At 38.9% G+C, this 288,358-nt stretch overlaps 6 protein-coding genes and 1 long non-coding RNA gene across 18 annotated transcripts in view; 5 read left to right on the top strand and 2 right to left on the bottom strand.

Moving 5' to 3' along the window:
* LOC104587631 (Tetratricopeptide repeat (TPR)-like superfamily protein) overlaps positions 1-3,359 on the top strand; it is an 8,421-nt gene extending 5,062 nt beyond the window's left edge. For 2 of the 10 annotated variants that reach the window (XM_088894786.1, XM_088894784.1), the window contains exons 4-5: positions 1,959-2,085; positions 2,252-3,359. The gene's annotated coding sequence lies outside the window, so the exon portion shown is untranslated. Of the gene's footprint in view, positions 1-1,958 lie in introns of all 10 variants that reach the window. The other 8 variants (XM_088894788.1, XM_088894787.1, XM_088894785.1 and 5 more) reach the window with 6 other exon arrangements.
* Positions 3,360-24,711: 21,352 nt separating this feature from the next.
* LOC148804019 (uncharacterized) lies at positions 24,712-25,528 on the top strand. The gene is made up of 2 exons (XR_016076558.1): positions 24,712-24,831; positions 25,181-25,528. It is a non-coding gene; the product is annotated as an uncharacterized LOC148804019 (long non-coding RNA).
* Positions 25,529-43,882: 18,354 nt separating this feature from the next.
* Positions 43,883-91,077, top strand: LOC104587632 (myosin-6-like). Its single transcript, XM_010245323.3, has 39 exons — positions 43,883-44,406; positions 45,875-45,994; positions 46,391-46,534; positions 46,653-46,798; positions 46,891-47,047; positions 47,179-47,237; positions 47,376-47,535; positions 48,853-49,002; positions 49,101-49,237; positions 49,361-49,507; positions 49,642-49,743; positions 51,950-52,007; positions 52,185-52,286; positions 58,349-58,386; positions 58,545-58,671; positions 58,791-58,961; positions 59,047-59,178; positions 59,281-59,390; positions 59,524-59,584; positions 60,106-60,283; positions 60,458-60,663; positions 61,041-61,160; positions 61,719-61,817; positions 73,019-73,231; positions 73,432-73,571; positions 75,374-75,488; positions 75,576-75,620; positions 75,746-75,829; positions 75,960-76,130; positions 77,195-77,350; positions 77,501-77,686; positions 78,325-78,456; positions 78,551-78,621; positions 78,761-78,860; positions 85,400-85,456; positions 89,878-89,934; positions 90,059-90,139; positions 90,293-90,375; positions 90,451-91,077. The coding sequence occupies exons 1-39, from the start codon at positions 44,404-44,406 to the stop codon at positions 90,563-90,565; spliced, it is 4,533 nt and encodes a 1,510-aa protein (XP_010243625.2). The 5' UTR covers positions 43,883-44,403; the 3' UTR covers positions 90,566-91,077.
* A 27,437-nt stretch (positions 91,078-118,514) lies between these two features.
* LOC104587633 (putative indole-3-pyruvate monooxygenase YUCCA5) lies at positions 118,515-120,710 on the top strand. 2 transcript variants are annotated; one of them, XM_010245324.3, is made up of 4 exons: positions 118,515-119,394; positions 119,492-119,863; positions 120,146-120,353; positions 120,465-120,710. In XM_010245324.3, the coding sequence occupies exons 1-4, from the start codon at positions 118,732-118,734 to the stop codon at positions 120,524-120,526; spliced, it is 1,305 nt and encodes a 434-aa protein (XP_010243626.1). In that variant the 5' UTR covers positions 118,515-118,731; the 3' UTR covers positions 120,527-120,710. The 2 variants fall into 2 exon arrangements, with proteins under 2 accessions (XP_010243626.1, XP_088751317.1); XM_088895191.1 differs by having other exon boundaries at positions 120,146-120,514.
* A 26,406-nt stretch (positions 120,711-147,116) lies between these two features.
* HCAR (coenzyme F420 hydrogenase family / dehydrogenase, beta subunit family) lies at positions 147,117-166,210 on the bottom strand. 2 transcript variants are annotated; one of them, XM_088894781.1, is made up of 20 exons: positions 165,981-166,119; positions 165,773-165,875; positions 165,583-165,667; positions 164,700-164,727; positions 164,103-164,214; positions 161,938-162,022; positions 161,778-161,819; positions 161,600-161,678; positions 157,275-157,326; positions 157,117-157,179; positions 156,835-156,932; positions 155,393-155,428; positions 155,246-155,307; positions 152,067-152,094; positions 148,544-148,620; positions 148,316-148,385; positions 148,153-148,210; positions 147,639-147,703; positions 147,465-147,559; positions 147,117-147,384 (listed from the first exon to the last, which is right to left on the bottom strand). In XM_088894781.1, the coding sequence occupies exons 3-20, from the start codon at positions 165,600-165,602 to the stop codon at positions 147,294-147,296; spliced, it is 1,161 nt and encodes a 386-aa protein (XP_088750907.1). In that variant the 5' UTR covers positions 165,603-165,667; positions 165,773-165,875; positions 165,981-166,119; the 3' UTR covers positions 147,117-147,293. The 2 variants fall into 2 exon arrangements, with proteins under 2 accessions (XP_088750907.1, XP_010243628.1); XM_010245326.3 differs by lacking the exon at positions 164,700-164,727 and having other exon boundaries at positions 165,981-166,210.
* A 13,502-nt stretch (positions 166,211-179,712) lies between these two features.
* BLI (protein BLISTER) lies at positions 179,713-255,753 on the bottom strand. Its single transcript, XM_010245327.3, has 13 exons — positions 255,294-255,753; positions 249,495-250,176; positions 248,730-249,346; positions 245,281-245,400; positions 225,355-225,420; positions 212,301-212,411; positions 199,940-200,016; positions 196,533-196,600; positions 196,096-196,209; positions 185,815-186,014; positions 185,564-185,632; positions 182,801-182,959; positions 179,713-180,134 (listed from the first exon to the last, which is right to left on the bottom strand). Exons 1-13 carry the CDS (start codon positions 255,369-255,371, stop codon positions 180,054-180,056), a joined length of 2,442 nt encoding a protein of 813 aa, XP_010243629.1. The 5' UTR covers positions 255,372-255,753; the 3' UTR covers positions 179,713-180,053.
* A 13,938-nt stretch (positions 255,754-269,691) lies between these two features.
* LOC104587653 (dehydration-responsive element-binding protein 2C-like) lies at positions 269,692-271,063 on the top strand. The gene has a single exon (XM_010245352.3). The coding sequence runs from the start codon at positions 270,265-270,267 to the stop codon at positions 270,877-270,879; it is 615 nt and encodes a 204-aa protein (XP_010243654.1). The 5' UTR covers positions 269,692-270,264; the 3' UTR covers positions 270,880-271,063.
* The last annotated feature ends 17,295 nt before the right edge of the window (positions 271,064-288,358 follow it).

Below are 288,358 nucleotides of genomic sequence, written 5' to 3'. Positions count from 1 at the left end.
GGGTCAGAGGATCAATATCTACCAATCAGAAGAAGATGAATCAAGGACAAAACACTCCAAATAATTGAGCAAAGAAAAAAAGCCCATTAAGTTCACCTTTTCCCGTCTTCTCAAAACCAAAATCCCAAGATAAGCCACCAATAGAGAAGAATACAAAATCAGACACAACTTTGTTTTCAGGTAAGGACAATGAGAAGAGGAAAGGGAATTGATCTTTTAAAGTAGCATTCCCTACCGAAAAATCTTCAAAGTGATTATTCGAGCAAGAACAAACATCAAGGTGGATGAATTGCAGGAACTTGGTGTTTAAGATAAAGATTAGATGCTCATGTTGATCCTGCTGCCACTGCTGATTCTGATGTTGATGAAGAAGAACTTGAGGTCCACTAAGATTTAATAATAAGAACTTCTTTGTGGGGTGCTATCTTAGCACCTGTTAAGTGGTTGTACTCAGTTTTCTCTTTTCTTTAATAAAATTTTCCTTTTACCTTGCAAAAAAAAAAGGATATTTAATTAGTTTTAGAGGGATTAGTAGTTCTCTCCATCCCCTCTGTTCCTAGTTGCACAACAAAGATTCTATTCTCTGAAGCCTATCCAGCCAGTATATTTTCAGTTTTCTATATCCTCTTAATCAATTTCTGCTAACCTCTCCTAATTAATGGGCCACTACTATAATTTTGTGGTTGATATTTGCTTTGAACACACGCTACCACAGATACATTGTTGTGGAAGCAATCTGACAAATCATGGGTATATGAAAAATTATTGATTTGATCCTTAGGCTGCTTTTGGTTGCAGTACAAATTTCAATTTGCATTGGTGTAAATGCATGGGAGTGCAAAAGGGCTGAGTGTAAATTCTGGTTTACTTTTGCTTCAGATTTGACTTTGTCTTATTTGCTTGTGAGAAGTAAAATCGGAAATAAAATGAAATGACCTTGATGAAGCCCAGGCCCAAACTATGGGCCAGAGCCAGACCCAGACACGAGCTCGGTTCCCAAATCCTCCAATCAAGCTTGTATATTCTAGAAGGCCACGCCTTCAGGCTTAATATCCTCTCAAATTGTACAAATAGGAGGGCTTTCAAATGAATAAGACATGCAAATTATCACTATTCATTCTCTTCTCTTTCACTCAGTTCCTTCTCTCTCCCTTTAAGTCTGTTTCAGGAGGAAGGGTTGCCTCAAGCAACGCCTGTGATGGGCACAGCCTATCAGACCTCCACTTTAAATGGAAGAGAACAGAGCTTGGAGGAGGGTTATCTGTCTATAGGTATGGTAGGATGCAAGATGATGTGGTTCCAACTTTATATGGGTGAAAATTAAGGTCAGAGGAACGTGGTGCAGATTTTGCATCAATTTTTGGGATGTGAAATTTGTACTGCACTGCCAATGAGTGCCAAAGAGACAAAAAGTACAAATTTTATATCAGGTAGAAATGCAAATCATAATTACAAATAAATGAATGCAAAACTTAACCTGGTACTAATTTTGCACCAGTTAAAAATTTGAACTGCAACAAAATGCATCCTTTGGAACCACTGCAAATGTCCAAGGAATGTGGACTCCAGAATCAATAATGAGTATGAGTACTCATTGTACACTCCCTTTAGAGAACAAAATCAGAATTATGTGCAATGATGGGGCATATCTTGCTCATATACAAGAGAATGATCCACTGTAGAAAATAACCACATTATTGTCTAATTGTTTTATCATTGAAGAGGGAGAAACAAGGATAGCAACAAAATAATTTTTTACTATATATTAGAAGCCCAGTGGTGATAATACTTTTCAACTATATATTATTCATTCAAAAGGATAACGACAAAATAATTTTTCTCATATGTTCTTTGCTACAAAATTTATGATGTCATTACTTTAGTCATTCCATGAGACTGCAAATCATATGATTTGTTAATTTATTTAATTATTATTTTTAAATATTTTGTTATGGCAGCAATGGACAGAGGCCCCATCAATTCCAAGTGCACTTGTTTCCATGCTTCTGAGATTGCCAAATATCAAATTTGTTATTGTGACCCTTGGAGAGGGTGGCTGTATAATGCTTGAGAGGAGCATAAATGGTGAGTATGCCAATATCTAGTCTCCAACTGTAGAGTGTGGAGGATGAGGTTAATCCACCAATTTTGATGTTGGAAGGATGTGGATGTGTCATTGATCGATATAGTTCAGTTGCTTAATGATTTATGATTGTGAGTTCTAATCACTGGAGAACATTACTTTCAGTAGAGGGTTCTGACCTAGAAGAAATCGATGTGGACAACTTACTAGAGTTACTGAAGTAGGAGATTGATGGTAACAATGCTATCCCGACATGTATTTCATCCAAGGTAAATGGAGTTATGTGGTAGACAATTAAAGCTCTATTCACTTTGTTCCTTTTGTATAGCCCGGGTGTCAATATGATCATAAGGTTGCTACAAAGTGCATCCTATGTTCAACAGGTGGTAAATAGTTATTATGATTTATGAAACCATTGACTTCTAGAAAAGAAAAAAAAAAAAAAGAAAAGGAAAACAAACAGGAAGAAAATAGTTTTAGAGCCCCTCTTGTTTCTAATGACAAAACCAGTGAGAGGTTTCTGAGTATCATAGGTTGGCTGTTGTATTTTACGCTGATACTGGTGTAGAGAAGATGGGGGTTAATATTGTAATTTTACCTTTCTTTTATTTCTTTTTGTACACTACTTTGTACATTGTTGTACTTTATCATTCTGGGTGTGTGAGACATAGAACATACCCCATCAATTCGTGTCTCTCTCTGGTTTCCTCTCTTCTTCGACTGGAACTGACAACTGGGATTGGCATTCATGCACTGGACACTGTTCTTGATGGATTAAGTCAATGTTCTGTATGTTTATTGTGATAACTTTTTATCTTTTCTTGAATTTTACAGACGGTGTTGAGATTGAGTGCAGATAGAATAGGGACATTAAGTGGGATGCTGCTAGTGGGAACTGCAGAAAAGATACCATCTTCAGAGCTTATTGACACAACCGGTGCTGGTGATGCATTTGTTGGTGCAATTCTTTATGGTATGTGAAATCATATTATCTATTCTGGCTTGCTTTGTGCATTTTGTTCATCCATAAATCCATGGTTCACTAAGCTGGCTTGGTAAGGTTTGTCTTAGATGCTTGTAATTTGACAACGGTATCAAAGGAGCTGTGATATTTTTTGCTGAATCCTTGTGAACAATGAGTTACCCCTGTCTTTGTTTAGTTAGAAGTTTTGTTCTATTTGATTCTGTAAAACTAATTGTACATGAGTACATCACCTGGAAATTTGATATATCCAAATGTATAAATATTTATACATATTGCACGTGTTCATGTGTATATTTCCTCTCTCTGCTTGTATGTCTGTCCCAAGGTTTTCTGGACATGGAATTCTTTCCCCATGACAATTAATGCATAACCTTTTGGATTGGTGCAGAAGGTTAGGATGTCAAAATGGCTTAGTGGCAATACTAGGAAGAATGAAATTTAAAATGAATGCACTTGAGTTTACCTGTCTTAACAAAAACTAATCATGGTACCTTGAGAGTAAGTGATCCAATTGAAGCTGATGCCTCTAAAAATTACTAGGAGAAGTCTATAGAGGGCCATGCTGGTAGAAGCGTTAACAAAAACTAATCATGGCACTAGAGTTTAGGGATTAAGTGATCCATGGAAGATGATGCGTCTAAAAATTACAAGGGGAAGTCCATAGAGGGCCATGCTGGTAGAAGCATTAAGAAATAAATTTTGACTTACATTTTACTAAAGATATGTATGACCTTGAATGGGATGGTGGAATAGGATTCATATATCCTACACCAAATAGTTGGAACAAGGCTTTGATGTTATATGTATGTATGTAGAGACATGCATGTATGCTTTGCATTTATGGTTTACAAACTTGTTAGCCCAGTTAGATTGAAGCTTTTTAACTTGAGATAATAAAAGCAATTGGAGGGGCTTATTACAGGCCATGACGGTGTGACCATTTTGGACTTCAGCCTATTGGAGGAGGGGATTAGCAGTGAGATGGCATTTCTCCAGGACCTTAGATGGACCTTGAGAGAATTGAAATAGAGGAGGATTCTCAAGCGGTTAGTCTGGAATCTGTATATGTGATTTTTCAAATGGCTCTTGGTCTCTGCACCATTAAATTAGAGAAGCTAGAGTAATGGCATTTAGAACAATCAGCTTATTTAAGTAGGTTTCAAGATTGGATAACCCTTAAGCAGAGACCTTGGCTAGGATGGAGTGGTTTGGTATGAGTTGGACTGGGGGACTATCTCCTGGAATAGACTGCATGTATTTCTTTTTGTTTACTATGGGTTGTATTATAGTAACCCTTGTAGAGATGCACTTCTCTATGGTCTCCTATAGCTTAGACATTTGGCCTCGTCATCTCAGATTAATAAACTATCCAAAATCTTCATTCTGTTTTGAAATTTGAGTAAGGAAAAAACCCACTCTTGATTTGGAAGAGAGTAACTCAAACCACCTTAAGTACTACAGTCTTACTGAATAGCTTTCGGGCCCTGCTTCTGTATTTGGACAAATCCAGCTTAATTAGCAGCCATCTGTTCATGTTCCTTTTGTTTCCTAAACTGTTCTATTTAGTACAAGCATAGTGCAATTGCTTTGGACTGGGCATGTGTGTCAAGTTTTTGAAAGACAGAAGGCAGTGGCAAGGGCATTGATCATTGGTTATTGATAAAAAATGAGGGCAAATGAGGGCAAATAGGATAATTGGTTATTGATATTAAATGAGTTGAAAAGAGATAATTTTAAGATATTCAATGCATTCAATTCTCCCACATTAAATCCAACATTTAAGGTATAAATTTGCATTCACCTTCATTGAATCATATATTTAAGGCTTTTTTGTTTCTTCTCATTATTAAATTCTATAATTAAATCCATACATAATAAATTAATAATTTCAATAACATAAAAATTTATACTTTTAAGATCTACCTGGAAAAATAGTGTTTTCATCTAGGTGGTGGTAAGAAATTAAACCATTTGGTTGAAATGAGCCAACCCATGCTGCCACAACTAAATAATAAAATTCAAAAATTTATAAAATGCAAAAAATTGGAAACGTTTTTAACATCATATATTTGACATATTAAACAATAATAAGTATATTAAATAATATTTTAAAAGTCAACCCGGAGGCCAAATGTAATGATCAAATCGATAAGATATTGTTTCGTAATGGCATCCGTTCTTGGTTTTTTTTTAACCTTACCAATTTACATTTCTTCCTATAATAACGTCCTCGATCATCCGGGTGCATTACCCATAGTATTTAAAGACATGAAGAGTACATTTTTTCATGCATGATTACGAGAGAGTTTAATTGATGAAAAATGAAAGCACAAGAGCTTGATTTTGAATAAAGCCCTAAACATGGATTTGAGCATTCGATACTCATCGCAGTCTATATTTCTTGAGCTTTTTATCATTTGTTTCAAAATCCTCATCCTATGCCACATTTTGTCATAGTCAGAAGTCCTCCTTGATCCTTGAGAAATTGGTAACTAGCACTAAACATACCTAAGTGGTCTATAAAAAAAAAGAAGAAGACAAAAGAGTCGATTTTAGCAATCCTCTAAAAACTAGTGGTAAAATGGTCCAAAGAAAAATCTCCTCATCAAAAGTTGAATACCAAAGAAGGTGAAGTGATCAATCATTTTAAGTGCAGCAAGAGTATCAATCAACACAGTTTGAGCAATTTTAGTTTCATCAATCTTTTGAAACTTGCGACCAGCACCCATTCTGAAGAACCATAATCTTCCTTGTGCAAGATTGAGCAATTATCTCATTTGTGAATTATCCTACATAATTGGTCCAAACTGGGGCATTCCCCCTTCCAATGTGTGTTTTTTGATGTGAATCTTTGATCAACAATTATTGCATATCCAATGTTTATATCTTTCAAATTTGAAATGTGTTGATCATTTTGTTCTGAGGTGGAGGTGGCTACTTTTGTCTCTTTTTCAAGTGTGAGAAATTCTCTAATCCAACTATCTTTGAGTATTCATTGCTTTAAATCATCTAAATATGGCATTTTGCATATCATCTCTATTGTATTGGGTTTTTAATCATACCTCATTTTGGGTACAAGGAAAAATGCATTGTCTTTTCTCAATTGATTGATCAGTTAAAAACTCCAGTTGAAAGTCAATTGTTACGTGATGACTTGCATTTTCCAATTAGTTATACCATGCTTTTTAAAATCATCGAGTTTCTAGATCATCATATCATTTCCTGCCCTATGGCTAGAAATCACTGTTTGATCATGAGTCAAATTTGTTTCAAAGCCCCTCGTGGCATCAAAGTCCCTTGGGGCATTAAAGTTCGTTACGCCAGTAAGCCCTTCATGGCACCAAAGTCCCTTATGACAGAATATCAATGTTTTTTCTTTTTATTTGCATCGCGACAATAGCGTATTCTAGATACAAAAATCATTACTGCTCCAGCTAATGATCATTACATCGTCAAGTTTCAATAAAAAAAATCCATCATTTAAGTCAAATCTGTCTCAAGTCCCTCATGGCATCAAAGTCCCTTGTTGCATTAAAGTCCGTTACGACACTAAAACCATTCATGTTACCAAAGCCCTTCGCGATAGAGTATCAATGTTTAGTGACTTAACACACATTAGACATGAAAATCATTTGTTTTAATTGTGAACTCCTCATTTTAATTATATCAGTATCAAAATCCCTCATGGCAACAAAGCCCAATACGGCACTAAAATCCCTCGCGACATCAAAGAAATTTAAGGAATTAAAGCCCCTTGTGGTAGAAAACCAATATAAGTTCTTCGTCTTTCAGCATAGAAATATTTTACTTCTCAAAGTCCCTTGTGGCAACAAAGCCCGTTACGGCACTAAAGTCCATTGCAGCATCAATGACCTTTAAGGCATTAAAGCCCCTTGTGGCGGAAAAATCAATAGTTCGTTCCAGCATTAAAGCCCCTTGCGGTATTAAAATCCCTCGCGACACTAAAGCTCCTTGCGACATAAAAGACCTTTAAGGCTTTAAAGCCCCTTGTGGCAGAAAAATCAATATCAATTCCTTAGATACTCATCTGCTTCAATTAGAAATCATTAACTTCTCATTAAAGCCCTTTATGGTATCAAAATCCCTTGTAGCATTAAAGTCTGTTACGACATCAAATCCCTCCATGGCACCAAAGCCCCTTGTAGCAAAATATCAATGTTTTGCGGCTTAATACACATTAGACATGAAACCATTTGTTTAAATCCTGAACTTCTCATTTGAATTATGATAGTATCAAAGTCCTTCTTGGCAGCAAAGCTCGTTACAGCACTAAAGTCCCTTGCGGCACCAAAGACATTTAAGGCACTAAAATCCCTCGTAGCGAAAAAATTAATATCAATTCCTCGCCTTTCAGCATAGAAAACATCTACTTCAATTACAAATCATTAATTATTCAAAATGTTTGTTCTAGCAGTGAAATCACTCGCGGCACTAAAGTCCCTTGCGACATCAAAGTCCCTTGTGGCGAAGAAATTGATATTGTTTTACGTCAATGCATAGAATAAATCTTGTTGTTTCCCGATTTTCAACAAATTACTATTTGAGTCATGGCATAAGATACATTTTTGTCAACACAGCATATCAAGAGAGAGAGAGAACTTTAGCACCGAAAATCTTGATGGCAGGTCCTCCTTTTCGAGGCATATGGCATCATGACCAAAAATCTCATAACCTTTGAAGATCTCACACTGTGTTGAAATTCCCCATCATCCCTTAAGGAGCATGAATGAGAATAGTAACTTAAGGAATCATATTAATCATGCATTAGCATCTGTTACACACTTGAAAGCACAACACTCTGCATTATCATTGGATTTATGGAGTGTCTCATTAAAGTTTTCGAGTGTAGGCTGCTCTTACGTGGAAAGATGTCTCTTGCCTTTCAAAATAGAAGTTATGCTATATCAATCATTGGACCTCTATCAAGTTTCCGAAATGTTTTATCAATGATTTTAAAATGCTTTCTAAAGAATATATGTGTTTGTGTTGTGATTGCACTTTGTGATAAACTTAAGTATTTTGTTTGGTTTGGCTTTTTATGCCTTCCTCTACATAAATATACCCTGATTCCGCAAGGTTTTTGATATCTAGGAGGGGTCATTTTTCTAAAATGAATAGTTTTCATTTTATGAGTTGTTTTTATTGTTTTCTTTTACGACAAATGTACCCTGATTCCGAAGGTTCTTGATACCAAGGAGAGGTCACTTTGCCAAGAATAAAATGGCTTGAACATGTTGAAACGATGTTGCACGGAAACTCCTTTTCGTCTCAATCTTCATTCCTCGTCTCCCCCCTCTTCTAATCTTACCGAAGTAGTTAAAGCTCGACTTCCACTGGTATTTTTTTTTTGTTTCCTCATTGTCCATTTGGTCGATATCTTCCCCTCTTCGAAGACGACATTCAATCATCGATCAGGAGAGACAGCAAGGAAACTTGGTTGAGCTATCTCCCTGAGTTCTAAGGTTGATGGCGAATGTTAGGTGGGAGGTGTATTCTTTTTTTTTTTTTATTTACATTCACGTTGAATGTCTCTTTAGCATTTTGATACATTTCTAGTTACCCCTTTTTTGTTTATTTCATTTTATTTTTTCTTTCTTTTGCTCTTTTTCTTTTCTTTCCTTAAATTCTCAATCGTTTGGTTTCTTGTTATTTCACCAAACTTTTTCTTTTTAAGATTTATATTAGATTTGTTGTGTGCAATACTCCTTTTTTTGACCTTGAAGAAATGAAACCTGGATGGATTTAATGAGAGCTGCCGGCGGAAACTATACCAAGCCAGCTCCTGTGAGATTTCCGAATCAATCCAATCTCACCATTGTCCATCTCCTAGTGCTTTGGTCTTTATAATGTACTTTGAATCTTGCTATTCTCGTTCTTGTTTTTGTTTACACTCTTATATTTGCATTTTAATTTTGCCTTGGTTGTTGTTTTTATGTATTAATATGTAACGTATGGAAACTTTAATCAGTGCGTTTGAATTAATGGTCTCTCTTCTTAAAAGTATAGGTGTCTGAATAGAGGAAAGCCACATATCTGACTGGAAGAGCCATTAGCCTGATTTCATTACTTTAATATATATGTATTAGATTTGCATTTTGATATTATTTTAGTTGTTGTCTTCATATTTTAATATGTAGCACTGCAGTAATGATATTATATATCAACAATTTTCACTATAATGCTACAAATTGATACATAAAAGCAACAGCCAAGACAAGATTAAAATGCAAATATAAGTGTAAACAAAAACAAGAACGAGAATAACAAAATTCGAAATACATTATATAAAAATTCTTATATATAAGAATTGTAGTGAGAATGGTGAGATTGGATTGATTCGGAAATCTCACAGGAGCTGGTTCGGTATAGGTTCCACCGGCAGCTCTCATTAAATCCATCCAGGTCTCATTTCTTCAAGGTCGAAAAAAGGAGTAGTGCGCACAACAAATGTAATATAAATCTTAAAATAAAAAAATAAAAAAAAAGTATAGTGAAATAACAAGAAACCAGACGATTGAGAATTGAAGGAAAGAAGAAAAAGAGCGAAAGAAAGAAAAAAAATAAAATGAAATAAAATAAAAAGGGGGTAACTAGAAATGCATCAGAATGCTAAAGAGACATTCAGCGTGGATGTAAATCAAAAAAAAAAAAAAAGAACACACCTCCCACCTAACATTCACCATCAACCTTAGAACTCAGGGAGATAGCTCAACCAAGTTTCCCTACTGTCTCTCCTCTCTCCTGGTTGATGATCGAATGTCGTCCTCGAAGAGGGGAAGATATCGACTGAATGCACAGTGAGGAAACAAAAAAAAAAAAAAAACCAGTGGAAGTCGAGCCTTAACTGGTTCGGTATCTTGGCCTGAACTTGGCTGATGCTGCAAACGGTGAACAATGACTGATACTGGTGATAATCTCTAGAACGTGGTACACGGAAGTGATAATGAGTTTCTGGAATCCGATTGGTGACTACAACCACTCACTGTGTTGGTTACTCTTCGTTCACCACCACTGTGGAGTAGGGGACGAATGGCATTCTCTCCCTCCCAAAGTTCTCCTCTTGACTCCACTTCTTGCTTCCGAAAATGAAGCTCCTGGTCCCCTTTTAAAGAAAAACCGGGGGCAACTTCGTAATTTAAAGAATTTCTGGGGGAAGGTTTGCAGTTTTGCACACGTCGGTCAAAAATGGTTCAGTGGGTCAAACCAGGGTTTTGGTTCGATGATGGGTGGTTTCAGGTTAAAGAAAATGGAGAATTGAGATTGGTCCGACCACAAGGAGGGATTTTGTGTCAGTGGATTAACGAAATTGACAGAAATGGAATCTTCCCAAATGGATGGGCAAATGGGGGTATTTTTTATTGAAATTTGATAGGTTAAGGTTTTGGAGATTCTGAGTTGATTGGTGGGGTCGGATTGGGCTAAATGGGGGCCAGATTAGGTAGATCTAGAAAATGTTTGATTCAGTTAATCTGGAGACTCGAAACGAAATCTTTGTGTGATCGAGGAGCAAACAAGGTCTATTTTGAATGAAATTTCACAGGTTAGGATTTTTGGTAGTCTGAGGTGATTGGTAAAGCTAGATTGAGCTAACTGGGCCCCAATCGGGCATATTTGTAATCCGGCCAATCTACGACATTGAAATAAAATATTGGTACGATTAAAGGGTAAACTGAGGTATTTTGGGCTGAGATTTCACAGGTGGGTATTTGGGGGTGTTTGAGGGTTCTCAGGGTGACATTCGGGTTTTTTTTTGGGTTTTGGGTGTACCAGATGGATCGAAAGGATCTAGTCGGGGATTTGGATGAATTTGAGGTTCAGGTAGTGAACCGCGCAAAAATCAGGTGCTTATAGTTGTCACTCTTTGTTGTGAAGTAGGAAACTACACAACAACATAGACCAAAAGAAGCTCACGAAGATTTTTGAGAAGGGTAAGATTGGAAAAGGGGGGAGACGAGGAAAGAAAATTGAAACGAAAAGGCGTTCCTATGCAGCATCGTTTCAACATGTTTAAGCCATTTTATTCTTGGCAAAGTGACATCTTTTTGGTATCAAGAACCTTCGGAATTAGGGTACATTTTCCATAAAAGAAAACAATAAAAACAACTCATAATATGAAAACTATTCATTTGGAAAAAAATGACTCCTCCTACGTATCAAAAACCTTGCGGAATCAGGGTATATTTATGTAGAGGAAGGCATAAAAAGCCAAACAAAACAAAATACTTAAGTTTTTCGCAAAGTGCAATCACAACACAAACACATATATTCTTTACAAAGCATTTTAAAATCCTTGATAAAACATTTCAGAAACTTGACAGAGGTCCTATGATTGATATAGCATAATTTCTCTTTTGAAAGGCAAGAGACATCCTTCCATGTAAGAGCAGTCTACACTCGAAAACTTTGATGAAACACTCCATAAATCCAACGATAATGCAGAGTGTTGTGCTTTCAAATATTTGACAATTGCTAATGTATGATTAATATGATTCCTTAAGTTACTATTCTCATCCATGCTCCTTAAGGGATGATGGGGAATTTCAACACAGTGTAAGATCTTCAAAGGTTATGAGATTTTTGGACATGATGCCATATGCCTGGAAAAGAAGGAGGACCTACCATCAAGATTTTCGGTGCTAAAGTTCTCTCTCTCTCTCTCTCTCTCTCTTGATATGTTGTGTTGACAAAGATGTGTGTTATGCCCCGACTGAAAAAGTAATTTAATGAAAATCGGGAAAAACAACAAGATTTATTCTGTGCAATGATTGAGACAATATCAATTTCTTCGCCACAAGGGACTTTGATGCTGTAAGGGACTTTAGTGCCACGAGGGATTTTACTACTAGAACGGACATTTTGAATAGTTAATGATTTTGAATAGTGGTTGGATTTAATGTGGGAGAATTGAATGCATTGAATATCTTAAAATTACCTCTTTTCAACTCATTTAATATCTATAATCAATTATCCTATTTGCCCTCATTTTTTATCAATAAATTTAAATATAGAAGGATAATTTTTGTCCTAAAAAAATTACAGAAATATTCTTGAAGTTATTTGTACTTTTTAAAGTAGTATAGATAGATATAGATATATATTATAAATCAATAATTGTAATATAATATGTATTATATATTCGAGGGGATTTCATTGTACAACGTAAGCATGGAGGAGGAGCATGAGACTGTTGTTTTGCTTATGGAATTGTTTCCTTTTACAAAATGTTTATTTGCTGATGGTGAGAGCTTTAGAGCTTGATTGGATGTTATTACTTTTGATCAACTGATGATGAAGATTGGGACTAGCTGGAAAGACAATTTAATGAAGATCAAGTGTTGGCAACTTTGAAAGAATTAAAAGGTGATAAAGCCTCGAGGGTCAAATTGCTTCTCGATGGCTTTTGTTCTATTATTAAGGATGAGATAATGGTGATGGGATTCCCTGCAAATAAAAACTAGGCATAGGAATCCAGCCGCACATTGAGAGCATCTCCTCTTAAATTTAATAAGCATGTACAGGAGATATCCCCAATATACAATTAGATGTTATGTGCACCGGATTTTTATTTACGGGCTAAAATTGATGACAGCCTTGATTTCCAAGGAGCTGCAAGTTATCAAATGCAATGAAGTCAGCCTTTATATCCCATAAATTGAAACTTCAGTATGTTTTTGATTTAAGGGATTATTGCCCTATTAGCTTTATTGGGAGCTTTTATAAGGTGTTGGCTAATTAACTTGAAAGATTGGTGGGAAAACTAATGCTACCCTACCTAGGGGATCGGATGCCAAAATCTTGATGAGCCTCTCATTGACAATGAATGTGTAGACTCGAGAATTAAATAGGGTGATTCTAGTGTTAAATGTAAGATTGATTAGAGAAAATTTAAGATCATGTTTATTGGAATTGTGGATTGATTATGTTTTGGGTAGATGGGTTTTGGCAGATTGTAGATGAAGTGCATTTGCTACTGCAAATTGCTCCAATGTACTCTAGTAGTTTGGTGGTTATTTGTTGAAGGGAGATTCAAATTTTCAGGAATCCCCTCTTTCTCTCTCCCTTTTGTTTTGGTTTTTTCTTACTCTTTCCCTCTTATTGCATGTGAGAGACTCTTGTTCCACATTGCTTGGGAAAAGAGTTGGCATTGAGTATATAACTAGGATTGCACTACCTATGGGTAGGGACCCAAAGGAGGAGAACAATATATATCTCTACATGCATGTGAGGGGGGTTGGGGGTGCTTTTCACATGCACACACCGAGCCAAGTCGATGTGTGTGCTTGTGCTCACGCTACACCAAATTGTTTTATTCTTTGACCGGTTTAACCCATTTTTAACTTTTGAATTTCAAAGTTAGTTTGAAGCGTTTTTTGTCATCTTCTTCCTGTTCGTTTGGTGTCTCTATTTCTCTGCAAACAGGTGCCTTGTTGCACTATTTTGGAGAGACTTCTCTTTGAAAGGACATATGTGTCCATTTGGGTGACTGAGAACATTCTATAAATAGAGTGGTGGTCGACCCGGTGTTACAAAACAACTAGTTCACAATTCTTTGTTTACTTCTTTCCCGAGCATCATCTCTGAGTGGTTCACCCGGGGTTCAATTTTGTTAAAGTTCAAAAACAATTCCAAAGTAATCAATATATAATTTCGTCAACTAGACACTATTACACTTCCATATCAATGCATATTGGACCATATCCCTTTATATGACACGATATGACCTAATAGGTAGGTGTATTGTGTTAATACACACAACTCGTGAGATAATACCTAGTTATGGCATATCCTATATTCATGACCATGAATATAGAAAAATTGAAGATTCAGATCCTCGATGGGGAATCCACATCTTTTCAGATCTTTTTTTGTCAATAGAATCAGAAAAAGGGCAGTATTGGATCGGGATGGAGGATAAATTGTGGTTTCACCAATAATCCGCCAATGAATAGATGGTTGCTTTTGTCATTTTCTATAGGAGGGCTAGCTTGAACTAGGGCAACGTTGAGCTTCTCATGTATTTGAAAGAAGAGGCCCCTCTTGTAATCAATTCAGCCTTAATGCAAGATAAAATATAGGGTAAATTACTAAAACCTCCCCTAAATCTTTTGACTATTGCTAAAACCTCCCCTGAAATTTGTTAATTGCAATTACCATCCCTAAACTTTCTGACACAATTGCAAGTAAACTCCCTTTGTTAGAATCAGCTAGTGAGAGGCACAAAAATATCCAAAATACCCATGCAATTATTATTGAGTCTAGTTTCTACAAAAAAATAACAACACTAAAAAGAAAAAGGGAATTTAAAGGTGCAGTTTTACCTTTGAGCGATTCATATGAAGAGAAAATTTGAAAATTAAACATTTTGGTGAAATGTAAATGCATAGGTATTTTAAACATTTTCATGCCTCTTTTTCAATTTTTTAAGAAAAGGGATCTACTTGCAATTATATTATAAAGATCAGGGGAGGTGATTGTAATTATCAAACTTCAAGGAAGGTTTCGGCAACAACCAAAATCTTCAAGAGAGGTTTCGGAAATTTTTCCTAAGGCTATATTTGATTTGAAGGAAAATGTAGGGAAAGGTAAGGAAAGCTATACAAGATTTGTAAAGGTTTCCCTGCCTTATCCTTCCTTTCCCTATTTTTTTCTTCAAACCAAACATATCCTAAAATATAAAATAATTAAATCCCATAATTTTTCATGGTGTATAATGTTTGATTCTCAAATTTAAAGCCTTAAAGAATTAGTAATATTGGGTACCCTAATTATTTTTCAAGATTTCAAAATTGGTTTCGGGATAAATTTCCAAATATGCACGCATTATAGAATCTGTGCATGCCATATCATATAACCTTTGGTAATATTGTCAAGAATTTATATAGATTTATTAGTACAGAGCAAAAGCCAAACATTTATTGCTCATCCGTCTCTCTCTCTTACAGGTGTCCCACATGCACATCTCAGTGTACATTAAGAATATCTCCTGTATTTGTCATTGGGAGATACATCTAATATGCAATTAGGATGTGTTGTGGGGCATTATGAGGCATGCTCCTAATATAATATACAATTATAGAATGTGCTATGGGGCATTGTGAGGTATGCTCTATGGGGCGCTGATGTGAACTCATTAAGGCATATCCCAATTTTGATCAACAGGGTCCATCCACCATTCTTTTTATTTATACAAGTGTGAGACCCACTAGCCATACCAACATGAACTTATATATCCACTGGTTTGATCGCGCACTTCCTCAATGGAGACCAGCTAGCCATACTACTGGATCAACGTCAGGTGCATCCTTTGTGGAAATAGAAAATTAAGACACCCCAACTAATATACAAGCATATATAGTTATGCTGCTTTTGGTTTGATAGAAAATAAGAGAGAAACCCAAATCAACAGAAAATTCTTGATGCTATGGTCTATTCAGAAGTGGGCCGGGGTATATATACCCTCTTTGTAAAAAAAAAAAAAAAGATGTATTCTAATTACAACTCATCATGTGTTCGGGTCATGGTTGATCTGGCTAATGATGCTACATGGCACATACAATTAAAGAACTATATATATACACACACACACACACACACACACCAGTTTATTCAACTATGACATCATGACTATCTTTGGAAAGTTGAATCGTTGACCCACCATCTAAATAAGAAAATATCTTTGCTTTCGAATCAATTGCAAATATCTATTTCATCTACATTATATAAATATTTTTTACTTATCACACTTAGTTTCTATTTGATAGAATTAAGATATAATATTTTTATCTATCCTTTTGATTACTTGCTCTTTTTTATTTTTAAAAATTTATTATTTAACTATCATATCATCCATTAATCCATTTGACCCAAACCATTAACTAACACCTGAAAACAAAAATAGTTTGATTTACTGGTCAACACTAAATTTTGCATTACATTTCCATCATTGATAAAATTACTTCTTATATATAATACTTATTTTTTCAATATAATAAATATATAATATTAGAAATTTACCCAATATTTTTATTTTTTATAAATATATAACAACAAAAAAGTGCCCCAATTTTTTTCTAATTTTTCTTTATTTTTGTGATTCTTTGTGTTTTTTTATTTCTAAATATTTTCTTATTTGATTATGACATCATTTCATTTCTGAGTTGATTTTAGATCTGACATTCCATTTTCATCATTAATAAAATTACTTCTTACATATAATAATTATTTTTGTTTAGTATAATGAATATATAATATTAGAGATATCCCTAATTCTTTTTTTTTTGTATTTTAATATTTATTTATTTTTAATCTATTATTTAATTATGGCATTATTAGTTAACCCATTGGCTCAAATAGTTAAATTTCTTATCCACCAAGAGGGAAGAAAATAGTTTTGTTTTCAAATTACTTTTCAAAATATTTATTTTTATGCTATTAAAATTAATATTATGGATTTAATTAGTAATTTAATGATGAGATCTTAAATATATGATTTAATGAAGGAATATATATATATATATATGAGATTTAATGAGAGAGAAAATGAAAAATAGTTTTATTTCCAATTGGTTTTAAATTTTATATTCCATTTCCATCTATAATTAAAACATTTCTTATTTATCATACTTATTATTGTTTAATATGCTGAATATATTATGATAAAAGTGCCCCCAATTTTTTATTTTCTATATATATATTTTTTCATTTTTCTATTTTTGAATTTTACTATTTAATTGGGGAAACATGGATTGGCCCATTTGACTCAAAATGGATTAATTTCTTACCGCCACCTAGATGAAAACATTATTTTTATGTATATTTTAAAAGTATAAGTTTTTATATTGTTGAAAATATTAATTTATTATGTATAGATTTAATTAATAGAATTTAATGGCGAGAAGAAACAAAAACGCCTTAAATATATGATTCAATGAAGGTAAATGCAAGTTAATAACTTAAATGTTGGATTTAATGAGAGAGAATTCAATGCATTGAATATCTTAATATTACTTTTTTCAACTCATTTAATATCAATAATCGATTACCCTATTTGCCCTCTTGTTTTATCAATAAATTTAAATATGGAGGGGTAAATTTTGTCTTGAAAAAATTCCAAAAATATTTTTATGGCTATTCATGCTTTTTAAAGTAGTACTAGTAATTAAGCACATGCATTGCACGTGAGGAATTTTTCTTCATATTAATTACTTGAATTTTAGATATATCATAGTTAAGATAGAAATTGAAAATTAACAAAAGTAACAATATGATTAAAAATAAATTTAAATATTTATTATTCAATTATGACATCATGGATTTAATTTCTTTGAAAAGTTGGATCACTGACCCACCATCTAGATAATAAAATGGCTCTGCTTTTGGATTAGTTTTAAATTAGGGAAAATTATAGTCGGAGCCGGTTGTACATTTAAAATTAAGCTACAAGTTGGTCAATAAACCAACAAAACTCTGACAATCGGCTCTACATTTCAAATTATAAAAACCCTTGCCATGTCATCGGAGGCTTATGTGGTTGTTGCCAACATAGGGCTCTTAATTAGACCTATTCATGGGTTGAGTAGCCCGATAGGCCAGTTCGGCCTGACCCGATCTAAGTCGGGCTTGGACAAGATTTCAGGCCCATGGGCCCGGGCCTAAAATATTGGGCCGAATTTTTTTTTTTCGGGCCAGGCTTGGGCTTTCTCAAAAAAAGACTAGCCTAAGCCGAGCCTGGCTTGATAGTGTATTATATAATAAAAATATATTTTATAATGAGATCTTTACACCAATTGGAGAACGACAAAGATTGAGGGAGAAGGAGATATCGACCAAGAGGGAGAGTGAGGGATAACTAGAGAGAGAGAGAGAGAGAGGTTTTTTATTTGGTTACAGATTGAAGTTTAGAGAGTGGGAAAGACAGAGGGAGCGGGAAATCTAGAGATGACTGTGAGAGTGAGAGAAGGGAGGGAGATCAGGAGACAGAGGGAGTGCGAGAGAAACTGAAAACCTATTTTCGGTATAGGTTGTTTGTTGTGTTCAACATGGACTAAGAGTCCCATATTGGAAACAACCACATAAGCCTCCAATGACATGGTGAGGGTTTTTATAATTTGAAATGTAGAGTTGGTTGTCAAAGTTTTGTTGGTTTCTAGACCAACCTGCATCATAATTTTAAATGTACAACTGACTTGGTATCTTTTGACTCAAACCACTAACCCACCATCTAAAAATAAAAATTGTTTGATTTCTAGGTTGACATTAAATTTTGTATTACATTTTCATCATTGATAAAATTATTTCTTATGTATAAAACTTATTTTTGTTCAATATAATGAATGCACAATATTAGAGATATACCCAATATTTTATTTTTTATAAATATATAACATTAGATATGTGCCCAAAATTTTCTCTATCTTTTTTTTTTTATTTTTGTGATTCTTTGTATTTTCTATTATTAAAATTTTTTTATTTGACTATTACATCATTTCATTTCTAGGTAGATTTTGAATTTGGCATTCCATTTTCATCATTAATAAAAATACTTCTTACATTTTATAGTTATTTATTTTAATCTTTTATTATTTAATTATGGCATTATTTATTAATCCATTTGACCCCAAATGGTCAAATTGCTTACCCACCACAGGAAGGGAAGAAAATGGTTTTTTTTTCAAATTGCTTTTCAAAATATTTATTTTTATACTATTAAAATTAATATTGTGGATTTAATTACAAGAATTTAATGATGAGAAAAATATATCTTAAATGTAGGATTTAATGAGAGAGAATAGGAAAGTATTTTTATTTCCAATTGATTTTAAATTTTACATTCCATTTCCATCATCAATAAAAATATTTCTTATTTATCATACTTATTATTGTTTAATATGTATGTTAAAAATGTTCCCAATTTTTTTAATTTCTATTTTTTTTCATTTTATCTATTTTTTAATTTTCTTATTTAATCGTGGCAACATGGATTAACCCATTTGACCCAAAATGATTTAATTTCTTACCACCACCTAGATGAAAACACCATTTTTGTTAGGTTGATTTTAAAAGTATAAGCTTTTTTGTTATTGGAATTATTAATTTATTAAGTATGGTTTAATTAATAGAACTTAATGATGAGAAGAAACAAAAATGACTTAAATATATGATTCAATGAACATGAATGCAAGTTAATATTAAATGTTGGATTTAATGAGAGAGAATTGAATGCATTGAATATCTTTAAATTACCTCTTTTCAACTCATTTAATATCAAGAACCGATTACCCTATTTGCCCTCATTTTTTATCAATAAATTTAAATATAGAGGGGTAAATTTTGTCCCTAGAAAATTTCAAAAATATTCTTGAGGCCATTCATATTTTTTAAAGTAATATAGATTTTTTACATTGTTTCATTTAGTGGTTTGGTTGGTAGAAGAAATTTGATTAGTACCACTTAGATTTTATTGATAGTTATTAATTTGATATCACCAATAGTCATTATTTCTTTTAATCAGTGTTATTTAACTTTACCAATAGATTATGAGCCCACCGTTAGACTTTCACTTTCTTGTTATTTTAGCCTCTAGAGTGAGTTTTGTTATCTATAGCATATTCTTGGTGTCATCTTGAGGTCAGCGTGCATCAATAAGATAGTTTAGTTATTTGATTTGCTTGCACCCTCCTAATTAGTCATTATAAGTTTAATATAGTGTTCTCTTCTCTTTTAGTTTAAGACAATCTAGATTCCTAATTGATTAGATCATTTGCTTACATATCCAAGCTAATCAATCCAACCCTCTTTTTTTTCACATATAAAATAAGAAATCTCCTTAGAAAAGTTGCTTAGGATTTTACGGTCGATATTCTCAAGGTTGCATTTAGAAATTTAGCATAATCATCTTATTATGGGTAGGATATATATTCAATAGCTAAAATTGTGCTTCTAGTTTGATAGCCATCCAATTTTCTAACCAATAATGCCTTTCTATTATGAGTTTTCTTTTTGCAAATATCCGATTCTTGATTTCTTGACTACTTCTTTCACATAGTTTCTTTTCCTTATTTGTTTATGAGTAATTCTCTTTCATGTTAGTTTAGATCTTTTTCTCTTACTTGTGTTATGTTTGTTAATTTGAATTATTTCTTCTAAGAATTATTTTAATGTCCAAAATTTATAAATTCTCTTCGGAATATTGGAAAAATAAAGGCTGGTAACTGGACGTGTGTGGGGTGCTTAACACCTTCCTACACCATAACTTGGTCCCCGGACCTTAAGAATCTCACCTCTATTTGGTTACGAGTCACTAAGAAAACAAAATTGTCTTCCTTGCAAAATCTCAGGTTTTCCTTAGGGGTGATCATTTCAGCCTAGCCTGGCCCAAAAATTTTGGGCTTGGGCCTGGGTTTTGTGTTCCGGCCCGGCCCAGGCTTGGGCCGGCATGCATATATTTAAACTTATACATTTTGTGTATAATGTATACATGTTATTTTATATTGTATTATATATTTTATATATAAATATTATAACATGATATATATAATTTATATTATATGTAATATTTTATTATAATATATAAAATAAAAGTTTATATGCATATTATGTCATTTAATATAAAATATTATAGATATGTAATGTTTTATATATGAAAGACATTGACCCAGAATCAGGCCCGGCCCGGCCCTGGCCCGTGTAGACTTGGGCTAGGGCTTATGTTATAGGCCCGAAACCCCGGGCCGAGCTAGGCTTGGGCCTAAGCTATAGCCCTTATCATAAGTGCAAAGCCCGACCCATGATCACCCCTAATTTTCCTAAATTCCTGAATTCGCAAAAATTTAGGTGGCGACTCCATTCCCTTTCCATCTCCTCTTCGTATCAAATAGCCACAACACGCACACACATGCACACCCACATCCATTTGATCAAGGCAAAATGTAATTTTGTTTTCAGATAAAATCAATATATTGATGAAAATAGGGGTGTTAATGAACTAGTTTTGGTTTGATTACTGTCCAAATCAAAATCAATTTGAATGAATTGAACGAACCAATAAAACATATTGAATTAGACTAATTCAAACTTAAAAGGTCCAAAATATTGATTGGGTTGGATTGGAGCTGATTCATCCATAATAGATTTATATTAGATTGGGTCAGATTAAACCAATATCCGGTCCACTCATAAAAAATAAGAATACACGTGTAAATAAAACAGGTTTGAATTGGAATAAATTTAAATTAAATCCAATTCGATGGTTAAATTAATAAATTCAGCCCTTTAGAGTAGAAGCCTCAAATGTCTGCTAAACTCTCGTGGTCCATGCACCCTCTGTGCAAGTTTCTATATAATTAATACAATTGATATTGTGTAGATATTAATGATTCAGTTACATACATGTATATATATTTGCATGTTTGGAGTGATGAAGGAGTATAAATAGCAATAGGTATCACACCTCCACCCAACATCAACAACCATGTACGGCTTTCACCTGAAGTCTTTTCCATATCTTTCTCTTTTATCATTTTCTATACATATTCCAGAGAAACAAATGGCAGGGTCTCGTTTTCTTTCTCTTCTTTTCATCCTCTCTCTCTATTCTATGTTTTTGCTGAATCAAGAGGTCAGTTTTATGGCTCCTGATTGATGAAGGGATTGTTTGCAAAATTTTTTGAGAAGAACTTTTGGTAGTTTTGATCGTCAAAAGATATATTGAGCTTTTATATGAAGGTTTGAGCAGTCCGAAGCTAGTTTGGCTATCACATGTTTTTTTATTCATTTTTTCGTTTTTTTTTTTTGTGCAATAATAAAGTGAGAAAAACACGAAAAACTCCATTTGGAATTTCTCAATATCAGTCCAAAATGGGTTTTACACATCTTTTCAGCACACCAACTTTTGGCGGCTATATCTGTTATGAACCAAATGGTAAAAACCACAGTATGGTTTGTCCAACTTGTAAACAACTGAAAGACCGCATAAAAAGACATGCCAAAATGGGCCAAAGTCTTTTCAGTATATATATACCAGAAAGACTTTATCAAAACCTCCATGAATTTTGATAAAAAACAACATGATTGATTATCACTGGTTGATTGGTTACATCATTTCTCAGCTTTACTTTAGTTTTACAAACTGAAAAAGAGAGAGAGAGATAGATGCTAACTATAATCAGTATTATTCATCTAGATGAATATCTGGTTAAAATTAAAAAAAAAATTATAACCAGATTTATTCATCTATCTTGGTTACAGTCCCCAGTCCCCCCACCCAAAAAAAAAGAGGCAAAGAAAGGCATATATACCAAATACTAAAACAATACTTGATAGAAATGCTAATTATCTAAGGGTCTGTTTAGTTCGTAGTCAGAATCAAAATAGTCTATTCCCATAATCTATTTGGTTCAGATAGAAATAGAAATGAGAATTGAAATCAATAGGAATGAAATTTCATTCCTTCTAATGGAAAATGCCATTCCATCAAGAATAAAAATAAAATTCAATTCTATCCAACCAAACAATTGAAATCAGAATAAACCATGCTTATTACGATTCCAGATCCCTATTCAACTATTCCTACGAACCAAAGGGGGCTAAAAGCTTTAGCGCCAACTGAACCTGCACTTGGAAAGAGCAAATTAGCACGCAAAATCACATATGTAGTAGACTTGTACCAGATCATCCTTTTCCTAGGAATATTTTACCAAGAGTCGTTGTCATCATTCAATTCCCATTAACAGCCTGTAGCAATTGTGACAATCAAGCAAACCAAACCGAATGGACTGGATAGATGCTTTATTACTTAATTAATCCATTCTTATGTCCTGTACTTCTGTTTGATTTTGACGACAAATTACTTACATGGCTGAAAACCTTAAGAATTTGAAACTGGTGAATCAATCAAATCAAACACACAATGAGATAATTAATGCTGCAAAATTTATATTGCACCCGGCTGTTAATTGGAATTTGATTCCACAGCAAGTAAAATATCAATAAAGGCTCAGTTTGGAAGGAGTACAAATACAAATATATAGAATATAAATACATTCAAAATAATACAAAATATAAGGTTTTACACTCTACAAATTTACATTTGTACTCCTTCTAAACTGAACCAAAAACCCGAGACAAAACTCAGAACAGGGGTATCAAAAGCCCAAGCCTTCAACCCAGGATGTGTAATCATGTAAATATTGGATGTAAGCTCAAACATCACCGAAGAATCTTGTGCCTGTTTAACTCATAACCCAAACTCTCAACCCAATGTTATCAATTAATACAGTTATAAAAGTCATCTCAACCAATGTTTTTAAACTGCCATTTACCCGGATGATGGGACCGTTTGGGAACCGTTCAGGCATGAGGCAACTGATTTTGTTTTACCCTAAACTCATTTCCTAGCTAAAAATTATTGATTTGGTCAGCGATGGGTAGTCAAATCGTCAATCTGTTTGTCTCATTCAATGGTTTTGACTATTTTATTTTTTTCATTAAAACGGTCCATCCATTAGAATCGGACGGTCAAAGCATCAACTCAAAATATGTGACTAGGAATGGCAGCGGGGCGGGTTTGGGGTGGGGCACCCCTCCCCATCCCTGCCCCAAAGTCACGATACCTTGCCCCATACCCGTCCTGTCCCTAGTGGTGGGGCGGGGCATCCATTCCCCATCGAGGACGGAGAATCCCTGAATTTTTCCCGCTCCAAGGCAATTACTTAAAAATTTTCTATTTTATGGATAATTTATACATAAGATATAGGAACTTGGGGGTATTTTAGAATTGAATTATAATACTTTAGGGATAATTCAAAAATAAAATTATGGGATCCTAGGATTTTAAAAATTTAGGGAAAACTTAGAGATATTTTACTAATTCACCTTCGGGTTCGGGGCGAGTTCGGGAAATTATATACAAACCCGTCCCCGCCCGATACCCGGTTCAGGAAAAAATTATTTTCCCCATCTCTGCCCCATCCTTGTTTAGGGTTGGGGAAAACCCTCTCTAAACGGGACGGGGCCCCGATTTTACAAGAGAAATTGCCATCCCTAAATGTGACATCCATTGCGGAAACAAAAATGTTAAAAGAGAGATTTAATAAAAACGTTATGGGCTAATTAAGAGGGTATCTGATAGCATTAATGTTTCAAAAAAAAATGGTGGTTGTGGTTGTTGTTGTATTAATCACACAGAATCAGAGACATTAATGTTGTATTTGTGGTCCATTTTTTGAACTTCACACATTGTCTGTTTGCCGTATGATTCACGTTAATAACGGGCTGAAGTGGCTGAAATGAATGGCTTATTTCTGTTTCAGTGGATAAAATAACTAAAAGAAAATAAAATAGTTGAATGAATATTAATTTCTAAAAGACAAACAGAACAAGTCATCCAATTCAGACATTTCAGCAGTCCTCAAAACAGCCCCTTAAAGAAGAAGCCTCTAGGCTCTAATGGCTGTTTTTCAGAAATAATAAAAAAATACAAGCAAAATCTTCCACCCACCCTGATATTGTCTTTGATACACCTACAATATGTATGTATACGTCATCTCTATTCTCTATTTCCATTTTTAGACTGATCAACCAATATAAATAACAGACCACCTTCACCCAAGATTTTACAACACAGCTTAATTTCTATCCTATCTTGTGATCATTCTCTATACAGAGAAAGAAATGGCAGGGCCTCGTTTCGTTGCTCTTCTTTTCATCCTCTCCCTCTTCCTCCTTGCTTGTGCTGGATCAAGAGGTTTGTTACTACTTAATTAAAACGTAGTTGCGCTTCATTTCATTTCAGAATGTATCTGTTTGTTTTAAATAATTTTTAGTTATTTTATTTCAGAATGTCTCTTCTGTCCATGAAAATTCTACCTATGTCTACCTATAACACATTATTCTCATGAATTAGAAACATCTCTCCCTAAGTAGGATCGGGGATGAGATGTTCTCTATGTATAATTACAATATTATGTGGGTAAATGTTCTCAATTCACGGGTGATAGTGTATTGTGAGTAAACATGGGCAAAGTTCTTGTGGATAGGAGATCCGGAACCGATATGATAAAATGGTTAATTTTGAAATAGTGAGATAAATGTAGGAATAAGCAAGGAGAATGGTGATCCTAGCAGCGACTGCGACTTTGTGGGGACGTGCAGGACAAAAGGTGACTGTATCAAGCAATGCTCCCAGCTTAGGCACTACTACACTACGGCCGCTATTTGCGTTCCCTATGGTTCCTCGTTAACCTGTTGCTGCCTTAATGCTTGATCATCGATTCCTTCAATAAAACTTTTTATTGATTTGGATTTTGGTAAGATTTATTGCTGGTCGTAGTGGAGACTTGGGATCGAATTCCGCCTGTACCTAGGTTGGGAGATGGGCTACCTCCCGTTGTGTAGCCTTTCAAAAAAAATTAAATAAAAAAACAATTAAGGCCTCGATCGCATATGAAATTTATCCATACCTAAAAAAGATAAAACATTTTGAGAGAGAGAGAACTAAAAAACGTCAAAAGATACATTTTCTGAGACGGGCAAATTTTTGAGAAACAATAAAACGTTTCGTTTTTTTTTTATTGTTTTAATTTTTGAGAAAACGGTTAACCAAACAACATATACCGATGTGTTTTTATCGTTTCTGATGTGGTATTGTTTTCTTGGGAAACAATAATGGAACCAAATACCACCTTAATTTCTTTTGACAATATGCTATGGAAGTTTAAATGGAATCTGACATGAGAATCCTCATCTCCTAATTCTGAAACTCATAGACATGTTCCACTGATCATGTTTTTATGTTGTTGTAATTCTCTTATGAGATTCAGTGGAAATGTCCATAGATTCTATTCCTACCATTTGGATGTGGCGATGCAAATTACGTTTGATTGTCCAGTTTTGTATTCGTGATCCAACACAATTGAATAATTGTTGGATAGTTGAAATGTGATATTGGTTGAATTTTCCATTTTTAGGTTGAAAATATATCAAAATTTGAATAATAGCTTTTACTTGATCAACGTGGTGTGGGGTCTTGGTTTCTAGTGATTCATAGTGGATTTCTTTTTATAGGCAATGATTCATGATGGATAATGAGTAACTAGCAGAAAGGGAAGGCAAGGAAATAATTTCGAATAATTCTTTATTGAATAATTGGGAGATTAAAAATGAAGGAAAAAGTTAAGTATAAACCCTAAAGGATCAAAACAAATTCAATAGGTCGGTTATGAGTTCCTTAATGGCTTAGATTAAAGTTTGATAGATTACTATATCCTTGAAATTTTCATGATTTAATTATTATATCAAATAAAAGATAAATCAATAAGTCTTTCAATTCTACAATTTGAGCCATTGTCAAACGGCCCCTAAGCCTCACATAAGACTGGCCGTCTCAAGATTTTATTTCATTGATTAAGTAGTCTGTTTCGTTTATTTTAGTTTTCAAATGATACAGGCTACTAATAAGCTGGCCTGCTACGCTCCAAATTACAAGAGGAAAGGAGCCATACTCCTATATACCGTATAGCAAGACTAAAAAAAATCATTACATATTGACACGTATTGGTCGATACGTATTATATCGGATTCTTCTCGATATCGGGTCAAGACCTGGTTCATAGAGTAGCTGGGACTTAAACCAGCTAGTATCGGTCCCTTGAACCTTGCTGTATAGATATGATGGATATCGTTATTTAAGCCCAGCCTGGCCTTATCCCAAACCCAACCCAAATCTGGTATATACATATTTGTACGCATACATACATATATGTAGATTTGGCAATCAGGTTCACAAATGTTAACCTTAAACCTATATATTTGTGATAAAAATAACTGGAAAAAAAAAAAAACTAATCATAAAATTAAAAAAATTAACCTAAAAATATCAAACATAAAAGCAAAAAAACTTGAAAATTGAAAAACTCAAAGAGTAAACAATGGAGACTATGGAGTGATAACTTCTAATATAAATGGTCCTAATAGAAACAAATAAATATACAATAATAGATGGTTAGATGTTCCAAATACATGCAAATGTTCCAATACAAATTAAAGAAATATCAAAATAACTCATAGGCCTTGTTCACTCTTTGTTAAGTTACATGCCCCGGTAAATGCACTTACCCAGGTAAGTGTTTCCCAGGAAAGACTTACCCAAGTAAGTGCATTTACCCATGTTCTTTTGTTTTCCATGCAAACAAGACAATGACCATTTTAGCCATAAAAATTCATTATTACAAGGGACATTTTTGTCCCATTCAAGTGTTGGCAACTTCTTCCCAAGGTGGGAAAGTTATTTACCCACGTAGGAGATGGGCTAGGTAAGTGATACACAGGAAAATAAAACTTTCCATGGTCACTACATAAATCTGAAAAAAGAACATGAGATTCTTGATCAATGAAAATCAAAATCCCATCAACCAACTTTCCCCCCTCTCAAAATCCAGAAAAAGAACACCCTTAAATCCAAACACATTCCATCATTTCTAAATCCAACATCCATCATCATTTGGATTTTATTCAATAAAACTTTATTTTTATTCTCAAATTCATCTCTCTCTTTCTCTCTCCTAATGGGCCAATTCTATAGGCCTTGGGACCAAGTTTTACGGTATGCACAGACGAGGATTAAAAAAAGGTTTATTTTAATCCACGCGAGGATTTATTTTCCACGTAGAATCCCCACAAGAGAGACCTTGTGGGAGACCAAGTGGGCCCTTGATCCATGTGTAATACAAGACCAGATTGAGACCTTGTGATAGGCCAATTCAACCTAAGCTTGGTCCTTTTGGCAGTGTTGGTCTAACCATGCATTCAGTCATTTGGCTGAGCCCAAAGTACTGGTTCACATCCGACCTTGTTTTTTACAGATATTGTTGCCTTATTCAGAATATTTAATGATCCGGCTTGACTGATTTATGAGTGCTGGGTTTTCCTTATGTGATTTAGGCCATGTTTGGGAGTGCTTAAAAACAAGTGTTTATTCAAATAAATACTTATTTGTATTTGGCATCCAAGTTTTTTAAGTGCTTATTTTTAAAAGTAAGCACTTGTTTTATATTGGGCGTTTGGTAGTCTTTTTCTCTAATAAGCACTTAAATAAGCATTTGCCATTATTTTGCCCTTCACTTTCTTTCAAAATTTCAAAATATACCCTTTAAAAGTAGTTTTAAAAAGTACTTTTATGAAAGCATTTTTATAAAAGTACTTTTATGAAACATTTTTATAAAAGCACTTTTATAAAAGTACTTTTACCATTTTACGTTTATAAAGTACTTTCATAAATTGCTTTCATAAAAGTACTTTTGTAAAAGTGCTTTCATAGAAGTATTTTCAAAAAAGTGCTTTTGTAAAAATGCTTTCATAAAAATACTTCTATAAAGTACTTTTGTAAAAGTGCTTTTATAAAAGTACTTTTATAGAATTCAACTAGGGATAGTTTTATAAGTGGTATTTTAAAATTCAACTAGGGATAATTTTGGAAGAAAAAATGAATAAGTGCTTATTGTATAAATACTTAAAAAAAAAACTAGAAATTTGGGTTTAAAAAATAAGCCCTTATTTTTAAAATAAGCACTTATTTCAGGCTTTTTTCCCAAATACCAACAAGTGCTTAATGGCCCAAATACGCACTTATTTTGAAACACTCCCAAACATGTCCTTATAAGGGTTCTTGCATTGTTTGAGCCACCTTCTTCTTGTTTTGCCTCTAACTTTCAGTTCTCTTTGATACTACTTGAAGTAACTGTTTTTGGTCACGTACCATTTTTTGTGATGTATAAATTTTTTTCGCTAAGTACCTCGTTATTTGACCCGGTGGTGACGTGCCTTGGTGATGAGCTACTTGGTGGCAAACTCCCTAGTGGAGAACTGCCTGGTGGCGAGCTCCCTACTGGAGAGCTACTTGGTGACGAATTGCTTGGTGGCGAACTCCCTGGTGGAGAACTGCCCGGTGGCAAGCTCCCTGGTGGCGAACTTCTTGGTGGCGAACTGCCTGGTGACGAACTGCCTGGTGGCGAACTGCCTAGTGGCGAGCTCCCTGGTGGCGAACTGCCTGGTGGTGAGCTCCCTGGTGGAGAACTGCTTGGTGGCGAACTGCCTGGTGGCGAGCTCCCTGGTGGCGAACTCCCTGGTGGACTCGTCATTTGGCCTGCTCCTAGGCGGCCTGCAACTCAGAGGATGGTGGAGCTCCCTGGTGCAGCGCAACCCGACTACCCTCTGCATGAGGTGATTTCCTCTCCTTTGTAGGCGGCAGGAGCTGAGGGACCTGCAAGAACTGAATCAGAGGACCCGGGGGTATTTTCCCGGCGGGGACTCTCCGATGCCTAAGTTAGCATTCCGACTACAGAGAGCTTGGAGAGAAATGAGAGAGCTAGAGAGCAGGGGTTACCATCCTTTTTTCCCTCTCCCTTGGCTTTGGGGGTCGGAGTCCTTATATAGTGGTGTCCTCGCGGGTTAGGTGGGTGAAAAGCCTTCAAACGGTAAGACTCGTCACATCCCGTCAGAACCGGGGTACGGTGGTGAACTCCTCGAGGTTGTCAGGCTGGCGCTTGGGCCAGGTTGTCAGGTCAGCGCCTATGTCAGTCGGCGGGTCGGTGTTTGGGCCAGGTTGTCAGGTCGACGCCTGTGTCAGTCGGCGGGTCGGTGTCTGGGCCAGGTTGTCAGGCAGGAGATCTTCCTGCGATACGCCAAACTACTCTTTTGTACCGAGCTACCCTATAAGTGGCGAGCTGCCCGGGGGAGCTATGCCGAGCTCTTTGGGCTATGCCGAGCTGCTTGTGGCGAGCTTTGCCGAGCTGCCTAGCTCCTTGGTGGCGAGCTCCTTGGAGAGCTGCCTAGCTCCTTGGCGAGCTCTTTGGTGAGCTACCAATCTCCTTGGCGAGCTACTTGGTGAGCTACCGAGCTCGCGGGGTATGCCGTTATGGTTCATCGATGGGCGTCTTATGGGTTGCCAGGTCGGCTAGGTCAGATCATGTGTCGGGCTGATCCAGGTCGGCTAGGTCGCGCAAGCCGCGCAGGCCGCGCGCAGGTCGCGCGCCAGGCCAGCCAGGTCGGTGCCCCAGCGGGACACCGATTTGGTAAGTTGTTGCCTGGGTGTCGCCTAGTTGTCACGAGGTGCCACGTGTCACAATTTCACTGGAGGGCCAAATCTGCCCTCATCATTTGCCCCCCACTCCCGAGCTAAGAGTAACTCAGCGAAGGGAGTAGATTTCTTTTGGCTCGTAAGTCGGCGAGCTAGTAAGTGCTGATCCAATTCCTTAGGCTTTGGGAGCTGCCTGTATGTGGTGAGCTGCTAGTAAGGCGAGGGGGTCTCCACAAGTTCAATAGTGTAGCCCTTAGGCTCTGGGGCAACTTATAGTTCACTTTTGCTGATTTTGCTCCTACTGAGGAAGCGACTGGATATTTAGCAATAGTGTGGCCCGTAGGTTTTGAGAGTGACTCGTATTCTACTCTTCTTTGACTTTTGCCCGTGCCGGAGAGGCGACCGGGTCTTAAGCAGTAATGTGGCCCGTAGGCTTTGCCTGTGAGGTGTCGAGCTATGATTGTGTTGCATCATCTTCGTAATGCTGGTCACCCACTCCTACAAGAAGCTACTAGGAGCTCGACCTTCGGGGGCAGCACTACTAACTTTTGGTCGCCAGCTCACACGGGAACCTTGGAAGGCTCGACCAGTAAGGGCGCCAATGTAGTCTGTTTGCCGCCAACTCCCGTGGAAGCTACGAAGAGCTCATCTTTGTAGGGGGGACCTTGCGGAGATGACTGATGGGGCTTTATCTGAATTGAAAGTAAGGTTGGTAGAGCTACTTAGTCTGTTAGCCCCCTGCATAGTCTTTAAGTTCATAAAAAATGTAAATTATAAAGCGATAGCTTCAATTTCTAAAAAGTGAGGACTTAGCTTTGGTAAGATGAGAACTTAGCTTTTGTAGGATGAGAACTTAGCTTTTTGTAGCGTGTTCCCACAGACGGCGCCAAATGATGTAGCACAATCCGGTCACTCCTACCTGGCGCTCGCGTGGCTCCTGAGAGGTACCTGAAACGAGAGGAAAGAGGAAGAACTCCCGGGGGGTTTTCTGGCCGGAACGCTCCGATGCTTAAGTTAGTATTGTGTGCAAGAAGTTGAAGGAGAACGAAAACTAAGAGTCCAGATTGCGCTAGTGATTCAAGATACCTTGTTCCTTGAGAATAAGCTCCTTATAACTGAATTCCGTTGCTTCGGGCCCTCTAACTTCTGACAGGGCAGGTATAACCGCCACTATAATTCTGCCACAGCCGTTACAGGCAGGGCTGAGGTGGCACGCGCGGGGCCGTCGTGTAGGGTACGTGTCTGTCAGGTGTGGGACGCCTTTCTAAAGGTGGCAGGCGCGGCGAGGGGACATGCCTACTGTTCGCAGGTTTGTCGGGTACGGTGGTCGGGCAGGAAGCCCTCCTGTGGTATACCGAACTGTTCTCCTGCAAATTACCCTGAGCTGGGCTGTCCTTTGAGTGACGAGCTGCCTGTAGCCGGTTATGCCGAGCTAACTGACCCAAGGTCTTTGTGCCTCGGGGCGTTCGAAGAAGAATCGGTGCATTCTTGCTTGAGAGTGGCCCGAGGTCCATTGGGAGGAGCTCGGGTCTCAAAAGGGGTCAGGGTGCCCCGAACTCAAGACCCCCCGAAGTGCCTTAACCCCGGGGAGGAGGTGCGGGCAAGGCGGCTTTCGACGAGTAGTTTACCTGCCGAGTTGTCGTGCTAAACTCGGTGGGACTTCCCTCTGAGTTGTGCTCACGTCCGTTGCGTTGTCATGCTGAGTCACTGTTTGAGCAAGGTCACGCCCACGTGTACCTGAGTACTCATATAGTCTTCCCACCAGCAACTTTCCATGGGAGCACGGTCCCAACAAAATCGTGATCTTCAGGGAGCAACTGATAGTCGGGCTCAGACTTTCACTTCACCCTTTGATCGTTGAGGTGTTGGTACACTTTAACATCACACTAGACCAACTCCACCCGAACTCCATACGGAATGTAGTGGGGTCTATTTCACTTTGTTTTGACCGTTCCCTCTCCATAGATTTAGATGTTCTCAGTACGATTTTGGCTATAAAGAAGAGCGCTTCGGGCGCTCTCCCCGGGCATAGGCGGTCCTACTACCTGTCCCCCCGCTCAGGTTTTAAACTCATGCACAAGCTCCCGAGCAAAATTCCAGCTTGGAAGCGGGACTATTTCATAGTTCGGAGCAGTACAGGGTGGCCCTTCCCCACCGATTGGAGGATAGCCGTTAAAGACTCTGGTGTCATCTTGGACGGGAAGACCAAGAAGGAGCTCCAGTCACTGGCTCTGCTCGGGTTGCATTATAAAGACTTCACTTCTGAGGAGAAGCTCGTCCGAGTAGGTTTTCCCCACTTCGGCTTTCCGCTCTTATATTTGCTTTGGGTTACTAATGTCGTGTTTCACCGTAGGTCCCATGGAGGCGGAAAAAATAGACAACCAGAAGCTCTTCCACCAGATGAAGAGGAAGAAACACGTGGCAAAGAAGGCGCGCGTTGGGTCCACGCAAGCTTCAGCCGAGCCTCGACTTCCGTAGACTTCTGCCTCGGGGCCCGAGATGGCAGCCGCGCCCGTCATCGACTTGGAAGAGGGGGCTGTGCCTAAGGGGCCCAAGGTGATGGCGGAACCTGCCGCTAAGCCTGCCGAGCTTGCTTCCGAGCCCACCGGACTTGCCAGAGAAAGCATTGTCGAGGCCAACGCTGCTACTACCGGGGCTCCTAGAGGCTGAGAAATCGTCTCGCGCAGTCCATACTGAGTTGAGGGCAGCTCATTATCAGGTTCACCGCTTGGAGAGCGACGCCTCAAGGTGTTAATGTCAGAGAAGGGAGAGCTGGCTCAAGATAAAGACAAGTTGAGGGCCGAAGTGAACGGTCTCAAGGTCGGTCAGGAGGCCCTAGGGCTTGAGGTGAGGAGACTCAAGGCTGAGCGGGATGCCCTGAGGCTTGAGGTACAAGGCCTCAAGGAGGCGAAGGGGAGACTGGAGCATGAAGTGGGGTACCTCCAGGAGGACATAAGGGAGAAGACTGCAATCTTTGAAGGTGCTCTGGAGGAGGCCAAGACCCAGGCCGTCATTGACTACGTCAACTCTTTGAGATTCGACGATGTGATGACGGAGGCCTACCGTAAGGGCTTCAAGCTCAGTCGGCGGCTGATCAGGCACCTCTACCCCGAGCTGGACACGAGCGCCATTACTACTTTGCGGATTACTGACGACATCGTGCGTCAGTCAAAAGACGACCCCGATTCCGAGGATGAAGGTCCCGAAGATGGAGCAGAGGATGCCGGTCCAGACACTGTCCCCGAGGGGGTCCCTGATAGAGGCAGCGGGCCCCCGAAGTAGTTTGCTCTTGTAACTTAGTCTTTTTCCTTTCTGAACTGTGAATGTACTTATCCTGAGCCTTTGAGCTCGGGTAAAAATTCTTGTACCTTAACTCTCTTTTTAATGAAACATAGTTACTTCCGAGTATCTCTTAGTGCAAAAATACTTCTAAGTGTGAGTGGACACCGAGCTGGTCAATTTAATGTATAGGTTACCAGAGCTGTGTAAGAGCAGCAGGGGTGTAGACGCCGTAGGGTTCATACCCGAGCTGTCTTTCCCTTAAGGGTTAGAGATAACCAGGTTTTGTCAGTTTGGCGTTTTGTGGCCATTAGGCTTTGGGAGGGATTCGTAGTCCGTTCCTGAATTTCCCCATGCTGGAGTGGCACTTGGCTTTTTCTGGCGCACTCTTTATTTTTACTAAGGCGATCTTAACACCCAAGCTATTAGAGCTGTGTACCCGAAATGAGTGACAAAGTAGGGTACATGCCCGACCTGTCTGTACTTAAGCTAAGTTGACATCGGCTGTCCTTAACGGGTTCGACTCGTTGCATGCTAGGGCGGGCTATTCGTTACAAGGTTCGTGCCCGAACTACCTGCACCTTGGGCGTTGTAAGTACTTAGTTCATGCTGTTGAGGCCACTAAGTCCTGTACGCTGCCGAGGTCTTTTCATTAGCTCGGCGTTTTAGCCCTTAGGCTGGAGGAGTTGGCTCGTGGCCCACTCTCAGGGTCTACTCATGCCATAGAGGTGGCTGGGTCCTATTGTGCCGAGGTCATGTTAGCTTGGTATTCTGGCCCTTAGGCTTAGGGAGTGGCTCGTGGCCTACTCGATTCTTACAAATAATATTGCCTCAGGTTGACAATATTCCATGCTCGAGGTACTTGTTTCCCTTCGTGGGTCTCGAGCTCATATGTTCCTTCCCCGAGCACTCGTTTCACTCAGTAAGGACCTTCCCAGTTGGACCCGAGCTTGCCAGTGTCGGGCTCATGTACCATAACTTTACGAAGGGCCAGGTCACCAACGCGGAGGTTCCGCTTCTTGACCCTGGCGTTATAGTACCGAGCTACTCTCTGTTGGTAGGTTGCGGTCCTAATGTACGCGAGGTCCCTTACTTCGTCGAGTAGATCGAGGTTGGTACGTAGCTCATCTTCGTTTGTCTGATCACTGTATGTTTCTAGCCACAACGTAGGTACTTCGATCTCTGCAGGGATCACTACTTCGGTGCCGTAGGTGAGATTGAAGGGTGTTTCTCCCGTGGCGGTCTTCTCCGTGGTCCGGTAGGCCCATAGGACACTGGGTAGATCATCTACCTACAATCCTTTAGCTCGGTCCAGCCGTGCCTTTAGTCCGCGGAGGATGGCTCTGTTCGTGACTTCTGCCTGGCCGTTTGCTTGAGGGTGTGCGACTGAAGTGAAATTCTGTTGGATCCCCATGCCTCGGCACCAGTCTTGAAACTTGATGTCCTCAAACTACTTGCCGTTGTTGGAGATCAATACCCGAGGTAATCCGAAGCGGCACACGATGTTCTTCCAAAAGAAGTTTTGGACATTTCGGGCTGTGATCGTCACAAGGGGTTCGGCCTCTACCCACTTGGTAAAATAGTCCACTGCCACCGCTAAGAACTTCCTTCCACCCGTTGCTGGCGGGAATGGCCCGAGTAGATCGATACCCCACTGTGCAAAGGGCCACGGACTGGTGAGATACTTGAGGTCGGCAGCGGGTTGGTGGTGAATATTGGCATGTCTCTGGAATTTGTCACATTTTCTGACGAGTTCAATAGCGTCTGCCTTCATTGTTGGCCAATAATACCCTTGTCGGAGTGCCTTTTGCGCGAGGGCCCTACCCCCCAAGTGCCCACCGCACAGACCCTCATGGGTGTCGCAGAGTATGAGCTTGGCTTCGGTAGGTCGCAAGCAATGCAAGTAGGGGAGCGTCTAAGATCTCCGGTATAGTTGTTCGTCTATAATGACATATTTGGTTGCATGGCGTTGTACCCTTCTAGCTGCATTGCGGTCTGCAGGGAGGGTCCCGTGTAGCAAGAAGCTCGTGAACGGGTCAATCTAGCTCGGCTTTACTTGAACGACGGGAGCGACCTCCTCTGCCCCCCTGAGAATGCTAGGCCAAGACAGGTCCTCTATGTATACGGTTCTCATGGTGATGTCGCTGGTGCTGGCTAACCTGGACAGGGCGTCGGCCTCTGCGTTCTCTGACCTAGGGATTTGTCTGCTAAAGTGTGACTGGAAGTTGAGCAGGGCCTTTCTGACTTTGGCTAAGTAGGCGATCATGGTTGGCTCGTGAGCTTCGTACTCGTCGGTGATCTAGTTGACCACAAGCTGGGAGTCACTGTAGATAACGATGTGTTTAGCTTTTACTTCTCTGGCTAGAGCTAGTCCAGCTATCAACGCCTCGTACTCCGCTTCATTGTTAGATGCCGCAAACTCGAAGCGTAGCGCATACTCCAGTTCCGTGCTACTTGGGCTGTGCAGAACTATTCTGGCTGCGCTGCCCTGTTGGTTTGAGGAGCCATCTACGTGAAGGATCCAGGGCTCCTCATCCCAGCTTGGGCTTGGCCGAACTAGGAGAGATGCCACACTGGTTACTACCTCATGGGGCTCGGACTCGACCGGCCTAGGAGCTTCGGGCTCACCCGAGTTGGGAGTCTCGTGCTTAACCGGCCTAGGGGCTTTAGAACTGAATGTGCACTCGGTGATGAAATCTACCAAGGCTTGGGCCTTAATGGCAGTTCGCGGCTTGTATTGGAGGTCGTACTCGCTGAGCTCAACGGCCCACTTCGTCAACCGACCAGAGACCTCGAGCTTAAGTAAGACTTGCCTTAGAGGTTTGTCAGTGAGAACGATAACCGTGTGAGCCTAGAAGTACGGGTGGAGCTTTCGAGCTGCAATTAGCAGTGCGTATGCTAGCTTTTCTATCTCTGGGTATCTCGTCTCTGCTCCCTACAATACTTTACTAACATAATAGATGGGTCGTTGGACCCGATCTACTTCCTTTATTAGTACTGAACTGACCACTTCGTCCCTCGCCGAGAGGTACAGTTCTAAAACATTGCCCTCCTCGGACCGGGTTAAGATCGGAACACTAGCGAGGTATTTCTTGAGCTCGTCATACGCGAGCTGACAGTCTTGGGTCCACTCGAACCCTTTGCTCTTGATTGCCTTAAAGAATGGCAGACATTGGTCCGCCGATTTGGACATGAAGCGGCTCAGGGCGGCTTTGTGGCCATTCAACCTCTGAACCTCCTTCAACTTACGGGGTGGTCTCATGTCTAAGATGGCCTTAACCTTATCCGGGTTGACTTCAATGCCGCGCTGGTTAACGATGTATCCTAGGAACTTACCCGAGGTCACACCGAACACACACTTGTTTGGGTTCAATCTCATATTAAACTTACGCAAAATTTAAAAAACAGAATGCAAGTCTTGTATTAATTCCTGTGAGAATTGAGTTTTAACAACCATGTCGTCTACATAGCATTCTACTTTTCTACCGATTAATAGCGCAAACAATTTATTTACGAGCCTTTGAAAGGTTGCCCCTGCGTTTTTCAAACCGAAGGGCATTACCTTGTAACAGTAAAGGCCGAATTCCGTGATGAAGGCAGTCTTTTCTTCGTTCGTCGGGTCCATCTTGATTTGGTTATAGCCCGAATAGGCGTCCAAGAAACTTAGCAACTCATGCCCTGAGGTCGCGTCCACCAAACAGTCGATTCTGGGGAGCGGGAAGCAGTTTTTCGGGCAAGCCCGGTTTAGGTCGGTGTAGTCGACGCACATGCGCCACTTGCCGTTGGCCTTCTTTACTAGGACGGGGTTGGCTACCCAGCTCGGGTAGTGGACTTCTCTTATGAAGTCCGCTGCGAGGAGCTTCTCGACTTCCTTGTCGACCGCTTTCCACCGTTCCGGGGCTAGGTTGCGTTTCTTTTGTTTAACGGGCCTAACTACAGGATTAGTGCTCAACTTGTGAGTTATGAGTTCGGGGTCTATACCGGGCATCTCTGCCGCGGACCATGCAAAAATATCTAAATTTTGAAGTAAAAAGCTTACCAGTTCGGATCGTAGGGCTCCTGGACGGAAGCGTTGATCTGAAGCGTCCGAGCTGGGTCTGCTGTTGAGGTCGGGACCGCAACAGTTTCTTCCGTGGGCGCAACTCGCTCTTCGCCTTGCTCTGTGGGTCATTCTAGTTAGAGGTCATCGGCCACCTTGGTTTTCCCCTTCAGGGCGGCAACGTAGCATTTGCGGGACTCGAGCTGGTCGCCCCGCGCTACTCCCACACCGAAGTCTGTTAGGAACTTCATAGCCAAGTGGTAAGTGGAGACCACCGCCCGTAGGACATGGGTGATCGGTCGACCTATTATGGCATTGTAGGGGGAGGGGGTCGCTATCACCAGGAAGTTGTGTTCGAATCTGACCACACAAGGTCATGTGCCGATTTCTACAGGTATTGTTACTTTCCCAAGGGGGCGGACTTCCTCTCCATTGAAGCCCACTAAAGGGGTGTCCGTAGGCCTTAGGTCACTCCTCTGCAACTGAAGCTGGTCGAATGCAACTTTGAAAAGGATGTCAGCTGAGCTGCCTGAGTCCACGAGTACGCGCCTGACCTCGAAGTCGTTGATTCTTAGTTTTATTACGAGTGCATCATCATGGGGATAGTGGACCCCTCGCGCATCGTCTTCTGTGAAGAAAATTGCGTCTCCCGTCTTCGGCCACTTTGGGGGGTTCTGCTCTTCCCAGGTAGTCTCACGAACTGACGTCCAAGCTGCTGTTGAAGTGCAACCCGCAATGATCGAACCTCCCACTATCATGTGAATGGTCCCCCGAACTGGCCTCTCCTCTGGAGGCTGCCTCTGCGGTTGTTCGGCCGGCCTGCTGCTGGACTCGGGAGCATCTTTAGCGTGCTTCCCTTGCCGACCTGTTCTATTACTATTGTTATTATTATTATTTTGTACAAAGTTTTTCAAATATCCGCGACGGATGAGCTCCTCTATCTCGTCGCGGAGGTTTTTACAACTCTCGGTACTGTAACCGTGGTCTTTGTGAAAACTGCAATACAGAATCTTATTTCTTTCATTGGGATTCCCCCTCAGACGGGGTGGCCACTTCACGTACAGGGCGTCCTTGATCGCCATGAAGATTTCGGCCCGCTTCGCGTTCAGTGGGGTGTAATCAGCTCGGTCCGGTACAGGAGCTCAGAACAATTGACCCGGCTTTACCCCCCGAATTGTTTCCTTTTTTCTTCGGCTGTCCCCTTGACTGAATGGCTCTCCTTCTCTCTTTCTTTTTTCGGGTGCGCCCTCGCCTTTCTGGTTGATCTCCTCTTCAGTGGCTATGAACTTATCCGCAAGCTTCAGAAACTCGGTTATGGTCGTGGGTTGGTTGACGACCATGTGCCACTTGAACTCTTTGTGCGTCACGCCCTTCTTGGCTGCTGGAAGGCGTACGGCGAGGTCCAGGCGCGGTATCTGCATACAAGCGTCGTTGAACCGCTTGATATAGCTCCGGATGGACTCTCCCTCTCTTTGTGCTATGTTGAGGAGGCTTTCTTCTGTTCGCGGGCACCGTTTGCTAGTGACGAAGTGGGACGTGAAGGCTTGTGCGAACTGCGCTCAACTTCTTATCGACCCGGGTGCCAAGTTCCGGTACCACGTGCGGGCTGCTCCCCTGAAAGTAGTGGAGAAGGCCACGCACATGCACGACTCGCTGGCTCGCGTCAGGTGCATCTGTGACTGAAAGTTATCTACATGATCATTCGGGTCGAACGACCCGTCATACTTGTCAAGAGGGGGGAGCTTGAAGTCCTTAGGCATTGGGACTGCCAGGAGTTCGGAAGACAGGGGGACGGAACCGAGAGGAGGGGAGCTTTGGCTTCGGCCGAGCTTACCTCTTCTTTGCCCATGAGCTCGGGCAAATCGCGGGTGACAGATCGGCAAGCTCGGCGGCGACGCCTTTGCTTCTTGGTGGGCTCGGCGTTCGTGCTGCTCACCTCTACGCTGTCCGAAATGGTTTGCGCAGGGAGTAGCCCGGTCTGCTGGTGATGGCTGTGGACAGAGGGGTACTGCTTGGAGTCTGTTGCTAGGATCTCGGACCGGTTTTCAAGGATCGGGGTTCCAAACTTTGACTGTCGAGGCGACGTAGACCTGTCGAGCCGAGGTCCTCCCGACTTGTCCGCCCGCGGCGAGATCGGGGTAGCCGGTCTCTCCCGTTTGTCGTGGGGGGAGGCCTGATTTTTTGGGAGATTTTGGGGGGCCTCTCCTCGGTCGGAGGGGTGCTCGCTCTGGCAGCGAGACTTGGCTTGCTGCGAGGCTGGGCGCTGAGGCAGGAGTTGAGGCTGCTGAAGCTGAGGTTGGGGCAATTGGGGGAACTGCTGCTGATACTGATACTGGGAGACTTGGTGCAGTACGTGTTGTTGATAGAGCTGAAGTTGTTGGAACTGTTGCATTTGAGCCTGCATGGCCCTCATACACTGCATCAGGTCCTCCAATTGGTTTGGGTTGGCCGCTGGGGGCACGACCGAAGGTTCGGTGAACGTCATTCCGACTGTAGCAGGGAGTGGGGCGATGACAGGTGCCATTGTGAGGAGCACATTCAAGCTGGGGATTCCGTTCGCTGAGAGGGGGACGGTGAACTGTCCGATACAAATAGTAGGAAGCTGGGGTTGTTCCCTAGAGTTATCCATTTCCGTGGTTCGTCCGACGTGTTAGAGGAAGCCATGAGCGTTGGATTGTTTCAATGAGGAAAAAAAACTGAAAGAGTTTAGAGAGAAAGGCCTTTTGAAGCGTTTCCCACAGACGATGCCAAATGATGTAACCGTTTCTGGTCTCGTACCATTTTTGTGATGTATAAATTTTTTTGGCTAAGTACCTCGTTATTTGACCTGGTGGTGACGTGCCTTGGTGATGAGCTACTTGGTGGCGAACTCACTGGTGGAGAACTGCCTGGTGGAGAGCTACTTGGTGACGAACTGCTTGGTGGCGAACTCCCTGGTGGAGAACTGCCCGGTGGCGAGTTCCCTGGTGGCGAGCTCCCTGGTGGCAAACTCCCTGGTGGACTTGTCATTTGGCCTGCTCCTAGGCAGCTTGCAACTCAGAGGATGGTGGAACTCCTTGGTGCAGCGCAACCCGACTACCCTCTGCATGAGGTGATTTCCTCTCCTTTGTAGGCGGTGGGAGCTGAGGGACCTGCGAGAACTGAATCAGAGGACCCAGGGGTATTTTCCCGGCAGGGACTCTCCGATGCCTAAGTTAGCATTCTGACTACAGAGAGCTTGGAGAGAAATGGGAGAGCTAGAGAGTAGGGGTTACCATCCTTTTTTCCCTCTCCCTTGGCTTTGGGGGTCGGAGTCCTTATATAGTGGTGTCCTCGCGGGTTAGGTTGGTGAAAAGCCTTCAAACGGTAAGACTCGTCACTTCCCGTCAGAACCGGGGTACAGTGGTGAACTCCTCGAGGTTGTTAGGCTGGCGCTTGTGTCAGGCGGCCAGGTCGGCGGGTCGGTGTCTGGGCCAGGTTGTCAGGTTGGTGCCTATGTCAGTCGGCGGGTCGGTGTCTGGGCCAGGTTGTCAGGCAGGAGATCTTCTTGCGATACGCCAAACTACTCTTCTGTACCGAGCTACCCTACAAGTGGCGAGTTGCCCGGGGTAGCTATGCCGAGCTGCTTGTGGCGAGCTTTGCCGAGTTGCCTGGCTCCTTGGAGAGCTACCTAGCTCCTTGGCGAGCTCTTTGGTGAGCTACTGAGCTCCTTGGCGAGCTCCTTGGTGAGCTACCAAGCTCGCAGGATATGCCGTTATGGTTCATCGGTGGGCGTCTTATGGGTTGCCAGGTCGGCCAGGTCGGATCATGTGTCAGGCTGATCCAGGTCGGCCAGGTCGGTGCCCCGGCGTGAAATGAAAACACTGTTCATTTCAAGTGGTGTATAAATAAATAAATAATCATGGTCACACAATCCCACCTTGTATGGGTATGTGTCCCATTTTTTGACCTCCATGAAATGAGTGCCTGAGGTTTCTCCATCATTGCAACTATTATGACCCAAAACTTACCCTTTCACGGAAAATCCATGATGCGGGAAAGATATGGTATGGAAAGAGTTTTGATCAATTAAAACTCATTCATGAATTTTGATAAATAACATCGGATTGGTTATCATGTTTATGATATAAATTGATTGATAAAAAAATTTTCAGATATTATATCTTTCTGATATCATAATCGAACCCTAAACTTCATAATGGCATTTTCCAGTAATTGTATTACTTTGGTCTGTATATTAATTTTGTTCTTCAGTATATCTTGGGGCAAAGCTAAGCTATTGGGGTCATGGGTGGTTCTATATATTAGAGGAAACAAATAGGTTGGGCTAATACTCCTCCCCTTGGATCAATCCGATTTATTTTGATTGATTGGATTTTTAGGTTGGGCTCCAATTGGAATGACTTACTATTGACTTTATTTATTTTGTTGGGTCAGATAAGACAATACCACAATCTTAACTCAACCTTAATTTGAAGGGAAACTTCAAATCTAACTATTTGGGTTGGATTTGAGATGAAATGGACAATAATTCCTATGAACGCGATATAGAAAATTTTGCCTTAGTCCCATTCTCCATTATCGCTTGAGAAAATTCCTGGCTCCACGTACGAATGCATGTACATCCAATTGGAATGTAAACTATATCCATATTCGATTCCTGCTCCGAATTCGGAAAAGCACACATTTGCACCCTACCAGGATTTAGTTCACTTTGCTTAGATACCAACAAATTCATTGGAAAAGGGCATGAATCATAATCGTAGCTATCTGGGTCTACAGGGAGGCCAGGAATTACAGTCAGATACCATGGGCTTACCTCATGGGCCGGCGGGAGTCTTGTTTTGAACTTGTTTATCAAACGTGAGGAGCGGCCGAATTATCCCCCCAGGGCCCAGGCCCCAGCGTTGTCCCACTTTGTTCGACACAAAGCGACGTAGTTTTTCGACTGCTATCATTAGGCCTCCAAGTCGGGTTGTTTCAAACTCTCAATGTCATTGGGCCCAGTTTAGAGTTCAGACATTCAAAATTTAACTATTTCCCAGCCCGACCCACCCAAATTGCTTCTTCATTTGCAGTTCCGGAATACCTGGACCAATCAATCCCGGCCGTTCAGAAAATGAGGCGTGGCCTTTAATGACTGTTGGATAATAATTGCCTGCGTGGATTTTATGTGTATACGGTATACCATGCCGTACTGGATTCTTCCGAAGACGTTAAATTAAATTACGTTCGTTAATCATACAAGTTCACTCGATGTTATGTTTCATTTTCTATCCGTAGAAGTTAGAACAAAAGGCCAAAAGGGAACCCGACGGTCTGGATCAATGTTCTCGCCTGTGCCTGGACCTGGAGGGAGAGCTTTTTGTCCATCATCTTGTTAGAACAGTTGGATCAGGATCTATATGAAAGGTGCGAATCAGACGGTTTTAACATGCCTAAACATTTACAACCATACCTTTCCTTCTATCTAAAATTTCTCCAAATTCCAATTCTGTCCTTTGTCAACGCGGGAATCAGCTCCGCGTCTAACGGAACCCCGGAACCCTAAATCCTAACTCTAGTTGACTCGGTTGAGTTAGGTGGTGAACCTCGAGCCGTCCCTGTCTGTCCCACAGCTGCCCTTTTCTCGATCCAACGGATAGAAATGCACCGCAAATAAAGTATAAAACACTAGCCGTTGATTATATGCTATCGTTCGCGACACGTCCTCATATGCGCCGAGACAAAGTTGTCAAAAACGCGCAAGAACATGCTCACAAGTATTTTCCCGACAACGGAAGAAAGTGTCCGGACGGTGCGGATTGGACAATTACGTGGGGCCCGTTTTTTTCGATGATATACGGAGGGAAGATCTTAACCGTCAAGCTGTTGACACGATTGATGAATCCCACTCACTGTACAGTTCGCTCCAGGCTGGGTCGCGTACGATACGATGGGACCCGAGGAACGGGAGTTAATTACAGTTTCTTAATTTTCCGAAAATACCCGTGCTTACGGCGGAGAATTTTGATAATGCCCTAGGTTTTCACGTGCTGCTAACCTACTGCGCTGTACACAGATTCGATTCACTCTACAATGATAAGGTGTTGTGCATTCGTTCTACAGCACGGAATTTTCAAATCTGGTCCCACGTGCTCGACAGGATGGCGTCATGATTATGATTTATTGGACATACCGGAGGAAATCTGAATCACAAAGGGTTGGTGTTGGTGCATTGTAACGAGAGGATGGATGTACAGAGATTCCAAGAATCCCGGTTATATGATATCGGTTCCCCTTAATTAAACAAGTAGGGTACTTAAGACGACGAGTTTAAGAGTAACAGCTAGACAGTTTGTATGAAAGAGTAGGGGTAGTTTCGGAAGTTCGTAATTAATGTTGATTTTAACGTTAAGACAAGAGGGAGAAAGAAGGGGAACTGGTGTGAAAAGGAAGAGTAGAGGAGTGACGTTGCAGGGTTTCTTTTTCTTCACACAGGCTCTGCCGGTATTCGGCGATCGAGCTTGGTGAAGGGTTACGCGGCTGCGATCGATTCTAGCTGTGAGGCCTCTGCAACGAAGACGTTAGCCGGCGACGATAACAACAGTTCCCACGTGACCGCATCACCCTCTGCCGCCGCTTGCCTTTTTCTGGCTGTTGGTTTTATTGTTATTTATGGTTACTGTTAGATTCTTCGGAGAAGAGAAGTTTTATTGACAGGTTTGGTGGTGTTAAGAGAGCAAAGGTATAATCTTCGGCATTGGGTTTGGATAGGAGTAGACGGAGGAGGGAAGAATCAGGGAAGAGAAGAGGGCGAAGAGGGTAAAGATTGAATCTTCTAGGCTCTTTTTTTGGTGGGCTGGTGAAGAAATTGATGAATTTGGGGTATTGCATGATCGGCGGTAGAAGGTGTGGTTGTGGATCCAGAAGCAGCTGAGGTTCCGATCTGGTCGAGCTCTGTTGAAATGGTATGGGCCTGCAATTTTGTTCTGGAATTTTGTGGATTTCGTTTGGTTTGTTCTTTCCAAGCCTTCAGTTTCGATTGGTTGTTTTGTATTTGCCTTGTTTTTGAGTAATTTGATGATAATTTAGTGGATTTGTATTTTTGTGCTACTCTAATCCGTCGATCTGAGTTAACTATGAAGAGAGTAGGTGGGAGGATATTCGGAGGAGCTTCAAGACTTAACTTTTAATGAACAGAAGTGGAGATTTTCAGTTCAATTTTCTAATCAAACTCAAATACTAGTGGACTGCTATTTATAGATATTTTTAACTGGTCCTACTGGGAGGCAGAAAGATTCAACCCGTCATTTATCGTGTTTATGGAAGCTGTTAAGAACTAGCTTGATAACAGGCATGATCTTTGTGGTCTGAAATTTGGCAACAATGGCTTTACTCAGATAAAAAGTTTCAATGGCCGTGGGATAAAATGTGGAAACTGGAATGTCTGGTCAACCACATTGGATATCAAATTGTCTGGTAGAGCTCTAATCACAATATTAAAACTACAAAGAAACTGCATGTATCATATCCTCCTGGTAGGTCCAGTGAGTTTGCACCATCTCACAAAAATTTGCTATGTATGTGTCTAGTTCATCTCTACAGGGTTTTTGATCAGTCTCTTTCTGCTCTATGTAATAAAGTGAACGAGTTACTTTGATATTGTGACCTGGATTCAAAATCCATTTTTTACTTCTTTGCTTGCTTGCAAGGGGAACAAGGACCAAACTAACCACTCTGGAACTTCATACATGCTAAATGACATCAAGTGGTGCGATTAGGGACAGAGTTGACAGACGGACTTGAACTAGCTAGCTTTCTGGCATTTGATAATAACAATCCTAGTTAGCACTCTGATTATATTGTTGAGTTATTCATTCTTTACGTAAGAAATTCATTTTTCAAGATATTTGTTGAACTCACTACTTTTTGTTGTACATAACTGGTGTATGGTAACTAATATTTTGCACTGGATGTACTAACTACCAGGCTAACCTAATGCAATAACAAACTTTAGTAGGTCTTTGTCAATGGTCAGAAGCTCAGAATGTCCTGAACTTGGGGGCCTTTTGATAACAGTTAAATGTAGCCAAACTTAATGACTTATTGCTTTGTCTTTTAGTAGATGGTCATGTAATAAGATACTTTAATGGCTTATCCTCTAAGAGACAAGGCAAGAAGCCATTCAGTTGAGCTACTTCATCTATTATCAAAGGACTCATGAACAATAAAAAGTGAACTTAGGTGGTGATACTAGGAAGCAATAGATTGTTACATCATATGATTTCTAATGTTGCATTTGTTTCCACAGTATTGGTTGCATTGCTATTTGGACAGCTACTGTTTTAATATAGTTGTATACATCTCTCTCTCTCTCTCAACTTATATAAAAATCGTATCTTAATTGCTGATTAGCTAACACTGTTGGCTCTGCAGGCTGCTTTTGTGGTTGGGTCCCCTGTTTGGGTGGTGGATCCAGAGGTAGCTTGGATAGATGGGGAGGTTGTGCAGGTAAATGGTGAAGAAATTACAGTCATCTGTACATCAGGGAAAACGGTAAGTGCTCTTGCTAGGGTTATGGTGCTTTTGTTTGGAAATTGAGGATTTAAACTTTTCTGAGTTAAGTGTTTACTCCAATCAAATTGTTTCTTTTGCTGTTGATATAAGGTGTGAAGTTGTTTAGGTATCTGATTCTAGTTCTTTCCCTTGTAACTGTCCTATTCATTGGTATTAATTTCTTATCTGCTTTGAATTCGGTTGTTTTCTAAGGGCAGATATTTTTTCTAGCAACCTTGTTTCTTTGCCTTCACTTTTTCAAGTCATAAGAATTTAGCTTTGAGATTCCACCTTCTATGCTAATTGTCTTTAAGTGGATTTTTTACTCCCTTGCTTGTTCTTTGCTACTTTCTTATTCCCATGGGTTTGTGGAAAATTGGCATCTCTATGTTGCAGGTTGTTGTTAAAGCATCCAATGTTTATGCCAAAGATGCTGAAGCACCGCCATGTGGTGTGGATGATATGACAAAACTAGCTTATTTGCATGAACCAGGAGTCCTGCATAATTTGAGAACTAGATATGACATCAATGAAATTTATGTAAGCACCAGAGAATAAGATCCTTGCATTTTCCTAGAGAATATTGCTACTCCAATTGACCCTTTTGCTTATTTTTAATACACTGAAACTAACCCAACCCACAAAATGTTTCTTCCAGACTTACACAGGAAATATATTGATTGCTGTGAATCCTTTTAGAAGACTACCTCATTTGTATGATAATCATATGATGGAGCAATATAAAGGGGCAGCCTTTGGTGAGCTGAGTCCACATCCTTTTGCTATTGCTGATGCTTCTTACAGGTAATTAATTGAACTTTGGGTTTAGTCTCATTTATGTTAATCACTTGAGATTTCTCATTTGTATAAAAAAATTGTAATTTCTGTTGAAAAAGACTGATGATGAATGAGGGGATAAGTCAATCGATTCTTGTAAGTGGAGAAAGTGGAGCAGGTAAAACCGAAAGCACAAAAATGCTTATGCGTTATCTTGCATATATTGGAGGAAGAGCTGCAGCCGAGGGGCGGACAGTGGAACAGCAAGTATTAGAGGTAAAGGAATTTTATAATTTAGTCAAACAAAGTTGTTCAATAGTTGATTTTGACATCATGCCAATATTGAGTATTGAGCTCAAACCAATTCTAGATATTTCTGTTTATTCTATCTTCTGTTTGTTTGGCAGTCAAATCCTGTTCTAGAAGCATTTGGTAATGCAAAGACTGTCAGAAATAATAATTCAAGGTGTGGGGAATTCTTGCTATAAGTGATTGATACAATTCAAGAAATTTAAACTGTATACACTTTTTGTTTGCTTGTTTTTTTTTTTTTTTTTAAACTGGTTTGAAGCCTATGCTAAATTGTGCAATTTGGACCTTGAAGTCGTTTTGGTAAGTTTGTGGAGATCCAGTTTGATCAGCGGGGAAGAATTTCAGGAGCTGCCATCAGAACCTACTTGCTAGAGCGATCTCGTGTTTGTCAAGTGTCTGATCCTGAGAGAAATTACCACTGCTTCTACATGCTTTGTGCTGCACCACCAGAGGTAATGGACCATGATCTTTTCTTTAGAATATATAAACACATGTATATGCATGCTACACAAAAACTAGGGCCATATCTTCAAACTTCCATAAAAGATTATTGCTTATTTGGTTACTTGGTCATTTCTGTTATTAGGTGCTTGAATATGCGTTATATCATAAGCGTCTTATTAGTAAAGTTTAATCCACTTTTAGAATTAAATTATGTGAATTGTTGTTATTTATTTATGGATTGGGAGGGGACATGGTTAAATCTGAGTAATAATGTTCAGGTGATTTTTGTTATGTGCCTTAGGATAACTCACCCCTGTTAGAGGGAGGGAATCCAGACACATATACACCCCACAACAGCATCCCATACTACCGATGTGGGACCAATGGGTCGTAACAGTTGTGCTGCCTCATTATTACCTTTTACACCATAAGGGCCTTGGAGAGGAAAAAATGGGGCCTATAGAAAAAGTATTGCTTATTCAGTTACTTGCTTGTTTCTGTTCAAGGTGTTTGAATATGCATTATATTTTGAGCACCTTATTAGTAAATCTTAATCCACTTTAGAATGACTTAATCTGATTTCTTTTTTCATTGTGCATTGTATCATGTATGGCTTGGGAGGGGACAGGTTAAATCTGACTAATAGTGCCTTGAAGAAAGGCAGAAATGGGGCCAGCAGGACTCAGAATACATATTAGTTTCTTGGCTCTAGTTAGTCAAATTGACTGAACAGGACCCAATTTTTAGGCTGCATTTTTCTGTTCTAGGATTTAAAACCTTGTCTGAAATTTGAACTTAAGGTTTTTTCAAAATCAAATCGGAAACCAACGATTAATTTGGGTTCATTTGGCTCAATTTTCTGAGCCACACTTTTAGAGAACAAAGTTCTCCCATAGGGAGCTGAATTAGGTGCTGTCTGGAACAGCCAAAGTGGCTGAACTAAATGACTTACACTTTGTCCTTTAGTGAAAAAGTTATATAGGAGGTTGTGAACTCCTTAATGGCCGAGAAACTATTTTTCAGGGTGGAAAAATCACTTCATGTGCAGGCAACTTTTATCAATGCCATTGGCATGCTTCTTACTGGCATATGAGGTTAGCTGCTATAAGAAACTAAATTCCATATACCTGAGAAAAAGGTTCAGTGCCATCCATGCTTGCTGAACTGCTTAGGTGGGTGGCTGGGTGTGTGTGTGGGGGGGGTGGGGGGTGGGTGGGTGTTCATATTTAATTTATAAGGTAATTTATTGCTCTCTCAATGGTTCAGTTGTTTCTATAAACTCCTATATATCTTTTTGTATGCTCATCTTTTTCATCCATTGTTAGGATGTTGGGAGGCTTAAATTGGGAAACCCTAGGACATTCCATTATCTGAATCAATCAAATTGTTATGAGCTGGATGGAGTAGATGATTCAAAGGAATATATTGCAACTAGAAGGGCAATGGATATTGTTGGAATCGGTAATGATGAGCAGGTAATTTTACTAGGGAGTTGTCTTTTCGAGAGAATTTGAGCTTTCAAAAGTACCATTTTATAATGAATTTGTCTTCCCTTTCCCTTATTATTTTTCAGGATGCAATCTTCCGAGTTGTGGCTGCAATTCTTCATTTAGGGAACATTGAGTTTGTGAAAGGGAAGGAAATGGATTCATCTGAGCCAAAAGATGAAAAATCTCGCTTCCATCTTAGAACCGCTGCTGAACTTTTTATGTAAATGACAACTATTCTGAATTCCTTAAATGGATATACTTTGTTGGTTATTTTATGTGCTTTGTTTGGAAATATTCAGAGAAGAAAGCAAATGCAGTTTTTAATTCCCCAAGTTTTGTTTAGGTGTGATGAGAAGGCTCTTGAAGACTCTTTATGCAAAAGAGTGATTGTAACCCGTGATGAGACTATAACAAAATGTCTTGATCCAGATTCTGCTGCTCTCAGTAGAGATGCTTTAGCCAAGATTGTGTATTCAAGACTGTTTGATTGGTAAGTTCCAATATCATTCTATAATACTTAAGGGAGAATTTAGTTGTTAATTTTTCTTCAGTTTGTACATGAACCTTAGTCAATGGCCTTTGGATTTTCAGGGTGATTTATCTGTTTGCTGCTTGTTTTCACAGGATTGTGAATAAGATAAATAGTTCAATTGGTCAGGATCCTGATTCAAAATTCTTAATTGGGGTGCTGGATATTTATGGATTCGAAAGTTTCAAGACAAACAGGTGCTTAACCGGTATGCTTTTAATTTTCATCATTTCTGTAGGCGAATTCTTGCAGTGAACTGCATGACAACCCTGTCTGCATGTCTGGTGGAAGGGCATTTATCCCATGGTTAGGGGGATTAGGACTTATATGGTGCCTATGTGAGTTGCCAGTTGATTTGATGGGTTCGTTGTGTTTTCTAATTTGTAAAAAGTATATCCAAGAATACCTATCTTAATATCAGCATTCATTTTTCTAGGTTGTTCTGCTTCTACACATGCTAGTTTGGTGGCTTGATCAAAAAATTTGTAAACCACTGTAAACCTTGCATGCTACTATAAAGTAGAATTCGTATTTCTCCCTTATCATTTGAGAACATTATTGAAGCTTTGTTAGTATTTAAAAAAAGTTTGTTAAGCTTTTTTTTATATCATTTTCTGTTCATATGGTTCAACTTCCTACATGGAACAAGCAGTCGATATTTTAGCCTTGACACTTCTGTGTTAAGGATTGAGTCAATTTTGCTCGTCCTAATCTCCACAACAAGTTTACAGTTTCTGAGTTTGTGGATCTTTATATGATCATGCAATTTTTCCCCTGTTTTTTTCGGCTATCGGTATTAGATTACTTAACTATGAAGCAAGGTATGCATTTTCACTACCTATTCCTGAGTTTGTGAACCCTTATTTGATCCCTTAAGAAATTTCTGGTGTTTGCTTCTAAACTACTTGCATGCAAAAGCAATATTAAATTCTTTTTGGGCGCTACCCAAAATTTCATCTAGTATGTTCTAAAACAGCATGGAAGGAAATGAATCTGGTGAAGTTGATATGGATACTATTATGATGATCCTTGTGGAGAATGCTGATAATAAAATACATTCCTTGTGGAAAATTATTATTATATTCAAATTTTGAACCTTTAACCCCAACTTCTATCTTGCTAACAAGCCCAAAATAATTGATTTCTTCCTACCCCTTGTTTTGCTAGAAAATCAACAAAAGAATTAACATCTCTTTTCACTCATTGTAAAGTGACCTCCATCTCTTTTGCAGCCATCTAATCACCAACATTGAATAACCCTCGATTGAAAGCTTGCGAATATTCAAGTCCTTTGCTTTCTGTATTCCTTCCGTGACAGAGTATTTCAGCTCATAGAGCATCAGCCACCCCTATTGGATCGGAGAATAAAGCAACAAATTTTCCTTCCTCCGTTCTGAACACACCTCCAATACCAGATGGACCTGGGTTACCTTCACTGCTACCATCCAAGTTCAACTTAATGAAACCTCTTAAAGGTGGGGACTATTGTAGTTATAAGTCACCTTAAGAAGAGCAGAATCGGCAATTTCCTTCCACTTCCTCATCATCAACTCACCTGCTGGAATGTCCTCAAACAGCTTCAAGGTCTTCACCCAATGAACCATTCTGATGGATATGTCTTCTATCTTCGCTTCCCTACTCCTTTCTTTTCCACGAGTATTCTTTGATTCCATTCTTCCCAGGGTGTCCAATAAACTGCCGCCCTTGTGCATTGCCATAGAATTCTACCCCTCTTCTTTGGCCATCTAACAAAGGTAGAGGAGAATAGGCTTTGAACAGTAGGTAGGGAGTTCCATCTGCACCCAAACAATGAGAGAACCATTCCCAAATTGAAGAAGAAAAAAGGCAAGAGATTAATAAATGATAGCAGGACTCACCACTGGCCTTGTAGAGAGGGCAACAGGAGGGTGGAGGACACCAGCCAGGTCTTTTTCTTTGTAGCACCAACTTCTAGCTCCATAGTGAAACATGAAATTTATGGCCACTTTCAGGACAAACAATTCCTCATTGCCCAATTTATTGCCACCAGTTCATTTGGCACATCTGCACATGCAATTCTTAAATCACTTGATATTCAAAGTGATTAATTATTCATAGAACCCATTGGTTACTCAATGCAACTAAGCCTTGTCCCAACTGCATGGGGCCAAGAGTTATTTGTTGTTGTCTGAGTTATCATTCTTGTTAAGATGTCGATGGGCCCTCATGTAGGCTGGGCTGGTGCCTATGTAATACCTGTCACAGCGCTACCAAGTAGGACATTGGACCAGAAGGAAAATGCAGATGGGTTCTTGTTGCTTAATATAGCTGAGAATATATTAATGATTGATATCTATGGTAGACTAGTTTGTTAGATGAAATGCCTTTTTTGAATTCCATGTATTAAATGCTTTCTTTTGGCAGTTTTGAGCAATTCTGTATCAATTTGACCAATGAGAAACTGCAGCAACATTTCAATCAGGTTTGCATATGAAAATCTTCTTCCAGTTCTTTGTCTTTCCTTGAAAATTATGAAAAACATCTACCTAAAAGTCCATTGCCCATTGTTGGTCCTGGCTATTTGGGGTCTTGGTAGGGGTGGACTGAAAAATGTTCACTTATTTCCACATATTTGATTCATTCTTGTATTGATGAGCAGCATGTTTTTAAAATGGAGCAAGAAGAATATACTAAAGAAGAGATTAACTGGAGCTACATAGAGTTCATTGATAACCAAGATGTTCTTGATCTTATTGAAAAGGTTTGTATTTTCCATCTTTGGTTAAGTTCTTTAGTTTATTTTATTTGTCTTAGTTGCATCAATTGTTTTAATAATGTGCATCTTGTATCAGCATGGCCATTACTAGCAGTTTATTAGTTCTATATATATATTTTTTGCATATTCCTGTCCGCTGATATCAGTTATTGGCCACTCAGCTTCCCTTCAAAATAGGAGGTGTGGGATCAAACTAGTGGAACTGCACCTCATGTGCTCCCTTCTCTGTCCCTCTAATGGAAAACAATTGAGAGGAAAGAAAACCCAGTAAGTTCGGTGAGTTCTGGGTGCTATATTTATACTTGTACATGAAAAGTTTTACAAATATAGGGAACCAGAAAGATAAGGGAATAGGGGGAACACAGGATAAGAAAGTGTGAGGGGATTGAGTTTAAAGTAAAACTGTTTAACAACTGTATATAGTTATCTTCGGATATCTAAGTTTTCTTAGAAGATGACGTGGCATGTATATCCTCTATACGCCCCTGCAAGCTGAGCTGGGCATGCCGCACAGGCAGCTTGAACCAAAGATCCAAAAACCACCGAGGTGACGATGGTTTTATGAAGAGATCAGCAATTTGCTTGTCTCTGGTAACATAGTGAACAGCCAATTGCTTGGAAATAATTAGATCACGAAGGAAATGGAAATCAACCTCCGCATGACGCGTTTGAGCTTGGAAGACAGGGTGACATGTGAGGTAGATGGCGCCCATGTTATCACACCAGACTGTGGGAACTTAGGAAAGAGAGCCAGCCAAGATCAGTTAATAAGGTACGCAGCCACAGTAACTCGGTAGTAACAGAAGCTAGTGCTCAGAATTCAGACTCTGCTGGAACGCGCCACGGTAGGTTGTTTCTTGGAGCTCTAACCAAGAAGATGATCGCAAAGAAAAATGCTATAGCCTCCAGTGGACTGCCTATCATCTGGGCAACCGGCTCAATCAGAGCCAGAGTAGGCAGTAAGATGACATCCTTTAGAGGCAGAGAAGAAGAGTCCTAAAGTGATTGTACCCTTCAAATATCGAAGGATGCACTTCACAGCTGCCCAATGCTCAGTAGATGGCAATGAAGAAATTGACAAATTTTATTCACAGCATACGCAACATCTGGGCGCGTAAGAGTAACATATTGCAAGGCACCCACCACACTTCTATATTCTGTAGCGTCAGGAAGGGGATCACTGCTAAGCTTGGACAATTTGCAAGAAGCAGCCATGGGAGAGGAAGCTGGTTTAACACCATCAAGGCCTGTACGAAGCAACAGATCAGCGATGTAACGCTGTTGAGTGAGAAGCAAGCCAGAAGAGGAACGCTGGACTTCAACTCCAAGGAAGAAGTGCAAAGGACCCAAGTCTTTCAAGGCAAATTCAGAGCCCAAACGTTGAATAATATGATCAATAAACGTGGTAGAGTTGCTGGTCACCAATATATCATCCACGTAGACTAGAATATAGGCAGTAACTGAACCATGAAGTAGAACAAAGAGAGAAGGATCCGCATGAGATGCCTTAAACACGAGATCAGCTTGAAGAGGATGCAAATAAGAGGCTGGTTCCTCGTCAATGCTAGCTTGAAGAGCCATGGGAAGAGGATGTTTAGTTGCCAATAGAATGCGAGGACGTCTTGTACCATAGTGCAAATAATCATGGGGTCAAGGTTCAAAGTATCGATACAGGGCGATACTTTGCTAGGGTGTATCAGCTTGTATCGGTCATTTTTTTAGTTTTATTTATTTATTTTTCAAAACTGGTTCAGAGGGGTCGGTTTGTCCCGGCTACCCTCTGAACCAGGCCCTGACTTGATACAACCCCTGTAGGGGTGTATCGGAAGGCCCCGATACGATACATATAACGATTTGTATTGGCCGATACGTAACGATTTTTTGAACCTTGCATGGGGTGAGTGTGGGTGGGTGGTGCTGAAGATGCAGGGACAGGCACAGGTGCAGGTTCAATGGTAGTTATAGTGCAAGTTTAGGGTGGGGGGGCTGAGATGGAATAGGGGAGGGGGGAACAGGTGCAACAAGTTGAGATGGAATAGAATCAACAAGATCATTGGTAAGGGAGGGAGCTGTAGCGGGCAAGGTTCAAAGTATCGGGAACGCCAAGTGTATCGGAAAAACAATTTTAAGAGAGATCAGGATATGCCTTGGATACGCATGCATAGCGGAGAAAAACTAAGATACACGTAGATACACTTGGAAACACTATAAATACTTTAATAAATCATAAAAATACATCAACAACACTAAATATAAGACCTCAATGAGGTGTATATACATTAAATTAATATATTTTAATGGTTTTATGAAGAAATATATTGTAGTTAATTATAATTTCATTAAAAATCCTATGCTTAACTTTAGTTTATAAATTATGATTCTTAAGTTTTAATGTTTTATGGGATGGGAAAAACCCAATTCTCCTATCCAACCATAAAACATGCATTGGCACAACTTCTATGTGAAAATATAATTAATAATTATTTATTATTCATTTCCAAAAATTATAAAAAATAAATAAACATTATATAATATATTCAAAAAATAGTTAGTAAAGAAGAAATTTCAATTGCTTTGTGGATATTGATAGATCATCCACAGAATTATGATATATTCAAGTATTGTGATCAAATGATAAAATGTAATTAATTAATTATTTTTTAATTCTAAAAACATAAAAAAATAGTTATTAAAAAAGAAATTTCAATTGGTTTGTGGATATGATAGATCATCCATAGAATTACAATATATTCAATCATTGTGATCAAATGATAAAATATAATTAATTATATTTTAATTCTAAAAATATATAAATAAAAAAATAATTATTAAAGAAGAAATTTCCATTGGTCTGTGGATATTATAGATCATCCATAGAATTATAATATATTCAATTGTTGTGATCAAATGATAAAATATAATTATATATTATTTATTTTTTAATTCTAAAAATATAAAAAATAAAAAAAGTAGAAATTTCAATTCCTCTATGGATATGATAGATAAATCCATAGTTCTAAAACATATTTAGTCTTTATAGGTAGAGAAAAAATTACATTTTCAATTTTTTTGTTAATTAATATTTTCCCCAAATATCTTCACGAGATTTCCATAAATCTACTGATAACACAAAAAAATTGTGATTTTGAATGTAAGAAATGTGGGTCAACATAAATTTAAACATTCAAGAAAAAAAAAGAAATCATAAGATATTATAAAAAATTAAAAAATTTACCTAATTTGCCATATGTTTTCAAAATTTGAAAAATCTTTAAAAAAATTAATGATTCATGCTTCTTCTTGCAAACTTTTGCAAATCTAGCACTTTAGGAATGAAGTTTGGAGTTTTAGAGTCATTTGGGGGGGGGGGGTGAAAGAAGGCTTATTTCGTGAAAATAAGCTTGCTTTCCCCTTTCAATTTTATTTTTTTAGTTTTTGGTCATATCTTTTTTGTCAATAGGCTACCGATACGCCCCAATACACCCCCGATACGCCCCTGGTACGCATGAAAAAAGACAAAAATTCGATTTCCATGCGTATCCCGTATCTATTTTTCTAAGATATGATACAATATGCCCCGTAAAGGGCGTATCATATTGAAATTTTAAACCTTGGTAGCAGGTTGAGCAGGTACAACAAGGATATCAATAAGAGGTCGAACTCGAGGGGGAGAAGACTCAGCAATGGCAGTTGTATCACTTGAATCAGAAGGGGGAGGAGGGGAATTAACAGGGGATCTAGGTACAAGTAAAGGCAGGGAAAGTAGCGTACTAGTAGAGGAGTTTGATGGGGATGTAGAGGAAGTATTCTTGTAAGGAAATCTGCTCTCATCTAAAACCACACGGCGGCTAATAAATTCTCTTCCAGAGGGAACATGATAGCACCGGTAGCTTTTGTGTGAGGAACTATATCCAAGGAATATGCATTGTAGAGATCAAAAGTCTAACTTGTGATGTACATAAGGTCGAAGATAGGGATAACAAGCACATCCGAATGTGCGAAGTAAGGAGTAATCAGGATAAATTAACCCAAACATCTGAATAAATTAACCCAAGAGGTTCATCAACCGAAACATGAGTAGAATTAAATCAACAGTCCCATCATCAAGTTGTATAAACTGCTTACAATCTGAATTTTAATAAAATACATATTTACTGATAAAAAAATTAAATGGCTGCTTATGGCTCTTGGCCATTTGACATGACTTACAAATACGACTACTACTACTACTAGAGTGCTGAATAGGTAAATTATATTGACTAACAATACTTTGAACTAACTTAAGAGAAGCATGACCCATGCATTCATGCCAACCTTGTAGACTAGTCTTCTCATGAATAAGGGCTGAAACTTGGTTCGGCTTATTGACTCCTACTCCTACTGCAACAGCACTTGGCATCTGATAGAGGCCTCCACAATTACTGCCGTGGAGCAGCACCTTCCTCTATTTGTCCTTGATCAAGAAGTAATCCTTGTGAAATTCAAACACAACTCGTGAGTAAATTTACTCACGAGAAGATCTGATATGCTGTATAGGAAGAGAATTACCATTGCCAACCTTGACTTGCTCATTACCCATATAATCGGCCTTTCTTTGTAGGTTGTTCAAATCAGGGGTGAAGTGATGGGTGGCTCTGGAGTCTGGATACCAATTCAGATCAAAGGGATTGGAGTTGGAAGTTCCAACATTATAAGAAGTTGGCTCTGAGGACTGGTTATGTTGTGATTCACCATGATAAGCAAGACCGAAACATCTCCTACACTGAAGAGCTCCATGGCCAGGCTTGCTGCATACCTGACAAACAATCTTGGGTTGTCTGGACCAACGATCATCATGTGAATGTCCACGGCCACGGCCTCTGAAGTTGTATTGATTAGGCTGATTACTATATGAATGATTGTTTTTAGAGCCTGATGAGAAACATCAGCAACTGGTGCATCAACAGGTTGAGCATTCTGTTCAATCCATGCCTCATGATTTAGTAACAGACCCACAAGATCATTAAAAGTCATGGTTTCAACATCTGGTCTATTGGCAATTGCTGTTACCAGTGATTCATACTCATTGCTTAACCCAGATAGTATGTAAAGTATATGATCAGAATTAGATGCGAGCTCTGCAGTTGCTGAGAGCTTATCAGATATGGCCTTTGCCTTTTGTATATAATCAGAAATGGAGCGTGAGCCCTTTTTCAGTGTTTGCAACTGCCTTCTGAGTTGCAACATACGAGTTTTTGACTGAGTTGAAAAAGAACGATTTGAAGCATTCCATACCTCTGCCACTGTTGAATAACATACCACTTGTGCAAGGATATTCTCAGTCAATGATGATTCAAGCCAACTTAGGACTAGTTGATCTGCCTGGAACCAATTTTGGTAATCTGGGTTCAGCTTTTGTTCTCCAGGATGCTCAGGATCTGCAATCATCTTTGGTGGAGCTTCCTCTGTTCCATCAACGTATCTCATTAAATGATGAGTGCGGAGAACTGGAAGTATTTGTGCCTTCCAAAGCAGAAAATTATCTCCCATGAGCTTAATGGTGATATGATGGGAAATTTTAGGAAAATGAAAGGTTGGTGAAACTCCTGTTATGCCTGTAGCAGTCATGACTGGTTGATTTGAACCTGAAGCAGCGTTGGAGATGCTCATGGTTGTCTCTGGCTCTGATACCATCTAATGGAAAACAATTGAGAGGAAAGAAAACCCAGTAAGTTCGGTGAGTTCTGGGTGCTATATTTATACTTGTACATAAAGAGTTTTACAAATACAGGGAACCAGAAAGATAAGGGAACAGAGGGAACACAGGATAAGAAAGTGTGAGGGGATTGAGTTTAAATTACAACTGTTTAACAACTGTGTATAGTTATCTCCGGATATCTAAGTCTTCTTAGAAGATGACGTGGCATGTATATCCTCTATAGTCCCCACCCCTGAGTCCCTTGTAAATACCAAAAGAATTTATCATTTGTTGATGGGTAACTGTTTTTGGTGTAATTAGTGAATCATTTTCATCTTATATTTCTCATACCTGATTTTATTGTTTCCAGAAACCTGGTGGGATCATTGCTCTTCTGGATGAAGCTTGGTATGAATAAGGATATTATCAGTGGTGCAATTACTATTCTCATATTTTGTTTAGGATGTAACATGTTTTTCTTTTCATTTAATGGGGGTGATTTTTCCTTTTCTTTTTAGAATTTGCTTGTTTGGGATTATGAAATAACTAAGGTTTGTATTTTTCAGCATGTTTCCAAGATCAACGCATGAAACTTTTGCACAAAAGCTGTATCAGACATTTAAAAATCATAAACGCTTCAGCAAGCCAAAGTTGTCACGCACTGACTTTACTATATCTCATTATGCAGGTGATGTAAGTAGCCTCTATTCATGCTAGGATATACGAGTTATAGTAAACCCCAAAATCCTAGAATCTGTACCTCACTTGGAAATAGGAAACTGGTTAACCATAAAATTTGACTTGCTTTTCAGGTCACTTATCAGACTGATTTGTTCCTTGACAAGAACAAAGATTATGTTGTTGCTGAGCATCAAGCACTCTTGAGTGCTTCAAAGTGTTCCTTTGTCTCTGATTTGTTTCCACCACTTCCTGAGGAGTCGTCCAAAACTTCAAAATTCTCATCAATAGGCTCACGATTTAAGGTGTGATGGTATCTTATTTGATTGATATTTTTTGCTTCTATCAATCAATTCTTGATTTATAGAGAGCTTTCATGTCACAATGCAGCAACAACTGCAAGCTTTGCTTGATACTCTGAGTTCCACTGAGCCACATTACATTCGTTGTGTAAAGCCCAATAATCTTCTTAAGCCAGCTATTTTTGAGAACCATAATGCTCTGCAACAGCTTCGGTGTGGGGTAAGAAAGTTTTTTATAGTTATATTCATGCTACATTTTGTGGCCACTAGTAAAATTTCTGTATATATTTGTCCTGTGGACTTACCTTTTGTCCCATTTCAGGGAGTCATGGAAGCAATTAGGATAAGTTGTGCAGGTTATCCTACAAGAAAAACATTTTGTGAATTTTTAGACCGTTTTGGCATTCTTGCACCCTATGTTCTTGATGGGAGGTAATCTTTCCCTATTTTCTTTCAACCCCCTCGAAAGAAACCCTGGCACTTTTAGGATTAGTATACTATTATATTATTTGAATGCTTTGACAAGTTTACCTTTTCATTTTTCTGGTTATTGATATTATGGCAGCTCTGATGAGGCTACAGCTTCCAAGATGTTGCTGGAGAAGTTGGATCTCAAAGGCTATCAGGTAAGAAGTATTAATTGATGGGAGATGACAATTAGTTCTCAATATATCCTTTTTGAAATAGAGTTACTTCCATTGCATTTATATTGCATAAGCATGCCAAAGCAATTTTTGTGATGCCCAGCTTTGTTTCTGAGGAACCAACAGCTTGCTATACATAGGTACACTATGTGATCCAGAAAATTTAATGAAGTTGTAGTAGTAAATATCAGTTATGAGTTGAGAAACCAGATTCGGCAAGGAAGTCTTATTAGGACCTTATATCACTATATTAATGTCAGCATTCACAGGTGTCTGTGCCCTTGTTACATAGATCTTGAATGGTCATATATCTGTAGTTTGAAAATATCTTCTTCTTCTGTTGAAACTAGTGAGCCTTCAATTATGCTTGACATGAACATTTCTAGTATATATTGCAGGGAACTGATCTACCTAGTCCAATTTCTGGGTTTTCAGTTGTGCTCCAAGAGAACATTTCCAGTTATGTTGCAGGTATCTGATCTCCCTAATCCAATTTTTTGCAGATCGGCAAAACAAAGGTGTTTCTTAGGGCTGGCCAGATGGCAGAACTTGATGCCCGTAGAAGTGAGGTTTTAGGAAGATCAGCAAGCATTATCCAGAGGAAAGTCCGCTCATTCTTGGCTCATAAAAGCTTTATTTTGTTGCGGCGATCTGTGTTATGGATTCAAGCTGCATGCAGAGGTACTGTTCTGTATATATCTTTTTTGATCAAGAAAGTTCTATATATACTTGGAAATTTATTTTCTTTCTTTCCTTTTTTGTAGAATATTTTTTAATACCTGAGAGCTAAGCTTTGTAATTTTTACAGAATGAGACAACTAAGTTTTTTTTAAAAACCTTTTATGCTGGTTACAGGACAAATTGCTCGTCAACTTTATGGGAACATGCGGAGAGAAGCTGCTTGTCTGCGTATCCAGAAACATTTGCGCATGTATCTTGCTAGGAAAGCTTACAAAAAATTGTGTTCTTCGGCTATTTCTCTTCAAGCAGGTATTCGTGGGATGGCTGCTCGTAAGGAGCTTCACTTCAGGAGGCAAACAAGAGCAGCAATTATTATCCAGGTAACATATGGCTTTATTTCATACACAAAAGGATTTGATATCTATTTATTGTTTACATTTTGCATTTGTGATAAGTAATCATTTAACCGTCTATATACCTTAATGATGCTTTTTGGACAATGGGAACCAAAAAGAAAAGAAATAAAAAAGAAACTTTGTTTCACAGAGACCATTATTTTGTTTATACATTAACTGCATTAGTTTATTCTAAGTAGGTAAGTTGTATTCTTACATGAGATTTGCTTATGCATTCTTATGTTATTATTATTCTCTCTTTTTTTTTTTAATTTTTTGATTATATTTCATAATTTTCATCTTGTAATTTGAGTAATACCGGTTCCTTGATGTTTAAAAAATATTGGTTATTTTTTTTCCAGAGTCAATGCCGGCAATACTTATCTCGCTTACACTACACGAGGATAAAGAAGGCAGCAATTTCCACACAATGTGCCTGGAGAGGAAGAGTTGCTAGAAGAGAACTACGGAAACTTAAAATGGTGAGCTTGTCTTCCCTTTTCCATTTTTTTTTTAAATTCTCTTTATTTATGAATTGTGAAAGAGAACTTTTCTTCCCTTTTCACAATTCATAAACAAAAACCATCAATGAGGTTTTTATTTATGAATTGTGAAAGATATAACTCCCATAATCCAAAGAGTGGACATAAGGAGACAAAGACAATTACAGAGTAGGAAGCTTACCTAATAATACAAAAAAGAAAAAAGAAACAAATTAGAGAGCTACAAAATGAAACTATAACTGAACCCTTCCATGGTCTTATTAATGGGCATAGTGGCTATTTTGTTGTTGTCTATGTGATTGTGGTATTAAATGACCATGTTCACTAACCTTTTCTTTGTGTAAAAAAGCTACATTGTCATTTGCTATTATTCTATTACATTCAAAGACTTGATATCATTTGATACATACCTTATAACTTTCTTTGAATAATAAATTAGCATGCTGAACTCTGGGTGTTTGAAGCAATATGTTTCATTTTTGTGTTTTCTTTAAACTTAATGACTCTATATCTAAATTGTTGTGATTATATCTGCAGGCTGCAAAAGAAACTGGTGCCCTGCAGGCTGCCAAAAATAAATTGGAAAAGCAAGTTGAAGAATTGACATGGCGACTACAGCTAGAGAAACGCATGAGGGTAAACATTAAGAACCTTCAATTTTGGTATATGCCAAACACTTTTGACTGTCCTTATTCTGTTAACAAGAAAGGGTCTATAAATGTAATAAGATGCAAACATGGGAAACATTGATGACCGACTAAAGAAAATAATGTCTTAGAAGGAGCAATAATATATAACCACCCTTTCTGTATGAAAATCAAGGTTTAAAATGTTGATGTCGATGGAAATGTCGCTTACCAAAATATAGGACATATGTCGGAAATGTCGAGGGGAAATATTGTAAAAATTAGAGACATTGTGGAAATATTACGAAATATGTGGAAATATGCAATGATATTTTGTAAAATGACAAAAAAAGCATTAGTACATATTTCTAGACTATTATCTTATTCCCAACCATTATATAAAGCTAAGAAACTAAGATCAATAAGAAATTAGTAAATGACGATTTACTGATTTATTATGCATTTTGATGTTTTTACAAGGTTATCCAATATATTCTTTTCTTATTTTTAATTCTGATTTATTGTAAATTCTAATATATTTATTTCACACTAGTAAATAGAAATACATTTATTCTGATTTTTTAAATATTAAAGTTATAATACATTATGTTTTATTATAAATTTAATAAACTGATTCTCCTTTTTGTAGCATTAAGATTATGATAAATTCTGATTTCTTATAAAACTTAATGAATTTATTATGATTTTTAATACTAAATTTATAATAAATTATGATTTAGTATAAAATTTAATAAATATATTCTGATCTTTTATATTAAATATCGAATATGATTTATTATAAAATTTAATGAACATTTTATGATTTTAATAAATATTTTAGAAATACTAACTAGTTAATATTTTATTACTTGAAAAATATTTTATGTTTTATATTATAAAGTAATTAATTTATTCTTTTGTTTTTATTTTTTGTTAATTATTTTTTATAAATATTTTATAAAAATAGTAACTAGTTAACATTTTCTGATTTTTATTCTTTTGTTTTTATTTTTTGTTAATTCTTTTTTATAAATATTTTATAAAAATAGTAACTAGTTAACATTTTCTGATTTTTATTTTTGTTTTCTAATGAATATTGTAATTTTATCTCGAATATTAATTTTCTTATTATTTATTCATTTTAGTGGCTTTTGTAGTGAGGGTCTACATTATTGTTGTAGACCTTCATGTACTGTAATAAGAGTGAAATAAAGATTCTATTTATAAGTTTTCATTTATGAGGTCTATAATATTACAATGGACTCTCTTGCATTGTAACATGTTTATATAAAGGTGTTTTAAAGATTCCATTTTAGGGCTTGCTATTGTGATGGTCTATAGGCTTCCATAGACCATCATGGACTATAGCAAGTCTTTAAAGTTTAAATAAACTTAAGGCTGAGGTTTCAATTTCATTCGAATGAACTTCAGCTTCCTCAAATCTCGAAGAGACGCGCAGTGTGTCTGCAACCAGTGAGCAGCAAACCAACACTCAATGAAGCCCTTCAAGAAAAAAATAGAAGATGACGAAGAGCATTCTCCTCCTTCTTGACCTTGAGTTCACACCTTCTGCGACCCTCTCTCTCTCTTTCCTTTTTTCCTAGGTTTTTCATGGTTATTCACTGTGAGAGAGAAATAGAGTTATTGCATATCTGAATCAAGATGAGAGAAATTTCTTCAAAGTTTCATAAGCTGAACGTTCTGCTTCCAAGAAAAAGATATTTCAGCGCATGACCACTCTTGTGCTAGATCCTGAAGTTGTACTCCAGCTCTAGGTACACAAGCTAAAACGTAAAACCCTCTTCATTTTTTTTTTATCAAAAAACCCTCTTCTTTTTCCCCTTTAACGTCTCTTTTTGTTTGATATGAGATGTTTGTAGTTCAAATATATGTTGAGTTGTCGACATATACTTGGAAATATTTCGATATATTATATATTTTTTTTGTTTTTTGGAATGATATGGTTGACATTTGCCAAAATGGTTGAAATATCGACCAACATATTGTATTTTTTTTAATTCATGTAAAATTTATGTCGCTAGGTCTCGACACCGACATATGTCGGGCGACATTCTCGACATTTCGTGACATTTTAAACCATGGTGAAAATAAAACAAACTTAACATCTAACCAAAACAAAAGTGCCCACAGTATAAGCATATTTACTTTAGTTGCAGATTGCCACAGAAGAAAAAATAGCCTTTTGAAAAGAAAGGATTGTTTAAAAATTTGCAGGAAATCAAAAGAAAGTAGCAGAAATTAGGTTTAAAGAAGAGAGAAGAGGAAGAAGAAGGTGGCGGCAACTAGGGTTCAGAGAGAGATTTTCGAACATAATCTCCTCTTACACCCCTAATTCCATTTCATTAAGTTAAACTTTAGTAATTTACAGAGAGGCCCCTAGTTGGGCAGAAAATTAAAAACATAACATAAGAAAGAATAAGAGCCCAAATTAAGGCCCATTACAGCAAAGAACATAAAGGATAAAAAAGATAAACAGCCTATGGGCCATTCGGCCCATCTTCTCTACACTCCCCCTCAAGCTGAGCATGGATGTCAATCATGCCAATCTTGCCAGTATCATGCAGAAGTTTAGCCTTGGGAATGCCCTTGGTGAGAAATCAGCTATTTGTCCTTCAGAAGCCACTCTTTCTTGAATGAAGTGTCTGTCAACTTCAATATGTTTGGTTCTGTCATGTTGCATTGGATTGTGAGCAATGTTGATGGCAACCTGATTATCACAGTATAACATCAATGGCTTATCACGCTCAATACCTAGTTCCTCCATCAAGGATCTAAGCCACAGTAGTTCAGAAACTCAATGAGCCATGGCTCTGTATTCAGCTTCGGCTGAAGATCGGGCAACAACTGATTGTTTCTTGCTTCTCCAAGAGACAATATTACCTGCCACCAAGCTACAATTTCCAGAGGTAGATCTTCTGTCGTCAATATTTCTGGCCCAATCAGCATCTGTGTAGGCTTCAAGTTTCATATGACCATGCTTAGCAAATAGAATTCCCTTTCCAGGGGAACCCTTCAAATAACACAGAATCCGCTCTACTGCTACCATGTGAGTGTCCCTGGGAGCATGCATGAATTGATTAATGCAATTGACAGCATATGCAATGTTTGGCCGAGTCATGCATAGATAGAGAAGTTTTCCAAATAGCCTCTGGAAGACTCCCTTATCTTTCAACAATATTCCATCTGAAGTAGAGAGTTTATGACTCATATCAATAGGAGTAACAACTGGTCTAGCACCTATCTTCCCTGTTTCAGAGAGCAAGTTAAGTACATACTTTCTTTGAGAGATAAGGATCCCATCTTTGGATTTAGCAATTTCTATGCCAAGAAAGTATCTCAATTCCCCCAAATCTTTGATCTCAAACTCTGTATGAAGGAAATATTTGATATCATTAATCCTTGATAGATCATTACCAGTCACAACAATATCATCAACATACACAATCAGGTAATTGCCAAGGATCCTCTCTTTTTTTTTTTATATCAATAACAAGAAACTTTATTAAAGATATGAAACTATGTGAAGCTTAGGTACAAAGGGGAGGTAAAAAGACAAGGATCCTCTCCTCTTTACAAAGAGGGTATGATCAGACCGAGTCTATACATAACCAAAGCTAACAAGGGCAGCCCTAAACCTTTCAAACCATGCCTTAGGGGACTGTTTAAGTCATAAAGAGATTTCTTCTACCTGTAGACCTTCCCTTTCATATCTGTTTCATACATCCTTAGAGGAAGAGACATATAGACCTCCTCATGTAACTCTCCATTCAGAAATGCATTCTTTACATCCAGCTGATAAAGTGGCCAGTCTGAGTGTGCAACCAGAGATAACAGAACTCTCATAAAAGTCATCTTGGCAACAGGAGCAAAGGTCTCCAGATAATCAATCCCATATATCTGTGTTTGTAACTAGCCTAGCCTTGTGCCTTTTAATGGTGTTGTCAACATGATATTTGATGGTAAAAATCCACTTACAGCCTACTGGATCATTCCCTTAAGCTAAATCAACCACTTCCCAAGTGTCATTCTTGTGTAGGGCATCGATTTCTGTTCTCATTGCATCCCTCCATTCTGGAATAGTAAGAGCTTCAGACACAGACCTGGGAATTTGGTTAGAAGCAACAGAAGAAATGTAGCCAAAATATGAAGGAGAGAGCAAACTATAAGAAAGGTGTTTGGAAATGCAATGTGCAGTACACTTCCTTTTTCCTTTCCTAATAGCAATAGGGATATCAAGGTTTGGATGATGACTCCCAAGGGGCTATATCAGTACCTGTTGTCTCTTCTGTGATTGGAAGTGCAGGAGGCTCATGTGGTGTAGGGGAAATAGTCTGCTCACTTTTGGTTCTTTACCATTGGTACAACTTGGGATTAAAAAGAGGACGATGAGTGTTATGGGCCCGAGAATAGGATCTCGTCACGGGTCGGTCCACGGGGAAAACCTCCTGTTTTCCCTTGTTCCTCCTTTTTCTTGAGGAACCTATTTTGGTGTTTTAATGGTGATTTGTTCAAGAGATCACCAACTCTCCTCACTCTTTTCTTGACCGAAATTTTTGATGGTTTTATTCAATATTCTCAGCTCCTTAAATAGGAGATTACAAGAGATAAGAGTCCTACTTTTAGGAAGACTCCCTACTAATCTATCCTATTGAACTGATAAGATAAGATAAGATAAGACTCTCTTAATCTATCCTAGTGAACTGATAAGATAAGATAAGACTCCCTACTAATCCATACTACTGAACTGATAAGATAAGAACACTGAATAGATAAGACTCCTACTAATCCCTGCTACTGAAAGCAGATAAGGTAAGAATACTGAATAGATAAGATAGGATGAGAACACTAAATTGCTGCTGCTGAGAACACTAAATTACTGTTGCTGCTGCACTAAATTACTGTTGCTGCTGCCGGCGCCCACATCATTACTCCCCTCCTGGACTACGAGTTTGTCCTCAAGCTCAAATTCAGGATGGGTGTCTTGAAACACAGTCAAAGGAATCCCGGATAGGTGGAATGATTTTGCCCTCCTGGATCGGGTTCCAATGAAGAGGGTTCATCCTCAGACAACTGTAGTGAGATACCAAGATTTGACCATGCATAGCTGCAATCTTTGCCGCGACCAACTGCAGCCTTAAGGTACTTTTGAGATGTCTTGAACTGTAGAGTACAAAGATTGTGAAGGCCAAGCTGGTGCCACTGAACCATATCATCTGGATCCTCTTCTATTGCCTGCTTTAGTGTGTACAGAGCCCGCTCTTCCACTTCCGTCAAATCATTATGTCTAGTTCCAAACGTTGCTACAATTTCATGCTGAGCCTTGTGAATCATGGCGAGTCCTGCCCATGCTATCCGAAGCTCAATTGTTGCAGAGTTCCCTTCTCTGAGTATTGAAGGCATTTCATTCGCAGACCTTTCTGCATCCTTGATACGATGAAGCGCAACAACATATCGAGTTGACATGCAATTAGGCTCCAGTTTTGCTGCCTTCTCCAGGCACTTTCCAGCACTTCTATGATCACCAGCCAAATAGTATGCATTAGCAAGATTCACCCAGATATGTGTAGCCCTAAGATTTGATCTGATTGCAGCTAACAAACACTCTTTTGCAACATTTGCAGCCGCAACATGAGGCATACAAGCTCCTTCACTAGCACTTGCCCCAACACCTGCAACAACTTGAAGATATGCAATCCCAAGATTCTGCAACACCTCGACGACACCGGATTCCTACTTAATCGGGACATTCTGGGTGTTGCTAACCTGTGCTAGGGCAACGACCTGCTGCTCGCCCGACGATTCTGCCACGTCTGGTCGGCGGCCGGTTGTGGTTGCAGCCCCTTCCAGGTTCCTTTCCTTGCTGGAAAAGTACAATTCCATCAAGTGCCTTAATTCTCGGACGTCGTCCTTGATCTCGCGCACCTCCGTGCTGTTTTACACGATCTTGAGCTCCAGTTCCTGAACCCTAGTCGTCAACTGCTCAAGGTCACCCATGACGCCTTGCTCTGATACCAAGTTGTTATGGGCCCGTGAATAGGATCTCATCACGGGTCGGTCCACGGGGAAAACCTCCTGTTTTCCCTTGTTCCTCCCTTTCCTTGAAGAACCTATCTTGCCGCCCTAAAAGGTGATTTGTTCAAGTGGTCACCAACTCTCTTTTGCTCTCTTTCTTGACTAAAATTTTCGATACCTTTATTGAATAATATTAGCTCCTTAAATAGGAGATTACAAGAGGTAGAATCCTACTTTTAGGACTCCTTGCTAATCTACTACTCTATCCTATTAACTGATAAGATAAGACTGAATTGGTAAGATAAGATAAGACTTCCTTAATCCATCCTACTGATAAGATAAGACTCCCTTAATCTATCCTACTGAACTGATAAGATAAGATAAGACTCCCTACTAATCCATACTACTGAACTGATAAGATAAGAACACTGAATAGATAAGACTCCTACTAATCCCTGCTACTGAAAGCAGATAAGGTAAGAATACTAAATAGATAAGATAGGATGAGAACACTAAATTGTTGCTACTGCTGCTGCTGCCGGCGCCCACATCAATGAGGTAAAGGAGGAGGGATAAGAACACTGGAATCAGAATGAAATGACTGATCCTCCCTTGACTCATTTGAAGGAGGAAGAGTCTCAACAAAAGACTCAATTGGGACAGGAAGGGGGAGAGCAAACAACTGTGACAAATTCTCCCCTTTTGGATAATGCCTCTCTTGAGAAGATTCATAAAAAGAAGAGAGCTCATCAAAGGTGACATCCATTGATACATATCGAGTTCTAGTCTTCGGATCAAAACAACAATAACCCTTTTGTGTGGGGGAATAACCAAGGAAGATACACTTATGGGCTTTTGGTTCAAATTTATGTCTCTGCACACTTGGGATATGTACATAACAAGTGCAACAAAAGACACAGGGTGGGATAGGAAAAAGGTCCTTGCCCGGATGAAGAAGACTGAAGGGAGACTTGAACCTCAAAACCTTGGATGGCATACGGTCGATTAGGTAGGTTGCAGTGAGAACAACATCACCCCAAAATTTTGTAGGGACATGTGAAGCAAATAGGAGCTTTGGTGATTTTTTCTTTCAGCAACTCCATTATGTTCTGGGGTCCTAACATAAGAGCTTTGGTGAATAACCCCCAAATCAGTGAGATAGCAGGTCAGGTTTTTCTCAAAATATTCTTTTGCATTGTTGGATCTAAAAATTTTAATTCTGGTATCAAATTGGGTTAGAACAAATTCATGGAATTGCCTCACAAGTCTGGGAACTTCATCACGGGACTTCATAAAAAATATCCAAGTGAACATTGAAAAATCATCAATGAACAAGATAAAATATTTGTAGCCACCCATAGAAGGTAAGCGTGGTAAGGCCCCCACACATCAGAGTGCACAATATGGAATGGAGAAGAAGATCTTTTATTACTCAAAGGATAACTGCTTCTACAATGTTTTGACAACTCACATGACTCACAATGAAGAGTGGACAGACTAATTCCCTTAAACAGTTCTGGGAATAAATGACTTAGTGCAGAAAAAGAAAGATGACCCAAACGAAAATGACATAACGTGACTCGACTGATGGACTCTGTAGATGTAGACCCAAAAATAGCTTTTCCAGGTTGTCCATGGCTCTATCCAAGAGTGTCCAATAGATATATTCCATTTGCCTCATGGCCACTCCCAATCACTTTCTGAGATTCCAGATCCTAAAAAACATAGTAGGAAGGAAAGAAGGTTACACAGGAGTTCAAGGACTTAGTTAGGCTACTTAAAGATAACAAATTTGTATTTAGCTTGGGTAAATGAAGCGGAAGGAAGTACCAAGGAATCTGTAGCCTTGATGGTTCCCTTGTCGGAGATAGGGGCAAGAGAGCCATCGGCTAGGGTGATTTTGTCATGGCCAGGAAGTAAATCATAAGAAACAAACAAAGTGGAAATGCTGGTGATATGATCAGAAGAACCATAATCAATAATCCAAGGGATCCTACAATTACCTGAAATAGTTGCATGATTGGTAGAAGCCCGTATACCTAAATGAGCAAATGCAGAAGATGTTGAATTTCCTAGAGGGTTGGAAGAAGAGGCCACACCCTCTAGGTGACTGATTATCCTTCCAAATTTCTCATACTCTGCCTTCATAGCTGCTAACTGCTCACAGTTATCTCTTCAGTTAGGCATCTGTCACTATTTGGACCAGTAGCAATATTGGCACTCACTGCCTTCATATTATCAGATTTCTTTTGAAACCGAAGAGGAAGAAGCTCAGGATGCAATTTCCAACACTTTTCTTTAGTGTGTTTTGGTTTTTTATAGTACTTACAAATAATTTCTTTCTTCCTTGAGCTACTTGGAGTCCCTATAACTCCCTTGGGTTTCACTTCCATATTAGCAAAGTGATCATTTAGACCAGCCCCTTGAACCTGGATAAGTCTCTTGCTTTCTTCACTACTTACCAAGGCATAGGCTTGAGACAGTGAAATACTATCCTTGGATAAGATGTTTTGCTTTGTGATGTCATACTCTGGATTCAGCCCTGTCAATAACTCAAACACCCTGTTTCTCTCAACAAGTTTCCTGCAGGTCTTAGTAGCATTAGTGGTGTCCCAGGCTACAGCTTCTAACAAATCAATTTCTTGCCATAGAGACTTCAATATTGAGAAATAAACAGCTAAAGGTTTCTCCCCCTGTCTCAAATTCTTCACATCACTCCTCAGCTTGTAAGCCCTGGCTACATTAATTTCTGGGCATAGGTTTCAGCAACACTATCCCAAACTTCCTTTGCTGAATTCATCCACAAATAGTGTTGATTAATCAGAGGTTGCATTGAGTTCACAAGCCATCCAATAACAATATAGTTTTTTTGAATCCATTTTTCATATAATGTATCATCTTTCGAGGGAGCCTTTTTGCTCCCGAAGATAAAACCTCATTTGGCTCTACTGCAGATATGAACTTTTACTGATTGTGACCAAGCCAGATAATTAGTTCCATCTACCTTGACTGTGGTCACAACCAGTAGAGAGTCTACAGAGGCTCGCGTAATCTGTCTGAATTCAGCAACATGCTTGTTTTCAACTTCTGAAGGATTCATCTTCTTAAAATACTTTGAAAATAACTTCTAACAACTTCGAATAACAACAAATGAAGACAGAAGAAAATCTGTGTTGTGAGTCAACCTCTATACAGCTGTACCTGCTACCTGCGTCACACCCGAAAATCGGGGGAAACAGAGAAATCTCAGCTGCTCCTTTTAGACTTCACAGAACACCAATCCACTTGAATCGATTTTCAAGATGAAGGATGAGAATTTCGGTCACTGAGCACCCAGGTCAAACTCCTTGCGGGGCCTGCAATGAGATTTCTCCAGAAAATTAGGGTTTCGGGCAACACACTTGAATCCCTCAGGAGGATGACAAAACTAGTCCCCTTCTCTCCATACACACTGTGTATGGGAAAAAAGAGGTGAAAAAAAAAGAAGTCGAGCCTGCTCTGATACCGAGAAGAAAAACAGCATTTTGAAAAGAAAGGACTGTTTAAAAAGTTGCAGAAAATCAAAAGAAAGTAGCAGAAATCAGGTTTAAAGAAGAGAGAAGAGGAAGAAGAAGGTGGCGGCAACTAGGGTTCAGAGAGAGATTTTCGAACATAATCTCCTCTTACACCCCTAATTTCATTTCATTAAGTTAAACTTTAGTAATTTACAGAGAGGCCCCTAGTTGGGCAGAAAATTAAAAACATAACATAAGAAAGAATAAGAGCCCAGATTAAGGCCCATTACATCAAAGAACATAAAGGATAAAAAAGATAAACAGCCTATGGGCCATTCGGCCCATCTTCTCTACAGCCACCAACTTTGAGAACGAGTGGACAACGAAACCTGTTGTTAAAACCTGTCAATGCCAATGTTAATGCTGATGTAACCTACTGATGTCAACGTTGATGCCGAATCAATATTGCCTGTTGCCAACTGATGTAAATATGTCAGCTATGTACCACAGGGGTATTTTGGTTCACATTCTTTCTTGTATGCTATGTATGGTCAAGAGTATACTTTCCAGTATCTGCATGTCTAAGAGCCCTACTGTATTGCTCCAAATGGTCATGGAAGGAGTTAATAATATCCTCTTCGAGATCAGAAATGGGGGGGGGGAAGGATCTTGAGATGAATTCACTGCTGAATTACCATACTATGAATAAGAACAGAGTTTGCACTCTACCTACTGCTGAATTACCATACTGTGAATAAGAACAGTACCAAAGCCTTTTTCCTAAGGCTTAGTTTGTAAAGAGTATAAATACAAATTTGTAAAGTGCAAAACCTTGTATTTTGTATTATATTGTATGTATTTTCTCTGTACATATTTGTATTTGTACTCTTTCCAAACTGAGCCTAATGTGTTTCGACTGGACCATGACAAATATACCCTTGTTTCCTGTACTCTTGTGAATGAGAATCTCTGGCTAAATCTGGATCAGGAAGGGCTGTTTCTTGTGTGGGCTTTCATTTTTGTTTTTTTTTTTTTTTTTTGTTGTTGAGCCCCTATCTGTACATCTCATGTACATTCTTCCCTTTTCTGAACGAAATTTACCTTTTCTCTAACAAGAATGGACAGTGAAGGAGAATGATTTACAATGTGAACTTTGTTAGGGAGATGGGTTAGGATGCTTGTGTTCCTTTTTCCAATGAAGTGCTAAGGCTAATTTGGTAATTTAATTCTTAAAGTCTGGTTACTGGTAAAACCAATTATGAATGGAAACCGATATCTCAAACTCTTATTTTTATGTTAAGAGGGCTTGCTACTTATTGTAACTTTCTATCTGATATGTTCTTTCTGTGTGGTTGGGTTCATCTGTTGCATTCCCCCCTCTCCTCAGAAAAGGAGAAATAGAGAGGGCCTCAGTTTCTTCCAATATGTGCTTCCAATAATCCAATTAATTTTTGGATCAGTAACAAATAACTATTATTATTAATGTATTTATTAGAAGATATATAGTCCTGATCCAAATACTCCTCAAAGGTAGATAGCCTTGGCTAGCTGATCTCTGCCCTAGTAGAATCACCATAATCACCAAGCTCAATAAATTTTTTCTGATTTTGTATCTTTCTTAACCATATCACAGTTATGGTATTTAGTTTTCATAGTTGTTTACACATCCCTTTTGTATCCTTAGGCGGACATTGAAGAAGCAAAAACACAAGAAAATGCAAAACTACAATCTGCTTTGCAAGAGTTGCAACTTCAATTTAATGAAGCAAAAGCAATGCTGGTTAAGGAACGGGAGACTGCAAAGAGGGCAGCAGAGAAAGTTCCCATCATACAAGAAGTTCCAGTTATTGATCATACAATGATGGACAAAGTTACTGCTGAAAATGAAAAACTCAAGGTAACGTTGCTGTAACCCTAAGATGTTAGATGAACTAATTCATATTCATGTACTTTAGTGTGAATTTTCTCATGAAAGCTTCTTTCTGTAACATGTTTTTAAAAAGAGAAGATGACAAATAAGAAAATCATGAGAATGGAGTTCTTTGTAAATCAACACTTCAGGTTTGTTCTGGTTAATCATTTTGTGACATAATGCAGGCCTTGGTGAGTTCCCTGGAAAAGAAAATTGACGAAACAGAGAGAAAATATGAAGAAACAAATAGAGTTAGTGAAGAAAGGTTAAAGCAAGCTTTGGATGCAGAATCAAAGATGGTTCAATTGAAGACTGCAATGCAAAGGTTGTTATACTGATCAAGTTATATCTAATTTTGTTCACGTTTCAAGCTAGATCTCTTTTGTTTTTTTTTGAAGATAAATAAAAAAATTCAAGCTATATCTCTTTGACAATGTGAATATGGAAATTTGATGGATTTCTGTTGATTTTCTTATCCGTTTTTGAGAGGATAGTTTGGCTGGTCCATCATTATTTTTCTCTTTCATTGTTTGGGTCATGTTTTAAACAGGGGTTTTATTTCTATCTAGTTTATAACTTGAGTGAGAGTAGACTCGTAAGTCTACTTTTATTACTTAAAGGGGTCAATGTTGTAATTTTTATTTGCCTTTTTGAATTTACATACATAAAGAGATTTGGCTAACTGGGAGATTATTTTTTCTTCTGTTTGACAGTCTATTCTTCTATATATGACTACACTTTCTCCTCTATGTTTCATCTGCTTAATACTTGTAACTATATATTTACGTGGTATCTTTTTTTTGATAAATTGTTTGTGGTGTCAAGATGTCAACATTGTAATTTTTACGTCTTTTGAATTTACATATATAAAGAGATTTGGCCAACTGGGGGATTGTTTTTTCTTCTGTTTGGCAGAAGTCCATTCTTTCTTCTCTACATGACTACATTTTCTCCTCTAAATTCTCATCCGCTTCTAATACTTGTAACTATATATATTTACGTGGTACCAAAGGCAGGTTTCCTGTTCTGTATAATTTTCTCGGTTCTTTCTTTCATTTCTAGTCCCTTTTCTATTCTCTACTTGGGAAATATCAAGAGGGATATTTCCAGTATGTTTTTCCTTGTCTTTATGAGTGATCAGATTCCCTCTATTTGTTCAAATACAAGGAGGGATCAAGAAGACTATGGTGATGGACTGTTAATGAAACCCAAAGTGAGAATTTTATGTAATTTGTGAGACACATTAGTGTTGGCTGATTCAGTCTTTCATGAAAATTATGATATCTAGTCATCTACTGCAGATATGAATTTTTACTGATTGTGACCAAGCCAGATAATTAGTTCCATCTAGCTTGACTGTGGTCACAGCCAGTAGAGAGTCTACAGAGGCTCGTGGAACCTGTCTGAATTCAGCAACATGCTTGTTTTCAACTTCTAAAGGATTCATCTTCTTAAAGGGTAGGGAAGACTAGGAGTCACATACCACTTGCATGCTTGACGCATGCCATATATTAATTGATGTGGTTGAAGCATATACTTCAGGAGATAGGATTCCCGATGTTTTCACAAATGCATCTTGTATCCAATCCAATGTTTCATGAGGTAAAAGGCATGTTAAAGTGGATTATCACTTTGTGGTGAGAAAGTTCAGAGTGATGGTATGCACTCTGAACTATTTACCAAAGCATACAACCTATGCCAAGTCAGAGGATCAACTTGCTGACCTATTTATCAAAGCATTGAGCAGGCAAGAGTGGACTTCTTTACTACCAGGTTGGGATTATAGATTTGTACTCTTTAACTTGAGGGGAAAGTGTAGAGAGTCTAGATGATCCATTATTGTTTTTGTAATCTATTGTTTGGGAGGGTATTTGTCATTTATGTCTATGTAGTTTTATAACTTAGGTGAGGATAGCTTGGTCAATTTATACTGATCAACATTGTAATTTTCATTTACCTTTAGAACTTGAATACACAAAGAGATCTGGCCAACTGGGAGACAACTTTCTGCCATTTGGCCATCCCAACTTTATTCTCTAATGTGACTACACTTATTTTCTAAATTCTCATCTGTTTCTAATACTTGTAACTATATATTTACACCTTTATTCTAATCTTAATTCACAGACTTGAGGAGAAACTCTCTGACATGGAATCTGACCACCAAATTATCCGGCAACAGTCCTTGTTAAACTCACCAGTAAAACGTATGTCAGAACATTTAGACATTCCAACAACCAAGGTAAATCTGCCTGCTGAAAACAGATAAATCATGTTGTTCTGGTCTCCTTCCTAGATGATGCTTATCTTTGCATGTTTTTACTTGCAGATTCTAGAAAATGGTCACCACGAGAGTGAAGAGACAAGAGCCAACGTAATTTACATGGTTTATTCTTGTATTATATTATTGTCTCTTTATCCAGGGCATCTGTTGAGCCTCTTTTTTGAAATATGCTTGTTGTATATATGTGATTATATAACAAGAAGTTGTTTTTGCAGGAAGCATGGGGTGCAACACCTGTAAAAAAGTTTGGAACAGAAACTGACAACAAGTCGAGGAGATCCCACATTGAAAGACAACATGTATGTGCTTGTTAGAGTCCTGGAATTTAATTAATCGATCTTAATAGTTTCCCTCTTGCTCTCTTCTGTTTCTATTATTGTAAATTGTAATTGATATCTAATATTATTTAAGGCCCTATTTTTGGTACAGGAGAGTGTTGATGCTCTTATCAAATGTGTGATGCAAGATCTTGGGTTCAGTCAAGGAAAACCAGTTGCAGCATTTACTATATATAAATGTCTGCTCCATTGGAAATCGTTTGAAGCTGAAAGAACAAGTGTTTTTGATCGTCTGATTCAGATGATAGGTTCTGCAATAGAGGTACTGGAAGTTCAGGATAGCAAATCTTTTATTTGTTTGATGCATCACTCTATCATCAGAATTTGATAATATAACATTCAAGAAGGTTGTCTCTCTTTCTATTAGGAGAGAGACTAACCAAATACTTACGCAATCTAGAGAAACATATTCATGAAAATATATGGTATGTTCTTCAAGTTAACTGCAATAGAGGTGCTTGGAGTGTTTTGTACACTCAGACACAATTATGGCCTTCTGTCTGCCCATTGTTGGTTGGGTCCTTCATGTATCATATTTGTTTTCTGTGTCAAATGATTCTTTGCTGTTGAAAAGGTTTTTAATGGAGTTGGTGACATTATACATGGATATGCACATAAATATACACACATATATGGCTCCTTTCAATTATTGTCTTCTTCTGTGATTTTCGAATTCAGGGTGGATGGCATGAAACAAGTCTGTTCTAACGATTTGAACCATAAGGGACATAGGTGGACAGGATATCTGTTGAGATTCTTTTGCTTTGCATTCTTTTTTTAATATATTCTTGTAGCCTTTTGTCTTGTAGAATCCTATTTTCTTCAAGATCCTCCTGTGTATCCTTGTCTCTGTTTTGGTTCACGTGAAGATAGAACTTCTCCTTTTCTCTAATTAGTTTTTTTTTCCCATTTATCCAACTTTAGGGACTTTCTTTTTTTGTAATTGGAGTTCAAATCATATTTCCTGTAAAATGAGACAGACACTTGGGCCAACTGTGCTTCTTGCACTTATTCTCTAGCCAGTTTTTGCATTGTGCATGGGCATGGTTATTGTAAGTGACATGAAATTCTAGAATGTTAGACAAACAATGCAAGGCTAGATTTAAGCTCCCAATAAATGATAGAATCTGTTCCTTTTTTCTCCTTTTATCCCTCCAATCTTTTATTGCAAGATTTAAGCTTCCTTCATCTTTCACGATTCTCTTTCTTTAACTTCTAGATTTCCTATGTTGCAAACAAACTTTAATGGTCTCTGAGATTTGAAATTAGGATGCCATCTTCTTTTAGTTGACATGGCCTTTTTCTTATGTTTTCTTTTGTTTGCAGAATCAAGATAACAATGAGCATATGGCTTACTGGTTGTCAAATACATCTTCCCTGTTGTTCCTGTTACAACGGAGTCTAAAAGCTGCTGGTACAGCTACCGCAACTCCACATCGGAGGCCTCCCCCTGCAACTTCATTATTTGGGAGAATGACCCAAGTAATTGGATATATTTAATTCTTTCAGTTTCTTATTATGTTTTTAGCATGCACTAAAATGGGTATCTAATGATGCTAACTTGTGGAGAATCAGATACCTGATTTGTAGATCTTTTCTTACATTATGTATTGTTGTCTTGATTTTCATCAGGGTTTCCGCTCGTCTCCTTCTTCTGCCAACTTTGCTGTAGGGCTTGAAGTTGTACGTCAAGTTGAGGCGAAGTACCCAGCATTGCTGTTCAAGCAGCAGCTGACAGCATATGTGGAGAAGATATATGGAATTATAAGAGATAATGTGAAGAAGGATTTGGCATCACTACTTTCCCTATGCATCCAGGTTTTATTTTTATTTTATTTTTTTACTTTGAGTTTGCATGGTTTAATATTCTAATCGTTTTTTTTTTTGTATTTTTTTCCTTTTCTTGGGGAGTTACTTGAATCATCAACCCAAGATTTCAGATATATAAGGGGCTGTTTGGTAACAGATGGAAGTGGCAGAATTGAATGGTTTGTTATGTTTTTTTAGTGAAAAGTTATTGAGGACGTTTGAGCTCCTTAATTGGCTGAACCTGAGTTGGGTCAGTCATTATTCCCTCCAATATTGTATTATTTTAATTAATTTATCCACTAAAAGACATAACAATAAGCCATTCAATTCAGCCATTTCAGCCTTAATCAAATGGCCCCTATGTTTCTGTTGACTATAAAATTTTTCTTTCAAGGAAATTTATTTTGAGGATTGTGGTGAATATCTAGTACATGGAAATCTCAAACTTGGGTAGAAAGCATACTTCTAGGTCTTAAAGCTGTGTATTCAGTATTCACATGAACTTGCTTCAGTATTCATGAATCTGTATCATGAATTATTGAAATCTCCGCAAGAACCTTATGGATGTTTTTCTTCATCTCTAGATTATTGATTATGTTTATATATAGCAATTTGTACACTATTAATGTGCTTGCTTGAAATATTAGGCACCAAGAACATCAAGGGGAAATGTGCTGCGGTCGTCTGGGAGATCGTTTGGCAATAACTCTCCAACTAGTCACTGGCAAAGCATTATTGAGACCCTCAATGCACTTCTCAATATTTTGAAAGAAAACTTTGTAAGGATTTTATTTATCTACTTTGTTTCTGTTATTTTTCTTCTTCCTCTACTCCTCTTGACGAACAGAGTTTTTACTGCTGCCCTTATTTCAGGTTTCTCAAGTTCTCATTCAAAAGATGTTTGCTCAGATTTTCTCATATATAAATGTCCAGATGTTTAATAGGTACTTTGCTGCTTTGGTTCTGACTTTTGGCTTAACATCTTATATGGTCAAGTGGTGACTTTCATTCTTGTCAATGACAATAAATTTTCACTAGTGAAAAGATCATGGTCATTATGGTTGTTGATTTATGTTTCTGCAGCCTTCTACTTCGCCGAGAGTGCTGTACATTTAGCAATGGTGAGTATGTGAAAGCTGGGTTAGCCGAATTGGAGCTATGGTGTTGCCAAGCAAAAGAAGAGGTACTTCCATTTCCCTTGTTTATTTGGTTTCCTTCCTTTTATTCTATTCAAAAGCTGTGGAAAAGGAAAATAATCCCTGAAATATAAGATGGTGCAAGGTCTACCTTAACCTTAAATACTATGCATTAGTGCATTCAAGTCATTTCAAAGAGATGATCCTTGAATCTGTTATAAGCAAGGTTTAAAATGTCATTGTTGGTGGAGTGCTTATCCACATATTGGCAGGAAATGTTGCATGGAAATATTGTAAAAATAATAGATATGTTGGAAACAAATATGCAGAAATACACAATGATATTTTATGCAAGGTTTGAAGCTTCGATACGATATTGCCCAATACAGGGCGTACCGTATCATATCTTTTGTAGACTGATATGCCTATTTAAAGGGGTTTTAAGAAATTTTTTTTTAGTAATTAAATTAAATAATATAAAAAATGAGCTACTCTCTGAAAATTTGAAAAAAAAAAAACAAAAAAATGTGAAATATAAAATGTGCACTGTTCAAAGTATCAATACATCCCTTCCGGCGTATTGGGGTGTATCGATATTTTGAACCTTGATTTTTTGAAATGATAAAAGAAGAACAAATACACCCTTTTAGATTGTTATCTGGTTCCAAACCATTAAATAGAGCCAGGAAATTGGGGTTAATAGATGAAATGATATACTGTGAAGTTTTCCAGTAGACTTTAAGAGTTAAATTACATAATAAAGTGTTAGAGTTGACAGTCCAGGGGTATTTGAGTCATTTCGTAGTGCTTTACTTAAAGATGTTTTGTCTATTGTGTCTGAGGTTAAGTAGAGTGTCCCATACATAAAGAAGGGCACAAAGGTCTTTGTGCTTAATGTTGCAAATCTATATATTAATTCTGGTCGGCTGAGTGTGATTTTTTCTCTCTTGGAGACCAGCCGAACCATCTCTTCATCTTCTCTCCTCTCTCTCTTTCTCTCTTCTTCTCCCTTTCTTTTTATTTCAGGAAGCAAATCAGATCTGATTGAACCACTAACATGGTATCAGAGCCCTGATTTCCTTCCCTTTTTTTTAACCTTTTCCAGTGCCTTCCAGCACATCTATTCTGAGTTTTCTTGGTGATTACCTAGAGGATCAAAAAAAGAACAAAAAGGAGTGGTCATTTTTTGTTGCCTCCAGTTGCAGTAGAAAGTGCTGTTTCAGTGGAGTTTTAGAGAAACCTTCTAATCGGTGTATCGAAGAGGGACTGTCAGTGATCAGTCTATGTGCAACAGTTTGTGTGGGGTGTTTCAATGATCTGAAAGGGCATAGTTGTGGATTTCTGGACTTATTGTGGTTGGCCTATTAGCAGGTATGCATAAGAAGTGATTTTCTGTGTGTTTCTTATTAATGGAAGTGAGTGATAGATGTGAAAACAGTGCTGAAATATGTTACAGCACATGTTTCTGAGTTTCTGTGTGTTTCTTGCTGATAGAAGTGGGTGATAGGCATGAGAACAGTGCTGAGATCAGTTACAGCACATGTTTCAATTCTAGTTGATTGGTTGTGGTGTAGTGTGGTGTTGTGAAGTGAAGTTTCCTTTCTTTTTATATATCCATGACAATCCTAGGAGAGCAGTGATAAGAAATCCAGTGTTATGGTTCTCCCTGATTTTCTGAATGTACAAATGACATCTATCAAGCTGAATGGTGAGAATTATGTGCCATGGGCCAAGTCAGTGGAGGTCTTTCTTAGAGCTAAGAAGAAGGTGAAACATGTGAAAGAAGAAAAACCCTCAGCTGATTTCCAAGGATATAATGATTGGGAACATGAAGATGCACAGATTATGATGTGGTTGTGGAACAGCATGGAACCCAAAATCAGTTTGAATTTTATGTTTCTTGATATAGCTAAGAAGATATGGGATCATGTCAATAAGCTTTCTTTTGGACAAGATAATAAATACTACAAGAGTATTTCAACTCTATCAAGAATATTTTAATCTAGAACAAGGAAATCAAACACTTGAGGAGTATTATGCTAGTATGAGGAACCCTCGGAATGAGCTCAATATCCATCATCCTTTGACATCAGATGTTAAAATTCAGCAACAACAAAGGGAGTAACTGGATGTGACCCGATTTTTAGTGGGCTTGAAGGTTGAGTATGAACCAATTAGAGCTCAAATTCTAGGAGGCTCTACTCTTCCCTCTCTTGAGGAGGTGTTTGCATGATTCCGTAGGATTACTATTGGCTCTTCGGAGAGTTCCATAGTTTCATATAGATCAGCCTTTGCAGTGATGAGAGGGGGAGGCCGTGGAAATAGTGGAGGTCGTGGAGTTTCAGGGAGGCTGTGGTGAACCTATGTTGCATTGTGGTGGTGGACATAGTGGAGATCAAGACTTAGGGGGGGGGTCGTAGTTATGGGCGTAGGAAGAGTACACATTGTGGCATGGAAGGACACATTTTGCTATGATCTACATGGGCCAATCATATAGCAGTAGGCAAGGTTCTAAATATCGACATGGGCCGATACGCCAGTAGGGCATATCGACCTGTGTTGGTACTTTTTTTATGTTTTACTTATTTTTTTTGAAATCAGTTCAGAGGGGTCAGTTTTAAACTCGACTATCCTATGAACCAGTGGCTGACCCGATACAACCCCTATAGGGGCGTATCGGGAAGCCACCAGCATGATACGTATCGGCCAATACATATCAATACTTTGAACCTTGGCTGCAGGAAGTGGTGGTGAAGCAGTTGATGCCTAGCAGATTGACCAAGCACCTTCTACATCTACTAGTGCCTATGGGAAGGAGTTGATGAGTATTCTATGTGATGAGTATGAAAGGTTTCTTTAGGCTACCTCCCAATAAAATACGTCTACTCTTGCCCACTCAAGTATGGCTTGTCCGACTTCCAATCCTTCACCTTAAATTATCGATTTTTGGAGCTTCCGATCATATGACTGGGACTCCAGGTTTGTTTTCCTCCATTTCTCTGTCTTCTACATCACAAACAATTACTTTACCTAATGGTTCTACCTCTCCCATTTGTGGTGTTGGCAATGTAGACATTGCATCATTGTCTTTATCTTTAGTTCTGTATGTGCCCAAATTCCGTTTCAGCCTTATGTCTGTTAGAAAATTAACCAAATCTCTCAATTGTTCTATAACTTCCTTTCCTCTTATTCCCAGGGTTTTTGGGTGTGTATGCTTTTCCCAAAATCCTCGAACACATAAGGGCTACAAGTGTTATAATCCTTCTTCTCAACATTCCTTTGTGTGCCCTGATGTCACCTTCTTTGTGTTTGTTTTGTTCTTTACAAGTAATGATGTTTCTTCTTCATCCCCTATGCTCCTACTTCCAGTTCCTGTTGATGACCCAATTCCTCTTATTTCTCAACATTCCTTTGTGTGCCCTGACGTCACCTTCTTTGAGTCAGTTTTGTTCTTTACAAGTAATGGTGTTTCTTCTTCATCCCCTATTCTCCTACTTCCAGTTCCTGTTGATGACCCAATTCCTCTTATTTCTGTTGTTCCCAAGTTTTCACCTCCTCCATTGTAGGTTCCTACTAAGTGACCACTGATCAATCACGTGTATATGCATTGATCGATATCGGCTCCTCCTCTAGTTTCTTCTCCGTCAACAGATCTGGCAGTCGTTCCTATCCCTGTGGTGCCCTCTTAGTCTGACCTTGATCTTCCCATTGCTTCACGCAAAGGTAAATGTAGTTGTACTTTGCATCCTATTTCTAGCTATGTTTTTGTCTTTTATCTTTCTGCTTCCTACTGTTAGTTTGTTTCCCATTTGTCTATTGTTTCCATTCCTAAGAATGTCTAGGAAGCTATTACCTCCCAGAGTGGTGCCAAGCAAGGGAAGAGGAACTCTTAACACTTGCTCAAAATCACATGTGAGAGCTCACCACTCTTCCTCCTGGAAAGCATGTTGTTGGTTGTAAATGGATGTATACCGTCAAATACTTACTAGATGGAAGCATAGAGCGCTTGAAGTGTAGGTTGGTTGCCAAGGGGTACTCTCAGTTGTATGGAGTGGATTATACAAAGACATTCTCCCTTGTTGCCAAGATTGGCTTAGTTTGGGTATTGATATCCTTACCAGCTATGTATGACTGGCCCTTGTTTCAACTTGACATTAAGAATTCCTTTCTACATGGTGATCTTGGTGAAGAAGTGTATATGAAGCAACCACTAGGGTTTGTTGCTCAGAGGGAGGATGGTAAGGTGTGTAGATTTAATAAGGCAATTTATGGACTGAAACAATCTCTGCATGCTTCGTTTCATAGATTCAGTGGGGTAGATAAAGATTTCGATATGAAGCAATGTCAGGTTGATCATTCAGTGTTCAACTATGATTTTGAAGTTGGAAAGGTTTTATTGGTGGTTTATGCTTCGTTTCATAGATTCAGTGGGGTAGATAAAGATTTCGATATGAAGCAATGTCAGGTTGATCATTCAGTGTTCAACTATGATTTTGAAGTTGGAAAGGTTTTATTGGTGGTTTATGTAGATGACATTGTCATTAGAGGTAGTGATAAGTTGGGATTGATAATTGAAGGCTTTTCTACATGATTACTTTCGAACAAAAGATCTCAGCAAACTGAAATACTTTATGGGAATAGAAGTTGCAAAGTCGAAGCATGGCATCAAATTGTGTCAGAGGAATTATGGACTTGACTTGTTAGAAGAGATAGGATTGTTGGGTACTAAATCAACTGAAACACCCATGGATCCCAATATCAAACTAACTACTGATGCGGGTGAAGAATTTGATGATCCTGGGAGGTACATGAGGTTAGTGGGTAAGTTGAATTATTTGACTATTACCCGGCTTGACATTTCCTATGTAGTATGTGTGGTTGGCCAATTTATGCAGAAGCCTCGAGTTCCCTATTGGGATGCAATTATGAGAATTGTACGGTATTTGAAAGGGGCTCTAGGTTGTGGATTTTTATACAAATCAGGAGGAAGTCTTGAAATAGAGGGTTATACAGATGTAAATTGGGCAAGCTCAATGTTTGATAGAATGTCTACTTCTATAGGGTATTGTACTTTTCTTGGAGGAAATCTGGTACCATGGAAGAGCAAGAAACAAACAGTTGCAGTGAGTAGTTCTGAAGCTGAATATAGAGCCATGGTGTAGACACCTTATGAGTTAGTGTGGTTAAAGAACCTCCTCCAGGAGATTGGGTATACACTCAACAATCCTATGAAGTTGTATTGTGACAACCAAGCTGCAGTTCACACTGTTCACATCTCATCTAATCTGGTCTTCCACGAGAACAAAACACAGAAGTTGACTGTCATTTTGTAAGAGAAAAAGCGCTCGGTGGAGTGATAAATATAGTGATGCATGTGAACACAGGGAGTCAGTGGGCTGATTTGTTTACAAAAGGGTTGAGTCGGGGAAAAGTGGTAACAAGCTGGGATTATATGATATATACTCACCCGCTTGAGGGGGAGTGTTAGAGTTGACAGTCCAGGGGTATTTGAGTCATTTCACAATGCTTTACTTAAAGTTGTTTTGTCTATTGTGTCTGAGGTTAAGTAGAGTGTCCCATACATAAAGAGGGGCAAAAAGGTCTTTGTACTTAATGTTGTGTACTCTGTTTAGCATTGGTAGTTTACCCTTGGGAATATATATCAATTCCAATATGATTTATTATTGTTACCTATGATAATGGAAACAATAGGAAATATGTTGACATTTTAACAGGGGTTCAAGTTGGATACCCGAGTTGGAGAATATACACAGCATCGTGCTTGGGCCCTTGGGCCAGGACCATTCAAAATATAACAAATCTTCAACCTAAGCCAACCCAAGTTGCACTCTTACATTTTAAACCACAGTGATGAGTGGTGAATTTTTGAACTCTTGTCAGCCCCTACCTTAACTGCTATGAATCAGTGTCTCTCATCACCAACTTACTCTTTGTAGTCTTTCTGCATGTTTGAGTGATAAAATAACAAGACAATCCTCGTGGTATTCTTGATTGAAGATACCATTGTTCCTTTTTTCCAAGTACACTAATTCAGAGCACAAGCACAATCCTTCAAAGAAGCTGAACTCAAATGCCCAACAACCCAGTGTTTTAAAACCTGGCCTGGAGGTTGTACTACTTTTCCCCCTGGTCAACAGGTCAGTGCTTCAACTGTCTGGGTCAATCATTTTTTGATGTCATCAATAAGAAGAAAATTTAAAAACAAAAGAAAAAGAACTAGTAACCCATTGAACGAGTCAGATGGATCAACAATTTAACCATCCGGGTTGGGTTGACTAGTAATTTACTGAGTCAATGGCTTTTATTTTTTGATAATTAGAGTCAATGGGATTATGACCAGGTAACTGGTCTGACCTGCCAGGTTAATGATGGGTTGGAATCCTGGAACATCCTTTATTAAGCTCAATGCAACCTTTAGAATTGTCTTGATCAATTCCACTGAGATAAAAGTAACAGAAGTGCATGTGACAGTGTAACTCTTTGTCTTCATTTGTCTTTGTATACTACTATCTTTTAAGTTTTTTCTTGTTTGTATCTAAGATTTACTTGTTTTGTGCTTTTGCAGTATGCAGGCTCATCATGGGATGAACTTAAGCACATAAGACAAGCTGTTGGGTTCTTGGTATGTATATCTTGTTCTTCATCAGAGCATCAGTTCATAAAAATGCAAATTGGGTGTAGCTTGTAAATATAAACCCATTTGTAGGATGATTTAAACAATTAACTTAGACAAGTTATCTATTTCATTCAACAGTAAAAGTTTCAATGCCTATTTATTGAGTGTTCAGGCCCATTGTTTAAAATGATGTTGCTCAGGTTTTTGGTTAGTAACAAAAATTCTTTAGAAAATGGGAAAAATGAGATAAAGCAATATTTTGAAGAGGTTAAGGCAAGTTCCCCTGAAACTAAAGCTGAACTTGGACACCTGCTGACAACCCACAAAGGGCCACAGCCAACCCCACCCCTGAGTTAGCAGGAGAAACTGAGTAAACTTGGTATTTTCTTTTTGTTCCTTTTGGGAGTTAAATATCTGTACTTGTCTTTTCGTCCTCAATTTTCCAATTCTATACTGATACAGAATTATTTTTTGATCAGTAATGATAGCTTTATTAAAAACAAATCCAATTACAAAGACTGGGAGAGATAAAATCTCTTAGCTCTCCCTAAATAATTACAATCACAACAAAGAACAAGGATAATATCAATTACAACCAAGCCTTAAACATATCATCCCTGTTCACCCCTTGCTTTGCTAGCCCATAGGCTATGGAGTTGGCACTTCTCTTGATCCATACTACTTGAACTTCAATATCCTGTGTTAACCACTTGAACATTTTCCTTTCATTGCTGTAGATCCAAAGGCTGTTCTTCTCATTGTTCAACCAAGCCACCACTGATTTGCAGTCACCTTCTATGATAGTTTGCGAACACTCATCTCTTTTGCTCTTTTAACCCCTGCCAAGACCTCCATTAGCTCATCCCTTAGGGAATCACCTTCTCTAATTGGCCCTGAGAATAGTGCAATAAACTTCCCTTCCTCATCCCTAAAAATACCTCCAATTCCTGAAGGTCCTTGATTTCCATTACTACCATCAAAGTTCAGCTTAACAAATCAATTGGTTGGGGGTGTCCTAGAGGAAAGTAATGCAGTCTTAATCGAGGCTGAGGAAGCAATTTCCTTCCAGCTTCTTAAGAATTCTTACATTGGAAAATCCTTAAAAAAAATTCCAAGGATTTAGCCCAATGCACTTCTCTATTGAAAACCAATTCTTTTGATAGCTTCTTTAATTCTCTCCTTGTCTGAAAATGCCTCGAGTTCCTCTCTTCCCAAATAGACGAACAAATTGGAGACCTTACACATTCCACATGATGCTTCCTCCCTTCTTTGGCCAACTGAAAGTTGTAGAGGCAAACAAGTGTTGCACATTCGGCCGCGGGGTGGGGGGGGACCTACACCCAAACAAAAAAAGAAAGAAATCCCAAACATCTTTAACAAAAGAGCAGGAGATTAATAAGTGAAAGTAGGTTTCATCATCAGCACGCCAGTGAGGGGTATTAGAGAATTTGGGGGGGATATAATGAGGAAAAAGATGTAGAAGGCAAAAAAAAAGAGGGTAGGATTCGTTGCTGCACTGTACTATGCCGACCTGATTTTTTCCAGGTTGAGTTGAGGTTCCATGTGCTAGTGTAAATTTTGATTCATTTTCCTCGTATATATTCAGAATTTTCAAAAAAATGCTAATTGATTGGCAAATATTGAAATGTTTGACATAACTTTCCATCTGCTAAGTTTGAAGTTTGATGCAGTATTTAAATTTAAGATTGAGTATGGTAGCATAGCACAGTTGAGGATGTGCATGAAGGTGAAATATGGGAGAATAGACATAGTAATGACCCTAGGGATGCATTCAGTATCTGGTTGTCTGAATCTGAATTCAAATTCAGTCCTGTTAAGGGTGGTCCGAGTTCAATTCATTTACAATTGAATCAAACATGGATCCACTCCTATCCTATCTGATATAATCCAATTCAATTCAATTTGAATATATATCTTCCCATGTACTTAAAATTTATGTTGTATCTATTAGTAAAGTTGGTTTGGATGTTTTTTTTTACTAAATTGTCATTTGTCATAGGTTCAAATTTCATATCAAAGTTATCTTTAGCTCACTTTATTAATAATATATAATATTTTAATACCATTCAATATTCAATTGCAATCCAGATTTGGTTTGAATCCAATATAAATCCAATTTGGATTTGTAGAGAACATTGATGTGGGCCCCACAGCTGTGGTCCCACTCTGTCCGTAGGGTAGAATGTATCTAGTCACAGCTGTGGTTATTTTGCTATTCTGTTAATAATAAATCCAGATTTGGTTTGAATCCAATATAAATCCAATTTGGATTTGTAGAAAACATTGATGTGGGCACCACAGCTGTGGTCCCACTCTGTCCGTAGGGTAGAATGTATCTAGTCCCACTCTCTCTGGCAACATTAAGGGGTTGGGAGTAAGTTTCTTTCATAACATCCCATATCTCCTTAGCTGTCTTTGCCCACAAATAATTCCGGCTAATATGAGGCTGCATAGAATTACACAGCCATGTCATAACCAAGTAGTTTTCTTGCATCCACTTGGTATATGTCGGGTCTCCCTTGGAAGGTTCTTTCATATCTCCCAGGAGGTACCCTAATTTACCTCTTCCACCAATAGCCATCATGGCTGATTGGGCCCATTCCAAATAGTTTGATCCATCATTCCCAAGACTGCCTTTTGCCTGAATTTTAGACTCCATTTCTGTCAAGTCTCAAAACAGCACTTGAATCACCAATCACAATCAAAACAGTATAGGCCTGATCTGTATTCTCAGTGTATGTGCACAAAACCGAAGTAATTCTGATATGAAACCAACTAGCCAACACAGCAGTAGCTGTCCGTAGAACTCTAACCCCCTTAGAACTCTGAGAACAGCTTTAAAACAAAACTGATATGCTAGGGAAAGTTAGGGTTTTAATCAGTCCTGAAAGGAAGCAATTCAGTCACACAGTCCAAACTGTATAGATGAGCTTGCAGTAGGGTTAATAAGAAACCCTAGAATCTGATCGGACCTACCAATCAACTTAAGAGTAGCTCTAGGTAGATCACAGGGTTCAGTCAAACACTAGGGCTTGCCGCAGATCACTTTCAAACCCTAGAGTAGAGAGAAACACAGTTTGGTCCAGGGTTTGCTGTAAAACCCTAGGAAATCGAAGAGAGAAAGAGATAGTTCTTTGCCTTCTAGGGTTACCTGAACCCTAGTCTTCTCTGATCCTTCCTGACCACCAAACACTCTGCAACCCTAGCAAGTTTCCAACAGCTGCTAGCACCTCTGGCGATCTCCAAGAATCAGTCTGCGAACTCCTCCTTTTCAGCTTTCAGTCCTAGGGGATTCTCATGTGGTCGGCTGGTATTAGACTCACATGAAAAACCCTAACTTGGCTCTGATACCATGTAGGTTTTCAAGACTGCTATTCAGTTTTGATCACTAAGAGATTTCAGGTTTGATGAGAAGAGAAAGTGAAGATGTAGAAGAAAGAGTGATGGAAGAGCAATAGAACACAGATTTTGAGTAGAAGAACAGAATATCAATATTCTGCCGCCGCCACTTTAAGTTAATATATATAGGTTATGCTAGTTACATGAAAGGACATATCTGCCCTTGGTGTTTACATCATAACTGCTAACAAATAACAAACAATATAAAACTGAAACTAGAAATAACAGAATAGCAAAATAACCACAGCTGTGACTAGATACATTCTACCCTACGGACAGAGTGGGACCACGGCCCACATCAATGTTCTCTACAGGATTCAAATAAAAATGAACCAAATTTGGATCTACGTATATCCAATTTGATTCAGTCTGTTTGCATATGACCTGTAACTTGCAATTCTAAGATTTCTAAAGCAGCAATCTCATGTGACTTTGTCAAGTACATGTAGAACTGCAAGTGGAATATAAGTTTGACCACTGTGTTTCTGTATTCTTTACATCACAGATTGATTAAATTCTTCAACTTAATTATATGCCATTCAAATTTATGTTCTCAAACCAAGAAATTTCAGTCTACTATATCCTTCTTCCAAAATATTAGTTAATTTTGACTTTATGCTGTCTTTGCACAAGAGATCATTTTTGTACTTGTCTTTTTGGGTACAAATTGGTACCAACTTGAAGAATCTCAACTACATTGGGCCCAGTTGTCACTGAAAATTTCATAAATGTTCAAGACTGGTCCAAGTTACAGTATTAGGCTTTATATGTTTGTATCCCCTGGATTAATTCATTTAGGAAGTTGATATTTGGTCAACTTACTAATAATCCAAAGTATATCAGTAGTTTTTCAACTTATTAGTAAACATGGTATATCTATTTGGTATTGGATCATTTATTTCAAAAAGAAACTGTTTTTTCCTAGGACATTGATCCAATGTGGATTGAAACAAACATAAAATTACTACTTTTTCTTGTTTGCTTGATTTGGTTCTCTTGATCTGCAGGTTATACACCAAAAGTCCAGGATTTCATATGATGAAATCACCAATGACCTCTGTCCTGTAACTCTCACTCTCTCTCTTTCTCTCTCTTTATATCTATCTATCTATCTATCTATCTATCTATCTATCTATCTATCTATCTATCTATCTATCTATCTATATAACACTCATGATTCCTTTCCAGATTTTGAGCGTCCAACAGCTTTATAGAATATGTACACTCTACTGGGATGACAAGTACAACACTCGAAGTGTATCTCCAAATGTAAGTTCAAATGTAACAGATGTTTCCCCCCTTACCTTGGAGGCCCTGAAGTCACTTTTTTTTATCCTTAGAGGTCCTACATCACTTTTTTGTCTACTGATAGTTAATTGTGGCATTCCTTTCATACAGTTCCATTTGTTTTTGTTGCTACAGGTCATTTCTAGTATGAGGGTGCTAATGACAGAGGACTCCAATGATGCCGATAGCAACTCATTTTTATTGGATGACAGTTCCAGGTGAAATCTCTCTCTCTCTCTCTCTCTCTCTCTCTGTATTTATAGTTCCTGCTAATGTATACTTCTTGAATGCAGTATTCCCTTCTCAGTTGATGACATATCTAATTCTCTACAAGAGAAGGACTTCTTAGATGTCAAACCTGCAGAAGAGCTCCTTGAGAATCCAGCCTTCCATTTTTTACAGGAATGAGGTTCTCCAGCAAATCTTTTTCCTCGTCATCATTTTTCCATAGTTCCATGAGGTAGACAGTGAATTTCAGTCTTGTCAGTCTATGTCAGCATGTGATGTAAATTCTTCCATTTCCACCATTTTCATCATGTTTGTTCCGTTTCTCCCATATCCACGCCCCTTTTGTAAAATATTCTTTGCATTTATATTTTTGTATAATGCTTTAGGTCTCTAGGGTGATTCAAAATAGTTAAGGGGCAGGGATGGATTTTCCTTACTATCAAATGCATTATATTTTGTTTTGTTTTTCTTTTGTTATTGGGGCAGCATTCTTTGTAAGGGGGCTAGAAGGCAACATACTGTTGGTGGGAGGAGCCGATATTGTTCCCCCTCTACCAATTTGTATAAAGCATCAAATATGTGAACACGTTATAGGGGAATTCTTTGGTGATTGGTTTTTGTAGACAATTTGGTTGGGTTTTTTTAAAGAGTGAAGTTTGTAAAAAAAAAAAAAAAAGAAAGAATTTGTATTATTTTGACTTGGTATTGCCTATTTATCAAGGGAAAAAATGAACCATTTTATTTCAGAGAAGGTTTTCTTTAGTAGCTTCAATTGTCCGTCTAAGCCTCAGTAGCTCTTATTTATCAGTTGAAACAATAATGTGAACGACGGTTCGTGGATGATACTAATACCAACTAGGCTCTAACTGACTTTCTGAGTTGTTTTATGTACTAGCTTCCATTGCTTTTGTAAAGCTTTTTTTTCTTGTTTTTTAGTTGAGTGAAAGTAGGTCCATTTGGTTCACAGTCAGAATCAAAATTGGAATCGGAATGGTCCATTTGTCGGATGGACGGTCCAGATTGGGCAAAGCACGCGGACGGCCCAAATCGGACAGAGCAAGCGGCACCGTACCATCCCATCCGGGGATGGTCCAAACTCGATTATCTTCATGTCACAATAGGCCATTAATATTAGGGGTGGACATGAATCTAACTTTTCACATTTGATTCGATTTGGTTTAAATCAAGTTTGAGCCCAATATATGGGCTCGTTTGGGAATCAAGCCAAACATATAGCCAACCTCAAACTTGTGAACTTTTGAGTTGAACTTAAGTTGCTACGTCGAATTGAGCTCAAACCTCGAAGTGTTTTGATGAGCCAAGCTTGAATATCCTGATATTTGGTTTGTCTCTGCTCAAATCCATCCCTCATCACCTTCCATCACACATCCGAGCCTGCTATCCTGTTAGAGGGGTTTAAGCTTGAGTCATGGCTTACGGTCAATCAGACCATCGGAGAGATACTACTTCCCACTTTCATAGTGTCAGAGTTCAAGTTCCCTCCTAGCTCCTCGAGCCCACTTTCATCGGCTTCCGTCAGAAAGAGCTCTGGCCACAGCCTCATACTACAGTGGGTCACCCGTATAGGAGCTACATCAACAACACTCGCCCATTACAACCTTCCAAATTTCCCTAACAATGGTCACGAAGGCCTTCGGTATTAATACAACAGCCTGTTCTAATGGGGGTCGAAGGAAGATTTGATCAAAGAATTCAAGAAATAAGAATTTGCTAAAAGGTGATAATGTCTTTTTTCGAATTTCATCATTCTTGCCTTTTCTAAGGATTAGTGCACGGTGGTGAGGACTACTCCAAGCAACAATTGAGAATGGACTTCACAGTACAGATTGCTACCTCAGAGAGAGTACATTCTTTCTTCAGCATTTGCATTTGTAGGTGTTGGCACCTCCTTGGACAAATGATGCCTTAGACTTGGGTATCCGTCTCTCTCTAGTCTCTACTACTATCAAGAAAGTAGTGGGCTTGTACCACCCAAGCCCAATACAAACATTGCAGGCTGTAAGTGGGTGTTTCCTTTAAAGCGAAACCCAGGAGAGCTTAGAGGGTTTAGATTATTTCGACACTTTTTCACCACATTGAGAATTGTTTTTACTCTTGGGGGCCGTTCCTTTTTGGGATTTTGAGAGGGGGGGGGGGGGGGAGTTGGTCAATCAAGAAACCCATGTTCTTTTTACAGATTTATGTGGAGACCAGAAAAAGTTTATTTTCCTGGGTATCACTTACCTGGGTATCACTTACTAAGTGATACCCATCTCCCAGGTGGGTAAATTAACTTTCCCATCTTGGGTAAGTTGCCAACACTTAGATGGGACAAAAATGTTCCTTTCGATAATATAATTTTTATGGCTAACCAAGGGATGGCCTCTTCTCTAATTGGATATCCAAAATGCCTTTCTTTGTGGTAACTTATATGAAAGAAGTCTATATGAACTAACCACACAGTTTTGTGGATGCCCCTCATCTTTAGTTATGTATGTCATCTTTGAAAATCTTTCTATGGTTTGAAGCAGGCCCCAGGGCTTGGTCCTCCAAACTTGGCACGTTTTACTCAACCATTGTTTCACCAGCTCTCATGTTGATTCCTCCTTGTTCATTTATTGATCAGGTGATCAGTTGACCCTGGCACTTGTCTATTTTGACAAAATAATCTTCACAGGTTCACACCCCTACTCTATTTAATTGCTTCTCAGTGATATGGGTTCACAATTTGCTCTCAAGGAGATTCGCTTATTGGGCTTTTTATTATTTTTTTTGAAGGGGGGGGGGGGGGGGGGGGGGACATTGAAGCAATTTGCAGTAAGAGTGGCTTATTTCTCACTTATTCTAATAAGTACTGAGTACTGACTGATTATTGAAGTCTCTTTCTCTTGAAAAAAATAATCTTATGTGCATAACAACCAATGAAAAAGTCTTTGAGAATTCTGGCCCGCAACTCAAGCATAAGATATTAGCCCAGACCTGGCCCTATATGGGCCTAGATCACCCTACCAGATATAAAATTTTAAATATAAGCCCAATTGCCTCACCTCCGCTATTAGCTTTGGCACAAAGCCAAAACACATCCATTTTCATATTTATTCAACTGCCTTTTTTTATCCAATCTCTCTCTCTCTCTCTCTCTCTCCGTTCTTAAAAAAAATACAAAATGGCTTTTGTGCTTGATTTTTAGAATTCTATAAGCTTCTTTACCATAATAGAAATAGGAAAGGGTGGAGGTGAAGGGCCCTCCCATATCCATGACATGGACTTTTTATAATAGTAACTTTTGAAATAAGGGAGATTAGTGCAAAGGTGAATTAAAATCATATATTTGTGGTAATTTTTTCCTTACCATTTATGATAGTTTTATTTCAGGGGTGTTAGTGAAAATATCCATCTCAAATAGAAAAGAAAAAAAAAACGAAAAGCACAAAAAATGCTAGGCTTACTGGTTGGACAAACTCAACTATTTGAGTATGGTGTCCTGAACAGGGTATGCTTAGAATGTTCTCAGAAAGCATCTGCTGCACAAGGTGGTTACAGTGGCATTATCAAAACAAGCAGAGGGTCATTGAAAAATTGGTAGGGATCCGCTACACACCAAGCTGTGCAGCCCCATTTGCATGGAACACTAACGTGTTCACTCATGATTGGTTGCTTAGCCGTAATACACAGTTATATGTTGGCAGGAGGTCCACTCTAAAAAAGTTGTGACATAATAGAATCAGGTTGGGTTAGGCTTTTAAGGCTAAAACCCAACCCAAAGTTAAGTCAGGTTTATATTTTTAACCATCACCTTCCTCAATCCGATCCAACCCGACTGTTTTCGGGTTGGTTTGGGCTATCCTGACCCGAATTGCACATCTATCTTTCTACTCCAAAAAAGATCTTTCTTTAACCCGAACATGATTTTTAGATAATTGCAATTCAGTCCACCTATGTATAAATTCCTCTACACTAGGTCCAACATTGAAAACTATCATATAACAAAGAAACCCCTGTACTCTTTTGCACAACCTTGTCACATTGTATAGTTTAAAAGGAAAGGTTTCCTAAATAGATAGACTATGAAAGCTTTCTAGTGTATCCTACCTTATTTTTGCCACATGGAGGAATTATTGAAGTGCACATCAAATAGGGGCCATTAATTGGTGTAATGATAAAATCTCGGGCTGTCAAGCATGAAAATGTAGGTTTGAGTCTGAGAGATCGAGGCCGTTTTGTGCAAAAAAAATGTCAAAGGTTAGAACCATATCCAGTCCATCTCTTCTAAGATAGGTTTAGCTGAACGCAGTAGCTATTTAGTAGGTTGTGGAAGCAATAATAATGCTTCTTGCCAGTCATAAAATACATGGGACTCACAAACATTCAATCACTCACTGTGGGCTTCATGTATTTTTATCACTGACATTGGGAATTATCATTGGTTCCACAGTCCACTACACAGCCGAAACGTATAGCTAATCTGGATTCCCCAAGACCACAGATATCTGGGACCAACATTGGATAATGGGCCTAATGGCTTTTTATAGGATCCTCTAAATGAGTCCGGATCACCTGCCAATAAAATACATTCCAACAGCCTACCAACATGGCCTGATACCGCACATCTCATACATGGCAGATCCTACTTTTTATACGGGTTCTAGTCTCATGGTGAGGTGTGGTGTTAGATCAAGTTGGTAGGGGGTTGGAACGCAATTTGTAATTGGCGGGAGATCCCAGCTACTCCGTCTGGATTGGATTGGCTACTTGTTCATTACTAATGCAAAACCATCCAAAGTTAATTATAGCTTATATAACAAGTGAATCTGAGAAAGCATTATTTGTAAACTGTCACATAGCTCCCCGAATCAACTTCATGGTTCTTGAATTGACACCACTTCAAACCTTGCCAATCTAAGTCAAGAATCTGAGTCGGCAACTTTTGCTAAAATTTGAATCTTCATCTAGCTATCTAGTTTATCCAATGTCACCATCAGGAGTCACATGCAAACTTTTGCTAAATTTTGAATCTTTCACCCCCTTTTTGAACTTTAGCCATCTCCTTTTGCGTCCTATTTCTATGTCTTTTTACAGCTATCATCCATGATTGACCCTTTTTGAAAAAAGAAAGAAAGAAAGAGAGAAAGTAGAAAAAGGAAACCTTAAAAGTGATGCAGAACTGTAGGGACAGAGCAATCTCCATGAAGACCAAGATAGCTTGGAACACTCCAAGCCATAAAATTGTGAAGAAACCATATCTTTCAAGCTAGGTACAATCAGAAAAATATGGTGTTATGGTCAAGCTATTTAGATTCAAGATAGATATGGTTTACTAGGAATCTTATTATTCTGAGCATGTGGATTGTTGGCCATGGAGCTTGTTGCTGGCTTAATGCAAAGAAAGAAACAGTAGAGAGAGAGAGAGAGCTACCTCTGAGTCTATATACAGAACTCCTATTGACTGCATTCCTAGCTAGTAATTAGTATCACTCTAGGACCCTGCAAGTAGTCATCCACAACATGATTTTCAGAACTGTGCAATCATTTTTTCTGTTCGATCGCAACATATGAATTGACAAGGCAATCATTGTTCATTTTTCTTTCTAGGACAACTTGCATGAGGTAGACTGATAATGGGTATCAAGAATCAGAGCTGTTGGCATCAGCTGATAATGTGGTTTGTGTTGAGATAAGATCTTCACTTTTTGCAATATCCTTGTGTGGCCAATATTTCCGTGGATCAATCAAACAATACTTGTCAAAGTACTTAGTCTCAGACTGCTTGATTAATTTTAATTTTATTCTTTTGGCAATTCATCACAGTAAGATGATATATAATGTATGATCTAAATGCTGTTAATTAAGCACAATTGATGTCTGATATGCATACACCAGTGTGTTCAGTAGCAGTTGTTAAGGTTGCATTACTCCTAAACTTGTGAGGAATTGCATGAACACAGTTATAAAAATCTGTTTCAACCCACTGGGTGTCCCAAGTCTATCTGAGAAAACTAGATATGCTCATCCCATTCACTGGATAAACTTCCTACTTCCCGGTTGTGATTTTAAGGTTTTAAAGTAGTGTTAGTGAAGATTATTCACAACTTGATATGGTATGCATTTTCATGGTGGGAATTGATTAGGCAGTGGACTCCCTTCAAGTTCTAGCTCAAAGGCATTTCTATCCTAAATCCTTTGTATTACCCATGTTTTGATAATGAGGTTTGAGACTGCCAAGACTTAGATTTTGGTTTGTTCTGAGATAATAACCATCAGAATGAAGGATTGGGGAAACCCATTTTCATTGGAACCCAAAACAAACCAAATTAAGTGAAAATTAATGAGGGGTAAGAAGATATAGCCACTTATGATGGTGGTAGAGTTAAGTTAGGGTGTATAAAAGAGTTTGGTTTCTTTGTTCAATCTTTGAAAATCAAGGGCTGCAGGTAGTGTCAATTTTTAGAGAAAATAAAGGTTTGTGTGTGTGTGTATCTGCTTATGCATATGTATGCAAAGAACAACTAAAGTGACTTTTCTTTAAAGAGTAGTATGTTAATAATGTTATGCCAAAACCTTGGGCTGTTAAGCGCAAAGATCAAAGTATTTGATACACTCAATATTGATTCTTCACCTATCCATCAATTAAGTGTGTTAAAGCATCCATAATCCCTAGTTTAAGAAGTTTCATGTGTCAATTTATTTCAAACTAAGACTGTCCACAGGGATATCAAGCTTTGGATATGGTCCTATTTCCTAATTTCTTGTACTTCGTGTATCAGCAACCTCCAAAAAAAAACTATAAATTTAAGTTTCTTTTTTCTTTTCTTATAGTAAGCAAAACGCATGTTTGAATCTGAGAGCAGCCATTTTACGCTGAAAATGCCCACTCTGGATCATCTACCCACAAAATGTTCCCACATCTATATCCATGAAACACCATCAGGTTCGCGTGTATTGGGAACATCTCCCTGTGAATGAAAAAGGAGATATTCCAAATGCACGACTGTAATGTCCCATGCATAAAGATGTAGGAATAACTCGTAGATAGCAGATTCAAGCCCAAAAGTGTCAACAGTCAAGGTTTATATCCAGTCCACCCTCCCAATACCCAATAACTGGGTCCCGTTGAATTGAATAATTCCCTCTCTCTCTCCACAGTTTGTTCCCGATACATATTACACATCTTAGGGAATTAAAGGGTGGGGACAAAGCAGGGTGCACGTGAGATTCCCTGGCCATACAAGGTAGAGGTTTGACCCCCACCTCCATATTTGGTTGAATGCCAATATAATTGACCATCTCCACCACTAGCTGGTTTATTAGCAATTTCCCTCATATCTTATAGATGGTCATTTGATTGGTATATCCTTCTCAACGGGAATTGGGATGTGCTCCTCACACAGGGCGCCTCACAGGCACATCCCACGGGAGATGTAAGATGTTCCCAATGCATGGTGGTATGTGCCTGTGAGGTGCCATTTGTGAGGAGCAGATCCGGTCTCTTTCAAGGGTTCTTCAAATGGGTTCCCCATAAAACATGCACCACAGCACATTCCCCTCGTGCATTGGGAACATCTCCCAGGCTTGTCATGGGGAGTCCATCCCATCCCCCTTTCAATAGAAAGACATAGGGTCAAACCGTCTAACTGCACACTCCCTGCGATTAGGTCATAGGGCCTCACTTCACTTGTACCCACCCCTTAATCCCCTATAACGTGTAATATGTTATTAAAAAAATTATTTGTGAATTTTAGAATCAAGTCATTTCCCTTTTCTCCCACAAGCCCTCCCTTTCCCCTCTCTCCCCCATGCTGCTTTTTTGAGGCCTGTCTTTTAAAAGCCCCTAATTTACCCTTTTTTATCTTTTTTTTTATTTATTTTTTTATTTTTTGCTCCTAAGGGAATACACAATGGGGTAGCCAATCACTCAAACTCATAAACCACCCAATTCAGGTGCAAACAAGATTCAACCCCAAGTCTCCACTACAACCAGCAAGAGACCTTTCCAACCAACTGATTGGCCCCCAGCTTATCCGTGTAAAGGTTAAAAACAAATTTAAAGACAATTGCCATAATCTTTATGAAATGCTCATGGACCATGCATACAAGGATGTGCGACATGTAAGCATCCGATCCTCTATGCATATTGTGCTCGGCACAAGGTTAGATGGGAGAGTCTGATAGCATTTTAGCTCAATGGCATGAGCTCTTTGTTGCAACCGGTGGAGCGCCATTAATTGGGCGAAATGAGTTTGTTTAGAAAAATAAGAAATAGGATTAATGACATAGGCTATAGTATTTGCACCAAAGAATTTAACACACCAAGTAGACCATCACTCCCGGATGAGTTGGGATCTGCTTCCAATAAAAGAATTCACATTGGCGCTTCACAGATTTTATCTAGGTTTTTATAAGTTATTTGAGCTTTGCTTGTGAAAAACTTGGTTCAATTCAGTTTAAACCGAGCTTTGAGCCGAATTCAAGTCCAATTTATGGGTTTCTTTGCTAATTGAGCCGAGCTCAAGCCTAATAAAGATTGACTTGTGAGGCTCACGAGCCTAATCAAGCTTCTACATACATACATACATGCATATATACATATATAATATTTTTATTTTTATATATAATAATAATAATAATAACTAATTATTATAATTATTAATTTTTTAAATATCAAATAAAAATAAATTTTTTATATATAATTTTTTACTTTTATAAAGTATTTGACTCAGTTGAACTTGAGCATTGAGCTGAGCCGAGCTCGAGGTTATGAGCTTTTGACTTGAGAACATCTCCCGTACTTGTCATTCGGCTCAGCTCGAATCCACCCCTAAGTGCAACCCACCTGTACCTCAGTGTGTATTGGGAACATCTCCCCTACCTGTCATTGTCCCAATACATGGTTGTGGGGCACATCTCAGATATAGCGAGTCCCAGACGTAGTCTTTGGTGAGAATGGTATCAACGCACTAAGTATATATTAATATAATACTAATTATTAAATCAGGTAAACTTAACAGGAAGAACATGACAATTGACAAAGAAAGATAAAGAAAGATCTGAAGGAAATCAATCCATAAGGCTTAGTTTGATAAGAGTACAAATATAAATATGTACAGTGCAAATACATATAAAATATAAGGTTTTGCACTCTACATATTTGTATTTGTACTCCTATCAAACTGAGCCTAAGAAACAATTTGGTAAGATAATAACTAAGGGGGTGTTTTACAACATGAATGTTTTTATTTTCATTTGTTTTTGGAAGCACCACATCAGCAAAAAAAAAAAAAAGAAACGTTATTGAACACTTTTTTTTTTAATTTTCAAAGAAAAGAAAACCAAGTTGATTTTGTTTTGAAAAAATACATGTTTTTGAAACCAACAAAATATTGGTTTTTAAAACAAAAACAGATTTTCTTTTATAGAAATTATATGATTTATGGAACATGATGTTGAATTCAGATGAAAATATGTTTTTGAAACCAGATTTATGAAGTTTTTTTTTTAGTTTTGAAAACAAAGAATACTTAGGCAACCAAAAACAAGTTTCTTGTGTTTTTTATTTTAAGAAACAATCTGTTTTCAAACAAGATGGTTTTGATTTATTTTTGAAACCGGAAACAAGAAAATCAATTCATATTGTAGAACGCCCTCTCATTTTCTAAAAAAACAAAAACAAAAAGAATGAAATGATGTAAAACTACATTTTCAGAAATTGGAAATTAACAAAAGAGGGGGTGAGTGGGCCCCAGAAGTGAGAAATCATGAAAATTGTCTAATTTTATTGAAAAAAAAAGGTTAAAAAGGGAGCTCCTCAAGTTAAAAAAAAAAGAAAAAAGAAAAAAAAGTCAGGCTATAAAGGCCTCTGTGAAAGAGGTAGAGTAGTTGGGCCATGAGGATATCACATGGAGTGATTATCTCCTTACACCATAGCCACAAGGCTGCATGTGCACTGCCACAAACGATGGAAAGTCTTCACTGGATTTGGGACCATAAGAAATTGATAACATGGGCCCCCACTGGACCACCCATATTGTTCAAACAAGTACAAGTAGGAGGAGGCCCAAAAAGGTCGATCACTGGGCGACAGTTGTATCTTGCTCTGGTTGTTGCTTGTAGCGTCACCATCTTCAGTTCTATCCATGGCGCCACCACTAATACCGACAGCAGCATTCTGATAAAAACACACTAGTTTGATGATTTGATCAATCTGGGTGTCACAGGGATACTCGTGGTTGGCCTTGAGACTTCACCTGACCAACCCATCGACCTCAAATGCTATTGGTCCATGGCTTAAGATGCCCTTATTGAGTGCTGTCCCTTTCTGTTACTTTAAACCCCCACCCCCACGGCCCCACCCCATTTCGTTGTCTTGTGGGCCCATCTCTTGGAACACATGTCAATCACATGTGTCAGGCCCATCTGGCATTTGTGGGCCCAATGGGCCTATCTATTTGGGCCAACAGATTGCAGTCACTGTCATTGCGGTTTCCAATCCTATTTCCATCTATCTTAACCTCTCTTTGTCTTACTTTGGTGAAGTATTAAGACGGGGTGGACTCTTAAGTCTTAAGGGAGGAGAAGGGTCCTACTTGGTCCCTTTCATCTATGGGAAGCATTACAAATCTGCAGCCACACAATGCTTTTAAGCCAGTGAAAATCAGTTTTTTTTTTTTTTTTTTTTTTTTCAAATTAAGGGTCTCATTCTGTTTGGATTTGAGCTTCCTTGAGCGTTATCCTTTGAAAGAGAAGTCCATATATTCTACTCTCAGCAAGCCCACAAGGTCAAACTCCTTTAAGCCCTTTTGCAACAGATTGGTCCAGCTGCCTGACCATTCAATTGGTGGGCTTCCACTTGAATAGAGAAATTCAAAAAATCAGATTGAGTAGATAGATTTAAAAGCTAAAGCTAGAAGTTGAAAAACAGGAAAAATCAGATCAATGATCAAGTTGCAGCTGGATGCTTGCTTGCAATCAATCTGATTTGAGATGTGGGCCAATTGTATTTTTGACTGAAACAGCCCATTAAGGACGTGAACTTCCATCACCCATTATATCTTTCTGTCATCCTCTTAAAGAAGGGCAAACCAAAGGATGAACTGCTGCAGAATTATGAATCCAAAACGTTCAATCATTCGAAGAATACCATTAATTACAAAAAGACCAAAAGTTAACTGAATTGGGAGGTCTTAATCATCTAACCAGTTCCAATTGCTTTGCCTAAAGAAAATTAAATGATCACTAGGCTAACTTAAAAGGCCCAATTATTAGTTGGTTAAGCCCATCTTATCTGTTCAACTTTTGGTGAAAAAGTTCATCATGTCATATAAATGATGAAATTCCTTTTTCTAATTCTAAGTCCAAGCTTTTGTTTAATGCCATTACCCAATATTGGTCCCATCTATCTGGGGTCTTTGCCTCTTTGGAGGGGTAGACTTGATACGGTCTAAAGCTTTGGCATTTTTTTTTGTACAAAGTGGTCACTCTCAAACTTGAACCCGTGTTCTCATGCTTGCCAGCCCGAGATTTTACTATTACATTAAGTAATGGATCTTAATGTTTCCTTTAATGTATTTCTAAAAATAAAGGTTCCCAATGAACAAAGTTAAAAATGAGAACACTTTAGCCTTTACATCTTATCATAAGTAGAATCAACTGAAAGGGTTGAAAATGGGCCAGACTGAGCTGAGATAGATCCTGCTGGTTACACCAATTTAAACCCAAAGCCTTTTTTCCAGTCCATCTAAAGCTAAAAAAAGGAAATATGGCACAAAAAGTGGCCTTAGATAAAGTAATTGGACCAGGCCATGGGACTCGGGATGAGAAAAAGCTCATCTCAGGTAAAAGAATTCACACCTAAGTCTCACAAAATATCGACATGTATCGGTCTGTATCGATCGACTGATAAGTATCAGTTTCCTGCAATATTAGGAGTTTAGCACATGGAATAGGAGCAATGGTTCTATTTTTATGCCATTCTCCAGTATCAAAGATTATCAGTGTATCATAATGTATAGACTGACGTACATCGGGCATATCTACGTGTAATTGTTGAGTATCTGTTGGTCTTGAAAGGTATAAGTTTAACAAACCACATTTGCTATGATACATCGTAATCCTGCGCTGAAACAATGAAATCAAAGCCTTTGATGTCTTGATATGGCCTCACATTGAATTAGATGAAGTGACGTCTTGATGGGGCGACTGCAATACATCAAAGGCCTTGATTCTCAGCTTTAGCCATGCCCTACAGCACTGTCGTAGCAAAAGTGAACTCTAGATTTAAACCTAAAAAACGCAACTACAAACCTATCAAGCCTCCTCCTGAAAAATGTAATCCTTTTTGCATTTTCTTTTTTCATGTGATCCTTCAAGCTTTAGTAGATTTACAAGCTTCAGTTCTTGAAGTGCAAGGATATGCTAACCTCTGGTTGAAATTATGATGTTTTAATTACTTGTATAAAAAAAAAAATCGGGAACGACCAAAATAAATGCAAGAAATAATTTATTATCCTTATGTTTTGCATTATTTTGGTGGTGGGAAGAACCATAAATAGATCTATGGATGATCTATCAAATCCATGGATCCATTAACATTAATTGTATAAAAATTATTTTTTCTTGATATTAGTAATTTATAGAAATAAAAATAAATAAAATACAATTGATGATTATAGTTTATGAGTTGTACTTACATATGATTTGTTCCTTAGACTTACATCTGTGGATCTACTCCTTTATGGGTCTAATATATTTTTGGGTTTGATGCTATATATGTTTCTGTAATTAATAATTACTAATTTAATTTAAAATAAAACAGCATATTAATTATTTAGTACACATGTAATAATTTGTAAAATGTTATATAGCCAATTAGCCATTAGCTAGCATATTAAGATTAAGTTGATTTGATTCTAAAAAAAAAAAAAGATTAAGATGATTTTCATTCCAATTGATCAATTTAACACTTTATTGATGAATTATTTATATTTATTTGTAATGACCAATGAATTAATGGAATCGTGCATAAAAATGTATTAATTCTTTTTTATGGTACCAAGTGTTTTGATATTTGATTTTGGATAATTTGTCATCATATTTAGGGTGTAATATTGAGTTTCTAGAAAATCTGAAATCTGCAATGTTAATTTATGGATTATGGGTTAAGTTAATCTGCAACATCTACATGTTTCATATGTTGATTGCAAGGTATTATTTTACATAAACTATTAAAGTATGACTTTTTATGTTTTACTACTTAATCTATAGTTATTTGAATGTTATGTTTAGTATTATTAGTGTATTTGTAGGGTCGATGTAAATTTCCCTAACATATCTTAATCATTCAATTGTATTCATACATTTTTTAAGCGTATTCTAATACATATCATAAAATTAAATTTTTGATATTCTTTGAAATCCCAATTCTTTGAACCTTGAATTCATGCAAGGCTTTCAATTTAAAGCTTATTTTGGGGCTATGTTTCCTAGAATATCCAATAGATGCTCAAACCCATTCTAGGGTTGTCTTCACTATTAGGTGCCTATTAAGCCAGTCCTACCCCAAATTATGATTAATTGCAATTACATGTTTTTACTTTGTATTTTTTTCATGGATGGTGGAAAAAGAAAATCTTCTGTCATTACTATTAGAAAACTCCAAAATGATGAAAAGACAGGTGGCTAATGATATTGATGAATGAACAAAATTGGGACGTACTATAGGGGAATTTGAAATGATGGAGAAATTGATTAAGATTGTGGTGTATTTTGAGTTCAGCCATTATAAAAGGTAGCTTAGTAATAATAGCAATGACTTACCTCCCTTCTAATTGTAGCTTATGGACTAATGTTCTTTAGTGTGGGATCCATTATCTAATGTTGTGTCTTGATCATGCTTGGCAGCTTAAAAGGGCACCTTTTATTGCTTTTAAATGCTGGAAATTTTGTTCTGGTGCTTGGTATAGTGTAAGGACCATTTCATTTCTTTTAGGTGATGAAGATAACTTGTCATCTCCAAGTGGGAGAGAAAAAAAAAAAAGCTTAAATTGATTGGTCATTTGATTTTGGAGAGTTTTATAAATACCCAATTAATTTATAGAAACCCAATTAAGTCTATGTGTTGTGAAAAACACGAGATTGCCTTTTCCTACTATAAAGTTGTTGGGATATCCTAACTAATTAATATGCTCTAAAGATGAAAAAAAAAACATGATTTATTGGGTCATTTCTTTTCCTTTTCTTTCCTTTTTTTCTAAATAATTTATGTTGTGATTTTCATTGTAATTCTTAAAAGAATTCCATATATAAAGGTCAAATCCTTATTTTTCAAGCAAAGTAGTGGGGATGCAGCTTGCATGGGCCCGGGTTGGAAATTTGTTTACATTTGAAAAGCCCAGGTCCAATACAGTGTAAATTCTTCAAATCAGGTAACCCTACAAAAAAATGAGTTATTTTAATATCTAAGGCAATTTCAAGTTGTTCCTTTTATCTGATAACATAGGAGAGAAATATGGGAGGAGGATTATTACAATAAAAGTAAAAAATAAAAATAAAAGTAAACAAAAATGATAACTAAAACCTAAATCGTATACACTTGATCCATTTGTTATTTTATTCTTTACATTCTCAATTCCCTATTCTTCTCCTATTAAATGATTCTCAACTCTGATTCGTCAGATAGAAAACTTTTTATGGCTTTCCCAAAAAAAATGAAAGAAAAATTTTAAGGTGCTATCTTTTTCTTTCCTTTGATTGGTGATCTTTTGTTTGTAATAAATACCTTTTATTCTTTGTAGTTATACCTTTTTCCTGAGCAGCATTATTAAGGCTGTATTTGGATGCAAATCAAGAGCCGATGTAAATTTTACATCGGTTCAGTTTTGTATGTGTTTAGAAAGAGAGTTTAATTATCATCAACGCAAAACTACACTCCGGTTCAGTTTTGTATGTGTTTAGAAAGAGAGTGTAATTATCATCAATGCAAAACTACACTCCGGTTTAATTTTGCGTGCGTTTGGATGGAGTTAGTTTACGCCAACAATAGATATAAAATCTCATCACCTCTAAAGTTTTCGATGTAAAACTTTACACTCTTCCACCCATTACTATTTTCAAAAAAACAACAGTCACTTTCTGATTCAGTGTACGTTTTACACTGATTCCAAATGCGGTCTAAATATTCCATTGCTAGCTATTCATGCAAGTAATGGAAGGACAAAAGGCAAATGGAGGCATTTTGTATACAAGTAAATATTTCTCCAATAAATTTGGACTTTAATTATTACCTTCGTATAAGGATGTGAAGGATCAAAAATAGGACTTTTCCATTAATAATTTAGTTCCCCAAGAAACAAGTTAAGGGTCATTAATTTTTTTTTTTGCCTAATAACCATATGATGGATAAAACAGTATTTCTCTAGAATATAATTTATACTTACCAAATGTATGAAAGCTTGATTTTGGAGTTTCCACTTACATTAATTACTGGTAGTTAAATAAACAGTTAACCCATTTACAACATAATTTGAATTTTCATGCCAATATATATATATATATATATATATATATATATATATATTGAAGGATTATGAACCTAGAAATTTTACAAAATGAACCCAAATTGTTGTTTTCCATCTTGAATTTTGGGTCATTTTGACATGAAAGTAAGTTGAGACAAGAACTCATGACCTTGTCCCTTACATTATCATCATCATCTAAGCCTTGTCCCAATTCCCAACTATATGGGGTCAGTTACATGAATCCGGTTTAGCCATTCTAGTCTGTTCAGTACCATATCCACTGCTACAATTTTGAAAACTTATCAAGTTGCATGACAAAAGAACAAACATTACAATTCACTGATTTCCTTTTGCAAATTTTATTTTTCTGATAATTTATTTCATTGTATACGCTTGTGTTTGTCTTATTATTAGGATTGTTCTGTATTTGTAGGCAAGTAGGCACCCTGATTTAGTACTGAATGGAGACACATCTCGACAGTCAGAGTACTATTTTCTACCTACCCATGTATATTAGTCCCTACTAGTTCCCTTTGTAGGATCCCTTTGTATAATTTTCTATAAACAGCATTGTACGATTACCATCAATCAAATGGAATCCTCACATTGATCCAAAATGAGCCCAGCCACACATCAAACATTGACAGTTGTCAAATTAGGAGACTGATTAGTTCCAACATGATAGCATAAATTAATAATAATTAAATCAAGATTCTAATAACTACTAGCATTGCATATATATAGCCACCTGGAGTTTAGAAACCATAATCCTTGCTTGTAGTGGCAATAGAGTAATTTGCCTTATTGGTTCATTGTTGATTTTGTATATAAGATGAATGTTTGCTTTTCCCCTCATCTCTTATTTTATTTTCTTTATTGTTTTGGTGAGCTAGAATTTGAATCTGCAACTTTGAGGTCATGTCTGAAATACAGTAAATCAATAATTTGAGTTAAGGGCTGAACCCCACCTTGCAATATCTATCCGCACATATCAAATGCATTTCCAACAAGGTCTAAAGATCATTAATGAATAGATGATTATAAGTACTGTACATTATTAATTTATGACTTAAGATCTGTCGCAAATTGAAGGGGCTAAAAGGCCTAAGGGTACTTAAAAAAGGACATGAATCAAAATGGTAAGAAATGATTTAAGTGCTCATAATATAATAATAGATATAGGGGTGGCAATTTTCCCCGTCCCTGATGGGTATCTAGGCTCCTTAACCCAATGCAGTCAGGGATGGGGGTACCTTGATGGGGTTGGGGTCGGGGATGGGGCTACCCCTGAATTCCCAATCGGGGACGGGGACGGGGACGGGGATGGGGACAGGGACGGGGAATACAATTCCCGCCCCGACCCATCCTCGATTTATATATATATATATATATTATAAATATATACATATATTATAAATTTATATATATATATATATAATATTATAAATATATATATATATATATAATATTATTCATTTTAAAATATTAATTATTAAAAATTGAAAAATAGTAAAAGTGTAAAACACTAAACTAAAAGTCTAAAACCCTAAATAGAGAGAAGAGAGAAGTCGAGAGCTCTCAACTCGTCTTATCTCTGGAACATCTAAACTAGTGAACCCTAGCTTCGTGCATGCCTTCCGCCTTCGTCTTCCTTCATCTTCGACTCTTCGTCACCGAATCACCGATTCACCGACCGCTGTCGCTATCGCTTGCCATCGCCGTAGATGATTCAGAACCCTAGCTTCGTGCCTTCTCGAGTGATAGAGAATAGATAAAAAAGAGTTTCAGTTGCTAGTCCTTCTTATCTTCACCTATCGTCGTTGACTGCTGTCATCGTGACGCTGTCGCCAATCTTAACTCTCACAACGATCCTCTCTCTCTTTCTCTCTCTCAGTCTCAACCTCTTAGTCCGTCGAGGATTCGGGTCTCCGACGGGGAATTCATCCCCGTCGGGGTCGGGGATGGAGGGGGGATTCCTCTCCCTGCCAGGGATCGAGGACGGGGACGGAGGGTGATTTGGGGGTCGGGGTCGGGGTCGGGGATGGGGAATGTAATCCCCACCCCGATCCCGCCTCGTTGCCATTCCTAAGTGGATATGACATTAAATTGAAGGAAACGTCAAAACTGGATTCAATGTAGCCAACTCCATATGGTTGGAATAAGGGTTGGACCGTTGGATGATGATGATGATCTCCCACTGAGGTTTTGGGTATCAATATTTTTTGGGGTTTCATAGATTCCTTCACCTTATAAATTTTTACAATTTTGTATAGGCATAAACAATGAAAGGGGGAGGAATCTATCACAATTGAAGGGGATACTATAGCATAGGTAGGGGTTTGAGATAATACATTCAGAAAACCAATAAAAATTTAAAAAGAGGATCGAATAGACCATAGACTTCCCTTTTTTTAAGCCCCATTTGAAAAAAAAAGGAAAATAAAAGAACTATATAAATGACTAAAAAGCCATGTTGACATGTCCAAACATATGCCATGTGATGACCCCAGATGCACTGTTTGGTAACAATCAGGCGGTAGTTTGGGACGGTTGCTCCAAGTTTATTAATTTAAAGAAAAATGGAGGCCATGATCATCCCTCTTTAATTATGAATATGAAGAACAACCAACAGCAATTCAGTTGGTCAGAAGTAGTAACTAAACCACCTCGATCATTTGTTGCACATGAATTGAAACCTTGCTGATTAATTTGATTTTTTAAATGCTCATTGACCATAACATAACTAACGGTCTCATTAAAGTCTTGATATTCTTCACCATATATTAACATGAATTTATAAAATGGCCATTCCATGTGGCCTCATGTGTTTCTATATATTTTTCTTACCTGACTCTCTCTCTCGTGACTCGGATATTCTTTTGGTCAAACCTGTTTTATATAACACAGGAGCTTATAAAGAATCTAGTGTTTCTTATACATATATATCCCTACAAATTTTTTTCTTCCCCCTTGGAAATATTCTATAAATATTTACAGAGTTAGTTATTATAGTTAGATGGTTAGTTAGGAAGAGGAAGATAGGGAGAGAATGTGATGGTGATTGGGACCGCATTGATGATAATATGGTTCATAGAACGTATATCAGCGGCTTACCTCATTGCTGAGGCATGACATAAAATGAAGCTTATCTTAACAGGTGGAGGTATTGTCTAAAGCAAGGTTTTAAAAATCGGATCAAACATGGAACCGTTTTAAGGACTGGTTCCTGGGTTGAATGGTTTGACCATCTGATTTGGGTGAACAGTCTGTTCTGACTTAAAAAAATAAATAAAATAAAAAATGGTAAAAAATCATTGTTCGGGTTGATGGGCCGATGATTAAATCAATAGTTTTTGGTCAAAAAAGGTTTTAGGGTGAAACAGAATTAATTATCTAACTGGTTTTCAGGTCAACCGGTCCGATCATCTGGTCTAATCCGGTTTTCAAAACCATGTTCTAAAGAGCTATGAAGGGTATATAGTTATTTTTAGTTCAAAAATAAACAGAAGATTTGAGCAATCTAGATCAATGATTCAGTAATAAAGCTATGTTCAATGGCTCTGATACTTTTATCAATGATCATGATCAATTATCACCAAAAGGATAGAGTTGGTTTTGTTACTGCAATGCAGCATGTGCAATTCTGCATCCAAACCCTCTAAAAACTTATTTAATATTTATGGAAGAAAGCATCCAAACATTTCTTCTTACATGGTTAGTTTCTCAAGAAATGTAAATTGCTAAAATATTTACTTCTTTCTACAACCATCTTACTTGGAGGGATCAATTTACAGAAACCGAGTTCTTAATTGATGTGCAATGCATGAATCTACTTGAAGATGAACATACTTCTTTATCTTTTTTTTTTTTTTTTCATCTTTTATCTTATTGAGCTTCTCACTGCACCTCTTACAGCCAGCTGGAGGGGAAGAAACTGAAGATTACAAATTCAAATCTGTAATGAATATATTTTGTTACTGTGATTAATATATAGTTAATTAAGGTGGGAGCTTGAATAAACGTTTTGAAATGACTTTCGTGCTTTGGGCAGCAAAATTTACTTTGGAATTTGGTAATAAAGTTTTTAAGAAGTAATTTCACTCAAAGCTTTATTCAAACACAACCTAAATTTCACCATGGAAATTGAAGAAAATTTGAGAACTACCATTGCAGGTTAAGTTTTTAAGGGTCCGTTTGATTTGTAGTCGGAATTGGAATCAGAATGATCGTCCATTCTTCATAATCTGTTTAGTTCAAACGGGAATGAAAATAAGAATTAAAATTAACAGAAATGAGATATCATTTCCAAGAGAAGGGCAGGAAATGTCCATTCCTTCAAATGGAGGAATGCCATTCCAGCAGGGATGAGAATAAGATTCCAATTCTGTCCAACCAAACAGTTCGAACTGGAATAACCTATTCCCATTCCAATTCCGGACCCCTATTCCCATGAACCAAACGGGGCCTTAGAAACTATCAAGAAAAATGCTAAAAATATATCAATATATGGCCAAACAAAGAAGCTAATTAATTTCCACTTTTGGGTGTTCCAGGAATTGTGTATAATCTTTCAAAGGAGTGTCAACTCAACTGTCACCACTCTTAACAATTGGATTGGTTTTACTTAGAAAAATTTCCAGCTGATCATCCCATATGCTGACTTTTAAAGTCTCCCAGCTGAATAGGAACAATTGGGTGGTAGTCACAGGAATCTTTTTTGGTGTATCACGCGAACCCAACTCATAATAAACTAATGAGAATATACATATATTTTAATGCAAGCTAAGGTCAATTCCATTGCACCACCAACAACAAACGAATCAGAGATTTAAGAAGGATATAATTAAGCAACTAATTTAATCTGAAATTTCTTTTACAAATTAAAAACAAAAGACCATGTGAAATGCCTAGGAGATTGGTTTTGATAAATGAGGGAGACCCTTTAAACACATCTCATTAAGAACAACCACATGTTCTTAACTGATTAATGGTCCCTTTTAATCAAAACCCACTTGAGATTTGTGCAAGCTCTAGATAATTTACAAATAATACCTACTTGAAAGACTAAATTCTGTGTGTATGAGAGTGCTTTTGGTGCTAAAAGCATGGAATGGGCGGCATCTGGGGCATAATACATGAAACCAAATCGAGAAAACCAGATAAAATATTGATGTTGGTGACAGATGCAAGGCCATGGTTGTGCCAGGTGCAGACCCCTAACATGGATGGTATCTGCAGGGTGATAACCAACATAAGTTGCTTCAAATTTCATTCAAACCGTTTCTACCGACCTTCATTAATAAAATCTGGTTCTTGAGAACTGGGATCAGCTTGAGGAATGAAATCAGAAAGCTAAGAATTAATGAGGTCACCCCACATTCAAGCTCAATGATTTAAATGATCACCTTTCACCAATTAATAGCTTGTTGCTTAATAGAGCTAGTCACCAACAATTTTCTTCTCAGATCTATAGTTTATTTATTTTAAGTAATGTAGGGTTGAAATAAATGTTATTACCTGCAGGTTCAATGTACAAGGACTGTATTTTCTGCATCTTTTTATCAAACTAATGGAGAAATAGTGTGAATCATCATCTAATATTATTTGTTTCTTTCTGATGATTATCTTTTGAGTGATGGCTATTATTTCATTTACTGCAGAGTTTGGACTTGGAAATTAATAGAATGATTTAAAGAAAATGAAATGAACCATAAAATTAAATCATAAGCTGTAGAATTTCAGATTCATATTAAACTTATAAAATTAGAAAATTGCTTTGATGTAATCAACTTAATAATATTTTGTCCGGCCAGAGAGATATTGCCAATTGATTTTTGATGGATTGCCTCCTTGACACCAAACTACTGATATATTATGTCCTGATAATGATCATTGTTAAGTAAGATTTTCATAGTTTCAAAATATGGCTAGAGATCAAAACATCTCCAAAAGTGGTATCCTAATAAATATAATATACAGAGTTCATGAATTATTTATTAGATTAATGAAAAATTTACTTTGTTTAGTGAGTCAAATGGGGAAAAAAACAAAATAAGATCAAAATATATATCTAATATTTCCAAACTAAATAGGCAATGTGTGCTATATCAATCGATGCCTGCATAGGCTTGTGGAGTAGATTTTTCTTCTTGGGTTTTCTTTTATTCTTCCTCAGCTTCTCATGATGCCATGTGACCATCATTTAATTTGACAAGGCATTGCACCTCTCTCTCTCTCTCTCTCTCTGTTTTAAGACATTCATGTTCTTAAGAAAATCGGGTGGATTGAACTCCATTAGATGATTATTAAAAGCTTTCATAGTGGAATGGGCTCAATAATAAAATGTACAATAAAGATTTCCCTCAATTATGTAACTTCTGACTGAACCCTAAGCCAGGGAAAAACCATCCTATAGAGAGACCTTTCATTGAGCCGTTCATATTAAAGATTCCAACGAGAGATGCTTTCAGACCTCTAGATTAGAAAAAAAAAAGGAGGTAAGGGATTTTTCCTTTTATGTTGTTTTGTGACAAAGAGAGAAGCCAATGAATAGATCATTTTTTTAATAGATGAAATAATGAAGGTAGTTAGCATTCGGAAGTTGTGGATGCAATGAGTATTCAAATGTACATAATGTAAAAATAGAGATTGCTCATAGGTTCAAATGTTAAATTAACACATTTTGAAATCTTATGGACCCCTCTTTAAATCATGAAACTGAGCCTAACACACCATATTTTATGTTTTAAAACTTTATTTTAAGATATATTCCCCTTTACTTGAGATTGACCAAGAAGTAGGTAGACCAATTAAAGGAACTGCTCAAAAAAACAGAAGGAAGAATACTTAGAGTTGGTTGTTTCATTTTTTTTATCCAACAACAATATATATATATATATATATATATATATATATATATATATATATATATATATATATATATGTATATATATATATGTATGTATATACATAATTCAAAGTATCGATACATTGAAAAAAATCTTATATTTATTTCATTTGGTTGAGATTATTTTGCATGTTATAATCACCTTATTATTATTACTATTACTACCACTACCTCCACCACTACCACACTGCTACAGCTTATAGATTATAGATTATAGATTGTAGATTATAATTAAGGATCATGTATATTGGTTATGACAACAACAACAATAACAACAACTGAATTTCTTGGAAGCCTGTGATATCCTAATGATTTCACCTTTCTCCAACTTTATTTTTACGCGTGATGGAAACCTTTATAGGTTTTGCTAGACTTTAGTATATTTTAGTTTGATGATAATGATATTATATTTATCAAATCACGCTTACGGCCGTCCGCGGAAGGTATCTCGAAAAACCTCAAATTTTATAGTTTAAGAGGAAGAGAAGATAAGAGAAAAAAAAAAAAAAAAGATGGAAAGTGATCCTTTGGAGCCTAAAAGTTGGCAAGAGGAATGGCAAACATGGCCTTGAGTGAGAGGCTGGCCCCCAAGCTGGCTGGGGATAGAGAGCTAGGGATGATAAAGCACACATCCCTACCAGATCATGCATGGATACTTGTATTATCTTTCTCCCATATTCTGTTTTTCTCTCTGGAGTCTTGTTTCATATTTGGGTTGGGGCAAAAGTTAGTATATAAGTTATGACTCTACTGCTCATTCCAAAGCCTCATTATAGTTAAAAAAATGAGCCTAATTACTAGTGCCAAACACCAACCTCTCATTCTCTTTCGTCTTTACATGAAAAGGAGAGACTCTAGCTATGAAACCAAGGTTTGCTGCACATGCCTCCCTCCTTCCTTCCTTCTCTCTCTCAAGTGGGTGGGGTACACCATGATTACCCAACTCAAGCTCTCAAATCTTCTTTTTTTATTTTTTATTTTTTCCTGTACTTACAAGCTTGTACTTCTCTGAAACCCATAAAACACAGAACTCTAACTTCAACTTTACTCTGGGAAAGAAGAATAAATAATAGGTCTAAAACCTAGCCCAAGTACCATATTCACTGTGAAATAAAGCAGAAAAAGTTTATTTATTTATTTTTTTTACAACTATGAAACTCCCACTTTTGAACCTTTTGACTGGTTAGCTCATAATGATGAACATTGTTTTTTCTTGTTGTATATTGCCAAATCATCACCAGCAGTGATGAGCTAGGGTTTTTCTCTTTCGGTTACAAAATATATATATTATCACATTTCCTAATTAATTTATATACACAGAAAAGCAAAATATTAAAAAATAGTATTAAAGCTATTTTACATCAAAATAAACAATCGAAACAATAGGTTGTATAACAGCTATTGGCACAATGTAATTAGAATTTTTTTTTTTTTTCTAAAATCAATGTTTCTAAGGTCAAGAACTGTTTCAGCTACATTTTCTGAGAAAGGTCTGAATCTACTAGGCACACTCAGTGAGCACATTGATTATACATACAATCTATACGTGACACTTGTATAGGTTGATTAATTTACAGTCATCAGCATTCGCCTGCCACATCAGCACTAATGAAAGATATTTCTTTTTATTTTTTTCTATGACTTAAAAAGCATAATGGGTCCCCTCTCTTCTAATCATTTTCCCTTTTCAGTTCCTCGTTATTCTCCCACTCCAGTTAAGATGACGTGTCACTTAGAGAACCCAAAGTTCTCTCTTATATATTTATACACAATGCGCTTAGCTATATTTATTGAACCCACTTTTACCTCAAGCATAAAAAATGAAAAATATTAAAAAAAAAAAAAAGGAATGGATACGAGTCAAGCCGAGTCGAATATTAAGTTATTTGAATTTAGTTGAACAGAAAAATATATAAAATTATCATTCGAACTTTAGCTATAAACATATATTAACTTGAGTTAAATTTAATTAGAAAATTTATATGTTTAAACTCGGTTCGGCTCAAACTCGAAAATGAGCCAAGTCTACTTAAGTTCGAACTCAATATGTATCCTACTTGCTTAACATTTAAAGCTACAGAAATACATCAAAATTTCCTGTTCTTATATAATTAAGAAAAATAACTTGTTTATTTAACATTTAAAATAATAAAATACAAAAAAAAACCTATTTAACTCTAAATAAATAAATCTCAATCAGATTTTATACTATTTAAGCTTGCATATATTAGGCTCGAACTTGATTCCAAGCTCTAAATAGAATTTTTCACAATCCAAACTTGAATAACTTACAAACAACTGATTCGAATCTACCCAGAAGGAAAGGAAAAGCTAACACGAACACGCTGCCATTCATTGAACCATGAGCAGCACTCTACCGTGTTTGTCATTAATTTGCTCAAACATCCAGACCACTAAATACTGTAAATTCTTTAGTATTTTCCAGCCAATCACCGAGGAACACGATAGCGTGCTCATGGCTGGCTCACTCAAAGAGAGTGCGTTCATCCCATGTCATTTCCACTACACACAAATATGCCGAGGATGTTTGGCCAATTGGGGTGACACCATCTGGTTTACAGGCTGGGCTCCCACCATTCCTCTTGAACGGTGGTAATGAGAGGTGTATCTTAAATTGGTGGGCCAAAATAGACCCATATAATAAAAAGTTGGATCTCGCGTCCCATCATATATTCCCCCCAATAATAGTATCCAAATTATGATACCTAAATCCACTTTAGACGTGGTATCTCACCATCAGGCTTTCAAGAATGAGCATCTAAAAGCCAATTTAATACATGTCGTATCAAAATATATATAGAAAAATTAAAAAAAATATACAAAATTACAGAAAATTAAGATATCACATGGATATGTAATAATGTCAAGAAAATTAATATAAATGTAAATGTCATAAATATATAAGTATATAATATTAATTATTCATCATCATCATCATCTATGTCTTATTTCAATTATACGGGGTTGGCTACATGAATCCTATTTTATTTTGCTGTTACTTTCTATTTAATATCATATCTATCATTAAATTATGGGTGTAAAAACATATATGAAAGCATATTTTAATAGTTTATAAAAGTTATATATATCAAAACAATATGCAAATTAGGTATTTAATCAAATTCTTATAAATCCTAATATATCATTTCCATATTATAGTTTAATTCAAATAAAATTTACAAGTTTAATCTTAAAGCTGTATTAGATTTATCGTAACAAGCATTGTATAAACAAAACTAATTTCAAGGGATAAATAATTTTAATTATGAATTATAGTTGCTTATATTATTTTTTCCATTGCAAATATTAAAACTTAAGAAAAGAACTATCTTAGTCTGAAGCCTTGGATATATGAAGATTATCAGAAAATGAATCGATCCATTTATGTATAATATATTAACATACAAAACATGAGTATCGGATAAGTAATTAGAAGATAATTATTATTTTTTTACAGAAGAATTGCAAAATTAAGAAATGTAATTTTAATCTGAAATTGCCTTGGATTTATGGGAATATTGTGAAACTATAAATCTATATTATCGATATATAGATATACAAACTAAATGCAGCTGACAAATAATTATTTTTCTTTTATTTGGTTTTATTGACAAATGTAGAAAATTAAGAAATCCATTTTTCAATGGAGTTTATTCATGGATCTATATATCTCATAGGTTACCCATAATCCATCATAAATAGATCAAACACTTCCGAATCAAAAGGGTTAAGAAAAAAAATTTAACATAAAAATTTTAGATTCATGCATTACTATAGAGCTCTTAAAAATAGAACTACTCGTTTTTACAAGATTAAATGAATGCACAGAACATAGGAGAGAGAGAGAGAGAGAGAGAGAGAGAGAGAGAGAGAGAGAGAATTTCCTAGTGATCCAACCCTTTGTCTTATAAAAACAACTAACAACAATTTGGTAAAGCTTTCTTGCAAAATGACTACAACATTGAGGTCCTCTTTGCCTTGAGAGCTTTCCTCACAAAGTGATATTTTGATATGTGGTTATGAAAGCATTTTTGCTAAGTTAATTGTAGCTACACTTGAATAAATCGGTCTAAATCAACCAATCCAAATAAGTTTCATGGTGCCAATATGTATCGACTGTATATCTATCTACAGTACAAAAAAAATACATAAAAAGACACAAAAGGTTGTTGGAGAAGTGTTAGAAAGCTGGATTGATATCAATATTCTGACTCTGAATCTCTTGCTCACAATAACTCTTCCCAAGCTTACCTACAACACACTACCCCATGCATAATACTATTTAGGAAGATGAGATATTCTTTATGTGTGATTGCGATAACATGTGGGTAGACATAGACAGAGTTATTGTGGGCAGGAGATTCGGACTCCAATGTTCCACTTCCATCTATTTACTGCACTTCACTCAAAAATTTTGTACCCATGCCTATGCGTATATACACATAAATTATCTCATAATATAATTTCTACAATACTAAAAAAAAGAAAAACCCTTTTCCATATATTATTGAAAAAGCAGCTATTAAATGCTTTCTCAATATTTTGTAATAAATAGAAAAAATAATATATATATATATATATATATATATATATATATATATATCCTAATAAGAAATCAATTACAACCCACTGTTTCAGATTGGGACCATCAGATACTCCTAGGAGGTTGTGTGTATAAATATATAATCAACACAAGTAAACGATTGCAAGTTTACAACTCTTTTATTTTGAAGTATTTATTGGGGCAATAAAAATATTCTATATATTGAAGTTGTAAACACTATCAACAAAGCATATATGGTTGCAAATCATGTGATTAACTAAACTGATTTTTTTTTATGTAAGAAATGTCTTAATTTGGGCACATTTAGGGGATGATCTCTATCTTATAAACATAGGACAGATGGCAGTTAAGGAGTTTGTATAGGTTTTATATAACTCAAAATCTATTTATTCTTAGCCGCTTGTTTTGGGGTCCAAATACCAACCAATATTGGGATTTGGTGAAATCATGGATTCAAGTGAATACGCGTAGTCTATAATATAATTAAATTATCTGAATTTTTATGTTTATTACTTTTTTATCCAAGGAATTATAGTAAAGAAGAAACTTATGCATGGGTTCAATTAACTATATTTGTGGGGGAATTTTGATTTGGGCAATTCCCCTCCCGCCTTTTTTTGATAGATCAAGCAAACCCTAGTAAAAAGACATAAAATGTTAAAAATTCCTGATAAAAGTTACAAGTGTTTTTGGGCATGCCTCTCTCAGAAATGGGATGTGCCCAAAATAATCTCTCTCTCTCTCTTGATTTCTACCTATAGTTAGCAAATTTTGTGAAAGAAAGGATAAAGAGTCTTAACAATCTGGGGGCGTTGAGCTCGGATAGTGGGTGATGCACTTCTATTATTAGTGTTAACGTATCTTAAATTGGAGAAGAATTTATTAATTTAAAATTAAAATAAATAAATATAAATGATGATAATAATAAAACAATAATAGATATTTATATCCATCCTTTAATAAAATAAGAAGGCGGCTCTGAATCCACTCAAAATTTCAGATCTCTCTCTCTCAGAGGTCCTACCAGTAAAACAGAAAAAAGGAAAAAAAAAAAAAAAAGGACCCCACATTAATTCATTGATACCAACAGCTCAACTCAGCTCCACTATTTATACCACCTATCGCCTCCCTCCCTCCACATTCCAATTACAAACTCAACTCTCTTCTCTCTGACTTACCAAACAAACATAACCAACCAACCCAATTCTCACTCTATCTTGCCTCTTCTGAACAACTGCCACTTCTGCTCCTCCAACTGCTCTCTCAGACTCAAACTGATCGTTGATCACTTTTTCACAGAATTCCGTTGCATTCCTCAGCCTCTACTACTATCAAATCATTGAAAATGTTTCGTGTCTCCGACTTCGAAGACTTCTTCTCTCGCCGGTGCGTCTGGGTGAACGGTCCGGTTATCGTAGGCGCCGGACCCTCTGGACTTGCAGTCGGCGCCTGCCTGAAAGAACAGGGTGTTCCCTTTGTAGTTCTCGAGAGGGCTGACTGCATTGCCTCTCTCTGGCAAAAGCGAACCTATGATCGCCTCAAGCTTCACCTTCCCAAGCAGTTCTGTCAACTTCCCAAGGTCCCATTCCCAGAGGACTTCCCTGAATATCCAACCAAGAAGCAGTTCATCGAGTACCTAGAGTCGTATGCTAAGCGCTTTGAGATCAACCCACGATTCAATGAGTGTGTGCAGTCTGCTAAGTATGATGAGACCTTGGGGTTGTGGAGGGTCAAGACTGTTTCCGCCAGCAGTGGCGCTCGCTCTGAGTTTGAGTACATTTGCCGCTGGCTCGTTGTGGCGACAGGGGAGAATGCCGAGGCTATGATGCCTGAGATTGAAGGCCTATCCGAATTCAGGGGCAATGTCATTCACGCCTGTCATTACAAGTCCGGCGAGGACTACCGTGGAAAGCGAGTACTAGTTGTTGGGTGTGGCAATTCCGGCATGGAACTCTCTCTTGATCTCTGCAACCACGAGGCCTTCCCATCCATGGTAGTCCGAAGCTCGGTGAGTAATCCATCACATATCACTCACTCCCTTCCACTGGTCTTGTCAATTCAAACACTTGTTTCTAACCGAGGATGAATTTGACTTCAATCCACAGGTTCATGTCTTGCCGAGGGAGGTTCTCGGGAAATCAACATTCGAATTGGCGGTTCTGATGATGAAATGGTTGCCTCTGTGGCTGGTTGATAAGCTGTTGTTGATTCTGGCATGGTTAGTGCTTGGAAACATTGAGAAATACGGGCTGAAACGACCTCCAGTGGGTCCTTTACAGCTCAAGAACTCTGCTGGAAAGACCCCTGTTCTGGATATTGGTGCACTGTCAAAGATCAAATCCGGTGACATTAATATCGTCACTGGAATCAAAAGGTTCAATCGTGATAGTGTGGAGCTTGTCGATGGAGAAAAACTTGATGTTGATTCGGTTGTTCTGGCAACTGGGTACCGCAGCAACGTCCCTTCTTGGCTTCAGGTGAGAAGATGTTCTTATTTTCTTTTCCATTTTTAGATGTGTTTGACAGTTCTGGAAGTCAGATTTCTGTTATTAGATTCTTTCTAGTTTTCATTCCCATTTTGGGTCGTTTTGATGCTCAGAAAAAGTCAAGAGTTCTTAGGCAGTTAGAAAGAAAAAAAATATATAAAAAGAGTTTCAGAAGTTTCTTCTGTTGATTGGGTTTTAGTTAGAATTTTTCTTTTCTGAGACAAGAAGTGAACAAATGGACTGAAGTTGCTTTCAATATTTGTGTTATGACAGGAGAGCGAATTCTTCTCCAAGAATGGGCTTCCAAAGACTCCATTTCCAAATGGGTGGAAAGGCAAGGCAGGGCTTTATGCAGTTGGGTTCACAAGGAGAGGGCTCTCTGGTGCATCTTCTGATGCAGTGAAGATAGCACAAGATATTGGCAAAGTGTGGAAGGAGGAAACAAAGCAGAAGAAACACACAACAGCCTGCCATAGGAGATGTATTTCACAGTTTTAAATCCTGAATTGTTCACTAATATTCCATCCCATACACCAATTAGTTTCTTATGCTTTTCATTGTTTTCTCTTTCTTTTCTCATGGCTGGCGACAGATCGATCCGTCCAAATGGGTTCCTTGACAGAGATCGGTCAATCGTGTATAATAATAATGTAAAAAGAAGGAAAAAAAAAAGACAGATAGCACAGAGAATCAGAGATCAGCCCTCTCCCAAAAGCCCAAGTTTTGAAAAAGATTGGGCATTTTGTGTATTTAGGAAGATGAGGCTTTTTCTAGTTTTTAGATTACAAAGTTTTGTACAATAATTCAATGATTGGATCTAAATAAAGATTTTATTTTAATGAAAGACTCTCTCTCTCCTAAACCCACATTTTAGTATTATCTAGTGTTAGAAATGATTTTTTTTTTCTTCAAAATTTTGTAAGGTCTATTTACTTCTTTGAAAACTGTTTGATGTTTCCTGAGGTGCATCATCTTCAAATGAATGAACCTACTCCCCCAAGAACCACACATGTAGTCCACCAACTCATAAATTCTTACCCATCAGTTCACTTGATGGGTGGGCTACTAAAATCATTTTCTAGTTTTACCCATCAAATTTTTATGAAGAGAGGGCCCACTGATCCAATATTCTAGATCAATGACTTAGTGGTGGGTTGGGCCCATATTCATCCTACTACATCCTTTTCTTCTAATTCTTCTCCTTGTTCCGAGTATAATAACCACAGGTATCATGCAGCATTAATGAACAACTCAAAAGGTGACATACTATTCATTGCTATATAATATATCAGAGAGAGAGACTAAGTTTTTTATTGCCCTGCACATGAAACTCCAAAGAATTTTCTGTAAATTATGGGTAAAGAGTAAATAATTGAAATCAATAACATCTGAAGATTCAACTTTTGGCATAATCAAGCTGGTTAATTTAGAAAAAAAACTAAATTACCTTATTTTTTATGTAAGAATGAGTTGTATACTTATGTATAACAAAACACAAAACTAAATAAGCCAACTAGGCTACAGACTTGAGTTCAAAACTAAAACCATTTTCCAACCATATGATGATACTCCGGCTTGAACCGGATATTTTGGGCCAACCAAATTGCATCACCCACAATCAAACCGGAGACTTTCAGTTTATTATAGACTGAGACGGTTGCAATCAAATGATCACATCAACTACTTTTGGCCTTTATGGCAGTTTATAGGGCCATCACCATCTCTGGCTATGGCTAGGGATGAATAACCTTTTGTTAAGTTGAAAGAAATAAATGCATGGATGAACCACACATCTTTTCCAAAGCTTCTGTCAGTATTGCCCAAACTCCTTGCATCCACAAAAATCCTCACTTTGATTTCAAACTTCCCAAATTCATTTTTGAGTGAAAGAGAGATCCAACCTTCCCATATATACTCCCATCATATAATTGCAAACTGATAGCATTAATCCAGAAAACCAAAGATTCCTACTTCTTCTTTCTCTATATCTTCTAACTTTTTTTGCTTTTATTGTTTTGGTAAATCATCAGTTCCACTTCTTACTCAGAAATCAGAACAATCCTACTTCAAGGACTTGAACCAACAAAACAAGCAGCAAAAGAAACCATATGTACACAAAAAGGAAAGCAAAGCACATGAGTCACCATGTGTTTGATAAAACCACACAGAGGCCTCCCTCTACATAACCCATCTATGTATCTTCCCCACCACCACAAACTCAAACCTGTCAAAGACATTTGATGTACATCTCAGATCCCTGATGACACAAAATCTGCTACTTTTTTTTCTCCAAGTTGCTTCAAGTGCCTGAACTTTGCACTACTTCCAGTTTGAAAAGTTGAAAACATAAGTACAACTGTAAGTTTATGTCTTTTCTCCATGGATCATATACATGTTTTTTGTTGGAACACCCATTGCTAGCTTCCATTACATCTCCACCTTCTCACTTAATTAAGCATCACTAATACCAAGAAAACATCACGTGGGCTTGCTATCAATCTACTATGAGGACCCAGGGGTTGCTGATAATTAATGTTCTTTTTTAACTCATTCAGTCACTTTTTTTGCTAGGCAAACTAGGGGATATATAGGGGGTTGGGAGGGTGAAGATGTCTATCAATCCCAGGTCAGTGGGATCTCTCTCTATTTTATATATATATATATATATATATAAAGAACAGTGATGACCCATATATCCTAATTAGGTTTTGATGTGGGTATTGCATACTTGTATGTCTCTATGTCCCTGTAAATGAAAGAAATAGCTGACATCACTCCCCAATAAAAAGTGAAGTATGTATTGTTTTACTCTTGACTTAGGTTTGGAGAAATGAAGACAACAAACATAAAAGCCTAAATCTTTTAATTCATATCATATCCATCACCCAAGCTATTTATGTAGGGATATGAAGTGAGGTTCAATAATTTGACAGAGCTTTATAAAGATGTTTGTATATCAAGCTGTTTATGATATGGAAAGATCTCTTACAGAGAGCCCCAGTGATGGTGAGCCATCCTCATCTTGTTATGATACTTCATTACATGGCCTGTTTGGTATGTCCTATATGTACCGACGTGCTATAACATGTGGGAAGCAAACGTTCCATCAATGGGCGGCATCATGTTTAAATCACCATATGTTTTTGCTTACAATTCTTACTACTCAATTTGTGTTTTTCGATCATACATGCACCCACATGCATATGTACATATATACTTCACACATAATAATGTTGATGATGACGACGGCGATGACGATTTATTTCGTAAGCATGGTTTTCTGATATATGAAGTAATTTCTTTGCTAGCTAGCTAGATGGTTTCAATAAAATTTAAAATTATTAACAAATAAAGTTTATGTTTTTTCAATGAGCAGTTGAAGTTTATGGTGTGCATTGTAATAAGTAAATTATATTAAATTTGGTTTTTATCTTTCTTTTTAATAATAATACAAACCTCATCCTGACAAGCATGAGAATGCAGGTTCAAGTATATAACTGTATTAAATTAGGTCTATAACTAGTCTTCCTCTCCCAAGACCCTGAATGTATATAGCTAGGGCCAACTGGGTAGTGACTAGTGAGCTTATTTTTTTTATTAAATAAATAATTGTAATTTATATTTATATTTGTTTAAATTTATTTAACTACATCCACATTTCAAAAGCATTTAAAAATAATACCTTTTAAGGGTCTTTTATTTATTTATTTTTTCAAAATTTTCCATAGTAACACCCACCATTGCAATCTTTAAAATTTTAATTGACAAAATACCCATTTGCTTATGTTGTGGCAGAGAAGAGTTCTTTTGTGCAACATAGACACCATGCATCGTTTTAGTTTTTTATTGTCAAAAAATACTCATTATAATTATTACCAATTCTTCATAATTAGGTCTCGATTTGCTGAATTTTGTAGCATGACTGGGTTTTAGATTTTACTGAGACTAATGTTATAAAGACAATTTTTAATTACTTTTTTAGAGAATTAACAATATAGATAGCTTGGACGCAGGAAAAAAACCCCAACAGTTTTTCCTAGGGTTTATTAACAATTATTTTAGTAAGTAGACTTATTAGGTTTGATTAACACTGAACTGAAAAAAAAAAAACTTAGGTTTGAACGTCAAATGAATTCTAAGAAAAATTCCATCTAAACATCATTTTCTTACGTACATTCAGAAAACCAGGTATTAATTTATTTCTACATGTTGGTTTTCTTTAATTTGTTGAAAATTGATTAAATTGATGTTCTTTCTTCTAATAAGAAGTGGTCAAATTTATTCCCAGATGTTTTCATTTCCTGGTTGAATCATTAAAAAAAAAAAAAAAAAACTAATTGACCTAGCTAGCTAGGAACCTTCCATCTGACAGAATAGATCAGAACCTGAAAGAGACTCACGGGATCCTCTCAATTTCATCCCCCAAAGTCCTTGCCATGTGTCCAGAAAATCTCTTTTTCTTTGAAAAACTTTATAACAAAAAATTTAAGAAATGAATCGTTTACATCAGAGAAAAATACCAACACAAGTTGGGTAGGTAAAGGAATGATGTGGATTGAGAATTGAATGCAAGGAGAGTCCAGTACGACTTCTGGTCAGATTGGTCACATTAGCCTCATATGACCTGATTAGGAATCTTATGCATATATACATATTAGTTTGTGCCTTTATATATGTCTATATACATATAGAGCATTTTTCAAGGGCCCTGTGGTTTTTACATCATAATATTTTATCTCTAAGGTTATGTTTGGAATCGGTGTAAAAGTTAATTTTATATATTTTGGTTCAGTTTTGTATATGTTTGGATGGAGTGGAGTTTTACATCGATAATCGATATAAAATTTATCAAATGTAAAGTTTTACATCGATTTTTTAAAAAGCAACGATCACTTTCATGGTTAAGTGTAAAATGTCATCGATGTACTTTTACACCAATAACATTTTACACTAATTCCAAACGCATCCTAATGATCATCTCATTTAGCATTTAACAATTCAAGCTAATGTTATTAAATGCCATAACAGAAAAATAAAAGAAAAGAAAGAAAGTATTGGTGTGTTTTTCTATTTTTTTAGTGTTGATAAAATATAGTTAATTAGTCTTCATATATACACAAAAGCAGCTCAGAAGTCAATTTTACTCATCCAATTTAGGTACATAATTATTGAGTAGTGCTTTGGTCAAATATAGTTAATTAGTCTTCTAATTCCCTTGTTTTTTTTTTTTTTCTTTTTAGCCATCCCATTATTATCCTCGAGTCTCCTTCCACCAATAGATTCCCCACATTAAGTAGTGCTTTGGTCAATCCCATGATCCAAACTCTAAGGGCGTGTTTGTTTTTGAAACCACAAAAACAAATGTAATGTCAGCAAAATAATACAATTTTGCTGTTATGCTAGTTGTTTCTGTTTTCATAATACCCATAAAATATGGATACTTTGGATTATGCATTGTATATCTAGGGTTTTCAAATTTTGGATTTTGCTATTATTTTCTATTTTTTTCTGAAATTTCTGATGTTTTACAAGTAGGGGTGGCAAATGGGGGGGTTGGGTTGTGTGAGGGTTGAGTACCAACCTACTCATATTGACCCACTAACCTATTTATTATCCACTCTGGCCCTGACCCACCCATTTCACCCTCTAATTCAATTATTTAAATTAGATACTTTTTTTTGTCTTTTCTATATTTTAATTACATAAAAACATACAACTATATATTTCAACTGCAAAAACATAATTTTTTTTTCATAAAAATGCATAAAAACACAATAAATGGCAAAAAATATATATATTCCTTGTAAAACATCAGAAATTTCAGAAAAAAATTGAAAATAATAAATAAATAAATAAAAGTATAAAAGAGAAATTGTAAAAAGCATAGAAAATTGAAGAAAATACAAAACAATTGATGAAAATGATAAAAATACAAAATATTACAGGAAAGTGCCAAAATTTGCATAAATGCACAAATTGATAAAAAATACTGAAAACACAAATGATAAAAAATTTCAAAAAAAAAATATTTTTCAGCCAAAAAATCAGAAATTGCAGAATGATAAATTAAATAATACAATTCAAAAATTTATATATTTCAACTAAAAACAATAATCACAAAAAAAATTACTGAAAATGATAATAAAAATCTCCAGAATTATATATTTCAGGTAATAATAGAAAAAATTACAGAAAAATGATTAAACTTATATATATTTCAACCAAATATTAGAATAAAAGAAAAATTACAGAAAATAAAGATCTATATGCTCCTCATTATATATTTCAACTAAAATGATATATCAAAAAATCTAAAAAATACATAAAATATACAAAATGATAAAAAAATCTATAAAAAAAAATTGGCTGTGATGGTGTATCCTGGATCAAATGGTCCCGTCTCACTTGTCGGCATCATCTTGTTCGCCCCCTGTTTCTCCTCCCTTTTTCCGTTCAATCGTCAACGTCGATCTTCTCTTTTGTTCCATCATGATCAACATCAATCTATTAAAACAAGGTAACATCAATGTTGTTGATTCAAAGATCGAGGAGAAGGAACGCCAACAGAAAGCTTGGAACAGCATTCCACACCCTTCATTTTGCCACTGATCCGAGATTATGTCAACAGATCGATGTCATTGTTGATGGAGGCGAGAATGGCGGCAGTGAGAAACAACACATTGAGAAAGAAACAGTGACTTGAAGGAGCCCTAAGTAGTGAGAACAATGGCGATGGAAGTGATCGTTGTTGGTTTTGAAGCCTGCATAGCGATTTGAGAGAAGTCCTAAAGAGAAAAGAAAAAATTTTGAGTCTAAAATTAGGGTCAATGGATAACCCTCGACCCAACCCCACTCTGACCCTTTTCCCCCTAACACTAATGAATCATTCAACCTATATTGACCCGTCATTAGAATGGGTGAGTTAGATGAATTGGGATAAAATCTGCCAGCCCTATCGAATATAACATTCTGTTTTTTTAACGTTTTTAGTTTAATCATTCACATGATTTATAGTTAGGATGGCCATGAACGTTTAAACTCATGATCCTGAAAATCGAAACGTATCATACAATAAGATACCATATATATATAACTATCAATACTTTGAGCATGCTCAGCCGTTGTACGTAGTACTGCGTTCAATTCAGCTGCCATGCATAGAGTCACCATGACCTAAAGGCCTGAATATAATGCTATCATTGAACAATTTTACCACCTTATTTATTAGTATATATAATAATTAATTGTTTCTCTTATGATTAATTTTCTCTAGCTAACAGTTTTACCCTCAAAATAAATATCAAATATAACGCTAGGTATCATTTGTGAAATCCTCTCATCAATTTCTTCCCCATCTCTAACTAAATGCATGCATTTGTTCTACTTTTATTATGGTGGATAATCAATTTTGGTGCATGTCGATACCCAGAAAATAACAAAAGAAAATGAAACCCTACTCACAAATTAAAACTGAATTATTAATGTTGTTCTTCTTGTATAACTGATCATAATAATAAAAGAGAATACAGGAAAAGTAGTGACAGCTATGGCAGAATTATCATCAAAGGTTGTTCTAAAGTCGGATCAGTTCATCACCATCAGCTATAGGCTACCAAATGGTTCAAACTTCAAAGTTCTCAAAGAAGACTAATTTGAAGTTATGCAAATATTCACAAGTAAAGAGTAGATTACCCTTTCTATTGAGCATTTAGCAGATGCTCCTCATTCTAGGCCCACCCAAACAATACGAAAAATGTTTTCTGAAAGTCTGTGCCTGTTAGAGAATATCCACCTATTCAAAGATCTCTCATAAATATTCACAAGCTTTTAAGTTAAATGATTCTTCAAGATAGTATTAGTGCCATTTTGACTAAGTGGTCTAGTGTTCAATCCTTCTTATTCCCATTATAATTAAATAAGTTTTAGCATAAGGTATGGGTGGGCCTATGCTTATTCACACAATCACACTTCAAATATGAGGGGGCATGTCAGAAAATACCAACATATTCAAGGATCTCACCTAAAACTTACCTTTTAGGTTAAATGGTTCTTTGAGAATGCCTGCTATCCAACTCTTGATCAGAGATCAATCCATCATCATCATCTGTCCACTCCAATCTGTATGTCATTCAGCTATGGCTTATTCACTAAGGCAGTCGATACCGTTGGCGTTGTTTGATGATGGCTGAAATTGCTGAACTGAACAACTCATTGCTGTCTTTCAGTGGATAATATAATTAAATAATAAAATATTCAAAGACATAGTAATCTGCCCAATTTCAGCTTCAACCATTAAGGAATTCACCACCTCCTTGAAAACTTATTCACAAAAAAAGAAATAAATAAACTTTTCAGTTCAGCCACTTCAGCTGTTATCAAACGGCTCATTCATTCAATTGAAGAAGACAGTACCATCTGTACTTAGAAATAAACATACCATAGTATAATTCCCCTCCCCTGTTAAGCAATTTGGTTCAGTTGAGCAAAGGGTTGAAGTTCAACCATCTGGTCAACTACTTAACTTATTCAAGTCAAAAGTGCGAAAAACAAAATAATTAAAAGTAGTAAATAATTCTAAATTATTTTTTTAAGAAATTTACATCAAAATAAATTCAAAACAATAAATATCATATACTATAAGATATAATATATGTACTTCTAGTTAATTTGACCAAGTCTACATTTTTTATAAGAACTAATGCTCAAAGAACTGGACTAGGCATAAAACTGGAAAAGGGAGAGGGTCATGGGTAAGAGGTTCAATCTTAGTCAAACTGGATAGATTGTTAATATATTTTACAAATATTATTATATTTGCATATGGTGGATAGATGGTTAGTTTTAAGTTTTTAAAATAAATGACATAAGTTCAAAATCTCTTAACTCACATTTTCTTTGTATTAAAGCAATATATACATTAAAAAGGCACAAATAAATGTAAATGATGAGATATATTAATGCTAATCTATATCTATATCTGTATCTATATCTATAATACTATTAAAAGTGTGATTGAGGTGTAGATTCTGGATTTTTTTGACTAAAATACCCTTTTTTTAACTTAAATCTCCTTATATCATAAAGCAAAAAACATAATTTGAACTACTATTTTTATTAAATTCATTATATTCCTCATCATTAAGTCCTATATTTAAGGTATTAACTCCCATATTCTTTTATTAAATCTTCTATTTAAGGAAATATTTAATAAAATGAGTTTTATGGACTTTTTTTGTCTAAAATGCCCCTATTTATGAATTTAATCCCTCTTTAATTGTGTGGGAAAAAATGTAATTTAAAGTACAATTAATTTCCACTTCATTAAATTCCTTTATTAAGGCATTGACTCACATTCTACAAATTAAATCTATATCCAATATCTTTAACAATGTAAAACCTATGCTCAAAACTAACATGAAAAATAATTAAATAAACCACCCTTTTGCCTGAGTGGCAAGTAAATAGTTCAACCATCCACATAAAATGGTCCAACCAATGTTCTCATTTATAGTTAAATAATAAAAACTTAAAAATAAAATATAAATATAAATATTACAAAAATTATAAAAAATTGTGAAAAAATTTAGGCACATCTCTAATATGATTTATTTATCATATGAAATAACAATAATTAAGTAATGCTAAATAAAATTATTTTTATTCGATAGAAATGAAATACAAATTTTAAAACTGAACTAAAAACGATATCATTTTCCTATTCAAGTGGTGGGTCAATGGTTCAACCTTTTAGGTCAAATGGATTAACCCATGATATCATAAATACATAATAAAAATTTAAAAAGATAGAGATACAAAAATTATTAAAAACATAGAAATTTTGTAAAAAAAAAAACATTTGTGTTCATATCTAATATTATATATTCTTCATATTAAATAAAAATAAGTGTGATTGATAGAAGTTATTTTATTAATGATAGAAATAGAATTAAAAGCTAAACTAACTTAAAATATTTGGTCAATGGTCCACAGGAGGCAAATTAGGTGGCCTCAACATGAGCTCAAATCAAGGTTCAAAGTATTGACACAAGCCAACACGCCAGGCATATTGGCCTGTATCGGTACTTTTTTAAGTTATATTTATTTTTTTCAAAACCGGTTCATAGGGATCGGTTTGAGGCCCGACTATCCTCTGAACCATGGTTTGACTTGATACAACCCTGGAGGGGCATATCGAGAAGCCATTGGCACGATAGGTATTAGCCGATACGGGCTGATACTTTGAACCTTAGCTCGAATTGACCTAGCTTGTAATCTTTGATAGGCTAGCTTTGACTTTCAGTCCTCAACTTAGGCCTAAGCTAAGGCTCAAAAGTTAATGCTTTTTTTATTTTTCGGGTTGGGCCAAAGCCTAGCCCTTAGATAGCTAAAGTCGAGCATGATTATATACATACAATCATAAATACATACTTGTATACATGCATATATATACAATTATACATATACATTTTATGTCAAATTTTGTCATGGGGCTAAGTGACAAACCCAAGTCCAAGACTAACCCAAATTCATCAAATTTCAATCTGGGTTAGAGGTTGGGCCCAAATTGGACAGATCAGGTTTGACTTTGGTCTGAAGCCTTAGGTCCATTGCATAGGCCAGTTGGGCTTTGTTTAAGCTTAAATTCATCCCAACCTACTTGACCTGCACCATAATGGTCCAATGATTTGTGTAAAGAGGTTAATCGATGATGTTGTAATTAAATAATAAAGATTTGAAAAATGTATAGAAACACAAAAAAAGAATCAAATACATAAAATTGATAGAAAATTTTAACATTTACATATCAAACTGATGAAGGAAGATTTGGCCCGACCTCGCAATCACTCCACGTGGCAAAAACAAATAGCTCAGCACTTAAAGCAGCATACCCTGGGGCGCAAGCTCCAAAGGGAAGCAACCAGTAGTCTGAACTCCCTTCCAGTATTCTGAACTCCCTTCGAGTAGTCCGAACTCCCTTCGAGGAGTCTGAACTCCCTTCGAGGAGCCCGAACTCCCTGCGAGGAGTGGGGGGCAATTGATGAAGGAAGATTTGGCCCGACCTCGCAATCACTCCACGTGGCAAAAACAAATAGCTCGGCACTTAAAGCAGTGTACCCCGGGGCGCAAGCTCCAAAGGGAAGAAACCAGTAGTCCGAACTCCCTTCCAATAGTCCGAACTCCCTTCGAGTAGTCCGAACTCCCTTCGAGGAGTCTGAACTCCCTTCGAGGAGCCCGAACTCCTTACGAGGAGCCCGAACTCTCCCTTAGGCCCCGAGCCACACAAAGCAGTAACCCGAACTAGCCCGCCTTATGGCAGTTCGGGACACTCCCCTATCCGAACTCAAGACTTCACCTCACACACCACTCCAGCACTTCGCCTCCAGGACGCCGAACTAGACAAACCACACCGTACCTGACACCGAAGGAGTCCGTATCCAGGGGCGGCACACCTGACTGACTCAGGATCTGACGCTTGACAGCCGCACTTCAACGGCCACCTGCCACCGCCACCTGCCACCGCCATCTCCAGTTACGGAGACGACTCCGACAAAAAGAGCAGTGGCGGTTCTGCCCCAACAGAGGTGATGACACCCGAACTGGCAGAAACACGAAAGTAATCATACCCGACCTGACAGAAGCTTAGGAGTGAGTGCGCGTGGTGGTTATAAAAGGCTCTCTACCCCCCAAGAACAAGGTATGCAAACTTTGCGCTATCTGGTTATATCTTGCCTTTGAAGGATTCTAACTTGAGCTTCGGAGCCTTTACACCGGGTTCCCCCCGGAGCTTCCTCATCCTCCGTTTCAGGTTCCCTGCTACTCAGTTCAGAGGCAAGGTCGTTGACAGCTAAGACCGGCCGGATTGCGCACCATCAATTGGCGCCGTCTGTGGGAATTACGCTTCAAAAAGCCTCCCTCCAAACTCTCATAACCTCTTTTCTTCAAAAAACCCAACACTCATGGCTTCTTCCAACAACACCGGACGTGGCACGGAGACAAACACCACCGGGGAACAACTTCAAGTCCCCGTGGTGTGCGTTGGATAGTTCACCATCCCCTTTCGGTGGATGGGATCCCTAGCTTGAATGCGCCACAAGCAGTGGTGCCCGTAAACCTTCCTGCCATGAGCATCCCCTTTCCTCCCCCTATCGAGACAACCTTTACTAAACCAACTGCCGTCCCCCTGGCAGCCAGCCAAAACCGGTTGGACGACCTGATGCAGTGCATGCGGGCAATGCAAGCCCAAATGCAACAGTTCTAGCAACACCAGCTTCATCAGCACCAAGTACTACACAACATCTCCCAGTATCACTATCAACAGCAGTTCCCCCAACTGCCGTTGAACCAACCACTACTTCCACCTCGGCACCCTGCTCCGAGGCCGGTTAAGGCCTCCCCACAGGATGGACGCCCCCACCAGGGAAAGGCCTCCCGGCCCCAGAACCCCCCTAATAGCCAGGCCTCGTCCCTAGGCCGAAGAGAGAGAAAAATCATCCCCGCCTCGCAACTCGCAGGCAGGTCAGGAACCTCGCTCGCAAGGTTGGCATCTCGGCGCTCCAAGCCCGAGTTCCTGCTCACGGAAAACCGATTCGGCGCCCTGGCAGCAGACTACCAGCATTCCGGGCCCATCGAGCTCGGCAACAGAGAGGCCAGCAGTGCCAGTAACAGGCCCACTCAACAACGGAGGCGCTGGCGAAGTTGCCGAACTGCCACCCGTGTCCTATCAGAGCTCAGAGGCAAGGAGGAGATGTGCTCGGACGAGGCAAGAGCTGCCCCGATTCTCTCAGTTCCTTCCCCCCTCGCATCCGAACTCCTGGCGGTCCCCTTGCCCAGAGATTTCAAGCTCCCACCTTTGGACAAGTATGATGGTTCCTTCGACCCCAACGACCATGTTGACGCTTTTCAGTCCCAAATGCACCTCGCCAGGGCCAGCGAATCGTGCATGTGCGTGGCCTTCACCACCACCTTCAGGGGGGTAGCTCGCACTTGGTACAGGAACCTGGCCCCTGGGTCGATAAAATGCTGGGCCCAGTTCGTGCAGGTCTTCACCGCACACTTTGTCACCAGCAAGCGGTGCCCCAGAACAGAGGAAAGCATCTTTGGAGTAGTCCAGAGAAAAGGAGAATCCATCCGGGGCTACATCAAGCGGTTCAATGAAGCATGCTTACAGATACCACGGTTAAACCCCGCGGTGCAGCTCGCGGCGGCCAAGAGAGGAGTAACGCACAAAGAGTTTAAATGGCACATGGTATCTAAACAGCCCGCAACCGTGGCTGAATTCCTCAAGCTTGCAGATAAGTTCATGAGAACAGAGGAAGAAATCAACCAACGAACCGAAAGCGGGAATGAGAAAAGAAAGAAGGAAGGCGAGCCCTCCAACCCAGTCGATAGAAAAAACCCGGCTTGAGAGCCGAAGCCGAACCAGTCGTTCCGAGCTCCCCTAGCAGTTCGGACGGATTACACGCCATTAAACACGAGGCGGACCGAGATCCTAATGACGATCAAGGACATCCCATACGTAAAGTGGCTACCTCGCCTAAAGGGAAATCCGAACGAGAGAAATAAGAATTTGTATTGTAGTTTCCATAGAGACCACGGTCATAGTACCGAACAGTGTAATAATCTCCGAGACGAGATAGAGGGACTCATCCGTCGCGGATACTTAAGAAATTTTGTACACCATGACAATAATAACAATAAGGCAGGTCGGCAAGGGGAACACGGAAAGGATGCCCCCGAATCTAGCAGTAGACCAGCCGAACCGTTGCAGTGACAGCCTCCGGAAGAGAGGCCAATTCGGGGAACCATCCATTTAATTGTGGGAGGTTCAGTGGTAGCAGGGTGTACCTCGGCAGCGGCCCGGACGTCAGTTCGCGAAGCGACCCTTGAGGAACAGAACCCCCCAAAAAGACTGAAGACTGAAGAACCGATCTTCTTCACGGAAGACGATGCGCGAGGGGTCCACTACCCCCACGATGACGTGCTTGTCATTAAACTGAGGATCAACGACTTCGAGGTTAGACGTGTACTCATAGTTTCGGGCAGCTCAGCGGACATCCTCTTCAAGTCAGCATTTGACCAACTACAGTTACAGAGGAGCGAGCTGAAACCTGCGAACACTCCTCTGGTGGGTTTCAGCGCAGAGGAAGTCAGGCCCCTCGGAAAAATAACAGTACCTGTGGAAGTTGGCACATGGCCTTGTGCGGTCAGACTCAACCACGATTTCTTGGTGGTCGCAACCCCCTCCCCATACAATGCCATAATAGGACGGCCAATGACGCATATCCTGCGGGCAGTGGTCCTTACCTACTATTTGGCAATGAAGTTCCCTATAGACTTCGGTGTGGGGGTAGCGCGGGGCGACCAGCTCGAGTCCCGCAAGTGTTATGTTGCTGCCCTGAAGGGAAAAACCAAGGTGGCTGACGACCTTGAACTGGAGTGGCCTGCAGAGCAAGACGAGGAACGAGCTTCGGCCACAGAGGAAATGGTCGCAGTCCCGACTTCGGCTACAGATCTAGCTCGCACACTACAGATCGGTCCGCGGTGAGTTTTTTACTTCAAAATTTAGATATTTTTGCCTGGTCCGCGGCCGACATGCCCGGTATTAGCCCCAACCTGATAACTCACAAACTTAATACTGACCCTGTAGTTAGACCCGTTAGACAGAAGAAACGCAACTTAGCCCCAGAGCGCTGGAGGGCAGTCGACGAGGAGGTCGAGAAGCTCCTCGCAACAGACTTCATAAGGGAAGTCCACTACCCGAGCTGGGTGGCCAACCCAGTGCTGGTGAAAAAGGCAAACGACAAGTGGCGCATGTGCGTCGACTATACCGACCTAAACCGAGCTTGCCTAAAAGATTGCTTCCCCCTCCCCAGAATTGACCGCCTAGTGGACGTGACCTCGGGACATGAGTTGCTAAGCTTCCTGGACGCCTACTCGGGCTACAACCAAATCAGGATGGACCAGTCCGATGAGGAAAAAACCAGCTTCATAACCGAGTTCGGCCTGTACTGCTACAAGGTCATGCCCTTTGGATTAAAAAATGCTGGGGCAACCTTCCAAAGACTTGTAAATAGGCTATTTTGGCCCTTGATTGGCACGAAGATAGAATGTTATGTAGACGACATGGTCGTCAAGACACAGTTTTCACAAGAATTAATACAAGACTTAGATTCTGTCTTCCAAATCCTGCGTCAATTTAGCATGAAGCTGAACCCTAACAAATGTGTCTTCGGTGTCACCTCGGGTAAGTTCCTAGGGTACATTGTCAACCGGCGCGGTATTGAGGCCAACCCGGACAAGATAAAAGCCATCCTAGATATGAGACCACCCCAAAAAGTAAAAGAAGTTCAGAGGCTAAACGGCCGCATAGCCGCTCTAAGCCGCTTCATGTCCAAATCAGCAGACCGCTGCCTGCCCTTCTTCAAAGCAATCAAAGGCAAAGGGTTCGAATGGACCCAAGGCTGCCAGCTCGTGTTTGACGAGCTAAAAAGTTACCTCGCTAGTGTGCCAACCTTAGCCCAACCCGAGGAGGGCGAAGTCTTAGAACTATACCTCTTGGCAAGCAACGAGGTGGTCAGTTTGGTACTAATAAAAGAAGCAGACCGGGTCCAGCGACCCATCTATTATGTTAGTAAAATTTTGCAAGGAGCAGAGACAAGGTACCCGCAGATAGAAAAGCTAGCATACGCGCTGGTGATAGCAGCTCGAAAACTCCGCCCGTACTTCCAGGCTCACACCGTCATCGTCCTGATTGACAAACCTCTGAAGCAAGTTTTACTCAAGCCCGAGGTTTCCAGTCGACTGACGAAATGGGCCATCGAACTCAGCGAGTACGACCTCCGGTACAAGCCAAGAACTGCTATTAAGGCCCAAGCCTTGGTAGATTTTATCGCCGAGTGCACGTTTAGCCTCGAAGCCCCTGAGCCGGTCGAGCCCGAGATCCCCAGTTCGGGCGAGCTCGGAGCGCCCAGGCCAATAGAGTCCGAACCTCGTGAAGTAGCAGCCAGTGTAGCATCTCTCCTGGTTAGGCCAAACGCGAACTGGGACGAGGAGACCTGGATCCTTCACGTAGATGGCTCCTTGAGCCAGCAGGGCAGCGGGGCTAGAATAGTGCTACGCGGCCCGAGCGGAAAAAAATTGGAATATGCACTACGCTTTGAGTTCGCGGCATCCAACAATGAGGCGGAGTACGAGGCATTGATAGCCGGGCTGAACCTAGCGCACAAGGTCGGAGCAAAGCACGTAGTTATCTGCAGTGATTCCCAGCTCGTGGTCAACCAAGTTACAGGCAAGTACGAAGCACGCGAGCTCACTATGATTGCGTACTTGGCAAAAGTAAAGGAGGCTCTGCTCAACTTCCAATCACACTTCATCAGGCAAATCCCGAGGTAAGAGAACACTGAGGCCGACGCCCTGTCCCGGTTAGCTAGCACGAGTCACAACGCCATGAGAACTATGTACATAGAGGATTTACCTCGACCTAGCATTCTCGATGGGGTAGAAGAGGTCGCTCCCGTTCTTGAAGCAGAGCCGAGCTGGATCGACCCACTTGCGAACTTCTTGCTAGATGGAACCCTCCCAGCGGATCTTAATGCAGCCAAGAGGGTGCAGCGCCAGGCAGCCAAATACGTCATAATAGACGAACAATTGTACCGACGATCCTACACGCTCCCCTACCTGCATTGTTTGCGACCTGCCGAAGCCGAGCTCGTACTCCGCGACACTCATGAAGGTCTGTGCGGCGGACACCTGGGGGGCAGAGCCCTCGCTCAAAAGGCACTTTGACAAGGATACTACTGGCCAAGGATGAAGGCAGAAGCCGTTGAGCTCGTCAGAAAATGCGACAAGTGTCAGAAGCAAGCCAACATCCACCATCAGCCTGCTGCCGACCTCAAGTACCTCACCAGTCCATGGCCCTTTGCATAATGGGGCATCGACCTTCTGGGGCCATTCCCACTAGCAACAGGTGGGAGAGGGTTCTTAGTGGTGGCAGTAGATTACTTCACAAAGTGGATAGAAGCTGAACATCTAGCAACGGTTACAGCCCGAAACATGCAGAACTTCTTTTGGAAGAACATAGTATGTCGCTTTGGGCTACCTCAGGTACTGATCTCCGACAACGGCAAACAGTTCGAGGATATCAAGTTCCAAGAATGGTGCCAAAATATGGGAATTCGTCAGAACTTCACGTCGGTCGCACACCTGCAGGCAAATGGTCAGATAGAAGTAATGAACAGAGCCATCCTCCGCGGACTTAAAGCATGACTAGACCAAGCTAAAGGGTTGTGGGTGGACAAGCTACCAAGTGTCCTGTGGGCTCACCGAACCACGGAAAAAACTGCTACGGGAGAGACCCCCTTTAACCTCACCTACGGCACCAAAGTGGTAATCCCGGCGGAAATCGAAGTACCTACACTGCGACTAAAAACATACGACGAGCAGACAAACGGAGACGAGTTACGCACCAACCTCGACCTACTGAATGAGGTAAGAGACCTCATGCACATCCGAATTGCGGCCTACCAGCAAAAAGTAGCTCGGTACTATAATGCCAGAGTAAAGAAGAGGAGCTTCCGCGTCGGCGACCTGGTTCTCTGTAAGATCATGGTACCCGAACCCGGCGTGGGCAAACTCGGACCAAATTGGGATGGACCCTACAGAGTAAAGAAAGCACTCGGGAGGGTATACGAGCTCGAAACCTTAGAGGGTAAGCAAATACCCCGAGCATGGAACATCGTCAACCAAAGGCGATACTACCTATAGACTGCTAAGCAAAGTGGATAAAATCACCACCAAAACAGGCCGCGTGAGTGCGGTAGCCCGGACAGGAAACAGATCGGACGTATGATTAGTTCGGCAAATATGCTCAGTTCGGGAAAAAGAACAACCAACACTTAACCAAAAGAGTCATTTCATTTCAAAAGTAAGGTAGTACATTTAAAAAAAAAATTTTTACAACCCCGGAGCTATTTCTTCATTATCAGAAGGCACTTCAACAATACCCGAAGGCCCCGCCTTGCCCTCAGAGTCTGGCTCACCATCAACAGCATTGGCCATCTCCCGAGTTATGCGCGAAGTGGATATGGCGCTAATATCGAGCTCAGGGTACGTATTCCGGATCATCCACCGGCTTAGTTTAAAACCCTTCCTGTATGAATCCACCATCAGATCATCAAAGTCCGGCGAAGCAATGTACTCATCGACAACCTTCTTCTTGGCATCTTCAATACCTTGAGAAAAGATCTGCGTCCTCTCCTTGATGTCCTCCTGAAGGTACTCAACTTGATGCTGCAGATCCAGCCTCAAGTCCGCCATGTGCTTCACCACCACTCCCATGGCCTTGGCATCTCTCTGAGACCTCGCCTGCCTGATCCGTGAAAAACGAGCAGCCTCCTCGGCAGTGCGAAGAGCCTCTTCGGCAGCTCGCGCCTGCCTCGAGCTTCTCTCCACCTGAGCTGCCAAGGCGTGAATAGAAGAATTCACCTACCAAAAAGAACCGAGTGATCAAAAGAACCAACAAAACGAAAGCCAAAGAGCTCTAAAAAAGGGAGAACACTTACCACCATGGCATGGGTAACGACACGACAAGCCACTTGATGCAGAGGGAGATCAGTCCACGCCGCGACCTCCTCGGGGAAAATGGCCTCTTTACTCTTTTGAAGAGCATGGGCTGGCGATAGCACACTCCTGAAGTCCCTCGGGGCCCCCGAGCCTGAGGGCCCAGCTCACGTATGAGCAGACCCGGAGTTAGTAGGAGCACCGGAGTATGTAGGAGCCCCTGTGTAAGTAGTCTCAGCATAAGGGACCCCTGCCGGCTCCTGCATTGGAGGAACCATCTCGGGCTCCCTGGGCAGATCTTCTGACGGATAGTCCAGCACCTCGGGCTCCGCATCCCGGGGCATCTCGACGCGAGTTCGCTTGGCAACCTGCTTTCTCCTCTTCATGCCTTGGAACAAGTGCCCACCACGGGTCCCTCGAGAGTCCATCACACCTGCGAAAAGAAGTTCGCCATCAGTAAAAAGCAAGAAAGATAGTAAGACAGAATCTCTAAGTGAAGAACCTACCCGAGCTTAGGCCGGCCGCAATGAGCTTGGCCTCCGTCAGATACTGTTGACAGTTCAGCCCAAGCCGCGCCCATTGTCGGAGGCCCTTCGCCGTCTCTTTGTCAAGCGTGACCCTAGAGTCAGGAGCGGCCATCCCCCACCCGGTCTGAAACGGCCACCCTAGCACACTTCGCACCCCGAAATAGTCCCGCTTCCATGCTGGGACCTTGTTGGGGAGTTCATGTAAAAGCTTAAAGCCCGGGCGAGGAGACAGGTAGTATGCCCGCCTACGCCCGGGGAGGGGACCCGCTTGCTTCCTAAGCATCAAGATTGAAGAAAAAATCTCCAAGTCCAAAGGAAAGCTCTCTTTGCAAAATAAGGAGATTGTCCCCACTAAATTTCGAATGGAGTTCGGGTGAAGCTGGCCGACCGTCACGCCGAAGTGGTTCAAGACTTCGACAAGGAGGGGATGGAAAGGCAATCGCAGCCCCGCGGCGAGCTACTCCCGGAATATCACGATCTCATCAGGACCGTGTTCCCAAGGAAAGCTACCCGAAGGTATGAAATAAGCGTAGTCCCCGGGCAAGTTATAGTAGGTAATGAGGGATTGGAGCCCCTCGGGCATCATGGTCGAAGGGCCAAACTTGTCTAACATCCGACCCCGACGAGAGGTGGACGCCAAACTACCCGAAGCGCCTCGACCTACGAGTTCGAACTCTTCCTCGAGCTCTACCTCCAGCTTGCTAGAGCTATCAGGGGATGCAACTCGGTTCGTAGAACCTGCATCAGACCTGCTGGAAGGACTATCTGAGCTATCCAAGCTAGACATCGAGGAGTAAGATGGCTTCCAGGAAAGTACTCACCCGGAAAAAGGCTGTAGACCACAGGAGCTCGGACGAGCAGAAGACCTTGAACGCGAACTGAAAAAACCTGGACGCGAATTGGATGCGAGCTGAAACTCGGATGCGAGCTCGAGAGATACAGAAGTGACAGCGACTGGGGTCCCCCCCTCCCGCTATTTATACTCACAGTGATCGAAAAGCGACAGCTTAGATCAAAGCCAATCCGACGGCCCACAGCCGCACCGACCACACGTCCCCTGAGACCGAGATGTGATTGGTGCACGTCTTTCTGAAATTGACAAGGCGCCGACGCACGTCTTCCTGAAACTGACAGAGTGCCGGTACACGTCTTTTCAAAACTGACGGAACGCCTGCGCACGTCTCCTCAATAAAAGCGGTAGCGGCACGTTTTTTCAAATTTGAAAAGACGCCTGCTATCGCACCTCCCAAGTGGCGCGCTTTTTTGAAATTTTGAAATAAAGCGTGCGCCATCGCATCTATCAGCGTTTAGGCAGGTCGGCACGTTTCCCGCCTTTTGGACGCTCGAAGAAACCCAAGTAACCTTGACAACGCACCTCGCGCCATCAGAATCAAGATTCAAAGTACAGGGCAAATCTACCTAACACCTTGCGAACTCCCCGCGCCAGGGCAAGACCCTTAGCGCGAGGAGTGGGGGGCAATTGATGAAGGAAGATTTGGCCCGACCTCGGAATCACTCCACGTGGCAAAAACAAATAGCTCGGCACTTAAAGCAGCGTACCCTAGGGCGCAAGCTCCAAAGGGAAGAAACCAGTAGTCCGAACTCCCTTCCAGTAGTCCGAACTCCCTTCGAGTAGTCTGAACTCCCTTCGAGGAGTTTGAACTCCCTTCGAGGAGCCCGAACTCCCTACGAGGAGCCCGACCTCCCTACTAATAGCTCGAACTCCCTATGAGGAGCCCGAACTCCCTACGAGGAGCCCGAACTCCTACGAGGAGCCCGAACTCTCCCTTAGGCCCCGAGCCACACAAAGCAGTGACCCGAACTGGCCCGCCTCATGGCAGTTTGTGACACTCCCCTATCCGAACTCAAGACTTCACCTCGCACACCACTCCAGCACTTCGCCTCCAGGACGCCGAACTAGACAAACCACACCGTACCTGACACCGAAGGAGTCCGTATCCAGGGGTGGCGCACCTGACTGACTTGGGATCTGACGCTTGATAGCCGCACTTCAACGGCCACCTGCCACCGCCACCTGCCACCGCCATCTCCAGTTATGGAGACGGCTCCGACAAAAAGAGCAGTGGCGGTTCTGCCCCAACAGAGGTGATGACACCCGAACTGGCAGAAGCACGGAAGTAATCATACCCGACCTGACAGAAGCTTAGGAGTGAGTGCGTGAGGTGGTTATATAAGGCTCTCTACCCCCCAAGAGCAAGGTATGCAAACTTTGCGCTATCTGGTTTTATCTTGCCTTTGAAGGATTCTAACTTGAGCTTCGGAGCCTTTACACCAGGTTCCCCCTGGAGCTTCCTCATCTTCTCCGTTTCAGGTTCCCTGCTACTCAGTTCAGAGGCAAGGTCGTTGACAGCTAAGACCGGTCGGATTGCGCACCATCACAAACAAAAATATGTGTAATAAACAAGAATAATTTTTATAATTAATTATATAAATAGAATGAAAAGTTTAAAGTTTCTCAAAAATGAGATTGCTTTTTTTTCAAGTCAAATAGGCCAACACATGATGTCATAATTGTATAATGAAAACTCAAAAAATATAGAAAACAAAAAAATTTGTCTATAAAATTTGTGCACATCTCTAATATTATATATTTATCATATTAAACAAAAATAAATATGATAAATAAGAAGTATTTTTATTAACAATAAATCCTTTTTAAATGGTTCTAGTAAGGATATTGAAATTAGCAATGTTATTTTAAATTGCTATGTGCAGCGCACGTGGATATTTTATTAATAAGACAATACACATAAATAAGAGGTCTTGGGTTCCAATTTTGTTTTTAACATTTTGAAGTTTCTATTGATCATGTTGTGACCTAGGGTACCAATTCACTGATTTCTTGATTAAACTGGCCAATCAGCCGGTTTTTAGGGAATTACCAAACTGGTCATAGGCCTGGGTCATTATTCAATTGGTCCAACCGGCTGGGTTGGTTTTCTAAACAATATGGGCCAGCTGTATGGTCAGGTCCGGTTCGACCCTGATAATTAACATTGGCTGTTTCCATAATATGTGGCTATTGGCCACTACAAGCAATGACATATGAACTACCTACTCTTTAAATAATCCAAAACCTTAGATTTGAAGCCCTATTTACCAGACTTTAAATTAACATTAAAATTCAATCCAGTAGATAACTTCACCAATTGAGATTAAATCTTTTTTAAATGATAAAGAAATATATGCACTATTTTTAATTTGGACAATGATCCAATCAAGCCAGATTTTGTCGTCGACTAGATCTACACAAGAGTCCACCATTTCTATGGTTTAATTCAAATTTCTATCAATCTCAAAATAAACTAGTTAATGATCATAATTATAATGGGTTTGATTATGATACGAGAAAAAAATTACAACCAATAAACCGGTATTATAAAAGAAGTGAAAAATAAGGCAGTATTACAACCAATCAAAATTCAGAGGGGGTGCTTTGATTGGTCAAAGCTCTTCCGGTATTAGTTATAATATACAGGTTATGATTTTTAAAACAACCTGGTGATTAAATCGGTCGGGGGTCTGGTTATCGGGTTGATTCCTCCAACGTCTGACAAAGTATGATGCTTATAGGGTTCTTCCTGCCTGATATATATCAGCTAGGGAGGCAATTTCTATCTTACTAGGTGTTGAATTTAATAATATTTTGAATTTTATATGAAGCATATAAACTTTGTATTATTTTACTTATTTATTGATTATATATGTCAAGAAATAATAGGAAATTAGATGTAGATTCTAAACCTAACCTACCCTTACACTTAAATGCAAGGAAGGTATGATCAGGGAGGGTTTTGCATTTTCATTTAATTTGTGGGGATGGTTTAGATTCTCAAAATCCAACTCATTACGGATTTTGAGGCAAATACAGGTTGAAAGGTTTAGGAAAGCAGGTAGGGTCTAGAATTAAACCCGCCCTGTTGCCATCCCTAATATTGAGTTAACTTCAGCTGTTGGGGGCCAACAGGCTGTTGAGAGTGGTTTAGAGTGGACATGTTCACCCATGTTTATGTTTATGGTTAAAAAAAAACAAGGGGCAATTACCATTTTACCCCACTCTATGGTAACGTATCATTTCCAAAAATGTTATTAACAGCAGAGACTGTTGGCCCCCAACAGCCAAAGTTTTTTCCCTAATATTAGCCCACACCAACTCCAAAAGAGCCTGTGGACAGCACAGGCTGTCCAACGTGTACATCCAAAGTTGTGTGTATTAATTGCCTGTTTCGATATCAATATTTCTTTTTTGTCTTTAGCTCCTTATAATCCAGTCAACAAAGAATGTAATAGTTAAAGAGCTACCAGTTTTGGCTCATGGCTCTCTATGTAACCTTATTCACTCATATTTGCAAAAAGATGTTGTTCCCTAATTGCATTCATTGCTTGTAACACAGTCTCTCTCTAGGGAAAAAAATGTCATGACCCCCAGATAGGAATTTGGACGATAAAAAAAAAAAAAAAAAACAGATGGAAATTTTATGGCCGAAGTTTGAAGGATGACAAATAAAAACAGCGAAAATTGGAAAATGAAAATAAAATTTAATGTATTATAAACAAAAAAATTGAATAGCCAAAATAATGGTTTTTAAGTTGCGTGGAGTGTCAATTGGACTGGATTTGGTCCAATCCGATCCGGTCCAATGTGAGTCCATTATAAATGGATCAGGTCTAGTCCAATCCAATCCAATGAATGCTTTGGATTAATTTGGACTGGTCCAATCAACGTATGGACTGTCCAATCTGTTCAAATTCATTTTGATTTAAATTGGTTTCAACCCAAACCCGGTCCATTGATACATATATTCTTATCTTATATTTATGGATCAGATATTGGCTTAATCCAACCCAATCCAATATAAATTTGTTACGGATGAACCAGGTCCAATCCAATCTAATAAATAATTTTAACTAGATTAATCCAATCCAATATGTCTTATTGGTCTGTCCAATCCATCCAAATTGATTTTGAACAGGGCGGAGTCCAATCCAAAGCCAGTCCATTGGCACCCTTATATGTGTGTATGTGGAGATATTGCTTAGTCCGGTCACTCATCAGTAAAGTAAAATGAAGGATCCAGAAAGCTCCACCCATGAATATAACACAGCCCAGAAAGGCAAAAACCTTACCACATGGCTAAAATAAGCCCTAGTTCAGAGATTTTTTCTTAAAGCAAATTGAAGCTCTGGAAGGTTATTTTCAAGACCTTAAACCAGTCGTATCGGGACCTTAAACCAGTCCCTTCAGTTGGCAGAAATATGTGGATTCTACCAAGCTTTCCTACTTGGTCCCATTAATGCGAGATGGTCTGAACTAGGGGTGTCAATTGGACTGGATTTGGTCCAATCCGGTCCAGTCCAATGTGAGTCCATTACAAATGGACCTGGTCCAATCAAGTCCAATGAATATTTTGGACCATTTTGGACCGGTCTAAAGACTGTCCAATCTGTTCAAATTTCTGTTAATTTAGATTGGTTTCAACTCAAACCTGATCCATTGACACATGTGTTCTTATCTTCTATCAATGGATCAGATATTGGCTCAATCCAATATAAATTCATTATGGACGGACCAGGTCCAATCTAATATATTATATTGGTTCATCCAGTCCATCCAAATTCAATATGTCTTATTGGTCCATCCAATTCATCCAAATGGATTTTGATTTAGACAGAGTCCAACCCAAAACCGGTCCATTGACACCCCTAGTCTGAACAGTCCCATCTTTTGTCTCAACTGGGGTGTCATATTATCATATATAACACTTGGAGGAACGATGGCTGTGATATCTTGGTTCAGGATTTGAATATTAATTAAAATTAAATTACCAGAACAACTACAGAAACTAAAACATTGACAATATCCCACATTATCCTCTTATCAATCTTTATTCCAAAAAAAAAAAAAAATCTCCTATGAAAGGAATATTACCTAATAAGGTTAGGAATTATGTTCAACTCTATTCTGTGCATCTCCCCATTTGGATAGATGGATTTGAGGCTGATTCATGCATCATCCATAATTTCATACCCAATCATTCATTTTTGGTATCTAATTACAATAAAAAAAGGGATTTCAACCATAATTCCTTCTGGACAGGGATGTACAAAGTAATCAAAATCATTTCTAAGAGACCTCCCCACCAAAATTGGTTGCAGCTCTTACCATCACCATGATAAGTGGTGATGAGCATGTGGACTATCAAACATCTATATTTGTCAAACTCAAAATGTTGTTTTCAACTGCCTTCCAACGAGGTTTCTGATATATTATGACACAGAAGGGAAGATGAGATATTCATCCACTTCCTGCCCCTCAAAGAAACTTGTGGCAGAGAAAAGATGGGGTACCCCTGTAACTTCACATCCTTTCATTTGAGGCCAAAACTGGCAAGTGGAAACATAGTTTGTGCAATTCATGTGATGCACATATGCAACAATTCAATACACCCAAGAACGGAAATGGTTGTTCCATGAGTTCTCCATCCACATGTGAGCACTTCATCCTACTTAAATATGGCCCAACCCAAGTAGGTGGTTCAAGTACTCATGAACAAGACCAATGCAACAATCCCGGACCGGATCTGCTGTTCACCAAGCTGTGTGTAATGGGCAAGGTTCAAAATATCGATACATCCGATACGCCGGTAGGGGTGTATCAGGCAAATTGATACACATTTTTATTGTTTTTTTTCACAACCGGTTCAGGGGGGCCAGTTTAGGGCTCCTCTACCCCCTAAACCAGTCAGACCTCCAATACACCCACTGTAGGGGCGTACCGGAGGGGTCCCGGAATGATACGTATTAGCCAATAAGGGCCGATACGTGTTGATACTTTGAACCTTGATAACGAGTTATATAACTAATTACAAGTGAAGAAGCCAATGTTTCCGTAGCTCATGTGTACTTAGAGAGAACTTTGACTCCTAGTAAATTGTAGGTACAATCACTTCTCACAGTGGATGTTAAAGCCACCTCATCCAACATTCAAAACTCTTTATAAAAACAAAGTGATCGTAACTACGGTTTAAAAAGACCAAAAGTTTTTTTTCTGTGTATGAAACACTGGCATGCTCACTCGTGATCGGTTATTATACACAGTGGGGTCAGCAGAACCCCAGTGCAGTACAACACATAAAAAACAAAAGCATAAATGGGAAGCACCCCTAGGCCTAAATGTTGGTGTAAATAGTAACCCTTTTCTTGCTTTTGTACCTCTGTGTTTTGGGGTCATGGGCTCATGGCTACAGATCATTGAGTACATGAATCTTAAGATCATTCAAGTGGCTACAGATCATTTCTTACATGACTGATCAATTTTCATGAAAAACAAAATGATTTCCTCTTCAAGGCCCAAAATGAGATCAGAGACCGCCCAAAGGTGAGGTCAAGAAAAGTTTTATCATGAATTCCAGTTGGAAAGGAATGAAAGTTGCAAAAAGCTCGCCAATACGTATATAATGATAGATTGGTGCAGGACCAGCTCATTTCATGGGATAAAATGTGCATCATCATCAAGCAGTCAACCGAGGCTTTGATGCCATCAATGCAGGAAGCAATCCCCTTTACATCGTCACATGGGGTCTGGAGGACACTGACGAGATTATCAGACTCCCAACCTGGAGTACAAGGTTGGTTGCAAAGGAATGAATGTTTCTGGGAATACCCATCCATCTGATGGAGACAGATGAGGTTACTGTAAATAGTAATTGCTTGGAAAAGGTGGTTGTGTATAATATTTGGCTTTTCTTAATTATTGATTTTGCTATTTGGGTTTTTCATTTTTCTTAGTGGATACAGATTGTTTTTTTTTTCCCTGAAAAATGCTGCCTTCAATTATTTGCTCTTTGATTAGATTATAGTGGAAGTCTGTATAATATTTTCCCTTTCATTGTTTGTATGGAAATGTTCAACAATAACTCCACTTGAAAAATCTTGCTAATGGCTGTAAGTTGGCATAAGTCATATTTGGGGTGAATTGCAGGGTAATCTCAACTCCAGAGCAGCCTACACAATAATAATTAGCTTCAAGAACAACATTCCTTTTTATTTTTTGGCTAGGCAAATGGGCTACACAACCTAGTTAGATGGTTGCAACCGCCCCACTTAATGCATGCATGTGTTAATAACTCATTCATGGGTGGTCATCAATTCACCATTGTTTGTAAAAAGAGGCTAAATAGTAAAATGTACAACCATCATTTTGAGGGTCCAGAAATGGTTTCCCCTTATGTGGTTCCAGAAAAGAATAGAACTTCAGGAAATTGATTCATACACAGGAAGGTCTAGTCATCTCATACATATACACTGTATCATGATCATTTTTGGGATAGCATTCTATCAATTTTTCCATTCTGATTGTACATATCTACAATTTTCTTTGCATATGATGGCATGTGTTTATCAGCTCTGCAATCATCAGAATGAAATAGTGAGAGCGATTTCAATTCCTCTACCAGAGAAGTAACCACACAAGATCAGAAAATTACCTTTCTTTTCCCCAAGCTCGATTTACATACAAATAGTTTCGTATTGTATGGTAGTCTAATGAATAACGGGCGAATTCCAGACCTTTCGGACCAATCTGTTAACATTATCAAACAGATTAGCATTAAACATCATTTTTGGTTCTCACCACTAAATGCTTTGTGAAGGACATTTACCAAGTTAAGGATAAATGCTATCAAATTGCCAATAAACCTGGGAGCAGGTCGTGAAGGACCCTTTCCTGGGAAAGGAAAACAAAATATAAATTAGTAGTTGTATTGCACAGAATGGCAATGATCGTGATTTGCTTGAAGAACTATGAAAATTGGCATATTCTTCCAAGACTGTCTTCACGGGCCTAGTTGCCCCCCTCACCATTGTATCCTCTTGTTTTTATAGCAGCCAAAAAGAATATAGATTTAGGTAGTGAGAAATTATTCAAGGGCTACAATTTAAAAAATGGATATCAATCATGATAGAGTGGAATGGTGAAATGGTATTAGTGTAGCTGCCTTCATAGCTGGGTAACGCTTTGTTGAGTTTAGTTGGGTTGGTGTTGGGTGGAGGATGGTAGGTGTTAAAATTTTTAAAGGTCAGGCAACAGCAATTTATTTTTTCTTGGGATTACAGTTTTTCTTAAACTGCTTCAGCTTCAGGAATGAAAATAAATAAACAGATGCAACTCAGTACCTAATTTAGCATTATCATCTGCTTTAACGGTTTCCATTACAAATGGACGCCTATCACCCTGCAGTAATATAGTTGCATTCTAGGTGAGGTTTCAACTATTTTTACAAAACTTCCACTTGAAAATATATTAGAAAATAAATAAGGTAAAAATGGGAAACCATACACTGCTGATTGTTGGGGAAATCTCCAAAAGATTCTTTACCAGATTAAGCATTTCTCTTCCACGTTCATTTCTGCAATTTTAAGAGCCATAAAATTCTTTAACTATGGCATTAAAAGACGTAATAACGAGTGGAGATAAACCGAAGAGACATTAAAAACATTGCAGACAAGAATACTATCAGTTCAAACTACTTCAAAGAAAATGTTGATTTTCTTAAGACGACAATACCTGACAGTAACATATTGTGGATGTTTTGTCATGCTTACTCCATATTTGGGCACTCCCATGTATCCCACAACCAAATCCTGCATCAGAAGGATCATAAGATAGAAACATATGTAAAAACAAGTATTGGGTTATTCTGTTTAGAATAAAAAAAATACAAAACTAATGGCCCTGTTCTCAACAAATATATCTATACCATATAGTGATGTGGCTCTCCCTATGATTTTCAATGTTTTTTGAAAATTTTGTAAAATTCAATTCACATGAGATTACGTATGTGATCTCTCTCCTTTTTCATTTTTATGTTCCTTTAATCTTTTTCCTCCCACTTTTTCTTTTCCAGTACAAAACAATTTTTCCTTAGCATTCTCTCCCATCTCTCCTACTTTCCCCGACTCCAAAAGCCTATCTTTTTTTGAGAAGAAGTATCAATTCATTAAAAGAAAAGTACAACCAGAGGCTTTACAATTGAAGTACAAAGATAGCACTCAAACTACATAACCAATGGGAGACACAAACAGGCTTTTAAAGTCAAAAAGAGAACTATAAAAAGAACTGTCAACTTTTAGCTGAATCGCAGACCAGGAAAATAGCTTCCCACAATCTTCTGCCACACTTCCTCTTCTTGACAACTTTTGTTTTGGAATATCCTTGAGTTTCTTTCTTGCCATATCAACCATAACACAGCACCTGGAATCAGATACCATAGAACTTTCCCTTTCTTGCTTATGCCTTGTACCCTCCAATTGTTGACAAAATCAGCCATTGATTCTGGGCAGCAACTTCTGATTGCAAAAATTCTGAGAATCCTCACCCATATTTTGTGAGTGAAGCTGCAATGCAATAACAGGTGGTCAACAGTCTCATCATCACTGTTGCACAAGACACATCTTTTAGAATCAACCACCACACCCCTTCTAAGCAGGTTGTCTACTTGTCTTTGGTAGGAATCTTATTCAGGTAAGCAGCCCAAATAAAAAAAAGAAACCTTCGATGGAATGTGCTTGCACCATATTATATGCACAGGAAATTCCAAATCTTCTTCCTCTTGGGCCAGCTTACCATAGAAAGATTTCACCAAGAACTGGCCTTTGTTATCTGCAACCCAAAACCTTTTCTCTGCTGCATTAGGGTCGATTTGAGTGTTGCACGACCTTTGAAGAAGCCTACTAAATGGTTTGATCTCCCAATCATTCAAATCCCTTCTGAAAAGAGGATTCCAGACAAGCATCCCATTTTCAGACTGGATATATTCAGCTACTTTTGCCTCCTTGTTTGTTGCAATTGCAAATAATTCTGGGAAAACATCCTTTAGTGTATTGTAACCACTCCAACAATCCAACCAGAAGTTAACTCTAGTACCCCTTTCCACTACAAATTTGATTTCCTTGCGGAAAGCACTATAGCTTTTTTCGATTCCCTTCAAAACTGAACAACCATACGACTAACTTGCATCACTAGGGACCCAACCTTCACTTCTTGTACCATATTTTTCTTCAATTACTCTCCTCCACAAGCAGTTCCCTTGGTTACCAAACCTCCAAAACTACTTGCCAAGTAAGGCTAATTCATTTCCCGAATTCTTCTAATTCCTATCCCTCCGTTTTCCCCAGTTAACTAAATGAATTTTCTTGCTCTCCTTCCACCCCATCGACAAAAACTCTCTTATTTTCCTCTTAATCTAGTTTGCAACTCCAGCTAGAATTGGATATAAGGAAAGCAATATACTGGTAGGGATGAGAGGACATTCTTGATTAGAGTGACCTTACCTCCCTTTGATAGGTACCTCGATTTCCATCCAGCCAACCTCTTCTCAATCCTCTCCAAAATTGGATCTCAAATAGACTTGTAGTTGCACTTAGCCCCTAAGGGCATTCTCAAATACTTTAATGGGAACTTACCAACTTTAAATCCCCAAGAATCAGCCCAAGATTGCAGCACTTGAACCTCTCCCACTGCCACCAATTCACTTTTGTGAACATTCAAGTGAAGCCCTGAAACCACTTCAAACCACCAGAGAATGGCCATTAAATTTTCAATTTACTCCCTAGATGCATCACAGAGAAAAAACTGAGTCGTCTGCAAACTGTAATAGGGGGATCTCCAACCTGTTTTCTCCCACCCTGAATCCTTCCAAGAAACCCCCCGTCACTGCTTTCCACATCAGCTTCCCTAAAATTTCCATCACACAAAAATAGCAGGGGAGATAAGGAGCCCCCCTGCCTTAATCCCCTTGAACTCCTAAAATGACCACAGGACCTCCCATTCACCAAAACCGAGAAAGAGGTAGTAGTTACACAAACCTTCATCCAATTCCTCCACCTGGAACTGAAGTTCATTCTCCTTAAAATGTAATCCAAAAATCCCAATTCACATGGTCATATGCTTTTTCAAGATCCATCTTGCGTAGCAAACCTGCTCTCCCACTTCTAATCCGGGAATTAATTATCTCATTTGCAATTAAAATACCATCCACCATTTGTCTCCTCTCAACAAATGCACCTTGGAATTTTTAAATGACATACCCCATGACTGGTTTCATTCTCTTGGCTAAAACTTTTGAAAGAATTTTGTAAATACTCCCAATAAGACTGATCGGCTTGAAGTCCTTTAATTCTTCAGCTCATTTCTTTATTGGGATTAAAAAAATAAAAGTGGAGTTGAGACTTCTCTCAAAAGCAGCTGAAGCAAAGCATGGAATTCTGAGAAAACAGCCATTAGATCTTCTTTCAGAAAACCCCAACACTTTTTAAAAAACTTCACTGTGAATCCATTGGGTCCTGGCGCCTTATCTCCCTCCATATCTTTAATTGCTTCCCAGACCTCCTTCTCAGTGAATGACCTCTAGAGATTTCTCATTTGGTCTTCAGGTAAACTGTTGAAAATCAGACCGTCTACCTTGGGTCTTTTCTTTCAAACTTCTTTTGTAAATACTCCAAAATCCTATCTTCTTAGATAGGATTTTCTTTTTCTTTTTATTCATGTGTTTTGCTACTCACATTTGTGCACCAGTATTGAGAGGGAACATCCAAGTGCCAGGAAAATCCAGGTCCCTATCTATCCACTTTTCTTGGGTCTAATATATAATGGGTCGGATAAAATAAAAGGAAAAAAAAAATGAATGGTGCCAACAGTCGAGATTTCTTGAGTCCAAAAACTATTCACACTGCTGCTCTAAGCAGGGAAATCCAGGAACTGATAGATTTGCATAGTTAAGGCTGAAAGAGTGCTCCTAATTGAAGCATAAAGGTTGAAAAAAAATACAAACAGACAAGTAACAAATTACCCACTCTATGTTAAACTGGAAAAAGTAACAAATTACCATATTAATGCAGCATGAAACAGATAATCCAGTACCAGTAGCTGTATCTAAAACCATTTTCCAGTTTAACATAGAGAGAAATTAAAATATCTGTATTGTTCATTATAACAGGACAAAACCAAATTAATGTGAGCAATATCAAACTTGGGCTATTAAGCATTAAATGATCCAAATTTGTATGACCAATCTAAATAATAAACTCACCGCCAATGCATTTGTATAGTCAAAACAGCTGTAGGACAAGAAAAGAACACTAGGAAGTTAGACTAAGTTTCAATAAGAGAGAACATATTATGGTATTTCTTGCTACATTTTGTGAACACAAAAAAAAAAAAAATCAATAGACATGAAAATACTAAAACTAGATAATATCATGAAACTCTCAAGAGTAATAGTGACTAGGCAAAAGTATCTCATACGCAATAGAAGAAATGTCAAACCATTCTAGTAAACACATCATTAAATAACTAATCACAATATTATTATATCCAAATAGGCATATGAAACAATTAATTGAGTTTGTAACCCATAGTGAATATAGTAAAGTAAAAGACTTATATCAAGTAAATGGGCAAAAGTGGAAATTCAGACATCATTAGAGGAGAAAAGAACATATTCCAAAGCCAGGACTAACATTCATGTTATTATTCTGATTAAGTAGATAAAGATGCTTCTACTGCCAATTGGATTTATGCACATTCATGATAAATTAAAAATTTATAATCAATCTAATAAAAAGGCCTGTAGAACATTTGCTTTAAAGTTTGTCATGCAAACAAAAAAAAGACAGGATAGGCTGAGAGAGGGAGTTAATGGTTTGTTTTTCAATGAAAGAGTGCAACTTTGACTAGAGGTGATCATAGGCTGAACCAGGCTTAGCACCTGTAATAAGGGGCATAGCCTAGCCCACTCTGCATTCCAGGCCTAACAATTAGCCTGGGCCAGGCTTCCAGGCCTACAACTTTATATATTATGTTTAATAAATATAAAATACTTTATATAATGAAATATAATATATAAAAATATATGTTACATTTGATATAATATAAAAATTTATATATAATATTATATGTATCATACTACAATATTTAGATATGATATATAAAATAATATACAATACAAGCATGTGTATGTATGTATGTATGTATGTATGTATATGTATATGCATATGTATGTATTCCAGGCTGCGTCTGATGTGGACCCAAGCCCAAAATTTCTAGTCCAGGCCAGGCTGGGCTAAAAATTATCACTCCTAACCTTGACCATTTGATACAGCCCCCTTATTTGCAGCAATTTCACACCAGAAGATTAGTAAATGGAATAAGACATAAAAAACTCTTCCAATTCTATTTATGCCTTATTTTTATTTTATATACCATCACCTATCCATGCTCCATTACAAATGCATAAAGTAACTAGGTGTGCAAATAGAAAACAAAAGCATGCATGATATTGTTTTAAATAAATAGAGGTAAATACAAAAAAATAAAGCTTTAAACTAGCTTTGTGATTAAGTAGGCTGACTAATCATCCCAAGCAATATCATCAAGGGTATTGATTAACTGGTTAGTGATGCAGTTGGTATGGTCCTCAACTGATTAGTGAGTTGGCTACTACTAGTCCACTATGAAACATTGCCACAAACATGCATAAATACCCAACCAAAAAGCTACAGCCACAAATCCAGTGGTAGGGATGCAAATGGATCAGATTTAATCTGGTTCAAATTCAAATCCAATTCATTTAAGTCAGGTTCAGATATCCATTTAGAAAAAATCAAATCTTAAATATGACCCGTTTATTAATCAGATCTTGCTTGATCTGATCCAATCTGATTGCATTACATGTATAAATTAAGCTGGATTTGGGATTTAGATTAACTTGTTTTTTCTATTTATGGTATTTTTTTGTTATATATTTAACTTAAAAAATGCATGTTAATATCATATAGATTTATTGATATAATAATCAAATCGGACATCCAGTATGTAAACGAATCGAATTTGAACCTATATCTTGCATTTACATCAGATATCAGATTAATTCGGATCTCTTGAGTTATAATTGGATCAGATTTGGATATTACCCCTATCCAAATTCGACCCAATCTGTTTGCAGCCCTATCCAATGGTCCCCTGTACAAATCTTGCCTATTGGCATCCCAAATAGGGTCAGTTTCGCTCTGAAATCTGGTGAAAAGAGAGCTAATAGTTATATTATCAACTGAACCTGCATTTGTGCAACAAGTTGTTGAGTCTTCAACCCCATTCTGTGAAGTGGTCCACAGGAGGTTGATGAAATTAAGCCTGATAGTCGATACAAATTGCAAAAGCAACTATTTAGTTATCTTTATATATCCACAAGGAGGTTGATGTCAAGGAGAATGTGGCACATAGGATAGAATTTACCTTAAGTGGCTAAATGATGTGCTTAAAAGGGTATTACATTAACAAAACAGTGATAGACACAGATCAAACTCAACTCAATGCAGAAAAATCCTTGTCCTTACTATATTGAGTTAGCTACATGATCTTGTTCCCCCATTCCAATACACACTGAACAAACCAGATGGAAAATTTTATAAAAAATAGTAGGAAGACTGGCATATGGTTCAGAATTTTGGACTATCAGTAAAACAACATGCTTGATCATATGTCCAGAAAATGAATATGGCAGAAATGAGAAATGAAGTTATCTATAGGAACCTAGGAGGCTAGGAGTAGCTCCAATAGGTGATAAAATGAGAGAGAGAGAGAGAGAGTAGACTAGATGGTTTGGGCATGTGCATAGAAGACCACCAACTGCGCTAGTTAGAAGAAGTGATTTGTTACACATTGAAGGGGCTAGAAGAGCTCAGGGTAGACCAAAAAGGACATGGGTAGTTTATCAAAAAAAAGGACATGGGTAGAAGTAAGAAATGATTTAAGCACTAATAATTTAACAGTGGATATGGCTTTAAATAGAATGGATTGGCAAAACAGGATTCGTGTAGCCGACCCCGTATTGTTGGGATAAGGCATGGATGATGGTGATGATGAATAAAACCACATGGTTTAAGATGAGCATACTTGATTGTATCTTCTCAATTACATCTGCAAATATTTCCATGATATGTATGCACTTATAACTTTATCCTATTTTTTATTTCATCACACCCATCGCAAGAAGCATATTTTCAAGTTCCTGAAATGAACACAAATTACAATGGATGCTTTCTTTTTCATTGAGGAGATTGAAAATCATAGAAATTTATTTGAGATTAAAAAAAGTACATATGGGGCAAGTTCTACAAGGCAGAGGACATCATTAACATCCCCACATGAAAAAAATGCAAAATACTGCATATATTGAAAATAAAAGCAAGGAAAAGAACAAGATATTACCTGTAGCAAGATGGTGCAATAACATCAACTAATTCATTTGCTGGTAGGCAAAAATAAGGGACCTGCTTTAATTAAAGTTAAATTGGATGAAATAATGTTCTTACAAAACTAAATATTTCTTTAAGGGCAGTATTGACAATAAACTACCTCTTCAATATGGCCATCCAAATGCTTCAAGTGAACCTGTTAAAACAACTCAGTCATTTACAAATAACTCATTGATCAATTCATCAAGAATCATTTGCAGATAATTCGATAAAAATATCTTATCAAGGTTCCTTGATTCAAGACATCATGCTGAACTTTCTAACTACGTCATAGAAAAAGGTGGTGATTCATGCACATCTCCTATTTCTGATAAACACGGGTGCTCACCTAAGTAATTGTTACTGATAGGGAATTTTATTCCTCACTCATGCTTTGAACATCTCAGACCATTATTTCTTAAAAGATGCCATTTTGGATGACGTAGCAATATTATAATCAAGATAAACTTTTTAAATGCAGAGTTCTATGGTCTATATGTAGTTCATCCTTTTTTCCCATCTATAACTTTGGTCGTTTTCCTATCTTTTCCTCCTTTCTTTCTCTTTTTCCTTACAAGAAAATCCTCCTTTAATACAATTAAGTATGGAAAGATCTCCTTGAAGAATCAAAATACTTAATTGGTTTTTAACAGAAAATTTTACTTATAAAAGAAAAAAGAGGATTTACACTTATAAACTATGAGGGGTTAACATACAAAATGTTAGATCTCTATATGAAATTATCCATGAAATAACATCCTATCCACAAGCCCTTAGGAGTAAGTAAGGTTTTTCTTGAGATCAAAGGAAAATTTCTCTTTTATCATCCATAAGCCAGTTGTAAAAGCTCCTCATTAAGGTTTGCTAAAGAGAACTTTTTATCAGACAATGCTTATTGGACACTATTTTTTATAACAATTGGATACTTTATTCATGTGTTCTTGGATCTAGTTATGGTTTAAGCTTTGATCTCAAAGTCCTGAGGAACCTCTAGTCTTTGCATCTTTCCACTGGAGTTTTTCACAATTAACATTACAAGGGAATGAATAAGTCTATAGAAGCAATGAGCTCTGATTGAATGTAAAGAATGTCCACATTGATTCTGTCTGCCTTCAATGTAGATCCTCTGGATGGGGACAAAGTGCAAGGGACCTGCATGACTGGTGCATGTTGCCATATACACATGTCAAAAAAATGTTTAACCAGGACCAACATATGTAATTGTCTCTGACTGTAGTGGTCATGTAACCACATAGTCACTGTTTAACCAAATGGCAGGAAGCCATGGAGAACACCACATTTATTTATTTGATTGGTGACTTGAAATTTCATTAATTAAGATGTATAAGTATTTACAACTTCCAAGCAGCCACAAGAAGTGACCACAGTTGCCAAACCTTATTTCCTTTACTTTTTACAAAAGACAAGTTGCATAAATTGAGAAGGTCACATTTACATAAATATTTGAGAGGGCATCAATATAAGGCATATGAATTGTATTTTAGAGAGGCAACTCAACCCAGAAGAATTTATTGTAACAAAAGATTAAGTAAATATTAAAACCTTGTAATCTTGCATAAACTCATAATGCAAAACAGTTTCTGGGTCATTGCTTGCAGCCTTTAGAAACTTATCTAACCCTTCTCGCGTTCCATTATCCACTGCAAACAAAAAGGCGTTAATCATGTGAAATATATTCAGCAATTGCCTAGTCTACCCAACTCCTTGTAAATAATATGAAAAGACAATGCACTGATTTTGTAATCCTGGTTTTTCAGTTCACATTCCAGAAGCTAAAATGAGAGAGTATAAGTATAACAAACCAAATAGAGATCTCTTAGTTACCACAATTAGTGCCAAGTACATAGAGCTTTTCCAAGTTCAAGTATTTCTCTATAGATCTTAATGCTGCAGTTTAAGAAATCATTCTGCATTACAATTATACAAGTCACAACAATGAAAAAATTAAACATTGACTATTCTGATTAAAATATAGACCTTACCTTGCACTTGGCAACCAACTCCACAAAAAAGAAGACGCTTTACATTGGCTGCCTGTTTGCAATGAAAAAGAAATTTCCCATTTTACTAAACCTATGAAATACATAATTGTATTCTTGCAACATTGTCAATATTTTTCTAGTAATTATTGGAAAAACCAGTGATAGCAAGGAAGCATGTATTTTGATGGAAGAAAAGGAAATTTTTGAGAAAAGAAAATAAGTTTGAGATTTACATTAGAAACAATGACAATTTATTTTCTAAAAGCAGCTATTCAAGTACTAGAGGGATTCCTTATAGGACACCCCCCATTAGTGTGAGTTCTGTGTATTATCCTCTTTTATGAAAATCTAAATCCTATGTATTTCTTGCTTTGTTAATGGTTATCAGGTTCATTTCATTGGGCTTTTTTTGTTTTTCCTTTTATATCTTTGTCATCTGATAAATAACTCAAATTAAATTCAAATTGTAGAATTTTTTTGATAATTGAAATTAATTCATTAATCAAAAGATAGATCTGTTACAATTTCTCATTTTCTTCCAACATCTAATTCTCCATCTTCCTTGAGTTGGGACTTTGGATTTCGTAGGGGTTTGAGGGATCATGAACTCTCTCATGTTTCAGACCTGTTGTCACTGCTTGAAAGTGTTTTTCTGGACCTTTCCAGTTCTGATGTGAGACTTTGGTCTCCAAACCCAAAAGGTTACTTCACATGTGCTTCCTTTTTTAAGTCCCTTTGCTCTCCCTCGGGACAAGTGGGCTTCCCAGCTAAGGAGATTTGGTCTAAACCTGTACCTCCTAAAATTCTGCTGGGAGGTTTTCTATAGGAAAATCAACACTTTAGACTTACTGCAGAAGAGAAGGCCCTCTATGTGTTTGTCTCCTAATTGGTGTGTACTTTGCAGGGCTAATGGTGAGGATTGCTCACACTTACTTTTAACCTGTCCTTTTTCTGCTGCTATTTGGGGTTGGATCTTTGCTTTGTTCGGTTGCAGATGGAATATGACCACAGCCATAGATCAGATCTTTGATTCTTCCTTCTTTGTGTGGCCCACAAAAACTGGTAAAACAATGTGGAGGAGCATTAGAGATGCTGCTCTGTGGACAATTTGGGAAGAAAGAAATGCGAGGATATTCCAAGAAAAGGAGAGAAATGCGCAGAATGTGAAGGATTGTATTTTGACCAGGGCAATCCATTGGCTGAGATCATCAGATTCCTTCAAATTATATTCTTTTGATGACATGTGGAGGAACTGGAGGGCTGTGGCTAGTAGCAGTAACAGAAAGAACAGGGTACCAGCTGTATGGGTACCCCCTTCAGAAGACTGGACAAAGCTGAATTTTGATGGTAGCAATCAAGGAAATCCGGGGCCTTCAGGGATTGGTGGAGTGCTGAGAGATAAAGATAGTAACATATTAGCTTTGTTCTCAGGCTCTGTGGGTGTAGGAGACTCTATCAGAGCTGAGCTCCTAGCGGCAGTACAAGGCATTCAGGTTGCGGATCAGTTTGGAGTTCAAAATTTGATTATTGAAGGAGACTCCAAAGTTGTTGTGGGTTGGCTAAAAAATCCAGATTCAGTGATCTGGTGCTACAGGGGTACTATGAGGAAAGCTAAATGGTTCTCAAGGAACATGAATGTTATTTTTCAGTGGGTGGGTAGAACATCTAACACCATAGCGGATGGGTTAGCTAAACAAGGGGTATCAAGGGAACAGTTTTTCTGGGCAGCTTTGTAAACTTTTTGTAACTAGTCTGAGGTAGTACATTGTTGCTATTGTGGAGAGGTACCAGCTCGTGCCCCTCCTTTGGGAAGGCTGTATTGTAATATCTTATTAATTTTATTGAATAAAATTCAATCATTTATCAAAAAAAAAAAACAGATAGATCTATTACGAATAAGCCCAGAGAGAGGCTCGAGATGCACCCTCCCTCTTGAGAATAAAAATCAGAACTACATGAGAAACAAGTAACCACTAGTAGAAAGATTATACACAATCACAAAGCTGCCCAGAACAGAGAATCCCTGTTAACCCCTTGTTTTGCAAGAGAATCAGCTATCTCATTAGCTGATCTTCTTACCCATTGGATCCTCGCTATCATATTCCTTGTTACCCAAGCCACCTTAAGAAGATCTCTTAAACCCCAGACAGTCGAATCCGGATCCAACAACCACCCCACAACAACCTGGGAATCACCTTCAAACTGTAGAATTACAAAATATCAACAAGCCCAATCTACTACAGTACATGCAAAACTATCCAAGAAACACTGTCACTCCATTCAAAGTGATTCTTTATAGACACCTTAAAACTATTTTATGATAAACGCCAAATCTCACAATGATTACTTTTCATAAATGACAAGATTGAAGTATATATTAATGTAAAAAAAAATGTTATTTTGACAAGTACAAGCCCCTGTAGTATCAAAAGGAACCAAAACAACAGCCCTTGTCCATACAATTGACCCCAATACATCAACTCAGCTCAACTAAGATTTATCCTAACTATATGGGATCAACTACAAGAAACCTGTCTCACCACTCTGCTCTGTTATGTGTCATGTCCATTGTCAAATTATGCGCAATGGAACCCAATACATCTTACACCACAAATACAACTAGTCTTACTAGTTACTCAGTACTAAACCTGTTCACAGACAAGGCCAGGCCAGGCTTTGCCTCTTTACAAACAGAACTAGGCCCAAGCCCGAACCCAGCCCTATATAAAGCCCAAAGCCCAATTTGGACAGATACTTTTATAATATATTAATTATATATTATTAATAATATATTATATATTATATAATATTCTATATATTATAATATATATAATACTTTTTTCTGCTAATAATTTTATTATTATATAATTATTATATTTTTTGTTATATATAATATTACCAAGCCGGGCTTATTTGGGAAAACCCAAGCCTGGCCCGAAAAATAACCCAATGTTGAACGGGCTAGGCTGGGCCAGCCCGTCAGGCAACCCCCAGCCCACGAATAGGTCTGTTCAGTATAACTCCTGAACATAGCTCTAGCAAGACCATCAACAATCAAGTTTGTTGATCATGAAGCTCATCTAACTGAAGAATACTTTCCAGAGCTAAGGGACCATGCTCTACCATCCACTTGAATAAAACTACCCACCACATCACAGACAGGCTAAAACAAAGCATGACACTAAAGTAGAGAACTCCATACACCTTTACCTACCATTTAGAGATCTTATGAGCACTGATGAAAGAGAAAAGTCCATAAGCCCAACCTCAAATACATACCATTTAATATCTTTTACCAGATTAATCATCATGACCATCTAAACCTTGTCCCAACTATATGGAGCCAGCTACATGAATCTTGTTTCGCTATTCCATTCTGTTTAATGTCATATTCATCATTAAAGTATGGGCACTTAAATCATTTCTAGCTATTTACCAAAATAAATAAATAAATAAATCATTTCTTGCTACTTCCACCCAAGTACTTTTCTGCCCCTAGCTCTTCTAGCCCCGTCAACTTGTAACAGATTACTTTTCCTAACAGGTGTTGTAGATGGTAATACTTTTTACCAGATTCAGTAAAGCAGCCAACTAAGCATAGACATAAAGATCTCCAAGCCTTTAACCTCACCTTCTTGCCAACTTTTAACCACAATGACCTCATGGAACTCCTGAATGCTCACTATCCATTCACAGATTTCTACCAGAACTTGAGTTGGTGAAGTAGATCAAAAGAAAAATTTGTAACTCCAGAAAAATGGAAGAATTACTACAGATTGCTACTTATACCCTTTTCCCTCTATCCATCACAGGTGAGACCCATTTCCATATTTACATTATAGGGAAGGCAGGACCAGGTTACCTGGTTGCCCCACATGTTTTGGAAAATCAACACTGTCAACTCTGGCCATGCACAAACTAACCCACCCTATTCCATATCCTTTTCTTCTATTGTTGACCCTTATAGTTCTTTTCCTTTTCGTTTTCACCCTTGTACCTCTCTCTCTTTCTAATAAACATCACTTTTATCCATATGAAAAGAAACTTTACATATATGAAAAAAGGGCCAAACTATACACTTGTGGTTTAAAACATTAATTGTTTTTGAAGAGAGAAGTATATCAAGTATAGTTGAAAGTCAGGAGTTCCAGCCTACCAGTCAGATGAAAAGAGTGATTTCTTTATGAATAGGAAGATAAGAAAGCTTATATCTAATAAAAAAAATCAGAACTCAAGTAAAGGAGCAGAATAATATCATAACACAAAAAAAAACATATAAAAGAGCACAGATCATTGAGGTTAAAGAAAAGAAAAATATAAAGCACCTCAACTAGGGCAAGGGTGTTAAGATTAGGAGACAATGTCGGCTTTACACCTTTTGCTGCCATGACTTCATCTGGTGTTCTATTCAAAAGATAACTACGTTAGCTCAGAGATTTAGAACTGTAGGGGATCATTAAATATAGAGTATGTAAGTTGAAATATAGATTTCTTTCAATGTACCTGGCCAAAATAGGCCTTGGAGCAAGTCTATCCCCTGGATCACTACAAGTGGGTTTAGATTTCATTGATTAAAAAATCATGAAAGATGAAATAGCTTCAGCAAGCCTTTAAATTAATTATTTTACATTCACCAACTACTAAAACATATTTGCAACACTACCTTTGCACACATATAACAGCTTCCACCATACTCGTTTTCAGCATTTCCACAGCAATGGTTGTAACTATTCCCGTCCATTGTGCTCCTATGGTTAAATTACAATCAGATAAAACAAATTTTAGAACCAAACATTACTAATTTGCCTTAGAATTCAACCATTTACTTTAGAAATTAAAATTTGATGGACAAAAGTTCCACTATAATGTAATCTAGCATTTAAATAATTAAGAGAGGACAAGCCCAGTTCAGGAAATGTGATCAACCCTATTATATTACCAAGGAACATTCAATAAAAAGAGGCTACTTTTCAATCACCAAATAGAATTAAAATCTAACAAAGATGAGCATTGTCACCATTTTTTGCCTCTAGAAAGCCTTTAATTCTTTCTTTCCTACTTAGTTGTCAACTTTTATCCATAAGTGTAAAATTGTATTGATAAAAGGTAAAAATATGTGAGTGCAACAAGGAGATCAATTCTGTTTGGTTTGCGGGAATAGGGGTCTGGACTCGGAATCAGAACGGTCCATCCCGATTCCAACCATTTGGTTGGGTGGAATTGGAATCCTATTCCCATTCCTGGTGGAATAGCATTCCCCCATTTGGGGGAATGGCCATTCCCTCTCTCTCTCTCTCGGGAATGAGAATCCATTCCAGCCAATTCCGATTCCAATTCCCATCTGAACCAAGCAGGTAGGAGGAATAGGCCATTCCGATTCCAACTGAGAACCAAACAGACCCTACAAGTTGATTAGAATTACCCCTGCTGGCCTCCCAAAAACTCCCTAATGGAGTCCATAGGTACAAGCAACACCTTTAGCCAAATGGATACCCCACCCCCCTTAAATAAATAAATAAATACATCAGTGATTGTCTATGGATTCCCCTCTAGATAGTGAGTCAGCAAGGCTGTATGCTGATCTTGGGATCCAAACAAAATTTTCTTCCAAAATACTAGCTAGGTATCTAGCTTCCCTGATCTGATGTCGTAGACACCAAGGTCCTGCTAACCTTTTAGCCAGTTAAATGACTGTCTTTGAATCACCTTCTACAATCATGTTTATATTTCACTTTCCATTTGCATCATGTTTATATCTCCAATTGAAACCTTCAGAAAGTTGAAAAAAACGAATCACCTTCCATTTGCATCATGTATATATCTCCAATTGGTTTCTTTGCTTAACATTTCCTCAAACTACAACTTCAGCATTTGAGTTTTATGAAGTTCCTTTTCTGGAATTCCCCTAGATTCCTTGATTCCTCTGTGATGCTTTTTTTGAAGAGTAAAAATAAAACATCCCATTAATTGAAATTAAAAAAAAAAAAGATGCATCTTGTAAATACATGCCAATACAAAGTCTTAAGTTTGTATTTTCATTTTTACAGCTTCTTTATGATATTGATACCAGCCCAACTTTTACGGGAACAACTTGAGTGGGCCCAACCCAAGCTCAGACCAAACCAGCCTGCAATTTTACACGGGTTGGACTTGGAGTTTTGGTCCTTGGGCTGGGAATGGACCCAAAAGTTCGGCCTTTTTTAATTTCGTGTTGGGCCTGGGCCTAGCCCTTAGGTTGGGCTTGGAATTTCTGGTCCTCGGGCTGGGAATGGACCCAAAAGTTTGGCCTTTTTAATTTTCATGCTGGACCTGGGCCCAGTCCTTAGGTAGCCCGAAAATGGCCTGAGCCCTGCCCAACTATATGCATATTTATAGACACATATTTTCATGCATACTTTTTTGTAAACCATACATATATGCATACATATACACATGCATTTATATCAGATTTTAGTCTAAACTGATTGACCAACCCAAGCCCAGGAGCCCAAGACAAATCCAAGTATGCCGAATTGCAGTGCAGGCTGGGCCCAGGTTGAACAGATTGGGCTTGACCAGGGATCCAGCCTTAGGCCCAACTCTTAGGGTTGGGCCTGGGTTGGGCCTGGGTTGAGCTTAAAGCCCACCCAACTTGCACCCCTACCAACTTTCAGCCCTCAACCCATAGTTTGGCCATCCCTTTGGCGAGGGCAGCAATGTCACATAAATGCCTTAAGCATACAAAACCAGATTACCTCACAAAAATGAGGTATTCATTGGCATCATTAAAAAGTTGAAATATACAGCTACGAACTTATTATAAAACTGAAGTACTTGTATACAGATTACCTTCTACAGGCGTAATCTTACGAGCATATAACAACTCTTCATGGACTCCTAAATAGGTTTCATCGATAGAGTCAACTTTCCTCCCTCTGCCATGGACTACAGGTTCCAAGCTCTAACAAAAAAGAATATAAGAATTTGATATGATTAATGAGACCAACAAGAATAAGCATGGAAAACATCAGAAGATGCTTAGAAATGTCTTGTATCTCCATCCGTATAAAGAACATACAGGTTCAATGATCAAGAACCAGAAACTCATGTAGCACAGCCATAGCTGACTAGATCATGGCCAAAACAAGTCAAATTGGTAATTCAAGCAAATAAAGATTTACTTGACCCAACCAAATGAGATTTTGATTGGTCATGGCTAAGTCTTCTTGTTTTTTGATAAAAAAAAATAAGAGTTTATTATACGAATAATGCAAGCAAGTGCAAGGGCACTACCTTTATAAAAAAGGGTTCGACTATGATATGGAAAAGATATGATATCCGAAAATCAACTGACCAATAAACCAGAATTATAAATGTGGTAGGGAACATGATGTTATTTATCAAAATTCATGGGTGGGTTTTAATTGGTCAAAACTCTTTCCATACCGTATCTTTTCTGCATCGTAGATTTTCCCTATAAAAAAACCACCAAGTAAGACAGCAAAAAAATCAACAAAGCAAAAACCAAATACCTCAAGTAGCTAGGAGCAAAGACTCCTCCACTATAATTCCCATCTCAAGACCTCGACTCCTAGACAAGTTGTTGACAATGCTGTTGGTAGCCTAAATCAAGCTTCCCCTCAATACAATATATCAGTTATATGAACCTCACTCCTGAACTCAAGTTTATGGAAAGTCTGTATATAGGAACTTTACAGATGGGGCCTTGTTAAGAATTAGTAGGCCTTCCATTGTGAAGGAGCCCTGAAGATTTTCATATCTTTATAGAACTTAACACATTTGGAATTACTCATCTATTCTTGCAAAGGAGAATGTCTGGCTCTTGATGGAGAAAGGATTTCTCTTTATAGAACTTAACACATTTGGAATTAGTAGGCCTTCCGATGGAGAAAGAGGATTTCTCTACCTAACCCGAAATAGTTAGGATAAGGAATTATTCAGTTGAGTTGAGTATCCACTTTTATTCCAAAGACAGGTAACAACTTGACAGATTCTCTTGCCAAAGGAGGTATGCCGATCATTTTTAATTGCAGGTTGGATCTCCCGCTGTAGTCTTTTGTTTTTTGTTGTTTCATTCTGCCCTTCTTTGGGCCAGTAACATTTTCAATTCTCATTCACAACCTCCTCTTTTTTCTCAATGATTCTCTTGTTATCTAAAAATATGTCAAAATGCTATGCATCTTTTGGTTCATTACAACAAAATAAATGAACCCCATTTGATGGTAATGGAATCTACCATGAGAATTGGTATTAACAGAAAACTTAGAGAAAACATGAAAAAAAGAAAAAAAAAATCAGTGGCTCTTACTTCAATCCTAGACATTCCATCTCCTAAGAAAGCACATGCGTTCTTCACATGGGCAATGTAATAGGTGTCGCACAAACCACATCGACTGTCAAAAGAATGGGGACTAGAGTAAATCCCAGTTTTTAAACTGAGTAGTCTGGACCCAAATAAAAAACGAAAAAGTTGGAAAGAAAAAGAGGGAAGCATAAACCTGCAGTGATCTTTGGCAGGGTATATGCCTCCAGGCGGAATGGGTCTGGACCGTTTCCTCCAATCCTCCCTCAGCTTAACTGTGTTCGAGTTTGAATTCACATCTGGCCAATAAACAACAACAAAAACAAGATTTCTACGCTGTGAACATGGGTTTTTAAGAGAGAGAGAGAGAAACCCAGTTAGATTTTAGACTAGTCATTCAATACCTTTTGAAGATGATGCTGACGACGATGACGCAGACACGATGGAGAAGGTGAAAGGCAAGGAAGAGAGCTTCGCAAGGGCAGAAGCCATGGAGGAAACTTGGGAGCGCTTACACCACAAACACCATCTCAAATCAAATGCAGAAGAAAGTGGATTAACAGAATCTTAATTTCTCTAACGTGGCACGCATGCAACAAAATTGGACCCAGTGGCGACTGGCAATACACTCATGGTCCTCCGGCCGCGATCCCACCCCACCCCGCAATATCCTCCACACTCACGCTTGGTTATGTAACTCTAATTTAATTTGGGTTTATTTAAGATTTTATTTATTTTTAAAGGTACTATATATTATAAGTTAAAAGTTACATGTGATTGTTTGGAGTTATAGCGCAAAGTAAACCGACCCAAAAGATGAGCTCTTTGATTGTGCTGCCTCACAATATTACAAACTTTATATATTCAAATGAGTCTATTAGGCGCATCAGATGATTTATATGCAGCTACTAAAGCCAGCGGGAGATCCGATCAATGTTTGCCAGCTCTATTAGAGTTGCATTATCTGAATATACCAAAAGATGGGAGATGCCATTAGAAAGTGCCATAAGTAGTCCATCTAGTAAGATTCGAATTTCGGCATCATAGCTGGTAAGTGACCAAGAAGGTCTGCCTTCAGCGATGGTGTAATGCTCGTAGGGATGTTGGAAGACGAACCCTCATCCTGCATTACTTATATCTGTATTAAAAGAGCCATCAGTATACAAAGTGGAAAGTTTATTTTGTCGTGACTGACTCTGGTGGTGATGGGCTGGGGTGATGGATGCTCCATGTGATAACTTATCACTAAATTTACCACTTGTATAGGATGTTGCCTGACATTCTCGAAAATCTGCTTGTTCCTTGCTTCCCATATATGATATATAATTATAGAAAATTAACCAAGACACATTAAAACTTGGTGTTTACCCAAATGTCAACGTCAATGATTTCCTTGTGAGAGCTACCTAGCCGAATATTTGTCCCCACTTGGGCTCCAAGATATTTGGTTCCTGTCAATGGCTTTTTAACATGAAGAGCATGAGAGAGGAACTTACGATGTTGGCGAAACATTTCTACTGAAAAAGATGCTTGACTTGAAATAGTTGATTTCTTGACCCGACATACCGACATGAGCTCAAACTTGTGTAGAATGTTAAGCAAAGCTCTAACGTGTGCCATGCCAACTTTACAAAAGAGAATACAGTCATCAGCAAAGCGAAGATTGAAGGGATGAGAGATCCATCATATGGATAGCCGAACCCTACAGGAAGGTAGGGCGAAATTTCAAAAACTTCTCTCTCTCCCATGTGGGAATCACATTCCCTATTTTAGAAAATCTGCATTTTCAATGATCAATCTTGAACCTAAACCGAACCAGATCTGAAACCAAAAGGTAGGAGAGGGATATACCTGATACGGAGTAGCAGTAGCTCCCGACAAAGGTGTTCACACCCAAGGAAAACTCCAAAGACTGCTCTCATTGAAGATGACACAGCGTAGGGTGGAGCAGAATCAGTAGGTGGTTTTTCACAAGAAAAAAATCCTTCAGCAAGAATTCGATGGAGGGTTTGTGAGCACGACTTCAGATCAATTTTTCTCTAAAAACTGATATCAAGAACCCTTCTCGATCGCTCCTACAATGGAGAACGAACTGGCAATGGTGGCAGTAGGAGGAGGGCGCAAGAGTAGAAGATGGAACAGTCTTATTGTAACTGTCTTCTCTCTTTCTGTGATCTGAGATCTGAATGTGTTGTGTGGTTCGCCCCCTCCTCCTTTTATAGCCTTAAAGAGATCAACTCCTAATCCCATTAGAAATTTCCTGATTCAAATCCTTATTTGAATCTAGACTCTCTTTAAGAGATAAGGATAAGCCATTATCTTATCTGAAGATTAGATCAGCCCTCCTAATTTTATTAGGAGTTTCCAAATCCAAATCTGTATTTGGATCTGGACTCTTTGAGTGGATAAGGATAATCCCTTATCATATTTGTTGATCCAAATCTGGACTCTCTTTAATTAATCAAATTAGACCATTTCGAATTAGGCTTTGGTCCCAATAAGTCCATGTGCTCACTACCCTTCCAAATTGCTGCCTAGTTGGGTTTCCTTGCATGGTGTGGGACCCAAACATTGATCTACACATCAACCACATGGGTTCAGCCTACCCTCTGTTACAAGGCCTGGCCGAATTCACTATTATGGGCAGTGAACCCCTGAGTCCATCACCATGGGCTCTTAATGGGCCCAACACTTACACTAAGTGGTCCTTGGGCCAAGTCACCTTATAAAAACCCAAGGACTGTGGGAAGATGCAAGATTAGCCCATCAGGTACTACCCTCAATGGTCTTGCACTTAACCTCTCAACCCATAATGATCAAACACTGCCCGACAAAAGAGGACCTCTCCCTCGGCTGCAAGGAACAATGTTGCACTCTCTACTCACATGGATCCTGTGAATTAAAACCTTTTGCAAACATCTTGAAATCATAATATATATATATATATATATATATATATATATATATATATATATATATATATATATATATATATCTTTATATAAATATATTTTGCAAAAACAAATTTCAACGATTGAAATCGGCTGCCGACAGCTTTGGTTTCCATCAGAGATAGTGCATCCACGATCATTACCTTTGTCCAACAAAGGGGCTGATCCTGTCACTATGATCACCCACTCAGATGAATTCTCGGACTGTCCCAACATACCCAGATTTTGATCCCCTCTAAGGATCTCACTGATTGGCATATCAAAGACAGCCCAATTCGACACCTAGTGCAATATCATAGTTGAGTCTAGGGGTCAGGTGTAACATTCCAGTTTTTCCCATCAATCTCCAAGGTCCAGGGCAATACTGGAATTATGGTCTGGTTCAGGGTTTTAAGAAAACCCACACTACATGTATCTCAAGTCTCACATTGGCAGCTGAGACAAGCCCCCCCAACCAACTTGGTGGCACATCAGTGTCAGCCTTGCAGGATAAATCTCCCTAGATTTATCTAACGGCTGTGAAGATTCTAAACTAACACGAGTCTCATATGTGTCCAGTTTAAGGGTATTACACAGAAACACACAATAATAACATGAATCAAATATGTACTTTATTCATTTACAATAAATGTCATAATGTACATCATTCTGATTGGAGCTAAGGGCATACACTGTCTAACAGATAATAACGTAATTTAGGATAATAAAATGTACTTGATATAAAAGATGCGCTGACAGAGTCAACAACAAGTTGAAACGACATCCACAGACGGTAGCAATGGGAATGTAGTTGCTACCATATTCGTGGGAAGAGGTAGGTCTATGTGGGAGGGGGTGGGGTGGGGGATGTAAGTGAGAAGGGGTGGGATTAGCAGGTCACCAATAAAGAAATCAGCCACTTGGCCCTTACGAATTGCGAGTAAAGTATTGGATGAGGGATCTAAATGGTAATTCCTCGGACGGCCACATTGCCTCTTACCTATGAGCAAATCTATGGTACCCAGCCCACCAGTTTTGGTAAAGTAGTATGCCATTAATGCGAGTTTTGGGGCAACAGGTGGGGTTTGTGCATGGATAGTATGTGGCACTAGCCAGCTGTTCGGTTGTCGTGTATGCGCATTGCATGGTTTTGCATGGATGCCAGGTGTTCGGGGGGGGGGGGGGGGCAAATAACTCGTCGGGATCCCATTGCATTAATGCTGGCGAGTTGTTGGAAACCAAGGCGAGGAGATCCCTGGACGGTTTGATGCAATGTCGTTTCCGACCACCAAATCCATCTTCTGAATCTTCATCTGAATCTCGTTCATTGTGATGAACTTTGCAATTTCAACTAGTGTTTGGATTTGGTGACAAGTACACAGGGATATTAAGTTGCTTCTTTGGTCTGTACTCTACCCGAAGACATTCTCCTGGATAATCGATGGATCGAGATTCCAAGAATTATCACGGATCCAGACCCTTGCAATTTGACCAAATGTGACCAATGAGTCCACAATTTGTACAAAACCTTGGAAGTTGTTCATAGCAAAACCGAATCCAAATTGGTTTTCCACAAAAGAAGATGAAACGACCAGTGTATAGTGGTTGTCTTAAATCAATGATAATCTTCTTACGAACATAGAGACCTCTTATTAGATTACCAGTTGGAGTTGCATCTTGATCGGGAATGATGGCACCAGTTGTGCTGGCAAGAAAGCACACACGGTTGTCTTCTACCATGGCTCGAGGGATCATGTGAATTTGTAACAAGACTCGTTGAGTCCAGACCTTGTTCACAAGACCAGTGCTCCATTCTTCAAGAAGAATCCAACTTGAATGGTGAAACCAAGGACTTCCTTCGAGAAACCTTACCGTTATATTTTCTGTAGCTTTCCACTGACTTCGAACATGTGTGGCAAGAGCCTCTTCAAAAACTTGTTGACGTGGGAAGATACACCTCTTTAATGTCAAGTTAATGAGTTGTAGTGCTTCATCTAATGGTTCAAAGATAAGAGGTCGATCCCTATCTTCCACGTTGACTGCATGTGAGAAGGTCTCAAAGTCTTCAGTTGAATGTGTAGAATCTGGATAGGTAATAACTTCTTTCCCTTTTAGAAACATTTTCAGAGTAAAGTAATTGCTCACATGAAAGTGGAAAGGTGAACCTATTGTAGGAACACTATAAATGTTTGGAAAGAATCTTACTGTAGGTCAAACAAACAAAGAGAAGTTAAATGCAAGAATGGGGTTGGTATGCAAGGATGAGGTTGGGTGGTAGCTACGTCCCACTGAACCCTATGGAGCCTAGGCTGGGAAGCTAAATGGAGAAGGGTAGAGTAAAGGGGTGGCTAAGGAAGCAAAACTGTAGCGAGGAGTAGGGTTGTGGAGTTAAGAACGAGTAGAAAAGAAAGAGATAGTAAGAAATGAAGATTTCAAGCTTATAGCTGATAATTTAAACTTGCATGGTTAGTTGACGAGAGTTACAAGCTGATAGCTGCTTCATGACTCTGTTCAAGACAATACATCTCTCTTTGGTTTATTTAAGAATTAAGACATTTCTTTTTGTACACTTGAAACTTAATATTTTTCTCATAGAGAAGATAATAGTGGGATTTAGGTCTATCCCGAAATATATATTTCAGTTTTAAATGTATTTCTATAAAATATATTCTAAAATATATAATATGTATATTTCCATATATATAATATATATATATATATATATATAAAGCTGAAATGTATATTTCGGAAATGTATATATTTAAACTAAAATCAACCCAAACCGACTTAAACCGACCATATTGGTTTTGCTTAATAGAGGGTCGGTTTTGGTTTAATCTTTAGGTAACCCTACCAGGTCGGGTCAGTTGAAAAAACAACTAGTAAACCAACCCAACCCGACCCATGAACAGCCCTAGTGGGATTCTAAACCGCAATTGGAGGCTATTTTATAGAGATGATAAGAGTTTGTTTTCATGTCTAAGTCTGAACAATGCATATACGGAATCTAATTAAATTATCCTATTAGAGTTATTGATCAAAGTGGCTATTACAAATATACGATTTCTTTGATTTGAATATAGGTATGAAAGGAAATTTGGATTAGAATAATAATGCCCCACGGACAAAATACACGAGGCCCAATTGGTTGTGGGCCTCGTATATTTTGACTGGTGTGAAGTATTCTTATTAGTTTTACAACCTTTAGCTAATCCTAATATCCTACCTGCATTCAAGAGAGGGTGGATACATGCAACGCACACCCCCTTCCCTTCTAAGCTCTAAACCCATGTCACCGGGAAGCGACCTCAGCGTCTGATATCTAAGCGACTGATCTCCTTTGTGTCGGTTTACCTTCCCTTCTTCTGATATCAACCCAACGTCGGTTTGTATTTCCACTTACAATATCCTCCAATCACAAATCCCAACCTACTGTCGATTCACCTCCCTCCACTCGTAAACCTCTCCTAGCTAATGTCTACCTCTCACAACTCCCAGAGATGCATGCCATATTATTTCTAACCCCTAGACCAGATCATCTCCACCTCTGCATGTCATCTCTGCACTTAGAATTGCATGCCCGATAACACCTAACTAGCTCACTCACCAACTTTGCATTTCCGTCCATCCGTCACCAACATAACTCCAGTACCTCCCCTTCCGTGACCTCACGTAACCTCTATAACTACTTCTCTGAAACTTCCTCTCCTTTGTAAATCCTACAATATTTCAGTTGCATAACCCCCAACACTGTTCTATCACAGATTCTCCTACAGATTCTTCCACCTTCCCCTATAGATAGATTCTTGCCCTCGTACCAACCTACCCCCCGCGGTCCACACAGGGCTTCCATCGGGAAGTTATTGCCTCTCATTCTCTACTGTGATAACCGAATATTCCCTATACCAGCATGGCTTCCAAAGGCAAAGAAATAATAACCGCCACCAGTCCCATGCATGCAACAAGTAACTTTGAACCACTTTTCTCCCATGCAGTAAATGTAAGTAAAGAAGTTCAAACTCCCTCTTTTGAACCTATCGAGGAAGCTATCAATTTTATAGCTCTTACATTAAAGGGGTGCATTTTCCCGCATCAACAAGTAGGAAGACATTCTAGCTAATCATGTTAGCATTCAATGGAAAGATACAACTCCTATTACAGTTCGTTTTATTGAAGGGGGGAGTCTTGAGTTCCTGTTTTCTAATTATAACGACAAAAGAACTGCACTAGAGGAGGGCCCATGGTTTTATCGTTCCAGCTAGATACTACTTGAAGAGTGGAGTGATTCATGCTCTGGCACTGTTGAGAAGGTATGGAGTCAAAGGATTTGGCTGCAAATTCACATGATACCCAGAGGAACAGTAGAAGATGGCAGGGTCTGCTCTCTTGCACAAGCAACAGGAACCATTGTTCCAAACCAAGAGAAAATACAAACAAGCCATTTAATCTGGGGTTTATTCGCCAGGAAAAAATTACTATTGATCTTCGAAAAACCCTCTGTACAGGACGATTCATATTTTATCAGGGCAAGCTGATTTGGCTTCGCTTTTGTTACGAGCAACTCCCCCGCGTCTGTGCTAACTGTGGCCTAGTCAGACATGTTTGGACAAACTGCAAACGGCTCATCTCCAACACTGTCGATTATATCCAAGTTCCGCCTAGAGAAACCCTTCAACCTTCCAGTCTTCAACCTAAGCAAAGTCAAACCGGACTCTTGTAGAATCCGTCACAATGAACATGGATCAGACAAGGACTCTGAAGTCGGCACAAGTGGCTGGAAAAGAAGGTGCACCGATAGCTCCAAAGAATATCTTGCCCTCATCTCTGGCAACTCGCTCACGCCTGCGAATCCCTCTGAGTCCCCTACAGCCAGCACACCCCTAAAGCCAACACGTGGCAGCCATGCTCATTCCTCAAACTCGCATGCAAACTCCAATAAAACCAAGTGGCCAATCGACCAAAAATTGAATTTGGCAGCCCACTACCTTACCAAAACAGGGGGTTTAGGCACCATTGACCTTCGTACTGGGAAAAGGAAACGTGGCTGTCCACGCAACTATTATATGGATCCCTCCTCTAATACTTTACTGGCAGTAAAAGAGGGATAGATGGCCAACTTCTTCACCGGACAACTGGTTCCCACAGAATACATACTCTCCAAAACCACTCTCCTCCTTCCCCCAATACCCACACCCGCACCCGACCCAATACCCCCCTCCATCCCTTATAACACAAACCCAGAATCTGAGGCAGTCACTTTCCCGATGGAGTGCTATGTGGAAGGTTGCTTATACAACATTGATTTCAGCAATTTGATCCTCTCAAACCTTGACCCCATCCAGGTATGCTACTCCCTACATCTTATATCTAATCTTTTCTATTTATCTACAAGTGTACATTCAGCATTCATCATCTTCATTATATACATCATGAAAATACTTTCCTGGAACATAAGGGGAGTCAACGACCCCAAGAAAATAGGAGAACTTTCCAAACTGTGTCGTAAGGAGAGACCTAACATATCGTTCCTTTCTGAGACCAAACTCTGCTCATCTAAAACCCTTCCACTAGTTAAAAAGTTAGACTTTTCACACCATGCATTTTGGGAATCAACTGGTTTGTCAGGAGGCCTCTTATGCTATTGGTCGAATTTCTCAGATGTAGAAGTTCTCCAAACTCACCCTCACCTAATCCAATTACAAATAAAAATTGCCCACCAAACCACTCTTGGCAACTTCTCCTTTTCTACAATCATCTAGTCAAACACCGAAGGAAAACATTGTGGAATTACCTAACTCAACTACAATCATCCACTAGTCTACCTTGGCTGCTAATGGGAGACTTAAATGACATCTACAGGCCAGAGGATCACAAGTCATTCAGAAACAACAGCCCCACTCTGTCTAAAGCCTTATCACACTTCATCAACACCTTCAACCTCATAGATTTGGATTACATTGGCCCATCATTTACATGGACTAATAGCCAGCAAGGCTATGCAAAAGTCCTAGAGAGATTAGACAGAGCATTAGCAACCACTTCATAGTGCCTCCTCTTCCTTCACACAATACTTTACAACCTTCCCATCACTTCGTCGGACCATGGACCTATTTGTATAAACACCAACCCATCCTCATCACCTAGAAGACCTCAATTTCACTTCTTACCTTTCTGGACTGAATACTCACAATGCAAAGAAATTATCACCCAATTTTGGGATCAACACTTTAGAGGTTCTGCAACCCATCAAATCACAAAGAAATTGAAAGAATGTAAATCTCAACTTCAGGCTTGGAATAAATCCCAGTTTGGTCTCATTCAATACCACATTCAATCAGTCTCTTCTAAAATATCCAGCATCCAAATGTCCCATATTGATGGGGAGCAACAACAGTTACTAAATTCCCTCAAACAGTAATACCACTATTGGTTGCTGAAAGAAGAACAACTTTGGAGGCTCAAATCTAGAGAACTCTGGCTCAGAGAAGGGGACAAAAATACAAAGTTTTTTCACCGAATGGCCAACTTTAGAAACACAAAAAAATAATGTAGAGTGGTTAAAAGCTGCTGATGGTCACTGGACTTCTAGCCGAGATACCATTGCTCTCACATTCAAAAATGCAGTCTTGAGCACAGGGGGTCAGCCAAAAAGCTTTAATCCCAATCTGCTTGAGAACATTACTCTGCCCATGCTAATTGATCAACAAACTGAAGCTTTACTTCTCCCCCCATACCTTGAAAAACTGACCTTAGTGGTAAAGGAAATGAATCCCCACAAATCGTCAGGTCCAAATGGTTTCACAGTATATTTTTATCAGCATTTTTGGGAAGTGCTCAAACATGGCATTCTTTCCATGGTCCAAAACTTCTTTAATTGTGAGCACCTACCCAAAGAAATAAATAACACAAACATAGTCTTCATCCCCAAAAACAATAAGGCAGTGGATACCTCCAGTTACCGGCCAATCATCTTATGCAATGTCCTCTACAAAATTATATCCAAATGGATGGTGCTCCGTTTACAACCCATTATACAATAGGTGATATTCCCATTCCAATCAGGGTTTCTTAAGGGCAGATAGATCACAGACAATATTCTCATAGCAAAGGAAATCCTTCACAAAATGCAAACCCAAAAAAGAGGAAAGGGTTTTAATGCTCTCAAACTTGATATGCAAAAGGCCTTTGACAGGATGGGATGGTGTTTTCTATACCATGATTTAAAGAAATTGGGTTTTATAGAAAAATGGTGCAACCTGATTCATAGTGCATCTCCATAGCCACCTTCTCAATCAAAATTATAGGAGAAGATTATGAACATTTTCACTTGGAACGGGGGTTGAGACAAGGAGACCCACTATCCCTCTACTTATTCATCATCGGTATGGAGGTCTTCTCACAACTCCTACTCCAAGCTTCTAATACAAGCAGTATTGAAGGTGTTACTTTGTGCCCTAATGGTACTCCTATCACACATCTGCTCTTTGTTGATGATTGCATCATATTCTGCAAAGCGGACATGTCGCAAGTCAAAGCTCTGGTCAACACCATTAAAATGTTTGAATCCTTATCTGGCTAGCAAATAAATTATGCTAAATCCAGCATTTTCTTTAGCAAGAATGTCCCCCGATAACATAGAAAATTCTTCTCTCACTTACTAAAGGTCAAGACACCTATGACAGGGCCCAAGTACTTGGGTTCTAACATACTAGTAAACAACAAGCTGCAAACTTCTCTCAAAGAAGTCATATTTCAAGTCTCCTCAAAGGTCGATGCATGGAGTACTAAGCTCCTATCACAAGCAGGAAGAACATCCAAACTGGATAGAACAAGTAGAACATTTTGGTGGTCCAACTTCAATGATTCTACACATCACACCATTGTATGGCAAAAATTGTGTCACCCAAAAACCCAAGGGGGGTTGGGTTTTAGAGCAAGTACTGAAATGAACAAAGCAATGTTTGGCAAGCAAATTTGGAGGCTGCTTACAGACAAGCATGGCCTGTGAAGTAAAATAATGAAAGAGAAATACTTTCCTAACACCTCCATTTTTGCGGCTAGGGCTGTTCACGGGTCGGGTTGGGTCGATTTGGGTCGGTTTCGGTTTTGCTCCTGTACAAAAAGAACATAGAAGCCTAGAAGGAAATATCTATTCTGAAAACTGAAAACTGAAGTTTTTAAGATATTTTTTAGAAATATATTTAAAAAGTTAGAATTAAAATAGAAGACAAAAGTTATCAAGAAAATAGAAAGTCAAACTATTTTATAGAAAGAATGCTGAAATTTGTATATTTCAAGAAACTTTCTAAGTTCTAATCTAAGTAAAAAAGGACACCTAATTGTAATTGTAATTGCCTATTTGGTGTAAAAGACTATAGAAACTAGGATAGAGACAACTTAGTTAAATAGGAACTAGAAGACTAGGTTAGGTTGTAATTAGGAATTATGATAGAGGCAACTTAGTTAAGTAGGAACTAAGTCGGTTTGGTTCGGGTCGGTTTTGGTTTTTACACAAGAAAACCGAAATCGACCCGAACCATCAGTTTATGAATTTGTACAACCCGAAACCGACTGGTACTTATGAAAACCCAGCCAACTCGGATTGGGTCGGTCCGGGTTGGTCGGTTTGGTCGGGTTGGGCCTTCTTATGAACAACCCTATTTGCGGCCAAGAAAGGACAAAGGAGCTCATGTTGGTGGAAACATGCATACCGACTCTCTCACAGCATGAAGTCCAATCTGTTATGGGTGATCAAAGATGGTTCCAATATTTCTCCTGTAGCTGATCCTTGGATCCCATCCATACCTGGCCACATTCCCCATGTCGCCACATCACTCAATACAACCTCTGAGAGTCATATCAAAGTAACAGAATTGCTAAACCATATCACAATTGGAATCGCACAAAGCTACAAGAGCTTTTTGATGCAAATACCATTGTCCACATTCAGAACATTACACCCCAGCCTAATCAAGCCAAAGATTTACTTCTATGGAAGAACAACAACTCTGGAGTCTTCACAGTTAAATCAGCATACCAGCTATATATCTATGCAGAAAGCTCAACCTCAACCACTCATTTCAACTGGAAGTTGCTATGGAAACTCAAGGTCCCCTATCGCTTCCAATTATTTCTTTGGAAATTATTATGGGACAGTTTGATCATGAAGGACAAATGTCATAAGTGGTTGAGAAGCTCAGATCAGTTATGCAGTTTCTGCAAGGAGAAAGAAGAGACAGCCTTCCACTTATTCTTCCAATGTCATTATGCAAGAGCAGTTTGGTGGAGCTCTCAAATTGGATTTGACCCAGGTTCACTTACAATCCAACCAGTTCATATCATCATTTCAGAATGGTACATTACAATGAAAAACCAGTTTGGTAAAGAACAAGCCTTTTCATGCCTAAATAAATTTAGCATGATCACCTACTTCATTTGGAAGGCGTGTAACAAGTTACTTTTTGAGAACACAAACACCGAACCATTAACGGTAGTGCAAAAAGCTCTTCAGTATGCATCACCTTGCATCGGATCTCAACCTCATCTCTCTCCTCATCTTGCACCATCATCCAACTCATTGATCTCCACCATGTTTATTGATGGCTCATTTAATCCAGCTATAGGAAGTGAAGGACGAGAATTCATCATCAAAAACACCACTCAAAGATTCCAAATTGCAGAAGGAGGCCCATGCTGGGTCATCAACAGCTATGATGCCAAAATACGAGCCCTTCTAATGGGCCTCAAAGCTGCAATATCCAACAACATCAGGCATCTGGTAGTTTTTTTTTTTTGACCTTGTAAATACAGATCGATCAACAAAATATTGGGTGGATGAGCTACACCGCTGCAGTTTTAGGCAGGCTAGATCTGATTTTTTGCTTATAAACTTTGTACATACTAATAGACAACACAACCAGACTGCCCACCTTTATGTTTACATGGCTTGCATGGGGCAGCTACGTATTAGACACGACTCTAGACGATCTTCTCATGTAATTATTTCGACAATCAGTTAATGAAGATGTCTCTCTCTGAGAGAGAGAGAGGGTGGATTCAACTCTTACAAAATTGTGTTCACTTTTCAACTGTAAACCGAGAACATCTTCATACTTTAATCTCTTTATTCATGGAGAGATGTTCCCAATGTACAGTTGATAAAGAATGTGAACATGGTGTGAGCACAATTTTGTGAGGGTCATATATGATTTTCATTCGAGAGAGCTGAATTGAAGACTCAGTTAAGGCGCTTCAATTGCTTTGAAGCGATCACTGAAATAAACTGAAAAGAACAGCCAAATTACATGGAATTTGGACTTTCTAATAGATTTAAATAAGGGGTTCAAACATGGTACAGGAAAAACTTGTAAGAATTAAAAATGTATCATAAAAGTAACAATCTAACAACCAATCAGGTAATATTTATCAAAATTTACGGAGGGATACTGATTGATCAAACCCTTAACTACCAATGATAACTAGTATCAAGTCTGTCGGCTCTCTTTAATCATTCTAATATACTCGTTTAAAGTTATCAAAATGGGGAGAACCATGATATGATGTGATATGATGTTTTTCGATACTTTGAACCTTTTATTTCAGTTACGCTATTGGCCCTCTTTCCAAATCAAGAGGCATGTAGTAGCCAATGCTAGATAGGGTCTCGCAGGATGCTCAAAAAAGAATTAATCCAAGCAGTATTTTCGAACCATCAGACCCAGACGGTCAAACTATTCAGCCCAAAAACCATTCAGGCAACCGATTTTGTTTCACCTAATCCGATCTATGACCAAAAATCGTTGACTTGATCAGCAATCCATTGACCCAAGCGGTTGAACTATCAACCTGATCATTATTTATTTTTTTAAGTTGGAACAAGCTGTCGATTCGAACCATACAGTCAAACCACTGACCCAAAAATCAGTAACCAAAACAGTTCCAGCTCCGGTCAGTTTTTAAAATCTTGAATACAAGTACTCGGCTTGAGCCCGTGGCTCAATTGGTTGATGTATTGACACAGTCGAGTTCAATTTCCTTTCAGAAAAGTGAAACAAAGAACCGCCATATTTGCCAGTGGTGTGAAACTGTGAATCATATTCTTATCAAACAAAAATGCATGACATCGAAGGCCGACTCATAGGTGGTTCAAAATCTTGACCTTTATTCAACCTCGTAAACTTCAACCCCAAATATGAAGAATGAAGAATGAACAAAACTAACATGATAAAATTTAAATTTAGTGTGTAGGAATATTGTTTTTTCTTTTCTTTTTCCACATCATCAACCTCAGTAAATGCCCCACTAAATTTTGGTAATTATTAATCAATACCGGCACCCAGTTAGAGACCAGGGGCTTCTTTCTTTTCCTGTTGTCAAAGAAATGACGCTTGCCTCTTCCAACGAATGGGGAAGGGGGGGAAATCATTTTTTTTTTCTATTACAAGGAATGGGATCGGCTCACAATATACATGACCTAATTGCACCATGGAGAAGAAACAGAAGGGGGGAAAAACTTTTCTTTCATCATCACTCCTCCTTGACTCCTTATCAGAGAAGCTTGCTGGTTCGACGCTTTGATGGCCCTCCTGGAAGGAGTTTCATTATCCAGCCCAAGACTCTCTCTACCACCTGATTAGCAAAAACAATAAACAAGTGATCAATATGGGAGTCACTTCTCTACATGATGCGTGGAGAGTGGAGACAACTATAAAAGCATGGCCAAAAGCTTTAGGTAAGGGATGCAATTCAATAACATAGTATTCAAGATTCCAAGCCACATGTTATACCAAGTAACCAACAAAAAAGGATAAAAATAAGTGGAGCTGATAGGGTGATCTCCATAAATTTAAGAACCACAGGTTGACATCAATCACTACCATGGGATCTCAGGCTAGAAAGAGGAATTACCAAAACCTCAGGAATAGAAAAACCATCATGCTATAGATCTCTGATGCACCAATGAATCCTATTCTGACAAATCTAGACACTCCAAGAAAAGAATGCCTACAAGAGGCACCCTTTAATCAAAAGGAAAGCATGATCCTGTATGTTGTAAGCATTGAAGTAGTTCGACCAGCTTTGCAAGCACTCCTAGTATTTATCTGCACATACAGACAGTACTGGAGACTAGGAACTGGTTGAATAGATCCAAATTCATGAATCAAATCCTAAGGTGGCGTTTTTAACACTTTTCAGATGTCTCAAGTCTGAAAGCTTTGCTTTTCAGATGCCCGTGGCATTTGGGTTTAGGTCTGATTAGAGAATCTGAAACACAAATTCAGATCTGAACCAATATCAGACGCATTTCAGACGTGATAAAATGACATTAATGCCCTCATTATTGTCATCTATTTAATAACAATAACAACAATAATAACGATAATGATAATAATAATAATAATAATAACAACAATGACCGTATATTTATAATGATAATAATAATTATTATTATAATATGATAATTATAAAATAATAATAATAATTATTATTATCATTACCATTATTAGTATTATTTATTTTATTAATAATAAAAAAATATTTAATATTATTTACTAATAATAATTTTATAAATATTTATTATTAATAATAAATATTATTTCTCTATTTAAAAAATATTATTAGTAATAATATTTATTTAATAATAGTAGTAGTAGTAATAATAATAATAATAATAATAATATTCAATATAATAGTAACACTAATAATAAATATTAGTATTACTATTATCATTTAAATTTAAATATATAATAATATTTAGTATTAATACTTATATCAGTGTTTTAAAAGCGCAAAGAGCAAAAAAGGCGCATGGGTCAATTTGCGCCTGAGGCGCGTGCCTTTTTGAAGCAAGGCGCAAAAATACAAAAAAAAATGCTAAAAAATAAAAAAAAAGTCAGAAAATTCAAAAAAAAAGCCAAAAATTCAAAAAATAAGTAAAAAAATATTAAACATAATATTAATAAAAAATATAAACTCAAATTTTAAAATAATGTTTTAAAAAATCAATTATCTAAAATTAAAATACATAAGCATAAGATGCGAAGCATATTCAAATGAGAATTTAAAAATAAAATCAAACATATAAAACATTTTCAAGCATGTAAAACTTCTAATCTCTTTTCTTCACTCAATTGCATTACTTCAATTAGCTAATGTAATGTAAAACATAATGCATTCCTGATTCTTAAATTCTTATTCTTCACACAAAAAACAATGATTTTAAAGCATCAAATTTCAAAAGCGTCAAATTACAAAAAACAATGATTCTACGAACCGCCTTTGTGCCCAGCCGCTATGTTCAAAAGAGGCAAAAAAGCGTCAAATTTTCAAAAGGTGCACGCCTGGGCTGAGGTGCAAGGCGCATCAGGCGCACGCCTTTTGAAAGGGCTGCGCCTAGGACCTAGGCAAGGCACATAATCTGAAATGCGCCTCGCCTGTGCGCCTAGGCATGCCTTTTAAATCACTGACTTATATAGTAATAGGAATATTTCATAATATATTTATTAGGAATAATTAAAATATTTTTATAATAAATAAATATTATTTTTAATTAAATAATAAATAATTATTTTTTTCAAAAAAATATAATATTTGTTCATTAATAGAATACTATTTTTATTTAATATTGTTTTTGTTATTTATAATATTATCAAGTAGTCTATTTCTAAGGGTAAACTAGTAAACTTCACAATTTTAGATGTTGGAGAATTGCTCCAACTAAAATGATCTTATCTTTTTAGAACCTCTAAAAAGCAGAAAATCATTTATACTTCTTTTCAGATTTCAGATCCAAATAATATCTTGGGGTTTTTACGATCCACTCCACCTCAGAATTCAAAACTTCATCGTACAATTTGGGTCAGTGTCAAGGGGGGAAAATGCCAAATTCACCAGGGGGATGGTGTTTATAGGTGGTGTTGATCGTAAATACATCAGGGAAAATAGTTTCCCTATTCTGAGGTGGACTGAGCCATAAAAATCCCTAATATCTTTTTAACTTTTCAGATTTCAGATTTAGCAAACGCCACCTAAGATTCAAAAAGTAATCATATGATTCAGATGTAAGATTAAGATCAAAACCCATGGGTTTTATTGTTCAATGTGTATCATATAAAAAATCATAAAGTTTTAACAGCTATGCCCACATATGTCTCAATCAGAACATAACTACCAAGTAACCATAGAAAGACATGGTAACATGATCCATTTTGTTTGTTGACACACTCTCTCTATGATATACTGCATGGACTATCTATATATGGCAAGTATGTAATAATCATAAATGATCATGGTACCTCATCCCCTTCATCTGTGTAAAGTGGCATGCTATCGGGCATCGCACGAGGGTCTGTTTGCCTTGATGGGATATTTTCATTGGCCATATTCTGGGCAGTCAAAAGCTCTAATCTCTGAGTCTGAACCTCCAGCTTTTGTGACAATTCCTTATTCAAGCCCTTCATGAAAATGAAGAAAATAAACAAAAATGTAAAGAGGTAAAAATAACATCTTCAAATATAAAATTAATCGATAACCACTACTATCTTGAGCACAGGTGCAGACATGCAGTGCTTAAAACTACATGCTGAACCAGAGACCAGATCTGCTCCTCACACAGGGCGCCTCACACGCACATCGTACCATGCATTGAGAACACCTCTCGTATTTATAAGTTATTATTCACAGGAGATGTTCCTAATGCACGGACAATGTGCATGTGAGGCGCCCCCGCGTGAGGAGCATATCCCGGTTCACTGAACTACCCCATAATTGAACCACAGTTGATTTGTACCCCATATAGGATCTAACCATTTATGTAACATGTAAATTCTCAATAAAACAAGAAAAACTTTTTTCTAGGCTCAAAACTTCAGAGGTAAAATAGTGTTGTGATTTTTTACTGTGAAGTTAAATGAAGCCAAGCAAAAGCTCATCTCTCAAACCCATCGGAAGCAAGGGGCAACTATAAGAGGAAAAATATCAAAACACAAGATTTGATAAAACATGAGAGCTTGCATTTGATAAAACATGCTCATGTGCACATGCATTTGCATACATGCTATTACTTTGTTTTAAAGCATCTATTCAGTTTGCATTTCTAAATTCTGATATAAATAATTGCTACTTTACTTCAAAGAAAAATGTCACGAGAAAAATGACAAATCCTCCTGGTAAGCACCTGAACTATGCCATGTTTTAATTTTTACTTTTGTTGATGGAAATAGGGTTGTAAATTTTGTCAGTTACAGTGTTGATATAATAGCACTCAATCACCAAATTGTAGAAAAATTGTTTCATAAGTAGAAGGGATGTATCTTTTTTTTGTCAATGACAAAAAGCTTCATTGAATTTCAATTAAGAAAAGATTACATACAAACAGAGGGAGGTAAAATGTCTTAACTCCCCCACAAGCAGAGAAAAGAAAATAACAGTATTAGAAGTAAGGCCAAAACAAAGAATCCCTATTCAGCCCTTGTTTAGTTAGCCCATCAGTAAAGGAATTTGCAGTTCTCTACCCAGCTGTATTTTATCTCAATATCCTTTTCCCAACCATTTAAACTTTTTCCTTTCATTGCTGTAATTCCACATTCCAAGCTTATCTTCCTTTAATCATCTTATCACCACCTCTGAATCACCTTCAATAATGAGCCTCCTAATATTCAAGGCTCTTGCTCTTTGGATTCCTTCCATGGCCACTGATACCTCAGCCCTAAGAGAGTCAACCTCTCCAATTGGGCCAGAGAACAGAGCTAAAGCATTCCCTTCCTCATTTCTGAAAACTCCCCCCGACTGTCCTGGATTCCCAATGCTACTGCCAACAAAATTCAGTTTTATGTAACCAAGTAGAAGGGATGTACTGTGTTAATATGCGTAAGAAAGGGGTGAAGCCCTATTTATCAAAAAGTTACATGGCCTTGTACCATGATGCATTAAATGAGTTTACAAAGACTAACTCAAAGAAACAATTGGATACTTGCCTCTTAGGTGGCTATGGTGGTCATGGATAAATATGGAGCAGCACTTATTGGCTTTTTTTTTTTCTGACAAGGAGAAGCACATATTCGTTCATCCTCCCATCCTACTCATTCTACAAATGAAATGGATTATGAAAGCTTATGATGAATATATTCCCTTCACAGAATTCAAAGGTAGGCATGGTCTTCATGCAGCTTTCAGAAGATGGTTGGTATGGAGTTGGGAAGCTTAGTTCCCTTTGCCCTATGCTGTATTGATTCTCTAAGACGAAATGACCAATTTATATTCTCTCCATGGTGAGTCCATGGCTTGGAATCCCATCTTTCATATACCACACTTCAGTTGGGAGTTGAATGAATGGCTGTTTCTATTTCAAAGATGGACATCACCCTTATTCTGCTGGACCAAAGAAGATCAGCTGGGAAAAAAGATCACAAAGAAAAAGTTATTGGTGATGTCTTTCCATGTGGCGCTTCTAGAGGTTTCATGTAGTCAACTGTACCTAGATGTGACTGGTGTGTGTTCCACTCCACCTAAGATAAAAACTTTTATGTGGCTCATCCACCTTGATAAAATAATTACCATTATAGGAACCACAGGCATCTCTAAATACTAAATAAATGTTGTATGTGCAAGGTTATCAATGGTTTGATGGATGACTTGTTTCTTTGTTGCCCCATGACCTATCTGTTTTTGGAATATTTCCGACCTCTCCACTCCTCTCCTAATCGAAAGATGTTATTGGCCTTTTGGCCTTCCCTGTTATTGGGCTAGACAGGTGGTTTGATTTGGGCTACAGCTCCCTGTATCATTTATTAGAGAATTTGGAAGGGAAAAACTGCAAAGTTTTTGAAGGAAAAGATCTGTTGCCTCATTTCATGTCAATGCAAGTAGTTTCATAATAGAGTGGTCTTTAGTTCTCACAGAATTTGGTGATCCCCATATAATAGATTTTGTACTTAACTAGATAATATATTGGGCACATGTAAAGCAGTATTTGTCTTTGTAGTTTTTCTGTATCTTTATACGTAATAAATTTTCATTACTCATCAGCAGAACAGAAATTTTCATTAAAATAAGACTACCTTGAGCTGTGAGCAATGAGATGATTCAGCTGCCAAAGCTTGCATCAACTCGTCTTTCTCCAGTGCCAACTGCAATCATGCAACTTATTCTCATCAATGTAGAGAAGAAATAATTAATCTACTAAATGCAATTCAGAGATCAAGTTTATAAAACTTCTGTTTAAAGAGAGAATTTTCTCTTATAGAAATTCAACTAAATAATGGAAGAAACTAAAGCAGAAAATCAATAAAAATGCTAGAAAAGAGACTACCTCAGAAAGTAATGAATTAATGTTTTCAATCATTCTCATTTGATCAGGTGGAATAGACAAAGGAGAAACTGGAGGGAGAATTTGACTATTCCCAGGAAGTGATGGGGAGGCAAACATTCTACTGGGGGAAAAAGCAATATCTTCCATTTCATTGTTGAACGTGCTTGGTGTTGTTTCTGTATCACCATTCTCCCCAAGAACTGTAGTGAAAAATTAAATGCCAGAAAAAGAAAAGAAACTATAATGAGAAACTGAGTTTCAAGAAACCTCACAAGGAAAAATTATAAATAGTTCCTAAAAGTATCACATAGTGCATTGCAAGATACATAAAGACATGAGGATAATACATTGACGAAAAGAAGGATTTCTCATTTGAAAACCAATCACTAATAGGGAATTCTAATGACTATTGAGGAGGTAAGGCTTGCAATATATAGAAATAAAGTTTCAATTCTTGTAAATTTTTTGAAAGTAAAATATTGTATTATATTATGAGTGAAAACAAAAAACTCATGTACAACAAGATGCTGTATTCAGGGGCTATACAAAAGCTGCCCCCGCAGCACTGTACCTCCACGCCCTGCTTTACAAAAAGATTTGCATGTACAGAAAAGAAATTATAGCCTATACTTGAAACAGCTTATGTAATGAAAACATCTTTCCCAAAATCTTCTAAAAATTTGCATCGACAGACCCTGGGTAGGAACTAGCCATTGAAAACCTTGCATTCCTCTCCTGCCATAAGCACCAAAAAAACCGCAGCAAGAACTATATTCCAGGCCAATTTTCCTTTTTTGCCCAGCCCTTCAACCATCCAACCCTTTACAAACTCCACCACTGACCCTGGGCAGTAACTCTTTAACTCAAATAGGTTCCATATTTTAGATCGTACTTCATAGGAAATCTGCAATGTAGCAATAGATGGTTCATTGATTCCCAGTGCCCTTCACATAATACAGCCTTCTGAATCAAAACATCATACCCTTCTGTAGAAGGTTGTCCCTAGTAAGTATTCTGTGTAACTAGGTAGTCCAAACAAAAAATGCTAGCTTTCTAGGAACATTCTTACACCAAATAATATTGACAGGGACTGACTGCTCTTCTGAACAAACAAGGCACTGTAAAAAGAATTCACTGAGACTTTTCCTGACTTCTCTCACTGCCAAAATCTATCTGAGCTTCCAATCTCCACTTATGTGCTGTATAATACATGCAGCATTTCCACCATAGCATCCAGCTCCAAATCATTCAAGTTTCTTCTAAATTGCAGGGCCAACACCACACCAAGGTTTAAAATGTTGGTGTCGATGGAATTGTCAGTCATCCAAATATAGGAAACATGTCGAAATGTTGGAAATACCGTAGGGAAATATTCAAAAAATTATAGACATGGTGGAAACATTCTAAAATTTGCAAAAATATAGAATGATGCTTTATGAAATGATAAAAGAAGCATAGGCACGCCTTTTTAAATTATCTTGTTCCAAATCATCAAACAAAGCTAAGAAACTAAGGTTATGGACAAAATAATACATTGTTAAGTTGTCCTACAAACCTTAAGATTCAAAACTACATAACAAAATCAGTTCAAGCAAAATTTGAACTCATAGAAAATGCAAATGATTCTAAGAGATCAACCAAATAATCTATTAGATAAACAAAAACAAATATTTAATTTCATTTTTGAAATGAATATCAATTGGCTCAAAATGGTAATCGTGTACATAAGGCGAGCAATAACATTGGTACTCCACATATCTACAATGTTTTCACCAGCTTACGTTATAATACTATCTATTGTACTCCACATAGTATTGGTAGTGTTCACTAGGGAATATGTCGATTCCAGTAAAATTTCATGTCACTACCCATGGAAATGGAAATATATTGTGGAAATATTAGGAAATTTTGGATGAGTGGAAAAACTAGAAAAGATAGAATTAGGAATGAAGTTATCCGAGGAACCTACGAGTAGCTCCAATAGGTGATAAAATGAGAAGAGTAGACTAAGATGGTTTGGGCATGTGCATAGAAGACCACCAACTGCGCTAGTTATAAGAAGTGATTTGTTACATATTGAATGTTCAATGTCCAAACCTCTAGTTTCTTTGTCAACAGCCAGATCACAAAATAAAAATAAAAATAAAGAGGAAATGCTTCCAATAGAGGACTATCTCCACAACATACATCCTTCCAAAACTTCATGTGTGCTTCATCCCCAATCTTAAACCTCACATCTTTTAGAATGACTCATATGCTTTTTAGATTCCTTTCCAAACTGAGCATCCACAAGACTGATTGAGGCTCTCGGGTACCATCCAAAGTTTCTATCTCCATATTCACATTCTTTATTCTCTTTACACCCAAGCCTCCTTGAAATTTTCGTTTGCAAACCATGTTCCAATTGACTAAATGATATTCTTCTCCTCTTTCCACCTTCCCTATAGAAAACCCCTCATTTTCTTTTCAATGAAGGCTGTCATCCGATCAGGGAATGGATACATTGAGAGTATACATAGGAAGAGAAGACACACTTTTTGCCAATGTCACCTTGCCTCCACAAGTGAAGTATTTGGCTTTCCAAAAGGCCAACTTTGTATCAATTCTTTCCACTATTGTTTCCCAAATTGATTTTGAATTGCACCTTTCACCCAAAACATGTCCAATAAGTGTAATTTTCCCACTTTACAATTCCACATCTTCCCATTGAGCCAACTATTGGACCTCCCCCACAGCCAACAATTCACTTTTATGTGAACTCACATGCAAACCAGACACTACTTCGAACCATCTATGTATTGCCATGACATATTGAAGTTGCTCTTGAGAAACATCACAAATAAGAAGTGTATCATCTGCGTACTAGCAATGCTACTTCCACCCTCTCATTTCCCACTGAAAAGCCTTCAAGAAAACCCCCTGAAACAGCCCCTTTCACCATTCTTCTAAGAGCTTCCACAACTCATATGAATAGGAAAGGGGAAAATGGGTCTCATTGTCCTATTCCTTTCGCACTTTTGGATCCATTTACCAAAATGGAGAACAGGGAGAGGTGACACATACCTTCATCCAAATCCTCCATTTAGAGCCAAAATTCATCCTCTTCAGAACAAAATCGAAGAAATTCCCGTTTAAATGATCATATAGATCTTCTCCAAATCCACTTTACATATTAAACCTGGCCTTCCGCTCTTTAATCTAGAGTTGATTACCTCATTTGCTACTACACCCCATCCACCATTAGCCCTCCTTCCAGAAAAGCACCTTAACTCTCCAAAATAATACCACCCAGTACATCTTTCAGCCTTCTTGCTAACACCAAGATGATGATTTTATATATGCTACCAGTAAGGATGATTGACCTATAACCTTTTAGTTCTATAGCTCCCTTTTTTCTTAGGGATGAGAGTGATGAAGTATGAATTAAGGCTTCTCTCCAAGGCTTCCGAACAGTGAAATCCTTCCAAAGCCTTCATAATTTCCTCCTTAAGAAACTCCTAAATTGGGAAATGCATAAAAAGTGTCCAAGCAACACATGCCTTGACTGTATTGCTCACTTGTCCAAGAAAGCAATAAAAAAGTAGTTAACTTTTTGTTCTGTATCATTGGCACAAAAAAATGTAGCTTCATTTCAAGAAGGATTCAATATACTTCTTTTAGACATGGATGCAAATGGACCTGGATTACCCTAAAATGTGGACTGATCAAGTTCAACTATGATGGCTTTGCTCCAGGAAATCCAGGACTTTTTAGTGTTTGACTGTTCATAGATCTAGAAGTCACAAGTGCATCCTTTTAATAAGTCTCTTTGGTTCTATTGGGGAAGGAAATTCCCTTACGGCAGAACTAGTTGTTCTCTTGCAAAGCTTTAAGTTGGATACCTCTTAAGTTTGAAGAGCCAATAAGGCACCTTGGTGGAGTGCCTTGCCTGAATCCATGACTTATACCAACCAATGTTTTAAAAGGCATGGCAGGCCGCAGGTGTATGTCTGGAGGCATGCCTCCAAGCAAGGCACCACCAAAACACCTAAAGGCACATGAAGGAGACATTGATACCTCTAAGGTGCATTCCTCAAATGCCTTTTGCGTGAGGTATGCTAGAGGTATATGCCTCATCCTCATGCGCCTCATACAAAAGGAAAAAAAGAAAGAGATGTAAAAAAGAGAAAATAAGAAAAGGGAAGGGAAGGAAAGGGAAGGAAAGAGAAAAGAAGGGAAACTCATTTTGCACACTTGGAAGGGCTTATGCCTCTTGTGTTCTGAACTACACCTCATGCCTCCAGCTCCAGGTAGTGGAACACCTCATACCACACCTTCGTGTTTTAAAACATTGATGCCAACAAGATGCTTGTCTGGGCCTAGGCACCTACCTAGGTGACAAAACTTACAAGGCAGGCACCATCTTGTAATATTATTAACATGTCTGCATCTTATTAGAATGGGTGTTGCATCCTACCACCCAGCATGTAACAATTAAGTTATATTCGTCATGGTTATATACCTATAAAATTAAATTAGAGCAACCTGTTTAGTTTTGAGCACTGAACAGAGTTGAATGGCTGAACGGGATTCATGTTGGTTGTCTATGTTGATTGCTAAGCAGATTTTGTTGAATGAGGGGGTGGATAAAAAACAACTCCAAGAGAGAGTGTTGAGGGTCTCTTCTTTGAATGATCCTGTTTCTGGAAGTGAGGGATCAGCTGAGGCTGAGGGTGAGGAAGGGGATGCAGGACAAGAGAAGATAGGGCAGCATTTGAGGAGTAAGCAAAGGATTTGGAAGAAGTGCAGATGGGTGAAGTAGACAGATTGGGTAAGCTTTTGCCAATTGATAAAGTTGTGCACTGTGAAGTAGCCAAAATCAAATCTCCAGGTTTATTATTTTTTGTAGTGATACCTTCACAGAGGCTACTTTTAGAAGGGTGAAAGAAGAAGTTAGTTTGTAGGACAAGGTGATAATATCGGGGTTTATTATTTTTGGTGGCAAAGCCTTCACAGAGGCTAATTTTAGAAGGGCGAAAGAAGCAGTTAGTTTGTAGAAGGTGATAACCTCTCAAATTACTTGAGCAGAAGAGATCTCAACAGATCTAAATGAGAAGATGAGCAACTTTCTATGCTGGGACATGGTGGAACCAAGTGTTGTTCAAGGAATGACCTGCAGAAAGATGGAGAGATTTCTAAATTTAAGGAATCATATAAGGTCCCAAAAGTTCAGTCAAAGAGAACTAGAGGGGGAGGATAAGGGGCAATTGCAAAATAACTGATTCAGATTTGGTCAAAGGGTTCTGTGGGCTGGTTCTCACTGATGCCTTTTTGTTGTTGCTCAATGCTTTTCTTGTGGTTGGATATGAGCTTTTATTTGGGGTTTTAATTTCTGCTGCTGTTTCACAAAGGGGAAGGATGTACATGAGGTGATGTACAGAAAGAGGGCTAAAACATCAAAAAGATCAAAGCCCACTCAAGAAATAGGATAAGTATTTAAGCTATAGAAAAAAACCCTTTCCAATCCCAATTATGCTAGGAAGTCAACCACTTGGTTTAACTCTCTTCAGATTGTTCTAGTACACCCTACCCCTTTTTCCCAACTTCTTACCCTTCCACTAAGACACAAGTTCACAAAGAGAACTTGGAGGACCCAATAGAAACTGCTATCTCAAATCATATCAAGAAGTATTGTCACAACAATTGAGCCACCTTGCAAATTTATGAGGTGACCTATGGATCCACCATCCTGAAGTACATAACACATCCATGAGGGAATATACAATGATACACTTTTCTTTTCCTTCGGAGATTATAGACAAAGCCACCATTTTCTTTTCCTTTGGAGGTTATAATATGTCTATCTCCTCCCACAAGCTGTCCTCCAAATGAAAAAGGATTTTTGGCTCTAGCAACCCTTGAACTTTGCGAAAAGGCCACTTTTGATCCTAAAGTTACAAAAAGGCCATTTTCATCCTCAATCTATTGAGAAAAGGCTATTTTAAGGCCAAAACAGATGGCCTTAGAGATGTCGTTGACAGTTCCGTTAGACAAATAATAAAATAACAAGACCTGCTGAAGTGGCACTACTCAAGTCAAAATAAATCTAAGAAATTACAGGTAGATCCTACTTAAAATTTCTACTTCTTCACATGTGACCAAGGGTAAAAACAAAATAATTATTTTTATTTAATAATTAATTAATTAAAGTATTAATTACAGGTGGGTTTCCCTTAAAATCTCCACTTGTTCACAGGTAGGACCAACTTGCTCAATGCTGAAATCCCTAGTCACAAGTTGATATCTGTACAACCCACGTGTGAAGGCCTACACTCATGCAGGGTCTCAAACAAAAAGCAAAATTCAAAAAACAACAAATGACTTTTTATCATTTCCAAAATCAAAACCCCTTGTTCGCCTCTCTCTCTCTCTCCCCCAGCACTACTGCAACTAGGCCTTCTCTCGACTGACACTGAATGGATAAACGAACCTAGTGATGGTTGGTGGTGATGGCTTAGGAGAGGCTTTGTCAGTGGGGCAGCTGAAGTGGGTGAGGATTTTGCAGATGGAGCGAGGGTTTGCAGTACCTAGGGCCACTAGCTCACCTTTTGCTTCTCATCCGTGTGGATTAGAGCTTGCACACATTAGATCAAGATGGCTTGATTAGATCATTTAGTTGAGTTTCAACATATCGAATGGTTCACCCATTGGCTAAGTAATAGCTGGATCAAAATTAGAGAAAGGAGCCCATTAAATTAAGACTGTTTATTTGCAGTGTAAATGCCAGACCAGTGTAACATTACACTCCAGTCCGGTTTTATGGCTGCTTGGATGGAATGTAAAACAAAAAGGAAGATTGGTGTAAAAGTCCCTTTTGAGAGAGTAGACTTTTACATCGACAATCAATGTGGAAAATACATCAAAAAACTCAATGTAAAACCTATTTGTTTCTCTACCAAATTACTCCCACTCATAATGCATCTCTTGTCCATCTCCTTCCTACTCCGTGGTGGTATCTCTTCACCGGCGCAACTGCTTCTCCTCCCGGCCATCTGAAGCCATATCTATAAGGTGACGGTCAGATGAAATACCGCTATAAGCATCTTGCATAATGATGGAACTCCAGGTTCTAGAGCAAGGCTTTGGTTCAAGAGGAGATTTGGAGGCCTTTTTGGGAGAGGGAACAAGGTTGTCTTCGAGGCCTTTTGCAGATTTTGAGTCGGGTGGTATTCCTCGAGCACACAGAGACTGTGGGATTATGATTGGCATTTCGGATTTGGGTTTCTTTTTAAGGTCATTTAAACCTTTTTCTTAGCTCTGCCATGAGAAAGCAATCCGGCCCAAAAAAATAAATAGAAGATAGATGATTAGACATAGAAATCTGAATGTTGTTGAGTAGTGGCACCGACGAAGAGAGAGAGAGGAGAGATCTCTCACGCTTGATTGCAAAAGAAAGTTGTTGAGCTCTAGAATGGAGTTTCAGAGAAGCCATCATCTTGTCATTATGTTTTATTATGTTTTCAAGCCTTCAACGCTCATACTCAATCAGAGTTTTAGACGCCATGGGAGCAAGCTCACGATCACACCCTAGAGGCACCAACGCAGAGAGAGAGAGAGAGAGAGATGGTAGATTTGTACTAGGTGGCCTATGAAAAGAGGGGTGGAGATTTACATTGATGGGTATTCTCCAAACAAGAGTAAAAGTGCGACATTACTTTTACGTCGATCATCCAAATGTGTATGCGTGTAAATGAGTGTAAAAGTTGGTTCCCTTTTTACACTAAAAAGATGACCATTGTTAAACTACTTGGTATAAATTTGTATTTACACCACTTCAAAACGCAGCCTAAATGTTTAGAAAACTGAATTGATAGGGGTGCAAGATGAGTATGTTGTGGGGTCGTAAATCGCCATGGTTTGCACTTCGGTTTCACCTAATTAATGATCCAAGATGGGTCATGTGGTGAAAATGATAAAGGAGGTAAGGGGAGTGGAGGGTTCACCCTCTCATGACTCATTTGACTCGGTATCAAATCGCCTTCGATGTCAATGTTGGACAATACAACTGACTCAGTGATGAGTGATTAGAAAGAAATATATGTTCTAGTGGTTGTGTTGTAACTAGAAGTGGTTCAATTGGAAGTTAAGTAGAGGAGAGATGATGCAGGAGCATGTGGGGGCCCACATGTAATCCTGCTAGCAGTTGGGTTCCTAGGGGGGCCAAGTTAGCTATTCAGCATTGCTTGCTTATTTTTTGAGTTATGTAACTTATATGGACTTTATAGTTGCTTGTTAGTGTACTAGTCTTTTATTTTTGAGTCATGTGATGGTCATATGAGTCACTTCAGTGGGGTATTTCCGCCAAATTGTGTGTTAAGGCATCACTTTTTCTAGGAGGCAACTATAGAAGCCTCATATCATGTGTGTAGAAGGGTTTTCTTTTTACTATTTTGAACCCTAAAGATTTGTTCTATCCACTGAAGTGGTGATTTTAGCCCTAAAAGTGGGGTGTTCTTCATTCCAGCTTCAACTATACCGTTTCACCTCAAAATTTTAACACTTCTTGTTGTTTCTACTGGGTTTATATTTTGCTGTATCAAGAGAGGAGTGGAAGAAGGATAAGAAGAAAAGGAGAATGAGAGAGAGAGACATGAACAAGTAGGTCGCACCTGTGAACAAGTGGAAATTTTAAGTGGGGCCCACCTGTAATTAATACTTTTATTAATTAACCATTAAATAAAAATAATTATTTTTGTTTTTATTCTTGGTCACGTGTGAACATGAAGGAATTTTAAGTGGGACCCACCTATAATTTCCCATATTTCTTTTGACTTGAGTGAATGCCTCCTCACAGCAAATTACATCATTAATAGGCTTCACCCATAGCATTTCTTCATCGAAAAACTCCTCTTGAGGTACTATCCAAAAACCCACCATCATACCACTCGTATGAGGGTAATTGGATGTTTATGTAATGCCCAAATTCGACCACAGCCACATGACTAATTTGCAACTTGAGCTGTCAAATGCATATTCGTTGGGTACCCTTACGGACAAAAAGGTTATAGGGTATTTGATTTAGCCACCAAGACTGTTTTCAATTCAAGGGATGTCGTCTTCTATGAGGATCAATTCCCATATCAGAATATTTCCCACATTACTCCAGCCCCGGTTGTACCCATTCCAGCATTAGATACCAATGCTGAACCCACAAATAATGCATCTATTGAAATAGAAACCATGCCCCAATCACTCCCTCACAGTTCAGCCCCTGTAAATCCACCTCCACCTTGACCACACCGCATTAGACAACAACTAGTTGCTCTCCAAGATTATGAATGCCAACAACCACCTTCTTTGGCCAACCCTCCCTCAGCCTATTAATGCCACATCAGCAGGCCTTATTATTTTTATTATTTGTCTAGAGAAACCATCAACAACGTCTAACATTTTCCATATTGGCCTTAAAATGACCGTTTCCCAATAGTTTGAGGGTGAAAATGGCATTTGTAAAACTTTAGGGTCAAAAGTGGCCTTTTTGCAAAGCTCAAGGCTCACTAGAGCCAAAAATCCAATGAAAAATGTGATTCTGGGAGGAACTGTAGAAAACCATATCTTCCTCTCCGGAAAAGGAGAGGGATGTTGCTGCTTATTTGAGCTTGGTACTTGGATCTTTTGTACAGCAGTCGGTGTATAGTTGCAGTATGTGCATCTGATTTTTTTGTTGCTGCTCCCTGCCTACTTGTTTTTCTTCTTTCCATGGCTTTTTCTGTATTCAACTTATATGGCTTTTTTTTTCTTTTAAAGAAAATTATATAATTTTTACTAGTCATACCAAAAGGCTTTCATATTGTCCATAGGTCCTACGTCACATGCAGTTCAGAGCACCACCAACCCCATGTTAATGATGCAAAAAGCAAGGGCCTCATAAACCTAAAACTATTAGGCATGTTCTGGCATGTTTGCAGAACCTCCAGGTTGTGCCTCTGCATCTTTGTGATGCCTTATCTCAAGGGGCACCTAGAGTTTCCTTCATTAAGCAACTTTTTTATATTAGTTCAGCTAGACAGAATGTTGGGCAGAAGTGGAGGAAAAGGTTTGAGTCACATTAAGGCCAGCATTTGCAGACTAAGCAATCAAATATAAATGATGCTTTTTTTAGAAAAAGGTAATTTTATATGCTACCATAAACTAGAATAAAAAAACACTTGAATAGTAATAATAACAACAACAACAACAATAGTAATAGTAATAGTGATTGTGATTGTGATTGTAATAATATCAATAATGATAACAACTTACCTAAATCCTCTGTGGAGGTTGACACATCTTTCTTAACAGAGGGGATCTTGCTGACAGCAATAGATTTTCCACTTGCAGTTGTTTTACGTAGCTTAGATTGCAATAGCTTTTTCTCTGGGCATTACAGGTAACAAAAGAAGCAAATAACAGTAAAATGAGAGATTGTCTATATATGCAGCATAATAACTAAACCTACTAACAAATTTTTAACCCATAGAGATCAATGCAGGGTTTTACAAAGATAAAGCTGTTGTCAACACATTTATCAAAGATGAAAATATTTACCCATTTTACAAGCTTTCCCGTGTTTCAAACAGTAAATAGTAATTTAGGAATCAATAAAAGTATCATTTCAATTAAGGAGAACGAAAATATTTTCCTAAATAAATGGAAATGCATGGCAATGTTAACTGACCAATCACTGTATGAATTCTTACCTTCTTGCAGAACATCAACCATGGACTGCAAATCTTGGCGCTCTTTCTCTAGACTAGACACTTTCTTTCTGTCATCAGAAACAAAAATTTGTGTCAACACTATTTAGCATTATGCAGTTTTTCAACTATCCCAGAAAGAAAATAATGATACACCATCAAAAATTAAAAAGAACTACAAGGAGGAGGAAAAGGAAAAGAAAAGGGGAAAATACAAAAGAAAGAATTGGGGAACTCATTTATCCAGCCTCCATACAGCATATCTCCATCAGAATATTGTTAGAGGTTAAACTATGAGCAGAACATTGCAGTAGGAATTTCATTATCAGAACCCATCCATTTGCACCGAAAACATTGCTTGCGAACTTCAAACATCAGTATTTCTTCTTGATAAATAATGGTTATTTTAATTACTTGTCCTCTTTTCCATGACCAAGTTTGGCTTTTATACTAGTAAGAAGAAATTCTGGAAAAGATTTTTTTAAAGAAAAGGAAAAAGACAGAAAAAGTGCCACAACTTCCAAAGAGATTGAACAAGCCAGCATGATACAACCTAAGACTGCATATGATGAGAGTTGTATCTAGTGCTTGGAGGTTAAACAATCAGATCAGGGAAGTAAGATCTTTGAGTTCCAACAGATACCCCCCCAATAACCTGTTCTGGGGAGTAAAAGAAGATGTACTTAACTGAATCCCCATCTCCCACAGGACCAAAATAGGCTACTTTTTAATTTGGATCAAAAATGGAAAATTTAATAGCAAATAAGAGAGAAGATTTATAACATACAAATCTTCACTTAAAGAAGGGTATCTAGAAATGCAATACAGGATGCAAAGAAGAATATATAGAAATACCATCCAAGGATGTGTGGACTCCAGTACAACTTCAAGCCTCCAACCACCAAAATCTCCCAAAACATGTTATCAGCTCAATAATCTGCTGATATTGAAATCCATCCAAACAATATGATCACTCAGGAAGCCAAAGCTCCTCCTGCCTTTCTGATAAGATGCTGTCAAGTCCAGGAACCTCTCATCACCATCATTGGACCAACTAAAATCAATCCACCTCTAGTATATATGAAACCTAATGATCATCTATATCAAGCTTAATGACTATAATACCCAGATGCCTGTTCATCATGCCTGGTCTACCAGTATCAGATAGTATGCACCCGATACATAAGACTTGAGAAATGACAGTTAGCTTCAAAAACTAGATATAAAAGCATGATATAAGCATACAACATGAAATGTCCATACTGGCATCCATGTTTGAGATTTTAGAAAATAATGAGGAATCCCAATTTACCATATAGGCCATTACCCAATGTTGGTCCCAGCCATCTGGGGTCTTCAGAGGGGTGGACTGAACATGGTCCTCATCTAATCATTGTTGTTTTTTTTTTTCTATTTATTTTTTGCACCAAGTGGTCGCTTTCAGACTTGAATCCACGTTCTCACACTTGAAAGACTGAGACTTTACCATTACACCAAGTAATGGCCTGCATCCCCATTTACCATGATAGTTTAATTAAATTTGGTAATAAAGTAAAACTTATTAAAAGAAAAAAGAAAGTACAAAAGAAAGTGAACAGAAGTCACTCAAGAGAGAAAAGAAAAACAAACTTCAACTCCCATACAAGATCTCCACACCAAAGACTTACCCCAACAGAATAATATCCACAGAAAAAAAAAATAAAAAAAAAAGATATTCCCATTTCCTGCATCTACTTCTGTATCAATATCCATATCCAGGTATCATAGTTTAATGGAGTCACTAGACTAGACCAAGTGGAGCAAAGACAATCCTGGCAGAGCACAACCAAAGAGTCATTCCCCAATACTGGTCCCAGCTGGAAGATGTGGATCACATACAAACCTTACCTTTGGCATTCTTTTTTTCACAAATTGGCTGCTCTAAGATATAAACCCACATTCTCAAGCTTGTCAGCCCAAGATTTATATTTTTAAACCAAACTAGAGCCCTCTACTAACAAATCAGGAACCACATGAAAAGCCTATAAAAGTCTCCACAACATGCAATCAGTGGATGATTCTGACACAAGCTAACTCTAGTACCTCTTTTTGGGGCTGATCATGAGAAGGTAGTTTTAGTCATTTCTTTTCACCCAAATGCACAGATAATTTCATCTAATATGCATCTAAGCATAGTCTTGCTACAAATCCTTAAGTAGTCATTCAAGAATTTTTGTTACATCTTGCAAATCTCACCTAAAACATAGGTTCCAGGAAATACTAAACTCATCCAGAGACAGAAAGGAGGAAATAGTCCATCAATGAAGGCACGAAATGGATTCATTATATAAAGCTTATTAGTAACATTTAATGCTATAGATATGCCACTCTCTCATGCACTCCTACCTATTAACTACCATTTCAATCTTTCTGCTAGTAAGTCATCTTTTCAATCTTCAAATTCCAGCATTCAAATCATTGTTCTAGACTTCAACTTTTTATCTTGTTTTGGATTTGTCCTATATAACCTTTTCTCAAACATTGACTTGTTCTCTTCTAATTGTCAATATTTGTTTTTAACCTATATCAGCAGATTATGGAAAATACATATCAGGTGACCATCTTCCATTTAACAGCAGGCCTCAAGAGGGTGACAAGTTCCAAAGAATTCTCTCATGTTTGCTAAAACCTTTAGTTGACCATTCTGCTATCAGCATGGAAAGAATGTATGGGTCACCAATTGGCAATTGAATAACTGTAAATAATGGACCCAGATGTCAATGGTCAACCTGCCATTACTGGAAAGGTGCTGCCACTGCTGCTGCAGTGATTTAGAGCATTAACCACAAAAGCAGAAGGTTGACACTAGACAATCTCTTGGAGAGAACTAGAGAAGATGATCAATAGTCAGGATCCTATCCAGAATAGCAGTACACATAAAGAGACTTGTGATGGAATATGTGCCTTCCAAATCCATTTCCAAAGTAAAGAGTTCTAGGCAGGCACCATTAAAGCATGAAGTTAACTGTTAACCAAAAGTAACAGGTAAACAGATAAATAGAAACAATTATGCTTTTAAGGGAAGCCAAGAACTCCTAAAGTTTCAGACCACCAGAATTATAACAATATTTGAATCCCCATGAGATATCAAAGATGAACACAAACATGCTATACTAGATTTTACATACTGAAAAAACATACTATATAAAGGAAGAAATGATAGGTTGAGCTACAAGCATACAATAATCATAAATAACTTTCAAGTTACTATTTGCTTAGGAGGAAAAAAATATAGCTCAGATATTGCAACAGTATTTCCCCATGCACTTCAAAACTATGATTCTGTTCTGACTGTAGAAGCAATAGATCAAAGTGAACAAAAAGTCATATAGAAGCAACAAGCATAAAACGACAAGAAACATAGATAATACTTGTATGAAGTGATCTCAGCATTTGAATTCTCCAATTGCCTCTCCAACTTTAACTCATTTGACCTCAACCTCAGTGCCTATGTAAACAAAATACATGGTAAGGTTAAAAAAGGAAATAACCAACAACCACATCAAATTTAAATATGTAATAGCATCCTGCTATGAGAGAATGAAGCTAATAATGGATAAGAAAAACTCAGAAAATAACTAAAAATGCAATAATTAACAGCAATCAAGCAATCAACAAAATTTACAAAACAATAACAAATTAAGAAATTTAATTTAACATATTCTTTTGTAAGCTTTTCATGCCACGGGGAGTTCCAAAAGGATCCAACATGGTCCACAAAGCGCATCATGTATTTCTTGATTCAGCCCTATAAAGCTTCCAGACTAGAGATGCTGAATTAGGAGATGCCCAAGTATCATATCCCTAATGAAAAGCATCAACAAATGGCACCACATTCCTGGATTGGGGGGATGCAAATGGAAACTTCCCTTCATGTCAAGAAGATACACTCCTCCAACTCCAACACGCCAAAGCAGGGGATTAATAGAGAACAAGCTTTTTGGGCTTGGGTCCAATGAAAGACTCCTTCATGGCTGCTTGGAGGAAGAGAGAAAAAGAGTTTTTTTTGTTTGAAGAATGTAAAGGAGGAGAAGTTCTAATGTTTGAAGAGAAAGGAAGATCCACGGTTTTCTAGTCTTAAGATGTGGTATGCTGGATTAAAGGATTTGTTGATGGGGCAACCCATGCGGTGATAAGACCAAGCTGGAGGAGTGTTTGGAGAAGTGATGGGATTTTCTTTTCAATTGAGAAGAAGTTAATAGTAAAGGATGTTTCTTGAAGCTGGATGAAGCACTGGGAGATGGTAGGAGACAGATTATTTGTTTGCCAGAAGGGAGGAATTGTCAGGGTTGGGCCGTTGTTGCTGAGGTGTTGCAAGAGTTTGAAGAAAGGTGTTGGTTGAAAAAAGAAATTTTGATGAGTTTCGGGGGTTAAGAGGATGTTTCAGGGACTGGAGGGTCAAAAGGATAGTCATGAGGTGATATTAGTAGTAGTATGTACTCCCGGGCTCATGTTGGGAGGATGCAAGGAGGATCTTTAATGATGTTATGATTAGAATTCCAACTTTGGAATCGGTTGTGCTGCTCATCCCTTTTTTTTTGAAGAATGAAAGGAAAACTTTCATTAAAAGAAAAAGAAGCGAGTATAGCAGGGGTGATAATATATCACCAGAAACAAGGAAGCAACCCCGAGGGACCCAAAAGGCCTAAAGGCACCCCACCACACACCCAAAACAATCCAACCAAAACCAAGAGAAAGATCAACAAAAGGCCCAAAAAAGATCAAGCAGACAAAGACCACCAAACCAGAACTAGACTAAAATTGCAGGCCCATCCAAGCATACTTCAATCTTCATCTGTAAACTCATCCTCTTGATTCATAAAATCCTCGTCCCAAACCTTGTTCACCTGAAAATAGGCTTTTTTATTCTCTTTCTCCTCCTTTTTACTTCTTCTCAAAGGCTTTCCTAGCAAATTCCTCACCACCCCAAAATACCAGGTCCAAGCTTTTCCCAACCATAACCTCTCTATCTACTAATTTCTGGATATCCACACATCTCGGGTTTTCTTCATCCCCGTCAGTCTCCTGCATCAACTGGATTTCCACTAGAGTCAGAAATGACATCACTCATCTGTTTTTCCTGCTGTTCCTTCAAAGTAGGACTGTGGCTGAAGTTGCACCGCCACCCCCCTCTGACTGGAATCAGAAGTCCCAATACCTCTTACTCTCTTCCTTCTGTATACCCATTTGTAGGTCCTGTGCTGGATTTAGGGAAAGGTTCAAGAAGAGTTCATGAATGTTGAAACATTGGAAAGCACAGTTACTGTGGCAAACTGAAACCTTCCTGCAATGAAATTTCAATCCCTGAAGGAAGCGTGATCTTGAAGGTTTTGGGACTTCCGTTCGACTTGTGGCTGGACCACGTCTTTGACAAGATAGCAGCAGCATGCAGAGGAGTTCTGGAAGATGTTCGTACTGCTGATCTTCATGCATCAAAGATTAATATTGCTGGTGCTAAACCGGATAGGATTCCTCGTTTGATTGATCTCTTTGCTGAAGAAAGATGGTGGAAGCTTTGGGTGGCATCAGAAGCTTAAGTGTTTCTGTGGTCTAGGGGGAGAGAGGTTGAAGTTGATACTGATTGGGTATGGTGGAACCCACATGACACAAACAGGGTGGAGGGAGCAGGGAAAAAGGAAGAAGTTGAAGAGGTTGGTGTTAAAAGTTTGATGCTGAATAATTTGTATGTAAAATCTTCGAAAAAAGGTGGTGATGGTGCTGATCTCGAGTCGCTTGATGGATACAAAATTTTTGAGTCACGTAGTTCGACTTTGAGGCAAGTGACAACAGAAGGTGGTGAGTGCACTATTGATAGATCAAGTGGTTCAGTGTGAAAATGTGTCAATAGAAGAGGTTATAAAAGAGGCGATTTGTGATGCCAAAAGGTTTCATCTGGAGAACGGCAAACTTTTTCATTAAAAATAAGGACAATTCAATAACCTTAGAGAAGGTTGACATGGGTGAAAAGAAGTGTGTAGAAGAGAAGGGAAACATTCAGGAGAATTTTGAAATTAATTATCTTCAACAGAAGAAAAAAAGGAAGGGAAAGACATTTTGGACACCACTGCTGGTAAGGGATTAGTTTTGGAAAGGATTGAGGGAGAGCAAAGAGTGTTGGCGGAAGAAGAGAATGGTGGAGAGACTATTCTGATGTTGCCAGAAGTAATGAAAGTAGAATCGCAGAAGAGGGGGAGAGTAGACAGGGAGATGAGATGGATGGGATTGAAGGGGCAAAGAAAACGAGAGATGTGGAAGAGCTGTTGTGGAACCAAGGAGGAGAAGGAGATTTAAGTTTAGAAGAGGAGAAAGGAGGGAAGAAAGAATTAGGGAGTGGGGGATAAGGAAGCAAGGGTGAAGGAGGTAAGTTTGGGGGGGGGGGGGGGGTGGTTAAGGAGCATGAAACATGATTAGCCATAAGGTAGATAAAACTTGTGACATCGACAAAGTGATGAATAGAGGAGTGGAAGTCAGCAAAATTTTGGGTTTGTTTTTCCTAAGAGGGGAGGAGTTTTCGAAGGAATCATTCAGGTCTGTCGAAGAAAGTATTGGGGAGAACAGAAGTACAGTAACTCTAGTGGTTACCTGCAATTATTATAACTCAATAATTCAAGAGTTGGAAGAGGCTGTTGGAGGTTGCGGGGATATCACCAAGGAGCCAGAAGAAGAGTTTGAGGTGGTGGTGGTTTCAGATAGGGGTCAAAAGTCTGCAGGGAAATCTGAAGAAGCTGTGGGAACTCTAAATACACTGAGAAGATTCAGAGATCAAAAGAATAAAAGAAATCAATAGCAGATCCCAGTTTCTAAGGTTTTTTTTTAAGATAAATAAAGAAAAAATTATTAAAAAAGAAGAGGGAAAACATCCAAACTGTGATAAGAAATCACTACAAACATAACAGAAACCCCGCCCTAGCAAACTCAATCACACCACTCCCCGCCCACAAAACAAATTAAAATAACAAACTGACCTAACATTTGTCCCCCAACTCTCCAACTAGACAACGAGACTTACATACCACCCAGGTTTAAGATACAACCCAAAAGAAAACATAATGCACTCACCCCAAACCAGCTACAGCATTGTTAGAAACCTCTTGCTTTTTCTTCACAATTCTTTTTGTCTTCTTTACCCTCTTGTCAATTCCCACCCCAAATGGACCCCCCTTTCAGTCTAGCAAACACCTTCAAGACTGGCACTGATCTGTTGAATTTTTTATGCCTAAATCTTTTAACTGCATTAGGATGACCCTCACCGATCTTTTTATCTCCTTTCCTTTCCTTCACCCTTTCGAGCTACAAAACTGCATTCTTCTCATACAATTGCTCTTCTGTCACACCATCTCACTTATATTGCCAAGATTTTTCTCCTTTTTGAACTCCGTCATCCTCCTCCCTAGTAGAAGGAGCCTCAGAAGTTGTTATATCCTCATACCGGCCTTCGCCACTTTACCTGGTTCATCTTCCACTTCCAAGAAAGTTTTTCTAGTAAATTCCTGTCCACCCAAGAAGAACAACCCCAACATCTTACTTACCTCCATGTCTTTGTTAATCACTGTTTCCAAATTGTCCGTTCTGTCACCTTCATGCTTCTCATCAAGCACAATCTCATCATCCTCATCCTTCTCCATTTCCGAGCCAGTTTCTAAGGTTTTTGCAAGGATAAAAGGAGGTATTTTTGGTGTTGGGCCTAACAAGCTTGTCAAAAAACCCAAAAGATCAGTCCAAAGACAACAAGAAGATTGAGTTAATGTACTGGAGTCCCGTTATAGGGGCTGGGTGTTTTGCTTGGGTATCTTGTGGGCGTTGGGGTGGTTCTGATGGTCTTGGGTCCTGCTTTGTATTTTGTCTTTGTTTTCTTTTGTTGTTATTATAAGGGGTTTTCTTTAGTTGGGTTTATCTTTAGTTGGTTTGGGTTCTCTTTGGGTTGGTTTTTTCTCTCGAGTGATTGCTTATCACATTCCTTGTATCTTCTTTTCCATTCTATGTTTTTTTTCTTTTATCTTCAAAAAAAATGTCAAGAAGATATACTAGGCATCAAAGAGAGTCCATCTTTTTATCTTGGTTGACCTATATAGGATATTGGGTCAAAAAGAGGAATTTTCTCATAAGATTTATTGATCAATTATTTCATTTCTTTTAGAGAATTCTTTCTCTTCCCCAATATAGGCTCATGTTAGTAAGTTTCACTGCCTGATAGTGAAGCATGCTGCATGAGATAGCTTAATGTCCACTCACGCAATAAATTGAATCAATCCCCCAGTCCCTGTCCACCAAACCATTTCATGTGTTAGAGGTGATTACAATAATTAAATGATTAATGATCTTGTCTGATGCCTAAATGTGTCTCATTTGCTGATCATTCCATGTAAAATGCCTCTTTTTTTGAGATAAATGTGTACCAAAAATAAAGAGAACAGCATTAATAAAAATGACTTCATATTACAATTTACAAAAATATCAGTAATCAAAAGGCAGGGCTATACAAAATCTAAGCTTCTATTCATTGCCTTGGAAGTATGCCAATCTTATAAAAAGGAATGTTGGTTTGGCTGATTTAATGTATATGTTAGTCATTGCTGGGTCTTAAGTCATTAGTTATTGGGCCTAAACTTGTTTAATGTTTTAATGTTTTATTTGTCTAGGTGTCCCATCACTAATCAGGGGCATTCTAGTCCATTCATGTAACACTATGTGATAAACATATATATTTATGATAGTAGGGTCGGCTGAATAGTTTTGAACCGCCATTCTCAAACTTTCTCCTCTTCTTCTTCTCTTCTTCTTCGGCAACTGTGTTCCAGCAAACATGGTATCAGAGCATTAATCCATCTCCTGGTTACAGCCGCCACCACCTTTCTACTCTTATCTATTCCTTTTTTCCACTCTTCCCTATCTTGGTCGCTGTGAAGAAACCCTAGGGTTGACCATAGAACACAGCAAGGTCTGTACCTAGGGTTTCCCTTGGTTGTAGGGCCCAAGGGGAGTTTGTCCCAGAAGCTGATGCCCTATTAGACTCCTTACAGCAGGTAGTAGCCATTCGGCTGCTAAGAGAGATCTGTGTGGAACAGATCTAGGTGGAGGACTGATTTCGGCAGTCCTAGTACTGGTCGTAGGGGTGACTACAGTCTACGACAGCAGAAGTCAGCACAGTGCAGCGGTGGGTTGCTCTTGGTTTCAGATCTGTTACGAGTTCTCAGGACTGTAACAACCTCGGTAAGTCTGAAACAGTATTCTTTGTACTAAGTTTGCAATCGTGATCATTGTAAGAGGGAGATGTCTTCAATATCTGGGGAAGTGTCTTCTAGGGATAATAGATCTGGTGGGAGGTCTCCTAATCTGGAGAATCCAAATCTGCACAGCTTGCAAATCACCAGTGTGTTGTTGGATGAATACAATTTCAGGGAATGGTCAGTTTCTGCCATGCTCTTCATTACTTCCCGGGAACTCACGGGTTATTTAGATGGGCAGAAGAAAGAACCTGAAGTGGGTAGTGTAGAGTGCGCAGTTTGGCGCAAGGAGAATGCCATTGTTATGTCCTGGCTGCTTGCTTCAATCACTCCAAGAGTAGCCAGGACTGTTCAACACTTTTCCACTGCTGCTAAGATTTGGGAGAAAGTGTCTAAAACTTATGGACAGAGAAAGAACAATGCCAGAATTTATAGGCTAAACCAAAACATTGCTGCCTTGAGACAAGGAGATATGACAGTTGCAACGTATTTTGCAACCCTAGAAGGACTATGGGAAGAGCTTGATCACCACCTTATTCTTGATTGGGAGAATGCCAGAGACAAGGAGAGGCATGATAAACAAATTGAAGAGGGTAGAGCCTTTAAGTTCTTGGCTGGTTTAGACCCAATGTATGAGAGCATAAGGTCTCAAATTTTGGGAAGGGATGAAATGTCAGATTTACATCATGTTTATTATCTAGTAAGGAATGAAGAGGTCAGGAGGAAAGAGATGCAAGTTGACACTCAAATGCAGCCAGCTGAACAACCTGTTGAACATTCAGCCCTGATTTCTTCAAATCAAAAGGGGAACAAGTATTCAGACAAGAGGCATCTCAAGTGCACTCATTGTGGAGGTGAAAGGCATGTAAAAGAGAAGTGTTGGGTTCTTTATCCTCATCTGAAACCAGCTGCCTTGAGGAAAGACAAGAAGCACCAGAAGGGTCAAGCCGCAAGTGGGAACCTTGTTACTAGTCACAGTGGTGATAGAACACAGAACACATCAACAGTTGTTTCTTCTCCCATGGGATAGACTGCTAATTCCTCCGTATCCAAGTCCTTGGGTTTCAATGCTGATGGGGTAGAGGTCCTTAGCCGGGCTTTAACCCGTCTAAGGACTAACTCTCTTGCTTCCACCTCCCTTAACAGATCAGGTATTGTCTCTGCTTTTAGTGCAACTAGTTCTATTGACTCTACTTCTTGGATTATTGATTCCGGTGCAACTAACCACATGACACATATGTCCTCTTTATTTTCTTCCTATCACTTATTGTCTGGTCAAGATAAGATGAGAGTTGCTGACGGTTCTCTCTCCACCATCTCTGGGAAATGGGTGGTTGACCTAGGCAAAGACCTCTCTCTTAAATCTGTTCTGCATGTTCCCAATCTTACTTCAATTCTCTTATCTGTTTCAAAGCTTACCAAGAATTTGAACTGTAGCATAACCTTTTTTCCTACTCACTGTGTCTTTCAGGATAGATTGACGAAGAAAATGATTGGGAGCAGTCATGAGTATGGAGGTCTCTACTATTTTGATGCAGACATCAATTCGGCCTTACAAACATCTGCTGCTAGTAGTCAGAATAATGTGGAGTCAATAGCTAGGTTACATTTGTAGCATGCTAGGCTAGGTCATTTACCTTTTTCATCATTGGAAGGGTTGTTTCCTGAATTGTTCAAGGGTATTTCAAGTCAAAGTTTAGTTTGTGAAGTGTGTCAGTGTCAAAACAATGTAGAACTGTTTATCCAGTTTCTAGTAATGAAATTCAAGCTCCTTTTGATTTGGTTCATTCTGATGTTTGGGGCCCTTCACCTCTTGTTTCTGTTGATGGCTTTCGTTACTTTATCAGTTTTATTGATCACTACTCACGATGCACATAGATCTACTTGTTAAAAAGACGTGATGAAGTGCAACAGATAACCATGGCATTTTGTAAAATGAATGAAACACAATTTGACAAGAAGATTAAGCAATTCCGGTCAGACAATGCTGCTGAATATTTTGAAAGATCCTTGAACTTGTTCATGGAGGATGCTGGCATGCTACATCAATCATCTTGTTCTAGTACCCCCCAACAGAATGGATTGCTGAGCGCAAGAATAGACACCTATTGGAGACCGCTCGAGCCTTACTATTTCAGCACAAGGTTTCCAAGCACTACTGGTCTCAAGCAGTCCTTACCGCATCATATATGATAAATCGGATGCCATCCAAGGTGTTGGGTATGTTTTATCATATATGATAAATCGGATGCCATCCAAGGTGTTGGGTATGATAAATCGGATCCTTTCCATCATACTGGTCTCAAGCAGTCCTTTCTCTATCCTTTGTCCTAATCTTCCAGACTTTCCTCTTCCACCTAGAGTCTTTGGTTGTGTATGTTTTATACATGTAAAGGATCCGAAGAAAACCGAGTTGGATCCTAGGGCTACGAAAGGAATCATTTTAGGGTACTCTCCTACACAGAAGGGTTACAAGTGTTATGATCCCGTCACCAAGAAGAAATATGTCACAAAAGATGGTATTTTTTGAGTCTCAATCCTATTTTCATTCTTCCCAGAATCCTCTTCAGGGGGAGACTAGTGGGATGGAAGAGGATTATTCTTCCCCCTCCTTTTTTGTGCCTCTTTCAGCCTCGGGCCTTCCATCTCCTCCTGATCCTCCTATAGTATCTCGGGTGAACCTAGTGAGACTCCCTTGTGCCTGTTACCACTCTTGATGCTGCAGATGTTCCTGAGGACTCCAGTAGGCAACAAAAAGATATAAGAATCACCTACAACAGAAGGAAAAAGGGGCCTCTAATTCATGGCAGCAACGAATCGGACTCGAATCAACCTGTCTCAGCAACTCCAGGTAATCTTATCACACATACTTCTGATTTGGATATTCCAATTGCTCTTTGTAAGTCTACCCGTTCTTGTACTATTCGACACCCCATTGTTGATTTTGTTTCCTACTCACGTTTATCTCCTCGTTATTATTCTTTTGTATTTGCTCTCTCCTCCGTGCATGTCCCTACTTGGTACTTAGAGGCAGTGTCTGACCCAAGATGAAAAGAGGCTATGAATGAAGAAATGAAAGCAAGGACTTGGGAATTAGTGGATTTACCAGAAGGGAAGAGCACTGTCGGATGCAAGTGGGTGTTCACTGTAAAGCATAGGGAGGATGGGTCCATTGAAAGGTACAAGGCCAGACTTGTTGCAAAAGGGTGTACTCAAAAGGAAGGGATTGACTACAAAGAAACCTTTGCTCCAGTAGCGAAGCTCAACACAATCCGGGTTTTATTGTCATTAGGTGCAAACTTTTCATGGTAGCTACATCAACTGGATGTGAAGAACGCTTTCCTAAATGGTGATCTACATGAAGAGGTATTCATGGATCCTCTACCAGGCTATGTTTTTTATAGGAAAGTATGTAAACTGAAAAAGCATTATATGGTCTTAAGCAGACTCCTCGGGCTTGGTTTGAGAAGCTTTGTGGGGCCATGAAGAAAGTGGGGTACACTCAAAGTGGGGCAGATCATACCTTGTTCATAAGGAAACAAAATAGCAAACTTACAGCACTCATTGTCTATGTGGATGATATGGTGATTACTGGGGATGATCTGGAAGAGATAAAAAGATTAAAGGAGTTCTTGACTTCTGAGTTTGAGATCAAAGACTTGGGCCATCTGAGATACTTCCTTGGGATTGAAGTTGCTAGGTCAAAAGAGGGCATCTATATATGTCAGCGGAAGTATGTTTTTGACCTCCTAGAAGAGACAAGCATGATGGGGTGTAGGCAAGCAGATACTCCAATAGAACAGAACCATGGTCTACAGGAATCAGTAGGAGAGGACTACCTTGATAAAGAGAGATACCAAAAGCTGGTAGGGAAGTTGATATATCTGTCTCTCACTCGACTAGATATTGCTTATGTTGTACATGTTGTCAGTCAGTTCATGCACTCTCCAAAGATCCCTCATATGAGAGCAGTGGAAAGGATTCTTAGGTACTTGAAGACTTGCCCAGGAAAATGAATTCTAATCAGAAAACACAATAAAATTGAAACTGAAGCGTATATTGATGCAGATTGGGCCGGTTCTGTTGGGGACAGGAAGTCAACTTCTGGGTATTGCACGTTTGTTGGAAGGAATCTGGTTACATGGCGGAGTAAAAAGCAGAATGTGGTTGCTAGATCAAGTGCAGAGGCTGAATATCGAGCTATGGCTCATGGTGTTGCTAAACTTCTGTGGCTTAGGACCCTTCTTAGTGAACTCGGGATAAAGATCGAGTGTCCTCTCAGGTTGTACTATGACAACAAGGCTGCCATCAACATTGCAAATAACCCAGTGCAACATGATAGGATGAAACATATTGAGATTGACCGACACTTTGTTAGAGAAAGAATAGTCTCAGGGGAACTCTGCATTCCTTATACTCCGTCCGAGATGCAGATTGCAGATGTGCTAACAAAAGAGCAAGCTTCAACGAAATTCTTGGACTTACTTGGCAAGCTAAACATGACTAACATCCATGCTTAGCTTGAGGGGGAGTGTTGGTTCGATTGATTTAATGTATATGTTAGTCATTGCTGGGTCTTAAGTCATTAGTTATTGGGCCTTAGTTATTGGGCCTAAACTTGTTTAATGTTTTAATGTTTTATTTGTCTAGGTGCCCCATCACTAATCAGGGGCATTCTAGTCCATTCATGTAACACTATGTGATAAACATATATATTTATGATAGTAGGGTTGGCTGAATAGTTTTGAGCCGCCATTCTCAAACTTTCTCCTCTTCTTCTTCGGCAACTGTGTTCCAGCAAACAAGGAAAAAATAAAAAGCACTAAAATGGTTCCTAGAAACAGAACACATAGAGAGACAAATAAATAAATAAATAAATAGTTTTGAGCCTCCTTAAGTGAAGCATCAAGCATCACCTGCATGGATTCTAGACAATGACTGGTAAACAAGGGCCTTTTGATAACTGCTGAAGTTGCTGAACTGAAAGACTTATTGCTTTGTCTTTTAGAGGATAAAATAAATTAAATAATAAAATAATCAATAGAATAGTAATCTACCATACTTCAGCTTCAGCCATTAAGGAGCCTACAACCTCCTTAAAAATTATTCACTAAAAGAAAAAGCCATAAGCTTTTCAGTTCAGCCACTTCAGCAGTTCAGCTGCTATCAAACAGTTGCTAAGGAGGAAAAAAATAAAGATTATGTAAAAGAAAAACGTTTGGTGTAAGGAAATATCCCACAACATCTAGGTCCCCTGAGTACCTAGTTGATCAAACATTTGGTAGGGGCTCTAAACGCCCAGTCAGTGGACTAGTTGACTAGGTTACCCAGTTAATACTTGAAGTACACTGAGCAAAAGAAATTTTAAGTTTAGGGTAAATTACAAAGACCCCCTGTAATAAGGGGTCAGTGACAAATACCCCTGAAATTTTATTTGCAACAAAGACCCCCTCAGTTAGCATTTCGTCAGCTAACTTTGGAAAAGATTCTCATTTGGTTGTTTAAAGCTTTTTCAATCCTAAAACTGCCCTTTTATTATTTGCTCGGATTGATAACCCAACAATTACTGAAAAATATTGGTTCTCATATGGTTAAAATAGTTGGTGCAGCATGCATGTACATAGGTTCTTCTCTGGTGACGGTGATAAAAATACCTTCTTCTCTGGTAACAGCATAAAAGATGTGAATGATTTTTTTGGTATCACCAGAGATTCTTCTATATCTAGCGACGGTGTACCAGACAGCTCTTTGCTGGTAAGATAGTGGCAACAACTTCCAGCAAAGAGGTGGTGGGCTGGTTGAAAATTCCTGAAGATGCTATATGGCACTACAAGAATGAAATGAAGAAATTCAGTTGGTTGACAAGGAATATGATAGTCTCTTTACAGTGGGTGGGGAGATCAGCAAATACTTTGTCCGATGTTTTAGCTAAGCAAGGGGTAAATCGGGAAGAATTGTTTTGGGCTCAGCTGTGAATTCTGTTTTTCTTTCCTAGTTTTACTTAGATTCAAGGAGGGGCTGCAGCTTGTGCCTCTCCCTCGGATGTTATATGAATTCACAACTCTAAATCAGTTTTTAATCTAATAAAATTTACTATTATTCATCAAAAAAAAACAACTTCCAGCAAAGAGCAATGCAGAGTTCTCATCAAATGGTTCTCCAACACTATGTTTGTGTACGTTAGGGTTTAGGAGAAAATCATAAAATGGGCAAGGAATAGACAAAAAGAGGCCTGCCTTTGTCTAGCGCCTTTCGTCAGCTGATTTAATGGTCAGGGGGTATTTGCCACAATGTAAAAGTTCAGGAGGGTCTTTGTAATTTATCAAGTTTATGTGGCATATCACCTCTTATGTAACTTCTTATCAACCATAGGTTTAGAATACCATTTTCTTCTAGAGTAAAAATGATTAAGGTTAGAAATCTTCAAAGGAATAGCAATCTCATTGCTAATAACATTCTTTATCACATTCAATCAATTATGGTGTTACAAATCCAAAAAACAAAATACCTTTTCTTCTAAGCCAATGACCTCAGAAGCCAATATTTTTGCTCGTTCATCAGCTGCATTACATTCTAGTTGTGCATTAGCATAATCCATTTTGATAGACTCCAGCTCCAGCTGGTTATATGATGCAAAAGTAACAATAATTAGTAATGTCAAAAATCTATGCAATAGATAAATAAACAACATTTGGAATATCTGGCATGTAACTATGTCACAAAACATACAAAAAATATTAGAACGATGAGGACAGAAAAAAAATGGCCAAGTTCCCATGTATTAAACATTACGCACATTGGAAAAATGCAACTTAGCCTCAGTTCCCTCAAATTTTTGGTAAGCTTCATAGCATTATTCAGTGGTAGTCGGCCAGAAAATTTATATAAATAAAGTTATCTGACACTTTTATGTTCATTAATTTAGTACATTCATGGCAAGAAAAGTATTGCCTATATTCCTCAGTCCTTTATTCAAATCAAACAACTCCATGGTCCATGCCTAATGAAAAGCTTGACAAAAAAGAGTATAGATTCAGTAGGCTGGTTGGCCTAGATTTATGGGGAGGAGAAAACAAGTAGTAAGAGGCAATGGATTCATTAGGCCTGGCAGCGGTTTGTTACAATTTCGGATACCACTACATTAAGGAGATAGGAAACCTTTACAGTAGAGGGATTCATTGCCAGGCATCTCAGTTTCTCATCATTCTTATATTCCAAAACAGAATGATCATTATAATATATCAACATTTCCCTGTCCCCTGACCTTCAAAGAAAATTTCCAAGAAATTCCCCAGCCAAGTAGGCAATAAATCCCTCTCTGCCAAAGGATCCATCCCTATAGATGTGATTCAGACCAACAAAATTAGCAGAAATATTTAGATTAGAGCAGAAAGAAGGAAGGAAGAAGAGGAAAACAGCAAGAAGAAGAAGGAAAAATGGAGAAGAAAGGAGAAAGAAAGGAGTTCGATAACCTCCTCTTTCCCCTACTCTAATCTTTTATTAAACTTACTTAAGTTACATAGTTTACAAGAAGGCCCTTAAGTAGGTGTCCGCATCAGCAATAAAGTTAAAAAACGAAACAAAAGCTAAAGGCCCAATAAAAAAAAAAACATAACAAGGAGGAACTAATAAGAATGACACTAAAGGACTAGGGCCCATTCGGCCTAGTCTCTCTACACTCCCCCTCAAGCTGAGCATAGATATCAATCATACCCAGCTTGCTTATATAGTGAACCAGCTTTCCTTTAGGAACACCTTTTGTCAAAACATCAGCCAACTGTTCTTCGGAAGCAACAAATGGTAGGCAGACTTCGCCTGAGGCAACTCTCTCTCGTATAAAATGCCTGTCAACTTCAATGTGCTTAGTTCTGTCATGTTGAACAGGATTATATGCAATGTTGGTACAGCCTGGTTGTCACAATATGCCATCATTGGCTTCTCACAATCTATACCCAGTTCTTCTAAAAGTGATTTCAACCACAAAAGTTCAGAAACTCCATGTGCCATTGCCCTGTACTCCGCTTCAGTTGAGGATCTTGCAACTACAAACTGCTTCTTACTCCTCCATGATACAATGTTCCCCGCTACCATAGCACAATAACCTAAAGTGGACCTCCTATTATCAATACATCCGGCCCAGTCAGCACCAATGTATGCTTCCAGTTCATGTGTCCATGCTTAGCAAACAAGATACCTTTCCCTGGAGTCCCTTTTAGGTAGCACAGAACCCTCTCAGCAGCTGCTAAATGTGCATCTCTAGGAGAATGCATAAATTGGCTAATTACACTAACTGCATAGAAAATATCTGGTCGAGTCATACAAAGGTATAATAACTTTCCAACCAATCTCTAGAACACTCCCTTATCAGGCAACAGTTCACCTCCAGTAGCTGACAGCTTATGATTTAGGCCTATAGGAGTAGAAGCAGGTCGAGCACCCAGGTTATCAGTATCTACAAGAAGATCAAGAGCATACTTCCATTGAGAAATGAAGAGATCATCCTTAGATATGGCAACTTCAATTCCCAAGAAATATCTAAGTTCCCCCAAGTCTTTAATTTCAAACTTTGTGTTAAGAAAAATTTTGAGATGAACAACTTCCTGGGTGTCATTACCAGTAACCACAATATCATCAACATAGACAATCAAAAGGGTCACTAAGGAATTTCTCCTCTTAACAAACAAGGTATGATCCGACTAAGTCTGTATGTAGCCAAAAGCAACAAGAGCAGCATGAAATTTGTCAAACCAGGCTCTAGGAGATTGCTTAAGGCCATAAAGAGACTTCTTCAATTTACAGACCCTTCCTTGCATCTCCTTCCCATACACCCTTGGAGGTAAAGACATATAGACCTCTTCATGTAGGTCCCCATTCAAGAAAGCATTCTTTACATCAAACTGATGAAGAGGCCAATCAAAAGCAGTAGCTAAAGATAGCAAAACTCAAACTGAAGTCATCTTGGCTCCTAGGGCAAAAGTTTCCAGGTAGTCAATACCATACATCTGAGTATATCCTTTAGCAACCAAATGGGCCTTATATCTCTCAACAGTATCATCAGAACGATACTTAATAGTGAACACCCACTTACAGCTAACTAGTTCCTTTCCCTCAGGCAAATCCACAATTTCCCAGGTATTGTTCTTATGCAAAGAATCTAGTTCAATCATCATAGCATTCCTCCGTTCTGGTTTGGACAAGGCTTCTGTGGAAACAGAAGCAAGGAAGGAATAATAGGAAGGGGAAAGAATGTTGCAGGACAGGTGTTTGGAAATGCAATGAGCTGTATATTTCCCTTTGCCTTTGTGAAGGACAATAGGGAGATCAAGGTCAGGGAAGGTATCCAAAGTGGTAGAAGAGGGCTGACATGTTACCTCAGTAGTGATCGAAGGGGCAAGAGGCACATCTGAAGGCGTGGAAACAACTTGCATGTCTCTAAGTCTGTCTCTGGTACCACCTTTGGATAATAGAATGGAAAGGAAATGTGGGAGGATGAGCAGGAGGAGGAGGGGGAGCAAGAGCATGAGAAGAAGAGCCAATAGAGGGACTCCATAGAAGATTCAATGGGAATTGGAAGAGGAACAGATGGTGACAATGCAAACAACTCCTCTAAATGCTCCCCCTCAGGAGAAGTACCAAAGAAAGGAACAAACTTTGCAAATGTGACATCTCTATAAACAAAGCAAGTGCCACGGACCAGATCAAAACAGCAGTATCCCTTCTATGTGGAGGCATATCCCAAAAAGACGCACTTGTGTGCTTTACGCTCAAACTTATGTCTTCAATGACTGTGAACATGAACATAGCAAGTGCACCCAAACACTCTAAGAGGAAGAGAGGAGATTCTCATTTGGAAAAAGCAACTCAAGGGAGTTTTAAAACCTAGAACCTAGGAAGGCATTCAGTTTATCAAGTATGTAACTGTAAGGACAGCATCCCCCCAAAACTTAACAAGAACATGGGAAGCAAAAAGGAGGCTCCTCGCAACGTCAACCACATGTCTGTTCTTCCTTTCCGCCACTCCATTTTGTTGAGGAGTGTAGGAACGGGAACTCTGATGAATAACTCCAAAGGTATCTAATGAGGGCGGATTTGGCCCTCCAATGACATCATGACACATAGCATCTCAGAACAGCTGGATGACATTCAGACACCACCTATGCAATGACTTGCCTTAGCTAATGAAGTCCTAGCTAGCGACCTACCTCCGCCGACCTGGCGACCTACCTCTTCCGCTGACCTGGCGACTTGTAACCTGGTGGAAACCTAGTTGGTGACCTCATCCACAACTCAGGGCGGCTAGCAGCACCTCGTTTAGAACCGACCTGTGGCACCTCGCCACCAGCCTAAGTGGCCTCGACGTGAGCGACCTCCTTCGAGGGCTTTCCGGCCTGGTTGAGGTCCAGGTGGCGACCTACGAGACGTGCTCGCCGACCAATTCTGCATCAATATCCTGTCACTCCCGAGTTTCTCGAAAGTTGGCCCCTGCACCAAATGTTCTAGAGGAAACCGAACAAGGCGCAAAGACTGGTCTACGTGCACAACTACCTCTGAGGACTTCGAACCGGTTAGGCACGACCTCCCGGAGATCTCAGACGCAATGCGTGAAGCCCACGACAAACAACACATATATATAGGCCTCATCTTCAACCTCAAGGGGGAGGTACAATTTATTGCTCACAAGCTTAATAGCATATTAGCATTCAGCTCACACAACTCAGTACTAACTTAATCATCGGAGCGCCCACGTCGGGTAAAAGCAACCCGAGCACTCTGGCATTGTTTCCTTGTAGGTCCCTCTAAAGAACTACATAGCTCGACAATCAACCTAGCTCGGTACCTGAACAACTTCCTAATTCAGCCCAGTCAGTTCGGCATCCAAGCCATCTTCTAGCAGGAAATGCTCCAGCTCAGCATCCGAGTTACCAGCAAACTAGGAGCTACCAAAATGCCCATCATCAGTATCAAAGTAGGAGGAAAGGATCTTCTCAAAATATTCCTTTGCATTATCAGATCGGAATATTTGGATCTGTGTGTTAAACTGGGTAAGTATAAGCTCATGAAATTTTTGTACAATATTTGGTACTTCATCCTAGGATTTCATGAGTTAAATCCAGGTGTAACAAGAGAAATCATCAATGAAAAGAATGAAATATTTGTAACCCCCCATAGCAGGTTAATGATATGGCCCCCACACATCATAGTGCACAATATGGAAAGGAGAAACAGATATTTTATTACTCACTGAAAAATATTGTCTACAATGTTTTGCAAGTTCACATGACTCACAATGAAGGCTCGATAGGGATATTCCCTTAAACATTTCTGGAAACAAATGACTCAAAGCTGAAAACGACAAATGACCAAATCTGAAATGACATCATGACTCTATCAACTGACTCTGATAAAATAGACTCCAAAGCTACTCCACTAGGTAATCCAAAACTTTGATCAGAGACATCCAACAAGTATATCCCATTCGCCTCATGGCCACTCCCAATAGTCCGCTGAGACTTCGAGACCCGAAAAACACAATAAGTAGGAAAGAAGGTTATGTTGCAAATCATTGATTTTGTTAAACTACTAACAAATAAAAGGTTAGTGCTAAGTTTGGGAACATGAAGGACAAAGGATAATACAAGTGAGTCAGAGGCTCTAACATCCCCCTTGCTAGAGATAGGAGCAAGAGACCCATCGGCAAGAGAAATCTTCTCTCTACCCAAGAGGAGCTGGTATGAACAAAAAAGGTTGGGTATGTTAGTCGTATGGTCTGATGCACCAGAATCTATGATCCAAGGAATTCTACGAGTACCTGGGACTGTAGCATGATTTGTAGAAACACGAATACCTGAATTGGCAAAGGCAGATGTAGAGGGGGTGCCTGAGGAGGAAGATGCAACAGTAGACTCCAAGTAATGTATCAACCTCCCATATCTCTCAAATTCTACCTTCACTATTGCCAGCTGTTCCACAGCAGATCTCACTTTCAAATACTGTAGCAACATTTGCATTCTTGGGCTTTCCAAACTGACCACCCTTCTTAAAATTGTTGTTGTTTCAAAACCTTAATGGAAGAAGATCTAGATGAAGTTTCCCACAAGAATCCTATGTATGTTTCGGCTTCTTGCAATATTCACATATCACCTCCTTGTTTTCATTTACCCCCTTTGATTTTAATCCAGCATGTGCAAAATGTTCTAGGGGAGGTGGGGTCTGTAGTTGTACTTGTTGCCTGCTCTCTTCACTGCTCACCATAGAGTATGCCTAAGCAAGTGACACTTCATCCTTGGCCAGAATATTTTGCCTTGTAATATCAAGTTCAGAATTGAGTCCTGTAAGGAATTCAAACACTCTATTACTTTCCACAAATTTCCTGAAAGTTTTGGCATCTTTGGTGATGCTTTCCCATACGACTGCTTCCAAAAACATCTATCACCTGCCATAGTGACTTCAACATCAAATAGTAGACAGCCACACTCTTCTCCCCTTGTTTTAAATTTTTCACATCATTCTTCAGTTTGTAGGCCCTTGCAACATTTAATTTCTGGGAAATGTTTTTGTAACACTATCCCAAATCTTCTTGGCTGAAGTCATCCACAGATAGTGTTGACTTATGTGGGGCTGCATAGAATTTACCAACCACCCAATAACTGTGTAGTTATCCTGCGTCCATTTCTCATATGTAGGATCAGTCTCTTCCGACATCACCTTACTACCCGTGAGAAACCCTAGTTTACCTTTACTACAGACATGGATCTTAATAGATTGTGCCTAAGCAAAGTAATTTGTTCCGTCAAGTTTAATTGTAGTCACTCTTGCCAGAATGGAATCTATAGGACCAACCCCTGACACCGGGATCTACTTCATCTCACTTCCAGATTGCTCCATCAATCAAACGAAAATCAAAAAACAATGTTTTCAACCTTTATAGACCTAACTAAGATCAATCAAACACTCAAAAGTCCCAAAACTAGGGTTTCATCGTACCTGGCCTCTAGGGAGAAAGAGAGAAGATGTAATCGCTCAAACCAAAGCAATCCAAACCACTTCCAACTGCAGCTGCCCACTTTCGAAGATAAAAAGGAACCCTCTAAGTCTTGAGCGCCACACCCAAACAACCTCGTCAACCCGTAATTAGAAACTCTCTACTCAGCTAGGGTTTTGGTAAAAAATCTGTAGTCCCACTTTCTTGGCAATCTTCAGCTAGCTTCTAACTCTCCAAAATTCAGCAATTTATCTCTCCATACACCTTTCGATTAGAAAAAAAGTGTATGGAAAAAAAAAGGAAAAAAAGAGAAAACGAAGGAAGACCTACTCTGATACCAAGATGTGATTCAGACCAATAAAATTAGCAGAAATATTTAGATTAGAGCAGAAAGAAGGAAGAAGAGGAAGACAGCAAGAAGAAGAAGGAAAAATGGAGAAGGAGAAGGAGAAAGAAAGGAGGAGTTCGATAATCTCCTTTCTCCCCTACTCTAATCTTTTATTAAACTTACTTAAGTTACATAATTTACAAGAAGACCCTTAAGCAGGCGTCCACATCAGCAATACACTTAAAAAACAAAACAAAAGCTAAAGGCCCATAAAGAAAGAAGGCCCAATAAGAAAACATAACAAGAAGGAACTAATAAGAACGACACTAAAGGACTAGGGCCCATTCAGCCCAGTCTCTCTACACCTATCAATAACAATAAAGGAATTTATTAATGGATTCATTCCTACACACAAATCCCCCCTATTGTTAGTAACCACTGAGTCCCCTATAACACCTTGAGAGCTTCGTCTTCCCTTTTTTCTTTCTTCCAATTTCTTGAAAATGTTAAGCACTTAGCCATACCCTCCAATGAACCATAACCCACCTTGATTTTTTCTACCAGTAGGAATGGCAACTGGGTGGGTTTGGGGCGGGGATCATATTCCCCATTTTGGCAAAGTATTAGCAAAGACATTGACTGATATTTTTGTCCAAGCAAAAGATGTTATCAACTCAACTCCCTTGCTAATTCCACTGGTTCCCTCATGAATCATGGCATATCTATATTTCCAAGATTTTTTTTGACAAGTAAGAAAGGAAAATTTATTCAAATAAAAAAAAAACGATTACAACCAAGGATGGTGTTGAGAGAACATCTCCGACAAAACAAACATCAAACAAGCTTTCCAAACCCAAGCAAAATCCTTAGACAACTAACACCCCAAACAACCCGAGAAAAAACAATAAAAAAGTCAGCCATCAAGGAAGGAAAAAGAACAGCAAGAACCCAGGAACCAACAAAGAGCAGCCACGGACCTCAAAGCCTCACCCACTCATCAGCAATGAAAACCATATTCTCCATCACTCTTTTTTTTTCAGCAAAGAAAATCATTTATTGATTTAAATCTGAAATTAAGATATAATACTTTCCATAGCAAAGTAGTTTACAATACTGCCTAAAATAAGGATGGTCTATTAGCTCCCTGTTTGGCTAACACATCCGCCAATCCATTAGCTTCCCTTTTAACCCAATTGAAAATAGAGTTAAATCTCTTTGCAAGTTGGTAAATCTGTCTAAAAGTGAATCTTAGCTTCCAAGGTGCTGACTCAATTTGCTTTGCCCATGTTATAATCTGAAGCGAATCTCCTTCAATTTCCAGCTCTCTTGCCCCTAGCTGTTCTGCAAGCTTCAGTCCTTGCCATAGAGCCTTTGATTCAGCTTGGATCGAGTCTGCAAACCCGATTGGTCCTGAGAACAAGGCCAGTACTACTCCATGATGGTCTCAAAAGACTATCCCTACTCCTGCTCTTCCTGGGTTGCTAAAGGAAGTTTAGTTTCAGCTTATTTGGCCCTGGTGGTTTCTACTCCATCCTTATAATTTCTCTATGTGGTTCTGAGAATGCCACTTCAGTCCAATTTCTTAAGAAGTCATCCGTGGGAATACCTTTGAACAAATCCAAGGTTTTGACCCAATGTACCAATCTGATTTTGATGGCTTCAATCACCTCCGCTAAGGATTTACTTTTTCCATTGAAGATCCTCTGATTTCTCTCTTCCCAAACTGAACAAACCACACCAGCACATACTGTCTTCCATATGCATCTTCCCCTTTTCTTCTGCTGCCTTGGGAAGGTTGGGTTGAAGAGACTCACTATGTCTTGTGTGTGTGTGTGTGAGGGGGGGGGGAACATGAGGAGAAACATCAACATTATTTACCTCCGTTCCATTTTCCTCCAAAATACTGCTCCCTCCTCTACTCTTCTATTGTTAATTTCCTGCCTTCTATTTTGTTCAAAATTGTTCTATAGCCTTCCTCACCACTGCCTCTCCTCCTAAAAAGATAAGGCCAAGAGATTTCCCAACTGCCACCTGTCTATCTACTAATTTACCAATATCTGGTCTTCCCTTTTCAAAGTTACCAGCCTTGGAGTCGACCTTCTTCCCTCCCATCTCCCTTTCCCCCTCTTTACTATCCACCCCCATCACATCTTTGGCACTTCCTTTTCTCTCGTCCTTCTCCCAACTGTCAATAGGTTTCTCCTTCATTACCTCCATCCCATCTTCATTCTCTTCCTCCAAAATTCTCCCAGAATACTTCAACCTATTCCTTTTTTTTTTGAGAAAATTTAACCAGAATTCATTAAATAAAGAGGAGGTACATGAGAAGATGTACAAAACGGGGGGAGAACCCCTACAAATTACAAAGGAGGAAACTTATCGCTATACAAATGCTCCAAATACACACCACATTTGGCTAAGCCATCCGCAGTATAATTGTGTTTCCTAGGAATCCAAACTAAATTAACATTTAAGCAGTCCAAAGAATCCCTAGCCTCTGTCAGATAGAGATTCAATCTCCAAGGACCCCCCTCTTTGTCTCTTAATCATTTAATAGTATTTGCTGAATCACCTGCAATGATTAAATTCTGGATTCCCAAGTTTTTTATAATCCTGATTCCTGTGACAGCAGCCATCACTTTGGCCTTTGTAGAATCAGCCAGACCAGTTGGACCACTAAAAGTCCAACATATATTGTCCCTTTCGTCCCTTACTGTACCTCCAATACCAGCTAATCCAAGGTTACCAATTCCGTCGAAGTTGAGGGTCATCACTCCTTCACTGCTGGGGTCGGGATGCCTCAAGGAAGTTTGATGGGGATGAGGGAGAAACAGAAAGGGGTAAGCATCTCTGTTAAGGTCATTAACTGAAATTCCTTTGAACAGATCTGAGTTCACCGTCCAGAGGTTGCAAAGGAAAGTAATATCTGAAATTAATTCCTCTAGGGTTCTGAATTTATTATCAAAGAGGTGATTGTTTCTTTCATCCCAAACACCCCACAACACTGCATGTAGCACTGATTGCCAAAAAACTTTACCCCTTTTGCTTAACCCTGATCCTTGCCATTGATGCAAAGTGTCCATAATGTGCTTTGGAATAACCCAGCTATAACCTGCCATATTCAAGAAGTGGGACCAGATCTTTTGGGTAAATTGCAGTGAAGAAAAATGTGATCTGCAGATTCACCTTCCCTGAAGCATAGAATACAAACATTAGGAGAGATGGAGAGTCTTCCCAAATACTTTTTCTGCAGGAGATCACAAGTATTTAATTTCTGGAGACAAGCTTCCCAGACTAAGAAACAAACTCTTGAAGGGATGTGGCTACACTAGATCATCTTACAAGGAAAGAAGGGATGCTGTTCTTCCGAAATCAAAGCCCTGAACATAGACTTAGAAGAGAATTCGCCAGTAGGGTGCAGGGTCCAGATTCGGGTGTCAGAATGGAAGGGGAGATGTAGGCTTCTTTGAGGGTCTGAATTAGGGCTATTAATTCAGAAATCTCCGAATCCCTTAGGGGTCTTCTGAGATGGAGGTTTAGGGTGCTCTCGGCAGTTTGGTTTGGAAGGCAGGAAGAAATAGTGACTTCTTGGTCAAGGGTAAGGTTAAAAAGCCTAGGAAAAGAGGCTTCCAGGGTGGTTTCCCCCCACCATAGGTCTTTCCAGAATTTTATTTTAAAGTCATTTCCTACTTTATACCTAATAAAAGGAAAAAAAGAAGTGTGAATGGAGATGATAACTTTCCAAGGATTTGTGGGCCTATTCCTCTCCTCCCTCTCCCCTGTAAATATCCCCTCATCTTGGTTAACTGACTCAACACCCTGGTGCTTCCTGCCTGCATCACCTTCTAAACAAATTGTGTCAATGTTATTTGTCTGATATTTCTGAAGTCTTGTAGTAGCCTTTCATCCTCTCCTTCCGTAGATTCTCTTGAATCTACAACAAGGACCATCCCCGATCAAACCTTCCTTGAGACAAAGAAAAACCTTAGTAACATGAACAATTTGCCCATTATTGGAGCCTCTCGGTTTTCTCAAGCCTTCTGCCTTTTATTTCTCAGAGTTGATCAACTTTTGATTGCTTTCGGCTCTTCTCCCGCCCAAGCCCATCCCCAGCTTTCCTATCAAAATCGTAGACCACAATCCTTCTTTTCTGTCCTCCCTCTTAGGGTTCTCAACATTTGTCACTTCTCCTGCTTCCCATGTCCTTTCCTTGCTATCAGAGTCGCACGAGGAAACCTTGCTCTTTGACGAAATTTCTCCCTTACCAGAATTTTCTCCCATTTCAGCTGTTTCCGCCATTCCAGCATCCTTCTTAATCCCATTAAAGAATGGAAAGTTTCTTTCTCAGGGCTTTTGACAGAATCCAAAGCAAACACTTTTTCTTGAACTATATCTTCTTGAGAAACCCAAGGAAGAGCATGGATAGCTGTCTCCAGTAACCTTGTTTCAGTCTCTGGACAATTGGAGACCCTCGATTTTTCTGATCCCATAAATTTAGTAATCCCCCACTCCCAAACCTCCTTCCTCTTTCTATGGGAAACATAGCTGTGTTATTTCTCACCCTTCCTTCTCCCTTGAATGAACATCCCCGTGCAGGAGCCCTCTCTTGACTCCCACTATTCAGACAAATATCACAAGCAGCCTTCGAAGAAGGCGAGTAGAGAACAGTTTTATCGCCTAAATTACTTAACGAATTAGAAGTCACGTGCATTCTATATTGGTCATCTAAGTTGACAGCTTCTTTTGGACCGCCAAATCCACTCGACCCGACCCAACAACCAAATAAAGCAGACCCGTTTCGCCCTCCGCCTCTTAACCTCCCTTATTAAAAGTCTGACCTGCCTCATTCGGAGGTTTCCAAGGATCATAGCCATTCCCCTCCCCTGTTCCCGAGCTTCTCCCCCTCCCTCCTCATCTCTTCCACTTGGGAACATGCGAGCCACATCATCATCTTCTTCAGATGAACCAAGGGAACTCCAAAACTTCGCTCCAGCTCCCGACACGATCCAAAGTTTGTGCCAACAGCCATCAACCTGCAGCTCCATTGGTCTTGGGATGACTTCTGGGTGCACCCCCAATAATCTCATTTTTATAGCATGAAGATCCAGCAAATCCAGATCATCCAGCTCTCCCCCAATGGCCCTCACAATATTTTCGATCACTTCTTTCACCCAAAGATTGAAAGGGAGACCCAGAAGCTTCACATGCTGTTTTTTTTAACCACCTCACTATCACCCATGAATCACCTACCCTTATATTAAGCTTGTCATGTTATTCATTTCTACCAAGTCAGAAATCAAATTGTTTAGGGTAGGCAACTAAGACCTTCAAAAATCTGGTAGGCAAGTAGCTTCACTGTCAAGACATTGCCCTCCTCTAAACTGCCTTCAAAAGAGCTCCCTCCACCCATAGCAATCAGCACCCTATTTGCACCTTCATCAAATTATTTAGGGGAGGCAATAAAGGTCTTTTTTGTAGGGGAGGGGGGACGTGAAGACATTTCCTTTTTCATTTCTTTGTCCAATAGAAAAGGGAATGGTCCATTCCAAACATCCAGTTAATAAATTATTGTGTGCATCCAAACAAGGGAAGAAAGATGTAAGTATGCAAACAGATTGCCCACACAAACCCAGTATTGGATTCAGTCCTAATACATGAATTTCGAAGCTAACAATAAAAGGGTTCAAGGTAAAATAGAAAAGAGTAGCAAGGTCATTTGTCCTGCTTGAAAAGAGGTAAAAAATAATAATAATGTTCCCTCTGACACAAGGTTCAAGAACAGTTCCAGAACCCAACCCTGTGAAGTTAGTGCTAACAAGTATCAGAAACTCTGAAATAGTAAAGCCACGGGAAGAAACAAAATCCGATGGGATGCAAATCTATACTTTAATGCAATTAAACTTTTATTTGAAAAGCAATTACCAAGGTTTTTGAAACCGACCCGGACAACGAACCGGTCAGGGGTCCGGTTCCCAGGTCAAGCAGTCCGATCATTCGAACCGAGCAGTCAGCCCGTTCTGACAAAAAAATTAAAAAAAAAGAACGGTCAAAACGGTTCAACCGCCCGGGTCAGTGATTTTGATGACCAAATCAACGTTTTTTTGGCAAAAATCGGTTTTGGGGAAAAACAGAACCTGTCACCTGACCGGTTCCCGGTTTTTCCGGTCCGACCGTCCAGTCCGGTTTTGAAAACCATGGCGATTACTGTTTGTTATTGTTGTTGATGTTGTAATAGGGAACAATTATACTAACCAGCTGGGTCTTAATTTCCTCCTGTAACCTTTCCATATCTGATTTTAGTTGGTTGACAACTGTTCCCTGACAAAGAAAAACCAAAAAAAAAAACATCAGTAAGTGAAACTTGAAGAAAAGATAGATGAAACACACAGTTTAAAGCATGCAACTGAAATAACTATTTCATTTTCTTGTTTGGCCAATAACATGATCAAAAAAGACCTACTGAATATGAAACAACAAAGATGTAGTAATAGTACAAAGTAACTGAACAGTTTCCTTAGTATTAAATTTAGTAATTGCACAATCAGAAAAACAAAAGAAAACAAAAAAAAAAACAAAAAAGGAGCTTATGCCCTCTGGTCTTTTTCCCAGAAGATGTCCAATGGCTGCAAAAATAAGTTCTGGAATATCTTATGACAGTAAGAAGGCATATCCAAGCATAAACATTTTAGGTAGGATTTTTTTTTTTGAGAAAAATTAACTGATTTCATTAAAAAGACAAAGAGGTACACAAGGAGGTGAACAGATACATTACAGGGGACAGACCCCTGAGAGTTATACAGGAGGAAACTTTTCACAATACAAGGACTCCAGATTGGCACCTACTTTTGCTAAACTATCTGCAGTAGCACTTAACTCCCTTGGAATCCAGTACAGAGAAGCATTCATAAGAGCCAATAGATCTCTTGCCTCTGATAAGAAGTGACTAAGTTTCCACGGTCCAGCTTCCTGTTGTCCTAACCATTTTATGGTATTTGCTGAGTCGCCTTCGATGAAGAAGTTCTGAATACCCAGTTTGCTGACTAGGCGAATCCCTGTAAGAGCTGCTAATACTTCAGCCTTTGTAGAGTCCGCTAATCCAATCAGTCCACTGTAAACCCAGCAAACGAGTCCATTTTCAGCTCTCAGGATTCCCCCTGTACCGGCAACTCCAGGGTTACCCAGGGCACTTCCATCAAAATTTAGAGTTCAAGTTCTTGCCCTTCTTGTTGAGGGGACTCTAGGGGTGTGAGGAGTGTATGGGGAGGAATGCAGAAAGTGGACCACATTCCTGTTGAGGTCGTTGATATTGACTCCTTTGAACTCTTTTGAGCTGGAAGCCCACTGATTACAGTGATAAACAATGTGATTGAGCAGCTCACCTTTAGATTTTGCCTTATTTTCAAACAAATGATTGTTTCTTTCCTCCCAGATTCCCCAGAGTACTGCTTGAAGCACTATCAGCCAGTAAGCCTTCCCTCTCTTGCTCAGGCCTCTTCCATGCCATTGAGAATTCCAATCCTGAAGGTGATTGGGAGCCACCCAACTATACCCAGCTAGCTGAAGGAAGTAGTTCCAGATGTTTCTGGTTACCTGGCAGCATATGAAGAGGTGATCAGCTGTCTCACCCTCACAAAGAGGATACAAACATGGGGGGAGATATAAAGCCTTCCAAGGTTCTTCTTCTGAAGTAACTCGCAAGTGTTAACTCGATTCAGACATGCCTCCCATATGAAGAAACTCACTCTTGAGGGGACAAGCTTGCACCAGATTTTCTTGAAGGGGAAGCCACAGTCTCAGATTTCTGCTACCTGAGCTTTGAAAAAAGTCTTAGACGAGAACTCACCTTCTGGGTGTGGTTTCCAGACTCAGGAATCTTGGGAGCTTGGGGAAATGTCAACTTCTTAGAAGGAGAGGAGGAGGCCAGCTAACTCGCTTATCTCCGGTTCCCTTAAGGGTCTTCTAAGGCTCAAGTTAATGTTGCTTTCATCGGAGGAATAGGGTAGGCACTGAGAAATGGTTGCATCTTTGTTTAGAGTAAGGCTGTAAATCTAGGAGTCTGTCAAGGTGGAATCACTCCACCACAGATCAGTCCAGAACTTTATTCTATTTCCATTACCCACCCTAAATCTTGTGAAAGAAAAGAAGAGGTTATGAATGGAGGTGATACCTTTCCAAGGGGGCTGAGGAGACTAGCCGGTTTGAGCGGAGATTGCAGTCCCAACCGTTGGCATTTAACCCATACTTGCTGGTGATGATAACTGCCCATAGGGAGTTCGATTCAATGGGGAATCTCCACAGCCATTTTCCGAGTAGGGCATTGTTCTTCTCTTTTAGGTGTCCGATTCCCAACCCTCCAGCCTCTTTTGGCTTGCAAACCTGACTCCAATTTACTAGATGCCTTTTTCTATCATTTCCACCTTCCCATAGGAAGTCTCTTTGGAGCTTCTCGATCTGTGATCTGATTTTGATTGGGATCTGAAATACTAAAAGGAAATAAACAGGCATGTTTGCAAGAGAAGCCTTTATAAGGGTAAGTCTGCCTCCTTTTGAGAGATAGCAATGTTTCCAAGTAGCTAATTTCTTTTCACATTTTTCCACCACTGGCTACCAAAAGTTTGCACTTTTTGGATTCCCATAGTAGAAGATCAAGACTATAATCTGTTTTGAATCCTAATAGGTTTTAGGTTTACAAAACAGAAGAAAAATGAGAGAAAGGAGAGAGAATAGAAGAGAAACAAGAGAACACATGTGGTTGAAAGGAGGGACAGATTCTAACAGATCTGCCACCGCCACTTTCTTAATATTTATAGGTTATGTTTAGTACATAATGGAAAGGACACATCTGCCCTTAGTACTTACATAATAAATAAAGTAAATAAAAGCTGAAATAAATAACAACTAAATTAACAAACTGACTCAAACCGACACTACTATAACTGAAACAAATAACTATACTGCTGTCCTACGAACATAGTGGGGACCACTGCAGTGGGGCCCACATCAGTGTTCTCTACACTCCCCCTCAAGTTGGGAGTAGATATCTATTATTCCCAACTTGGATAGGTCTGTCTCTAACTTCTTCCTTGGTACAGCATTGGTGAGGATATCCGCGAGCTGCATATTAGATGTGATGTACGGAAGACACTTCTTGTGATGTGACCCTTTCTCGCACAAAATGTCGATCAACTTCGATATGTTTAGTTCTGTCATGCTGCACTGGGTTGTGGGCTATATTAATAGCTGCCTGATTATCACAATACAGCATTAAGGGCTTTTCATAGTCAATACCCAACTCTTCGAGTAGTGACCTCAGCCATAAGATTTCAGCCACTCCATTAGCCATTGACCTGTATTCCGCTTCAGCACTGGAGCGGGAAACAACACTCTGCTTCTTACTCCTCCAAGAGACAAGGTTACCTCCCACAAGGGCACAATATCCAAAGGTAGACCTTCTGTCATCAACACTCCCAGCCCAATCGGCATCTGTATAGACTTCCACCCTCATGTGATTATTGTTCTTGAGCAATATACCTCTACCTGGGCATCTCTTCAAGTATGCTAATATTCTCTCTGTCGCAAGAAGATGAGAAGTTCTAGGGGAGTGCATGTACTAGCTAACAACACTAACTGCATAGCTGATATCCGGCCGAGTGAGGCAGAGATATAGGAGCTTTCCAACCAACCGTTGGAACATAACTTTGTCTTCAAGAGGCTCCCCACCCTCTGCACTAATCTTGTGATTTTGTTCGATGGGTGTATCAGCCAACTTAACACCCAACTTTCCAGTTTCCGCCAACAGATCTAGAACATATTTCTCTGAGAGATAAAAATCCCCTGCTTGGATCTAGCAACCTCAATACCCAAAAAGTACAGTAGTGCACCAAGATCTTTCACCTCAAACTCTTGATGAAGGAACTGTTTGAGGGACTCAATCTCATGACTATCATTTCCTGTCACCACAATATCATCAACATATACTGCTAGTAGTGTCAGAGAGGACTCCACCCTCTTGATGAATAGTGTATGATCTGATTGGGCCTGTACATAACCAAACTTTCCAAGGGCTAATCTGAACCTATCAAACCAGGCTCTAGGTGTCTGCTTCAAACCATACAATGCCTTGTTCAGTCGGCAAACCTTCTTACTTGTCTATGTATCATAAAATCCAGGAGGCAACTGCATGTAAACCTCTTCCTGTAAGTCTCCATTCAGAAAGGTATTTTTAACATCCATCTGAAATAGGGGCCAAGAATGATTTGCTGCAAGGGATAACAGAACTTGGATGGTAGTCATCTTGGCTACTGGGGCAAAGGTCTCCAAATAGTCTATACCATAAGTCTGAGTGAACCCCTTTGCAACCAGCCGGGCTTTGTACCTTTCAATAGAGCCATCAGCATTATGCTTCACAGTGAACACCCATCTGCATCCCACCGGTTTCTTTCCTTTTGGTGGGTCAACCAGTGCCCAAGTATTATTCTTCAACAGGGCATCCATTTCGACTTGCATTGCATCTTTCCATTCTGGAATTGATAAGGCTTCTTGCACTGTTCTTGGAATAGGGACATCGGCAATGGAAGTGAGATAGGACCGGTAAGATGGAGACAGACGATCATAGGATAAGAACTGTGAGATGCTGTGAGTTGTAGAAGTGGTGCAATGTCGTTTCCCTTTGCGAATGGCAATAGGGAGATCAAGGTCATCCACAGAAGGGGAAGTGGCAACAGTGAGAGGTATCTCAGTAGGCTCTGGATTTGGAGCCGCAGAAGGAACTGGATCTAGCCGGGACTACCGAAGACTAGGATCAACCTGCCTGCATCGCCTGTGATAGACTCTCAACTCTGGCTCCCTCTGACCACCCTCACCACTACAGCCTTCATTATCCAGTGGAATAGGTAAAGGAACAGCCCCACTCAAAACAGCCCCACTTCTACCAGCCCCACTTCCACTCTCACTACTCTCCCCCTGAGGAGAAACCCTAGGATAATAGGGTGTCTCCTCAAAGAAGGTGACATCCATGGAGACAAACCGTTTCCCTGAAACCGGATCATAGCAGCAATAACCCTTTTGAGTTTGTGCATAACCAAGGAAAATGCATTTGGAGGCCTTAGGTTCAAACTTGGAATGATGAGGCCCGAGAAGCTGAACGAAACAGGTACAACCAAAGGTTTTAAGGGGAACAATGAACAACTCCTCGTCTGGGTATAGAAGGGAAAAGGACAAGTGATAAGAAGTGAACAAACAGTAGAAAATACCTATACTCACCCATAGAAGAGATATGATATGGCCCCCAAACATCAGTATGCACAATATCAAAAGAGGAATTACTCCTTTTATTACTTAAAGAATAAGAGGTTCTACAATGTTTGGCAAACTCATAACTCTCACACCTCAACTTTGATAACTCAACAGACTCAAATAAAGCAGGAAACAGACTCTTCAAAGACTTAAAAGACAAATGACCTAATCGGTTATGCTTTCATAACCGAACTCACAGACTGGGAAACAAAAGACCTTATCCACTGACTCCTCCCGACGAGAGCTCTCTCCAAGCAGATAGATCCCGTTCGTCTCACGGCCGGTCCCAATCACCTTCCTCGTCTCCAAATCCTGAAAAACACATCGGTCAGGGAAAAAGGTTACTGAACAGTTCATGTGTTTGGTAATACTACTAACTGAAAGCAGGTTAGTATCAAGCTTAGGAACATGCAAGACAGAAGATAAAGAGATAGTATCCGATAGCTTGATATCCCCCTTGCCCGAAATGGGAACAAGAGAGCCATCAGCAATGGATGCTCCTCGGCCAGAGGACAAGTGATAAGAAGTGAACAAAGATGGCAAGCTAGTCATATGGTCAGATGCACCTGAATCTATTACCCAGCAATGGTCAGTATTACCTGGAGCTGAAGCATGGTAAGTTGAGGCTCAAGTACCTAAATGTGCAAATGCAGATGTGGCAGGAGCTGATGGTGACTGAGATGGCTGAGCTGAACTCCTAACTTCCTTTTCCAACTGTATGAGGGCAGCCCGAACAGAAGCTAAAGTCTCTAGGGATGTGCCTGATGAGGATGCTAAATCAGTGTTCACTGCCATATGAGCATTACCCTTCTTATTTCTTAGTTTTGCTGGGACCAAGTGAGGATGTAGCTTCCAACAAGTATCTTTTGTGTGCTTAGGTTTCTTGCAATGTTCACATACCAGATCCCGTTTATCTTCCTTCTTCCGGTCCCTTTCTGAGTCACCACCTGGCTTGGGTTTAATAGCTGTCAAGGCTGGGAAAGAGGGTTGAGGCTGCATCATGACTTTCCTCCTGGTCTCTTCACTATGCACCAGGGAGTATGCTTGAGAAAGGGTCACACTATCTCTTGTCAATATTTATTGTCGCACAATGTCATATCCTGAATTCAAACCAGCCAGAAACTCAAATACCCTATTCGTCTCGACTTGCTTTCTGTGAGTCTATGCATCTTTGGGACTCTCCCACTCAAGGGTCTCTAGATGGTCAATCTCATGCCACAAGGATTTCAAGGTAGAGAAGTAGACAGAAACTGGCTTCTCTCCTTGTTTAAGGGTATTCACCTCACACTTCAGTTCATAGGCTCTGGCAACATTAAGGGGTTGGGAATAGGTTTCTTTCACAACATCCCATATCTCTTTGGTTGTCATTGCCCACAAGTAATTTCGGATGATATGTGGCTGCATAGAATTACACAGCCATGCCATAACCAAATAGTTCTCTTGAACCCACTTGGTGTATGTTGGGTCTTCCTTGGAAGGTTCTTTCACATCTCCCAAGAGGTAACCCAGTTTTCCCCTTCCTCCAATAGCCATCATGGCTGATTGAGCCCACTCCAAATAATTTGACCCATCAAATCTCATAGTTGTAATTTGAAACCCAGTTTCAGATACACTACCATAACTGTGGTTTCCAAAACTACTTTCTCCCTGACCCTTAAACTAGATAGGTCCAACCTATCTCAACTGATTGCAGTCTCTGAAACTCAATAAAAAAAAACTTACTTATGTACTTCGATTTACTGTCTTCTAGGGTTACCTGAACCCTAACCTTCGCTGCTTCTTCCTGATTACCAACTCTCTGCAAGCCGCGGCAAGTCTTCAACTGCTACGAACCTCTCCTGGTAATCTCCAAGATTCAGCCACCGAAAACTTCTTCAAAGCTTCCAACCCTAGCTAGTCCTCATGTGGTCGGTTGGACTAGACACACATGAGAAGCCCTAGATAGGCTCTGATACCAAGTAGAAGATCAAGACTATAATCAGTCTTGAATCCTAATAGGTTTTAGGTTTACAAAACAGAAGAAAAAGGAGAGAAATGAGAGAGAATAGAAGAGAAACAGGAGAACACAAGTGGTTGAAAGGAGGGACAGATTCTAACAGATCTGCCACCGCCACTCTCTTAATATTTATAGGTTATATTTAGTACACAATGGAAAGGACACATCTGCCCTTAGTACTTACATAATAAATAAAGTAAATAAAAGCTGAAATAAATAACAACTAAATTAACAAACTGACTCAAACTGACACTACTATAACTGAAACAAATAACTACACTGCTGTCCTACGAACACAGTGGGGACCACTGCAGTGGGGCCCACATCAGTGTTCTCTACACCCACCAAGGGGCAATCCCAAATAAGAAAGGGGGAAGTTATCCACTCAGCAATTCAGTGTCTCCTTGAAACTTCCCAGAAGAGTATCTTCAATTTGGTTTATAGTTGCTAGGCTGCTCTTTGAGTAATTAACCTTCAACCTAGAGACTAATTCAAAGCATTGAAGCACTCTTTTCATACTTCTGATGTTCTCCAAATCTACTTCTAGGAACAGAATGACATCATCTGCAAATAGGAGGTGAGAGATATTTATGGCATCTCTTCCTACCTCAAACCCCTTTATTAAGTTTAGGCTTTTGGATTTTTCCACGAGCTGGCTAAAGATATCCATTACCAAAGTGAAAAGGAAAGGGGAGAGAGGACAGCCCTGTCGAAGACCCCTACTTGCTTTAAAGTAACCTTTCGGCTCTCCGTTGATCAAGATCAAGAACCAGGTTGAACTTATACAGCCTTTCATCCACTGCAGCCACTTTGTTCCAAAACCCCTTAGTTTCAGAATTTGGAGGAGGCAGTCCCAATCTACTTTGTCGTAAGCTTTTTCCAGATCTAGCTTCACAAGAAGGCCCTTCCTTCCACTTTTTCTCTATCTTCAACAACTTCATTTGCAAATAGGATGTTGTCTACAATTTGTCTTCCTTTCACGAATGCAAACTGATTTGGAGAGACGACCAGCTCTTTTAGGACCTCTCTAAATCTTTTTGCTAGGACCTTTGCCAGGATTTTGTACAGACTCCCTACTAGACTTATTGGTCTGAAGTCTTTCACTTCCATGACACCATTTTCTTTGGGATTAGGCAAATAAATGTAAAATTATTTCCTTTGTTTATAACTGCCGTGGAGTGGAATTCCTTAAAGACCTCCAAAAGATCCACTCTTACGATTTCCCAGCATATCTGAAAAAAGAAGATGGGGAAGCCATCGGGCTCGGGGGCTCTATCTCCATCCATCTCGAAAACTGCTTCTCTTATTTCTTGCTCCTCAAAATCCCTTTCGAGCCATTCTCTCTTATCTTCTGCTAGAGTCGGTCCTTCCCAATCTCTTAAATATAACTTCCCACCACTTCCCTTGGAGTAGAGATTTTTGAAGTGATTAAAAGTGTTTCTGTGATTTCTTCAGCATCTTCCACTTCCCTCTAGTCCACCTTGATTTTTGAGATAAGGTTCTTTCTACACCTTCCCATCGCGTAGCTGTGGAAGAATTTTGTGTTATTATCACCTTCCTTTAACCATTTGACTCTTGACCTTTGCCTCCAGAAGATTTCTTCTTTTCTGGTTACCTTTTCCTCATGGTCTTATAAAACACAAATGGAACCTAAGCATGTCAAACTAATAAAGAAAATTTACTTTCTTGATTGTGGATTCAAGTATATACATCATCAATACATAGATGAATATTGCTGTTTCCTGTTTATTAATAAACGAGACTAGGCAGGTGCAATTTCAGGTCTCGTGAGGAACCAGTACTGAAAGATGCCACAGGTGCTAAAATCAGCCCCCCACATCATTACAAGGGTCCACTAAGAAGAAGGAACTATGAAATAAGTAATCAACTAGGTAAATATCAGTTAAGAGTTTGTTAAGCAACAATGTTATCTTGTCAATGTGCTTCAGTTTTACCATTCATGGTAACTATTTGGACATAATATTCAAAGAAAGTAATGAACTACTAACTTTACGTATACATATTTATTTGTATTGTTTGATGATGGCATGATATTAATTGATGAAACTAAAGTAGGATTACATGCAAAATTAGTTCTACAGAGAGATGCTCTAGAAACAAGAGTTTTTAAATAAGCAGGACTAAATCTACAAATTGCAAGTCTGATATTTTCACCAACCTCTTCCCACAATCCATCAATCAGTGAGGTAATCAACATCCCTGGTAACCATCATACTCACCACAATTGCAACTAGAGTAAAAAGAAAAGGGGAGAGTAGATCTCCTTGCCTGAGCCCCCACCTTGCCAGGAAAAAATCTTTGACCACCCCATTAACCAGGATTGAATAAAGGCATGATCTTAAACATCATTGGATCCATTTTCTCCACCATTCTAAGGTCCATACCACAAAAGCATAAGCTTTCTCCAAGTCCAATTAGCGAACCTAACCTTTTCTACCCATTCTCATATACCCTTGGACACATTAATAGACAATTAAGATCTGGTTGGTCCATAATCTGTCTCTCTTGAATAAAGGATCCTTGACAGCGTAAGATAACTGAAGATAGCACTTTTCACAATCCAAGGAATAGGATTTCTGCAAATTGCCAATTAGGCTAAGGGATCTGAAATCATTTTTAGTGGAAACAATAACTTATATTAGACAGATAAGAAGTAATTATAATATGCCAACTATCCCACTCAGAGGGGAAATGACCCCAAAAATTGAAACAAGTATTTTAATGCTGCCAAAACAATTGTGCCATGTTTACTCCTTTTTGGCCAAGGTGCTTGCCAAACCAATTACTAATCTTCTAACCATCTAAACCTGGCTCCATTCTCCATCACTTCCCCCACCGCTTGTATGTGATTCCTATAAGTAAACCCTAGCAGATTCTAGGTTGAAGTAGAGAAGAAGAAAGAAAAGAGAAAGAAGAAGAAGAAGAAGAAGAAGAAGAAAGAAAAGGTTCGGCCAGACTAGAAGAGAGTAAAAATCACTCTCCCCTAGCTGACCCACTTGTATTTATTCAAAAACATAGTTACAAGAAAGACCATTTTGTCCCTCATAGAAGATGGGACACATAACTTAAACTCAGATACAATAGACCTTTCACTCTCAAGCAGATAATCCAAAATGACCAAAATACCCCTGACTCGAGCATTCTAACACTCCCCCTCAAGCTGGAGAGTATATATCATATAGTCCCAGCTTGTTACAAATGTAATCTATTCTTCCCCGAGGCAATCCCTTTGTGAAGAGATCTGCCCACTGATTTCCTGAGCTCACATGAGATGTGGTTATCACCCCACTTATCACTTTCTCTCTTACAAAGTGACAATCAACCTCAATATGCTTAGTTCTCTCATGAAAGACGGGATTGGAAGAAATGTGAACAGCAGCTTGGTTATCACAGTATAGTTTCATGGGTTTGTCAATTGAGAATCCCATCTCTTGAAGCAAGTTCTTCAGCCATACTAGCTCACATGTGGTATGGGCCATAGCCCTGTACTCTGCTTTTGCACTACTTCTTGCCACCACTGTTTGTTTCTTGCTCTTCCAAGTTACAAGATTGCCACCGAGGAAGGTACAATACCCTGTAGTTGATCTCATGTCTGATATAGAACCAGCCCAGTCAGCATCTGTGTACCCTACTATCTCAAGAGTTCCTCCACTTTGGTATAACAAACCACGACCTGGAGCACCTTTTAGGTACCTAACAATTCTCAGAATAACTTCCCAGTGAGGAACCCGAAGATGTTGCATAAACTGGCTCACCACTCACAGCAAATGATATATCTGGTCGGGTAATGGTCAGGTAGTTCAATTTGCCCACCAACCTTTTGTATCTTCCAGGATCATCAAACTCTTCACCTGCATCAACACTCAGCTTGGCATTGAGTTCCATAGGAGTCTCTGTTGGTTTAGCACCTAACAACCCTGTTTCTTCAAGTAGATCAAAAACATATTTTCTCTAACATAGGTTGATCCCATGTTTTGACCTCGCAACCTCTATTCCCAAGAAATATTTCAGCTTCCCCAGATCTTTCGTATTGAAGTGATCCTGTAAGAATTTCTTCAACCTGTTGATTCCATTGCTATCACTCCCAGTTATGACAATATCATCCACGTATACGACTAGCAAGATTTTCCCATCCTTTGAGTTATAGCTGAACACAGAATGATCAACTTGACATTGTTTCATCCCAAAGGCTTTCATCACTTCACTAAACCTACCAAACCAAGCACGTGGAGATTGTTTCAGTCCATAAATTGCCTTTTTGAGCCTACACACCTTGCCAGACTCCCCCTGAGCAACAAACCCTGGTGGTTGCTTCATATACACCTCCTCAACGAGATCACCATGCAGAAAGGAATTTTTTATGCCAAGTTGTACAAGAGGCCAATCATACATAGCAGCTAATGAAATCAGCACCCGAACTGAACCAATCTTAGCCACAGGAGAAAATGTCTCCATATAGTCCACACCATACATCTGAGAACAACCCTTGGCCACCAATCTCGCTTTCAATCGCTCCACACTGCCACCAGGAAGATACTTCACTGTGTAGACCCATTTACACCCAACTGTGTGCTTACCGGAAGGAAGAGCGGTGAGTTCCCATGTGTGATTATGTTGTAGAGCAGAGAGTTCTTCTTCCATGGCTTGCCGCCACCTTGGGGAGGCAAGAGCTTCCTGGACAGTCTTGGGAATGGGAACAGATGAGAGTAATGATATAAATTTGCAATGAGAAGCAGAAAGGTGAGCAGTAGAAACATAGTGTGAAATGAGGTGAGAAGTACAAGTACGTTTACCTTTTCGCAGAGCAATAGGAAGATCAGAATCTGAAGGAGAAGGAGCAATAGCAGGATCTGTCGACAGGGGCTGAAGTGGAGGAGGGCCCGATGCACTTATGTGGGTATACACTTGAGTGATTGGCGGCTTCTCAATAGTAACAGGCATAGGATGTGCATCTGTAGTAGAAACAGGAGCTACTGGAAGGATGTCCACAACAGGTACAGGAAGGGGAACCACAGAAGGAGAGGAAGAGACCCCAGCATCTGAGAAGAACGGAACTGACTCAAAGAAGGTGATATCAGAGCACACAAACGATTTATGGGATTTTGGGTTATAACACTTGTACCATTTCTGAGTCCTTGAGTAGCCAAGAAAGATACACTTAGTTGCTCGAGCATCTAGCTTGTCTAACCCAGGCCCCAAGTATTGAACAAAACAAACTCAGCCAAAGATTCTTGGGATAAGAGGAAATGGAGATAAAGTGGGAAACAACATGAAGAAAGGGGATTGACTTCCAAGGATTGACATGGGCATCCGATTGATCAGAAAACAAGATGTGAGAACAGCATCACTCCATAAATGTTTTGGGACATTCATATTAATCATCAAAGATCGAGCAGTTTCAAGAAGATGTCGATTTTTTCGTTCAGCTACACCGTTCTGTTGTGGGGTGTAAGCACAAAAAGTTTGATGAATGATCCCATGATGTTCTAGGTATTGCTGAAATTGTGAGGAGTTGTATTCTTTGGCATTATCAAAGCAAAGAATTTTAATATGAACACCAAATTGAGTGCGTATCCCCATACATCGGAATGAACTAAAGAAAAAGGACTTGAGACACGACTATCAACTCTTTGACTAAATGAGACTCTATGATGTTTACCCAATTGACATGACTCACAATCTAACGATGAAAGATGACTCAAGGAAGGAACCAGTAACTTCAAAGCCTTGAGAGAAGGATGACCAAGTCTGCAGTGCCATTGAAGAGGAGTAAGAAATGACTGAAAAGCTACTGGAGGACCACCACCATCAAGGTAATATAATCCACCTGCTTCATGCCCTCCATCAATCTTCCTCCCCGTCTTGAGATCCTGAAACACACAAGAAGAAGGATAGAAGGTTACAGAACAATTAAGAGACTTGGTTAATCTGCTGATAGACATAAGGTTAAAAGGAAACTTAGGAACATATAAAACAGATGATAAAGGCAAGGAGGAGAGATTAACATCACCAACACCACAGGAGATGTAGAACCATTAGCAAGTGTAACTATTTGAGGTGTGGAGGAGTGGGAAAGGAAAGAAAATACATCATGAGTCCCAGACATATGGTCTGAGGCCCCAGAGTCAATGATCCAGTGTGAGTCTTTGGAAGCTAAGCAAGCCATACCTGAATGGGCAAGTGCAACGGTGTTCTGCTGAGATGTTTGAATGAACTGCTCATATACTGCACGTGGTACACTCACCATTTCCTTCTCAGAAGCACAAGTAGATGTGGAGGGGATTGGGTCAGTTTGCTGACTTTCAGTAATTGTGTCACTACCCTTAGTCATAGCACGGTTAGCCCAAGTGTTGGGTGCACCACGCAAATCATAGCAAAAATTAACTGTGTGCCCCTCTAAACCACAATGTGTACACTTTCTCTGAGTATTACTCCTTCCTCTTCCTCGGCCTCCCCCTGAGTCTCGGCCTCCAGTCCGACCACTAGCCCTACTAAACATGTGACCACCACGGTTGCTTGAGAGTCCACTCCTGACACCACCACTTCTATTTCCACGACCACCCCCTTTAGTCACTACCAAACCAGATCTGTCAGAGAGAGAAGAATGTTCGACCGACTCAATGGATGTCCTCTTAAGACGAGCAAAAACTTCTTCGAGGGAAGAGCAGATCCTCCCAATATTTGTGCTCTGATAGGCTCATACTCAGCCTTCAACCCCACAAGAAACCTTGTCACATCAAGCTGCTCACGTTGCTGTTGTTGGATCTGAACATCTGATGTTAGAGGATGATACACATTGAGCTCATTACGAATGTTCCTCAAACTTGCATAGTACTCTTCTAAGCTTTGACTCCCTTGCTTCAAATTGAAATACTCTTGGTACAACTGATACACCCTAGTTGTATTGTCTTGTCCAGAGTACAACTTCTTAGCATGATCCCAGATTTCCTTAGCTGTATCTAGGAACATGAAGTTCACACTAATCTTTGGTTCCATGCTGTTCCAGAGCCATGTCATTATCTGTGCATCTTCTTGTTCCCAGTCACTGAACCCAGGGGAATCAGAGGGAGGATTCTCCTCTCTTACATGTTTTACCTTCCTCTTGGCCTTCAAGAACACCTCCACAGATTTTGCCCATGGTACATAATTCTCACCATTCAACTTGATGGATGTCATTTGAACACTTAGATTGTCTGGAGAAAGCGTGACACTTGTTTTGTTATCATTCCCATTTTCAAATGAAGCCATCTTAATTATTTCACCTTCAAATATACAACACAACCTCACACTCTTTCACAAGACTTATCTCACTTATAACACCACCAATTCCAGCTTCTTTAAATACACATTACATACCACACACTAAGGCTGAAATCACTCAGTCTTCACATCAAACACCTGGGCTGCACACTGCAGAACCATTCACCATCAACACACTAAGACTGAAATCACTCAGTCCTCACATCAAACACTTGGGCTGCACACTGCAGAACTGATTACACACAAGGTATAGGAGATCACTTTTAAATATTTTGAAACATATATACACCAATCACCACGACACAACCACCACCAATCTGCTGCTGTTGTGAACTTCAGCAGTCGACAACTCTTCTTTCAACATACATATGAAGAGAAATGCAGAGGAACACGACTGAAATGCATATCAGTCACACTGAGCACCACCACAACCAACTTTTGAAACAAAAAGAAAACATTCACAGTCCCTTACTTGGACAAACAACAGTAGTGTTCATACCTGTCCACATTCAGCCCTCTTCGATATTGAATAGAGGGTTTAATATACCACTCCAACGACCACCACAGCAACGACCATAGGCATTCTCACCTCCAGGCCCACAAAACGACAGCTCCTTTTCAGCCCCTTATCGAACCTCCACTCAGGTCAGTCGAAAAAGAAGAAGATGACTGTGAAAGTTGGCGGCGAACCCAGAAAGAGAACAGCAGCAAGAAAGAAATGAGGATACGACCTTACAGCTCTGATACCATGTAAGTAAACCCTAGCAGATTCTAGGTTGAAGTAGAGAAGAAGAAAGAAAAGAGAAAGAAGAAGAAAGAAAAGGTTCGGCCAGACTAGAAGAGAGTAAAAATCACTCTCCCCTAGCTGACCCACTTGTATTTATTCAAAAACATAGAGTTACAAGAAAGACCATTTTGTCCCTCATAGAAGATGGGGCACATAACTTAAATTCAGATACAATAGACCTCTCACTCTCAAGCAGATAATCCAGAATGACCAAAATACCCCTGACTCAAGCATTCTAACAATTCCAAATCCCCATACTGTTCATTTGCATCAAGCCTATAATCCTATTACCATCTTAGAATCACCTACCACCTCAAGTTGCCTGAATCCCTATTGCTTTGCTAGCCTCTAGCCTTCTAAAAGGGCTAAAATTTCTGCCAATATCCCAACCTTCTCCACCTCTTGAATATTAGCATTGAAGATGGCACGATTGCACCCCATCCCCTTACAATGCCATCTGCTAAGAATTCCTTAAATGCTTCATCTGTTTTTATCTAATGTGCTAACTTGATGGTGATACAATCAACAACTACCGACTTTGTCTTACTAAGCTCTTGTACAAATCTATTATCTTTTTTTTTTTGAAGATAAAATAATAAATTCATGCATTCCATACTATAGCAGCTGTTGTAGTGCTCCACAACATCCTACCTCTCTTCCTTAGCTATCTAAAGAAGTTAGAACCAAAAAGGCTTGCCACATCAAAAGGAGGGTGTCTACCTGCAACCAAGGAAAGAAGAAAACCGTTGCCAAAAAATGAACAGGAGATTAATCACCAATTTGGCCTTCTCCCTTGAAGCATAAATGTTAATCCTATTAAGGATCACTTCTCAACAGATTACCCTTACTTTGGGAGGCACAGGTCTATTCCACACTTCTTTTGCTGGAAATGGCACTACTAAGCTGAAAGGTTGTAATAAGACATTTTAAAAACAAGTATAGGAAAACAGCCCCAAAGGAGAACCAGACCACTGCTGGCAATCCAAACAAGAAGGGTCCAAGAAAACTCCATTCAAGAGAAACAATAGATCAGCAGTAGCATCCATCTCCCCCTCCCTAAGCCCTCTCCTGAGTCCTACATCCTAATTTTCCCCATTATTCAACAAAGTAGAGATAGTTAATTTTTAGGTTGGTTTGCATCAATATTCTTGAGGTGTTTTCAGGACCAATTGGTGTAGGTGACTCGTTAAGGGAAGAAGTTCTGGCTGTGGTAGGAGTAAGAAGAGCAAGAGAAATGGAAATACCAAGGCTGGTTATAAAAGGCAATTCTAATGTTGCGGTAGGTTGGTTGATGAATAGTGAGGAAACATTATGGATATATAAGAATGAAATAAAAAGGATTAGGCGGCTGACAAGGGGTATAACAGTGAAAGTGCAATGGATCCAAAGATCAGCAGCATCAGCTAACAATATGGTTGATTCCTTAGCAAAAAAAAGGGGTGATGAGAGATCAATTGTTTTGGGCCATGTTATAATATGATATAATACATTATAATGGACAGAGAATAATGCTTCTGTAAAACAGATTGATCTTTACATATTTCCCTCATCTTAATGATTAATGTTAATTATCAAAAAAAAAAAACAAAACAAAACACTCCCTGGATATTAGAGCTACAAATGTTGCATTGACCTATTTATTGATTACCCCTGTCTCACAGAACTCCTCAAACACCTCCACCAATCATCTTTTACAATATCCCAACCTTTTGGAAGAAGCTCAAAGTAAAACTATCTAACCTAGGGGCTTTGCATTTTTTTAGTCTAAAAATAACCCATTTCACCTCATTTTCCTCAAAAGTTTTTTTCCAAAGTGTTGGCTAGCTCTTAATCTAACATGGGCCAACCTAGACGATCTTCACAAATTTTTCTAATGGAGGAGATACATCATAAAAATGTTCCATTCTTCGAAGTGCCCCACGAAGATCTTACCTATTTCCTCATGATTACTAATTTCCATGTCATTAATCACCAATTTAGGCACAAAATTTTTCCCCCTTCCATTTGCTAAAGAAAGGAAGAATTTGGGCTTATTTAGATTTCTTACTCAAATTCACTTCCATTTGCAAAAGAATCTCATTAATCACCAATCGAGATGTATTTAGTTTGTTAGAAAAGAACATGGATCCAACTGTCAGACTTTGTTTATATATGTATATAGACAAAGTAGTGGGACACACTGAAAACAGTTAAAACTTTCAAACAACCAAAAATCCAATGTAACTGAAAAAACCTTCTTTTTGCCATCCTTTTCTTTTCATGCATTGTTTTCTCTTCATTTTCTTCTTCTGTTTTCTGTCCAACCAAATGAAACCATAATGATCAATACAAACTATTATTTGGTTATTGAACAAAAAAATCAAAGATCATACGAACTATTAAGATCTATACCAATGCTCTTCGAATTGGGCTAGGTTCTTAAACAGTTTAAGGACAGCCACCATATTGATATTAGGACTAAAACGGAGGAGATTGTGAGATACTGATACCTTCTCTCCTCTTGTTAGCGAGGTGATGTGGGGCTGGGTTTATATATTCATGCTCCTTTAGCAAAGTTCTTTTTTTTTGGTAAGTAACAAGAAAAATTTATTAAACAAGAAAAACTGAGTACAACCCAAAGGCAGGGGTTAAGATAACACCCCCCAGACCCAACAACAGCTCCTACTACCCGCCTACAACAGTAAAACAGGAGAGAAAAACAGAATGAGAAGCCAATCGCAACACCAACAACACAAAATTACTAGACACAGGTCAATCTTCCACCTCACCAAACTCTTCTAGACCTCCATCCTCATCTCAAATTTCTCCCCCTAGCACTTCAGAAGCCTTTCTCAAATCTTCTTCCTTCCTCTTCTTTTCGGATGCTCCAAAAGCTCTTTGAGCAAAGTTTTCTCCTCCTAAGAAAACAGGCCCAGACTTACCAATTTCCACCTCTTTGTCAACTAGGGTCTTCAAGCCCACACTTCCTTTCTTCATAACCATTTCCTCCAACCTCACCTCAACAGAAGCCTCGACCACAGCAGATCCATCCCTATTTGCTTTCCCTAGCAAGTGAAAATTCCAAATGATAAACCAACAGAGGAATCAACTTTCCAGCCCCATCGGGTGAAAGTGAAGACTCCAAATGATGATTCTCAAGACTCTGGGTTCTGAGTTTTACCCCTCTTCTTTTATAGATCCTTTTATACGTGTTGGTCGAACCAGCTCCAACCAGACCATCTTTCAGCCTTGAGAAAACGTTTGTAACATGAACCACATTGAGCTTACTTGAAGATCTGGTCTTCTTTTAAGTTTCTGAAACATCTCCGCCTCCAACCAAACTAGTCTCTTTGCCCTTTCGGCCCAAATCAACTCCCAGTCTTCTAACCACCACTTCAGATACCAAATAATCGAAATTGATCCCAAGTAGAGCATCTTGATTTAAATTTTCTAAGTCAATTCACCTTCTCACCCTCACCATCTTTTAGGCTGCCTCCTTATCACCTCCCTCCTCCTGGTCCTTGGTCTCGACATTCACTCCTCCTCTTCCACCGCCTCTCCAAAATCTCCCCTTTCCCCTCTGCATGACTCTCCAACTCCCATTGTCTTCTTCCTCCAGACTCCTGGTTTCCCGCATAGAGGACACCCTTTTTTCTTCATCAAGAGAATCAAGTCCCTGACTTCGAAACAGCATAACCAATGAATCCTCCACAAGCCAGCATAGTGATATGCAACCTTCAATCACCAACTTCAAGTCATACCACTCCCCTGTGAAGTTTAACGCCAGGCTTAGAGGAACCAACTGTATGTCCTCAACTTTGACCAAGATTCTAGCCAAAACCAGATTCTTCAAACTGTATGTGCTGGCATCAATTCTTCTGAAGAAACTGCAGGCATTTCCCACAGCACAGAACGTATTCAAATTCCAGACATGAAGAATCTCGAAGACATTTAACCAAACAAGGCTCTTACACCCCACTTCTCTTATTACCCCAACTAGCAAATTCCATCTATCCAACCTCAGATCGGGTCTTTTGATCTTAACTGTTTATCTATCCAGGACTTCGTCTACCTCTTCTTTACTGCAGAAAATAAATAGAAAGAAACCTGCATTTAACTTTCTCACCTGAACTTCCTCTTTTAAGCTCCACTCTGTTCTGACACATCGCTGAACCTCTACAACATCAGGTTCAGAGATAACAAAACGACCTACCAAACATTTTTCAAACCATCTCACCCTCTCCAGAGCTCCTTCGTTCGATTCCATGAAGATCTTTTTTTTGATCAATAACAATTAACTTTTATTAATAAAGATTGAGATAATCAGAGTTACAAAGAGGGGAACTAAATATTCTTAACTCCCAACTACCCAAGGTACAATCTGACCATGAATCAAATACAATTACACTTACAAAACAGCCCAGAACATAGTATTCCTGTTTACCCCTTGCTTAGCTAGACCATCTGCCAATGCATTCAATTCCACGAAGATCTCTCTCCCCATTGTAGACTGTAAAATCACATTCTAGATTCTTTGAGCTACATGCACAACTCTTCCAATGATTTAACCTGTGTATTCTTAAAGCCTATGTTGTCAGAGATGTCATTCTGGTTATCTCTCAAAAACACTAAAAAACAGCAATGGCGTCTCTGACAGCATAGCTTCTTGTAACTCTTATTTTATATTTTTATTAATGAAATGACTAATTACTAAGAAACAATTGTAATTGCCAGAAAAGGATATCAACATTCAAGGAATCAAACTTTATAAGAAGTTGAAGTTAAACAAATAAAATTCTACAAATAGTCATGATAATCCAACCTCTACCCATGAACCCACCTGCTGATTAAAGCTATCCGTGAGAGATGAATTTTCAACAGCCAATGACTCAGCTAAAGCCCGTGATGCCTCAAGAGCTCTCTGCAAAGAGAACTTTTCTTGTGTCAAATCTTCAATATGCTGCAAGAAAAGAGAATTAACATGAGAAAGTGACATGAAGAGAGATACCTTCCCCAAGACATTTTCAATCAATAATGAGAGAAGTCTATTAAGAAAAATAAGTAATGGCTTTTATCTGAAAGGTAAATGTAAAGAAGAAAAGATTATTATTGTCAAGACAAATAGATGAAAGCTTGACTTTTCAAAAAGCAATCTACCAAGAGGCAAAACATATACAGTACACTCATAGATAATACGATCAGAAATTACTCTCCAGTCCCCCTAAGGACCCAAATATAGCCACTCGCTTCTTTCCTCTAAAATCCATTCAAGAAAAGACTCTAAAGCATTAAAAGTGCAAAATAAAACAAAGTTCACCCATGTTACATGGACACTTCAAACGGGTGATACTCCCGTGTTCAGGCATGTAGACAATGGACACTAACACAAGACTCTTCTCTGTTGTTGAATTCATAATATGTAGCTAAAGAACCTGGTTTACCTGGAAAAAAAAAAAAAAACTAAATAACTTCTAACTCTTAAGATAAAATTTGGGTATGAATTGTCTATTTAGTATTAATCAATCATATGTTATTTTAATTGTTGCGTTGTTTGCACTGATCTATAGTTCTATACGCTTTTTTATCAATAACATTAGATTTGACTAAGAACAAATAATTATACAAGGGGGGAGATAAACATTCTTAACTCCCCCGTCAACAAACAAACAAAGGTGATGCATTACATATAAGCCCAAAACAGAGTACCCCTGTTTACCCCTTGTTTTGCTAACCCATCAGCAAAGGTATTTGCACACCTCTTGACCCAATTTTATCTCCCTTCAGCCAGTCCACTACCAGCTTGGAGTCTTTTTTGGAAAAGGTAAGGTAAATTTATCCAAATAGAAATGAGAACATACAACAAAACCCAGGCCAAGAAAGCAGCCTGAGAACAACACAAGTTACAGACTCCAGCAAGACTGAGACAGAAACAAGAGAGACAAATTCAGGTATCTGAACTCCTCAGTAATAGACACCCAAGAAATCAGCTTGCCCATAGCTCTCTGCACTAGCTCTTCAGGACTTTTAACTCTATTACAAAAAAGTCTGTTGTTCCTTTCAGTCCAAATGGACCACAAGACTGCTGCAGGAATGGTCCTCCACACTAATTTTCCTTTCTTGCTTAGGCCTTTAACTTTCCAACAGCACAGCAGCTCCTTGACCGACCTAGGCATTGGAGTCTCCTTCAATGATCAGCTTTCTTAAATTTAACTCTCTATCTCTCTGAACACCTTCCAATGCCACCCAGACTTCAGCTCTGAGAGAGTCATCAGCAAAGGTGTTATTCACCAATAAATACTAAATTATTTATATAATAATACGAAAAGGGCCTATACCCAATGTTGATCCTGGCTATCGAAGGCCTTTCAAGGGATGGACTGGATAAGGACCTAACCTTTTGGAAGTTTTTGTGGAAAGCAGCAAGTATTTAACTCACCCACATTCCTTTTTTATTGGAAACAGTAACTTTCATTCAATTAAATAAAAAGTACATCTGTCAACCACCCAAAAAGAGGGTGCTGATAGCTTAAGGTATCTCAGAATTACAATGAGGCCCAAAACAGTCCCCCCCCCAGTAACCCCCTGCTTTGCTAGATTGTGGGCCAACCCATTTGCTGTTCTTCTTGTCTACCCAACGTGTACCCAATTTCCCTAGTTAGGCTCCTTACTTCCCTTACAAACTAAGGATCCAGATCCCCAAGCTGTTTGTTTGCATCCACCCTATTACCAACTTGGAGTCTCCTTCTACCTCAATATGTTGTAAATCCAACTGTTAAGCCAGTCTCAACTCTCAAGACTTGGAGTAGGGCCATCACTTTATCTCTAATTGAATCACCCATTCCTATGGGTCCTGAATAAATAGCCAAAATTTTTCCTTCTCCATCTCTTAAAACACCCTTAACACCTGAAGGACCTAGATTACCTAAGGAACTTCCATCAAAATTCAATTTCACCCTTTGCTGTACTGAAGGGGTCCAACTCGCTTAAAAGGTAGATTCTGAGGATGAAAAAACCGACCTGAGATTTAAACATTACACCAAGCAATAGCCCCTTATATAATATAAAAACATATTATTAAAAATAAAACTTAGTTAATATATACACACCAAGTCTTCAAATCCTATTTTTTCAGGCTCGCTGAGTCCAACGCCTTGTACTCATGTAAGATTCTGATTGCCCTACCCATATCCATGTAACATATAAGTTCAGCCAAGATTGTAATAAACACAAATTCAAAATACAAGTTCAGGATACAGGAAGAAAATCCCTTTAGAAATGTTATGAAAAGGGTTTAGCCCTAAACAGAGCATCTAACAGTTATATCTAGAGGTGCTGGCCATGTCGAGGTGAAAAAAAATCATAAAAAGAGATGTGAAAGATACATAAATGACAGACCCTGTTGCTGTGTAAGTTGTAACTGTTGCGCAAAAAGGCAAGCAACCTAAATAGATATTTGAGGATGTCAGACAAGCTTCTTCTGAAAGTGAAAGAAAAATTCTTCTTCAGAATTCTGACCCAATTGTTTAAGAGATCTTTTTAAATGGGGTAAATTAAGAGATGTCCTTGCAATTTAAGCATGCCTTCCCCTAGATGAACCTGCTTTTTTTTCTTGGTATTGCAGCCTTTTGTTGAGGATTGTCCCCGATTGTGTCTAACTCCTATGCTTTATGTCTTACCTCCTTTCGTTCTAGTAATTTCTTGTCTTTTTCCCAAAAAACAGCAATCTCACCTAGAGTATTTGCCCATAACCTCATAGCTCTAAAGGCACATAAGCCAAGCTAATATGACCAATTTATAGGTTTTGTTCTTGATTACTTAAAAGCTCTTTTGTAGTAATAATAGTCACATATAGAACAACAGAAAGCTGAAAAATCGAAACAAACCATTCAAATCACAACTTTATGATTGTTTTTAATAAAAAAAAGTAATTCACTATATTAATTTAAAGAGAAATAACTGATACAAGTATTCTTGTAGAGGCACGATCTGAGTACTCTCCAAGGCCACAACTCTATGATTGTTCATATGATTAGTTAGCTTCTTGAGAAGTATAACGTGAAAAAGAATTGCAAGGAGCAGCATATCAAACCATTAAAATCCGGTTAGATTCATTAAAAGCATATCGTGAAGAACCACAGGAAGTAGCTTATCAAACCATTTAAATGTGTTAGAACTTAGAAATCATTTTCATTTTCAAAAACTAAGCAATGATGCTGCATTACTAACAAACATAATGTGAATAAGAGCATTATGAAGTGGGGACAAAATTGAAAGAGAAATAAGATGAACCTGTTCTAAAGCAGCAAAATCTTCATCCTGCTTCGACGAAGAAAACTCATGCTTTCTCTCTATACTATTTTCCTTGTAATTCTGTCTCAGCACTTCACTTTCATTACTAACAGAAATTGAATTCATGGAAGGTGCATTGCTGCTGGGCAAATCTGGTAATCTCAAGCTAGAGAAAGGCCCCAAAGTTTCAGCCTCTGGAAATGGCTGCTGAGCCGACGATGCTAGGATATCCGCACTCGGAATTTTTGAACTTTTAGACATGAATGACTTATCATTTTCTGAATCAGTAAATGGCAAATGAGAAACTGAAGATGCCCTAGGTACATTAATAGAGTCCAAGAAAGAAGGACGCGATCGACGAGTGCTTGTTTCATATGTGTTTGAATATAGAGGCAAATGATCAGAGGAATTTTTTAGACCTAAGCCAAAACCTGTAGACAGAGATTCTGCCTTCAGCCAAGGTGCACTTTCTGCAGTAGAGTGACGACTGATAAAGCTACTAAGCTTGCTCCCAGACATATCAACACTCACAGAACCATTTGAATCCTCACTACCATGTTTATATAATCCACCTTCAGAAACTGGCTCCTTAAGGTTGGTGCTCATATGAATAGAATCTAGCAAACAATCCACAACCAATGCAAATGAAAAGAATTGGATCCTTTTTTAATATATTCAAAATAGAGAGAAAAGGCTGTCTAATAGTGTGTACAAAATGAACAAAAAGGAAAAATAGCCAATCAAAAAAAAAACATATAATATTACCTTCATATAGGTTAGGTGTGTTCCCACTGGTTAGTGAGCTGGCAAAACTCATCTCACTTTTCACTGGAATACTAACTGACTTGTCAACCAAGGGTATACTTGGATCTCTGATTGCATATCCCTTGGAAGATGTCTCATTTTCTTTCAATTGAGCTTCATCAAAGGAATGATAATTAAATTGGCGAGCACTCCTATCAATGTCTTGGATACCATGTACCTGATGAACAGTAGTATATTGTTCTCTTACATCCCCAAATGTTGGCCCCTGGTTACTAGTGTAAGCACCATGGTTGCCACTCTTATCTTCCTTGAAGTGACGTCCAGCACTGCCTAAACCACTAGAATGTTCAAACCCTTGATCATTTGCAGGTTTCTGAAGTGGATCAGAAAAAGTTGCACCATAATTATTGGCTAAACCAGGAGGTTTAACATATGCCCCATTAGAGAGATCCAGGACAGCAGTACCAAAAGAACTGCTTTCTTTACTATTACTGTTTTCAACTGGACCAAAAGATCCAACGCTAGCAACAATTTCTTTTTCAGATGTGCCAGCTCCATCTGTATCAACAAGTCGCATATAATCACTTTCTTTTGGTTGTTTCTCATTTTGACTACCATCATTGGAGTGTAGTTGACCAGTCGATGCAGCCTTTCTAGCTCTATTTTTGCGAAACTCCTCAAGCTGAAAAAAATAGAAGAAATGTTTAATTCGAAATAAAATGAAACAAACTCCAGCCACTATTCCCTAGGAGCAAAGCAGTTAACCAAGAGAATGCTACGAATGCACTTACAGTGGCTTCATACGTGAAAATACAAACACAAGTTAAACAATACAGATGTGGCAGGATATTAGTTGAGAAATGATGATGTGGCAGAACATTATGGAGCTGAGAGAAGAAAACTAAATTCAGTGTTCATCTTTCCAAGCTTCTCGCCTATATGCCTTGTTTACTTTTTTTTTAACAATCTTTCGCTTTAGTATCCAAAAAAAAATGTTTCTAGAAAATGATAATAACAATAAAAAATGGAAATCATTGACACCTACCAATGCAAAAGTATACAAAAATACAAGGGAAGGAAACCTTTGTACCAAGGCTCCAAGCTTTAATGTAGATCCACTGGAAAGAGAAGGAATGCAATATAATGAAAAGGAAAGAAAGAAATGACATGTAGAACCTTGCTACCCAATCCCAACCCGACAAACAGGTCTGATCAACCAAAAGAAAGACAGGAGAGTCAAATTTCTCTGAAGGTTACAAATAATTCTCGAACTTTCATTGATTAAAAAGCAAGAAAAATTATGGAAATTTAACTAAGATCCTATGTAACCTCGTTAAAAAATCAGGAAACCCCATTAAACAGAATGCAGACCCATTAAGCTTGAAAACAACATGATAAGTTCTAGTCTTTTAAAAAATTATGTGGCAATAATGGTTAAAATTAGACATTGCACCTCAAATTACTAAGTTAAAAAGCATCTGAGCTTCCAAAATTTTTCTGTTTACAAGGAAGATTCTATCAATATGGGTAAAGGAATATGCACCACACACAAAATCAGGAAACCCCATTATGGAAATTTAACTAAGATCCTATGTAACCTCGTTAAAAAATCAGGAAACCCCATTAAACAGAATGCAGACCCATTAAGCTTGAAAACAACATGATAAGTTCTAGTCTTTTAAAAAATTATGTGGCAATAATGGTTAAAATTAGACATTGCACCTCAAATTACTAAGTTAAAAAGCATCTGAGCTTCCAAAATTTTTCTGTTTACAAGGAAGATTCTATCAATATGGGTAAAGGAATATGCACCACACACAAAATCCCACATAATCAAGTAGTGAAATAAATGCACAAAGATGTACAAGACATAGGTCCTCTTTTTTTTGAGAAAAAGGTAAGTGTTGTATTGATTTCCACTATCAAAATTACGTGTGAGCCATGTAGGCAACACATACAGCCAGGAACCATACATCTCTAGGGCCAAATAAAACCCAGTACCCTAAACAAAAGCCAAAAAGACCCCTCCCAGGGAAAATACTCCTGTGTAAGATTGACATATTGGCAAAATGAAATACTATGATCAAAAAACTAATGATGTGGGAAACCTCTGAACTGCTCGAGGACGGACAGCCAAGAGTGTATAGTTGCTGTAGCCCAACACATCACATCATCATCAGAGCTCCTCTTGGACTCAAATCAAACACCCTAAAGTTCCTCTCCATCCAAACAATCCAGCTGATCACTAGGGGAATCATATCCCCATAGTTGTCAAGGCATCTAGGCAATTCTGGGTGACACTGGGGCACCCCCATCGCCTAGTCAACTCCTAGTCAATAAAAATTTTATAAGGCTGCGTACATCTATCCCTCCCCAGACCCCACATTGGCAGGAGCCTCATACACTGGGCTGCCCTTCTTAGAAAACAAACTTTTGGCTAGTTCCCTAGTTTTGTATACCATTCAGCATACATATTAATTGAAATAAATATCAAGTCTCTTTATTAATAACATTAAATTTCCTCTAAAAATGTGGCAAATCATTGTTGAAATCTTTGCCCACAAGGGCATTTTAGTCATTGGCTGTACTCTGGTATTTCCCCTGTTAAGAATCACTTAACAGGGGAATTTTTGTAATTTTTGCAGGTTCTAATGAAGAGAATAACAGTAGTACAGTACTGGTCGATAGGTTGAAGAGTACAGTTCATATCTTCTTCCTTGAAACCCTTTACTTTCTTCTTGTTTTCCACTGTGTAAGACAGATGGACTGTTGCAGCTAAATGATTGGGAAATTTCAGATTTTGGTTAGACTGTTGCAGCAGCTACAAGAGCACAAACAGACACCAAATCAAGCAGAAGAGAGACTCTGAAAATGGTCCAAGGACAGCAGATTTTCTATCAAGTCATTTTACAAAAATCTAACAGATTCTATGGTGCATAACTTCCCCTGGAAGAAGATTATGGATTCCTTACCTCCCAACAAAGGTTGGCTTCTGAGTATGGACTGTAGTGAGTAGGAAATGCCTTACCAAGGGCCAGCTAACAAGGAGAGGAGTGGTGCTGGACTCACAGGAGGGCGTGACGTGTGGCTAGAATGAGTCAGTGGACCACCTGTTTGTGCACTGTATAGTTGCTGGAGTCAACGGAAGCTTATTTGAGCTGCTAAAGTCATGGAAGTCAGCGGGTTTGAATCAAAAGGGAAAGGTCCTATGAAGCATAATTCTCCTTAGTGGCCAGTTGGATCATATAGAAGGAAAGGAACTTGAGGGTGTTTGAGAATAAGAGGAGTTCTGTGTACGATGTGGTACTTCAGTCTGTGACCACTCTACATTTGTGGTTCTCAGCCAAGGACCTGTTCAAGAAAATCCCACACCACCAGTTTTTTGGACATAGTATCCTATTTAGTTGATGCAAAGATCTTGTTCAAGTATACTTTTTGTTTGTTTTTATTTAGACAGCATAAGTTTTTGCAGCTCTCCTAGTTGGTGTTTAGTTCCTGGCTGTACATGATGCATACTTGGTCTATACATGTAAATATGATATAACCTATTACAGTGAAAAAATATAATATGACCTATTAACCCAACACAGGTAGCCTCCATCTGCCAGTCTCAGTCTCCATGATAGCAAGCTCTTCCAACCTTAAACTCTAGATAGTATATATCCCATTATCATAGTCAAGACAATATCTAAGGTTCTCAATTTTAAACCAGTAATAGAGCTGAATAAGCACTAGTTGATATTGGAAAGGGTGATAAGGGATTGTGTTATAAAGCAAATGCAAAAGGTATTTATGTCTGAATTGTAAAATGATATCAAGGCTCAGCTCACAAGGACAACAAGGACTTGTACAAATCTTGCTTTGTATCCAAGTGGAAAGCACTAGTAAGAATAATAAATGTCTTTTTATCTCATTTTGTTTTAGCTTTCTCTCACATGTATGTGAAAACTCTTCATGTAAAGGAGGCCTCCTTGTCCATCTCTCTACATCTTTCTATAAGTTTTTATTTTTTTTATCAGCAGGAAAAGAATTTTATTGATATAAACCTATGAGTTACAAGAGATTAGGTGTTAATTCCACCCCAAAACAACAAAAGATTACAGATTTGCCCAAAACATTTGCTGTCTAACAGCCCCTTGTTTGGCCAAAGAGTCTGCCATTCTTTTTGCTGTTCTCACCCACTTAAATGCAACATTTAGCTCCCTTGTTAGGCTTACAATCTCCCTCCCTGAATTTATAATCGAACACCCAAGTAATCTGGGTACCATTTCTAGTCCATGAGATGACTACTTGAGAATTCCCTTCCACCTCTAGATTGTGGAAACCCAATTGTTTAGCAAGCCCTGCAGTAGACTGACCAGTTCTGCTGTCAATGCATCACCATGCTCCAAGGGTCCTGAATACAAGGCCAAAACTCTACCTTCTGTATCTCTGAAAACACCCCCTACCCCACCCAATACCCTGTTGCCAATAAAGTTTCCATCAAAGTTGAGTTTTAGGAAGTTAGGGGCCAGGGACTTTTACTGATAAACTTTCTTGTTACCAATAAAAATGGCATGGAGGCAAAACAATAGCATCTTTAGGATATCAGAATGGAATTGAATGACATGAATCAGTAACCTCAAATATATGTTGTTGAATGTGAAAAAATTGCTAATTAAGGGCAATTTTGTAATTTCATGTAGTTGGTGTATAACATAAGAAGGTTGGCCAATTATACCTATTCAGACAATTCTTTCAAAAGAAATTTTTCATGAAGATAAATCTGTGATACATGATTATCGAAGTGGATTCATGTAATGATGATAAATTGTGAAGGGGTAATACCATAACCAATGTACAGTCCCAGTTAGATGGGGATTGAGAAGAAACACTCATATATCTAGCCTCAATTAGTTGTGTTTTTGTTTACATGATGATAATTTTATTCTATAAAATTAACTTGGAAACTATTTAAGGACATGATTAAGCATCCTCCAAAACTTTGGAAGCTCTAACTACAGAATTGACTTTTTTCATGTTTCCAGCAAGTTGTGATACATGTGGGGAGGTAAGATAAAGCTTAATACTGAAGGTTTTTGTCTTAGTAATCTTGGTCGAACTCCATTTCATCAATAAAGCAGGAAAAAAAACTAGGTCTAACAGAACAAAAAGTAGTTAATATGGCTATCTTTTCCAGAGGTCATCTGACTGAAATCCTAGCATTCGTGGGTTTTGAAAGCTATTGATGGATTAGGGAATTTTGCACCGTTCTTGATAATATGATAGATCGTGGATTGTGTTTCGATTTCATGTTCAGGTAACAACGAAGACACCTTCTCTTCCCTTTGACTGAAGAAGGTTTGATGAAGCAATGGCACGACGGAGGTGGTAACAGCCTTCTCCTTCATTTCCATCTAACCAATATTTTTAGACATTTTATCTGGGTATGCTTTAGAGAGAGGAGAGGGGAAGGGGAGGATTTTTTTCTTTCTGCATTTACGGATTCCAACTTGAAAGTGCCAAAAGAAAAACCCAAAATTATAGATCAGGTATATACTCCAACCCAAAGATATATTCCCCTTCAGTTCATCAAAACTGAAACTATATACTTGATGAATGCGAAATCGTCCAAGACTTCGATCAACATATCCCATTTTCTTTCCCAATTCAAGCCAAGGGAAACAAATTACTTCCTTGACAAACCAGTTGCAAACTCATAGAAATCAGCAGATTAAAAAAGAAAAGAAAAAAAAAACAAACAAACAAACAAACAAGTTGATTGAAATACATCGCCTTTGAACAGAACCGATACCATACCTTGCGCTTTCCAGCTTCAAGATGATCCTTTTTACGCGACGAAGCTGCTGAATTGGACAGAACCTGTGCTGATGCCATTTAAACCGCACTCAAATCCCGCCAAAATTCACGACGAGTTTCTTCACCATTACAATTTTTTTTTCCCGAAAAGAATGAAACCAATAACAAAAACCCTAACGAAGCTTTTCAAATTCCACAGACCATACACAAAAATCAAAAAACGCCCGAAATAATCATACCGACACGGTCCAGATCAAAAAGAATGCAATACCCTCTAATGAACGGCTCAATTCGATAGCCTTTTTCTTCAAATCCTCGGAAAAAAAGTTCAAAAAAAAACCCTAATGTGCGCAGAAAACAGGATCCAACCCGATCTGCATGGGAAGAGGAGAAGATCTAAATTCTTGTTCTTCTTCTGTTCTTCTTCTTCTCTGCCTTTTTTTAATCCCTCACGGTGGATGATTGTTTATTCACCGGTTTCGCGTAATGCTGCAGCCCTTCGTGGCGGAGCCGTGCCGGAATTCGTATGCACCCAATAGTGTAACGACACGTGGTAATTCTGACCTGACCCCAGTGCATAACTTCAAATCGTGCGGTTTTGATTTCTGTGGCACATGTGGGGCTATCATCCACATGTGACACTAGTGCCCGTTTGGGAGGGCTTTCACGGTTTCACCGTTTCACACAACGGCTTCGGCTTTGCGAGGTGGGCCTGGCGGCTTATAAGCCATGTTGGGTGAAAAATCCGAAGGCCCTCAAATATGTTGTATGCCGTTCAGTCGGCCAGAAAATTGGCTTTCCGCATTCCGCTGAAGTTTCTTTGTAGGCTAGTATCTTCTTCAGAACGACTCTTCACTCTTCAGTGCCCCGTTCGAGAGGGCTGAAGCAAAGTGGCTTCTGGCTTTTTCAAACTGGGCCCATTAAGATACCCTATAACTATAAGATATGTCGGGTGCTCTATGGGAGGGTTGACGCGCAGCGGTTATGACTTTCCGTGATAGTCCCACATAGATAGCCTATCAATTATATGTTTGGTAAGAGTCATTTAATTACACCCTATATTTTTCACATACTAAAACCTACTCTCTAGTTTCTATTTTACTAAAACATTCCCTATAATTTGCATCTTAGGATCCTTTTGTGTCTTAAATCTAAAAAGAAATATATATGCTTTTCTACTTTTTTTAGAAGCTTTGAATAGATAAGTTTGTTTGTATTGGATTAAATCTTTAATATCATTTATACTAGGAAAAAAAACTTTGATATTTGAAATTCCCTAACTTAATTATTTTATTCGTAAAATAGACTATTTGGTAAAAATTATAAAAATAATTTATTAAAATCAAAATAATATTGAAAAACATGAACAAACTCCAAAGAAAAAGTAATAAAATAGTTAATAATTAATAGAACAATAAAATATGTAATAAGTAATAAAAAATAAAATATTTAATAATTAATACAAATAAAAAATATAAAAAAAATAAAAATATGTAATAATGAGTTTGGTCGACAGATTAAGGATGTAAACTTGATGACAATCGCCTCGATCAACTCTAATCCAAAAGGTGAGGATACCAAAGTGTCGGGGTTGATGATCGATTAGATAAGTTTAAAAATGCTAAGAAACATTGGGGGTACAATAAGGAACATGAAAATATTCCATAAAACCATGATAAATCACTAAAACATGGAGGGGAGACTAGGTCAATGCCACTGCTGGGACTTTCATTCTTGTCAAGGAAGACGATGAATAGTTAACATAAAACAACGTGTTACTGAGTTGAAGAGAAAAAAATAAAAAAAAATAAAAATGAATGAGAAGAGACTATATGAGGGAGAGATAGATGGGAGGAAATGTTTGAGAGAAAGAGATGGAGGAAGAAGGGAAGATTGCCACTACTAAGTGTTGTGGTGGTTGTTCAATTAGGATGACTGTAATAAGGGAGGGAGAAAGAGAAAGAACGAGGGAGAAAAAGAAGAGAAAGAGACAGGGAGAGAGAAAAATAGTGATGAGAAAATAGATTATTGCTACCGAGAGTTGCAAAGGTGATTGAAAATGAAAAACAAAGGAATGTGGAAGCCGCAAAACCAAAGAGGAAGAAGAAGATGAGAGAGAGAGAGAGAAGAGGTTAGAGGAGGAAGCTTGCAGCCTTTGAGACATCCCAGAGAGCCCCATGTGAAAAAATCTAAAGAACCCAAATAGACTGTCAATCAGTCATTTGAAGGGTTGTCCACTCCAATCTCTTTGAATAGCTTATCTAGAATGTTTCAAAGCAACCGAATTAACTTAACCAATCTCCCTAATGACCTGAGTAGACATCCAACATCCATCCTTTCAATGGCATGCAACACTGCACACTTACATAACTTGTAGACTCTGCAAATCTCCGATAAAAAGGCTTTTTAAAAGAATTCAAAAAATAAAATTAAAAATAAAAACACTAACAACTATCTCTCTCTCTCTCCTGCCAGCCCCAAACAATCCCTCCAGGCTATCGCCTCGATCAACAACACGGTTATTTCTCTCATTTTTTCCCTCCATTTAAGATTCTTGGATTCTCTACCAAATTCTGGCACGCACTCCTGCTCATCTTACCTCAAAACTTACTCCCTCTCACTTGTCAAGCCTCCTCTGTATGCTTCTCTAGTTCACTGCTTTACCGGATTTAGACTCCTCCCTCCCTTGAGCCTCCTGTTTTGTCTCCTTGTCACTCTTTCTCTACGCGCCCCAAAAACCCTCAAACTAAAAACTCTCTCAACTCTAAACCCTTCTAGCTCTCTCTCTCTCTCTCTCTCTCTCTCTCTCAAGTACTACCTAGAACCTTTGGCTATAACCCAAAGCTGCAGCCCCCCCCCCAGAGAAATTACTTGGCTAGAACCCAAGTTGTTAGACTAGTCACCTAACAGTTCCTCCAAGGCTTGGGATATAGCAATATGCATATGCAGAAAATAGTAAAACAAATAGTAAAGTATGATATTGGTAGATGATGTTTTAGTAAAACAAACAGTGAAGTAGAATAAAATTTTTGACAATGGTTTAGACTAAATAGAAATTATAAACTTACAGAATACTTAAGGTAAAGTATAGTCGTAGAAAACTTACAGAGCTTCACTAAGCAATATTACTAAAATGTTACAAAATTATCACTCAAGGATTTTTACAACAAAGCCTACAAGAAACTTGGTGTACTGCTTTTGTCTTTTTTAGACAAAGTGATGAGCTGGAGATGCTTCTTTTATCTTCAGCGAATCTTTACTATGAAGCATTATTGACAAATCTTACTGTCAAAGATAAGAGGGAACCTTTCAATGGAAGACTGACTGTTAACAATAAGATTCCTTTATGATTATCCCTTCGTGGGGACTGAGAGACCAGACACTTTCAATTTCTATATCCTTTTAGATTCCCTTGCCTTTGTCTTTCATTTTTTCTGTGAATCAAAGGGACATCTCTTCGAGCTCGATGGGGTCAAAATCCGGGAATTTGATTTTAAGCTTCTCCATGTAGGACTCGAATAGGGCCTGAAAGATGATGTCTTCTTTTGCTGGGTTGAGGGCAATTGTGAGATCAAATGTGTCCCACAATTTACTTAAGGGTAGTTGTGAGATCAAATGTGTCCCACCATTTAATTTCAGTAATCCTTTCAATCGCCGAAGGCATCCAAGAGGTGTCTAGATGATAACTCAATTTCAGAATCCAAGAGAGGCGATATGTTTCGAAGAATTTGAATTCTTTTAATGATCAAATTCTAAGTAACTTCTTCCTTGTCCAAAGTGTGAGTATTTGTCTAGTAATTCCTTTTGGGGAAAGATGTCGTCCGATCCTCCCCACATAGCCCACCAAACATAGACCCAATTTATATGGGTCCTGAAATTCTTCAAAAAATTGAATGAACCATGAATGCGTGAAGATGGAGTTCTTGACCAAAAACACTTTATACCAAGCATCTTGACAGTCCCAATAATTGAACATTATAGGTCTTCGATCTATTGGCTTGGTAATGAATCTTGGTTTGCTGGAATCTCCTCGTGATGCCTCTGTCATAAATTTAACAATTACTAGCTTGGAATAAGTTATCTCCGATTTGCTAGGATCTTTGTAGTAGTGTCAGATTCTAGCAAAGCTTGTATGAAGGAGAATTTCTTCATAGAATTTTTGGTCTTTGTTAAGACTATATACTATGAAAGAGTTGTCGTCGAGGTATTCCAAGGCGAGATATTGGAGGGCCCCCTTTGGGTTGGCATGAGAGGATACCATTGCTACTACAAATTCTGTTGAATTGGTTTTGTATTGATTAGAATTAGCCTCGTTGATTGCTAGAGAAGATTCCTTAATTATGGGAGAAACGTTGGGGAACTGATTAGTCCTGGAGCTTGACCCGAACTAATAAGCCCGTGGACTGGACTAATTAGTCCTTCTAGAGTGCCTTTTGATTAGGACTTGAAGGGAGATCTTGTCTTCTGCTGGCCATCTTTTATTAGATGTTCTTGGAGGAATTCCCTGGTCAAGAAATATGGCAAAGCATTATCAAATCTTTTAATATACTTAATTTCAAAACCAAAACTGATAAAATAGCTTGTCATCTTGCAAAAATCTGTTTAGAAACCAAGTTTTTAACATCATTTTCTAGAATTTCTTTTTCAGACTTGCAATGAATTTGTAAAGTAAAACCTTTATTAAATCGCATTGAAAATTAGTGATGCATAGGACAATGGTAAGCATTTATTTTTTGATGGTGGAGTATTATTGTTGGATTTCATTCCGGGTACCAAAGGTAAATCAGATAATTTCAACCTTACCATACCTGTTTTGTTTTAGGATTCCTCCATATCCTACCCCACATGTGCCTGTTTCAACAATCTTAGGAATTTCAGGGTAAGGAATATTGAGGTAAGGAAGGGTTTTTACTCTTTACTTTATCCTTTTTACTATTTGAGTGAATTTCTCATTCCATTTTGGAGGGTTTTTCTTGAGTCTTTTTAGTAATAATTGGCGATCTTTGGCTAGGTCCTTATAGTAGTCTACTACATAATTTAGTTTTCCTAAAAATCTCTAGAGTTGGGTTTTCTCCTTAATTTCATCATGGAATTTATCGACAAATTCTATTACTCTTTGGATGGGCGTTATTTTTTCCTTTGGATATTTGATATCCTAGAAATCTAATCTCTGTTTGGAACAACTTAATCTTTATAGATGATACTACTAATCCATTCTCTTTCATAATCCTTAGGAAGATATTTAAGTGTTTCCAATGAGATTTTAATGATGGAGAGTATACTAAAACGTCATCTATTTAAACTATTATGAATTGGGTGTAAAGATTAAATATCTCATTCATAATTCTTTGAAATTCTAAAGGAGTGTTTTTTAAGCCAAATGGCATAACATTCCATTCATAATGCTCAAAGGGAACTATAAAGGCAGTCTAATATCTATCTTTTTCATTTATTTGTATTTGCCAATATCCTGATTTTAGGTCAAATTTGGAGAATATTTCTACATCAGATAATCGATTTATTAGATCATGTTTTTTAGGAATAGGATACCTAATCCATCTTAAATCTTTGTTTAATGGCTTATAGTTTATTACCAACCTTGGTAGTCCTCTTTCAGTTTCTGCAGCATTTTCTACATAAAATGTTGGGCAACTCCAAGGGGATTTGCTTAGCCTAATTAGACATTTAGCTAATAACTCTTGGATTTCTTTTTTTTACAAATTTCTAATAATCTGCTATTCATTTGAATGGGTCTGGCCTTAGTGGAGATTTTAGCTTCTCTAAATCCTACTTCATAAAGGAGTTCTACCATGTGCTTCTTTCTATGCCAAAATGCATTAGGAGTTTTGGTGCATTTTTTTTTCTACTTTTGATTGGAAATTCTCATTTTTCAATTGGGTTTTTGGTTTAGTAAGTGATTTAACCAATTTTTTTTTCTCTTTTATCTCTATTTGTAATTCAGAGATAAATTTGACTTTTCCTTTTAAACTCTCTTTTAGAGTATTTATCGTAGTAATTTTGGGTTTCTGACAAAATTTATAGGTGATTGAGATTTCTCCTATGGCAGTGGTAATTCCTATGGAGTCTATTTGATAGGGTAGAATTGGCAATAAAAATGGTGTTACCAAGATGACATATTGTCGTAAGTCCCTAATCACGAGGAATGTGGTTTTCAGGCAAGTTCCTTGGTTATAGATGTGAGTCATAGGGATTTTGTATTTGATCCCTAGTTTTCTTCCATCAACAGCATTCACCTGTTGAGAAGTTTTCTCAAAGTATTTGGAAGGTACAATTCCTTCCCTGATACAATTTATATCTGCCCCTGAATCGATTAAGGCTATGGCTGAAAAGCTAAAATCTTTAATTCAAATGGTTACCTTTGAGTACCATTTTTATACTTATGAATTCCATAGGTTCGACTTCTGACGTCTTCTCAGATTGGTCCATTAAATACCTATAGGATTCTAGTTGTTCAACTCTAGACTTTAGTATCTTGACTTCCTTTTTAAGGTCATTAACCTCTTGCTTTAGGTTTATTAGAGTGGGAGGTCGCGAGGTACTGGCCCGGGCTTTCCTCATATGAGATTATATTTTCTGCTGTAAACATTCTTTTAGATTTTTGTTTTTTATCCTTTTCTTTATTTTGCATTGCTATAAGCAAATGCTATTTTCTTGTTTCTTCATTAGAAATTTCTTCTAGGATTTCTAGAAGGTGTTTTTCATCTAATGAAAGCATATTAACACTTTCTTATTCTTCTTCTGTACTCGTTTCATTTTTACAAGTGCAAACTATGTCATTGCAACAGGTTTCCGAATAGGTAGAAGATTCTCTTTCTAAAGTTACCGCTTCTTCCCATTCAGATTCTTCTAACTCATTAATTTTCTTTAAGTTTTTAAAACACTTATTAGCATAGTGTCCATTTTTTATGCATTTGGAGCATGTAGGGGTTTTGTATTCTTTCTTCTTTTTAGAATACTTTAATTTCTTTGTTCCCTTTTCATATTTTTTCTTGTATAACTTTGGCTTTTTCTTCCTGTGCATTGGTCTAGAGCTGGTTGGTTCAGGAGCTACCCCAAACTGGTAAAAATCTCCCATTTGACCTTTTACATACATACATACATACATACAAAATATAATAATATAAAAATATTATACATATAGAAAATAATATATATAAATAAAAAATATTATATATGATATTTTTATTTTTTTATATATAATAATAATAACTTGTTTTTTATAATTCTTAATTTTTTATGTCAAATAAAAAAAAATTATAATATATAATTATTTATTTTTTATAAAACATTTTACTCACACATTATGAGCTTTTGACTTGAGCTCAAGTCTCTAGCTCAAATCGAGCTTGAATAGTTAGATATTCAGCTTGACTCAATTCAAATCCACACCTAATGGCATCTTCTTTGGGTTGAGTTTTCCATTTGTTTTTGTTTATCCTCTCATGTCTATCGATTGAATAGTTAAATTTCCCTTTTTCTGCTTTTTCTTTTTTGTTTTTATGTTTCACAAAAAAGAATTTTGGAGACATAATGTCCCATATTTGTAGTTGGAGATGGGAAAACATGTGGAGTATATGACATGGTTGAATCTAATTGGAAGTGCACCACGTCCCACACCAAAATGAGAGTAGGAAATCTGGGTTCTAGCAGAATCAAAAGTTCAATGAGTCTAGTTAATGTTATTTTGTTACTCAGTTTGGAGGCTGAATTTCTTTTCCTTCTGCATTTTGATCAGCGGTTTAACTATTTCTCCAATATAAGGAATTTTAATAATATAAAATAATGTATAACCTGGTGATCCCGTAAACAATTTTGTAGGGGTGATCATTTCAGCCCGACTCGAAAATTCCAAACTTGGACCTGGGTTTTGTGTTCAGGCCCGGCCCAGGCGCAGCCTAGCCTGCATATACTTAAACTTACACATTTTGTGTATAATGTATACATATGTATACAAGTTATTTTATGTTATATTATATATTTTATATATAAATATTATAACATGACATGTATAATTTATATTACATGTAATATTTTATATTATATAATGTATAAAATAAGTTTATATGCATGTTATGTCATTTAATATAAAATATTATAGATATGTAATGTTTTATATATATGAAAGACATTGGCCCAGAATCAGGCATGGCCCGGGCTCGTGTAGACTTGGGCTAGGGCTTATGTTTCAGGCCCAAAACTCGGGCCGGATTCGGCCCGGGCCCAAGTTATAGCCCTTATCATAAGTGCAAAGTCCGGCCTGGCCCATGATCACCCCTACAAGTTAGACATGTCAATAGTTTAACTATTTAATTTCCCTCTCTCTACTTTGAAACTTTCAAGAGTTTCCCTCTCTTTGGTCCGAGAGAATCTCCGTCTTAGGGTTTCCTTGGTTATTTCTCTTCATCTACCCTCCGTCGTCCTTCTTCCGTCTTTGGTTGTTTTTGGGGTGACTCCCAACCCCCTCAAGGAGTTACCCCTATCCCCTTTCTTTTCTTCTCCTTTTCCCCCTCTCTTCTCTGTTCATCTATGCTTCTCCCTTTTCTTCACTCCTTTCTCTCCTTATTGATTTTCTTGTTCCACTTTTCTATCTTTCCTCTCACTCATTATTCTCCTTTATCTTTGGTTTTTTCTTTATATTCTTTTATACAAGGATTTTGATACAAGAGGCTAATTCTTCCTTTAAGATTTTGGTGTTGGGCGGTGGCCTTCATCACTTCTTTGGTTTTCATCGTTAGTGGTTGTTTTCGTAAGTGTATTTCACCAACAGTTACAATTCCATATGATTACAGTTCTGGCAATTATAGTTCCGATGGGTACAATTCCAGATGGTTATAGTTCTAGCGGTAACAATTCTAATGGTTATAGTTCCGACGGGTATAGTTCTGGTGGTTATAGTTCCAGGTGGCTCCAGTTTCTTGGTGTGAGTTGCTACTGTCTCTATCCCTCACTTTCGACAGTTGGAGGTATGCTCAATTGTTTCTTCTGTTGATGATTTTGCCTCACCTTATGTCAGTTGTAGAGTTCTTTTTTGTTCTCCTTTATCCACAGTCTATATTTTGTTCTTTATAAGGATTTGAAACTGCACTTTTTTTATTGGTACTGTGATTACTTCCTTGTATTCATACAAGTTTCTTAGTTTGAATGAAATATGATTCTTACCTTCAAAAAAAAGTTTAACTATTTGGGTTAACTGATTGTCAACCAACGCAATGGTTCTTGTAAAATAATAGGCAAGCGGTTGAGTACTCGAGCTACTATTGTATACTAAATCAATAGTAAATGATAAATTTAAAACACTATGTACCATCAAATCCCTAAAAAGAAAAAGCTAAGGTTTAGATAACAGATCAAATGATCTAACCACCAAATCAATACAATAATCCGTCATAGTACAAAAATGAATGTTTGTGATACGTTAAATATTGATACTAATCAATCATGTTAATGATTTTAAAGGTATTAAAATATCAATTCTAATGTCTCACCTTATCATTGATTTACACTTCTTGTTTCACAGCATATAACATTATGGGCCATCTACTATTCAAAATTTTGAAAATCATCGGAGTTGTCTACATTGGTTAAAAAACATTGTAAGATCACTATGGGTTTAAAACTTGTAAGTTTACTATATTCCAATCCAATGCCTAATCGTCTAAGCCAGTCAAAGTCTAATTACATTGGTCAACATTTGATTGCAACACACAAATGAGAGGAAAATGAGTGATTTCCTCAAGAACATGACATTGACATTTGATGGGGAAATGAATCATTTTTTTTTATAATCTTTCTATCATTTAGCTTAATTTAAGTTGTATTTGGTATCATTAATGTTTAAACATTTTGAGTTAATCAATATGAATTCGTATAATACCATTATTTGAGGTCATTTATAGTTGAGAATTTGAGATAGACATACCTTAAAAATGCATCACAGGGAGGCTATTAATAATCAAATTGACATATTAGCAGTAATAATCGTTATAGCTAATTGTCCCAAAACATTTTGGATAGAAACTACAATAGCTAAATGACTGAAAATTTTATTCATAGTTAATCTTAAAAATGAAAACAACCCTCAAGCTTGGAAATGACTTATCTAAGATTAGATGCAATGTCATTTTCTTACAACCACAACTGCCTTCATGAAAATTGGTAATTCTTTTGTACATGCAACCAAACAAAAACTTGAATGGTTGGAAAATTTATATATAATTTATATGTAGGTATCTTAAAAAGTGAATCAAGAGAACCATCCCTCATTGGAAAATGACTTTCCCAATGTTAGAAGCAATGTCATTTTCTTATAACCACAAATCAGCTTCATGAAAATTGGCCATCTCTCTCTCTCTCTCTCTCTCTCTCTCTCTATCTATCTATCTATCTATCTATCTATCTATCTATCTATCTATCTATCTATCTATATATATATAAAAAGAGGGTGTGGAATTTTTCTTGGCTAAAATGCTCACATTTGTTATTTAGTCCATTTCTAATTATGAAGGTTGAAAATGTAATTTCAATTAATGCTTTTCACCTAACTTAATCCCCTCTCATTAACTCTTGTATTTAAGGTATTAACTCCCATTATCTCTTGTTAAATCACATATTTAAGTTAATTTTTCATTAATAAAAGCTATTAATTAGATCTATGTCCAATAATTTTAATAATATAAACTCCTATATTTTAAAACTTATTAAAAAACAAAACCATCCTTTATCCAAGTGATGACTAAGCAATTCAACTAACCAAATCAAATTGACCAACCCATGAAGTCATAGTTTGATTATAAAATTTTAAACAGAAATAAATATAAAAAATTACAAAAATGTAGAAAAATAGACGCGTTTATGATACTTTTTATTAATCAAATTAAAAAAAAAACAAGTGTAATAAACAAGAATTATTTGTATGGATGATGAAAATGAAATACATAATCTAAAACTAACCAAAAATGATTTTTTTCCTATTAAGAAATGATCAATAGTTCAACTTTTTGGTCAATTCTGTCAACCTTTAATGTCATAATTAAATAATAAAAATGAATAGAATATAAAAAATGCATAAATTTTACAAAAAAAAATTGGCCACATGTATAATATCATATATTTAACATATTAAACAAAAAATAAGTGTAAATGACAATATTATTCTAACACACATAGAAATAAAAAATTATAGAAAAAATTAAACACATCTATAACTCCATATTTACACTACTATTAAAAATATGAATAAAATTGTGGAACTTTTTTTTAACTAAAATATCCATTTTTTGAATTTAATCCCTATTTAATTGTGAGGTTTAAAATGTAGTTTGAATTACAACTTTCACCCTATTCAATTCCCCTTCTTTAAATCTTACACTATTTTTTGATAAATAAACAAAAAAAGTATCCATGTTCTTTTATTTATCAGGTAAATAAAGTAATGACCATTTTAGTCATAAAAATCCACTATTAAAGGGGCATTTTGTCTCATTCAAGTGTTAGCAACTCTCCTCCTAGGTGGGAAAGTTATTTATCCACCTAGGAGATGGGTATTCTTGGTCCCTACATTAATCTGAAAAATGAACATGGTATTCTTGTTCAATGGGAACCAAAATCTCATTGACCAACTTTCCCCCCTCTCAAAATCCAAAAAAAAAGAACGCCCCCCCGAGGCTGTGTTTGGTTGTAATGCAAACAAATTTGTACTAATGCAAAACTATGGTAGTGCAAATGATTTGACTACAAATTTTGACCTATTTTTCTTTCAAATTTTAGCTTACTTTGATTGATTGCAATACAAATGAAGTAAATTAAGACATGAAGAAGAATAAAGTAAAACCCAAAACAAAGTTAAACCAAATTTTACATTATTTCTTTTGCACTCTTATGCATTTGTACTAGTGCAAATAAAATTGCACTACAACCAAACACAACCTAATAGTCAATGTTTGTAACATCTCTTATCTCCATTAAATCCCTTGTTTCCTCTTAAATCTCTCTTAATCCCTTTTGGCTCTTTCTAATAAAGTAGGGTGTAAATTAGACGGATTGGATTAGGTTAGGGGCCAAATCTAAATATGAACTCTAGGTTGAACTTAAACTGATGTCAAAAGTCTAAAGAAACCATTGCTCCTTTCCATGGGTATCAAGTTTTCTCACTTTTTTTATTAATTTAATGTAGAATTTTCATGCATTATTTTGCTTCAATAATAAAAAGCAATAAGAAAACACTTATCGTGAGCCTTTGGTTATCTTTATTAGTTCAATTTAAATTGAACAATAAGTTTAGGAAGCAGTTTTAAATTATTAATTGGTTCCACATGACAAATCTAGAACCATCCCATTTATTAATCGCGACAATTAGGTCCCCCAATTACACTTGAGATCTATAATTATCTATGATAATAACAATTTAAAATTTCATTTTTGATAATATAACCTTGTTAAAAATGATTATGTTGATAACAGATGTGTTTTAATCGAAATTATCTCATATACAATCTATGAAATTTACCCTTTAGGACATAAAATATAACAAAAAATTACAAGAACAAAACCAATAGACTTGTGTATATTACTAACTAATATAATTGGTTCAGGTCTAAATTGGACCATAACTGCAAGAACCATACCTGACTCACCTATTAATTGAAACAGAACCACATAATCGACAAATTCACAGTTGGTTCGGTTCTTTTGGGTAGACCATACCCATTGACAACCCTAGCTAATAATATATATATGGATATTATAAAAAGATAAAATTAATATATTACATATAATATTTTATGTTATGCAAATTATGATATACATTTGATTTTGATACATATATTATGTGTAATATAATGTAAAATTTTGTACATATTAAATAAATTGTATTCAAAGAAGTAGGTGGCCCAAAGTCTAGACCAACCCGGATTTTGAATTAAATCAATTTAGATATTTAATTTAAACATAAAAATTATAAAAATAATGTAAAGGTATCTAACAAAAGCAAAAAATAATAAACATTAAAAATAGTGAAAATTTACATGAAAGCGCATCTCAAAAGCAATTGCTCCTAGCCTCCCACTCGGACATGTGTCTAACCACTCAAAAAGAAGTATAAGCTTCAAGTGTTAGTTGCCTCAACTCTCAAAAAAGTCAATAGTAATTGCTTTTACTAAAAAGGAAAAAACTCATATAAAATAATGTAGGATCCATAAAATGGTTATTATTTAGAAATAAAACTTGATTTAATCATTTAATAAAAAACTATCAAATAAAATAATAACCTAAATTTACAACATAAAAAATGTGTCAAACAACATTTATTAGAATACTTCCCCATATTTAGTGGGAGAGTCATTCTCTAATCTACAAAACAAAATCGAACCTCCATGGAATTTTGGAAGCTTCTTGATTCATAAAGATCTCGCGTGCTGAAACTTCCTAATTCAGAAATTGGAAAACTCGGAGCTTCCTGGATCTGGAAACCAAGTTGCATTCTTTATGCCACACGTGCTGTAAGATCTGTTTTTCCTCTTTAGTCTTCCCCTCTACAACAACATCGAATCCAGGGAGAAACGAAAAGAGAGAGATAACCTCAAACTCGATGCAATGCTCAGCTTCAAGAAAACGGTGTCATTGCGATTCTGGAATAGTAATCGTGAAGAAGAATGTGCCTGTGCCCTGCTCCGCCTCTCGCATGAACAGTGTATTCGGATGAATAGGAGGCAGAGGAAGACAATGAACAATATCATTACCCTTTCTTAATATTTTTTTTTTAAATTATTCTATTTTAATTATTTTATAAAAATATTACTTTTTATTGATATTCAAGACAAAAAATTGCCCAGAAACCCTTTGTTTTAATATGTTCTGACCCAATAAAGACCCGACCCATTTTGCATGTACACACGACATACCCCCGAATTGCTTTATACATGTTTCACATGATTTACCTGTAATAAGTAATAACTTGATACGAGATGTCCAAAATGACCAGGCTAAATGCTTGCCAACTATAATAGGGTCTTAATGGGTCGGACCCATTAAACATAATTAAAAATGGGTCGGTCATGGGTTTGGTACAATGGGCCTGGATATGGATTGGGACCAGGTCTGTGCATTTTATTTAATTCTTATCAGGTAGGATCTAGTCTGACCCGGACCAGACCCGAGCTACTGTCACCATCTCTATCTCAAATTGGCAAATTTATCTGCTTACCCATTATTTGGGACATAACTAATCTGGGTTCGGATCGAGCCAGAGCCAGAGGGCCAGAAGGATTTTGGTGCCGTGCCATGGTGGGTCCTCCTCTCCTGCAACAGACCGTCAGACCATCCTTATCCATGGTTTTTACAGGAACAAAGGAGGCCATGATTTCGGGACTTCCGTGGTGAGATGACAATCCGTAAGAAACGTCGTACAACCACAGCCACACACTGACTCCGCAGTTCGAGGGACATACACGCCCCATGCAACCCCCTATCTCTTGAGAACACCAGCTGGCCTCCCAGCTTCTCCCCCAACGACACCTTTCACAGCCTCAGCAGTTAAAGATTAATTGATGGATAGATTCATCCAACAATCCACACCCAGAAAGGAATCTCTTATCAGAATCTATTCCAAGGTGCTTGTGTCTCTTTCGACCCGTCTAAGCCAAAGTCGTTAAGGTGTACAGAAACGTCTCAGCCAGGTGTGTTCATCGACACTTGTTCCCACCTTCCACTGCCAAGAATCAAGCCCACCTACTGATCTGACAAGTGTTCGTCAGCTCTTCACGTTGCTATAAGAGATACTCTTTTGGTCTGATTTGCTTATTTGGCATTAATGCCGGATCCTGGGAAGACACAGACATCAATGCTTCTTCTCGAGTTTTGATAGAGGATAGATCAGAATTGCTTGCACTTGCAATTGCAGAGAGTCGTTGATTGGAGTTATTTATCGATCAGTGATCAGTGATCAGTTCTGGTTATGGGGAAGGGAGAGAAGAGGTCACCCAAGAGGAATTCAAGGAAAGGATGTATGAGAGGCAAAGGAGGGCCAGAGAATGCTCTGTGCCCCTACAGGGGCGTAAGGCAGAGGACATGGGGGAAATGGGTGGCCGAAATCCGGGAGCCAAATCGAGGCGCCAGAATTTGGCTGGGCACGTTCAATACGTCGCTGGAAGCAGCGGTCGCTTACGACGATGCGGCTCGCAAGCTTTACGGGTCGTCGGCGAGGCTGAACTTGCCGGAGCTAGCAACCAGCCCGGCTTCTTGCTCCCCGGCAATAAGTCTGGCCAGCGGAAGTACTACTACTAGCTCGTCAAGTTCAAGCTTCCCTGGGCTGGACACTAGCACAAGCGACTCTAGCAAGAGTTTTCCAGCTTCCACGGATACTGAATTCACCATTAACGATTTGGAAAGCCAGTTCACTGTTGAGGATTTAATGAAGGATAATGATGAGCGTTTAATGCCCAACTCTAACAGCGATATGGAAGGTGGTTTCTGGGGGAACATGGCCTTAGAGCTGCCGGAGTGGCTGGAAGCGCCACCGGTGGATAGTGATTTCCTGACCATCGGAGATATTTTGGGTTGGGATTCCTAGCTAGCTCCTGATAGTGGTAATAGTTGCTTCTGAGGTTGTTTTTGGTTTTGTATAGATGACGAGTATTGTAAATATTATATATATATATAAAGCTAGCTAATACTAAGGTGACCAGAGGTTGTCGTAACTTGTACAGTTGTTGAAAGTTATGGAACTCGTGTTTATAACTTTGTATTTTAGTCGACGAGCAGGGTGTCCTTTCGATTGATTCTATTGGTTGATTCTTGATTTGAATGGACGAGATGAATGATTGAATGTTGGCAGTTGGGACAACATTTGGGTAGTTTTATTATTATTTCTGTATGTGGGTGTCAGTTAAACGGTACATATGATCAATGGTAGCATCTTTTCACAAAGTTTTCTTGGATCGTGTTGTATTCTATCACGTTTGTGGGCGGAAAAGTCCAATTGGACCTGTGGTCCGGCTTGACTATTTTGGTTCAGGTCCATGCTACACTTAAGGCTCCGCTGCATAACCCATTCAAAAGCTCAGGTTGGGCTAAGCCCACATTGCAAACCTGACACAAAGTCACAAACGGATCAGATGATCAATGATAGGCTGATAGCATCTTTAGACATAAGTTTTCCTGGATTATGTTGTATGCTATCATTTTTGTGGGCGGATTCAACTTGAGGAAAAGCCCAATTCAATCTGGGGTCAGGCTTCACTCTTTAGGCCCAAGCCCATTATGCACTTAAAGCTCCCCCGTATATTCAAAAGCCGAGGTTGGGCCAAGCTCAAGTTGCAACCCCAAAACAAACGGTTCCATACATGAGTATTCTTGGATCATGTTGTATGTTAATGACAAGGTTCAAAATATCTTCAACTATTGGCTTGTATCGGCCGATATGTATTATATCAGATACTTCCTGATATGCCCTTACAGGGGGTGTTTCGGGTTGGCGAGTGGTTCAGGGGTAGACCGGCCTTAGATCTGCCCCACTGAACCAGATTTGAAAAAAATTAAAACAAAAAAAATAAAAAACAGTACAGTGTTAATTACTTAACGTTATATTGTTATCATGTTTGTGGACCAATTCAACTTCTCATATCACATATGTGGCTCACACCTTTTCCAAACAAAGTTATAATGTGGGGAGGGGGTTTATTTGTTTTCTAATAGTTGATAAGAGAATTATTAGGGTTATTTTTGGAATAAAAACCTTGGACCAATTCTGATGAGGGCAGATTTGGCCCTCCAATGAAATTGTGACACATGGCACCTCGTGACAACTAGGTGACACCCAGGCAACAACTTACCAAGTTGGTGTTTCATCCAGGCACTGGCCTGGCGCGGCTTGCACGACCTGGCCGACCTAGATCAGCCTGGCACATGATCCGACCTGGCTGACCTAGCCAACCTGGATCATCCCGGCACATGATCCGACCTAGCCAACCTGGATCAGCCTGGCACATGACCCGACCTGGCCGACCTGGCAACCCATAAGACGTGCCCACCGATAAACTCGGCATAGCCCAAGGAGCTCGGCATATCTCCCCCGAGCAGCTCGCCACTTGTAGGGTAGCTTGGTACAGAAGAGCAGTTTGACGTATCGCAGGAAGATCTCCTACCTGACAACCGTACCTGACAGATTTGGAAGACCTGCGCCCACGTCTCTCACCAGGCGGCGCCTTGCCTGGCAGAGCCGTACTCTTCAACAACTGCCTGCACCCGCCGCCTCAGTTCTGACAGCGATGACTACGGCAAAGAGACAGAGGCGGTTATGCCTGACTTGACAGAGGCGGTCATGCCTGATTTGACAGGACACCGCTATATAAGGACTCCAACCCCTAAAGGGGGAGAGGATGGAAAAATGGAGGTAATCCCTGCTCTCTAGCTCTCTCATTTCTCTCCAAGCTCTCTACAGAATGCTAACTTAGGCATCGGAGAGTCCCCGCTGAGTAAATACCTCTGGGTCCTTTGATTCAGTTCTCGTAGGTTCCTCAGTTCTTGCCGCCTACAAAGAGGAGGAAAAGATGGAGTTCTCGCAAGTCCCTCAGCTCCCGCCGCCTACAAAGGAGAGGAGATCTCCTCATGCAGAGGGCAGTCGGGTTGCGCTGCACCAGGGAGCTCCACCATCCTCTGAGTTACAGGCCGCCTAGGAGCAGCTCAAATGACGAGTCCACCAAGGTAGCTCACCATCAGGGAGCTCGGCATAGCTCTCCCCCAGTCAATTCGACATCGGACAGCTCAGCATAGCTCTCCCTAGCTCGGCATAGCTCTCCCCCAGGCAATTCGCCATCAGGGAGCTCGACGTAGTTCTCCCCAGCTCGGCATAGCTCAAGGAGCTCAGCATAGTTCTCCCCAGCTCGGCATAGCTCAAGGAGCTCAGCATAGTTCTCCCCAGCTCGGCATAGCTCTCCCTAGCTCGGCATAGCTCGGGCAGCTCAGCATAGCTCTCCCCCAGGCAGTTCGCCATCAGGGAGCTCATCACCAGGTAGATCACCACTAGGGAGCTCGTCACCAGGTAGCTCACCACCAGGGAGCTCGTCACCAGGTAGCCCACCACCAGGGAGCTCTTCACCAGGTAGCTCACCACCAGGGAGCTCGTCACCAGGTAGCCCACCACCAGGGAGCTCGTCACCAAGTAGCTCACCACCAGGCACTTCACCATTAGGGAGCTCCACCATCGTCTCCTGGGAGCAGGTCAAATGACGAGCTACTTAGCCAAAAAAATTTTGATACATCACAAAAATTGGTACGTGACCAGAAACGGTTACATCAATTGGCGCCGTCTGTGGGAACACACTACAAAAAGCTAAGTTCTCATCCTACAAAAGCTAAGTTCTCATCTTACAAAAGCTAAGTTCTCATCCTACGAAAGCTAGGTCCTCTTCTCCCAGAAAGCTAAGTCCTCACTTTTTAGAAATCGAAGTTATTGCTTTATAGTTTACATTTTTTATGAACTCAAAGACTATGCAGGGAGCTAACAGACTAAGTAGCTCTACCAACCTTACTTTCAATTCAGATAAAACCTCATCAGTCCTCTCTGCAAGGTCCCTTCTACAAAGATGAGCTCTTCGTAGATTCTGCGGGAGTTGGCGGCCAACAGACTACATAGGCACCCTTATTGGTCGAGCCTTCCAAGTCTCCCGTGTGAGTTGGTGACCTAAAGTTAGTAGTGCTGCCCCCGAAGGTCGAGCTCCTAGTAGCTTCTTATAGGAGTGGGTGACCGGCATTACGAGGCTGATTCAGCGCAATCACAGGTAGCTCGGCACCTGGTCAGCCCGACACCTTAGGTAGCTCAACAGTTGGTTAGCTCGGCACCTCACAGGTAGCTCGGCACCCGGTCAGCCCGACACCTCAGGTAGCTCGACACCTGATCAGCTCGGCACCTCACAGGTAGCTCGGCACTCGGTCAGCCCGACACCTCAAGTAGCTCGGCACCTGGTCAGCCCGACACCTCACAGGTAGCTCAAGACCTAGTCAGCTCGGCACCTGGTCAGCCCGCTACCTCACAGGTAGCTTGACACCTCACAGGCAAAGCCTACGAGCCACATTACTACTTAAGACCTAGTCGCCCCTTCGGCATGGGCAAAGCCAAGAAGAGTGGACTACAAGTCGCTCCCAAAGCCTACAGGCCACATTATTGCTAAATACCCAGTTGCTTCCCCGGCATGGGCAAAATCAGCAAAAGTGAACTATAAGTTGCCCTCAGAGCCTAAGGGCTACACTACTGAATTGGCGGAGACCTCCTCACCTTATAGGCAGCTCGCCACATACAGGTGACTCCCAAGGCCTAAGGAATTGAATTGGCACTTACTAGCTCGTCGACTTATAGGCCAAAAGAAGAATACTTCCTTCACTGAGTTACTCTCAACTCGGGAGTGGGGGGCAAATGATGAGGGCAGATTTGGCCCTCCAATGAAATTGTGATACGTGGCACCTCGTGACAACTAGGCGACACCCAGGCAACAACTTACCAAGTTGGTGTCCCACCCGGGCACCGGCCTTGCCGGCCTGGCGCGGCCTGCACGCGGCCTGGTGCAGCCTGCGTGACCTAGCCGACCTGGATAAGCCTGGCACATGATCCGACCTGGCCGACCTAGCCGACCTGGATCAGCCCGACACATGATCTGACCTGGCCGACCTAGCCGACCTGGATCAGCCTGGCACATGACCCGACCTGGCTGACCTGGCAACCCATAAGACGTGCCCACCGATAAACTCGGCATAGCCCAAGGAGCTCGGCATAGCTCCCCCGGGCAGCTCGCCACTTGTAGGGTAGCTCGGTACAGAAGAGCAGTTTGGCGTATTGCAAGAAGATCTTTGTTATGGTCACACCATCCGGCAAGGCACCGCGGCGCAGTCATAGGCAGCAGCCCGCACAACAGTGGGCACCGCCTGGCAGCACTGCAGCATGCATCGCCAGGCAGCAGCGCACACCGCACGGCAGCGCGCACCATGCACACGCCCGGCACCGCACGACAGCAGCACCATGGCGCGCAGCACGCACCGCCAGGCAGCAGCGCGCACCGCACGCACTGCACGCCAGCATGCACCGCGCACACACACGGCACCGCATGGCAGCGGCACCATGGCGCCGCACGCACCGCCAGGCAGCAGCACGGTAGCAGCACCATGAGGCGCATGCACGGCAACGGCACCCTGAGGCGTGCGCACGCACTGCGCGGCAGCAGCACTGTGCGCACGCACCGCGCGGCAGTGGCACCATGAGCCGCGCGCACGCACCCGGCAGCAGCAGTAGAGCGGGGCCCACACGACAGCTCATGGGGGTGGGCCCACCCTTATCTGGACACATCAAGCCAACTCGCCGCCAGCTTACCTTATCCTTATCTTATCCCTTATCCCTTAGTTTTATCTTAATCTCATCTTTATCTTATCTTAAGTAAGAGTGAGTTACCAATAGGAGTAGGTAATTAGGAGTTTGAGTTCAAGTTGGAGTTTGAGTTTAATTAGGAATTTCCTTCTGTAAGTTCCTATTTAAGGAGCCACGAATTGAAATAAAGCATTCAGTTTTCCAGCCAAGAAAAGAGTGAGGAGAGTTCGGGTGGTCTCTTGGACAAATCACCCCAAAGGAGAATTCGGGTGGTCTCTTGGACAAATCACCCATTGGGTTTCCGTAATAGGGTCTGTAAGGAAGGGAAGGCGCAAGGGGAAGTAGGGGGCTTTCGCACCGTGGACCGACCCATGACGGGATCCTACGTGCGGGACCATAACAATTGGTATCAGAGCCAAACGTCATGGGCGATATGGAGAAGTTGTCTTCCAAGGTCCACGAACTGGAACACCAACTTGCAGAAACCAGCATGGAGGTTCGTGAAGTCAGGGAAGACGTCCGGGAGATGCGACGCCTGCTGGAAGCATTCCTCTCCAATAAAGAAATGAGTCCGGAGGGAATCGCCAACACAAACAGACGCCGTCCGGACTGGGCAGAGGCATGCAGCGAACAATAGATCACTGCCCCTACAGCCGTAGTTAATTCCAAGGATCAGCGCACGGAGGATGAAACTGTAAAGTCTCCTCTTTTGGCCAGGGACGATGACACAAACATTATAGTAGAACCTGCTGAATGCGCTCCTTTGACGAAGGCAGGTGGGCTTGGCAATGTTGCTGGGGCTTTACCGAAGGCCTTGGCTCAGTGTGGACATAAAGTTATGGATGCGGCACCACCGTATGGTAACTATACAGAAATCCAAGAAACAGGAGTGCGCAAGAGATGTAAAGTGGAGGGGCAAGATATAGAGGTAATTTTTTTCCAAGCCTATATTGATGACATAGATTTTGTGTTCATTGACAGCCCTATGTTTTGTAATATTGAGGAAAAAATATATGGGGAAGGCCGAGAGGATATTTTAAAACGCATTGTCCTCTTCGGTAAGGACACTCTTGAGGTCCTCTACTGTAAGCATACCCGGTACAGCATTCTTATGATCCACAACAGAGCACAACGGGGTCATGGTCCAGTACGTGATTTCTGTTATGTGGACCTTCCACAAAACTACTTCAAACTATATGACCCAGGAGGTAGGGAACACTTCAATGTCCTTGCGGCTGGCCTGAGTGCAGCAGAGTGTGTAGTCACTATAAGCCATGGCTATGCCTGGGAGCGGGAAACAAAAGAAGGTAGCTGGGATCGGCACCAAATAATCCAGCGTGACGCACGGAGAGACGGGGCAGTCCCTGTTGTTCAAACTGTTGCTGGACTGAGAAATTGTGTGCAGTCGTTGGATCCATTCGCAGAACCCCTAGCCATGTATCCAGAACATGAGCTTGAGGACAAGCTCGTATTCCGGGAGGGGTGTAATGTTATTGTCACACCATCCGGCAAGGCACCGCGGCGCAGTCATAGGCAGCAGCCCGCACAACAGGCCGCACAACAGTGGGCACCGCCTGGCAGCACTGCAGCATGCACCGCCGATAGCGCGCAGCACGCATCGCCAGGCAGCAGCGCACACCGCATGGCAGCACGCACCATGCACACGCCTGGCACCGCACGGCAGCAGCACCATGGCGCGCAACACGCACCGCCAGGCAGCAGCGCGCACCGCATGCACTGCACGCCAGCACGCACCGCGCACACACACGGCACCGCACGGCAGCGGCACCATGGCGCAGCACGCACCGCCAGGCAGCAGCACGGTAGCAGCACCATGAGGCACGTGCACGGCAGCGGCATCCTGAGGCGTGCGCACGCACTGCGTGGCAGCAACACTGCGCGGCAGTGGCACCATGAGCCGCACGCACTTACCCGGCAGCAGCAGTAGAGCGGGGCCCACACGACAGCTCATGGGGGTGGGCCCACCCTTATCTGGACACATCAAGCCAACTCGCCGCTAGCTTACCTTATCCTTATCTTATCCCTGATCCCTTAGCTTTATCTTAATCTCATCTTTATTTTATCTTAAGTAAGAGTGAGTTACCAATAGGAGTAGGTAATTAGGAGTTTGAGTTCAAGTTGGAGTTTGAGTTTAATTAGGAATTTCCTTCTGTAAGCTCCTATTTAAGGATCCACGAATTGAAATAAAAGCATTCAGTTTTCCAGCCAAGAAAAGAGTGAGGAGAGTTCGGGTGGTCTCTTGGACAAATCACCCCAAAGGAGAGTTCGGGTGGTCTCTTGGACAAATCACCCATTGGGTTTCCGTAATAGGGTCTGTAAGCAAGGGAAGGCGCAAGGGGAAGCAGGGGGCTTTCGCACCGTGGACTGACCCGTGACGGGATCCTACGTGCGGGACCATAACAATCTTCTGCTTGACAACCGTACCTAACAGATTTGGAAGTCCTGCGCCCACGTCTCTCGCCAGGCGGCGCCTTGCCTGGCAGAGCCGTACTCTTCAGCAGCTGCCTGCACCCGCCGCCTCAGCTCTGACAGCGACGACTGCGGCAGAGAGACAGAGGCGGTTATGCCTGACTTGACAGAGGCGGTCATGCCTGATTTGACAGGACACCGCTATATAAGGACTCCAACCCCCAAAGGGGGAGAGGATGGAAAAATGAAGGTAATCCCTGCTCTCTAGCTCTCTCATTTCTCTCCAAGCTCTCTACAGAATGCTAACTTAGGAATCGGAGAGTCCCTACCGGGTAAATACCCCTGGGTCCTCTGATTCAGTTCTCGTAGGTTTCTTAGCTTCTGCCGCCTACAAAGAGGAGGAAAAGATGGGGTTCTCGCAGGTCCCTCAGCTCCCGCCGCCTCCAAAGGAGAGGAGATCACCTCATGCAGAGGGCAGTCAGGTTGCGCTGCACCAGGGAGCTCCACCATCCTCTGAGTTACAAGCCGCCTAGGAGCAGCTCAAATGACGAGTCCACCAAGGTAGCTCACCATAAGGGAGCTCGACATAGCTCTCCCCCAGGCAGTTCGTCATCAGGGAGCTCGTCACCAGGTAGCTCACCACTAGGGAGCTCGTCACCAGGTAGCTCACCACCAAGGAGCACGTCACCAGGTAGCTCACCACCAGGGAGCTCGTCACCAGGTAGCCCACCACTAGGGAGCTCGTCACCAGGTAGCTCACTACCAGGGAGCTCATCACCAAGTAGCTCACCACCAGACACTTCACCATCAGGGAGCTCCACCATCCTCTCCTGGGAGCAGGTCAAATGACGTGGTAATTAGCCAAAAAAAAAATTGATACATCACAAAAATTGGTACGTGACCATAAACGGTTACATCAAATTCCTTTTCATATTTTTGGCATACCTTAAGGCTATGTTTGGTTTGAAGGAAAATGTAAGGAAAGGAAGGAAAAGGTAAGGAAACCTATACAATATTTGTAAAGGTTTTTCTACCTTTCCCTTCCGTTCCCTACTTTTTCCTTCAAACCAAGCGTAGCCTAAGGGGTCTTGTGACCCTTTCTAGATGGAAATGCAAATGGGTTTTCATTGAGGGAAAATTTCTTAAAATACCCTTATAATTTAGCTAATTGACTAACTCTACCCTTATTGTTTATATATTGTCTTAAAGTACTCTTCTAACAATTGATTAATTCCTCCCCTATCATTCCGTCATAATCTGCTCACATGCCACACCATGTAACTATTATATTTTATGAAAAAGACAATAATACCCTTTTTGTTACTGAAGAGAATCTCTTCTGTATTATTTTCTTGCCAAAAATTTTCTCTCTTTGAATCTCAGTATTCCCGTCGAACTCCTCCATCTGGGATGGCAACAGTAGAAGAACGGTGATGGAGGGAAGTGAAATATCAAACCAGTTAATATGCATTTCTAGTGAGAAATGGAGGTTAGTGAAGATGTGCCTTGCAATTTGACACGATGATGAGAGCACTAAAACTGTTGTGGGTAGACCTGTTTACCGGTCGGGTTTGGGCTAGGCTTTGCCTCTTTATCATCAGAAAATGTCGAGGATGAGAGCACTAAAATTTATATAAAGGCCTGAAGCCCAATCTGCACATAAAATGTCCTATTTTTTGTCTCATTTAATAAACTAATATTATATTAATTTAGTAATAATTTAATAAATTAATAAATATTTCCTAAATAGTAAATTAATATTTGATTGTAACTTTATAAATAAATACATATTATATATTTATTATATATAAATAATGTATTTTTATTATATGTAATAGTATCAGGCCAGACTTATTTGAGAAAGCCCGAGTCCACCTTGAAAAAGTTGGACCTTGTATTTAAAGCTCGAGCTCGAGCCCACGGGCCTGTGATTTTGTCCAAGCCCAAAAAATATCTGGTCGAGCCGAGCCGGCCTGTCGGGCTACGGGCTATCCACCCATGAACAGGACCGGTTGTGGGCTACTTCTATGGATTCAAGGATCCAGCTTGATTGGAGCTGTTGATAAACTGCCTAATTGAGAAAGGAGGTTCTGTGCTCAATCCGACTTAAACGAGACAAAAACAATTCTTAAAGCCGCCATCATCCTTGCCGCTGAGTTGAGCAGAGTCAGATTGTTTAAGACGCAGGAGTTGCTTTATCCATAGAATGATCTCTGAGCAGAGTCAGATTGCTCAATCTCTGAGCTGTAGCTGTTAGACTCTGAATAGATAAATTTTGTTGCCTATACAGCAGAGTCAGATTGCTGTTAGACCCAATCTGAGCAGAGTCAATCTGAATACAGAAATGCTGTTAGACCCAATCTGAGCGGAGTCAGATTGCTGTTAGATCCAATCTGAGCAGAGTCAATCTGAATACAGAAATGCTGTTAGACCCAATCTGAGCGGAGTCAGATTGCTCAAATAGATAGCACAACATCAGCTTCTTTGGCGGCAGAACGATCTCCCGTGTAAATTATACAGAAAGTTTGCACACATCGATTGCGGTGACTACATTTAAATCATGAAATTAAAAGAGTGCAATTAGAAGACAGGATTAATGGAAGAAACAAGGAAAAACCTTTTGCTCGTCTCCATTGTCTCCATTGACGACAATGAAACTCGTCAGGAAAACGAGAAGAAAAAAATGATGATGGTGGCAGCGGGGATATATCGATTCATCTTTTAACATGTTTACAGAAAAGAAACTTGGGATCTATCTGTGTCTGGAGGGGCTTCTCTGTTGCTAACAGTGAGTAGTAACTGGGCCTTGGTGCTGGTTCAAGGTTGCTGTGACTGGTAAGCATTAGAGGTTTCAAGTGAGACAATGGTGCAACTCAGCACGGGTCCGTTCAGTGATGTAGGTTCAGTGGTGACAAAGAAAATAGGAACGGAAAGGAGATGGAAGATGAGGAAGAAGGAAAATAAAGAAAATGTAAGAGAGAGAGAGAGAGAGATAGAGAGAGATGAAAATGCTGTTTGCAGCGGCAGGATGATGGTGACTATGAACAGGGGCGAAATGATGGAGTAGAGCAAGGGGGGGGGGGGGGGGGGGGGGGGGGGGGAGATGACGTGAGTGAACTATGGAGTGGATCTGGAATTGTTGCAGTTATTTTGTCGCTGTGTTGAGAGGAAGACGGTTTTTTGAAATTATTAATGAAAAATCAGATTAGATTAGCTTGAAGGGGAGAGGCCATGGAGTGGATCTGGGGACCTCGACCTTGTCCTTGATCCTCTCAATCTTCTTCTCACTCTTCGGTCTTGCGTTGCCATAAGATCCCTTGAATCGCTTCCCTTTCTTCATTCTTGTCGCCTGTGATCAAATTTCAGAGAGGTCCGGAATATAAAAAGGGGAACTGTCGTTGGGTTTTGAATTAGTTGCAGCGACGGGAATGATCGTTGGATTGTTTATTGTTTACACATGATGACGACGACGGCGATCGGCTTCATTTTCTTGAGATTTTTATTAGTTGGATTTTATTTTGAAAAATTGAGCAATAATAAGAGAGAAAAATTCGACATTTCGACATTTTGCTTTTTCTTATTAATTCTTAAATAATTTAAGACAATATATAAATAAAATCATAAGGGTAGTTTAACAAATTAGCCCTTAAGTAAAAATATGCAAAGAATAAAGATTATTGTAATAATACATAAATAGAGGGTAAGTTTTAATAAATGCATAAAACTATAGAGGGTGTCTAAATAAACGATCCATTAAAATAACATCCAAAATACTTGGAGGATGTGAAGAATTGAATCCAATGAATTTAAACAATGAATTATGTTGTAATGTCTGGATTGATTGCGAATTATATTCTATTTGCATTACATGGAATTTACATTTAATTAAATTGTGGAATGAGTATGAAGTTGGATTATGGATTAGTAATGATCATTTGAGATTCTTTGGTTGTTTATGGGTACTGTTATTTTATTTTTGAGATTGAATGACTATATAGATTTGAAATATGGATTGTTATCCACGATCAAAGCTATCAAAAGGGAAAAGAAACACATTATTGTTTTTTTAAAACAAGTTTTATGAGTAGATCGTGTAACCAGCCTTGGAACTGCTGAGGTTAAAACTGACTTTCAAAATGATATTGATAGGATAAGTTCTAGATTATGTCTTGGAACCAAACTGAACTGACTCATGTTCACGCTTAATTTTATCATCAACAAGATGTCGAGCATTTGTACAACTGCATTAATAAGTTGTACTGAACATGAATGATCCCATTGATCTTAGTATTCCTACAAAAATCAAGTCAGGTTGAACTGGGTGATGAACATTTACTATCCTATCCCTCGTCTTAATCTCACAATTCAACACTCTAGCACCAGTTCCTTGGTACAAACCACAAAATAAGGTAAGTTGCGGAGAAATTGAGCGCCAACCTTAGCGTGATTTGAAACATTTGCAGTTGCAAATGAAACTGAGCTGCTTATTTAAAAGACTAGATGTTTGGGAATCAAGGGTGTTTATTTTTATAAACACTCACGTCAAGGGTGTCGTGGCTTTGTTGCGTTCTTCGATTGAGACCTGGTTCCGGTCATCAGTGCAATGAGGTGGGTCCAGGACTTGGTCCTGGTGCTGGTTGTCGGGTTGCTGGTTCTGCAGCTATTGCTATTGTGGTTGTTGCTGTTGCTACATTCCTACCAGGGCGGCAAATCTTTCCTCCCACGTCCGCATCTACAGGTTCATGTAACAGATGTATTGCACCAATTCATTGAATTGGCGCATGTTGATCCTAGTAGGAACCACTGATGGCTTGACTAGAGGGAGAGGCATGTTCACTTGGTGCAAGGGAAATGCTGGGTTTGGAATTATTGCAATGACTGGCAGGGTCAAGGGCACTATGAATTGCCTAATGGTTGCGGAGGGAACTTTTGGATGCGCTCTGGGCTGGTCTTGCCCCTTGTTGGCGAGTTGGTTGTTGCTTGAGGAAGCCATTGAAGTTGTAGTAATAAAAAGAAAGTGAGAATACAACTTTTTGTTGTCGTTCCCACAGACGACGCCAATTGATGATGCACAATTTGGTCGATCCCTGTTGGAGGATAGCTCGGACGTCGGGCTAGTGATGTTGCCTGGTCGAGCTGCAAAACAAAGCAGTTAGAGTGTCTGGGGTGCTTTACCCGGGGTGGGCACTCTGATGCTTTAGTTAGCGATGTGGAGATTTGAGAGAGCTAAGAGCTTGAATGTAAGGGAATTCGAGAGCTAAATCGCACGTACTTTGTGAGGCTGGAGGTAAGGCCTTTATATAGGCAAGCTGTCGTGGGCCTCACAATGCGCATTTGAGATCATTGGCCTGTCTAGTCCAAAGTTGGTTTTGCACCCGAGGATGGACTCCGAGTAAGCAAATAAGGCTTATCTGGGTCCATTTGAATCGGGCGAGTTGAAGATAAGATCTGTTGACGTACGTCGTGATCCCGAGGAGATCGGAGATAGTTGGCTTGCTTCTAGAAGGAGGCAACGTGGCACCTCGACAAGTCAGTGGATGTAGTAAGTTGCTCAGGCCTCGGTCTAGCTGGGTGACCCGTGGTGACTAGGGTCGCTGAGGTGTCACCACGTTATTCTGTTGCTCCACGTGTCATCACATTGTTGGATGGGCTAAATTGTCCCTCATCAATTGCCCTCCACACCTAAGCCCAACATAGTCAACTCAGGGCAAGAGTATCATCGAGTTGTATTTGGCCCGATTTTCGATTAATTCGTGGTTCAACCAATTGGTTCAGACCTGATCAACTCAACTAGCTCGACCTTAGGGGGTGAGGTCGCGTCTTGGGCATGCATGGACATCAAGTGAACATTAAGCTCCGTGGACATCAAAAACATGCTCAATTGTTTTCCCCTCGGAATACGAACAGTCTTACCCCTAGGGGCCATCGGATCTGTTCAATCTGGTCCATCCATGCTCGGCTAAGGCGGCTATTAATAGGGCCCTTGGGGACCCATTTCCTTCGTCTCTTTTTGCGCTCTAGTGCATTTTTAGGTCGTGGAGCACGTTGCCATCAATGTCTTTAGTCACGTTAGCAAGGTCGATCGTTTCTTCCCTTAGGTGAGTCATCTTCCTTTGCTTTCTTTCCTTGGTTATTTTCCATTATGTTGAGTGGTGAGTCCAGTGAGGAGAGAGTGCAGCCCAATCAGGCCGAGGAAGGGTTCTCGGTCCAAGACCGACGAGGTTCCCATAAAGGGGCTTCGTCTTCTCATTGGCCACCTAGGGCTAGGGTGTCGGACCACTTCGATCCTACTGAATTGTCTGCTGAGGAGATTCATGGTCTCGTGGCTTGGTATAGGTTCCCTGACCACCTCGGTTACTCCCTTCCTACTGGGACCTTCCCTTGGGAGCATGACGAGGATGAGGTTGCCATCTTCGAGGATGCTCTAAAGGCAAGTCTTTGGTTTCCACTCCACCCTTTTATTCATGAAGTCTTGAACAACTATAACTTCAGCCTCGACCAATTGCATCCAAACTCCACCCTTTTATTCCCATCAATCTTTCTTTGCTTCCATATCAACTTTCCTTAAGATATTAAAACCTTTGTCGACCTATACCAAATAAAGCAAAACCCTGCTAGCACCCCAAGCAAAGTTAGTTATTATTTGTCTTGCCGGCTCGAGTACAAGCTTTTTTGCATGGCTTTCCTTCTAAAGTCCTCGCTTGGAAGAGTAAGTACTTCTTCCTCGTGTTGTCTGGTGGGTGGCCCTTCCCGACGCACTGGAGAGAGGGAGTGAACGACATCGGGGAGGAACTGAACGAACATGTGCAGGCCAAAGTGTGAACTGAGTCTTTTGGGTAGGTCATCGTTTTCAGGTTCGGGTATTTGTTTTCTTTGCTTCATGTTAATTTGACTAACTCTTGGGCTTCTTGTGAAGATTATCTGCCTCATATTTGGATAGCTTATTTGGAGTGCCTTGTCAAGATTATTTGTCCTTTTTTTCTTATTTGTTCATATTTCTTTGACTTCTTAAACATCTAATCCAATTGTCAACAAACATAAAGTGTGTTTGGTACAATGGTATTGTGTTGCTGTTGCATTTTTGGTTGATCAATATAAATTTATATGAGAATGATTTTTCTATCTGAAATGTTTTGAAAACAATTTGAGTCAATCAATACAAATTATTATTTTTACTTAAAACGTCAAATTTAATGTTTTTGACACACAATGCATTTTTTCTATAAAATGACACATGTAACAATACATATTTCTCTCAAATTTGTATTGATCAACTTAAAATGCAATAGCTTCACAATTCCATTGTACCAAACACTCCCATAGCTTATTTATGAAGATAAATCAAAAGAGATGAACCAATTGCTGAAACTAAACTTATCTTCAGCTTAGCCCTCCCAAATAGGGGCTGAGAATGGATAGAATCGGATATAGGTAGATCTAGACTTTATTTGTTTGTATTTGAATTGAATTGGGATATTGAGTAGTTTAAATAAATTAACTAAAGATGATCAAAATGTTATACAATATTAATAATAATAAAATAAATAAAAAAAAGACTTTGATATATATTTTATAAACAAAATTAACTGAAAGTTATTTATAAAATTTGAACCTGTGAAAATTTAGGAAAAACACAATATTTAAATCAGCGTTATTAATTTGAAGAAAAGAATCAAATCACTAATAAATACAATATAAAATTTAAACATGATAGAAGTAGATCTATATAAAGGATCAAATTCAGATCATTCGTAATAGAATCGGATTCAAATTCCAATTCAGACAATTAGATATTATTTGTAACCTTATGAGGTTATGACTTGGTGGAATTAGGGCCATTTGACCCATTCAACCCACCCATCTTGGAATCCACGCAAACCCAACCAATCTATTGATGGGTCAATATGGGTTGAGCAACCCATTAGGGTCGGTGGAAAAGGGTTAGGATGGGTTGGGTCGAGGGTACCCATTAGGGCCAGGATGGGTTGGGTCGCGCAGTCAAGATGGGTTGGGTCAAAGTCAATTCTACCTATACTCACTAAATCTCAAAAATTAGAAAATATAGTGATTTGAACTCAGACCTCCTAGTGTGCAAATATTGCATTACACTTCCACACCATCATGCCAAATTTAATTTTGATAACAAAAGTGAAATAAAATATGGGTTTTAATACCTTTCGTGTTCACATGCAATTTTATACAAAACACTTTTACAAAAGCAAAATTACAAAGTAATTTTATGAAAGCACTTTTACATAAGTACTTACGGAAATACTTTTATAAAGTACTTCTACAAAAGTACAAGCACTTGATGAAAGTGCTTTTATGAAAACACTTTTATTAAAGCATAAAAGAACTTATAAATGTACTTTTATTAAAGCACTTTTGTTAAATTATTTTTACGAAAATGCTTTTATGAAAGCATAAAAGTACTTTACGAAAGTACTTTTATGAAAGCATAAAATCACTTTTATAAAAATACTTTTATGAAAGCACTTTTACATGAAAGAACTTTTACGAAAACACTTTTATGAAAGGAAAAAAGCACTTTATAAAAGTATTTTTATAAAATCACTTTTACACAAAAGCGCTTTTATAAAAGTGCTTTTATGAAAATACTTTTATGAAAGCACTTTTATAGAAGTACTTTTTCAAAAGCACTTTTATAAAAGTTTTGCATTTTTTCAAACTTTTTGGTATTTTTCTACATTTTCTAAAATTTTCAGGTATTTTTCTACAATTTCTACAATTTTTTGGTGTTTTTTGCATTTTCATGCATTTCCTACAATTTTCTAGTATTGGTTTGCATATTTTCTGATTTTATTCTCCAAAAGTTTCGAATTTCTATATTTTTTTTTCTATTTTTGTATTTTCTACAATTTTTTGATATTTTTTTTTGCATTTTCTGCAAATTTTCTTCAATTTTTTCTGTATTTTTCTACAATTTTTGCTTTTTCAGCTATACGGGTTGACCTGATTCGCTTTTGTCACATGACAGTCTTGAGAGAGATTATTCTCTAAAAATTTATTATTTTGTGTATACGGGCCGTCCCTACGCATTTTTGTATTTATAAGTGAGGGTAGGTGGGTTAGTATGGGTGAAGGTGGTTAAAGGTCAACATGATGGGTCAATAGGTCCAAATGGGTGGGTTAGGGTTAGGGTGGGCTATGACTCCTTTAACTAGGATTGATGATGGGTTGGTGGGTCAATATGTGTGGGTTCATATTCAACCCTTACCCATCCCAACCCAACCCACCCATTTGCCACGTGATGAAGGGAAATTTGGCCCGACCTCGCCATCACTCGACGCGTGGCAAAAGCGAACAGCTCGGGGCAACAGAGCGCCCAAAACACAAGCACCAAAAGAAAAAGGAGCACGAGCTCCCTACTAGGAGCCCGAGTTCCCTACTAAGAACCCGAGCTCCCTGCTAGGAGCCCGAGCTCGCTACTAAGGACCCGAGCTCCCTACAAGGAGCCCGAGCTCTCTCCTGGAACATAAACCTCACAAGGCCGTGACCCGAGCTGGCCCATGGAAGCTCGGAGCACTCCCCAAACCGAACTCAAGACTTTGTCCCCCCCGTTACTCCGGCACTTCACCTCCGAAACGCCAGACTAACCAAGCGTACCATACCTGACACCAAGGATGCCTGTTTCCAAGGGCGGCGCACCTGACTGATTTGGGATCTGACGCTTGACAGCCGCACTTCAAACGGCCTCCTGCCACCGCCACCTGCCACCGTCTTCACCAGCCGCAGAAACGGCTCCGACAAAAGAAGCAGTGGCGGTTCTGCCCGGCTAGAAGGGATGACATCCAAACTGGCAGGAGCTCAGAGATAGTCAGGCCCGATCTGACAGAAGCCTGGAAGTCAGTGCGCGAGGTGGTTATAAAAGGCTCCCTACCCCCCAAGAACAAGGTATTCAAACTTTGCGCTATCTGGTTTATCTTGCCTTTGAAGGATTCTAACTTGAGCTTCGGAGCCTCTACACCGGGTTCTCCCCGGAGCTTCTTCATCTCCCCCATTTCAGGTCCCCAGTTACTCAATTCAGAGGCAAGGTCGTTGACAGCTAAGACCGGCCGGATCGCGCATCATCAATTGGCGCCGTCTGTGGGAACACGCTTCAAAAAGCCTCCCTCCAAACTCTCATACCCCCTTTTTTTTTCTTCTTCAAAAAACCCAATGCTCATGGCCTCTTCCAGCAACGCCGGACGCGGCACAGAGACAAACACCACCGGGGAACAGCTTCAAGTTCCCGTGGTGTGCGTTG

This window comes from Nelumbo nucifera, chromosome 1 (genome assembly GCF_055504915.1).
Source record: "Nelumbo nucifera cultivar China Antique chromosome 1, China Antique-T2T, whole genome shotgun sequence".
Classification (NCBI taxonomy): domain Eukaryota; kingdom Viridiplantae; phylum Streptophyta; class Magnoliopsida; order Proteales; family Nelumbonaceae; genus Nelumbo; species Nelumbo nucifera.
Note: the sequence above shows the minus strand (reverse complement) of the source record. Positions and strands in the feature narration are given on the sequence as shown.

Bases quoted from the DNA above. Each gene is read 5' to 3' on its own strand.
- HCAR (XM_010245326.3), bottom strand. From the start codon at position 166,068: ATGGCTTCTGCCCTTGCGAAGCTCTCTTCCTTGCCTTTCACCTTCTCC. The intron at 165,876-165,980 runs GTATTGAATGAC...TTTATTGGCCAG, and splicing joins GTCAGCATCATCTTCAAAAG to ATGTGAATTCAAACTCGAAC. The intron at 152,095-155,245 runs GTAATATCTTGT...CTTGTCCTACAG, and splicing joins ATTGCACCATCTTGCTACAG to CTGTTTTGACTATACAAATG.
- BLI (XM_010245327.3), bottom strand. From the start codon at position 255,371: ATGGCATCAGCACAGGTTCTGTCCAATTCAGCAGCTTCGTCGCGTAAA. The intron at 196,601-199,939 runs GTATTATCTATG...TTCTGATGACAG, and splicing joins GCTGAGATCACTTCATACAA to AAAGAAAGTGTCTAGTCTAG. The intron at 182,960-185,563 runs GTAGTCTTATTT...ATTTTCATGAAG, and splicing joins CTCATTGCTCACAGCTCAAG to GGCTTGAATAAGGAATTGTC.
- LOC104587633 (XM_010245324.3), top strand. From the start codon at position 118,732: ATGTTTCGTGTCTCCGACTTCGAAGACTTCTTCTCTCGCCGGTGCGTC. The intron at 119,395-119,491 runs GTGAGTAATCCA...TTCAATCCACAG, and splicing joins CCATGGTAGTCCGAAGCTCG to GTTCATGTCTTGCCGAGGGA. The intron at 120,354-120,464 runs GTATTTCACAGT...GGCTGGCGACAG, and splicing joins AACAGCCTGCCATAGGAGAT to ATCGATCCGTCCAAATGGGT.
- LOC104587632 (XM_010245323.3), top strand. The intron at 61,161-61,718 runs GTGAGCTTGTCT...TTATATCTGCAG, and splicing joins AACTACGGAAACTTAAAATG to GCTGCAAAAGAAACTGGTGC. The intron at 78,861-85,399 runs GTACTTCCATTT...GTGCTTTTGCAG, and splicing joins GTTGCCAAGCAAAAGAAGAG to TATGCAGGCTCATCATGGGA.
- LOC104587653 (XM_010245352.3), top strand. From the start codon at position 270,265: ATGGGGAAGGGAGAGAAGAGGTCACCCAAGAGGAATTCAAGGAAAGGA.